Source organism: Felis catus, chromosome C2 (assembly GCF_018350175.1).
Source record: "Felis catus isolate Fca126 chromosome C2, F.catus_Fca126_mat1.0, whole genome shotgun sequence".
Lineage (NCBI taxonomy): Eukaryota > Metazoa > Chordata > Mammalia > Carnivora > Felidae > Felis > Felis catus.
This window is the reverse complement of record NC_058376.1, coordinates 154316553-154604910: the sequence shown is the minus strand read 5'-3', so window position 1 is coordinate 154604910 and position 288358 is coordinate 154316553. Positions and strand designations below refer to the sequence as shown.

General features: G+C 43.5%; 1 protein-coding gene across 29 annotated transcripts; it reads left to right on the top strand.

The window, feature by feature from the left end:
* Positions 1-124846: 124846 nt before the first annotated feature.
* On the top strand, positions 124847-280307 carry ARPP21 (cAMP regulated phosphoprotein 21). Of its 29 annotated transcripts, none has more exons than XM_023260783.2 (21): positions 124847-124961; positions 165545-165718; positions 167498-167664; positions 168715-168756; positions 169532-169621; positions 173633-173777; positions 175136-175214; positions 175913-175972; positions 176705-176845; positions 191357-191465; positions 193406-193507; positions 199766-199803; positions 201586-201645; positions 205719-205951; positions 212589-212819; positions 220458-220639; positions 221617-221721; positions 222676-222936; positions 227133-227259; positions 278223-278371; positions 279473-280307. In XM_023260783.2, the coding sequence occupies exons 3-21, from the start codon at positions 167536-167538 to the stop codon at positions 279728-279730; spliced, it is 2541 nt and encodes an 846-aa protein (XP_023116551.2). In that variant the 5' UTR covers positions 124847-124961; positions 165545-165718; positions 167498-167535; the 3' UTR covers positions 279731-280307. The 29 variants fall into 29 exon arrangements, with proteins under 29 accessions (XP_023116551.2, XP_019666544.3, XP_011284616.3 ...); XM_011286314.3 differs by lacking the exon at positions 124847-124961 and adding an exon at positions 125489-126261 and having other exon boundaries at positions 221683-221721; XM_011286312.3 differs by lacking the exon at positions 124847-124961 and adding an exon at positions 125492-126261 and having other exon boundaries at positions 201589-201645.
* Positions 280308-288358: the final 8051 nt, after the last annotated feature.

Sequence of the window (288358 nt, the reverse complement as noted above, 5' to 3'; positions counted from 1 at the left end):
CCGTGGGCATGGGCATCTCTTACTTTGCGGAAACAGCTGACTTTGCATCGCCGGGCCCCTTCTAGAATCTGCAGAGCGAACCCAAGTGAAACAGATACCTGCCGAATGGAGATTCGCTAAGTGCCCATAGGCCTGATTAGCCCAGACATGCATCTGACTAATTCGGGCACTCTAAACAAACAAATTAAAAACAATGAGAATAACCAACATGATCAAGGTTATTGGCACTTAATTAAATGTTCAAACTCACTGGAAAACTGTCCAACTGCGGGTGTCCCCATGTGACCAAGCAGAGACTGCTAGAGATTGATGGGGCTGTGAGTTTTCTTCCTCAACACCACAAACTTTCTGCCTCTGACCCGTTCCTGTTTTTTCTTTTTTTTTTCCTTTGCTTCCCTACAATCTTCTTTGTTCTGCACTATCACCATATGTTTTCGTTTCTCTTTCTTTTTTTTTTGCTGCATTTTTTTTTATTTCCCTTGGGGTTTTAGGCTGAACCCTTAAGCAACAGGAAGAAGTTTCTGTACTGAGCGGGGTTGGTTTGACATTCCATCCAGTAGAGGTCAATGTGACAAAGGGAATTTCTACCTAGGCATCTACATAGGCTATCAACACGATATAGATATAGCAAAGGTGACTGGCCACCTGTGATTACTTACACGGCAGTGAAACAATTTGTTCCACCAGCCCCTGTGTCCTTTAATTATCGAAATAATCATTTACTTTAAAACTAGTCTTTAGGAACTTTGAAATAGAAAGCCAGTATACTTTTTTTTTTTAATGCTTATTTATTTTGGAGAGAGAGAGAGAGAGAGAGACATAGCATGAGCTTGGGAGGGGCAGAGAGAGAGGGAGATACAGAAACCGACACAGCGCTGACCCTGTCGTGGGGTTCGAACCCAGGAAGCATGAGATCGTGACCTGAGCCAAAGTCCGGCGATTAACCTACTGTGCCACCCAGACGCCCGAAATAGGAAGTCAGTATAAAAACAATACTTTTCGTATATTCCTTAAACATCAGGGCAAATATTAATTCATGCTTCTAAATAGAAAAAAAAAAGGTAGAAGATTCTGGTTAAAGTATCTGAGAGCTGAGTTTAAAAACCTGACAGACGTTTTAGGTCTTTAGGAGGTCAACAAGGGAGTGTTTTCAGGTGTAATAGTCTCAAACAACCACCAAAAAATCAAGTTGGATCGGTGTAGAACCGGGTACCTATCAGAATTCACCTCTCCGTATGAATTTATTCTTTAATAATGGTTATATAATGAAGGAACAATTGGATAAGATTGCTTGGCTGGAAAGCACTTTCCTGGATACAAAGAAGATGCAGGGATATCTGCAGGACTGTTTTTCAACTTTGTGGGTATTTTTCCCCCCGTCTGCGCGTTGTTCAACACACAGAGCATGCAGGGGTTGTCTTCTGGTGGGCAGGGAGAGATAGCCGTGTATCATTACGCCGGCAGGCATTTAGGAGAATGCCAATTTTCAACTTCACAGACTTTCCTGAAGGTCCGCTGCAGCAGCCGATTGGATCCATGAAATTGAAAATGAGACCCGATGGGTTCGGAGGGATTAGAACTTCAGAGGGCGAACTTATTCTCTCCCAATCATCTGACTCGGGCCACAGAATTTAGTTGCCTTCTGTATTAGTTTTCTAGAGTTTCTGGAGCAAACTGCTACAACCTTGGTGACTCAAAACAACAGATATTTGGGGCGCCTGGGTGGCGCAGTTGATTAAGCATCCGACTTCAGCTCAGGTCACGATCTTGCGGTCCGTGAGTTCGAGCCCCGCGTCAGGCTCTGGGCTGATGGCTCAGAGCCTGGAGCCTGTTTCCGATTCTGTGTCTCCCTCTCTCTCTGCCCCTCCCCCGTTCATGCTCTGTCTCTCTCTATCCCAAAAATAAATAAACGTTGAAAAAAAAACAGATATTTATTCTTTCATAATTCTGGAGGCCAGTGGTGCAAAATCAGCATCCCTTGGCCTCAATCAAGGTGTCGGCAGGGCCGCGTTTCTTCCAGAAACTCTAGGGGGAGAGGCATTCTTTGTGTCTTTCGATTTCTCTAGGCTGTTGGCATCGCTTATTTCGTCACACTGCACTCCACCCTCTGCCCCTGTGGCCACGCGACCCCCTCCTCTTCTGTCACATTTCCCTTCGTCTCATTCTGATATGGACATTTGTCACCGGATTTAGGGTCCACTCAGAGAATTCAGGATAATCTCCCCATCTCGAGATCCTTAAGCTAATGACATCTGCAAAGATTCTTTCTCCAAATAGGGTAACGTTCGCAAGTCCCAGGGATTTGGAGGTGGACATATGTTCCCGGAAGGCTGCTGTCCCTCCCACCACACACCCCCCCATCCAGTCAAATGCCCACATCCTCAGATCCATTCAGACACCGTTGATGCTCTAAATGACAGTATATTTTGTCGTTGTTTTGCATGATGGTCCTAATAACCAGAATAGCTAATATTTATGGAGTGATTGGCATTATCCACTCTTAAGAGAGTTACATGTTGGGCTGAAGCATACGGAACCGCTAACATTTGTCAGTTTTTGCCCCCCTGGAACCAGCCGTTTCATTCGGTTTACTCACATACATTCACTCATTTGCAACTAATCTTTGCTCCGTAAGAAAGCTACTGTAAGCTACTTTACAGAAAAAGGAATGAAGTAGAGACTGGAAGGGAGTCTGGTCAAGGTCGCGCAGGCCGTTTGTTAGTAACATCAGCACTCACCCAGGACGGCCAAGTGCCCAAGCTCCTGTTTCTAGCCGCCTCCAACTGGGCTGGAAAAGAAATAAGATTTTGTTTTTCCTCAGAGAGAATTGGGGAGGGAAGGTACCTGTGCTGAGCCGTGCTCCTAACACCCAGAACTACCCTGAAGATTCCCCAGTAACGTCATAGCTGCCGAAGACTCATGGAACCATGCGAGGTTGTCCTGGTCGCTCACCCCAGACTTACACCTGATACTAGAAACTAGATATTCAAAAGTGAAAAGGAGGAGGGGGAACAGGAAGCAGAAACAGCTCATTGTTTATGATGTTCCCAGCCATGAAGAAACAAGCAAAATAAAACACTCAGCAACCTGTACGTGCCAAACTTCTGAAACCAGTGCCAGCCCACAGGGTCCCTTCACTGGAGATTAAAGAAGTCAGGAGGACGCGGGATGCCTGGGTGGCTCAGTGGGTGAAGTGTTCGACTTTTGATTTGGGCGCAGGTCGTGATCTCACCGTTTGTGGGTTCGAGCGCCGCGTCAGGCTCTGCACTGACAGTCAGAGCCCGCTTGGGATTCTCTCTCTCCCTCTCTCTTTCTGCCCTTTCATCACCCACGTTCTCTCTCTCTCTCTCAAATTAAATAAATAAATAAATAAATAAATACACTTAAAAAATAAAAAGAAGTAAAGAGGTCAGAATGAGACAGTCACAACCATGGGCGAGAAGGAAAGAAGGTGAAAGAAAACAGAAAAGATATATATACACATATATTCTATATATCACATATATATATATACAAATACATATGAATGGACAACCATGGACGTATGTAGTCATATCTTCATTGTTCGTTACACACGCAAGTTAAGCTTTTGCTCAATGATATTACTTTAATAGTAATCAATGAATGAGTGAACAGGCCCGGGGAGGAATTTCTACTCAGTTTTCCATGAAACCATGTTTTCCTAATCTGTAATAAGATGAGTAAATCATAACCCCACAGTAGGAAACATGAAACCTTTTTTTTTTTTTTTTGCCCTTTAATTTTATTCTTTCAGTGTCTCGTGTTTTACACAACACCAAGAACTGAAGATTAGGGATGTCTGGCTCCCTGAAAACAAATCTCTGCAGAAAGAACAGCTACCAATATATACAGAGTGGGGTGCTGACAAACGGCGCTGGGATGCCCCTGAATGTCACGTGTTTACGATGTCGCCTTCGGACGAAATTGTACCTCTGCCTTCTATTAAGATGCAGCGATTTCTTCCTTAAATACCGTCTGCTCCAACAGGATACCCGCTGGAAGAAACTTACGTCGGTTTTTTGACATATGCTTTGTTTTCGTTCTCGTGGGAACTGAATGATTCTTTATTCTTTCCTGCGTGCAGCAAAACCTTAACCGTGATACTTGATGTTTAAGCTGCTTACATGGTTTAAAACGTACTAGCATTTTTCCTACTGATTAAGGAGCACCGCAGATTCACTATAAAGAATTTAGAAATCTGGACAAATACAAAGAAAAGACGAAATTATCCAATAATCCTTAGAACCAGAGGTGACCGTTATTAACGTTTGCTACGTTTCCTCAAACTCTCTTTGTGTTCTATACAAATATTATACAATATGGTAAGACCGTATGACAGCATTGGTTTTCATCCTTTTTATTTACATCAAATAATGAGTGTTTTCCGAGCTTCAATATTCTTTACAATGTGATTTTAATCATAAGATTATTTAACACATTCATGTGTAGGGCACATTAAAGCATGGAAGGGTTCTCTGGAGAAATAGAATCAATGAGATACATATAAAATATACACACACACAGAGGCTTATAATGTGGGTGGGCCTTACCTAATCAGGGTAGGGTGTGTGTGTGTGTGTGTGTGTGTGTGTGTGTGTGTACAGAGGGGGAGAGAGAGAGAGAGATTTAGTATAAGGAATTGGCTCACATAATTATAAGGACTGGTTAAGTCTGAAATCTGTAGGGTGAGCCAGTGGTACAGGAACCCCAGGGAGAACTGATGTTCCAATTCAAAAGATTAGGCAGGAAGATTCAATGTTGCAGATGAAACGTAAAGGCAGTCATCTAGAGAATTCTCTCTTCCTCAGGGGCAGGTTGGTTATTTTGTTCTCCGAAGACCTAGAGCTGATTAGATGAGGCCCACCCACATTATGGCGAGCAATCAACTTGATTCAAAGTCCACTGATTTGAATGTTAATCTCATGCAAAAGCGCCCTCCCAGAAATACCCAGAATTAATATCTGACCAAATATCCGGGCACCTCATGGTCTAGCCTGGCTGGCACCTACAGTTAATCATGACAATGTGTATACTTTGAGCTATTAAATCAAATTTTATGGGCAGAAGTGTAGGTGATTTTTAAATACATGGAACTTCACAATCACCTTCCTCTCCACCCTTCACACAGGGTAGACCGTGAGATTTTGTCACACAACTCTTCCTACTAAGAATGGGCAAACAGACCTTTCTGAAACACGGTGACCCAGGACCCTCCCCGTCAGGCAATCCGAGCTGGTATGTTCCTAGAAATGTACTTCCTGTTTCTCATTCCATATGTCTCTAACTGACGGGTGTGAAATCATCACCTCACCCCACCTCCTCTTGCTGTGTTTTTGTGAGGTAACTACAGCACAGCCACCACCACTGTTTCCAGAATGCTCTGTGGATAGGATCTTCCTTGTCAGCACATCCTGCTTGGGTTGTAGGAGCTACAGCCCCTAACTCTCTGACCATCCCCACCCGACTTCTTAGGCCTATTTCCCCCTGATTCTTGCTTTGCATGGATTTTTTTTTTAAGGAAGGATGAGGGCATGGAAGTAGGAGGCATTACTGAGGCAGAGTAAATAACCAATATTCAGGGCGCCTGGGTGACTCAGTCGGTTGAGCATCCATCCCACTTCGGCTCCGGTCATGATCCCACAGTTCATGAGTTCGAGCCCCACGTCGGGCTCTGGGCTGACAGCTCGGAGCCTGGAGCCTGCTTCGAATTCTGTGTCTCCCTCTCTCTCTGCCCCTCCCCCGTTCATGCTCTGTCTCTCTCTGTCTCAAAAATAAATAAACGTCAGTTTTGTTTTTTAAATAAATAATGTTCAGACATCTCAAAAAGCAACACACAGTAAGAGCAGGAGCAGAAGAGGTCTCAGTGGGCATACAGTTTTCCTTATTTACGTTTTGAACGTTGGGTCAAGGCAAAACTGCGGGAGATGCGTCAGTTGTCCTTCTAACTCCTGCTCTGCCAAGCACCCCCTCCCCAATTCTCTTTTATAAAGACTAGTCTACTTACGAGGTACATTTCAGAGGTCTGTGGCTGCGCTTTAATTTCTAATCCAGCTCAACTGACCTCATTATTACAATATGTTCCCTCCAGATTCTGAAATGAGGGTTTCTATCAGTGTCGGTGAGATTTTCATCTTTATTCATATTTTTCATTCGCAGGGAAGTTGAGAAAGGCCATTTCTGGGCCTGCAAATCAGACACAAGGTTGACCCATGGCATGTTTTTTTTTTTTAATTTTTTTTTCAATGTTTATTTATTTATAGGACAGAGAGAGACAGAGCATGAACAGGGGAGGGGCAGAGAGAGAGGGAGACACAGAATCGGAAACAGGCTCCAGGCTCTGAGCCATCAGCCCAGAGCCTGATGCGGGGCTCGAACTCCCGGACCGCGAAATCGTGACCTGGCTGAAGTCGGACGCTTAACCGACTGCACCACCCAGGCGCCCCGACCCATGGCATGTTTTAAATGTGAATTCACACTACCGTTACCTTGAGCTGTTCTGTGCCCACTACAATCCACAGAGGCCAGTGACCTAACAAATTGAAGTGACTCGATGAAGTTATTTCCTAATGCTCTATTGTAGATTTTACGTTCACAACCGTAACTAATTGCATTGAACGTGAAATCTAATTAAAACCTCATTGTGCCGTCTGTGTTCTTTGGTTAAAGGACATGTACTATTAAACATGTGTTGAAAAGGAGGTATTGAAAGAGTTCCTTAAAATTCCGTTTCTTCTGTTCTCAAAGACTGGATGGTGGCAGGGTGTAATACTCCATTGTCGTATCCAGTCTTTGAAAGCTCCTCAGAGCCATAGCTAATTTTCTTATTAGTTACAGACTAGAGATAGAACCACCAAATTAAACCTCACGATTTCAGCAGTGGTGAAGAGAGAAACACGCATGCGCGCGTGCACACACAGACACACAGGCACACACACACACACACGAGAAAGAAGAAAAGAACCTTCACACACACACCCGTTGTTCCAAGAGTCCAAGGGTAACATCTTATGTTCTCTCACCTTGTTGAGTGCAGATGAAAAGCATTTTGTTTAACCAGGACGTTTGAGGATTTTCTTTGCCTCCAAATGGACTAGCTTCAATGATTATCATCTCTTGGTGTTATATGGTAGAAAAGTTAGAGAGCAGGAGAGGAAGAGGCAAAAAAAAAAACAAAAAGACACTATTGGAGTGAAATCCACACCTCTGCAAAAACAGTAATTGACTACCATGCTTTAACCCATGCTAACATGTTCTACACTTAATTTTATTCCTCCTTTAATGGTCACACGATATCTACAAAGAAATCACGGGCTTTGAGTCTTAGTTGAGATGCTGAAATCAGTGGCAGAAGAAGTTTTCACAGTCTCTCAATCTGTTCAAAAGCTAAAACGCATTAAGACATTTCCTCTTAGATTAAAAAAAAAAAAAAAGTCCCGGAGTGGCCTCCAGTTGATTTATATTCCAGCAGCTGCAGTCATGACATCAAGATTCAATAAAACCATCTCTCAGTTATGCATGCACCTGTTGTTAAAGGGAAATCTGGGACAAATGGGCAGGGGCTGTGGGGTCCTAAGCAATGGTCCTAAGTGACCCACCCTGATAGAATAGATACATTTTCAAGGGCAGCTGGGCCAGGGTTTAAGCATCAGTATTGGAATGTCCCCTATATTGGCCCTTTGTTAAACTGACCTCCTTTTTTTTTTTGGTTTTTTATTTATTCACTTTTGACAGAGAGAGAGAGAGAAAGCACAAGTGAGGGAGGGGCAGAGAGAGAGAGATGCAGAATCCGAAGCAGGCTCCAGGCTCTGTGGGGTCAGCGCAGAGCCCGATGTGGGGCTTCGAACCCACCAACCGTGAGATCATGACCTGAGCTGAAGTCGGACGCTTAACTGACTGAGCCACCCAGGCGCCCCTAAACTGACTTCCTTATTCACACACAAGGAGTCATCAATTTCCATGTGCAACTCACAACAAAACCATGTTGAAACAACTTCTGTCTTTGCCTTGTTTTTGCCTTGTGCCCTGTTGCGGAACAGCCAGAAGCATACAACGGACCCTCCGTAAATACGAGTGACTGATGGGGTAACGGGAACTTCATTTATTTTTTTCATTAAAAAATTCTATATTTATTTTTTATTTTGGGGTGATGGGGGTGGGTGGGCAACAGGAACTTTAGAGCCTGGGATGATGCAGGACAATCGCCATCCAAACGTGTCCCAAGTATCAAGCTGTCCCAAGTATCAAGCAGACTCATTGATGGTGAGGTCCTCCTAAGAGCCGTGTGAGAAAGGCAAAGCAGAGATTCTGTGGAGACACTCTGGGGACACTGAAGCTCAAAGAAGTTGAGTGATTTGCCCAAGGTCAAGTACCCTGCCGCTGATCCAAGGTGAGTATTCATTTGCTAGAGCAGCTCTGAGTTCCCTGAGCATATACACACCCGAATCTGAGTTACTTACACCTGACAAGAACAATAACATGAACAACATACTCGGGCATTTACCTGGTATATGACAGGTGGCCTGTAGGTCCTGTTCCCCACCCTCCCACCGAATAAGCATCCACCTAAACTACCTAAGGGCAGTTTCAAGGGACCTGCAGGCATCTGTCTCTCCTCTGAGGCAGGTGGCTGCCCAGGGATAGCCCCAGCACAACCAAGGCAAAGTTGGGTTCTGGTTGAAAGCAGTATAACCCTGAAGGTGACACAGCCTTTGAGTTAAGGGCCTCAGTGTTCAGGTGCATTCCACCTACCTGACCACAGTTCTCCCTCCCCCTGGGAAGCCGGGGTGGGGAGTGAGAAGCATCACTAGTCCTTCGAAACCATCCTCATGGGAACAAATGAGAACTGGTTAATTCTGCAAAGAAAATTCCATGCCTTTCCAGTGTATCATTATTTCTACAAGAAGAGAATGTCATCAGTCTTTTGACATATGCGACTTTCGGACTCAGAGGCAGCCCCAAAAAAGAATGTTCGGCAGCAGACTCCCAATGTCCAAACGAACATTTAGAGGCCGAAGCTCTCTGACCCTTGCAGAGTAAGCTCTGTGGCTGGAATGCCTGAGTTTTCTTGATGAGCTCTCAGTAAACCATCCTGTATCAGTAAACCAGGCTTCAGGCAGCACCCGAGAACTGTCAGCATTTCAAGCAGTTTTAGAAACTCCTTCCTTCCAGGCTTTGCGTATAAAATAAAACTATGGTGACCACATTAGTGATCTATAAACCCACTGGGCTTTTGCTAGTTGGTAATCACCACCCCAAGACTTGACAAACACTAACACTCTGAGGTAGGTAATATTCGTCATTTGTATTTTATAGAAAAGAAAACCCAAAGACCGTATAGTAATATTCTTGGTTACTTAGGTTACTTATGATGTGATGCTATGTACTATTATCTATCTATCATCTATCTATCTATCTAGCCAGCCATGTATTACATATAATTTTATGAGAGAAAAATTACTGCTTTATTCCTCTTCACGGATAAGAAAATGGAGGCAAGAGGGTACGTGACTTGGTCAAAATCACACAGTAAGAAAGGTGCAGAATAGACTTGAGCCCGGACGACCCAGTTCAGAGTCCATACTGAAAAACCAAGTTTCAGTGCCTCTCAAGTGCAAATAAACCATTTGCTTCAGAAAAGGATAAGTCGGGGCATCTGGGTGGCTTAGCTGGTTAAGCGTCCAACTCTTGATCTCAGTTCAGGTCGTGATCTCGTGGTTCGTGGGATCACTTTCAGGAATCGGGCTCTGCATTGACCGTGTGGAGCCTGCTTGGGATTCTCTCTCTCCCCCTCTCTCTGCCCCTCCCCGCCCCGTCTCTCAAAGTAAATAAATAAACTTAAAAAAGAAGGATAAATAAATGGATGGATGAATGTTCCTCTGCAAATAGGGAATATAATATCACAGAAACTCATGCTCTGAACAGCTAAGTCTTTGTGCTTCTCATTTTTGTTCTAAAATAATTTCAGTCAACGTGGGTTTTCCTTTTACCAACAAAATACTTGAAAAAAAGGAGAAACGTCATTCTCTGCATTCATTACTGGTGGAGTGAAACTTTAACTGCACAGTGAGTGTAGTAGGGCCTGCTGGATAATACAAATGTGCCTTACTTAATATTCCTTTCAGTAATCAGACAACATAGTCTGCATATATTATACAAAAATTAATGGGAAAAAAATCACAAATTTACTAACCAACTCCCTCACAAACAGGAGCAGAAACCTCTGGGTTTAACACCACTCAGTTTGATATTTTAAGTCCTAGAACCAAGAAACAGGGCTTACTTAGACCCAATATGCAGGGATTGTGTGGGATGGCTGACCCTTCATAGTATGACAAGTAAATTTTTATCATTTACAATTACAATTTTACAGTTAGTATCTGGTTTATTAAAACTGGTAATTCTCTCCATTTTGTTCTTTTTTTTCAGATTCTCAGCATCTCTAAGGTGCAGTGGGCATGTGCTGGTTTGTAACCTCCTTGGAGCTTCCTAGGAGAAATCTGACACTAGTCCCCCAAATGCAGAGGGCAGGGACAGATGAAGAATAAGGTTGGCCACTCCAGGTCGGTCGGGGGCGGACTTAATAAGCAAAGGGAACTTGTTTGTATACGAGGCTTGTCTTGGGAAGCAGCAAGATAAATGACTTTCCCTATCTGCCTACCAAATCTTAAAAGTTTATAAAGGGGGGTTCAGTCACATATACTGTGCAGGAGGGGGCTAGAACATCTAAGTGCCTGGGTCCTGCACATGGGTCAGCTGGTGGTCATGCCTTTTTGACGATGTTCTAAACACCACAACACTATGTCAGGACCATGTCCCTAGAGCTGCCTCTGGGATCAGGAAAGGCAAGCAGAACCCACATTCCAAAGACAGGGGAGGGGAGTAGGACATCTAAGTGCCTGGGTCCCACGCGTGGGTCAGCTGATGGTCACGTCTTTTTGGCAACCTTCCTTGGCAGCATTGAATCACCGTGGTCAAGTGCATTCAGGTTTTTAAAATCCAAGTTTCATTATGGGGCACCTGGGTGGCTCACTCGGTTAAGTGTTCGACTTCAGCTCAGGTCATGATCTCACCGTTCGTGGGTTCGAGCCCCACGTCGGGCTCTGTGCTGACAGCTCAGAGCCTGGTGTTTGCTTCGGATTCTGTGTCTCCCTCTCCCTCTGCCCCTCCCCTGCTTGCACTTTGTCTCCCAAAAATAAATAAACAGTAAGAAAACGTTTTTTAAAATTTAGATGAGGATGTTCAACCGGCTCTTCTTTTAAAATAATTAATATTTGCATCATTATAAATTATGAAAAAAGGAAAATGTAGAAAAACATTAAAATTTAAATATCAATGTTTTAATTAATATATTGATACGTATTCCAAATGATGGCAATTGCTTGCTTATGTCTATGCATTTAACAAAGTAAAGATCTCACTTTCATGATGATATATGTATAGATATACAGATATAGATAGATACAGATATAGATATACAGATATATAGATAGATATAGATATAGATATACAGATATATAGATAGATATACAGATATACCATTATCATTTTCCATGTGATTAAGTATTCCTCAAAACATAATTTCAATGCATGCAGAATATTTTATGGAGTCAGCGAGTCATTCCAAATGTAACCAACCCCCTGTTAAACATTTCCTGTTATAAACAATACTATGGTAAGGGCTCCTGCCCACTGTCGGCATCTCTGATAGGATCTACAGAGTATCTAGATGTTTCTAAGTAATTTCATGAAGGATTGATATCTTAGAAAAAAATGCCTATGAATGTAGTTCGCAAAGCATATTAAAATAGCGAAAACTTGAAAGTGCTGTATGCTATTTCTTTTATAAGTAGAAGCATCAGTCAGATATAAATTCAAGCAATGTCATCGGACGAGTTTTCTAAATTGTATCTTTATTGTAACAGTAGGGAAAAAAATCTTGTTACTCACATTATTTCAGTTTCAGTTGAATATATTTGGGATGGCCGTCTCGTTATAATCTTATTTATATTGCTAGTGGGCCCATGTTAAAAAAAAGTTTAAACGGAGAGAAATAATAGCATATTATTTTTAAAGAAATAATAATATTTCACAAGTAATTACCGTAGCAATTCACACATTTTTGTAAAGGAAATTGGAATGTTATGGAATGATATAAATGCCATCCACTTGAATACTACTTTGATGCGAAGTTTAGGGAGCACTCACTAGCCAAATACAACTTTGAATTTATACAAGTACTCATGAGGCAGAATTGTGGAGATGGTAAAAAGATCAGTGGTTTCTGTGGGCTGGAGGCGGGGGACGAGGAATTTTAGGGCAGTAAAAATACTCTGTGATATGATAGTGACGGATACTTGTCACCGCACAGTTCTCCAAACCCACAGAAGGCACGACACCAAGAGGAAGGCCTAGCGAGAAATAGACACTTCGGATGCGGATGCGTGTGATGTGCCCATGTGATTTCATCAAGTACAACAAATTCACCCCTCTGATGAGTGGCGTGGAGGTGTTGTGTATCTGGGGGCAAGAGGGCGTGTTCAGGAAATCTCTATACCTTGCTCTCAATTCTACTCTGACCATAAAACTGCTCTAAGAAATTGAAGTCCCTTGAAAACAGAAACAGGCACTGGTGTTCTCACGTTATTTTTTTTTTCAATAGGAGTGTAGAGAATAAAACAAAGAAAGCACACACTCATGTAAAACACTCCCATTTCCAGAAAAGGAACAGCAAACGTACTCATCTTTGACTCTAAATATTACATACATTTGCCCACTTCGCTATTTTATGCTGCCGTGTAAAGATGTATATGGGTTAACCAGTACCTTCTTTTAAAAAAGTAACTACTGCCAGGAAGTTTAAACACATGTCCTCCTTAGTACAGTCTGGTGGTTTTGTTTGAGGCTCGCTTTTAGCACTTAGCTGAAATTCCTGGGTGAACAACTGGCCCTCCCCGGGGGAAGAAGAAGGATTGAGCACGGTTGCAGTTGGAGCTCTTCGGGGAAGTCCAGGCTGCGTGAGTCAGAAACGCCGTCGGAAATAATAATACAGAGAACTGAATGATCAGTGTAAATTTCCCCAACTTATCAGATCCATTTGCTTTTGCCTAGACGATTGTTGCCTTCCGAAGAATCGCCATCTCTGTCCTCGTAACGAGAGCTGCCTACTGTCACACGTGTGTGTGCCCAACGCCTCCGTTCCCGTGTGATGTGTCCCCCCAACCCAGCTCAGATTTCAGCCACAGCGACGGGGGCAGTTGCCTTTTTTATATTTTCCTTGTTATTTATTTTTCTCTATTATTGAAGTGTAGGTGATACGCTAGACTATTAGTTTAGTTGCAGGTGCACAGCGGAGTGATTCCACAATTGTATACATGGCGCAGTGCTCCACGTGGTAAGCGTGGCTCCTGTCTGTCACCGTACATCTCTATTACAGCACCATTGCCTAGCTCCCCTGAGCTGTAATGTTCATCTCTGCATGCATTCCTTTTATAACGGGAAGTTATAATACAGAAGTTTTATACCCAGAACTCCTAACCCTCTTCACCTCTTTTGCCCATGCCCCCAACTAACCTCCTCTCTGACAACCACCACTTTGTTCCTTGCATCGGAGGCCGTTTGTTTGGTCAACCGTTCATTTGTTTGGTTTTTGAGATTCCCCATGGAACTGAAATCATACGGTAATTGTCTTTCTCTTTCCAAGTTCAGACCCACCCCCTTCACAATGCTGGCATACAGACCAAGTACCAAGGTCTCTCTGTATGCTACCAAAGGCCTTCTCTAATGTTTCTGTGCCCACTGGGCCAGGCTTTGGAAGCTTATTCTAGAAGTCCATTAACTCCTTAATGCCCTAAAAGTAATCGTCATTCAAGGAGATGGCACCAGTAGATAAATGCCCAGGCGGGCTTTGCATCCTGGGTGTGCAATCCTGGGAGGCATTCCACTTGCTCCTCAGGGGGGCCTGGCAAGATCAAGACCTGTTATCTTACTGGAAGGAAACTGATGACAGACCATAGCTGACTTCTGTTCCTTTACTTATTCATTCTCTGTTCCGTCATTCTTGCTTCTTGGGATCCCTTCCCTAATTAACCTCCAGTAGTAAAGTCCTTTGTAGGGGACCCCAAACTAAAACAACGTTCTGTGGTTTATAAAAATTGGCAAAACGGGTGCCTGCGTGGTTCAGTCGGTTGAGCGTCTGACTCTTCAGGTCATGATCTCATGGTTTTGTGGATTCAAGCCCTGTGTCGGGCTCCGTGCTAGGAGTGTGGAGCCTGCTTAGGATTCTTTGACTCCCTCTCTCTCTACCCCTCCCCAACTCGCGCCGTCTCTGTCTTTCTCAAAAATAAATAAACTTTTTTAAAAATTGGCAAAACACGTATTACTGAAAAAATACAGTCTGAGTGAACATGCTTCTTTCAAAAGATGGTGTGCATAAAGATAAAAGTAATATAAAGACTTAACAAATATTTAAGATGTTTCTTTAAAGATTAATAATTTGTAATAGAAAATCATGGACGTCACAAAAAGGAACAAAACACAAAACCAGATGATTCTGAAGTGTCATTCCTCTTAGAGGTCTTTGTTGGCATGGAATCTGAGCCAATGATTGGTCTCAAATCACTATCTAACAAAGGTTCAAGTCTTCTAAGTTATATGATATCACAAACCAAGCATAGCACAAGAGACGAATATTCCCTTTTTATTGCTGCTTTCTGCCAATTTCCCCCCCTTACCTCGACTGCTTCTGCTAAGTAGATAATAAAGACCCTCTGATGCTTCACCTAGACCATGGAGCTTCTAGTGAGAACAGTCCAAAGAAGGGATGCTGTAATCGGAGAAAACCTTGGTTGGAGTAGATCACGCTATTCCCAGATTATTATAAATTGTGAGCCAGTGGTGTTCTTTGTTAAGTTTTTTCTCTAACCTTCTGTATGTTACTGGAACTGATCAACCTGGCGTAATCAACATTCTGGAAATGACTGAATTTGAAGAGAAACCAGTACGATCTTGAGTTTCAAGAACAAACTCATGCAAGGACAGATCATTAACAACCCACCATAAATGTATTAACAGTAAGGCTTGCTTTGAAAAACAAAAGGTCAACAGTAAATATTCGCTTTCTCCTGAAGCTTGCCTCTTTACTGATAGTTGGTCAAAATACGTCACTCATAGGGGTATCTGGGTGGCTCAGTTGGTTAAGGGTCTGACTCTCGATTTCTGCTCAGGTTGTGATCCCAGGGTTGTGGGATCAGGTTGTGCATGTAGCCTGCTTAAGAGTTTCTCCGCCCTGGGGCGCCTGGGTGGCTCAGTCGGTTAAGCATCCAACTTCGGCTCAGGTCACGATTTCACGATCTGTGAGTTCGAGCCTCGAGTAGGGCTCTGTGCTGATGGCTGAGAGCCTGGAGCCTGCTTTGGATTCTGTGTCCCCTCCTCTCTCTGCCCCTCCCCTGCTCATGCTCTGTCTCTCTCTGTCTCTCAATAATAATAAATAAACATTAAATATTTTTTAAAAAGGTTCTCTCTGCCCCCTCCCCCACTTACTTGCTCTCTTTCACTAAAATAATAATTAAAATAAAAAGTCACTCACAGACATCAAATATGAGACTGGCCTTTCCTTAGAGATTATCCAGTCTAGGCATTTCAAATACAGCTATCCTCACTCTCCAACCCTAACTGATTGGTAATGGCTGCCAGATTGACTATGGTCAGAAGGAATATAGGGCATCTGCACAGAAATGGGAGAAAGGAATCTGTGATAGATTAATAATGTCTGTCATGGCCTGAATAGGAGGAACATCAATTTATATAGAATCTTAATGCCAACCTCCCCTTCTAGAAAAGGTCACTAACTCTTACAATGTTGGGACTTCCATCTTGAAGAAATAACATTTTAAAATGTTAAAAACTTAAAAACTAAAATAAGGTAAAAAATACAGCAGGGTTAGGGTCAACCCAATGGCTCTAAAATTTCTGAGTGAGGTTTATCTAAGAGATCTTGGATATCTTTTAAAAAAATAAGCTATAAAGAAATTAAGCTGTAACAAACACAGCATGAAGTATAATAATCTTAAGTATACAGCACAATAAATTTGGATGTAAGTAAACACCTGTGTAAACATCAGTGTGATCAGGATGTAAACACTGCTACACTCCAGAAGTTTCCCTTGAACCTACCCAGTCACTAAACCCGGAGGCAACTCTATTCTGGCTTCTATAACCATTGATTGGTTTTGCATGTCCTTAAACTGCATAGAAACAGAACTATAGTATGTGCTTGGGCATCTTTTTATCCATGTCAGTCTCTTTTTTATCTCTGTGCTGATCAGTGATTATTCACAGTAAATTAACTGAGAGCCCAGAACCATCCAAACAGAAAAGGTATTGTGTTTTACAAAAGAGATTGTGGTGGAGGAAAGATGATATGAGATCCTATGCGAATCTTTAGTAATGTCATTGCAGCACCTCTTCAAGACTGGGTTCCTTTGGCACCTACACCTTGAAAAGGTGCATACTCGGAGAAAGTTCTATATAGAAATAGCTAGAAACGTTAGATAAAATATAGCAAATAGTTTTTGAAAGGCACATATGGCCTCAGTAAGCCTCCAAAGAAAATTGCCAGGGAGGAGGGAGGAATAAAGAGAACTGAAAACCAGGAAAGTGATTTCACAGTCTACCCCTGCAGCCTCCCTGCAGTAAGAGGAAACCACACTCCACTGTCGGGGAGGGGGACCTGGGAAAGTCTGCTGTTTCAAGGGATGGCCCCGGACTTGGGACTGACTCTTGAAGCAGGACACGTCAGGGCGGCTGGTGTGCAGTCCGAGCGCAGGGGGCAAATAAACCACGTTCACCGGGTGCGGGGAGCCACAAAGGAGATGGCTGAAGTTTTGCCCAAAACCAAAATCTACTTAGAATTTACTTGGGTCACCTTGCCTGGATTTACAATTCCAATTTAAAGGGCCAGTACGGTCTGGAAACTCTTAACAAGAAACCTACCATAAACATGGCCGCCACTCTCCTGGGACACCTGGCGGAGGTGGCCACGCGTCTGTAACTCGCTCTGCAGGTCTGTCTCGGGTGCAGGATCCACATCCCAATGGTAAGATATAGACATGAGAGTCAAGATATACGTATAACAGTATTATGCATGTGATTTAGTTTATTAAACAATCTGTTGAAATATGATCAAAAAGAGTGAAGTCAAAAAGTCAATAAAAACTGTAAGAAATCAAATACTCTCAGGGAGAGGAGAAAAAGGGCAACGTAAAAGTACATAATTGTATAATTAGGTATATATGTATGTATGTGTCCACATACATACATACATGCACTTAAGCATTTAGATAGGAGTTGTACAAGTTATTAAAAGTATAAAATCATGGGTGAAGTGGAAAAGGCAATTATCCCAAAGAAACAGAAAGAATTAAACAATAAAAACCTACGAAAGAATTTAAGAGAAATGAGAGAAGATATGAAAAGAAACTTCACACACAATAATGAGTGTCCCATGATAAGAGAAGGCAGAGAATTGGAACAAGAGCGTATTCAAAGAGAAAGATACACTTTTCTAGAATTAATTAAAAGCACGAGTTTTTAGCTTTATAAAGCATAATGGATCCCAAGCACGGTAAATACAAAGAAATCCCGGGCACCTGGGTGGCTCAGTAGGTTAAGCGTCTGACTCTTGATTTCAGTTGGGGTCATGATCTCATGGTTTGTGGCTTCCAGTCCCACGTTTGTGGCTTCCAGCCCCACATTGGGCTCTGCACTGACAGCCCGGAGCTTGCTTGTGATCCCCTCTCTTCTTCTCTCTCTGTCCTTCCCCTGCTTGTGATCTCTCTCTCTCTCTCTCAAAATAAATAAACTTAAAAAAAAAATCTTCTCCTACTAGGAAAAGTGTAGAACACTGAAGAAAAAGAAAAGCTTAAAGGCAGGAAGTATCAGATTATAAGAATGACACAAAAGATTCCTCAAAAGCAAAACAAAGGTTAACAGTGTCCAATTATATCTCTAAAATATGAGGACAAATAATCATCCGCCTGAAATTTTATGTCCAGAAACATTATTCAAAGTAAGTACCAAATAAAGATATTCTCCAAACAAATCAAACATGACAGAGTGCACCTGTGTTTTTCCTTTATCTTACGTGATTCTCTGGCTTTTATAATTCAAGTCAAATTCACTTATGTTACTTCGCGGTAAAATTTTTAAACACATTAGAAAATCCGATCCAACGTCACACCAAAGCTGTGTAGTCTTTTAACTGAATGCTAATGACCACCTTTGGCTTATCCCAGAAAGACCAAACAAAGATAATATTAGAAATTACCCAAAAATATGTGTTAAATAGCATAAACCCCTTTCCTTTGAGTTATACATTTTTTTGGTCATTTTCCAGATGAAATACCGTGGAAGTCAACCTACTCTGATGCCTAAGAAAAATAATATTTTATATTTAAAAATACGAATCTATGAAGTTATACTGGGTGTTATATTCATTATATACAGCTATATAACGATGTCGCCACAAATTTTGCAGCTGAAAATAACAAGCCTTTATTACCTCCTAGTTTATTGGGTAAGTTTATCGGGTACTGTCTTGGAACAGTGTAACTGGGGGGTCTGCTTCAGGGTCCCACAAGGTTGATTGGGGCTGCAGTCTCATTTGAAGCTCAGCTGGAAAGACTCTACTTCCCAGGTCACGGGGTCGTTGTCAGCATTTAGTCCCTTGAGGGCTAGTGGCCTGACGACATCCTCTGTGTCTTGTTGGCTGTCAGCAAGAAGCCATCGTCTGTTTCTTGCCATTAGGCCTTCTCAAGATAACGATTTGCTTCTCAAAGCCTGCAAGAAAGTCTCCTGGCAGAATGGGTTAAAATCTTATCCGAGGCTATCGCCTTTTCCATATTCTATTGATTAGAAGCAAGTCAGTGGTCCCAAGCACAGTCCGGAGGCAGGAACTTCACGGGGCATAATTAAGAAGGTAGGAATCTTAAGAACCACCTTTGAATGTGTTCACCATTAATGTATTTCTCTCTTTAATAGAGTATATAAGTTATAAATAGATGAAAATAAGTCATTTTCCTTCACTTCTCATTCTTCTTTTCTTTGCCTTTTTCCTTTTCTCACTTCACTGACACGTATCTTTCTATAAGGCAAATGCTAGGCAAATCTCTCGAGTTCCCAGAGCTGGCATCCAAGTTGAGCACTGATCACGGCTACCCGTATACCTCACAGCATATGGATGACACTTTTAAAGAAGTAATTTCACCAAGAGCTTTGAAGTGCGTGATTTTTTTTAAATAATCAAGTCATTTAAAAAAGGTAATGAAATTTTTGTAATAAGAACCAACGGCGTGGCAGGAAACAAGGCTCTGGGGATATATTTTCATAAGTTTTAGAGCTTTAACAATACACGATAGTATACAAAAAAATAATCTAGAAATGTCATTGAACGCGACTCCCTCAAGTTGGGGCCTACCAGACGCACCGACAGTGAAATTCTCCCCCTTTTGCACTGGTCTGGGATTTCCTTATAGTACATCTGTGGATAAATTTTTCAGGGGGAAGTGATCATTTATGTCTATTCCATTGTCTCTCGGAAAGCCTAATTTCTCTCAAACAACTAGGGCTCATTAATTTAGACTACTTCTTGGAAAGTCTGGCCAGAATATTCCAAAATAACTATACTCATTCAAAAAAGATCACGTAAGCTCTTGCTATATAAAAATCACTATACTTTAGACTTCAGAGCATATAACGTTATCATCGATTAAGTCCCTTTATTAAAGAAGAGTGACATCACTATCTACAGTGAAATACAGTCACTCAAACTATACCAACAAAATGGTGCTTAGGTTTGGAATTAATAAGATTCTGTTTTAAGGTCTATATTCTTTCCTCCTTAGTTTGGTGTCTTTTTCCTGTTTTAATTCCCTTGGGCTTGTTGGTATTACATGACTAAACACTTTCTCATTTTGGTAATGTTAACTTAGCTAAATGATCTTTATACTTTTACTCCAAACCAAGTTGTTTCTGAAAAATTGGTTTATAGACTCCAAATTGTCTTAAGTTACATCTTACTTGTCCAGATGGCTTCCGTCTAAAGTAGAGGTAAGGTCTAGGTGCCCTACATAAGAATCAAGAGTCTGGAATTTGGGGCATTATTTCTGCTCCCTAGTGTCCCACAGTAAGCAATTTTATAGCTCTTGACTCTGCTCCCTATTAAACAGAAAGACCCTGGCATAACCTCAAAACATTTTGTCTTAGAATGTTCTCTACCTTGTCCCTACTTGATATGAAGGATCCCTGTATCAGTCAGAGGAAGGGATCAAATATCAATGTATTAACAAAACGTGAATTTATCAGCATAAATAGGTGAATACTGAAGATCATAAAAACCACGTCTTGAAAAGAATAGATGGAATTTAAAAGATAAAGGAAAGGTGGGGGCACCTACATGGCTCAGTCTATTAAGCATCTGTCTTGGCTCAGGCCATGATCTCATGGTCCATGGGTTCGAGCCCCACATCAGGCTCTATGCCTGGAGCCCACATTGGATTCTGTGCCCCGCCCCCCCATGCCCCTCTCCCGCTCATGCTCTGTCTCGCTCTGTCAAAAATAAATAAATGTTGAACAAAATTTTTAAAAAGATAAAGAGAGGTTACTCTGATGAATGATGTATCCTTCATTCTTCCAACCCTTTATGTATTCAAAAGCTAAAGTTATATAGAAAAAAAACAAAAACAAGATTTCTCTCTTCCCTTTCTTTCTTGTAGCTGTTTTACCATTTTCCATCGCTTTAGGATAAAGTCCAAATTTCTTAAAATGCTTTCTGGGTTTTGCACGATTTGGCCCATGCATACCTCTTCGGCTTCAATTTAGACCGCCCACACCCCAGATCTTTTATTCTTGCCGCTGTGACACTTTTCCCAGTTCCTCAGTGCCATATGTTTTCTCCACCACAGTGTCCTTGTACATACTCTTCCCTTGCCTTTACCTGAATTACTAAAAGCATTCTCCCTTAACACAAAATCTTTCCCTCCCTCTCTCTGTCTCTGTCTCTCTCTCTCTGTCTCTGTCTCTGTCTCTCTTTAGTTAACTCTATCAATTCCTTTAGGCCTCAGCTCAATTTCTTTTTGCTCTAAGTAGCCTTCCCTGATTTTCCAGTTGAGATTTAAGCTCAACATTTATAGCATTTAGCAACGCATGCTCCATAGTCTGTGGGACTACATGCCCTCTGGAAGCTGCCTCATGGTGATGTCTGTTTTGCACAACATGTCCTATGTCATGCCCCATAGTTGGGATTCAATACATCTTTACTACTGAATTAATTTTTCACATCTTTATCATAATGTTCTCTCCCGCCGCTGTCATATAATGTGGATAGTCACTCTGTTATGACAGAAGAGAGCAATAATTTGAAGAGATGATGCTGTACTGTCTCCACTGTGACAAAGGACTTCCTTTGTCTTTTCGGTATACAGGAGTCTTTTCGGTGCGCTCAAAGACCACAGGATCTTTAGTTTCCATGATGAAAATTATAGCTTACTTGATTAGCCTTTGTCATCACTTAATGACCAAGAAGAAGATTATGAAAACGGGAGGAAATAATGACACGAAAGGAGATTTGCACCCCCCTCCTCCAAAACCTAGCAAAATATACCAGCCTAATTTAATAAGGTACCAATATTATAAAACCACGTATGATTCACCTTTTCCTAATGAATCAGTAAGGCAAGAAGATCAAATCCTTAAAGACAAAGTAAAGCAGAAACACCTCACTGGCAGCTTCAGAAGGACTTGAAGAGAAGGAACCGCATTTGTGACACAGATATATAGAAGCTGAAAGCCCCTTTAGAAAAACAACAACAACAACAAATAACAAAAAAACACAGGTGCCAGTGTGGACAACCAACGACTCAAAGGATAAAGGGAAAATTGCTTACTTTGCCATTTATTTTGCCCGGGGCGGGGGGGGGGGGGCGGGGAGGAGAAATGCAGGAATGAGCACAGAGGAAGAACTCCCTAATCATTTAAAACACACACACACACACACACACACATACAGAAAATGCCTTTTGAAAATCTCTCTTCCAATGATGATTAAGCGTTCATATCCCAAACTGTCAAGTATCACCTATCTTCTCTTTTCTTCTACCCCAGCTCTGCTGCTTTCAGCAACAAAAGTGTAGATAGAAAAGTAGCCTACAAATAACATGCACACACAGAAATGATGGCACACACAGGGTCTATACAAAATATGAAATTAGTCAAGAAAGGGCCACCCAAAATATATTTGAATAGATGGGCTGAGTAAAATGACCCAAGTGTTCTGTTATTTTTTGCAGAAATATCATAGACCGCCATGTAATGACCTTGGTAAATAATGGCATCATTAGAAAAGTTTTACATCTCGTCTACTTGGGAATATTTTAAAACTCTCTCTTGAACAACTTCTGAACTGCAGAGAAAAACAAAATCCCAACTGTACACAACAAAGATAGCAATAATAAAGTCTCTGAATATGAAATCAAGAATTTCAACTGCAGGAAGACATTGCAGAGTGTTAAACACTTGCGTTATTAAACAAGAGAGAAGGAAATGAATGACTTTTTTCAAAGTCATTAAGAAAAAGAACAATGCAATTAAAAAAAAGAAAACTTGGGGCGCCTGGGTGGCGCAGTCGGTTAAGCGTCCGGCTTCAGCCAGGTCACGATCTCGCTGTCCGGGAGTTCGAGCCCCGCGTCGGGCTCTGGGCTGATGGCTCAGAGCCTGGAGCCTGTTTCCGATTCTGTGTCTCCCTCTCTCTCTGCCCCTCCCCCGTTCATGCTCTGTCTCCCTCTGTCCCAAAAATAAATAAACATTGAAAAAAAAATTAAAAAAAAAAAAAAAGAAAACTAGTAGTAAAAAAGAAACACACACAAATTAGTGATTTGGTAAATAGGTGTTAAAAAATAGTCTTGATATATAAAATTAGGTACTGATTTTTTTAAATCTGATAACAACTGGGTTTTTGAAAGAGATTTAAAAAGAGAACCCAGTCACAAATTAGTAGAAAAGCAAAGTTAAATAATCTGATCTTGCGAAATAGAGAAAAGATATGTAACACCATAGGCAAAGTTGTAAACTCTAGGTGTATTTTTTTTAAATGTCTTTCCATTTATCTGTGTCTGCTTTAAGTTCATTCAGAAATGTTTTGTAGTTTTTAGTGTATGAGTCTTCACCTCCTTGGTTAAGTTTATTCCTAAGTATTTTATTCTTTTTCGGGGTATTGTATGTGGAAATGTTTTGTTATTGTCCCTTATGGATAGTTTCTTCTTAGTGTAGGGTGTCTAGGATTTTTTTGAGTTGCACATTTAGATTCTTGTTAAAATGACACTGATGTGAGAAGATTCTACAGAAAATGCCCTTCTAAAATCTATAGCTATCGCTTTCTATAAGTGTTTATCCTTGGCATTGAGCCATAGTGGACGCACAATGTTGCATTAGTTTCAGGTGTACGACATAGGGATTCGCTGAGTTTATATTATGCTATGTTCCCCATAAGCGTAGCTACCATCCGTCAGCATGCAACGCTATTGCAATACCCTTGACTCTATTTTCCGTTCGGTACCCTTCCTCCCCATGACTTCTTCATGCCTTAACTTTGATGCCTGTCACCCTGCTCCCCTTCACCCATTTTGCCCATCCCCCACTCCCACCCCTCTGGCACTCAGTCTCCAGTTTGTTCTCTGTATTTGTGGGTCTGTTCCTGCTTTTGGTTTGTTTATTCATTCGTTTTGTTCTTCAGATTCCATATACAAGTGAAATCATATTGTATGTGTCTTTCTCTGCCTGACTTATTTCACTTAGATGAATACCCTATAGGCCCATCCATGTTGTCACAAATGGCAAGATTTCATTCTTTTTTTTTTTATGGCTGAAAAATATTCCATTGAAGGTATCTACCACTGTTTGGGTGTATTTTTTAAAAAGATAGAAATTAATCAAATTAACTGCAAAGGCTACAAAAGTGTTTTAGGAAAAATATCCAATAGCCATTTCTGCTGGTACATTCTTAAAGAAATAGAAGTAGATGTGTAATTTTGATATGACTTCTCTCTCTCTCGTATTCACAAACACACACACACATGCAAAAATGCACACACACAGACAATGCTTATGAATATTTAAAAATTCCCAGAAATATCATTATGATTTAGGTATCATGGCTATCCCAGTCAAAGAAATTATTTAAGAGTATGAAATAAGAGATGATTGGAAGCGACAAAATTAGTATTATTTGAAGATGTTACCAATACAAGCTGGAAAACATATAATGAAAGGAAAAAAGAGAGAGAGAGAGAAAGAGGAACCCAACAGAGTGGTTGCAAAATCAATGTATTTCATTTGTACAAACAACAACACGTTACAGTGTATAATGAGAGAAGTTCCTGTCACATGAGTGACCGGAAAAGATGAGATGACTCTGAATGAAGTTAATAAGTAAAGTATCATGTGAAGAATGGCTAAAAATTCTACTTAACAACATCAAAAAATGCTTTGAAGAAAGCAGAATGCTCAACTGACTTGTCTTGGGCAAGAAAAGTCAACATTACAGAGATACTAGTACTCTCTGCCATAATCTTTACAATTTCATTTCAAATGAGTTTATAAGAAGTGTATTAGTTTATTAGTATACCCGGGGTGGTGTGTGTGTGCCTGCGTGTGTGTGTGTGTGCATGTGTGTGTGTGTGTGTGTGTGTCTAAATCAGAGGAGGGACAGGGAGAGAGAGGTGACAGAGAGAAAAGACACTAAAGTCAAGCAATAAGGGAAACAGCCTTGGAAAATAATACAGTAAAATTGATAGGAATGAATTTAAAAATATATGCAAGAAAGAAAGAGGCCGACCAGATAACAGACGACATAGAGATTTTTTTTTATTCTGGCATTCAAAGAGACATAAAAATCAATGAAATAACTTAAAAGATTTCAGACACAGCCCTAAATAAATATTGGAATAAACAGATGATAAGGATAATATTTCAGACAAATGACGTGATCCTGTATGTTTGGGAAAAGAGAAAAAAAAAATGCTGAATCCTTCTCTCTCTATACTACAATAGCAGTTCAATTAAAAATTTAAATAATGTATTTTATTTTTTTTTCAGCGTTTATTTATTTTTTTTGGGACAGAGAGAGACAGAGCATGAATGGGGGAGGGGCAGAGAGAGAGGGAGACACAGAATCGGAAACAGGCTCCAGGCTCTGAGCCATCAGCCCAGAGCCCGACGCGGGGCTCGAACTCCCGGACCGCGAGATCGTGACCTGGCTGAAGTCGGACGCTTAACCGACTGCGCCACCCAGGCGCCCCATAATAATGTATTTTAAAGAACTCTAAAAAACCAGGAGTGGTTGGTTTGCATCTTATTTGAAGGGGAAGGCATTTATAACAGAAAAAAATTAAATTTGAAGTAACTATTAAAAACATTGATACTAAAGACGCCCGGGTGGCTCAGTTGTTCGAGCACCCAAGTCCAGCTCAGGTCTACGATCTCGCGGTTCGTGAGTTTGAGTCCCGCATGGGGCTCTATGCTGTCAGCACAGAGCTTGCTTTAGATCCTCTGACCACCCCCCTGCCCCTCCTCTGCTAGCTTTCTCTCTCTCTCAAAAAATAAAATAAACCTAAAAAAATATTGCTACTAAAGATAGATTTTGTTAAAAGATAGTGAAAAACTAAAGGTATGATTTGCACATATTTCACATTTATATAATTACAAATAAAATATATTTCAAAGAACTTTCATCAATATTAATAAACAGAAGCACGTTATCGAAAAAAAAAGTCAAAGAATAAGAAATCCAGTATGCTGAAAAAGAAATACAAATGGCAAACAATAATGGGAAAATATACCAAATTTTATTGAGATCTGAATGCAAATAACACAATTAGACATAATGTTCATGTGCAAATATTTTTAAATTTGTAAAGATTAAATTTTAATGCGTTTAATAAGCCATTGAATAGGGTCATTTCTGAGACAACAGGGAAAATGGCTTTTTGACTGTAGGCTTGGTATTTGATTATAATAAAGAACTGTTCGTTTTATTGGGTTTGACAATGATATAGTGGTTGCATAAAGAAGAGTCCTTATATGTTATAAACAGAAACTGAAATGAGGGATAAACGTAACATGATGTAGTAATTTTATTACATACTTCAGCAAGAGAAGATAAAGCGAAAGAAGGTCCAAATAGCAATGTCATATCTAGGTGATGAATACATCAGACCATTTCCCCCACTGAAGTGTCTTTGAAGTTATTCATAGTAGACAGTCAAATAAAGTAATTTACTAATATAAAATATGGGCCAGTATGTCAAGAAGTTGGACATACCTGGACGTCAAACTGAAATCGAGTGCCCAGTTTTCCAACTCACCCTGGTGGATATCTTAGCATCTTCTGATTCTGCTAGCCATTCATAAAGCTCTGCTTCCCCAGCTCCTGGGACAACCCCCTCCTCACATTCCTGAAGACTTCTTCTTGATCCCCTCTGCAGGACCCAGTCTTCCCTACTGGCCATTAGCCCCTGTAGTTTCCCAGGCATCGTCCCAGACTCTCCTCCACTGTCCCTCTGAAGTCTCCAGTGAGTTCCATCTTCTTCACCCCACTTCAGTTACACCCATGACACAGAAAGTTCTTATCCGTGCAGTGGTTGCTTAAAAGCACACAAATAATAAACGTTGAAAAAAAAAAAGCACACAAATGTATTACCTTGACTGCTGTGCACGGCAATGTTTCTGCGGTCTCTCTAATTTTCTCACACATTTCCAGGGTGAGGATCTCTGAAAGTAAAGTTGAAGAGAATGCCTCAGAGGAGGGTGATTCGATATATGGTATTTTTAAGACCACATGAAAGAAGATATCACATTAATGCATGGATTTTATCAGCAAAATAAGTTTATTGAACAAAAATAGGATTGACAGACCAGTGAGAAAGCCAGCCAGATCCCATGGCGTCCCTAATAAGAGAAAGCAGAAAAAAATACATACCTAAGCAATGAGTGTCGGTGTAAGGAATGCATTTGCTGTGAGAAGGACCGGTGGGTTTGGTCCCTGATTCTGATGATGATGTTTCTATACCAATATGAAGAAACAGAGGGGCAGGGAAACACCAGGAAATGAGTCTAAATTAAGTAAGCAATTGCATGAATTCCCAGGGTGGAAGAAAGTTCGTGGTGAAACTAGGGAAGATTCTAATAAGAGGTTCTTAGCTAGGAAAGCAGGGATGTACCAAAGTAGAAGAGAGAGAGTATAAAAGGGAGAGAAAAACCAAGTGTCTGGGATGTATATATTTATCTCTAAACAAAACTGAGAGGGGCCCCTGGATGGCTCAATAGATTAAGCATCCAATTCTTTATTTCAACTCAGGTCAGGATCTCACCATTGGTGAGTTGGAGCCCCGCATGGGACTCTGTGCTGACCGCGTGGACCCTGCTTGAGATTCTCCCTCTCTCTGTTCCTCTCCCACTTGCACTCTCTCTGTCTCTCTCAAAATAAACAAGTAAATTTAAAAACAAACAAACAGAAAACTAGCACCTCTATGCAAAACCAAAGACGATAGAGAATATATAAGGTCTTGACAAAATAATGAAGACCTAATTAAAGAATACAGTCATTTGGGAAGACAGAAGTGTCTTCCATACATGTAGAGGAATAAACTGAGATATCACAATTTAAAAGTTTAGATCATTTGGCATATAATGAGAAAATAAGCTTAATCGTCATGTTGCTGTATGGTTACTTTACTTATAATTAAGAGATGTGATATATATATTTGAAATAAACCTGTAACATCTGGAGTATTAGTCTATTCAATTAACATTTAATGTAGAACTTAATGAAACTACTTTATTAGAGTTCTTCCTTCATGAAAAAATGAAAACAGGGAAGGAATTTATTAATGAAGATAACATGAGACCAGAGTTGCTGACACAGATCCAAAGTCTCCCTAAGATCAGAAACTTCCAGTTAATTCCACTTGTATATCACCTTCATTTACACTCAGGACAGGTTGTAAAGCCCTCTATGGAAATAGCTTATTGAAATAATTATATACTATATCACAGACATTAGTCTGCAGGCTACAAAATTGGAATCTTATTGACTTGAGTTTCCTTCACTGGGAAAAACAGGCAATTAAAGTAGAACTCTGTGTGTGTGTGTGTGTGTGTGTGTGTGTGTGTGTGTGTATTAGCCAAAGCCCCTGCAGCAGGTAGGGGATGAATACACTTGAGAGAGGTACCAGCTGTGGTTTCTACGCCAGGTATTCAAATATGCGTTAAGAAGCTGACTCAGACTAGAAGTCTCATAAAACCAGACATTAAATGGTAAAGAGACATCCCTTCTCTCCGTGAACTGTTGGCAGAGTCCAAGATTCTAGACCTACCTACCCTTGCTTTTGGCCACTCGGTCTCATGTTACCCTTTATCTGCCCAACCCACTGCCCGATTCCTCAACTGCTCTTCTGTGTGCGAAAAATAGTACTCACCTCCTCGTTCCAACAGAGAAAAGGACTTTCATTTTCATACCCGCTTATCGAGACATTAATTTCTCATTAGCTTATTAGTTTGGCAACCTGTGTTTCTCTGATCTTTACCTAGTACTTATTCCATTGAGCATTCTTATTTCTTTTTTTAATATTTATGTATCTATTTTGATGCGAGGAGGGGCAGAGAGAAAGGGAGAGAGAGAATCTCAAGCAGACTCTGCACTGTCAGCACAGAGCCCCACGTGGGGCTCCATCCCACAAACCGTGAGCTCATGACCTGAACCGAAATCAAGAGCCAGATGCTTAACGGACTGAGCCACCCAGGTACCCCATGCATTTTTATTTTTGATTGAAATACTATAGCTATGGTAACCTTGGGCATTCAAGTCTGAACTTCTAACACTAATACCCATTAATACAAGCTTGTTCCTCTCACCTCTTCATTAGCTTTCTCTGCCCCACCCCCTTTGTTCAGGTCTCCTGTGTCCATAAAAGGATCTTCTGCTCCTATGTTTGCATAAACTGCAAACAGTAGAATCAGGATAAAAACACGAAAACGAGAAGAGATGGTAAATAAAATCTACATCCTATATTGGAGAAGGATTTTGATGTGAATGCACAATTTCTTCCCTCGGTGCTGGTTGTCTAGAGAGTCTGATAAAGTTAGTGAGGCTTTGATCTGTACCAGATGGGAAAGGTCCATGATGGGTAGTGATGTCTGGTTCCATCATAGGATGACAGAGGGAGGTCACTTGAACTAGAAATGGCACACTCTGGTCTGGTTCACTTTCCTTCCTTTTATGAGTTGAAAGATCTAAGGTCTTTAAAGTTTAAGCATCTGGCTTTCTAACACATAGCTAGTGGATGTCACCGCTGGAGAGACAAACCAGATTCTCTGAGTCTTAGGAGCCCAGAGTCCAGGTATCGAAGGAAGGCTGATTCCCCAAGTCACATTATCTTTACTTCTTCCTTTTTGTGCCAATTTGCGGTCATCATTCTTTGAAACTTTTCCTTCTTGATTTTTATCCTTTCTAGCACTTCAGTAGAGTAAGGTCTGTTTCCTTCTCACACAGCATGGATTTTGTTTGTTTGTTTTCTGTCTCTCACTGATTATCGCTCCAATCAGTTTTGTTGGATCAATCTGCCTCATGCACTGTTATCACAATCTTAATCTCTAATCTTAATCTCATGTGGTATTATCATAATCTTACCACTTAAAATAGTTCCAAGAAGAAATTCATTCCTCCGACTACATTTTAAGCTTTCCCGTGATGTCAGACCAGCACTTGGGAAAACGTGTCCTCCTACTTTGGCCCGACAACACGCAGCGTATTCACCAGCCGTGTTGGTTTTGCCATTTACTTGAATATGGCCTCATAATTTCTACCTCACAAAACCCTTCATCTGTTTTCTCTACCCGATTGTGGACAACTACTTCTCTACCCCTTTCCAGAAGCTAGCCAGTGTGAACCTCCACACAGCCAGATTCACAGCTTACTTGTACCCAACAGAAATCTCATCAGTACTACTAGGGACAGCTGATATAACTAGACGATCAAAGTATCACATGAGGATCTTCACACATGAGGAACCACAAAAAAAAAAAAAAAAAAAAAATGGTGGCTCAAGTCTAAGAAACCCAATAAATATTTTTCTGTTAATGGTGTTGATCAAAAAAGATTGTAGTTACTCGGTTTGCCTATAATTTCATTAGCTTGGAGTATATCTACATACTGACTTTCTCCCAACATAGACCCTTGAGAATCCCTAGACAATTCTTTTCATTACTTTTCTGAAATTGATCAATTTCATCCCTGGCTTGTTTGACAGTCAACAAGGAAATTGAATTGCTTTTGAACAAGTATATGGGTTTCCACTCCTTTTCCTACTTGAAAGAAAATACTTATTTGCAGCCCAGATAAACAGCACACATGTCCATTTCCACAATACAAAAATACTTTGAAGAATTCATTCACCTGGAAAATATATGGGGGTAAAAAACTGCACACCAGTCTAGAAAATGCACTAGGGTAAAAAAACATCTGACAGTGTCTGTACCTATTTATTCCTAGTATAAGGGACAGCTGTGGCACCAAAAGTTCCAGTTATTTTAGGCCTCTCTTCACCATCAGCCTGGGTGGTTTGAGATTGTGGGAGATGGGGGCAGGGAGCGGAAAATATAAGCTAGATATACTAGGGTTTTTAACATTGTTTGTTTGAGATTATTTTTAATTTGATTAATTTTAAGAGAAAAGTGAGAAAATACTATTAGTTAATAATGGTTAAGCTCCGGGTACATGTAATCCCGCAGAATCCTGTAGTTGATCTGTAGCCTCTATAGATTATGCACCGTATCACTTTTAGTTTATCGGCAGCATATTTTCACGCACTCTTTCACGGGTCATATCACGAAGTCTGCGTCACGGCCTTCTACTACGTGGTCGGCTCATGTTTTATCCCGGAGACCATTTTACCAAAGTGGCTTTCTGGGATGTACTCACTCTACCCATGGTCAGCCTGTTCTCTGTCCCTAGCAGGGTCAGCTGTGGCTCTTTCTTGTTTTCCTGAGAGTTGTGTGTTTTCAACTAGAATCCAGTTGAATGTGGTATACTTGCTGTTCACCTAAGAGTTGACCTCCTGACGTAATTGTTAAGTATACGGAGCACGACTTCTCTGTGGCTGCCATAACTTTGACAATGAATTGTCGGTTTCGAAATTCCAACGTGAGGACTCTATTTCTGTTTCCCAGGTCAACTCTACTTTACGTTACTGTCATCAGATTTTAATATTTATGGGCCAGTATGTAGACATCTACCACTTAAAAAACTCCAGCAGGTTTTATGAATATATCATGATTCATTGCCTTTTTCACCTCAGTAAAAAATACTTACACTTCTCCTCAGGAGCCATGAAATCAAGAGAGTGGAGTGAGATGTTAAATGTTAAAAGAAAAACCCCACCAATGTAGAATTCTGTATCCTCACAGAACTATCTTTCAAAAGCGAAGTCTACAGCCATACCACCTGAATGTGCCTGATCTCATCAAAGTGAAAGAGATATGCTAAGAAAAAAAAGGAAAACTGATTCACATAAAATGCTTAATTACAACCCCAAAAGGTAGCGGAAAGCCATAAAAGAGCGGAACATAAAAATTGGAATAAAAAACAAGGGCAATACATAGAAAACACTAACAAAGGTGGTAGATATTAACTCAACTATAGCAATAATCATTTTAAAAGTCAATGGTCTAAATACACCAATTAGAAGATAGAAATGATTAGAGTGGATTAGAAAACAAGACCCAACTATATCTTGTCTATAGGAAATCCATTTTAAATACAAAGACAGATACAGATGATAAGTAAAGGGTTTGAGAAAGAAATCCGTGTTGACACTAAAAAGAAACCAGGAGGGGCGCCTGGGTGGCTCAGTCGGTTGAGTGTCCAACTTCAGCTCAGGTCACAATCTCGCGGTCCGTGGATTCGAGCCCCGCGTCGGGCTCTGGGCTGATGGTTCGGAGCCTGGAGCCTGCTTCTGATTCTGTGTCTCCCTCTCTCTGACCCTTCCCCGTTCATGCTCTGTCTCTCTCTGTCTCAAAAATAAATAAAACATGAAAGAAAGAAAGAAAGAAAGAAAGAAAGAAAGAAAGAAAGAAAGAAAGAAAGAAAGAAAGAAAGAAACCAGGAAGGGGCGCCTGGGTGGCTCAGTCGGTTAAGCGTCTGACTTTGGCTCAGGTCATGATCTCGCAGTCCGTGAGTTCGAGCTCTGCATTGGGCTCTGTGCTGACAACTCAGAGCCTGGAGCCTGTTTCAGATTCTGTGTCTCCCTCTCTCTCTCACCCTCCCCTGTTCATGTTCTGTCTCTCTCTGTCTCAAAAATAAAATAAAGCTTTAAAAAAAGTTTAAAAAAATAAAAAGAAACCAGGAATAATTATATTAATTTCAGATAGAGTAGATGTCAGAGCAAGAAAAATTATAAGGGATAAAGAGGGACATTATGTAATAATGGAGTCAATAATACAATAATGTCAAAATCTTTAATGCATAGGCACCTAAAAACAGAACAATGAAAATACTTGAGGAAAACTGATAAAGCTGCAAGGAGAAATAGGTGAATCCATAATTTTGGTAGGAGGTTTTATTATGCGTGGACATGCCAAACAGGCAGAAAATCAGTGAAGAGCACAGTTGAACTCAACAATACCAACAACTGGGTAGAAGTGACATCTATAGACTACATCATCTAACAGAATATTGCATATTCTTTTCCGAACACATAGAACATATGCCAAAAAATAAATCCAGATACAGACCTTATACCCTTTGCACAAGTTACCTCAACATTGATTGTAGACCTAAATGTAAAATACAAGGTGTTGAAACTCTAAGAAGATAGCATAGAAGGTAATCTAGATAATCTTGGGCATGGCAATGAATTCTTAGACACAACACAAAACACAGGGCCCATGAAACAAATAATTGATAACCTGGACTTCATTATGATAAAAAAAAAATATGCTGTGTGAAAGACAATGCCAGTGAATGAGAAGAGAAGGGAACACAGACCAGGAGAAATATTTGCAATAGAAATATCTGATAAAGGACTGTTAGCCAAAATATACAAAGAACTCTTGAAACTCAACAATAAGAAAATAGACATGAATATTACCCAATTAAATATATGAATACCCAATTAAAAATGAACAAAAGACCTAAACAAATATCCCACTAAAGAAGTAATACAACTAACAAATAAGCATATGAAAAGATACTGCACATTTCTGTCATTAGGAAAATGCAAGTTAAAACAACAAGATACCGTCTACATCACAACTGGGATGGCCGAAATCCAGAACACTGACAAGACCAAATGATGGCCATGAGCCACAGGAACTTTCTCTGAGAATGTCAGACGGTATAGACTCTTTCAAAGACTGGCAGTTTCTTACAAAACTAGACATGCTTTTGTTCATACAACCCAACCATTGCACCCCTCGGTATGTACCCAAAGTGCTTGAAAATGTATATCCACAGAAAATCCTGTACATGGATGTTTATATCAACTATACCCATAACTACCAAAACTTAGAAGCAACCAAGAAGTCCTTCCATAGGTGAATGGAGCGATAAACTGTGGTACATCCATGATGGACTGTTATCCATCGCTAAAAAGAAATTAGTTATCAAGTCATTAAAAAAAGGATGGAGGAGACTTAAATGCATATTACAAAGGGAAAGAAATCAATTTGAAAAGGCTACATACTCTATAATCCCAACTATATTATACTGTAGAAAAGGCAGAATCGTGGAGACATTTAAAGAGCAGGAGATGACAGTGCTCTCAAAAATAAAGGCTAATTAAAAGGGAAAAAGAGTCTCTCAAATTAATTTTTAAACCCTTTAAGGATATTCCACAACATGAATATTATGTAACTACTGCAGCCATTCTCTTACTGATGAGCATTTATGTATCTGTGATTTCTCTTTGTTAAAAACAAGGCAGTAGGAAATTCATTTTTCACCATTGTTCTAATATTAGAATTAAATTATTAGAAGGAGAAATTGGCCAAGAGACCCAGAAATATTGCAAGTTGATAGTGATTGACAAATGCTCTCTGAAACCTGGTGCCAAGGTTTAATCCCGTCAACAGCACATGAAAGTTATTTTTTGTGCTGCAACTACATTGATATTGAGATTATTGCTTTTAATCTTTACCAAACCAATAGTGGGAAACACATAAATCATTCTAAAATAGTTGCATGTTTCTTATTGTGTAGCCACGATAGGCCATTTGTACTTCTTTCAATAACTGCCAGGTTACATACTTGTCATTTTTCTGCCAAGTGACTTGTCTTTGATTATTAAATAAAAATAACTGATTGAACTAAGTATCCAAATTAAAATGTTAGAAAAGAAAAGGTTGAATCTTGGGGCGCCTGGGTGGCTCAGTCGGTTAATCAACCAACTTCAGCTCAGGTCATGATCTCACGGTCCGTGAGTTCAAGCCCCCCGTTGGGCACTGTGTTGACAGTTTAGAGCCTGGAGCCTGCTTCAGATTCTGTGTCTCCCCCTCTCTCTGCCCCTCCCTGCTCATCCTCTGTCTCTCGCTGTCTCAAAAATAAATAAAAACATTTAAAAAAAACTTATAAAAAAGAAAAGGTTGAACCTTCAAAAGAGAGAGAAAATAATAATAGATTAATAATTATTCATAATTTATAATAAATATTAAATCATTAAAGAAAACAAGTATACATTTGAAAAATATACAAAACATTTATTCTAGGAAAATGTTATTAAAACAATATCTTGCAGAGTTTATAAAAATAGACTAAATAATTACAAAGATGTTTAAATACTGTTGAAAATATAATCTTAGACATATAAAAGATTAAATATAAAAATACACTATACACTATTCTCTGCTAATAGATTTGAAAATCAAGATGAAATGCCTTTTTTAGAAGATTGTAAATTACTAGAACTGATTTGAGAAAAGACTCATAACAGCAGAAGAACATTTTAAAATTTGTCTAGGGGTGTCTGGGTGGTTCAGTCTGTTGAGCATCCAACTCTTGATTTTGGCTCAGGTCATGATCTCAAGGTCGTGGGATTAAGCCCCACATTGGGTTCTGTGCTGAGCATAGAGCCTGCTTAAGATTCTCCCTCTCCTAACCCTGCCCCTCTCCCATTCTCTCTCGCTCTCTCTCTCTCTAAAAAACAAACAAACAAAAAAGTAATTTGTCTAAAAGAAATGTTTTATGGACATCTATTCATGTATTTCCTGGATTTCCTGGGTAATAGTTTTTAAAGGAGTAAAGAAAAATATTGATATATTTGTTTAAAATGGTTTTTTTTTTGGGGGGGGGTGGGGGGGAATGCAAGCTGGTGCAGCTACTCTGGAAAACAGTGTGGAAGTTCCTCAAAAAACTAAAAATAGAATTACTCTATGACCCAGCATTGCACTACTAGGCATTTATCCACAGGATACAGGCGTGCTGTTTCGAAGGGACACATGCACCCCCATGTTTATAGCAGCACTATCAACAACAGCCAAAGTATGGAAAGAGCCCAAATGTCCATTGATGGATGAATGGATAAAGAAAATGTGGTATATATATACAATGGAGTATTACTCGACAACCAAAAAGAATGAAATCTTGCCATTGGCAACTACGTGGATGGAACTGGAGGGTATTATGCTAAGTGAAATTCGTCAGTCAGAGAAAGGCAAATATCATATGACTTCACTCATATGAGGACTTTAAGAGACAAAACAGATGAACATAAAGGAAGGGAAACAAAACTAATCTAAAAACAGGGAGGGGGACAAAACAGAAGAGACTCATAAATATGGAGAACAAACTGAGGGTTACTGGAGGGGTTGTGGGAGGGGGGATGAGCAAAATGGGTAAGGGGCACCAAGGGATCTACTCCTGAAATCATTGTTTCATGATATGCTAACTAATTTGGATGTAAATTTTAAAAAATAAAATAAAATAAAAAAGGTAATGGAAGGACCTAGAGAGTTTCTCCTTTTAAACACATTCTCTAAAAATGGCACCTTACAAAAAATATAAATGAATGAATGAATGAATGAATAAATAAATAAATAAATAAATAAATAGAATTACTAAATTTTTACTGGTTATACAGAGAAGCATCACATAATAGATTGTTGATTGTGTTGATTTATGTACATAAAATAGCACCGACCAAGTATCATGACTTTACTGATAAAGGAAGCAAAAACTATATTCAGCCAAATGTTTTTAAAATTTAATAAAGAGAGGGGTGCCTGGGTGGCGCAGTCGGTTAAGCATCCGACTTCAGCCAGGTCATGATCTCGCGGTCTGTGAGTTCGAGCCCCGCGTCAGGCTCTGGGCTGATGGCTCAGAGCCTGGAGCCTGTTTCCGATTCTGTGTCTTCCTCTCTCTCTGCCCCTCCCCCGTTCATGCTCTGTCTCTCTCTGTCCCAAAAATAAATAAACGTTGAAAAAAAATTTTAATAAAGAGAATATTAAAAGATGGAAAAAATGCTTTTTTTTTCTGAAATAGGTAGCACATTATAAGAAACACATTTGAATTTTTTTAAGCAGAAAAAAAAAGATTATGGACATTTATTCATCTATTTCCTGGATTTCCTGAGTAATATTTTTTAAAGGAGTGAAAACAATATTGATATCTTTGTTTAAAATTTTTTTTTCTTAAATAGGTAACACACTATAGGAAACACGTGTGAACTTTTTAAAGCAGAAAGAAAGATTATTGCTAGAATTATGAGTCTTCCTTGAGAAATTTAAAGTCTATTGACTTTGCTGGTCCTTAGTAATAGGAGTTCTAATAGTTTCCATGTCGTTACTCAAGAAGTACACAGGGTTGGATAAATAAATAGAATCTACTAGAAACTACAGGAGATACTGGATTCATTATGTAGGGCCTCGCTTACTTTCTAAATAGCACTGAGAGTTTTATCACTGATGTGTCTCCGATATGACTAGGTTATTTCTGGGCCTGGTGGAGACTGTTAGTTTTTGTGTTCTCTCTGCGTCCTTAACTACTGAGATTTTTGCATTTCTTTGTAATTCTGACACCTCCTAGGATGATCTGCAGGAAGTGCGGTTGGCCAAGAAGAACCTGTAGGGCCTAGATCATGGAAAATATCCGGGGGCCTAAAAAGACTTGTCTTATGTATGACAGCTACATCCAGTCTTTCTTTTTTGGGGGGACCCCCTAACTCTTTCTGCTTACAATTTGACCAAAAGTAAAAGTGGGTTCCAGGGAGACAAAGGAGGTTAGAGATTTTAAACAGCAAAGAGGGAATTTACATAAATCGTTTTGCACAAAGTGTGATTGGTGCTGGTATAGCTACAATTACACTAATCTGTATGTTATTGGTTGCTAGGGGCTAGTGTTAGGCAGAAAGCCCATTTATGTACATTTGAACACCCAGCAGGTGCCTTCACTTCTAGCTGGGTTCAGCAAAATAGCTGAGAATTTGAGACAGAAGGTGTGCAAAAGCCCCACTTCCTCAACGTCCTCTTGGCTTCGTTTTAAACAACCCTCTTAACAACGCTTACTCCATCCATTATCATGAAGAAAGAAAAAATTCCAGAATGAAACTGTCCCTCAGGGATAGTACAGTATCGAGCCTAAAGAATAACTAGTTTGGATTGAAAAAAGATAGAGGACCCAAAATCTCTCAGGATAGGATTGGGAGCAACAGGAAATGCAGTTGAGTGATCAATTGATGTTTAAAACATCTTGAAAAGAATTCGGGGCCAGTCAGTGACAGTCAACACCTAAGCCAACAAAGATAAAGCAATTACTAACTGTCACAAAACATGAGTTTATAAGAAAGGAAATCCCAATGTAATGTACTCATGGCTTAGCTGTGAAAAATATTTACTGTCCGAATATTACAACTGCTGAATATTGATTTTACAAAAAAAAAAAATTTTGATGTGACTTTGTTAAATAGATGAAAGGAAGAGAAAGCGTAGGAGGAATTGGGGGAAAATGTAAAAGAAATGAGTGAGTCCTCAATATCCATGATAGGAAGTCACTACAACATCCATACCACTGAAAGTCATGAAATAGTACCCTAAGAATCTGTTTAGAAGTCTGGAAGAAATGGGGCGCCTGGGTGGCACAGTCGGTTAAGCGTCCGACTTCAGCCAGGTCATGATCTCGCGGTCCGTGAGTTCGAGCCCCGCGTCGGGCTCTGGGCTGATGGCTTGGAGCCTGTTTCCAATTCTGTGTCTCCCTCTCTCTCTGCCCCTCCCCCGTTCATGCTCTGTGTCTCTCTGTCCCAAAAATAAATTAAAAACGTTGATAAAATGTTAGGAAAAATTTCAAGGGTGAGAGGAGTTGGTTGGATACAAAAACCACTTTATTTTTTTTCATTTTCAACCTTGTGATACTTTGTTTTACTTCTTAAGTTATAGTCTTCTAATAATTTAATAAAATAAAAATTTAATTTTCTATACATTAAATAATAGCTTAATGATTTTTTTTAAGTAGGCTTCCTGCCCAGCTTGGAGCCCAAGGCAGTGCCCAAGGCAGAGACCAACATGGGGCTTGAACTCATGACCCTTAGATCAAGATCTGAGCTGAGATCAAAAGTCAGATGCTCAACTGACTGAACCACCCAGGCTCCCCTTAATGAAATTTTATTTTACTTTACTATTTTATTTTATTTTATTTCATTTCATTTCATTTCATTTCATTTCATTTCATTTCATTCCATTCCATTCCATTCCATTCTATTCTATTCTTCTTTCTTGAGAGGCGGGGGGTGGGGGGGAGGCGGGGGGAAGAGAGAGCAAGTGGGGAAGGAGCAGAGGGAGAGGGAGAGAGAAAATCTTAAGCAGACTCCACACCTAGTACCGAGTCTAATGCAGTTCTCAATCTCAGGAAGATGAGATCATGACCTGAGCTGAAATCAAGAGTTGAATGCTTAACCCACTGAGCTACCCAGACACCCCTCCTCAATGAAATTTAGAAAACAAATACTGAACCAAGAAAAATGACCAACATGAGCAGTAAGAAGGTATTTAAAGTCATTAATACATAGTGTTTATTTAAAAGTTAAAATAACAAAAAGAAAATCTTTTGAAAGACCCAGAAACGCAATTCATAAATTAAAAAAAATAAAAATAAAGCACACGCACAAAATGTCGAGTTTGAACTGTTACTCTACTTGAGGATATTCTCTTCTATATCTATACATCATGTTTTAAAGCTTCTTTGGGTTTTTTTTAAAAAGATTTCTTTTATATAGTAAATGACTGCAGGTTAGAGTTTGAATAGTATTTCTGTAGAGCAATTTGGCAAAATGTATTAAAATATTTTAAACACATATATTCTTTTTAATATGATCATTCTAATTCTGAAAATGTGTCCTAAGAGAATGGTAAAGGCCGGATATCATAGTAAATAATGAAGGGTAATTACATTGTGCCCATCTACAACGATGATACTTGTAACTTTGGCCCGTAAAATAACCTACATGGCCAGTGATGTGAATTAGTTAATATATTATAAAACATTCCAAACAATATATCAATATGCAAACATGTTTATAGATTTGTGAAAGGACTTCAGACAGTATTGTTTTTTATATCGCTTTGATAAATTTCCATCATCATCCATACCTCCGTTTTTCACAGCAGTGGAGAATCTCCTTTTTGCTGCTTTTAATGCAACTTCCATTCTGTAAGAGTTTCGTTGTAATCCATTCTCCAAGATCCCGACCCGCTGTGGCTCCGTGTTTTCACAGTCAACCTCTAGAACCCTATGGACAGAGAAGGGCTAGTTAGCTAGTCGGCTGAGCATCCACTTCTGCTCAGGCCATGATCTCAAAGTTCTTGAGTTCGAGCCCCCCATCAGGGTCACTGCTGTCAGTGCAGAGCCCATTTCAAATGCTCATTCCCCCTCTCTCTGTCCGTCCCCCATTTGGGCTCTCTCAAAAATAAATAAACATGAAGAAGAAGAAGAAGAAGAAGAAGAAGAAGAAGAAGAAGAAGAAGAAGAAGAAAACGAAGAAGAAGAAGAATGGTGGAGAGATGTGAATGAGCTAGCTATTTTTCTCTCCATCCACCTGGAACCAGGCGTTGTGTCTTCCCACACAGCTCCTTTTCCACCTAGTAAACTAATGGCCAGCTCATTGCAAGGAGGGCATCTCCACATGATCCCTGGTTAAGCCACACTTCTCTGAAGGCCCACTGTTTTATACCAGCTTCAGGGAAACTCTTGGGATGTGATCACGCCCTTCTAAGCGAGGAGCCATCGGGCTTGCCAATCAGGGAACACCCACTTTGAAAAAAAAACCCTTCTAAAAGAAGGGTTTGAGTGCTTTGGACTGTGGGGAGCTTGCTTGGGAGTACATGTGAGGTAGGTCCCACAGGCTGGTGACAGGTAGGTTTATGATGTAGTGTGTGCAACAGATATTTCCAGCGTTCCACCTAGTTCCCGCGGATCAGATTCCATTTCATCACGGTAGCACACCCCAGCTTGATTGTACTTTCACTTCCAAAAGCTAGCCTCTTGACTTTTGTTCAGAGGACTGCCGTCCGGCCACTTCAACCCTTGATGCCTGAATGTGGGGAGAGCCAGAGGCCCATGGGGGTTTCATCCTGTCAATAACTGTTGGTGCAGAATGATGGAAACCCAGCTCCCTTGCCTTGGATGAGGATACCTCTGAGTCGTAACTTACATCCCTGAATTCTCCAATGAAATCAGGCTGCAGCAACCTCCCGTGGAATTCTCCTTGACATGACACGCCTCACAGCCTCCCTGTGCTGTCCTGTCCTGCTCCCTGCCTCTCTTACGTGGTTCTCCCGGTAGCACTTAAAGTATCACGTGCACACCGGGCGAGTACTGGTTCTCGAGAACTTGACCTAAGAAGTAAGGCATCTGCTTAGGTTCATTTCTTACTTTAATATAGAGTGTAGCTTAGTTGTAAAATAAAAGTTCACTCTGCACCCACCTTCTCTGCAACTCAGAGTACTTCTAATGACATGATGCCTAATGAGTCTTGAAGGAAGCCGGTTTCTCTTGCAAAACTCTAACTTTAAGAAAGGCACCAAAAGGCACTGTCAGATGTACAAGTATTCAGAAAATATGGCATGTGCATCCTGTTCTTCGAAAACTTTCCCCAAAGTCACAAGCCATTCTGCTATGAAATAAATACACACAAGAATTAGAAACTCAAGAATGAGGCTGTTCTGGCAGAGAAATTTTAAGAACTGATCTTTTGTGCTGATTAGGAAAAACAAAAGCAAAAACAGATAAAATGTTCTGATGATCAGCGCATTTTAGGTGCTACCCCGGCATTGCCACACCAGGAATACAATGGCGAGCAAACAAGTGAGGGTCTGTCTTCATGAAACTTAGACTTCAGTGAGGGAGACAAACATCAATCACATTAATCATAATGATACGTGTTAAAGTGTCTCTGTCCTAGATTCTGTAAGATTCAACCAGATAAATTCAAGGATGCATGTAAATTCCTCACAAATTCCTATACCTTTCAACTTCTAGTTCTAGTTGATATTCATAACGCTGTTGAAGAATTCTTTGGGTCACAAAAAAAAAATCGACTGGTATCCCGTATAATGCCGTGTGAACTGTATTTCAGTCCCGCAATTCGGCAGAGACCTATCTTCAGATCACCACACCCACCAATCACCGGGTCCGATGATGTCTGTTCACATCTGTAGGACATCACACCACTGACTCAGGAGCCCCTTCTCTCTTCCTCCTCTTGTGCCGTGCTCTTCCCATTCACCTATGGGCTCCCTGTCTGAACCTTCTCCTTCCTCTCGCACTTTCCCCCTAAGGACTCCCACTCTCCTGGGTTACACTCCTGCTTGTACGTTATGACTCCGAGTGGCACCTTCAGGCAAGTAGCCTCCCCAACTGCATCCAGTTCCTATCTCTTTCCAATATCCCATCAAAAATACTTGTCTGCATGGAGATTTAATACTGAACTCAAAAACATGAATCTTTGAAGGTCACTATTGCTGTTAATCATATTGCCCTTCTTGCACTAACATCCTCTTAATATTTTTATCACAATGCCGGCTTCTTTCTTATGTATTTTCATCTTTTGTTACCTTATTGTAATTTATCTGTTTACATCTTTTTTCCTTAACACCAGGTTGTATCATATATATATATTATATATATATATAATGTATATATATATAATATGGTTGTATATTATATATACAGGTTATATCATATATATATGATATATATATAACAGGTTGTATGTATCATATATATATGATACATATATATAATATGGCTGCATAATATATGCAGGTTATATCATATATATAACAGGTTGTATCATATATATGTATATATGTATATATACATATATATGGTTGTATATTATATATACAGGTCATATCATATATATATATATATAACAGGTTGTATCATATATATATAACAGGTTGTATATTATATATACAGGTTATATCATATATATATATATAAAACAGGTTGTATCATATATATGTATATTATATATATATATATAACAGGCTGTATCATATATATATATATACAATATAGTTGTATATTATATATATAGGTTATATCACATATATATGATATATATATAACAGGTTGTATCATATCTATATAATATGGTTGCATAATATATATACAGGTTATATCACATATATATATAACTGGTTGTATCATATATATTTAAAATATGGTTGTATATTATATATACAGGTTATGTCATATATATTATATCTATATAACATGTTGTATCATATATATGTATATTATGTATATATGTATACATATATGTATATATGTATATATGTATATGTATATATGTATACATATATATATATAAAACATGTGTGTGTGTACATACACACACACACACTCAACAGAGTATCTAACACATATCAAGGATATAAATATATGTTGGATGAATGAAGGAAAGAGTTAAATGTGCAGATTGGCCAAGCCACTTGCTTACATCAACACGGTTCCATATTAAGAAAGAAGTCATGAGCAATATGTTCAAAATGACTTATAATGCACATACTGTATGTCAGGGATAAAACTCTTGGAGGGCACAGGATATTACTGAGCCATCAAAAAGAATGAAATCTTGCTATTTGCAACGGCAGGGATGGAGCTAGAGTATATTATGCTAAACAAAATAAGCCAGTCAGAGAAAGGTGAATACTTTATTCTTTTGTGGAATTTAAGAAACAGAACAGATGAACATAGGGGAAGGGGAAAAAAGAGAGAAGGAAACAAACCATAAGAGACTCTCATGATAGAGAACACACCGAGAGTTGATGGAAGAAGAGGGTGGGGAAGGGGCTTAATGGGTGATGGGCCTTAAGGAGGGCACTTGTTGGGATGAGCACTGGGTGTTGTACGTAAGTGATGAATCACTAAATTCTACTCCTGAAACCAATAGTATAGTATATGTTAACTAACTAGAGCTTAAATAAAAAATTGAAAAAACAAAACCTCTCTGAGGACACAGACATGAGTCAGTCATAGGTCTTGCCCTTGAGGAGCTCACAATCTAAGAAAAGATAATGGGCCTATAATGTACGTCCATAGTGGATTTGCATCAAAGAGAAAATTATTTTCCATTACAACAGTCACGTCCACTAACAGTAAAAATCCTGCCGTAATTTAAATCCTCAGCGGATACCCATCACATAAATGACAACTTTTGGGGAAGCACTTCACTTCGGAGTATATGCCCGGATTTTGAATTTCAGCTTCCCCTAAGCCCAGTTCAGTGGATTGATTCTCACATCAAAAAGAACATACTTAACCTTTGTAACCAGCTACTGCTGGAAAAATAATAAGCAAGTCTTAGGAAGGGAAAGAAGTTGCTTGAAATTCTGCAGTTCTTTTAATCTTGTGAGAGATGGTTTCTAAATCAATAAATAACAATAACATCAAGAGGTGCAATTACATTTTCTATCCACTTAAAAACACTGGGAAGAAGTGGTTGGTTCCAACAACTTTATCCCTTTAAAAGCAATAACAGACTAAGTCTTTATTTCTGGAACTAAGGCATTAGTCTGGGTCTGGGTCAGTGTCCTTTCCCTGTGCTAGAAACATCCTAACAAAAATAAATTGAAAAATGAGTCTATGTCAAGGGATGTTTTTTCCCCAAACGTTCCCAAATTAGAAACATCTACGTCTGTAAGACTATACGTTAAATAGCTCTCAAAAGTGACTATTCCTTCTAAGAATTATAAAGATATCTGGAGTCTTAGAGATCAAGTGACTCATTTCAAGTGAGAAAAAACTGACCTACCTAAAACAGTAAGGCTGCTCTTTGGGTGTTATTATATTATAATCCTAATCTAAATACAAAAAACTCTGCTAAGAATTTAACTGAATTTGGTCTAATATCACTCGATTTTCTTCATCTTTTGTAGTTAAGCAGCTGTTTCTTTTTATTTTTTTATTTATTTATTTTTTAATTTTGTATTTATTTTTGAGACAGAGAGAGACAGAGCATGAACAGGGGAGGGGCAGAGAGAGAGGGAGACACAGAATCTGAGACAGGCTCCAGGCTCCGAGCTGTCAGCACAGAGCCCAAGTCGGAGCTCGAACTCACGGACCGCGGGATCATGACCTGAACCAAAAGTCGGACGCCTAACCAACTGAGCCACCCAGGTGCCCCTTAAGCCACTGTTTCTATGCCAGAGTTATTTCATTCTCTTAATTTAGAATGGTTGGATCCCTTCCCCTGATTGGCTTGATGAAAAAGGCAGAGGATTTTACTTTCTGGAAACAGGCACCTTTGTGCTGTCCCATTGTAGGTGTAAAACAATTGGAATAAATATTCAAATGGAAAGTAATCAACAGATTTGTGCTCAGTGTTCAATAGGTTTCCTTCTTCTTAAAAGAAATTGTTCTCTCCCTCAGCACTTGGATTTTTAAAAATTTTTTTTTAACATGTATTCATTTTTGAGAGAGAGAGTTAGAGCAGTAGCAGGGAAGGGACAGAGAGAGGAGACAGAATCTGAAGCAGGTTCCAGGCGCTGAGCTGTCACCCGGAGGCGGGGCTCGAACCCATCAACCGGGAGATCGTGACCTGAACGGAAGTCAGCCGCTTAACCGACTAAGCGACCCAGGCGCCCGCCCCTCAGCGCTTGGGGTTTTAAAGTGCGAGGTGTGGGGGCGCCTGGGTGGCGCAGTCGGTTAAGCATCCGACTTCAGCCAGGTCACGATCTCGCGGTCCGTGAGTTCGAGCCCCGCGTCAGGCTCTGGGCTGATGGCTCAGAGCCTGGAGCCTGTTTCCGATTCTGTGTCTCCCTCTCTCTCTGCCCCTCCCCCGTTCATGCTCTGTCTCTCTCTGTCCCAAAAATAAATAAAGGTTAAAAAAAATTAAAAAAAATAAAGTGTGAGGTGTGGTGTGGGGTTGTAGAGCCCTACAAGTCCCCATGGGAACCCAGGAAGAGGAGAAAATGCATCAGCGGATTAAGTGGAATGAGTTGGAATAATAAATAAATATATGTCAAATTACATCGGCGGCTCCTGAAAACTTTGCTGGAGTACTGAAGATTAGGTCAGGGCAGATACCCTGGGGAGCGTGCTTGTTTTTATAGAGATATAAATATAGAAATATAAATTCAGGTGCCACTGGCCGTTTCCGACTCAAACGGTTTTATTTCACGGGAGTTTCTTTTCTCTGCCGGAATGGGCAACCAAGACCTAGAATTTCCGGGCTCATTCATCAAGTAGAGAGAAAAATCTTACACGGATACTCCCTGGGGAAATAGTCCTTTTAAAGAGATATAAACAGACGATGGCACTAGCTTCCCCACCCCGCACCCCCAGTAGCGAAGTAAATTAGGATCTGTGTACCCTGGACTTACCTCCTTTTCCCTGCCCCACGGTTCTGAGGTTTGGGCGGACATCAACCATGTGACTCAGAAACTAACTCTACCCTCTCTCTGTCCTTTGCTTTTTGATTGTAAATCAAACTCAGATACAGAAAACCGGAAAAAAAAACAAATGAATAGCTCGGTGAATTCTTATAAAGCAAACCCTCCTATCAAACGACACTCAGATCAAACAATAGAGCTTTGCAAGCTAAAGCGAAAAGGTCCTTCCCTTCCACCAAATGTAACCCTCCTCTTGATGTTCATTGCAGCCTGACGTGTAATAGCTTAACAAATAAATACATAAAATGAACATACTAGAAAGGGGAATGATCAAGTGAGGTATGGACATTCCTTGACCTACTACGTAGCAGTTGTAAAGATTGCGTCTGAATCATTCAGCAAATCCTTTATTTGTGAATGTGCAGGCACAGTCCTTGCTCCTGAGACTATGAGGGTGGACAAAACAAACAGTATTCATGTCCTTGTAGAGGCAACATTTGAATGGGGGAGACAGATGACACACAGGCAAACAAATTAATAGGCAGCGTGTTGGTAGTGATGGGGTTTTGGCGTGATGGTGGGGTTCGGAGCTGACGACCAAGAAAGAATTCTTGAAGACGTCTTTGGTGCAAACAGGTGATGTTATTAAAGCACAGGGACAGGACCCGTGGGCAGAAAGAACTGTGTTATATGTGTAAGGGGTGACTGTTTATATGTCACGGAGTTGGAGGAGACAAAGTCAAGAGAAAGTTTCTTCGTTTTTTAATTTTTTTTTAATGCTTATTTATTTTTGAGAGAGACAGAGACAGAATGCGAGTGGGTTAGGGACGGAGAGAGAGGGAGACACAGAATCCGAAGCAGGTTCCAGGCCCCGAGCTGTCAGCATAGAGCCTGACGCAGGCCTCGAACTCACGAACTGTGAGATCACGAACTGAGCCGAAGTCGGAAGCTCAACTGACGGAGCCACCCAGGCGCCCCAAGAGGAAGTTTCTAATAGAGGATTTCCATATGCTAAAGAAGACTCACAGATCACTGGAGGCCTAGCTACTGTCACGCTATGGTTGTTTTTCCCTCTAGCAAAAAAGACAGGAGAGAGTTCCTGGAGATTAGGGTATTGATAAGATTGCCTTTTTCTCTAATTTACTACGATATTTGTGAACTGATGGAGTCTCTTATCCGTGTAACCATTTGTTTTCTTTCCTTTCATACAAAGGCCCTTCCTTGGACGGCACTTTTCTATCCTCTCTTGAAGATTCGGTAGGCAGAGAGGGAAAGATTGGGACCTGAGGTGGCTGGGTGGGGAACAACACAGATTTTGGACCAATGCTGGGGGTGGCTGACCGCAGCAGACACCCTCAGGTGGAAGGTTCCTCTTAAGAATGTAAGGGACCCAACTACCCCCCCCCTCAGGTTTCCCTCAGGAATTGGACAAAAGACCTGACTAAAACTAAGTGGACCATAGAACGTATAACCTACAAGGAACTCTACGGCCATAGACCACCCCTCATACAATGGAAACGGGCCAGTCAGGAATGGACAGCCCAGCACCTACAGTTGTCAAGCTGATAAAGGCAAAACCTGAGAAGGAACAAGGGGGGAGGGGCGGGGGAGGGGCCCACCAGAATCGTATAAAACGAGGACCCTTGCCTATAGTCCTGGCCATTCACTTTTTTTTTTTTTAACTTTTTTTTTTTTTCAACGTTTATTTATTTTCGGGACAGAGAGAGACCGAGCATGAACGGGGGAGGGGCAGAGAGAGAGGGAGACACAGAATCGGAAACAGGCTCCAGGCTCTGAGCCATCAGCCCAGAGCCCGACGCGGGGCTCGAACTCCCGGACCGCGAGATCGTGACCTGGCTGAAGTCGGACGCTTAACCGACTGCGCCACCCAGGCGCCCCTTGGCCATTCACTTTTGAATGCCCCCCCCCCCATAAAGAGCTTTCGTACTATTTTTCCTCTCTGGTCTCACACTCGAACAAACTTTCGCCTGCTGCTCATTTTGTGTCTAGCTCTTCATCCTTCAAGTGGCCGCACAATGAACCCTGGGTTTTGAGGTAAAGAATCCTGCAACATTTCAATCCACGAGCATGTGAGCAAGAAGCAAAGTGAGGGAAGGGAGAGGATTCCAGCCAGAAGGACTAGCAAGGAATAAGAGCGGGAAGAGAGTTGGGGAAGCATTGGGAGATAAATTCTGGGGGAGGAAAGTGCAGATGCCGGAAGAACTTGGAAGCCAGGGTAAGGGGTTTGGATTTCATTGGAAATAAAACTGGGAAACCGTCGGAGGGCTTTAACAAAGGACCATCACAGTTACATTTAAAAAAAAAATTTTTTTTAAGTTAATTGATTTGTTTTGAAAGAGAGAGAGAGAACAGGGGAAGGGGCAGAGAGAGAGGGAGAGCGAATCCCAAGCAGGCTCTGCTGCTGAGAGCAGAGCCCGACTTGGGGCTCGATCCCACCAACTGTGAGATCACGACCTGAGTCAAAACCGAGGGTCTGACACTTAACCCATTGAAGCCACCCAGGCGCCCCATGGGCGTAGTGTTGATTTTTCAAAAGAAAAAGCCAAACGCGTCTAAGGTGTGATCTTCATTATGTACAAACAGCAAAATTAGTAATTCCAAACCTCACTGTATGCACCGCATGTGTGTGAGTACGTGTAAATGCTTGTTTAAAAGGCCCTCAGGAAAGAAATGGGAAGCAAGACACCGGACAAGGAAAATAACTCCGGGAACGGAATGGGTTTGGCCGCTGGTGGGCATGAGGCACTCTTGTATGATTGGTTTTTGTTTTTGCAATAGTCAGGCCTTCATTTATTGACTGCGTATCTAAAACACAATTGTGAGAATCGTAAAGCCGAACGAAGCTGGTGGGGCATCATCAAAATGAGAGTGATAAAGATTGGTTTTTTTTTTTTTAACTGCTTCCTTAAAAGGGCTAAGTGGTTTAGAGAATGGGTGATGCTGGAGGAATGAACAAACTCCGATCATCCTACATGTTATGAATTCACCGTTGAAGGGAAACCGAATATGACACCCCCAAATGGGCCACTTTGGCATGTGGATTACTTTGAGCTGAAGTCAGTCAAGACCCAGCAGGCTCAAATAAAAAAAACTTTTACCTCTCTCTTAACCATCTAAAATAATTTATGGGGGGCGCCTGGCCCAGAAAGAGAGCTATTGCCAGAGACAACTTTTTATCTGAGGGATCCATAGGTAAGGCCTGGTAAACATCTAAGTACCAAATATCTGCCCTTGTTTCCCTCCTGAGAGTTACCCTCCTCCCTTGTGAGGTCCTAGGTCCCCATCCCATCCCTTAGCTCAGCCTGTGGCATATAAGCCTCAAATGCCTGATTGCCCTTGAACCTCATATGAAATTAAATGAGTTCTTCTCCTGTTAATATGTGATATCCATTTCATTATCAGACCAGCCAAGGGACCTAAAAGGAAGAAGGGAAAAGTTTTTTCGCCCCTACACTATCAAATTATTTTACTACAAAGTTAATTTGGTAAATTATTAGATATACATGTACATAGAAGGTGAGTAGGATGTTGAGAAGGTGCGAGAACGTGTACAGATTTATGACAGTTCATCCGGAGATTTGGAGCTAGAACCACCGATAGGGAATAAGCAGAGAGGAAAAGCTAGTTTTAAGAGCCCAGGATTTGGGGGAAAGGAGAATCTTGCCACAGGACCCCTCCTCCTCCCTTTTCTAAGGGAACAGTGTGGGGCCCATCACATAACCTCTCTAAACCTTCATCTCCTCTCTGCTAAAATGTGGCTCACCATTCGACAAGATTATTTTGAAGCTAGTAGAAGGAAGAGAGACAGGGACAAAGACAGAAGTTTGTTATTTAAAACCACAACTGGGGCGCCTGGGTGGCTCGCGGGTTAAGAGTCAGACTTCGGCTCAGGTCATGATCTCACATGATCTCCGGAGCCCCAGGACCGGCTCTGTGCTGACAGCGCAGAGCCTGGAGCCTGCTTGGGATTCTGGGTCTCCCTCTCTCTTTGCCCCTCCTCTCTCTCTCTCTCTCTCTCTCTCTCTCAAAAATAAATAAAACATTTATCAATAAATAAATTAATTAGTTAGTTAGTTTAAAAAACCCACAACTGATTCCCCTAAGGGAGGGGATGTCTTTTCTCCCTGGGCCAGGTAACCTTTTGTTTAGCAAATCAAAATAATGGGACATCTGACCTTGACAATATCAGCCTCAAGGCATGATAAGAAAGGAAGCCTGGGAAACAAAGAAGGTTGAATAACCCTCTGGGGGAAATAAGTTACGTTTCCAGGACGGAGAGAAGCCCTCTTGGATGAGGAAGAGGTGAATTTCAGCCAAGGAGAGTAGCTCAAGGCCTTCTGAAGGCGGCTACCTAATAAAAACCAATTTTCATGTTTCCTGGTTGTGTGGTAATGTGACCCCCTCACACCCACCATCCACAGGTCTCAGCAAAAGAGGAGGGGAACAAAGCTTTCCATTCGTGGGACTCCAGTGCCTGAATATTGGGAAGGTGTCTGTTTGGGGGGATTCAAATTAGACGATATGTAAGATTGCAAAAGAACCACAGGTTTCCTATTGATGAGGTTTTGAATGGCGGTGGGGTGTCCAGAGCCGACGGCCAAGAAAGAATTCTGGAAGACGTCTTTGGTGCAACAAGGTGATTTTATTCAAGCACGGGGACAGGACCCGTGGGCAGGAAGAGCTACCCGGGGACCATGAGGAGAGACTGGGTTTATACTCTGGAGGTGGGGGGAGGTAAAGTCCAGGGGAAGTTGCCAGTGCGATTTTCATATGCTAAAGAAGACTCCAGAGACATTGGAGGCCTAGCTGTGGTCAAGCTAAGGTTGTTTTTACCTCCAGCAAAGCTAGCAAAGCATTAGCATTCAGACAGTAAGGAGCTCCTGGAGAAACGTTTGACTCTGCCGGCCTCAAGTAGTGGTCAACAGGCTGCAAGTTGTAAGGAAATTTAGTTCTATCTGCCTTTTCCTTTTGCCTTTGTTCCCCACACGACTGTCTGAGGGATGACAGAGACTTAGGTCCTGCAGGACTGGGATCTCTATCAGTTACTCCCTTTCCTTTGTTCTTGGGGAGCCAGGAGTGCCCCAGGGGTGTCACACATGTCCCGCCTAGGGGTGGGGGGTGCGTGGAGGTGGTTGAAGCAAGGCAGGTGACAAACGGTTCATGTGCTGGGGACCGAACAAACGGTCAGTGAGTATCACCTGTGACGGACCCATTCGCAGGGCCTGAGTCGGCGGCCTCATCGGGTGCCGTCCTAATTCTGGTTTCACCAGCAGTGCCAATATCGCTTATCGCCCACCCCTGGGCAACGTACTACTCTCTGGGCCTCAGTTTCCTTATTTATGAAATCTGAATGCTAATTTTAACTTTTACATTTCTGGGTCCGCAAGAATTGAGTACGCTTTCATTTGCCTGAACTGTTGAAGTACCTAACATGTGGTTATTATTAAACATTTGTTTCTTGCACCTATTGTGCTGTAGGGTGATGTCATAGCATCGAATTGCAACGGAGGCAGCAAGCCGTCTTTGAAAGAGCAGCAACCCCGGGAGACGAGGGGTCCAGCCCCACAGTGCCATTTATTCACCGTTGGACTCTATGCCCTGTAGTCCCTAAGGCAAAATCACTTGTTGATAAAGCATGGACTTAGAACCAGATCATCCCAAAGGGCCATTTCTATTTCTCCCATCCAATTTTGAATCTCTACGTCTATATACATGTGCTCATCACTAAAGTTCACATACATGTTCTTTAAACATCTTATGTACAAAGACGTAAGGGTTGTGTCCCATTCCCTTGGCAGAATTCTCTAAAGGCTCGTAAAGTGAACGGTGGCTTTTTGACCAAGCCACCTATTTTTATGAAGATGCCTTTGTCTCTGTGAGCCTTGGGTTGTCCGTGTACAAAAGTAAAGAGTCCTTTCAGAAGAATGGCGTAGCGCTTTCTCAACTTGGGATTTGACCCAACGTTTAAGGAGTCAGAGAACGGATAAAGGAAGAAGGCAGGAGGAAGTTGGGAATAGAGCACACTTTCTGGCTCTGAGGGTTGCCAGAGTGAGAAGACAGGGTCATCGGGGAACAAGGAGGAAGGCAGAGTCTTCTGGGAATCTGAGTGGGTTAAAGGCACCAATGGAAAGAAAGTAATGACAGAAAAGGAGAGGCTAGAATTTACTTGGGTTACGAGATGACTTCTGAGTTTTGCCTCAAACTAGCTAGTAGAAAAGTGACTTGCAGGTGAGGAAAAAAAAAAATTTTTTTTTTCTCCTCACACTTAATGTACCAAACCAGAGATGAGAATATCTCAGACTAAAATATGGGCAGTAGAAATAGAGAGAAATCGATAGGCTTGAGGTGTCTTTGCAAGTAAACTCTACGGATTTCCTGATTGACACTGTAGATTGGGGTTTGGGAAAAAGAAGAATCAAGGAGGATTCTAAGTTTCTGACTTAAGCCACTGACTATTGGTTGCTGTCATTTAATTAGATGGGAAAGACCAGAAAAGAAACAAGCATGGGGAAGAGAAGAGGAAAATTAGAGTTGCATTTTGCATCAGTTAATTTGAAATGGAGACGTAACTTCCGAATGGAGAAGTCAGATAGGAGTTTGATAAATAACTCTGGCATACAGACGACAGGTTTGAGGTAGAAATATTCTCCTTGTGGCCCATGCGTTTTCGGAGATGAGCTGGAGGTCTGACTAAAAGGAAGCAACACTTGAGGTACATTTTTTGCAACAACTTGGTTTTAAGAAAAGCAGAAATATGGAGGGGAGCTTCATCAACTTGAATGTATTAAAACTTTCTCAAGGGGGGGGCGCCTGGGTGGCGCAGTCGGTTAAGCGTCTGACTTCAGCTCAGGTCACAATCTCGCGGTCCGGGAGTTCGAGCCCCGCGTCAGGCTCTGGGCTGATGGCTCAGAGCCTGGAGCCTGTTTCCGATTCTGTGTCTCCCTCTCTCTCTGCCCCTCCCCCGTTCATGCTCTGTCTCTCTCTGTCCCCAAAAAAATAAATAAACGTTGAAAAAAAAAATTAAAAAAAAAAAAAAAAAGCTTTCTCAAGGGGCACCTGGGTGGCTCAGTCGATTGAGCATCCGACTCCGGCTCAGGTCACGATCTCATGGTCTGTGAGTTCGAGACCCACGTCGGGCTCTGTGATGACTGCTCGGAGCCTGGATCCTGCTTCAGATTCTGTGTCTCCCTCTCTCTCTGCCCCTCCCCTGCTCACGCTCTGTCTCTCTGTCTTTCAAAAATAAACATTAAATTTTTTTTTTTTTTAATTTCTCGAGTGTTCTTGAGTGTCTCCTGCTCATTGCTTGGTATCGCATCTTCATACTAACCCAGTCTCTGACTACAATGACTGGTAATGATGTCCTCTGGACCCACCTTTCTTGGCCAGAGCATTAGCTCAATTGAGTTGGAACTGATGGAGAGGAGACTGCTAGCTCATTATGGGTTTATAGAAGGCCCCCCAGGAGCTCAGAGTCACCCTTGATTTGAACCCAGAAGCTAAGGATGATGCCAGAACGATCCATGTAGAAGTATCTCATTTAGGTATGGAACTGGTCTGGAATATGGGAGGGACTGTATTAATGGACATAAGACATTCATTTCCTGTTCTACTTGGGATGGTATAGCTGAGGGGAAGAAACAAGGCTGTAGCCAAGAGTAATGCCTTGTGATAACCTTGAAGAGAGGCTGTGAAGGTAGCTAATTATACAGTGAGTAGCTCAAACTACTAACCAGTCCTTCCAAGGCCCCACTCACACATTAAACTTTTTTCTAAATTTCTTTTCTTCTTTAATATTCTGCCCTTGGCCCGGCTTCACAGACTCCAGGGACAGTTCACCCTTTATCTGACTCAGACACAAGCACTCTCGCCCTAGGAAGAGACCCATGGCTAGTAGCTAGTGACATGGGAACACGAGAGGTAGAGATAATACGCATGGGGCCCTCAGAGAGTGAACTGCTGGTCCAGTAGACCAGAGCCTACACAGATCTTTTGAGCACAATTCAGAACCTAGAGGGTCCAAAATAAGATTCCAATGAAGTTCCCTGATGTCAGGTAGCGTCTAAATATTTATTATTGCATTATTCCAGAGTTCAAGCTACACCCTGTTATGTCTTTTGTCTGCATTTTATTGTTTTCTTATTACAACAATCCTATGATATACAACGTAGAGTATGATGAGAAAAGTCTAAAGCTCTGAGGCTATGCCAATTCTGGAAAAAAAAAAAAAGGAAGTGCAGTGAGACGAGCAGACTATGGTGGACAGCAGTCTTGGGGGGAGATGGACAGGGCAGGAAGAAGACTGGCAACTGGCGATGAGCCAAAGTCCTGAAGATGTGCCCCATAGTCATTCTCTAGAACTGAGCCACCGCCCATCTCTCTTTCCAAACAGCACCCTGGCTTTGTTTGGAAGAAATAGTTCTCCTGCAGTAGAATCAGTATGGAAGTTAGGAATTTAGGGGCTGTCCTGGCCAAAGAAAAAAAGTTGAGCATAGGCCAACTGGGCGTTTCTTCCCTGGAATTTAAAACTTAGCAGGAAAAAGACTGAAATGTCTGCCATCCACCTTGTCCCCGTGAACGTGTGCTGAGCAGTTGGGACTGTAGCACTGCTCCTAACTTCTGCAACTGCCATGCTTTCGGCCTCAATCCTCGAACTTAACCATTTCAGCTCCTGATAACCTTTCTGGGGGTTTCATTTTGCTTAAATGCACTAAGGCCGGATTTTTGTTGCTTGCAGCCAAAGAGCCCTGACTGGTTCTGTGGGCTAACTCCTGCCAAAGTCGGATAAAACAGTTAGAAGGGGGTGTAAACACACACCAGACGCTGCAGGGGTGTGGAACGCGAGCAAGGAGGAGCCACAGGAAGACGTTTCACTCATCCACAACTCAAGTGCAAGAAATATATATTTTTTAAAATTTCTTCTGATCCTACTTAACCTGTTCAGAGAGCCCCCTTTCACCTGCAAGACAGATTACTTAATCTGAGTTGGTGTAGAGTCTTCTCCTTCCTACTGTGAGATATACGAGGACCTGGAATTGACGTGTGTCATCAGAAGAGGAAGGGAGAACCCTGCTCCTGGTCTGGCTGGTTCCTACCGCGGGTCCTTTGGCCGTCTCTCTCTGATCCACAGTGCTGACTACAGATGGGGTGACAGAAGGGTAGCTGTGAGGTGGCATCAGCAGTCAGCGCTGTGGATCAGAGAGAGACGGCCAAAGGACCCGCAGTAGGGACCACACCGGACCAGGAGCAGATCCATCTGTTACCCCGTCATCCAGGGCGGTGGGTGCCAGAGGCACACCTGTCTTCAGTTCCCTCCTCAGTGTCCAAATCGCGCTCAGTGAGAAGCTCAGATTTCATTTCCAACCACGTCGACTTCCCCAACTCGGAAATTCTGCTCCGATCCCGGACAACGCCAATCCAACAGAATTCCCTTCGGTTGGCCATTAGAACCTCGGCGATGACTGCTTTCTCACAAGTGGAGGTACAGAAAAAAAATGCTAACACCAGTTAGTTTTTGTTTTTTGTGGGGTTTTTTTTTTGTTTTTCTTTAATAGCATTATATGTTAAATAACTCCTACCACACATCCCTCACCATGCCATGATCACTTTGTTTCTAACTGTAAAATCTCTGACCACATGGAAAATCCGATCTTTTTTACACACCTAGTCTCCTGTTCCTGGACCTATCGAATACTCAATAAACGCTTGTTAAATAGAACACCACAAAAATGCACTATTTTTTAAAGACTCATCTTAATGTCTTTGCTCCATTTCTGAGAATAGCTTTTGTGTGAAGTCATAAAAATGCATTGATGAGTAGATAACATCCCCAAACCAAGATTTTCAAATGCTTTTCAATAATTAAATTCTGAGGAACAATTTAAAGCTTGCATAGTTTTCTCTCAAATACTCTCTAGAGACAGCTGGTGCTCGCTGGGGTTCATGGGCTTTATTACAAGTTCATTTTCCTCTCTTCAGTGTTGGTTGTGCTGGCTGAAACGAGGAGGAGGGAGCAGGGGCACAAATGAAACAGGTGGGCTCTGGAAGGCGGCAGAGATCTCGCATAGATGGTTAAACAGCAGTCAGCACTCAGTCCTGGCAATGCTAATCGTTAGTGAGTGTTCTAAATTTTTGTTTTTAATGTTTATTTTTGAGAGAGAGAGAGAGAGAGAGAGACAGAGCGAGAGCGGAGAGGGGCAGAGAGAGAGGGAGACACAGAATCCGAAGCAGGCTTCAGGTTCTGAGCTGTCAGCACAGGGCCCGACGCGGGGCTTGAACTCATGAACCGAGAGATCATGTTCTGAGCGGAAGTTGGATGCTTAACCGACTGAGCCACCCAGGTGCCCCTGGTCTTTACTGTTTGAAATGAAATCGAGTGAGTGGTTGCATGGGCATAAGATAGCATTTGGGGACTATAGTTCTAAGATCTGTTCCATCAGCGGAGAGCCCTCAACAAGTCTGTGAGGTATTTTGAATCTCATTTCTCTCTCTGGATAACAGGACTTATAAACTACTGTCCCAATGAAAAAGATTAAAAAAAAAAAAATCTTCAGACTTTCCATATGCCTAGCGACACACAGACTATGCTAGAGTTTTAATCCAACGGGGCACTTGGTTTCCCCAAGTTAGAATTGAATTGAAGTACCTGGAGACCTTTCTATTTCTAACTACTCAGATCCCTGAGGCCTCACCATGGTGTTAAGGTTGCCCAGAACTAAGTCTCTCCCCCTGATCTATGACCCATTATAAGAACACCTGTCAATCCTGGAATTTCCAAGTACCTCCTCTTCTTCTTCCTCCAGGAAATCTTTCTTAGATTGAGTCCTCTGAGTTCCATGTTAGGCACCCTTTGGCATTACGCGTCACCGTGGAGGATAGCAGGGATTATCGCTGATTGTGGAAGAAAACGGCGGGTTCTCAGATGACAGCTTCTATGCCGTAAAGAGTGAGCCCTGGTGAAAATTTTACACTGCATGTCACGGGCAGGGGAGAAGGCGCATGGTGAGGAGACTGGATTGTTGGGAAGAGGGTCAAGAAGGGTTAATGTCTAGCGCTAGAGAACAAGTTGATGTCCTGCCCGGCGTGTAGGAAACACTGAGATCCATACCATTTGAACAAAAGCTATGGCATGCTTGTGGCAAAGCAAAGGATGGTATGCCTGACGGTTTCAATTTCACAGGGCATCCTATCGACGATCTAATTTGATCCTCACTAACAAAGCACCTTGTAATTAGACAGGATTACTCATTAAGCATAATTTCACAAGATGAGGAAACTCGAGACCATACAGGACAAAAAGAGGCACTCCCCTACCATCTCGAGGACTGGCCCTGCATAACGCATGGAGAGATGGCAAGAAGATTAGCATGACCACTACTCCTACCCTGGGAGGCGAGACCTGCGCCCCACCTAAATTTGGACATTTGATATTCAAGGTGTGCCTCATATAAATGCTTTGTAATGGTCAGCCATTATGCCGCCACATGAGATTCTTACCTTTGGTAGATTCTTTAAACCAGATTAACTCGGGCAGCCGGTGGAAAATAGACACTGAGAAATCATAAATAAATAAGCTGATAAATCCAGAGACTTGGTCTGTCTTCCCATCTCGGATTTGGAATGATCAGTTCGTAAACCAATTATTAACTCAACAAATACTTAGTGAGCTGCTTATATTTCCAGGCACAATTTTAGGCGCTGGCCGTCCATCAATAAACAAAATAAGCAAACTGTTGACCTTCTTGACCTTTTGTTGTAGCGGGGACTGTTGGGTAATTGAAGATGTCAGGCATTAATTAGATCCAGATGGTCTCAAGAGAAGAAGGTGCACATAAGAAATCACTGGTCCAGGGATGAAATTGCTACTCTGTGGTGACATTTAATCTGAGAGTACGAGCACCAGCTTTGCCCATTCAGGGGTGCTTTGACCGTGACATGTGACAGTGGGGGACGTACACTTAAGGACAGGTGTGTGAGGAGTGAGGCGATATGGTTGACTTAAGTGCCTGCTTTCAGAAAGGATGTGAGGTTTTAGTTTGGTTTTATGCTTCAATTTGGAATCTCAAGTCATTGAGTCATGTCCTCTTAAAGTTGGGAGGGTCTTCAACAGACCCTTTATTTCAGTATTTGTGTATTTATTTATGTATGTATTTTTTTATTTAATGTTTATTTATATTTGAGAGAGAGAGGCAGAGAGAGAGATGGAGAGAGACAGACAGAGAGAGAGTATTAGCAGGGAAGGGGCAGAGAAAGTGAGACACAGAATCCAAAATAGGCTCCAGGCTCCGAGGTGTCAACACAGAGCCCCACGCAAGGCTCGAACTTACCAGCCGTGAGATCATGACCTCAGTCAAAGTCGGACACTTAACCGACTGAGCCACCCAGGTGCCCAACAGACCCCTTATTTAAACTCTCCCATTCTCAGGGCGCCTGGGTGGCTCAGTCGGTTGAGCGGCCGACTTCGGCTCAGGTCATGATCTCACAGTCCATGAGTTCGAGCCCCGCGTCGGGCTCTGTGCTGACAGCTCAGAGCCTGGAGCCTGCTTCGGATTCTGTGTCTCCCTCTCTCTCCGACCCTCCCTTGTTCATGCTCTGTCTCTGTCTGTCTCAAAAATAAATAAACATTAAAAAAAAATTTTTTAAATAAAAAAAAAATAAACTCTCCCATTCTCAGACTTCAACAACTGAGCCCAGATTTGCCCATGGAAATTACTTACAAAGTACCTGGAACAGTGCTTTGCGCCTATCACGGTCTTAATAAATATGCATTTCTATTATCTGTTTTCAAGATATGATAGAACCTTAAAGGATTATGTTAGCTAAGGGACCGGCTTTTTTTTTTTTTAACGTTTATTTATTTTTGAGACAGAGAGAGACAGAGCGCGAGTGGGGGAGGGGCAGAGAGAGAGGAAGACGCAGAATCCCAAGCAGGCTCCAGGCTCCGAGCTATCAGCACAGAGCCGGACGCGGGGCTGGGACTCAGGGACCGTGAGACCGTGAGCTGAGCCGAAGTCGGATGCTTAACAGACTGAGCCACCCACACGCTTCAGGGACTGGCATTTTATATTATTTTGAGTTTGGGACGACAGGTAGGCTGTCCATTTATTAATCTGCCGTGAGAACTACTTTTTCATGTCACCATTGCTCTCTGGGGAAGGAGACGGGAGATCTAGTTTCTAGTCTTGCTCTAGAACCTGAGCAAGTCATGACATCTTGGAATATGTTGTTCTCATAATTCAAAATACGGTATCCATCCTTCCTCCTTTATGTAGACTCGGTGAGGGTGGCAAAGTCGTGGACCTAAAAGTTCCTTACGTAAAACATTGTAAAATCGTGGGCTGCTACGAAACAATCTTGCCACTCTGCCGCCATAATAAAGAATTGATTGACGATTTGTGTTTGGGATAATTTTCACGGCCATCAAACTTCGCCAGTACCTCTTCCAGTTAGAAGCATTTTGTAGTTTCAGGAGGATAAAGGACAAAAAATTAAAATATCTACCCAAGACCGCTGATAGACTTGGCAGCGATTTGGAATGACTTCACTGAGTGTGACATTTTTTAGCAATTCATTGTGTGACTCATTGTGTAATTCAAAGCCGTAACACAATATGGTATAGACACACGGTATAGATTTCAATATTTCCCTGAAAGCTGTATGCATACTTTCCCATTAATTATTCGATGTGTTGGGTGGAATTGTTGCCTACTGGGAGCACCAGTGAGATGTTGCTTTGCAAGATTTTCACTTACACAGAAGTGATAATGGCATAGCTCAGTCCACACAGCAGTAAATGTTTCTTTGGGTGTCTGGGAACTTTTTCTGTTTTATTTTTTATTAGGGCCCATATGGGCCTATAAAGTGTCACCGGACATACCGGAAATAAGTCCTGAGCTCAGAGGTCTTGTGCCACGGCTGCTAATGTGACAGGATGGCCAGGTACCAAAAAAACCCAAAACAGACAAGAAAACTTTATTTTCTTCTAACAACTTGATTTTCATTCAGTGAGTCACTAGGAGTACATTTACTATTTGACTTTCCTACTGGTAATGTAAGAAAGGTTTCTAGGTAAAAGATTTGCTATCTTGCCAAATTATTATTTTTTTAGTAGTTCAGCAAAATCAAATCACAGATGGGCAATAAACTGAAAACTATTTAGACTTTTGTTTTTTTTTTAACCAGCCACATTTGTAAAAAATAATTGTCTTACAGGATACCTAACAGCAGTGATTTTTTTTCCCACATGGTTCCTTAGAGAAAAACAAACTAAAAAGCACCAACAGCATAAACGCAAACACCAACAAAAACACCATTCTTAGCAGCCATCTTGAAAAGAAGGACCCCAAGCTAATGTAATCAGAGAAGTTTAGATGATTCTGGGGGTCACATTTTTTCTCCATTTACTCTTACTGTAAGTTAAGGGGCTTTCCCCTGTTCTTTCTTCTATGACCACATTGCAACACTACGCTGTATGTGGGTCAGCGTCCCCACTTTGTGTCTGCACCATGAGAGCAAGGCCTTATCTTCAGGCTGCCTGAGCCCTGCAGAAGCAGAGATTTTCACTGAGAAGCAATGGAAAACAAAGTCTATTTGGTTCAATTGAAATATTTATTCTACCTAACTGCCGTGAAAATGGTGATTCCTTTATGAATACACGTTCCGGGTAGCTGGCGTGAAGGACAGGAAGACTTTAAGGCTTTAAGACTCAAGGGCATACCCCAGGCTAAAGACTCTGGAATTAAAAGATAGCAGATTAGAGGCCAAGAATGAGCCCAGGATGTGGGGAAAGCAATGGGATGCCAATACACTCAGGTGACGCTCTGTTTTGCTAAGATCCTACAGTTTGGTTTTCGTCCTGACAGGAGAGCTGAGAAAACCTCTGACCTTGGGACAACTCAACAGACAGCCTGAAAGTCAGGTCATACGTTCTCATCAAACTTCCCAGCATATTGGGCCTATATATGTTTATAACGTATTAGTCATGTATTCCTTACTAAGAAACGCATTAGAAGTATCAGATCATTTAGGTAACGTGAATCATGCTGCACATGGGAAGCCCTACTGGTAGTGTCTAGAATACTTTAAACAAGAATTTGCGATTATATAGTATAAATAAGTCTACAGATCGAATGTAGAGCGTGATGTACATTAATGCTTTTGATGTACTTAATACTTTTGCATTGAATACTGGAAATTTGCTAAAAGAGTAGATATCAAGTGCTCTCATCACACACACACACACACACACACACGGAAACTCTACGAAAAGATGAAATGTTAATTAGCTTGACTGTAGTAATCATTTCAGCATGTACATGGATATCGAGGAATCATGCACACCTTCAATATATATCTGATGTTTAAAATAGAATGAATAAATAACCATTTAGGAAACCAGCATTTGCTGTTAGTGTTGACAGAATAACATTACAGAAAAATTACCGTTCCCATAGTCAATTGCAGTTTTAAACATTTCAGTGAAAAAAAAATGTATATTTATGAAAAATACGAAAATATGAATAATTCGCCCAAAACACAAAATGGCTTAATCCCTAGCATCTTCAGGCTGCCTGAGCCCTGCAGAAGCAGAGATTTTCACTGAGAAGCAATGGAAAACAAAGTCTGTTTGGTTCGATTGAAATATTTATTCTACCTGTTGACCCATACTGTTGGTAGCAGTAGGGGGTAATTTTTATTTTTTTCTCTAGACTCCTTACATTTTCAAAGTGGTTAATAATGTGTTGTACTATCTGATATAATAATTGGGGGGAAAGCCATTAAAGCCTTCTTTGGCTACATTTCCAAAAACCTACGTCTTCTTACAGAGATCATTTTTGTGATTCTGCTACAAATCATTCCAGTTGACTACATGTCTTCATGTTCCTGAAAGAACAAAGATATTTTTGTTTTTAACATTCAGCTGTACATTCCTGAATTTTACAGTTAGTATTTTGGTGGGACTGGCTCTCTAGAATCTCCTTTCTGGAGCCTCAGGTGGACTGTTGGACTCAGATGATATAAATACATTGCCAAGAAGCTGAAACTCCCTCTTCATAGCATGACTCATTCTCTCCCTGATTAAATTAAAATAATCCATATTCGGGGCACCTGGGTGGCTCAGTTGGTTGAGCGTCTGACTTTGGCTCGGGTCATAATCTCCCAGTTCGTGGGTTCGAGCCCTGTGGGGCTCTGCGCTGACAGCTCAGAACCCGGAGCCTACTTCAGATTCTGTGTCTCCCTCTCTCTCTGCCCCTCCCCCGCTCATGCTGTCTCTCTCTCTCTCTCTCTCTCTCTCTCTCAAAAATAAATAAACATAAAAACAATTTAAAAAAATAATAATAACCCAGATTCCCAGACATAACTTTTGAAAGCTTTTCTAGTTTACCTCTAATGTTGTTGTTGTTTTATCAACTCTGTCATCTCCTCGTAAGTGACGCCTCTGAATATCACATACATTAGAAAATGTTACGTTTTGAAAGCACTGTTGTAAACGCCGCGTAAGCTCAGAAGAAGTTGCCGGCCGTCAGCTCCTTCAGCCATCTTTACTGCTCATATCATTGGCCCGCTCAAGGCAAAGTTATAAACCTGGTTATTAGTGGTCCTCTGTTTATTTCATTCATTGATGTCATTGTGGTTCCAGAAGCTCAGGACCCCCCTAACCATTTCACCACCCCTCAGTTTCATTTCTTGGGCCGTGTCGCAATAGCTGTATCTTACTTCCTCCGACTCCTGTCAAGAATGATCTGTTCAAGAATCTCTGGGGAGCCCTGTTCCTGGCCTTTCCCGCTGACTTTCAAAGCCCCTCTTTTAAAATGTAATCATCAGCGAATGATAATGACCATCTACGCTGTAGGCCTGGATGCATGTGTTTTCTTCCTCAGAAAGTATCACCGCTCCACTCCCAAACGCCTGAGAAAGTCCTTCAACTACGGAAACACACGTTGACACAGCAGCCCAAAGGGAACTTAAAATCAAGAAGCTAAGGGGAACCTGGGTGGCTCAGTCGGTTCAGCGTCTGACTTCAGCTCAGGTCATGATCTCGCAGTTTGTGAGTTCGAGCCCTGCGTCGGGCTCTGTGCCGACAGCTCGGAGCGTGGAGCCTGCTTCGGATTCTGTCTCCCTCTCTCTCTCTGCCCCTCCCATGTTCATGCTCTGTCTCTCTCTGTCTCTCAATAATAAATAAATGTTAAAAAAAAAAAAAAAAAAGCTAAGAGGGAGAGGTCACATGACCAGAACTCTGGCCAACACCCTTGGCTACCTGTGCCTGTCCCTCCTCCGACCCATGTATACAAGCAGGGTTTGGTAGAAAGCAATGGGAATACTGACTTGTATGAGGAAAGGACTGACATGTTGAGAGCTGCAAGGGTTCTTCTGCCCAGTTCACGGAACTGACTGGAACACAGTGTATCAGCCCCCTTTCGTTTTAGACAGAGAGAGAATTCTAAGCAGATTCTAGACTGTCAGCATAGAGCCCCATGCGGGACTTGATCCCCCTACCGGTGAGATCCTGACCTGGGTGGAAATCAAGAGTCAGATTCTCAACCAACTGGGCCATCCAGGCGTCCCCAGGCCTTTTTCAAATTCACTTTCCTTCTGGCCACACATCTGCTTGGAAAATATCTTGTAAGCTGGTTCTTACAAGTTATCTTGTAAAACAGAAACGGAGAGACAGAGACAGGCAGGCAGCGAGCAGTAGACAGAAATGAGACACAGACAGACAGAAGAGACCGGGGCTAAGACACAGCCACCGTACATTTGCCTGAACCCAAATCCCTCCATGTGGATACCCTCAGCATTCTAAATCTCATTAGAATAATAAAAGCAGATCCCACAGACTCCGGAACGTTTCCGTTCCAGTCTCTATTCCAAGCCAGATGGCCCTTTCATTTTTCAGAGCAGTCACTGAGATAACTAAGAAGCAAAAAATAAATACTGGCTCTGCTGGAGGAGGAGAGGTTCCCCGGTTCACCTTTAATAACACGTGTTCACACCTGTTAAACGGCATCGTGACATTCCTACCGGCTGATTTCTTTTTTTTTTTTTTTTAATTTTTTTTTTCAACGTTTATTTATTTTTGGGACAGAGAGAGACAGAGCATGAACGGGGGAGGGGCAGAGAGAGAGGGAGACACAGAATCGGAAACAGGCTCCAGGCTCTGAGCCATCAGCCCAGAGCCCGACGCGGGGCTCGAACTCACGGACCGCGAGATCGTGACCTGGCTGAAGTCGGACGCTTAACCGACTGCGCCACCCAGGCGCCCCATCTACCGGCTGATTTCTTAAGGTTTGAGTGATGCTTGAATATTTCATACGGTATGTCTTCAAAGACTCCTACCACCTCGGAATGCCCATCACCAACCTTCAATAAGACCAAAAGGAAGCAAAGGTGAAGATCACATCGAGAAAGGGGCGCGTGTTTTCTGTTGTTTGTCCAGCTTCCTGCCATCTTCCTGCCTCTGCGATGCCCTGTGTTTTTCCGTCCTCATAGTTCTCTCGCGCTAGGGACGCTCTTCTGACTGGCCTGCTGAAGTCAAAAACTTCACAACTTGGTCTTCGTCAACCTTTCCAGCTTCACCGCCGGCTGCGATTCCTACCCATGAGGAGCTTCTAAGCACCTCAAACCGTCCAGCACCCCCTTGGCTTTTATGTCGGAGCCTTTGCATGCATAGTACTTATCACCAACCCCTAAATTCCCCCACTGCTCCCATTAGCTCCCTATCACCTCTCTACATCCATAGGAGGGTCTGACATCTGTTACCATTGGCTTCTCATGATTGTATCTTGCGGTATTTACGCCTTTGCTAGTCTCCCTCCACGCTGGATCAGGGCTGGTCAGGGCTGACGGAGAACAGCTTCCAAGACTAGTCATAAGGCCACTGGGACTTCTGTTTTGTTTTCCCCGAGACTGTTTGCTCTGAGGAACAACAGATGCCACGTTGTGAGGACGCTCGAGAGGCCCACAAGGAGGAGGGCCAGAGGCATACTGCTCACAGCCAGGACCGGTTCTGCCTCCATGTGAGTGAAAGCCAATCCTCCAGCCCTAGTCAAGCCTTCAGGGGATTGCAGCCCTACTCAACATCTAACTAAACCTCAGAATATACCTTGAGCTGGCTCTGCCCGGCCAAGCCACTCGTGAATTCCTGAGCCACAGAAACTGCGAAGGACAGTCCGTGTTTATTGTTCTTTTTTTTAACATTTATTTATTTTTAAGAGAGAGAGACAGACAGACAGACGGACAGAGAGAGAGGGAGACACAGAATCCAAAGCAGGCTCCAGGCTCTGAGCTGTCAGCACAGAGCCCGATGTGGGACTTGAACCCACCAACAGCAAGACCATGGCCTGAACCGAAGTCAGTAGCTTAACTGACGGAGCCACCCAGATGCCCCTGTTGTTCTTTTAAGGACTAAGTTTCGGAGTAATTTGTTATGCAGCAGTAGATAGCTAACACAACATCTTTCCTGTAGCTGTGGTGTTTGCCTCTGTGTGGGCTGAATGGCTCCTCGCTGGGATTCTGTGGCCCCAAGTGCTTTCCGACCTCATACTCACCATATTAAACTTTAGTCTTGGTTTATTTGGTTTTCTTGTCTGTCTCCCTCACTTGCTTCAAAATGTTTGAGGAATTATCAAATTCTCTCATCCCTGGAGGCTGCACACCCCAGCAGCCTTTAACTGTCAGAGATAACATATATCCTGGACAGGCAAGGATGAACTAACAATCACGACCTCATCATCAACGATAAAAGGAGAGAGAGGAAGTGCCACCTAATTCTCTTATATTTGGACTTTCATGAGGCATTTGATTGGCCGACGACCATGATTTGCCTAGATATTTCCTCTGCAATAGGCAGCCATAGAAAAGCTTCAGCGGGATATTTCCAGGCGAAGATTATGATCGAACACACACAGTTATCTTTTCTCCCACTAAAATGATCACGCGACAAAGAGAAATGGAGAGCAGAGAGCGGGTGGGAGATGATGGCTCCATTTTGGAAGACGCAGAATGGTTGAGGACTAATGACTTGGATTTGCTAAAGCTATAAACCTTGAGGATTGTTTTAAAGTTTGTAAGAAGAGGAGTTGGGCCCCTGGCTCTGACTCAAACCCCACTTAACAAAGTCAAACCCAGAAGGCCAAGAGGCTAATTCGGTTAAAGGAATGGAACAACAGTGAATGCAGCGAGGGCAACGGAATTGCAAGTCGTGGCTCCTGAAAGTCAGCGGGTGGGCACAATAAAATATTTCATCCCTACCTCACCACTACTTGAGGAAGCCCAGAGTCAATCTTCTGCCCCCCACCACACACACAGAGCTTCCCATCGGCTGTTTTATGCCTCCGTCTTCAACATCAGTGGGCGACCAGTAATCAAAGACATTTGGTGGATTCCTCAAATAAGAGAGCTAAGGGACAAAGAAAACATATAATCAAAGATCAAAAGGGAAATGAAAGAGAAAAGAGAGAAAATCCACGAGGCAGGATAAAATGCCCAAAGTAAGACTTTATCGTTGATGTTTCCGTAAAGGTAAGAGACTGCATCCATGTAACCAGAAAAGGAAACAAAAATACCAAAGTGAAGAGAACAAAGTGCAAAAAAGAGCTCATGGGAATGAAAAACGTACACAGCAGCAAAATTCCACATCATCAGCACGAGTTAGAAGACGAACTCAAAGAAATGTCAAAAACTATGTGAAAATACAAAGTCAGAAAATAAAAGAAAATTAGAGGATCTATGCATGAGATCTAACACCCAGTATTTAGGCCAAAAAAAAAAAAAAAGAAAAAGAAAACAAAGAGGACAGATGGACAAAAAAGATAGGCAAATGCTTTAAAATGTTCTAAAATGACTCATCATAGAGGACTAAAGAAAGAGATGATGCTCCAACGATACTAATATCTAGTATCTAGTATGTTGATCTAAGCTCAGTGAAGGGAAGTAGCATCAACTGGGTAACCACCGAATATGCTAGGTGTTTACAAAGATAAGTGGACTTTATTTTCTTAACAACTCCATGGGACAGGCACTATTTCCCTCAAGGTACATATGAATAAATTGAGGTTCAGCAAATCTCAAGCAATTTCATAATTGCTAATAAATGATGAAGCCTGTAATAAAACTTATGCTTCTATACCATTGCGTTCAAACTTTTAATACTCTTCCGAATTTTTTCTTCAAAAAAAAAACAAAACCAACAAAGTTTCATTCCCTTGGGGTTTTGTAAACCTGAGGCTGCTGAAGAAAGCTTCCAAAAGTCATGGCAGAAAAATAGTAGTGAACAAAACAGATCCTGCCCTGAGTTTTTCTTTTATTATTAATGTTCGCCGCTTTGCTTTATAGGCCTAGCATTCTTACAAAATAAACTGGTAGATAACTGTTTATTGCCCTTTCCTAGATTCATCTGAAAGTGAGCTGTGAGCTCGTGGAGGAACCTTTGCAGATATTTGAAGGTAAATCCACAAACGAGGGATGTTCAAGAACATCCAGTGGTAGGAGCGTATGCTTGCTATCTCACCTATTTTGGATTTTTTTTTTCCCCTGATCTGTCTTATGGCTTATGTTCACTTTCACTGAGCAGGTCTCATTGTTTATTAGTTCTAATTAAGTATGGACATGTCAACCATCAAATGAGAACATTTGAGACTGTAACCACACACAGTGTGTTCCCGAAGTCTCCATGGGGCGACTGGGGCTAAGAGTAAGCCATTAAACCAATGCCATCTTGGATTTCTCCTTCTCCTTTTTTGGACCCATAGAAAATTAGTAAACATGTGTGGAATTGCTCTTTATTACAAAGCACATCAACAGGATAAAGGGAGTGAGAAAGAGAATTCATCCTGTGATTTGTTGGCAAAGTTTGGTTCGGACAAGATACGACCATAACATAATTCTGAAATTGTCGCGTTCTCCTTTGCTTATAACCCCGTATGATTTTTATGAGTTAAGATCGTTAGGTTAATGTAAATACATCTTTTTGTATACTTTTTGAAAGGAACTGTTGCAACTGGCCAAATAATATCTAACCTATGCGTAAAATTCTTCTGAACAGTCTCATTAATCCAAATGAAATAAAGAAAAACCATGAACTCCTATCTTTTTATCCCATGTAATAATGACAGCACTAAAGAATAGCACTTGTGTGGTACTTACTGTATGTCAGGCCTTCATTTAAATGCTTCACACATAGGTACTCATTGAACCCACACAGAAACCTTGGCTGTTTCTGTCATTGCTACCATTTTAACAGATGAGAAAGTTGAATAATTTGTCCAGCATCTGGGAAGGAAAGGTTAGGGGTGCAAAATTCTAGAAATCTGACTTAAATGTCCAATCTTTGCCACTAAGGTGCACTGCTCTTGGTAGACCAGTATAGTTGATTGCTTTTAAGCTATACATCAAATTGTGTAATCTCTAGTAGGCATTAAGAACTAGCCCCTGACTTAATCTCAATGCATCCATTGTTATTGGTGTTAATTTAGAAAACTGTTTGGGGCCATTAAGAAAGGCAGGAAATGAGAGGGAGTTTGCTAACAGAAAACTCCAGAAAAGTTGAAAGAGGAAAAATTAACCTGCTCGAGAAAGGTATGTTAATACTGAACTAGTCTATTTTTCCTACGTATATATTACTGTTCTTTTAACACAAGTGGTATCATTTTCGACCCTTTCATAAAATTTTTCTTAAAAATACTTTCTCTATATATTTTGTCTAGTCTACTTTCTATATAAATCGTATATTATGGATACTTACTCTATCTTGTTCTGTTCTTGCTAGTGGATAGATAGGTACTTACTGATTTTTTAGGCATTGTTAGAATCAAGACAATGACTGTTCAGTATACAAAGATTTTTTGTTTGTTTGTTTAAAATTTTAGGTGTTTTCTAAGGAGAGATTACCCAAACCTAGAAATTATAAGATCCTTGATTGAAAAGAGAGGTTGAACTTCCAAAAGCTTAAATGCTAGTTTAAGCTGCTCCCAGCGCGAAGCTCTTTGTTATTTGTGATGGAAGCCACTCCATCCATTCGAGGTAGGATAACTAAATTCCGGACTTTGACAGGAGGATAAATATGTGTTCCATCCATTTCTAAAAAAACAAAATTGTGACACCTAACTCGGACAAGTCCCTAGTGGAGTCTTTGAGCTCAACTTGCTCGCTTCCCACCGCGGTGACTTCCTACCGTGTCAGTGTAGCTAATTCAGAATGACGTCTTCCAGAATTCCTCCGTCGGCATGGTGGTGGGTAAGAATTGACCACAAGAGAAATTCAAGACTTGGCAGGTAGCCGTGAAACAGCAGCCACGTTTACACTTGGCAGGTCCGCGTGTGGTCTGGCACTTTTGCTCTCTGTGCACTTAGGGTACCTCTGGTGGCTCACCTTTACTGATGGAGGGAGGCTCAACAGTGGGGTCCCCTTCCCGCGACTTTTCTTTTTCCTCCTTTGGCACCTCCACTCCTGTGCCAGGTGTGTGCTTAATTCCATAATGCAGGCCACCTGCCTCATCAAAGTTGGACGCTCCAAGGCAAAGACTGACACGGGCCCCAGCTCGTCTTCATGGAGGTCAGCACATCCTCGCTGCTTCCGGTTTGTTCTCTCACTCACTTTGTGTCCATATTCCCAGTGGAGTGCCGGTATCCAGCTAACCATGGTTTCACAGAATTCCTGAGTATTTAACACTTGGTATCGTCTGCCTTGCTCTATTGTCTGCCAGGGCAGAAGCCAATTGTGTAAGGTCAAATCCCTATAGCAAATCCCTTATCTGGGAGATAAGATAGGGAATATAGACATTGATAGAAACACAGATGTAGATCTTAATAGTTCTACTTCTCTGGTTGGCCCCTAATTGTTATACTGCTTAAGAAAGATATTAAATTCAGGACTCCAGTCCTTGACAGTTGAGGCTGACTTTCAAAAAGAAATTCAGTAAATTAAGATAGCACTAACTTGGTGACATTTCTGAGGTGAAATTCACTTGAGTCCATCTCAAAGATGGTCATTACAAGAAGTTTCTTGGCAAAGGCTGATGGTTATCAGCATATAACTTCAGAGAAATTTCAATTTTAAGTAATTCCTCAGAAATATTACAATGAATGGTGTTAACAGAATAAGGATGGTGAGAGTTCTAGATTCCAGAAAATTCAAGTCAGTCACTGACCCACAGAAGAGAGACGGGCCACCTGACTATTAAGAGATATTTGTACTTCTGCAGTCTCTTTTAGCTGATCATACTAAATCTGCCTTTTTGATTCACCTTGAACAATAAGCATAAGGCCTACCTGGGGAACAGGTAGACCTGTTATTTTTTTAGACTCTTGAGAGTTGGTTTTCTTTTTTTTTTTTTTTTTAATTTTTTTTTAACGTTTATTTATTTTTGAGACAGAGAGAGACAGAGCATGAACGGGGGAGGGTCAGAGAGAGGGAGACACAGAATCCGAAACAGGCTCCAGGCTGTGAGCTGTCAGCACAGAGCCCGACGCGGGGCCCGAACTCACGCGAGATCACGCGAGATCACGCGAGATCATGACCTGAGCCGAAGTCGGACGCTTAACCAACTGAGCCTCCCAGGCGCCCCTGGAGAGTTGTTTTTCAACAAACGAACAAATCAGGGACACTCTTGGCCCCTACACACAGTTCAGTGAAGAACTTGCATCATCACATCCTGGATGAACCACTGTTCTGTGGCTCTGTCTTCTGGTCACCTGTGTCTGTCTACTCCCGGAATCACACAAATCTTACCAGGATGGAACTGGATGATTCGGCCATGCTCCCCTGGAGTGAGTTTGTGCTTTGCGAATCTGACTTAGATTTTCTGATTTGGAAAGAGCCAAGCAAATACAATATGGGCCTCTTGACCTTGGACTGAATTCTATTCAGACCATGCTTGCCTCTGTACATTTTATGACCTTCCACTCCTTTTCCTGTGTAGTACTTCACATGCTTAGCAGAGGGCTTTTGGCATAACGAGGTGATATTTATTCTGGCAAAATATTACGGGGAATATAAATATTTCAGAAAACATTTGCATGACACGGTAACGACACCCTAAGTTTTAGACCCAGCTAATATCGTGGGCGAGTCTAACTGCACAGTTTTGTTTATTTGTTTCAACTAATTTTGCATGGGCCTAGACAGATGCTGTCTTAATTACTCCAAAACAGTTTTCTGCCGTTGGAATATTTAGTGGAAATTTCTATGAATGCTTAAGATGCTTCTCTGGTGGAAAGAAAGGCTGGTCACGAAAAGATTGTTTTGCTTTGCTTTATTTTCTTCCTTTATTCATTTGTGATGACCCCAAGTCAATATCTCTTGGCTTATGTGGATAGGGGTACGGGGCACCATGTGATTTGTGGCTTCAAGCACTGACACATCACCATCTTGTCTTTGGCATGAATTTAATCTATAAGAATGCTGGACAGGAGCTGCATACGAGTGTTCTAATGAGGCTGGCCAACACATACTCAGCTACTGCTGAGGAAGATAAATTGTCAAATAAGCTACCCAGGGTTCTGACAAGCTACCTTGGTGTGATAATCTAGTTTAAGATCTTGTTACATTATTCATTCCCTTTCTCTGCCACTAATCTTTGCGGCATGCTTCTGTTATGTTACTGTTTGCGTTCTCCGTGCTATGGAGACTGTTGTTTTATGATAAAGATAAAGCCTTTCATTAATTTGCCCATGCTTTGCAGGGAGAGCAAGGGAAAGCAATGATAGTTTGCTCGTGGTGTGCCGTTCCCAGGCCGCTTCCTGCCAACCTGGTTCAACCATGTTAGCCTGTTTGCTTACAAGCACTTGGGTACATGGGCGCACACACGAACGGCGATGCCTTGGCAAGCACCCGCGTTCCGTTGTCTTTCGGCATCAACACCAACGTAAGAAGAAGAAAGTTAGCACAGAGATGCAGTTAGGAATCATGGAAAAAATACTGAAAAAATTCTCAAGTTACCAGGATAAGTCCTAGAAGAAATGTTTCCAAATAACTGCAAATTATAGTGAAAAAAGGTATTAAAGGAATTAAAATGTTACGTTAGAATTGATTTGCTTAATGCAAAAGAAGCAATAAAAGAAGAAGAAAGAAACAAAAGTTAGGAAACATAAAGAAAACAAAAAGTGAAAAGACAGATTTAAATCCAATCATATCGCTAATAACATTAAAATATGACCCAATTAAACAATCCAACCCAGAGGCGGAGATTGTCAGAATGGATTCTAAAAGAAGATGCAATTATTTGATGACTATGGGATACACGCTTGATATTCAAAAATACAAACCGGTTGAATGTAAATGAATGGAAAGAGATACATAATGCAAATAGAAGCCATAAGAAAGATGGAGAGGTTATAGTAATGTCTGACAAAATGGACCTTAAAATAAAATTAAAATGTTGCTAGGTTAAAAAAAAAAAAGGAATATTTTATACTGATCAAAGTGTCAATCCTCAGGAAGATATGACAATTATAAACATATATGCACCTAATAGAGTCCCCAAAATACACGAGGCAAAAACTGACAGTACTGACGTGAGCACAGGCAATGCAAAAGTAATAGTTGGAAACTTCAATACTCCACTCTCAATGATGAATAGAACAACCAGGCAGAAAATCCACAAGGAAGTAGAAGACTTGAACAACACTACAAATCACCCCGACCTAAAAGACAGCTTTAGCACACTACCCACCAACAGCAGACTACACATCCTTCTCAAGTGACCATTGAACATTCTCCAGAATATACCATATTTTACAAAAGAAACTTTAATAAATTTAAAAAGTTTGAAAACATGCAATGCATCTTCTTCAACCATAATGGCATCAAATGAGACATCAATAACAAAAACAAGTTAGAAACTGGAAATAAAATGATATACTCTAAATAACCAAAGCCTCAAGAATCAGAAAGGGAATTAGAAAATTACTTGGAGATGAATGACAATTAAAGACATAGCATAGCACAACTTACGGGATGCAGCAATGATTAGAGGAAAATTTATAGCTCCGAAGACCCAGATTAAAGAGAAAAGTCGCAGGTCAATAAGCTAATTTTTCACCCTAATCTACTGGAAAAACAGATCAAGATACACTTAACAAAATCAGAAGAAAGGAAATGAGAAAGAGTTGGATGGAAATTAATGCGATAGAGAACAACAAAATGAAAAACCAGAACCTAATTCTTTGAAAGAGTCAACAAAACTGACAAAACACAGCTACTGGTCAAGAAGAAAAAGAGAAGATTCAAATTACCGAAATCAAGAATTAGAGAAGGAACATTAACAGTGTCCATATAGAAATGAAAAGGATCATGAGAAAAAACTATGAACAATCGCATGCCAACATATTAGCGTGGATACAATGTATAAACTTCTAGAAAGACACAAACTACAAAGTTAATCAGTAAGAAATAGAAATCTGAAAAAACTTAAAACAAGAGATTGGACCAGTACCCAAAAAGATACCCATAGGGAAAAACCCAGCAATTCGTGGTTTCAATCATGTATTCCATAAAACATAAAAGAATGCCTATCTTTTTATACATAATATGTATTCTTAAAATATAAAACAATGTAGGGGCGCCTGGGTGGCGCAGTCGGTTAAGCGTCCGACTTCAGCCAGGTCACGATCTCGCGGTCCGGGAGTTCGAGCCCCGCGTCAGGCTCTGGGCTGATGGCTCAGAGCCTGGAGCCTGTTTCCGATTCTGTGTCTCCCTCTCTCTCTGCCCTTCCCCCGTTCTTGCTCTGTCTTTCTCTGTCCCAAAAATAAATAAAAAATGTTGAAAAAATATAAAACAATGTATAAAATAAATGATGAATTATAAAGAAAAAATAAAATATGAAAGAATATATATTATATATCAAAGAATGTATATTCTACACAATCTGTATATTAAATATACATTTTTCGTTTGAGATATAATTGAAAAATAAAATTGTAATATATCTAAAGCATACAATGTGGTGATTTGATATATGCATACATGTAAATGGATTCCCACAATCAAATTAATTAACACATCTATCCCTTCACCTATTTACCTGTCCTTTGTTGTTGATGATGCTGTTTTCGTTTGGGTGAGATCACTTCCGTTCTACTGTTTCAGCAAGATTCAATTATTCAATATAATATTATCAACTATAGTCACCATGTAATCCATTATGCTCCCAGACTTTATTTATTTTATAACTGGAACGCTGTACCCTTTACCAACTTCTCCTTATTGCTCCCATCTCCCAACCCCTGGCAAGGCAGCACCATTTTACTCTATGATCTAGATTTTGTTTTGCTTGGTTTTTTTAGATTCCATCTATAAGTGATAGGACGTAGTTTTGTCTTTCTCTGTCTGCCTTATTTCGCTTAGCATAATAATGCCTTTTAGTTTTCTCTATGTTGTTGCAAATGGCAAGATTTGTATCTTTTTTTAAGCTGAATTATTATTCCACTATATATATATAATATATATATATATTCTAATATATATATATATATTCCACTATATATATATAGAGAGAGAGATATTCCACTATATATATATTCCACTATATATATATTCCACTATATATATATTCCATTATATATATATATATAAAATGTTAACACCCACATATATATATGACGTCTTTTTAAGCTGAATTATATTCCCTTTATTCCATTATACATATTACATCTTCTTTAACCATTCATCCATTGATGGGTCCTCAGGTTGTTTCTGTCTTGGCCACTAGGATCTGGCAAAATTATGAACTATTTTGTCATTTCTAGGGAAGAATCGGTTATTTTTACTTTATTTAGCAAACAATCTAGCCTAACTGGACGAAGATTCAATGACAAGCTAATTCACCGTGCTTTATCCCCTGTTGAATTAAATGAAAGGTTTTTTTCACATAGCATTGGATTTTACTCACAATGAAACAAGTCAGAACTTCCTTTGAAAACCATCACCACAAAAGCAACATTACATACTATAAATCTAATGACCTGATCATGAGGCTAATTATTATGTGTTGAGTAAAGTATTAAAACTGAAGTTATTGATACAAGCGCTAAAAGACTTCAAGACCTCTGTCCTTTTTTTTCTTTTTTCGCCTAGAGAAATCTTCAGCTGAGAACCTCATAACTTTAAGACCTCAGAGTTCTCTACTGCATTTCAATACAGGCGTTGCCATTGGATTGTGCACCTCTCTGAAACACGAGGAAAATCAGAGTTGGTTTACACAGTACGCTGTCTAAGCTGACCAAATAAAAGCCAGGCAATATTCTGGTAAACTAGAAACCACGTGATTATATTTTAACTACAGGATTAATTTTATGTTACAGGTGGGACTTTGAAACACCAGTCATTGCTTTGGGTAGGCTAATAATAACAATAATAATAACTTGTCGTCGGAAGACTACGTGGGAAAGTGAGAGTGATTGGGCCAATGCACAGCCTCGATGTTTCCCCAGTTACCAAGAGTGAATTCATGCTAGCAGCAAATTCAGCACACTGAAAACTCTCAAGGGCCAGACCTCAAATGTTAGGGAAAGTGAACTTTGCTTGGATACTTGAGCCCTAATAAATACAGGTGTAAGAAGACAGTGTGGGAAGGCCCTGGGAATTGTGTCTTCTTGAGAGGGGAAAACGGAAAACGTTTTGATACACTGGGCCCCAGACTATCTCTAATTATAGCAGTAACTAAAGCAATGTGTAGTGAGCCTTATTGGGAGCTCACTTCATGACGCTCGCTGCACTAAGAACTTTATACGCAAAAACTCAAAAGAGGCGTATTATTCCATTCTACAGATGGCAAAACAGATTAAGGAACACACGCATCTTACTTAAGAGAACAGAGAGCAAGAATTCCATCGCGCGCGAAGTTTAGGTGCAATCGTGTTACTCTTCACGCAAAAATGGGAGACTCGAATGCTCAGTGGGGCCGGCAGATATGATGTAAATGGAGCGTAAAACACCGGGGTGATGGGGCCTGCACAGAAGACACAACCTACGTGTGTGCCTCAGGAAGGTTGTATTTTCATTTGCTTTGCTTTGTTCTTTTAAATCTTAAAAACATCTACTAGCCAAAGATAGATTCAGCGCCGTGAACGAAGGGGTCCAACTCTCAAGGGCTTTGGGAAAAGTCAGACCCAGCAAACCAGTCTCTGTTTTTCTTTCCTTCCGCAAAAGACGTGGGTCGTGAAAGAAGGAATGCCCACACAGCTTGGCTCCTCTCTCTGTCTTCTGCTCACACGTTCCGTTTTCAGGTGCATTCTGCAAAACAAACAAACTAACACACAACCCAAGGAAAAAAAGAAAAAAAGCTCAAGGAACCACTTTATTTGGTGGGATATCAGCTCTCTAAGCCTAAGCCAGTAAAATTCAGAAACGTAGAGATGAACCTTTCATTTCCCCCTTTTATTTGCCGCGAGCGTCTGAAGTAGCTTGTCTTTAATCAAGCTTCCTTGTATGGAACAGAACGGGCGGGAGAGAGGAGCTCAGAGAATTGCGTTTTCCTTATAAGTACGAAATAATAAGCTGCGATGTTCTGTCTCCCTGAACTAGGCCTTGTATTGGCTTTTCCGTGCAACGGTCTGCTCACTCTTCTGCCTTGTTGACTCGTCCCCTCATAGGACAGTAAGAGGATGGTCTTTAAAGCTAAACTTTACAGCCTGGGTTTGATTCCTGGCTCTCCTGTGAGAGGAGGACAGTGGTACCCGTTCGACGTTGCTGTACAGGTTAAGTGAATGAACGCCTGGCACGTTGCAATGGTTCAGGACACGTCTCCTGTTACGATTGTTTTGTCTGTTTGGAAAATTAACATTTATTAGGGATTGCTTTTTACGGCGCTTTTGAAAAACAAAGGAAATCAGTCTGTTAAAACTGACTTTGATGCAGTCACCTGCTTTATAATGGTGGTATTTATGTATGTCAGTAAAGATTAGTCATATATTTAAGACTGGCTTTGTAAATCATAATGATTCTTTCTATAGCTCTTTGTTATTAGTGTATTTTTCTCATGATACTTGTTTATGATTCAAGTCCTGCATTTGAAAATATAGGTGTTTTTTTTTTTAATACGAAATTCATTGTCAAATTGGTTTCCATACAATACCCAGGGCTCCTCCCAATAGGTGCCCTCCTCAATACCCATCACCCACCCTCCCGTCCCTCCCATCCCCCATCAACCCTCACTCAGTTTGTTCTCAGTTTTTAAGAGTCTCTTATGTTTTGGCTCCCTCCTTCTCTAACTTTTTTTTTTCCTTCCCCTCCCCCCTGGTCTTCTGTTAAATTTCTCAGCATCCACATATGAGTGAAAACATATGGTATCTGTCTTTCTCTGCCTGACTTATTTCACTTAGCATAACACTCTCCAGTTCTATCCACATTGCTACAAATGGCCAGATTTCATTCTTTCTCATTGCCAAGTACTATTCCATTGTATATATAAACCACAACTTCTTTACCCATTCGTCAGTTGACGGACATTTAGGCTCTCTCCATAATTTGGCTATTGTCGAAAGTTCTGCTATAAACATTGGGGTACAAGTGCCCCCGTGCATCAGCACTCCTGTATCCCTTGGGTACATTCCTAACAGTGCTATTGCTAGGTCATAGGGTAGATCTATTTTTAATTTTTTGAGGAACCTCCACACTGTTTTCCAGAGTGGCCGCACCAGTTTCCATTCCCACCAACAGTGCAAGAGGGTTCCCGTTTCTCCACACCCTCGCCAGCATCTAGAGTCTCCTGATTTGTTCATTTTAGCCACTCTGACTGGTGTGAGGTGATATCTGAGTGTGGTTTTGATTTGTATTTCCCTGATGAGGAGCGACGTTGAGCATCTTTTCATGTGCCTGTTGGCTATCCGGATGTCTTCTTTAGAGAAGTGTCTATTCATGTTTTCTGCCCATTTCTTCACTGGGTTATTTGTTTTTCGGGTGTGGAGTTTGGTGAGCTCTTTATAGATTTTGGATACTAGCCCTTTGTCTGATATGTCATTTGCAAATATCTTTTCCCATTCCGTTGGTTGCCTTTTCATTTTGTTGATTGTTTCCTTTGCAGTGCAGAAGCTTTTAATCTTCATGAGGTCCCAATAGTTCATTTTTGCTTTTAATTCCCTTGCCTTTGGGGATGTGTCAAGTAAGAAATTGCTGCGGCTGAGGTCAGAAAGGTTTTTGCCTGCTTTCTCCTCTAGGGTTTTGATGGTTTCCTCACATTCAGTTCCTTTATCCATTTTGAGTTTATTTTTGTGAATGGTGTGAGAAAGTGGTCTAGTTTCATCCTTCTGCATGTTGCTGTCCAGTCTCCCAGCACCATTTGTTAAAGAGACTGTCTTTTTTCCATTGATATTCTTTCCTGCTTTGTCACAGATTAGTTGGCCATAATTTCTGGGTCTAATTCTGGTTTCTCTATTCTATTCCACTGGTCTATGTATGTGTTTTTGTGCCAATACCATGCTGTCTTGATGATGACAGCTTTGTAGTAGAGGCTAAAGTGGGGATTGTGATGCCTCCTGCTTTGGTCTTCTTCTTCAAAATTACTTTGGCTATTCGGGGCCTTTTGTGGTTCCATACAAATTTTAGGATTGCTGGTTCTAGCTTCGAGAAGAATGCTCTCCTGTTATGATTAACTCTATTTTTCAACTTCTTCAACTTCCCAACCCCGGACATCCAACTCTAGTGGTGTTATTCCCATCACACCTTAAATTATCTTGAGACAGTTTTCCTTCCTTCTCCTATCCACACAGACGTCATAGAAATGGTTGTCGAATTTTTTTTTCCATTTCAATTATTATGTTGTAAAGGCTGAAGCCATACCTTAGTCACCATTTATACCCACCGATGTCCAGGGTAGTATCTTGCTGGTAGTAATCACTTGAAGATGTTCAACACTCTTTCAAGCATTTCACTTGCAAACGTTAAGTTGCGCAAATGGTAACCGTACAGGATGGTGAGATGATGCTAGTGACCACATCCGTGCAAACCACCACTAGAGTCACATAATGTATTATTAGCATGTTACCAGTACCCAGGAAGCCACTTCTTCAACCCTGCCAATCACAGCTCCCAGCTCTCACACTGATCACCATCCTGACTTTTAACCCCCTGCGATATTTTAGTTATGGCTGTGTTTTAACTACATGTCTCTATGCATAACACATGTGCGTAGATAAGAGTGCTTATTGGGTTTTTTTTTGTTGTTTTCTGAGATTATGGATGTTATTATTCCCTGTCGTCCTGTGTAACAGAAGTCCCTTCAACGTCCTTGTCAGTAGCATTTCACCCCATGAATATTCCCAATCTGTCCATTCTAACATTGATAGAAACTTGGGTTATATCTTGTATTGGGGGGTTTTAAACACACTTCTAAATAACCCATAGGAAAAAGAAGCTATCGTAATGGAAATGAGATGCCACTAGGGTCATGTTTAGAGTGGAATTTAGAGCCTAAGAGGCATGTATTAGAAAAGAGGAATACTCAAAGATAAATCAATATTCTTAGCGTTTATACTAAGAATTTAGAAAAAAAAATAAATTTAATTTCAGGAAAGACAAAAGAAGAAAATCATAAAGAGAAGTTTAGAGTATTGTGAAACAGAAAAAAACACATAATAAAGGTCATTGACAAACTCAAAAGGTCAATTCTTTGAAAAGACTATTAAAATTGACAGCCTTTGGTAAAAATAATCAAGGAGGAATAAAAGACTCAATATCTTGCAAATATCTTCCCCAAATCAAAACAAACAAAAAAGGCATATCACTGCAGATCCTACATTTATAAACAAACAATAATAGAATATTCTGAAAAACTTTATGTCAAGAATGTATAGAAATTATATGAAATGGATAAATTATAGAAAAACATAAAAATTAACAATTTTCAATATATTTTTTTCTAGTGTCTATGAAATAAAGAAGTCAGGAAAGGATACAAAAATGAATGAAATTTGTCTTCGGTTTGAAGGAGCTTGCAATCTAGAGGGCTAGTTGACAGACACAAATCTATAATAAGAAGTGGAATGGAATGGAATGGAATGGAATAGAATAGAATGGAATAGAATAGAATAGAATAGAATAATATAGTAGAATTGGAGCCATGTAGCTAATGTACTTTGAGCACTTCTGATTTCCCAAGAAGTTTTTTCAGACCAACTGAAGATAAACATAAAACGCTAGATAAAAATATTTCTTAAATTTGATAGCCTCTAAAAACTAATGAAATAGTATGATATTGCCCCTAGAAAAACTGAAAGGAAAATTGGGACTCAAAGGTAAACAATTTAGCTTTTCCTTGTGGGCATTCACTGATCCTAGGCATTTGAACTTTACTTTTGACACCTTATCCTGTTAATGTCTTTTATTAATGATCAGAACTCACACGGTGTGGGGAACGGAAACCCACAAATACCTTGTTCTCGAAAGCACCACATCCTTGGGATAAGATTGAATCCAATTATCATGGGCCTTTTGGTAGCCTAGGTTCATATGGACTGAGTAGTCGAAGGAACTTCATGATTTGAATTTGATTTCCGGTGGTCTAGGACAGATAGTGCCTTCAGCCACGTGGGAAAAATGAGTGCATCTCCTCTGTAGAACAGCACACCTTTATCCGTGACCTGATAATCCTAAAACCAGTTTCACTAATATGATGAGCATCCCACTGTGAAGGCAAAGGTGGGATAGGAAGTGTCTTTCAGGTTGGAAAAATATTGACATGGGCACCTGAAAGCCTTACCTGTCAAAAGTGAAAACTAGTCTGATTTGGTGAATTGGATATTTGAGACAGAGGGTTGGGGATGACATAGGGGATGGATTTTTAATGGTAGGGTCTGCAGTGATTGGATGGACATTACTCTTATCACGACTTTTCTTACTACCCCTAACCTAAACTACTTCTCTGATCTAAAAATAAATACACCTTATCATCCAGGAAACTCTTAACCATTCTAGTCATCCAAAAGATTCTTGATCCAACTATACTGGTGACCAGGGGAAGGTCATAGGGATAATCTTCTAGGAGCCAAGGTAAAAAAAAAAAAAAAAAAAAAAAAAAAACACCAAAACTCAAATTATTGTGTAAAAAAATACCTGAGAAAAGCATTGTATCATGAATCCTCCTAAAGTATATCTACAAAACCAGAGCAGGGGATAACAAAAGATACCCGTAATAGGAATTTTAAATTCTTCAGTGTGCTCATGCAGTCACGCAGTGGACAAGAGAACAAATCATAATTCAAGGTTTGAAAAGATACCACAGCTATATATTTGTTATTCTGGATGTAACTGCCTGGTTAGGACATTAAAATGTGCTACGATCAGGCATTCTTTTTGATATATCTACGCAATTTCAATGATAGAGATGTGATAAATAGCAATGATTATATATTTGTAGTCAAAGACTATGTCTTCTTAAGATGGAAGAGTGAAAACAACGCTGAGAGAAGATAAAGGCCACGTCCTTGTGAGCTCTGAGAATTTAGACAAATCTCTGGACAATGACAAGTGGATGGAAATGGATTGACGGATAAACTTGAGCAAGAGAAACAGCCACTAGCGCCCTTTGGTAGTGGCTGAAAAAGATGAGAAATGCTCTCCTCTGAACAGAGAAATTCAAACTTGGAGAAGTGAGGTTTATACAGTGGAAATGAGATGGAAAAAACCCAAAATGGTCAATTTGGAAACTATTTATGGAACAAACATGTCAATCACATTGTTTCCTCTTCCTATCCTTTATAAAGAGCCACCATAGAGCTCATTCAACCTCCAGAATGAAATGAAAGTGATTCTCTGTGAAGAAATAAAATAATGTTCCTGAAGGAAATGGGGGCTTCCAGTGCAAATGTGGACAATTGGCTCTGGAACAAATACCCCTACATGAGAGTGACTTAAAATGGCGACTTATTCTTCTTTATTTCCGATGTTCTACAACATAGTGACAGAATTCCCAGAGAGAGCATTCCTCAAGGACAAGCCCTGTTGGCAAGCACTGAACGAAGCAAAATGTGAAGATAAGTAAAGACTTACTCAGAAACGGACCCAGGAATTTAATTCCCATAGTTTTCATGGGAAAAAAAAATTCTGGCAAAATAAAACAAAACCAAGTAAAACGAAGAAGGAGAGGGAGGAGGGTATACAACAGATCCAATTCAGGGGTCCAATAGACCAACTCAAAAGGTCATGAAAATAATTCCCTTGTTGAATTATGGTGTTGATCACCTGAAATGGTTACGATGAGTTGTAGGGAGTAAACTAGGTCAAGAGGGAAGTGATGCAAACTTTTCATTTTTATTTAACTCCATTAGCATAGATGGAATTAGTACCTCATGCTTGTATTACTTTTGCAGTGATTTTCAAAGCAAATCTCAAAAAAAAAACTTGAAAATAGTTTTCCTCAATAACAAGTATAAAATTTATTTGAAAGTTACTAAGCTTTCTCTAGTCTCCAGATTCTTCTCACTTCTACTTTTAGGATTATCTTGGATAGAAGTTTGATATCCTTTGGGATTTTCATTGTTTCAGAAAGTGGGTTTGATTTTTTTATATCTTGCTCTAATTCTTTTGGTCATTTGGGTTGTGTGTTTTTTTGTTTTTTGTTTTTCCTTTGACCTTCCTCCCACCCAATGTTTCTCGGATCACATGTAGAGTTGCTGACTGGAAGATATTGCCCATGACTTTCAGGTTCTACCTTTCTGATTGTGCACTAATTAATAAAATTAAGCATCACCAGAAGTGCAGCCTTATTCAAAATGAAGGAGCATGGAGGACCAACAAAGCTGTTCACTTACAACCACAGCAGACGATCTACACTGAAGAGGAAAATTTTAAAAAGAGAGGAGGAAGGAAGGCAAGCAATGGCTTTGGGGGAATGTGAACGTAACCCTCCTTGCATAAAACATCTTTTAAAATGAGAGCCTGTCTCTGGGGAATAAACTGTTTTGTGGACATCATCTGATTCAACTTGATGGCATTCAGTCAGCGGGGAACAGGGTAGAATCGTGATTCACGGAATGACAGCAAAGCTTAAATCCTGTTTAGTTCCTTACTCTCCAGCTGTTGTTCTGCTGTTACACCTCATCCTTAAAAATTCTCACCTCGCAAACCTACAGAGGTAGCAAGAAAGATCTCTAGGTGTTTATGGAAAAGCCAAACGTGAAGGGATATCTGTGTGTCTGTGATGTGTGTGTGACAATTGTAAAGATCTCCTGGTCGTTTACAGTCAGCTTGAGGTTGCAATTTTAAGTCGGAATAAAGTTTGAGGTATGTAGTCAAGCCAAATCTCTCTGACTCCAACGGGCCTTTTCCTACTCAGAGGGAAAGTCTGACTCTCCTACAGTTGGGGGAATCCAGTTCAATATGCATATGACAGTGTCACACAATACGCCATCGGTTACATTTAAGTGGTGTAGAAACCCTTATTCGATATCTGGCTGGCAGATCTCAAAGCCCGTGTGGTTTGTATCAGTTAGCTATTGGTACATAAGAAACCACCCTCAATCCCAGTAGCTTGAAACAACCATGTTTGCAGGTGATGTACTTCTCATGGTGGTCAGGCAGGCTTCCAAAAGAGCAAACATGGGCGTGGAAAACTTGAAGGCCTAGGCTTGCAACTGGCACTCATGTTCGCTGCAGTCTACTGGCCAAAGTAAGTCACAAGCCCAGGCCAGATTCAAGAAATCCACCCCCAGGTGGGAGGGAGACTGAAATTATATTACAAAAGAGCTCCGATACGTGGAGCAAAATAATTGCAGCCATTTTCACAAATGATCCACATCGTCCTCATTCTTGTTTTCTGGTACTGCCTTTAGGATTCTTCACCAATACGTGTCAAATCCAGGACAAATCACATACTGGTTTTGAAAATCAGGATCCACCCCAGAAATGACAAGAGATTTTATCACTAGAAGCCTATATTTAGAATTCAGTGTATTAACAAAGGGTAATTTTTAACATCTAATTAAAAATTTTCTTGGAGCATCTGGCTCGGTTGGTTGAGCCTCTGACTTCAACTCAGGTCATGATCTCACGGTTCATGGGTTCAAGCCCCACATCAGGCTCTTTGCTGACAGATCAGAGCCTGGAGCCTGCTTCAGATTCTGTCTCTCTCTCTCTCTCTCTCTCTCTGCCCCTACCCCTCTCGTGCTCTGTCTCTCTCTGCCTCTCAAAAATAAATAAATGTTAGGGGCGCCTGGGTGGCGCAGTCGGTTAAGCGTCCGACTTCAGCCAGGTCACGATCTCGCGGTCCGTGAGTTCAAGCCCCGCGTCAGGCTCTGGGCTGATGGCTCGGAGCCTGGAGCCTGTTTCCGATTCTGTGTCTCCCTCTCTCTCTGCCCCTCTCCCGTTCATGCTCTGTCTCTCTCTGTCCCAAAAATAAATAAAAACATTGAAAAAAAATTTTTTTTATAAATTTAAAAATAAATAAATAAATGTTAAAAAAATTTAAATAAAAAAATTTAAACAATTTCTATACTTAGGACATTTCCTTTGCCATCCCTGATACAACACTGAGTACAATTTTTATATCTATTGGCTAATTTAAATTGTTACAAAAATACAAAGACATCAATGCTAGTGTGACACATCATTCACAGGTAAGAAACTGAGCCTTAGATGTAATAAGGAACTTGTCCAGAGTCACACAGGAATTAACACACGAGTCAAAATCATTTTAACTCGAACGCACAAAATCCCTCAATGAGGATGGGCCAGTTAAAAGGGTTTCTCTATACTTCCCCCCCACCCACCCCCATCTCCCTCTCCACACTCAAAGTTTACGACCTTCAAGAAGCAAATCTACACTTACCACCACTTGGAGATTAGGGAAGCTAACGTGTCTCTTGGGGGAAGTAAATATCAGATGAGTTAGTCCACTGGTCGGCCATATACCTCAGTGCCTTTTCTTTTCATTCAGTCACAGTCCAGCTGAGTCACCGAATCAGGGCCAGCAGCTTTGATCTGGAGTCAAGAGAATTTAGGAAGATCGGGAGAATGAGAACATAGAAGGTATAAAGAAAGCACCCATCCATCCATCCATTCATTCATTCATCAACCAAACAGATTGCTAAACTCCAGGCAGTGCTCAGTCTGATGGTGGGGAAAGACAGATTAAAATGAAATGATTATTATTACCTGGGGAAAACATTGGCAATTCCTGAGATAAGAAAGAACACCGAGCCCAGAGAAGAAATTCTATTCAGTGCTGTCAGTTTTATTTACTATCCACATTAGGTGCTGAGAAAACTCAGGTTTGGGAATGATGAATTCTTCCCCGAGTGGAGATGTGCAGGATCAGAAGCGGTTTCACTGTCGGGGTGGTTTGTGAGTGACATCTTGAAGAAGGAGTAGGACTGTCCCAAATATACCAGGGGCTACCTTCTCCGCACACTGAAGGTGTGCTAGGAGAGGTTATTATGTAGCAAGTACGATTAGTGCTCGGCCTTGTACAACAGCATGACAGAGGCACAGCATGACAAGTAAAGGGTCACAATTGCTGAGTTCGAGTCATGATTACCGGGCTTGTTTCCTTAGCTTAGGGAGTTCGTTTCTAATAGCTGCAGAAATCAATGAGAGACCATGCTTTGCCGTAAGTCTGTCGGACAGAGCTGCTCCTCATTGCTCGGTAACTGTGGGTCTGACTGTGCTACCAGCCTCCCTTCTCAAGCCATCCTGTTCTGGGGTAATTCTTCCTTTAATGGCTATTTGTACAGAACAGCAGGACCAGAATGGCCCTTGGAGACGTCTTGTCCAGTCTTTTATCACTGGAGCCCGTTCTCCAGACACAATCTCATTTAACATTGTAAACAAGTCAAAAAGCAGTACTCGACTACAGGGGCCCTTGTGTGGCCTGGTCTGTCCAACCCCTGCTCAGACTCACCGCTGCAGTGACCCTGGAGGAAGGTCCTGGTCACCCGATCAAAGATCACTGTCTTGTCTAAAATTTTATTTTGAGAAGGCAAGATATTGATGCTCAGAAAAGTTAAGTGATTCCTTGAGGTGATACAGCAAAGAGTTTTAATAACCACCCCACGTTCGTGTCACCTTCTGCTTTGCCGTGGTTAATTTCCCAGGTCTCCTTAGCAATCCCTTGTCAGGGGTTGGGCACAAAGTCAAAGATAACAGTTTTGTCACTTGGAATAAAACTCAGTTCATTCTTTCATCTCCTCACATGAAGCAATTTGACAGCCAATAGATCTCAAAAGCTTGTTAACAACACAGAATCCTTGGCCCCATCCTGGAATTACTAAATTAAGACATCCTAGCTCAGAACAAGGGTTCAGATATTTTTAAGGCCATCCAGGTGATACTGACATAGCCCACCGGGCGATGGGCTTAGGATTTGCCGCTGGATTTTATTGTTTCAGGGAAGTTGTGACTTGCAAAACTTTAGAACGTAGAAGTTCAAGTACAGAAGAATATGTGAATGATATTTAACTTATGGCAGGACAGGATGACTTCAGCCACGGAAAAATTACAGAGAAAGCTAATCAACAGCTGTAGTTTGGGTGAACACTGGGCATTCCCACCAGTCTTATTGTGTAGATTTCTGCGTAAAACTCATTATCACATGACCACAAAGTCCAATGGGGAAGGCTACAGGAGCCATATTAATAGCTTTCTTCAGTTGTCTCTCCGTATGTAATTATCTGACAGTAAGAACATATTTGAGTAAGATGTTAGCCTCCAAGATAAAGAGTTTTCCAGACAAACAAAAACTAAAGGAGTTGATGACCACTAAACCATCCCTGCAAGAAATGTTAAAAATAACTCTTTGTAGGGAAAAGAGAGACAAAAAGTGACAGTCGGGAGGTAGGAGACACAAAAACAGTAAAAATGAAGTTCTCTGTAAAAAAATCAGTCAAGGAACTCACAAAAAGAAGAGATAAAATATAACAACATACATATAAAATGGGAGGAAGAGAAGAAAAAAATGGGTTCAAACTTAAATGACCATCAACTTAATATAGACTGCTAAATGCAGAAGATGTTATATACAAACCTAATGGTAACCATGTATGAATAACCACTAATAAACACGCAAGGAATAAGGAGAAGACATGCATGACTAGTGAAAATCAGCAAGACACAAAAGAGGGAAAGACAAGAAAGGACCAGAAAAGATCTTCAGAAACAACACCAAAACAAACAGTAAAATGGCAACAAATACACATCTATACATATGTAATTATTGTGGATGGAAATAGACTAACTGCCCCAATCAAAAGACATAGGGTAACAGAAAGGATTAGAAAACCAGGCCCATCTATATGCCACATACAAGAGACCATTTTAGACCTAAAGTCACCTGCAGATTGCAAGTGAGGAGGTGGAAAACCATCTATCATGCAAATGAATGTCAAAAGAAACCCAGAGTAGCAATACCCATTTTGGACAAAATAGACTTTAAAACAAAGTCTGTAACAAGAAGCACAGAAGGACATTATATAATAATAGAGGGACAATCCAACAAGAAGATATAACAATTGTAAATATTCATGCACCCAACATAGGACGACTGGATACATTAAAAAGTTAATAAGAAATATAAAGAAACTGATAATAATACAGTAATAATAGGGGACCTTAAGACCCCACTTACATCATCTAAACTGAAAATAAACAACAACAACAAAAAACCAATGGCTGTGAATGACACACGAGAACAGATGGATTGGACAGATATATTCAGAACATCCCATCCTAAAACAGCAGAATACACATTCTTTTCAAGTCCACATGGAACATCATCCCGAATAGATCACATATTAGCCCACAAAACAAACCTCGATAAAATCAAGACTGAAATAATTCCACATATCTTTTCTGACCCCCACACCGTGAAATTAGAATTCAAACACAAGAAAGAATCTGGAAAGACTGCAAATATGTGGAGGTTAAATAACATGCTACTAAATGATGGAAATCAAAGAAAAAATTAAAAAGTACATGGAAACAAATGAAAATGAAAACACAACAGTCCGAAACTTCTGGGAGGCAGCAAATGTGATTCAAGAGGAAAGATTACATAGCAATACAGGCCTAGATCAAGAAGCAAGAAAAATCTGAAATATACAACCTAAACTTACAACTAAAGGAGCTAGGAATAGAACAACAAACAAAACCTAAAACCAGCAGAAGGAAGGAAATAATAAAGATTGGAGCAGTAATAAATGATGTAGAAACAAAAACAAGCAAACAAACAAACAAAAAAAACCCAATAGAACAGACCAATGAAACCAGGGACTGGTTCTTTAAAAAAAAAATCAATATAATTGATAAACCTCTAGCCAGATTTATAAAGAAAAAAAATGGAAAGGATTCAAATAAGTAAAATCACAAATGAGAGAGGAGAAATAAAAACCAACACCACAGAAATACAAACAACTATAGGAGAATATTATGAAAAACTATATGCCAACAAATTGGACAAACTAGAAGAAATGGGTAAATTCCTAGAAACATCGAAACTACCCAAATTGCAACAGGAGCAAACAGAAAACTTGAACAGACTGACAACCAGCGAAGAAATTGAATCTGTAATGGAAAAACTGCCAACAAAAGTCCAGGACCAGATGGCTTCATGGGCAAATTCTACCAAACATTTAAAGAAGACTTTATACCTATTCTTCTTAAACTATTCCAAAATATAGAAAAGGAAGGAAAACTTCTAAATTCATTCTATGAGGCTGGCTTCACCTCGATAGCAAAACCAGATATCAACACCATTAAAAAGAAGAACTATAGACCAATATCCCTGGTGAACACAAAGGCAAAAATTCTCAATAAAATACTAGCAAACTGAATTCAACATGACATTAAAAAAAAATCACCAGGATCAAGTGGGATTTATTCCTGGGTTGCAACGGTGGGTCAATATTCACAAATCAATCAACATGGCACATAACATCAATAAGAGAAAGGATAAGAACCATATGATCATTTCCAGATGCAGAAAAAAAGCATCTAACAAGGCACAACAGCCATTCATGATAGAAGACCTCAACAAAATAGAGTTAGAGGGAACGTACCGCAACATAGTAAAGGCCATTTATGAAAAACCTGCAGTAAACATCATCCTCACTGGGTAAAAACTGAAAGCTTTTCCCCTGACACCAGGAACAAGGCAAGGTTGTCCACTCTAACCAACTTTATTCAACATAGTCCTGTAAGTCCTTGCCACAGAAACCAGGCAACAAAAGGAATAAAAAGGATACAAATATATAAGGAAGACGTAAAGAAGTAAAACATTCACTTTGCAGATGAAATGATACCATATACAGAAAACCCTAAAGGCTCCACTGAATACATTTAGTAGAGTCATAGGGTACAAAATCAATATACAGAAATCTGTTGCATTTCTATATACCAATAATGAAGCGAGAGAAAGAGAAATGAAGGAAACAATCCCATTTACCAATGCACCCACAATAATAAGATATCTAGGAATAAACCGAACCAAAGAGGTGAAAGAATGGTACTCTGACAACTATAAACCACTGATGAAAGAAATTCAAGGAGACACAAAGAAATGAAAAGAAATTCCATCTCATGGATAGGAAGAACAAATATTGTTAAAATGTCTATACTACCCAAAGAAATCTACACATTTAATGCAATCCTTCTCAAAATACCAACATTTTTCACAAAGCTAGGACAAACGATCCCAAAATTTGTATGGAACAACAAAAGACTCCAAAAAGCCAGAGCGATCGTGGAGAAGCAAAGCAAAGCTGTAGGCATCCTAATTCCCGACTTCAAGATATATTACAAAGCTATAGTGATCAATACAGTAGGGCACTGGCACAAAAATAGACATATAGATCAGTAGAACAGAATAGAAAATCCAGAAATAAAGCCACAATTATATGGTCAATTAGTTTTAACAAAGCAAGAATGAATATTTGATGGGAAGAAGAAAATATCTTCAACAAATAGTGTTGGGAATACTGGACAGCAACATACAGAATGAAACCGGACCACTTTCTTACACCATACAAAAATATAAATTCAAAGTGGATTAAAGACCTAGATGTGAGACCTGAAACCATAAAAATCCTAGGAAAGAACACAGGCAGTAAGTTCTTTGACATGAGTCATAGCAACTTTTTTCTAGATAATGTTCTCCTGAGGCAAGGGAAACAGAAGGAAAAATAAACTATTGGGACCAAGATCTTTTGCACAGCAATGGAAATAATCAACAAAACTAAAATGCAACCTATGGAATGGGGGGAGATATTTGCAAATGACATATCCAGTAAAGGACTAGTATCCAAAATATATAAAGAACGTATAAAGCTCAACACCTGAAAAACAAATAATCCCATTTAAAAAATGGGCAGAAGATACAAACAGACGTTTCTCCCAAGAAGACATCCAGATGGCCAACAGATACATGAAAAGATGCTCAACATCACTGATCCTCAGGGAAATACCCATCAACACCACAACAAGATATCACCTCACACCTGTCAGAATGGCTCAAATCAACAATACAAGAAACAACAGGTGTTGGCAAAGATGTGGAGAAAAAGGAACCCGCCTACACTGTCGGTGGGAATGCAAATTGGCGCAGCCACTGAGGAAAACAGTTGGTAAGTTCCTCAAAAAGTTGCAGATAGGACTGCCTTTGATCCAGCAATTGAACTACTGGGTTTTTACCTAACGGATACAAAAACATAAATTCAAAGGGATACACGCACCCCTGTTTCTAACAGCATCATTTACAACAGCCATGGTATGGAAACTGTCCCAGTGCCCATAGATTGATGAATGGATAAAGAATTCGTGGTATATATATTTACAATGGAATATTATTCAGCCATAAAAAGGAATGAAATCCTGCCATTTGCATTGATGTGGATGGAGCCAGAGAGTATAATGCTAAGCGAAGTAAGTCAGTCGGAGAAAGACAATTACCACACGACTTTACTCATATACGGAATTTAAGAAACAAAACATACAAGCGAAGAGAAAAAAATAGGAGAGAGAGGGAGAGAGAAGGAAGGCTAGAAACAGACGTTCATGACAGAGAAGAAACTGATAGTTACCAGAGGGGCGGTGGGTGGGGGGATGGGTGAAATAGGTGATGGGCATTAAGGGGTACACTTGTCACGATGAGCCCTGGGTGATGTATGGAAGTGTTGAATAATTATTTTGTGCACCTGAAACTAATATAAAATTGTATGTTAACTAACTGGTATTAAGATAAAAACCTAGATAAAAGGAAGACTTTGGTCTCCAAAATTAAGACCGGTAAATCTTTTGAAAAGCCTCCGTATACAAATGTATTCTACTTTTATGTTTATAGCCTATGGATCCAAATTCTTCTAACATGGGTAAAGCACAGATGCCTTTTTCAATAAAATAATGAGTTGTATAGATTTGAAAGGTATCTCGGAAATCAAAGAGTTTATATTTTTTTTTCAACGTTTTATTTATTTTTGGGACAGAGAGAGACAGAACATGAACGGGGGAGGGGCAGAGAGAGAGGGAGACACAGAATCGGAAACAGGCTCCAGGCTCTGAGCCATCAGCCCAGAGCCCGACGCGGGGCTCGAACTCACGGACCGCGAGATCGTGACCTGGCTGAAGTCGGACGCTTAACCGACTGCGCCACCCAGGCGCCCCAAAGAGTTTACATTTTTACTCAGGGGCTCAGGGGGCCCATTGGTAGGTAGCATCGGGGCTAAGCCTTTTTGTGTAAAACACCAAAAACGGGAGTAATATTGTTGGGTATTTTTTAAGTGAGTAAAGATTTTTTTTTTAGTTTTTTTAATGTTTGTTTCTTTTGAGAGAGAAAGGCACAGCACGCGCAGGGAAGAGGCAGAGAGAGAGAATCCCAGGCAGTCTCCGCACCGTCAGGGCAGAGCCCGATGTGGGGCTCGAACTCAAGAAACTGTGAGATCGTGACCTGAGCCAAGATTGAGAGTCAGACGCTCCACCGACTGAGCCAGCCAGGCGCCCCGAAATGGGTAAAGATTCTGAAGAAATTATTAAATAATATACAAAATAAAGTTTCCCTCAGAGTTATAGGTATACGAAATTTGAAATAGGTAAGAATGAATCAAAACATAACGGCCTTAGAAGGACACTTAATCCAAATTAGAATATAGATTGGGGGCACTGTAAATAAACTATCATTTTTCAACTTGCGTGTATTTTAAATCAAATTTAGGCACACAATAGTTTAAAAATAAAGGATTCGGCCCTTTTAGTTTCTCGGCAAGGGTCTCCGTGAGACCACCTTGATTTTTAAGACACTGTGATTTCAGATGGAAAATTTTCTGCCACGAAGGAGCAGCAAATGGCCAGCATACTAATAACGGTGGTCCTAGGGGCTGTCCTAAGAAATGCTCGGTCCTCTAAGCAGACATTCACTCTTTCACCATAACTCATACTTCTGAGCAAAAGCACTTTATACATTGAAATGCAGCGTTTGAGCAGATTTACGGCTGTGCCTGGATGTGCCGATGGCTGTGGTTTAAGTAACTGCCTCTAACTCTTTTCAATCCATCAGTTTGTAAAAGAGATACGAAAGGGCCAAGCCCGTCCCCTGGGGAGGGCAGAACCAGGAGGCCATGCAATCCTCCCTGCGTTCCCGGCCCCCAGCTACCTCTTCTTGCCAGCCCTGGCCCGAGCCGTAGGGAAGGTACAGGGAAGACAGGATACATGGCCTCCTACCTTGATGTGGCCTGGATCCGTGCACCAGCAAGTGTGGTGTTTGAACCCGTATCATCTTTGGAGCCGAAGAGCCTTTGGTTTGAAACTTGCTTTTTCTTTTCTTTTTCTTTTCTTTTCTTTTCTTTTCTTTTCTTTTCTTTTCTTTTCTTTTCTTTTCTTTTCTGGGATAAGAGCATGTGCACACCTGTATACGAGCAGCAGAGGGGCAGAGAGAGAGACAGAGAGACTCTTTTTTTTATATATATATATGAAATTTATTGACAAATTGGTTTCCATACAACACCCAGTGCTCATCCCAAAAGGTGCCCTCCTCAATACCCATCACCCACCCTCTCCTCCCTCCCACCCCCCATCAACCCTCAGTTTGTTCTCAGTTTTTAACAGTCTCTTATGCTTTGGCTCTCTCCCACTCTAACCTCTTTTTTTTTTTTTTCTTCCCCTCCCCCATGGGTTCCTGTTAAGTTTCTCAGGATCCACATAAGAGTGAAACCATATGGTATCTGTCTTTCTCTGTATGGCTTATTTCACTTAGCATCACACTCTCCAGTTCCATCCACGTTGCTACAAAAGGCCATATTTCATTTTTTCTCATTGCCACGTAGTATTCCATTGTTTATATAAACCACAATTTCTTTATCCATTCATCAGTTGATGGACATTTAGGCTCTTTCCATAATTTGGCTATTGTTGAGAGTGCTGCTATGAACATTGGGGTACAAGTGGCCCTATGCATCAGTACTCCTGTATCCCTTGGATAAATTCCTAGCAGTGCTGTTGCTGGGTCATAGGGTAGGTCTATTTTTAATTTTCTGAGGAACCTCCACACTGCTTTCCAGAGTGGCTGCACCAATTTGCATTCCCACCAACAGTGTAAGAGGGTTCCCGTTTCTCCACATCCTCTCCAGCATCTATAGTCTCCTGATTTGTTCATTTTGGCCACTCTGACTGGCGTGAGGTGATACCTGAGTGTGGTTTTGATTTCTATTTCCCTGATAAGGAGCGACGCTGAACATCTTTTCATGTGCCTGTTGGCCATCCGGATGTCTTCTTTAGAGAAGGAGACAGAGAGACTCTTAAGCGGGCTTCATACTCAGCGCAGAGCCCAACTCGGGGCTCGATCTCACCACCGTGAGACCACGACCTGAGCTGGAATCAAGAATTGGATGCTCAACTCACTGAGCCACCCAGGCTCCGGAATCTTGCTTTCCCATCCGAGGTCTTCAGCAAATTATTCCAGCGGCCTGATGGCGGGCCACTTCTGGGCCTTGGTCTTGCAGAGCAGGAAAGATAACGCTAGCTCCTTCTCAGATCTGCGGAGTTCATTTGCTTTGTTTTGTTTTTTCGGTACTCACCGTAAAATGATTCATCTCCTCCTCAACATTCATCATAGATTTGAGGCCCGGATGCCTCTCTTTTTACAAGTACACCAGTCAGCTTGCAGTGTGTAATGAACCTCTCTAAAACACTGGTAACAACAATCGCTTCCCGAGGTCAGAGTTTCGCAGACGGGCGGTTCGGGCAGGGCTCAGCTGGGCGGCTCATTACACACGTGGCTGTTCTTGGCCGGGCTTGCTCATACAGCCACCTCGCAGTCCTGAGTCAACTGGGGCTGTCTGGAACAATGGGCCTTGATCCATCTGGAGAGGCTGGGTCTGTCCCCGTGGAAATAGTGGAGGGACCAAGAACGCGGGAGAAAGGCCGTAAGGCCTCTTGAGACGCAGACCAGGAACAAACCCAGCGTTGCTTCTGCCTCGTTCTCTGGGCTATATCAAATCAGAAGCCCAGCCTGTATTTACAGGGCATAAAAGAAATCCCTTTCCCTGAAGGAGGAGCTGAAAGAATTGGTACAATGTTTGCAATCTGCCAGGGCAGGTGAACTCCTTCCGGAGACTGTTTGAATTGATGGAAGGAGTGGTGTGTTATGTGACAGTTCGCTTGGTTGCTAGTGATTTCACGGAGTCTTACTACCATCATCGGCAACGCATGGTGTTTGTACCAAAGCTTTGGTATTTTATTTTAATCTGAACTCGCATCTTCTTACGATGCGTCCGGCACTAAGACGAGCATGGATGCCATGCATTTATTTGTTTGGGGGGTGGGGGGCTCCTCCCTTTTTTTTTCCCCCTTTCTGACAGGTGTCCTGGGAAATCCTTCTGGAGTGGCAATCTGGCCCTTCTCATCTTGCCAATCTGATCACCCTAGGGTAGGGCGATTTAACAAGAGTAATTAATCATTGTGTTTTCTGAAATTGGAAGCCAAGGCACATTAGCCTCATACCAGAGAGCATGTATGCAAGTGAGGGGGTTATGAAGGAGTGCGTAATGAGAGAGGTGAGAGTCTTATAATTAAGGAGGAGCATAAATAATAATGAAAGTCATTAGTGCCACTCGGTTGAAAGAATGTCATAAATGTAATTGGGGCATTAAAGTGAAATCCATTATGACAAACATTAACACATACAAAGGAGGGGGAAACGCGGTTATCTTGAGTTTGACAGATAGTTTCGGATTCCAGTGGGGCCCAGATGGCATTCAGGAAAATGTTATGAGCAGTTTTATTTTAATATTTTTGGTTATGTGGTATTTGGGAATCGAACGACGCGAACACATGAGGAATTTTCACATGCCCGGCCTCCAAGCGGCTGGCAGAGAAGAGAGAGAGAAGAGAGGTCACCGAAGGCAGCGGCGGGCTGGCGGACTTCTCTCTCGGCTGCACGACTGTGTTCTTAGGGGGTTGCTGTAACTCGAGGCGTGTGATGCAGCCTGCATTTGTCCTCTGTGAAACTCCCTGTCGAACCAGACATGCAGTTTGGATGCTTGCTTTAAAAAAAAAAAAAATAGCAAAGTGTGGGGAGAGCGACAGGGATGAGAGCGAGGACATTTAAACAATTATGCAGGAAATTATATGATGCTAAAATTGAACACGGGCAGACTGTTCAATGGCAGGATTCCCACTCGTGCTGAGCTTTGCAAAGGGGAGGATGCTTTTCTTTCTCTCCGAGACTGTAATTTTTGAGCATGACATAATTCAGGATATAAAACAAAAGAAAAAAACTTAAGTCTGTCTACAGGTGGAGGCACAGAGAAGCCGAAAAGAAGGCAGTTCAAGAAAGAGAATTAAGACTGTGTTGTGTGCGTGTGTGTGTTCACAGAGAGTGAATGATGAATGACGGTGGTGGTTTGGGAAGAGAAATGTTCTCCTCTGGGGTTTCTTTTCCCGGCAAGACAGACTCATGGGATCAAGTCCCTGCCAGAGAAGGGTATCTTGAGGACTCAGTGAGTCTATGTATGTAAAAGGCTTAGCATACTGGTTGGAAAATAGTAAACTCTCAATAAACGGGAGGCATAGTAACTATCATGGTAAGTGTTATCGCAAGTCAAGGCTAGTAGAGCAATCCATATATGGGGGGATCTAGATCATTCACGCCCTATAAGGAAGAGAGACGAACTAACGTGCGTGTCAAGCCCGTTCTACGGAAAGAGATTTAGATAATGTTTGAGCGTTTAATCCGAATTGCAAAGCTGCTCAGCAGGTATCGTTGCCTATAATCAAGGCAACAAAGGGTCAGATAGGCGAATACATGCAACACAGTCACTGGTGTGTAATAAAAGTTCAATGGATGCTCACTCCTAGGATTGCTATGCTCAAAGTCACAGCCAACCACGGAAGAGCTAAGAATTAAACACGTCTCTCTTGGAGCGCCTGGGTGGCTCTGTTGGTAAAGCATCAGACTCTTGATTTCAGGGCCGGTCATGATCTCATGGTCGTAACATCCAGCCCACCAACTGGCTCCTTGCTGGGTGGGGAGCCTGCTTCAGATTCTCTCTCTCCCTCTCCCTCTGCTTGACCCCCACCTCTGAAAAAAATGAATCAAACAATGAACCTTCTCTCTTTAATTTCATTTGCACCAAGCTTCCTCTCACCGGACTCACCTGGAAAAATCCTTACCCCTGCGGAGGAATGTTCTATAGTGAAAAGGCCACGGAGACAGCTGGGATGTAATGGAAAGTCTCTCAAGCCTGGAGTCGGAAACTTGGGTTGTAATTTCTGCTACGGCCCCTTAGATGTATACGGTAGGGCATATATAGTGCACATGTAGATATGGTATGCGGAGTTCCCTTCGAAAAAGGTTAGTTTCCCCAGTTGCTGGGAAGGCTGCTAGTGGGCTATCTTCTCAGCCCTTCAGAGATCACTTCAGTCGTCAAGAATGACCTCGTACAAGGTCATGGCCCTTCCTCAGATAGTCTCTGCTTGCTGACTGATGGCTGTGGGTGTGTAAAAGTGTGGGCTTTCCACTCAGCAGGAGCAGCTCCGGCGGGCTGTCATAGCTCTGGGGCCCCTCATGAGTGTGTATGTGTGAAGGCTGGCTGAGGCGGTCAGCAGGACTGCATGGCAGACGGGACTCCTTCCTCCAATCCCTTGTCCTTTCCATCCGCCCCCCCCCCCCAGGAATGGATCGCCAAGTGTTCTTTTTAATAAATATTCTGCAGACGATACTCTGACTCAGAATCTGCTTCCTGAGGAAGCCAAGTGGAGACAGTTTGTTAGTTACCTGAGACATTTCTGTGAAGACCAGCCTATCGAGCACGGAACACAGTTCTCAGCACATAAAGGAATCTCGGAAAACATTACTGAATCTAAAGCTGAGCGATTGAAGAAAAGAAGATGTGCACACATTAACATCAGCACTGAACAGGGTTATTCAGAGGGCAGAATTTCAGTTAGCATCTCTACCCCACCCTGTGGAGATACCATCCCTCATGCAGGTTTATCCCTAGGGTGCTCACCAGGCAAAAGAGAGTGTGTGAGTAACAGTGTCGAGCTGAACTTCCTTCACGTATGTGCTCTGATGTAGAAGAAACCTGTTTAAAATGAACATCAAAGGCATCAGAGAAGAAGGAGAAAGAGTCATAGAGAGGATATGCAGAGAATAGGCTTGTATCTTGATTTAAGGAGCCTGACTCCTGAGTCCAAATGAAAGCAAGCAGGACCTGAACTCACATGAGAGTGGAGCTGAGAAGGAGTAGTCAGAAGCTAGAGACTGGCTTCATTTTGCTAATTGCTTATTTGTTTTTATATTTTAAGTTTTTATGAGTTTTTATTCCAATTGGTCGACATATTATATTACGTGTTATATTAGTTTCCGGCATACGATATAGTGAGTCAACAATTCCATACATCACCCGGTGCTCATCACAAGTGCCCTCTTTAATCCCCATCATCTATGTCACCCCACGCCACTCCCCTCTGATAACCATCAGTGTCTTCTCTATATTTAAGAGTCTGTTGCTTACTTATTTTTAAATTACATTTTTATCCACTTTAAATTAAATGAGTAATACATCAATACACAGTAATAATTCTTTAAAAAGCAAACATGTTAGTCCTTTAAAGGTTCTCATGCTAACCATCCTTCTCACCTGATAGATTTCCCTGTAGGAATAGAGATTGTTTGGCTAGAGATTCTTTTCTATTAATGAACAATATACTTGCTATTTGAGCTTGGGGATTTTGAAATAACTTTTATGTCTTTTTTCTTTTTTCCTCATACTTTAAGATATCCATTTTTTTTAACTTTTAAAAATTATTTGTTGTTCGTAGCTCATTTTAGAATGCAACGAAAGGAACCTCCTATTTGTAGCACTGTTACCTGTTTACTTCCTATGAGTGTTTATTTTTATATTCTTCCTTATTTCCTTAGAAAGTTATCTGATTTTCAAAGAATAAACTGTTTTGAAAAAAAACTGTTTTAGTTATAATAAAATTACAGTAACTTCATCTTATCTTTTTATATTATTTTAAATTTTGGCTTAACTGCACTTGTCTTTCTACCTTTTTCAGCTGAATATTTACATAAACACTATTCAACTATTCTATCTATCCATATCATATAAGGGCTATGAAATACCCTCTGAGAACAGCTTTGGCTACTTCCCACTGGCTTAAACATAAGGTCATTTACTTTAAATAGTTTTTATATTCTGTTATTGTATTTTTAACCAGTTTATTATTCAAAAGTATGAAATTTAAATTCCCAACATATTTTGGAGGGCATTAGCCATGAATATATCATTGCTTTCTAATTTCATTTTATCAGGGTTAGAAAAATGTGTTGTCTGTTGTTTTTTTGTTTTTTTTATGAGAGGCAACTCATTCTTGCCTAGCACATGATCTGTATTTACAATGTTTCACGTGTTTGTGAAGAATGCATGTTTTTTCTTTGGAAGGTATGAAATACTCTAGAGAGCTATTTGGTCATACCTCTTGTGTCGTTTAACCCTGATATCTTTGCTATTTTCCTCTTCTTTTAGATTTGTCAGTTTCTCCTTTGAATTCTCCCATTTCGGCTCTATGTTTTTGAAGAGATTGGGAAATCTATCTTTGCATTTTCAAAATTCGGTCATTAGAACTGGGTTCCTCTGTTTCCAAATAGATTTTTATTTTCAAAAAATGTTCTAATGAAATGCCATCAGCTGTGGAAAAGGTGACACTTCCAGCTGGCCTGGCAATCACAAGGTATTTATGCCATCTCTCTTCGCTCCTGGGCCTTTGCCAGACTTGGCTAATTGACCAAGGTCTTCCTTCCTGCGGAGTCCAGATGCTACCTTGGAATATACTGCTGGAGTCAGTTGCTACCGACTGATTATAGTTTGCCCTTCAGTTAAAACCTATTTGTCCTCCCAGCTTAAAGCATTATCAGTCAAGATAAGAAAGTTGACCAATGTCTACTAGTTTTGGAGGGAAACATTGAATTAATACTCTATCTGTCAAGCTATTATTCAAGATAATTGGCCAACACTGTTAAATTTGAAACCTTGAGATTTCAAGGTAAAAAGCATCTATGAGAATTTCTTGAAATGATTATTTGATAAAATCCAGACAACCAAGAAATGAATCAAAATAAATAATTCTGCATTAAAAAAACTATGATAAATGGAATAAGATTAACCAATTATAGTTATAAGACAGAATGTACATAATGTATACTTTGACCATAGAAATGAAGAATGTACTGAGAAGAAATAAGTTAAAACACCTGACCCATGATTATTGGGAGAATGTTGTCGGGGAAGGAAAAGGCTGTTAACTTTGTCTAATCTTCTTTTAAACATATTGGTAACTAAACGCCTTGGTAAATAGACTAATGGTGTTTGCTAGAGGAAAGAGTTCTTATCTCTGGAATTACCAGAATATCCCTGGGTTAGAATTGCTTATGATGGACAAGACTAATATAAATGGATTTATGAAGCATGATTTCTAAAAAATATAAGCAATATGACTACCTGGAATATCAAATGGAAATATTTCATGACTGACACGTTTTCCACTGTGTAAGGCTCTGGAAAATTTCAATGAGAGGACTTAAATATTACTCTGGTCCAAAGGCCTTTTATCCCTTAAAAGAAGAAAACTGAGGAACCATGCAAAGTCTCTGGGACTTCTCTTGGCATGCTAGGACATGTTAATTATTACATACTTAAGTAATTAGTAAAGCTTTAATATAGGGTAAGACCATTGATTTGTGTCATTTGTATTTGACAGTCAATTTTTTTTTTAATTTTTTTAACGTTTATTTATTTTTGAGACAGAGAGAAACAGAGCATGAACAGGGGAGGAGCAGAGACAGAGGGAGACACAGAATCTGAAGCAGGCTCCAGGCTCCGAGCTGTCAGCACAGAGCCCGACGCGGGGCTCGAACTCACGGACCCTGAGATCGTGACCTGAGCCGAAGTCGGACGCTTAACCGACCGAGCCACCCAGGCGCTCCTGAGGGTCAATTTTTTATGTTTGCTGAATAACAAAAATTGGGGAGATGTACAGATGGGCAGCAGTACAAAAATTCCTATTTCTTCTCTCTTAACATAGAGTCTAGCAATACTGCTCAAAATTGACACATGGGGCTAATAAAATGCTTTAATCTCAACCTTTTAATGTTGTTCATAATATTTTTATATACTTACGAAGATATTTAGGAAATTCCATCTCTTAAAGTGTACAAAATTTTATGTAAGATATAACAGATCATTTTGTTTTGCTCTTACTTCTTAGTCTATATTCAGTAATTTATTATTGTAATTAAAATTAGCCTAACCATAGTCTTGTAAAGTCCTCTTAAAAATCATAATGCCCATAAGTCCCTCTAAAAATTTTCTGTCTCTACTTACCTACCTATATATTATTCTAAGGGGTACACGCACATTAGAAAGGTTATTTAATCTTGAATTCTTTATAATAGGTAAAATGATAAATGGTTTACTAGTTATCTAAAAATTACTAACCAGATCCTTAGCAGGGATTGATGTAACTCACCTAAGATCTTTTGGAGGAGGGGGAGGGAGGATCCTTTGGAGACACTAAAGGATAGGAAGGAAGAGAATTAAAATGTGGTACCCAGAAGTCCCAGTTATAACACTTTATCTCCCATCTGGTGCTTCCTACAAATTTTTAGACTGTTTCCGCCCCCTCCGTTTTTTCTACATGTATACTTGCTTACTATTTTTAAAATTTTTTTTTTTTTCAACGTTTATTTATTTTTGGGACAGAGAGAGACAGAGCATGAGCAGGGGAGGGGCAGAGAGAGAGGGAGACACAGAATCAGAAACAGGCTCCAGGCTCGGAGCCATCAGCCCAGAGCCTGACGTGGGGCTCGAACTCACGGACCGCGAGATCGTGACCTGGCTGAAGTCGGATGCTTAACCGACTGCGCCACCCAGGCGCCCCTATACTTGCTTACTATTTTAAGTGCTGATAAAAAGAAAGAAGGTAGAGGCTCTTCCCTCAAGGAGCTTACAATCCAAAGTAAAAACAAAAGGTGTGTTTTTCACTGGAACAGGCCCTGTATGAAGTGCTCTGGGAACTTGGAAGGGGGAGGCAGTAATTCTGCCTGGGGCCGCGGAGGAAGGGAAGGACATCTACTTCATCCTGTAAAGGGAAGTTTGAAGCCTGTGACATTCCAGTATTCAAAATAACACCTTGATTGGAGAACAAATACAACATCACACCTGACTAACGTAGTCAGGAAGGAGAACCACAGTTTCCAAGGCAGCTCCAGAGTAAAACTGAAATAACTGCGGGCCGACGAATGAGGAGATGTGGATTCCAACCCTGACCTCTACAATTCACATAGTAAGTAGGAGGTAAGGTTAAATCATATTACCTAATACTCCTTAGACACAAGACCCTGAAGCGCAGTGTGATGTTGCCATGACTCGTGATAAATTTATAACAGAAAAGAGAAACTGCTGTGATGAAAAACCTAGCAGAGGAGACTTTGGTTTGACGACCAGATAGCAGGTGGTGAGTAGAAATGAAAGAAAGCAGAGATGCTAATGTCGAAAAAGCAGACGGCTTCCAGAGTCAAGTTAATAGATTTTGAATGGGAAAGAACCCAGTAAAGTTGATCCTTTGATTAAAATGGTGCAAGCCAAAATCAAAACAAAGTGTAGCTTATATACTGACTGTTAAATTTTTTTCAGTGGATTAATATGCCTCAGGGCAAAGATTGGGCAAAGGGTGTAGCCTTCACACCTATTGTAGATAGTCTGTTGGAAGCAGGAGAGAGAGAAAAGGAGAAGGAGAAGAAGAAAGAGAAAGAGAAGGAGAGGAGGAGGAGACAGAAGAGGAAGAAGAAAATAGAGTTGCGGGGAGCAGGGAGGAGGAATAGGAAAAAACTCAGTTTAGGTAAATACTGTGAGTAGAGTTGTTAGCACATGGAATTTACGGAAATCAAAATATAAGAAACCGACGAAGTTTTGAAAGATAGTTACTACTGAAGAAACCACCAAGAGCTGGAGACTTAAAATGGCCTTTTGGCTCTCAAATTTTTGCAGGCAGGAGGTACAACAAGAAAGCTGCATGACCTTCCAGAAGGGTCAAGGAAGATAATGGAAAAAGAACCTCCCAGAGGGCATCACCTTCAAGAGCGAAGACAAGGTTGCCTTTCCCCAAGAGCAGAATCAAGACTTAGAAGAATTCTTTGCACCCAGAGAATAGAAAGCCTTTAAAAATGTCTGCCCAGAAAGATTTCAGAATTTCTACAAACCAGGGACTGGTATCTCTCCTTTTTCCACTTTCCGAATGGGAATGTTTACTGTGGTTTTCCTCTCCTCGTCCAATCTGCACATCAGGGTGGGGTGGGAGGTGGCAGCAGGCAACTCCTTTAAACTCATGAATTTCTGGAATATTGTATGGAGCTCCGTCTGAATCTGATAGAGTAATTATTACATATCACTGAGAGACCCCGGGCTTTGAAACAAATGTGTTCCTTAGTTGCTATGTGAGATTTTTCTCCCAAGACAAATGAGTAAGTGTTTGTTTTATGTGTGGGAAGCAGGCAACAAAAGGATATGTGATGATCATTAGTATGAAAAGTTGTGGTATTTATATACTTATATGACTGAAAGTCGAAAATATCAACGATCACTGAATTTAATAATTTCTGTTCATGTCTAGGTGTTCTAGTGATGGCTCAGCAGTGTTTAAATGGCAAATATGAAGATATCTAAACTACAAATCAATGGATTGTATAAAATTTGCTTTTCTCGTCTTCCCTTCGGGTAAAATCAAGAATTATGTTGTTGTTCAAAGTTTGTCTCCTAATTTGTGCTCAACTGACAATAGGGATATAAAAGATTAAAATATAAAGTGGAAACATATTCAAAGTGCAATTTGAATATGAAACAAATGTAAACTATCAAACAGCAGAGTAGATAGTTTCTGGAATGTTATTTTTCTTCTTAGGTATTCATCATTTTTTATTAGAAGTAAAAAATAAAATCACAAATTTGCATGAAAACTTAACGTCGGGGTGCCTTGGTGGCTCAGTCAGTTGAGCATTTGACTCCTGGTTTGGGCTCAGGTTATGATCTCCTGGTTCGCAGGTTCGAGCCTCACGTCAGGCTCCATGCTGATGGCCGGCAGCCTGTTTGGGACTCTCTCTCAGTCTCTGCCCCTCCTCCACTCGCGCACGCGCTCTCTGTCTCAAAATAAATAAATGTTTTAAAAAACTTGGTGAAATTAATTTGCATTTATATTGCAAATTCTTTGTAAATCCCACCCACGATGTTTTTTGACATAAAACTATTCACAATTCTAGCCTTTAATATCCATCTATTTGCCAGTGTGAACAATCAGTATTGTCCTTGAGGCATATCGCCAACTTTATCAAATAAAAGTATAACACTCCATTAAATTTGGATTTCAGATAAACAGTAATAGTTTTCAGTACAAGTGTGCCCCAAATATTGCATAAGACGTACTTCTTCTAAAAAAGTTATCCACTTCTTAAATTTAAGACTCAAATGTTGCTGGCTGTCCTACATTTTATCTGGCAATCCTGAATATATAAATTTAATAATAGAATTTGCTTAATATTGCCACATGTTCCAGAGCCACTAGGTACAAATGTTCAAATAGTGCGATGATACATGAGTAAATACCCTGGGAGGGATTAAGTACCAGCAAAATATAATATATATAAATGTGTAAATATAAACATCAACGTATATATATGTGTACATGCACACATTAAATTCACACCCAGAGGAAAGTTGTGACATGTTAATTAATTTATCTTTTTTCTTACCTAAGTCCTTGCATTGCTCAAATTCCACCTGCATTCTGACATAGCATCCTCCTTCATATTCAGCAATGCAAACCTTTTCACGGTAGTTGAACACAGTTGCCTTCTGTTTCTGGGTCGGAGGGCAGAAGTCCCGGAGAAGGGTTTTCCCCCTGAGACCTGAGACCTGAAATGGTGTTAGTCATGAGAGTTAAGAGTTATGAGTCATGTTCTAAAGTGCAAAGTCCTTCATTTTCAATGACGCTGGGGCCCATTATATTCTTCAGTGTGTGTGTGTGTGTGTGTGTGTGTGTGTGTGTGTGTGCTCTCGTGAAATCCTGGGCTCTTGAAAGCACAAGACCTAGAGCAGACATCCTTCATACTTACATGTAAATGTGAATAAATTACCCTTTGGATATACTTCTCTCCTGGGTACTTACTCTCCAACAATTTCCCAGTCCCCTTTGTAGGCCCCCCTTAGCCCACGTGTCTAGTTCTGGACAAGGACGGTGAGCAGAGCTGTGTGTCATATCTGTGCCATTTCACAACTGACGTGACAGCCTTTAACTGTCCCCAGTTACCGTGACTAAGTTGAATGAGCAGCCCAGTAAGATGATAGAGCCTCCACTTTTGACCAGGGGGAAAAGAGACCCCCAAACCCATATTATTCATGTAGCAAAAGCAAAAACAAACAAACTAACTAACTAACAACCATTTGTTAGAAAAAACCAGAAGGATCTCAGAGAATTTTTTTCCTCCCACCAAAACACAGCCTGGCATAACCTGAATAACAACAGTTCTGTACTTTCATATATATATATATATATATATATATACACACACACACACACACACACACACACATATATATAAATACTTGCGCTTTCTTTATGTACATTTAAATATTTAATCAGGCTGGAATTTTATTTTAACACAACATTTAGTATATATTTTTGAAAGCTCTCCCAACAAAATTGATTATATAATCAATTTCCCCAATAATTTCCAATAATTTATCATCCATCATATCGAGGGTGTTCCGCAAGCCAAACCCAGGCTGCTGTCTGTTTTTTTTTTCAAATAAAGTTTTATTGAAAACAATCATGCTCTTTTGTTTACACATTGTCTAGGGCTACTTTTATGCTACAACAGAACTGAGTGGCTATGACCCAGACCATATTGCCCCAAAAGCGTAAAATCTTTACTCTCTGGCCCTTAAAGAAGAAGTTAGGCAACATCCGCACCATATTCTTGTGGTGGCCTGGCGCAAGGTCTAAAATCATAGCACGATATGACATGATTTCTTGACATCTAGTAAAACCGGGAGTGCCTCAAGTGGCTTAGCCACAAGACCCCCTCCCCCACTGTGCTCCCTGGAACAAAGTCCTCATGCTAAACAACCCCTCCTTCCCAAGGGTGTTTGGCCGAGTTCCTGCTTAGACCGGAGTCATGTGTTTCAGGAAACGGCCACGGAATTACTCAAACGTGCCAATCAAGTCCTCCTGCAGGAACCAGGGAGTTACCCCCGCCCCCAACAATGAATATGCCACAGTCTACCTCCTCATATGAAAATGTATTTTGTTGACATATTTCACTCATTAAATTGCCATGGTAAATCTTAAACATTTTTCCTCTAGATAAAAATTTAGAATCCTCTTTTTTCAATCAAAGGAATCCAGCTGAGATATTAACTAGAATTTCACGTATATGGACTGACTTAGAAAGCATTGTCATTTAAGACCTTTTTAGTGTTCCTAAAAAAGTTTGTAGTTTTAATCATATAAATCTTCAGTATGTATTGAGTTTGATCCGAAGGTGTTATGTTGGTTGTTGTAGCTGATACGTTTTTAGTGCTACTGTCGTCAAATCTTTGTGTTTCTTTTTTGATTATATTAGTTTAATCAGTAATGACCTTAATGTGAAGTCATTTAATTTCATCCTTTTCATTTGCAAATGAACTTAGTGAACTGGCTTTTTTTTTTTTTTTTTTAGTTTCATTGGGAGGATATCTATATAAAATCATTTGCAAATAATTTTAATTTCAGTCTTCTTCTTTCTAATATTTACACTATTTTCTAGAGCGTTAGTGTCCTATGGCTATTGTAACCAATTATTACAAACGTGGTGACATAAAAAAACTGAAATTTATTCTTTCACAGTTCTGGAGGCCAGAGGTCAGTATCAATGGGCTGAAATCAAGGTGTCAGCTGCCCTTGCTCCCTCCTAGACACCAGGGGGAGAATCAGTTCCTTAATTCTTACAGCTTCTGGTGGCTTCTCTGTGGCCGCGACACTCCAACCTCTTCCTCTTTCTTTACACTGCCTTCTCCTCCTCTGTCTGCGTAATCTCCTTGTGCCTTTCTCTTACATGGACCCTGTCATTAGATTTAGAACTCAGGGGCGCCTGGGTGGCGTAGTCGGTTAAGCGACCGACTTCAGCCAGGTCACGATCTCGCGGTCCGTGAGTTCGAGCCCCGCGTCGGGCTCTGGGCTGATGGCTCAGAGCCTGGAGCCTGTTTCCGATTCTGTGTCTCCCTCTCTCTGCCCCTCCCCCGTTCATGCTCTGTCTCTCTCTGTCCCAAAAATAAATAAACGTTGAAAAAAAAATAAAAAAAAAAGAACTCACTCACATGATCCAGAATGATCTCTTCATTTTAAGATTCTTAACCACATCTGCACTCCTGCTTTTCCAAATAAGGTAGCATGTACAGGTTTTACGTTGACAAAATTTGTAGGACAGAGATAGCTTTTCCTTTGTAAGGTAGACATTTTATTTATTTTTTTATTTGATTATTATTTTTTTTTAGCGTTTATTCACTTTTTGAGAGACAGAGACAGAGTATAAGCAGGGCGGGGGCAGAGAGAAAGAGAGACACAGAATCCAAAGCAGGTTCCAGCCTCTAAGCTGTCAGCACAAAGCCCGATGCCGGGCTCGAACTCACAAACCGGGAGATCATGACCTGAGCTGAAGTCGGATGCTTAACTGACCGAGCCACTCAGGCACCCCCGTAGAGGAGGCATTTTAGCTTACCGTATCCAGTTTGCTCATTTTATTACAATGGTAAAACCCCAGAATAATGTTAAATAGTAATGGGGATTGTAGTTGTACTGGGTGAGAGAGTTGGTCTACACCTAGTTTGCTTAATAGAGAGAAAAAAATATGCTTTATTCTTTATGCCTTTTATTTTTAGTCATTTTTATACATTTTTACATAAGGCATTGATTTTGTCTTTCCTTCAATTAAAGCTCTGCATCATGTTTTCTTCTTCTACAATTTATCTGCTTATGAATTTATGCATTTATTTCATGTATGAAATTAATGTGACTATAAACATGTTTGAGTGTATCTGTAATTTTTTAAAAAACAGAAAAAAGAATCATATGTATATTTATACACATTAATGTTTAATCTGCTATTACCTGTTCACACTGTGTGTGTGTGTTTATCTTCACATGTCAGTTTAATTTTTTTTTCTTTAACATTTATTCATTTTTGAAAGAGAGACAGAGAGACAGAGAGACAGAGTATGAGCGGGGAAGGGGCAGAGAGAGAGAGGGAGACACAGAATCCAAAGCAGGCTCCAGGCTCTGAGCTGTCAGCACAGAGCCCGATGCGGGGCTGGAACCCACGAACCATGAGATCATGACCTGAGCTGAAGTCGGACGCCCAACTGACTGAGCCACCCAGGTGCCCCCCCTTTTTTTAATTTTTAATTTTTTGGTTACCACCATATTGAAATACTTGATAAAAGTGCAACATTAGAAGTAAAAGTAAAAAAAAAAAAAAAAGAGAGAGAGAGAGTTTTCGGTAACAAGTCCATAAAAAAGATAATTGTATCATGAAAAGGTTCAATTAACAGGCGGAAAATCTATAGAGAAGAGAAAGAAAGAATAGACAAGGTAAACAGAAAAAGGCAGCCAGATGACAGACTTAAACAACACCGTGTCAACAGCGACATTGAATGTAAGTGGTCTAAGTACTCTGTTCAGTAGCTGGAGATTTTAAGACTGAATGAAAAAGCAAGAAGTCATTGTATACTAGCTATAAGAAACACGCATGTTAAATAGAAACACACCGATAAGATTAAAAATAAGAGGAAAGAAAGGTATGCCATGCTAACACTAGATTTAGAAACCTGGAACGGCTATATTAAGTTCGTACCAAATAGATTCAAACTAAAGGAAAAAAAAATAAAGACAAGGGAAAAATAACGTTATTTTCTAACAGTGAAAGAGTCAATTCATCAAGACGACTTAAGAATTCCAAACACATATGTGCCTGAAAACAACTATATAATACATGAATTAAAAACTCATTGGGGGCACCTGGGTGGCTCAGTCAGTTGAACGTCCGACTTCGACTCAGGTCATGATCTCACAGTTTGTGGGTTCGAGCCCTGCATTGGGCTCTGGGCGGACAGCTCGGAGCCTGGAGCCTGCTTTGGATTCTGTGCCTCTCTCTCTCTCTCTCTCTCTCTCTCTCTCTCTCTCTCTGCCCCTTCCCTGCTTGTGCTCTCTCTTTCTCTTAAAAATAAATAAACATTAAAAAAAATTTTTTTTTTACTTCATTGAACTCTATGGGGCACCTGGGTGGCTCAGTTCGTTAAGCGTCCAACTTTGGCTCAGGGCATGACCTCCCAGTTCCTGGGATTGAACCCCGCATCGGGCTCTGGGCTGACAGCTCAGAGCCTGGAGCTGCTTCCGATTCTGTGTCTCCCTGTCTCTCTCTCTCTCTCTCTCTCTCTGCCCCTTCCCTGCTTGTGCTCTCTTTCTCTTAAAAATAAATACACATTAAAAAAAATTTTTTTTAACTTCATTGAACTCTATGGGGCACCTGGGTGGCTCAGTTCGTTAAGCGTCCAACTTTGGCTCAGGGCATGACCTCCCAGTTCGTGGGGTTGAGCCCCGCATCGGGCTGTGCGTTGACAGCTCAGAGCCTGGATGGAGCCTGCTTCGGATTCTGTGTCTCCCTCTCTCTCTGCCCCTCCCCCACTCACACTCCGTCTCTCTGTCAACAATAAACATTAAAAAAAAAAACTTACTGAACTATACGAGAAATCCACAATTACAGCAAAATTCTAACTCTCCACTCTCAAGAACGGATAGAACACATGGACGGAAAAGTCAGTAAGGATATGGAAAACTTGAACAACAGTATCAGTGCACTTGACGTTACTGACATTTATAAAACTCTGCGCCCCAAAATGGCAAAATACACATTCTTTCCAAGTGCACGTGGAAGATGGACCCAGACAGAACAATATTCTGGGTCATAAAACATGTCTCAATGGAGGTAAAAATGTTTCCTTCCCTTCTATTCTAGGACAGGGCTTTCCAGGTCATACCAGTGCCTTTATACTTAGGGACACAGAAGTAAGAGAAGAGGAGAATAAGGTAATAGAGAAAAAAAATAAAAACAGATTGGGGGAGGAAAGAAATTTGGGGGAAGATCTGAGAGGGATAAAGGAATGGGTGGCTGTTTAGGAACAGGAGAAGAAAGGATTTCAAGCAGTGTTGCTATGGATTGCTAGAAGATACACAAACAAAGAATTTGCGTTATTTTGACATCATTTCATTATTAACGGATTGGCTCACATACTTCATTCAAGTTGCACATCTAAGACTTAGAAATACTGGAGCAAGATACAAAGTCAACAGGTAATTGAAGGGTCATGCAACATACTGCTTTACCTTTGATTCTCGGAATCAATTTTGGGTTGTATGTTTCTTCAAAATTAATGAAGCTTTTCATGTGCTTGGTAATTTTTCTCTTTTCACTGTTTCTTTTCTACGTCGATCCAGAAGGAAAAGGTTTCTCAGAAGTTCCCCCAGCAAGTTTCCCATTATGTCTTATTGTTTATAACAGGGAATATGGCCACCCCCTTCTTGGCTGCAAGACAGATTTAAAAATACCTCGCAGAAGGTGAAAAAGATTCTTACAATTGACTTTGATAAGTTTGCTTTGACCTCTGGAGCCTGACACCCTCAACAAAAATCAGAATTTTTGTTTGTTTTAATCCAGGAGTCTGTATAGAAACATTAATGCTATTAAGCATTTAAAATAAAATGTTTTAAAATTTTACAGCGTGATGTCTGGATTGGGATTCAAATATTTAAATAAATATTTATTTATAATCATTAGAAATACATTTAGCATGTATTAAAATATATTTCTGTTTTGGGCTACCTAGTAGACTTAAGTCTTCAAAAGGTAAACATGAACATATTCTGTGATCTGACAAATCAATTTTGAGCTATGTATTTTTGAGAAACTTCTGCACCTTGAGAAACTCCTTGTACAGTGACATATGTACCAGTGTATTCAAAGCATTATTGACTAAAGTAGTTGAAAACCAGTAACAACGCAGATGTTTATCATGGAAAAATGGTCAATCATGCAATGGAATATTACGTAGCAGTGTGAGAAAATGTATGTTTTCTATGTATATGAAACATAGCCGAACTTAGCAATAAAATGTTGAGCTCAAAGAGCATGGTCAAGAAAGTATGAACAGGATATGCATATTTTTTTCTTCATAAAAATCCCCCCAGAGAAATGTGAACAACATATTTATTTGCTATATATATATATATATATATATATATATATATAGTCAAGCCATTTAAAAAGAGACATGATGGAACAAAACCAAGGTAATAATTATATCAAGCAGTGAAACTGTGGACTGGAACTTTGGATGAGGTCATGGGCAGGTTTCAAGAATGTTAAAATATTCTAGATAACATTCTAAATAATGTCTAGGTTCATGGATTTAGAGCTGTTTGCATTGCTTTACAATTTCACACTTATTTCAAACTTCTTTTGCATATATCAGATTTTTGATTTTAAAGAATTAAAATAGAAGCGACGGGGTGGCTCAGTTGGTTGAACCTCCTACTTCAGCTCAGGTCATGATCTCATGGTTTATGGGTTTGAGCCCTGCATCGGGCTCTATGCTGACAGCTCAGAGCCTGGAGCCTGCTTCAGATTCTGTGTCTCCCTCTCTCTCTGCCCCTCCCCCTTCATGCTCTGTCTCTCCTTGAAAAATAAACATCAAAAAAATTGTTTTTTTAAAAAAAGAATTAAAATATCATGAAAAAGAGTTTTTCTACAAGTCAACTCTTGGCCCTTTGAATTTTTTTAAATGCTTTTGTTTTATTTTTGAGAGACAGAGAGAGACAGAGCATGAGCAGGGGAGGGGCAGAGAGAGAGGGAGACACAGAATCTGAAGCCGGATCCAGACTGAGCCATCAGCACAGAGCCCGAGGCAGAGCTCGAAGTCACAAACTGCGAGATCATGACCCAAGCCGAAGTCGGAGGCCTAACTGAGCCACCCAGGCGCCCCACAACAATTTGTCCTTTGCTAAAAATCGTACTTCACTATCTTCTTACTGACAATTGTGCATGAGCTCTATGCAACTAAATAAATGAGAATCTACAAATACTAAAGAGAGAAAGAAAAGAGCTCCAAAAACAAACAAACAAAAAAGGTAATTCAGTGTTGCAAGTGCCATATCGCACCTGCTTCGGCGGAAAACAAGCATTGACATAGAACATTTGAAGGCATCCGTTTTTCTAAGGCAACTTTCTCAGCTTCCTAATTAACAGCAGGCAGTACACGATGCTCTGTTTTGCCCACCTAAGGAGGGAGGAACCTGGAAGGAAAGCCACAGCCTCAGAGCTTGCGGCTTAACTATGCAGACCAGCCCGTTGCTGGTAAATACAACTTACTGATGGACGTTTTGCAGGACCTCCGAGGGAGCAGACTTCCAGAGCAATCACTTTCTAGAGACCGGGTCCCGAGATGACAACAGGAGCGAGAACAATCAGTGATGAGCCCTATTGCAGTACCACCCCAGGACCAACCCCAGAGAATGATGGGCCCGGGCCACACCACGGCAGAGGCTGTGTCCCTTGCCACCAGCATGTCACGCACAGCAGCCGCGACAACGCTTTCGATATGCGGCTCACAAAACCTCTGCGCTTGCTGCCGCCGTCCGCAGGCCTCGGGTCAGGTTCCGTTTCATTTTTAATTCACGGGCTTTTAGAATTTGACCCCATTAGAGAGCTGCCTGTGTGGTCCCGTCAGTCTCTACCCAATTTTATTTGTCGGTGGAATAATTTAGAGGTTCTTTCTTTGGATTAATGCAACCTGCTTTAGCCATGTTTTTTTTCTTTTTAGAGGCCAAGGAGATGGTACCCATTAGACTTCTGAATTTTTACAGAAATGTTTCTTTGAAGTCCGGAGAATCTTTCTGACCCTGCCCCACCCACCATATCCCAAGGTTGCTGCGAGTAGATCAGTGGGTCTATATGCATTCCCCTCTAGCACATGGATCTGGACCCAAAATAGGCTCTTTCTGCTACTGAAGGGATGAAATTGTGCCCGAGGCACATGAAGAACGGATCAGGTGCACTGCTTTTAGGCAAATGAGACTTTGAGCCATTGAACGGGCTTGAGGTCCCGTATGACTGCTGTATCTTCCCCTGCATCAGCTTTAGGATCAGCGCCAGGAACCCAGCCTCGTCTGCCTGGATAGTCCTCCCTTCCGTGATCCCACTCTGCTGCCCTCTCTCTTTATTTTCACCTAAATGTTCTCTGGCCGGGTTCAAAAACCACTTAGCAGGTGTATACATCTTTCTGACTCATAGCACTATTTTCCCCCTCCTAGTAGACCTGTGGATGCTGGACAGGTTACACTCTTCCATTGCTTTTGTGTTGTTTTGTTTTGTTTCCTCTCTTGAGCTTTTTTTCTGGAATAACTGTCACATGGGAGATCATATTTACTTATGCGGTGTTCTTGTGTATTTTTTTTTAATTTTTTTAATGTTTACTCATTTTTGAGAGAGACAGGGCATGAGCACGGGAGGGGCAGAAAGAGAGAGGGAGACGCGGAATCCGAAGCAGGTTCCGGGTTCCGAGCTGTCAGCACAGAGCCCGACGTGGGGCCCGAACCCAAGAACCAGGAGATCATGACCTGAGCCAAAGTTGCTCGCCTAACTGACTGAGCCACCCAGGCGCCCCCGTTCTTGTTTATTCTCAATGTCCATCCATTCACGTCCTCGTTGACATTGATATCATCTTCCATCCACTCAGAACCTCTTGTCCTGAGCTACATTTCATGTCACAACCCCTCTGTTTAAGATAGGAACTTCCTGTGTTCTCTAATAAGCAGGACAGGTCGTCATGAAACATTTTTTTGTTTCTTTTCTTTTCTGTGCCATGCCGGAAATGTTTCCTATGGGTGAAGCATCCTTTAAAATATTTAAGTTTCTCTCTTTACTTTCTACTCAAGTAAGCACGTTCGAATGTAAGAAGGACACTGCTAGAGAAGTAACACTGAATTTAACGTACTTTTAAAGTAACTGGCAAGACTTGATATTTCAATATTATTAGTCACAGACTGAGACACCCTTCACAACTCTTTGCAAGATTCTACCGTGCTGCACTGCAGTTAACGACCACAAGAAAAGAGCCAAAAGAAACATTCTTAAACACGTTTATCATAGACCAGCTTCGATTTTATCCACCCGATACTGGTGAGTATATCCAGCAGGAGGATGTGCAAAACACTTCCAAAAGCTCTTAGAAATAGTCCCCCTGTTCGCAGTGACAGGATGTAAGTGTCGACTGTCATTCAAGCCTGAGAGCTGATGACATAAGATGCTGCTCTTCTATTCTTGATGAACAACGTTCCGGAAAATCTATCCGAACTAGATGGGTTGAAACAGGTACGTTTGTTTCAGAGAGGAAGATCCAGCCTTCAAGCTTTATAAGGAAGACGAGGCGTGTAATGAGTTTCAAAGCCAAAGTAGAGACAATGGCAGGTAATGTACTTCAGTCCACGTAACGCTGATCTCGCCTCCCTTTTCCTAACGACTTTAGAGGATGACAAGGGAGCCGTGGGAACGTAGAGGGTCCCTTTCGTCTAGACACGTTAATGAGATACAGCTTCTGACAACAGGACCTACGCAAGAGAACCTGGGTGCGATAGCTTTTCTCCGTTTGCAGAAGCAGAGTGGTGTGAATGACAAAACTCTGTCGTCCAATTTCCCCTTTTCTTTCCTGTAACATGAAGAGTCTCACCACTTAATTAGTCTTCTTACTCAGTTTGTTTTAGTTTATTTTACTAGATTGACCTTTATAAATTCTAATACTTCATGCTGTCTTCACACACACACACACACACACACACACACACACACACACTTCATGAACCTCAGGGGAATATTCAGGTCGGCTTCCTGTATGGCTGAACAAATTCCTCACAGACCAGATCTCCCTGAGATGACAATAACAAATTCTGGGGAATTAAGAAAACAAATTTTGGAGGGGAACTGATCCTTAAATTGAAGGACTAGTATGGTTGAGTTTAACATTTTTTATGGCTTGTAGATTGCGGGCCGATCAGAAGTCAACCCTGTGTGGTGACTAAAACTCTGATAAAAAAACAAAAAACAAAAAACCAAAAAAACCCCACAGGCACGACAATCTAAAGGACTACTGGAACATTAAGGATAGAATTCTAGAAAGAACAGATTCAGAAGGAATCCTGTCTATAAACTTTTCTAAAATCTCTAGCTGATCCCTGAGCCCCACTTGTGCTAACCAAGCTATAAGAAGTCCAATTAAAAAAAAGAAAATCTGTGGGGCACCTGGGTGGCTCAGTTGGTTGAGCGACCGACCTCGGCTCAGGTCTTGATCTCACGGTTTGTGAGTTCGAGCCCCGCATCGGGCTCTGTGCTGACGGCTCAGAGCCTGGAGCCTGCTTCTGATTCTGTGTCTCCCTCTCTCTGTGCCCCTCCCCCACATGCGCTCTGTCTCTCTCTGCCTCTCAAAAATAAAGAAAAGTAATAAAAATTTTTTGTTAAAAATCTGTGATTTCAGCTGCTGACTTAACTATTGAGTGTGCAGTTGGAGCCCAATCAAGGTAACTACCTGCTAAAAGGAAAATATCTACACTCTGCATTGGACCATAACACAACAGGATATCTCCACAATGTAATATTCACATGATACATGATACAATCCAAAATTGTCTAATATGCAAAGGTACAGAATAATGTTATTCATTCTCAAGAGACAAAAAAAAAATCAATGAAAGTTGACCCCCAAATAGTTCTGATTTTGGAATTAGTAAATAACATTAAAGCAGTGATCATAACCATGCTTAATGAGCTAACGGAAAATATACCTGTAATAAATAAATAGACGGGAAACCTCAGCAAAGAATTAGAAACTGTAAAAGAATAAAATGGAAACTCTAGAGGTGAAAATTAGAGTATCTGAAATTTTTTTTTAAATTACTGGATAAAAATTGCTCTTAATTAGGCCAGAGAATATATTTTATTTCTGAGTGGGTTTAAGGCTATGTAAGAAGTAAGTTTGAACACTATCTTAACACTTAGATAAGATAAACTACACAGACATCACAGAAACTTGCCAGAAGTGTTAACGTATATTTTTGTGTATGTAGATGTGTGTGTTAATTATACATAATATATAACTTATATTTCATATTTATATAATATATATTACACATCATAATGTGTTATATATTTAAAACATTCATTGTGTGAATACATATGGGTGTATGTAATATATATTATGTGAAATGCTTATATATGCACATATGTAATATATAACTTACAGAATATATATAATGTAAAACATAGTATATAATATATCATACATATATTATGTGATATATGAATGTATACACACACACATACCAATGCCTGTTTTAAGAAGTAGACTAGCACAGCTAAGAAGAAAAAACTTGAAGCTAGATATAAAGCTATACATACAGCTATCAAAACACATGCTGAAAAGCTTTTATATGTGCCATAATATCGTAGTATAAATAACTTATATGCTGTATATGTGTAAATATATAATATACATTTTAAAAGTTTGTCTTTGACCTGTTGGCATAGACCCACCAAACTAGTATTGCTTGCCAAGGGTAAATTATCAAAAACATGATGTGTTTTGTAATATAAATCCGGGTGATAGTGTTATAGATCTTTTCAGGGAAGAGTGATTTCTGAGCTTCTCTCCTTGCTAATAAAACCTTTTTCAAGAAAAAAGATATGCAGTTAATTTCACCATGGTGTGCTAGGTGTATGCTGAAGCGTCTCCTTTCTGGCCTAAGTCCACAAAAATGACAAAATTGCACAGGGAAATTACAAAGGGGTGTCATTAGTGCATTAGTTATCATGGAAAAGGAAACATAGATGGAAGAGGGAATTAAATTGAGGATGTATTCCAAAACGTTTATGCAAAAGTAAGAAGCTTCAAAGGGGCTTCAGCCCCAAAGGTGGTGGCTTTTTAGAAGTAAAAGGAGGTCGGTGGCAGCCAAAGAGACAGCAGGTTCTCTGAGCCACAGTCGGAGCCCCTGGTTTGGACTGACACATCCATCCAATCGTTCATATACCCTTGTTTTGGTCAGCATGGACGAGGAAAGAAATAAGAAGTACCTGACTATAGCAGTGGGAAATGTATTTAATGTATGGAACAATAAAATGTACAGCTATACACCAATGATCTGAAAATGTGGAAGAAAAGTGAAATTTTTCTTGAGAAATATAAAGTTAACATGTTAGCACAAGAAAAAAAAGAAAACTAGAATATGCCAGAAATCATACCTGAAATTGAAATGTATCCTTAAATTTTGCCTTTTACCAAGCCATCAAACTCAGACTTTAAGAATACAGATCATTTGTCTTTTAATGAATACTTTTCTGGAAGATAGAAAACCATGGAAAGTCAGTTAGTACATTAACTGTATGGTTTTAATTATTCCTCTGATACACGTAATAGATAAAGAAAACTTAAGAAGGAAAAACTATAGATCTATCTAATTTAGGAACATGTAATAGAGTGTTGGAAAATGAACAAAATAGGAATTTTAGAATAAAATATATAGTCATTGAAATAATAATATTAAAAATCAATAGATGGTTTAAGAAGAACACTAAAGAAAAATGACAAAGTTAGATATGAGGACATCATACAGAAATCTGTGCAGAGAGATAAGGATATTTTGTAAGGAGAAAAGCTACTGCTCTACTGTATATGGGTCGAAGAAAAAGAGAGAATATAGGAGAGACAATAACAAATCTGGGAAATTTTCTAAAACTAAAAACAGAAGTCTTCTTACTATATATATATATATATATATATATATATATATATCCCTATATAGAAATGATAGCGAACTATAAAACAAATATATATATATTACTATATATTATATATATTATATATATATTACTATATATATATACTATATACCATATACTATATACAGTATAGTATATATATATACCATATATATATACTATATATATATACTATATATATATATATATACTATATACTATATATATACTATATATATACTATACTATATACTATATATATATACTATATATATATATACTATATATATACTATATATATATACTGTATACTATATATATATACTATATATATATGCTATATATATATATATACTATATATAATTATATATACTATATATATATTATATATACTATATATATATTACTATATATACTATACAGTAGTATATATATACTATATATATATTACTATATATACTATATATATAGTACATATATATATAGTAATATATATATACTATATATATATATCCCTATATAGAAATGATAGCAAACTATAAAACAAAGTTCTAATGACTATATTAATGGCAGACAAAATAGACAAAATGTAAAATCATTAATAGATATAAAAACCATAGGTAATATTGAAAAAACCAACCTATCCACAATATATATTATTTGTAAATTTGTATCCACCTATCAAAACACAATAAAAAAATGCATTAAGCCAAATTGAAATGATTGAAAAAAAATAACAAATCCGTAAGAATAATTGAATATGTTAGCACAGTTCTCTGAGAAATAGATCAAACCACCAGAATTTAAAGGACAATAAAAGATTTAAAAACATACAAAACAGGTTAATTTTAGAAATCTGAGCTAATAGATTGTCTAGAACCCTGTACTAAATAGAGAGCATGCATTGTTTCTAAAAACATAGGCTATTAACAAAAATTGTTCATATTCCAGATCCTAAGTAAGAGCTCAACAAATTCAAAATCATTGACTAAAATGAAATAAAATTAAAACTCAGTAATAAAAAATGAGCATTCCCTAAAAAAATAGTACCTTTATAAACTAAAATTAAGAAGAAAAAAATCCTTTAGATAGTTCATGGGATGAAAATGACTTCTAACGGGGGTTACAACGTACAATTGAATGCCAAGAAAGTACTAATGGTAAACCTTTGTTATGCAGTTAAAATGTACTGAGATAAAAAATGTATATTAAGTGTGCATAATAGGAAATAAGAAATATCACACTTTAATGAGCTATGCTTACTCCTTAAGAGGCTATAAAATAATAATAATTGAACAAACCCCAAATAATGGAAAGAAAAATACAAATGAAGGACTTAATGAAATAGAATTTGTAGATTTTTTTTGAAAACTGGTTTTTCGGAAGAAGTAAAAAAAATTCTAGAAATATTAACAACAAATACATAAGAGATGGTACAATTAAACATACTTTAGAAATTAATGAGGCCACAACTAAAAATAATATGGATAAATACCAAGGGACACTAAAACACAAGTGAAAAACAGAAGAAGCGCATCAGGCTCGCACTTGGGAAGACAAAACAAAGGTGCTAATCTGTAAATTCAATGCAATAAAAGTACCAAGAAAATGTTTCATAAAATTTTCTAAGCTATTTCTAGAATTCTCCAAAAAAAAAAAAAGAGATAAATACATAGGGTGATGGATGTGTTGATTAACTAAATGATGGGAATCCTTTTTCAATGTATCAAATTATCAAATTGTATCATATATCAAATTATTACGATGCACACTTTAAATATCTGAATATCTGACAATTTTGTTAACTATACTTTCGTAAAGCCAAAAAAAAAAAATGAAGAAGAAAATAAGGTCTTTCCTGGAAAATAGAAAGCCTTAATGTAATACAGTAATTACAACAGTGTGATATTGCTTAGATGAACACTTAGTGCTTTCACCCCATTTTAGAAATTCAGAAACGAAAATAACTGGGGCTTTAAGAGGGGAATGACTTATTCGAGCCTCGTGGTGATTCCGCGGTGGATGTAGGACCATAATTCTGGTCTCCTGAATCCCAGTCCTGGCCTCCGTTTACTCCAGTGAATGTTATTCTCTCGCATGCTGTTCAACTAGCCCAGGGTTTATAAATTGGGGTACCTAGGTTGTGCTCTGATGACAAACAATCCCCCAAACTCAATGCCTGAAATACAATATTTTTTTCTTGCTTGGTTTATATGTCTTCTACGAGTTAGTCAACACTAACTCATATAATGCCCCCATGCAGTCACTCAGGGACCCAGGCTGATGGAGGCTACATCATCTAGAACGTCTGGACATCTGGACATTTGACTTTATCTGTAGCTGTGGAGGGAGGGGGGGGGTCAGGAAGGATCCGGAGAGTCTCAGAGGCTTTTCGTTGCCTGAGCCCACAAGTGGCACATATCAGTTCCATTCAACTTATAGTGGTGAGGACACGTCACATGGCCCCTCCTGATCGCAAGAGGGCCGGCTGGACAGTGACGTGTCCCATAGACGTGGATTAGAATAACGTGTAGTCATACGAAAGCAACTTTGAATTGATAGGCTGATGATTCCTCCCTTATTTTTTCTCTCCCGCTAAGGCTTCCAGTTTTTAATAGTATTCCTGTATATCTGTGTCTGAACCCCCATCCTCAGAGCTGAAGGATAAATATGTGATAATGTAAGTCAAATTAGTGATGTTTGGCTCTGTGTAGTCAAAATGATTACGATGGTAAGCCAAGGAAGAAGATCAAAACAATGGTTTGGAGGCTTGCCCATGGTTCCTAGGGATTTGCTTTATTTCTGAGGAGAAAGAAGGCAGATCAGCAATCCACCAAATTATAGCTTCTTGGCCTATAAAGGTTCACTCAGCTTCTTCAAATATTTACCCTTTTTATAGGAAAAAAAAATGGTATCTGTGTTAAAAGAAAAGCCTGAAGCCGAAAGGTAATCAGTGAACCTACAGAATTTGTATTTAATTCGTGTCATTCTCTTCCCCAAAACAACAGTTTTTGCCTTAATTTAATATACTTCAATTAAAAATATGCACAGGAAAATGTCTTGTATGCTTTGAATGTTATATTTATTTTTAAATCTGTATAATTTGTACCAGGAAGGAGATCGCCTTAATAAAGATCAGTTATCAAAACAAAAGATATTTTGAAACTGATACATCATCTTGAAATCTCGTATTATGCCCAAATGTAAAGTGTAAGTACTTTTGATGAGCAATTCAAATTTTTAAGATTTGCCCAAAAGGGATAATCCTCCAATTTGGAAGCCGTGCCCGCAAATATCTTTCACTTGTGTATAGCACACACATATTTTGCATTAGGCCACTCTGCTCTCATGAATATATTGAAATAGCCCATGTCGTGGAAAGAACTCCCATGACTTATTCTAAAGTAGAGAGCAGGGAGCAGATGATAAAGTAACATGCATTTTGCAATCCATTTATGTAACACATTGCTTTATATTTGTGGATATATATGCACAGAGATTGGCTGAGAACCAAAGTGATAGCTGTTTGGGTGGTAGTATTTTGAGATATTTTTATTCTGTTCCTTTTAAATGTTGACCTTCTACCTCTTTTTTTTTTTTTTTAACAATAAGACTCTGTAGATCTTGCAAATGTACATTCCTTTTCCAAAAAAAAAAAAAAAAATGAAGAGAGAAAATTTCTTCAACGGGTAGCTTTGGAGAACATGCTGTACATTCATGCAGAATTACAAATCTCCATAATGTTCTTCAGATGCCAGGTGTTGGCCTGCAACCGGTTTCCAGTAAGATCTTAGTACTCTCGTGAAATACGAACCTGGTGGATATGTTTTACCTTTTAGCCACACACACACACTCACACGCACACACACACACACCATTTCAGTTATGAAGCACAGTTTCAAAATGCAAATGTCCTGTATTTCATTAGGGATGCGTGGGAGCTGCTTTATTCTGGTGGTTAATTCATAGACCTTTCAACATCATCTCATTGTCGAGCAGCCAACTTCATTATTCCAAGTTGTGAATAACCTGGTAACCTTTGTCTTCCTTTGAGTGAAAAGGGGAATGGAGTCCACGATGGAGGCAAACGCTGTATCTCTGGGACCGGAATGTAAGAATGGAGGCAGGTGCGGGGCTTTGGCAAGCGTTAGGTTATGCTCTGTATCCCTCCTTGCGTTTCGGCGGGATGACATTTACCTCGTGCTTCTCCTCTGTGCTCCTGTTGCTTCTGCTTCATTGCCGGGCTTGTTCTGATGGCACAGGTTTTTAAAAATCGGAATCATTTTCGGTAGGTTTCAGAGGAGGCTGAGAACACTTCCTGCCGAAGCAGGTCCTGGAGGAGGGCGCGAACACCGGCCAGGTAGACAGGGCCTGCTAGACTCCCTGCCTGCACATACCTGCCCTGCAGTCACGGAGAGCTTTTGCATCTGAGCCTGGTGCTCCCCGCTGCACAGGCCTCAGCAATGCCAAAGCCACATCCCCCAGGGCAGAGACTGCAGAGAAGGAAGGCACACGGTACTCTGGGGGGGGGGGGCAGGGGGCCAACCCCCCAAATCCCAAGGGCGTGTCTGAATGCTGGCATTTCTATCCCAGGAGATGCGGGAGAGAAGTAACTCCATTTAGGCGACAGCCTCCCTAGTCTTTTGGTGCTCGGATGGTTTTAGTGACAGGTTTTCTGAACATCCCTCCTTGGTCCCTCCTTTCCTTCCTATTGTCCCTCCTCTGATTTAGATGCGGTGCCATGAAAACACTCCCCACGTTTGTTTCCGAGGAAATGCCTTGGTTTGCACTCTCGGCAAAGCATCACCGTGTGTGGGTGCAGGACACTGTTCGTTTCTGGTCTGCCTGTGAGAACACCGAGGGTTCGCGGAGATCATTTTCTTACACTGCGCGCAGCAGACTCCAGAGGAAACATGGCTGGCCGTCAAGGGATCTGTGCCATTGGAACATTTGGTTTCTAGTCTCCCCAGTCCTCTTTGTTTTTGATCGTGACATTTCTTCATGCTCAGATGCATACGTGATGTAACATTCTTTGTTGATGTTCTGCAATGTGTTTTAGAGTTATTTTGGCTTAGCACAAAATAAGAATGGGGAACTAAACTTTTCTGGTTGACATGCAAATCTTCCCCCCACCCCTTGTTATCCCCCTGCCTTTCCGCACCACGCATGTTTGTATGGTTTTAAACCCGAGACTGGCATTTAATAGACCCTGGACGGTTTTGTTGAAAACAGGGCAAACTAGAAGTCTCTCTTTACTGTGGTGGGGAGAATGCCCTGCAGGGGAGTTTCTCCCGGCCTCATTGTTGAGGAATGATGGAAGTTCAACAGCATGGAAAAGTCTACTTCTCGCTTCAGCTGAAAAGGTGCTTATAAAGGTAGCGGGGCTATTTTAGCAATTTGCCTTCTTTTGAAAATCCAATTTGGAAGCTTCATTAAAGGGCACTAATTTAGTGTCTTAGGGGAATATGTGTTTAAAAGAGCTTGTCGACAATCTTAGATGTTTGCCAGTGTGTAGGTGAGCTCAACTCCCCAAGCTGGGGTTACCTGGTTACATGTGTGCTTTTTTTCATTTCCGTCTGATACCAAATACGTTCAAGAGCATCCGGACTGAAAGAAGCCACAACCTTCTCTTTCCCCACAACCACCACCTCTCACCCCCACAGTGGGGATACTTCCAAATGCATGAACATTTCTGCAACTGGTATTGTGGATCTCTCACACAGAGCTCCAATGAGGGGCCCCAGAGTTTCATGGAGGTTAGTGGTAGTTAATGCGTTAACAGGTCAAGGACTCTGAGGAACGGTAAGTGTTGCAAACTGTTTAAGGAAATACAAATACTTTCTGAATGTCTGGAAGAATCACTTATTGTCATGGCCTGCCTCACATTCCCAGAAGTATATTTCAGTCCCACACTGGGGCACTAAATTTAAAATTGGACAGCTGAATGCTAATTGTCTACATGCCCTTGCATACACTTGAACTTTCTCCAGTGCCTAATTCGTTGACAAAATATTATGAGAAAAGGTAGAAAATTTTGGTTGAAGCAAGTTAACATTATTCTTCTCGGGGTGCTTCCTTTTTTAAATAAAGGCTGAAATCCATGAGAAAATGCAGATTTTGTCATCATGTTTGTCTACGCACTGAAGTTCTTGACGTATTCTGTCTCATTCTTTTATACAACCAGTGCTAAGAGAACTGATTGGATTCCCCCTCCCGGGACTCGATTTCTATAATTTCTATATCCAGTCTATATGGAGTTCCTTCTGTTTTTTGTGTTTTTTTTTTTTTTTTCATTTCTCAGGGTGAAATCTGATTCGTTCTAAGGAAAACTGTGTGTTAAGAGTAAGCTGTTAAGGTTTCTTGTCAGTAGATTACGCATCCACCCATTCAAGAGATGCTTCGAGGGTAGGTAGTCCTGTCCAGAAGGAAAGGCAAGTACACTGACCCTCTTCCCAAGCAGCCCCAACTGTGGGAATTGACGATGCAGCACAACTCAAGAGATGACCCCCAAGGGAGACAACTTCAAATATTTGGAAAATAATAATCGGTTCATGAAGGACCAGTACAACATCAACCTATCTTTACAGAATTTTCTAGAACTACGCGCGTCATCTGTTTGATATTTATCATCAATATCTTAGACTATGTGAACAGGGAAATAGCCGTTGAAATTACATCCCTACAAAAAGCGGAAGGCATATCCCTCAATAAATCTGTTTATAGTGTCTGCCATTAGGACTGGATGCCAATACATGAAACTAAAAGGACATGGAAATTTTCGTGACATGGTTTATGCTGGTTATTTATTTGTTGTCTATTCATGGGGTTACTAATTGCAGCTGGTGAGAGTTGATTTTCTCTCCTCTTCCATTTATTGTGGGATGGGGCGTTCGTCGCAGCAGATACACAGTTATTCAGCGTCTGAAACGCTGGATCCAGTCAAAATGAGCTTTGGCAATTCCATGCAGACGCGCACAAGTATAATTTTGCTTCACATTAATAACAACCTAGCAAAGAAGCCCAGAATCAAACGCCTTGCTCTCAGCTGGGGGGCAGAAAGCCAGAGTGATCTATCTTGGCTGGTGACCTATAATGTTGGAAAAGTAGGCTCCACGTTCACTCGGGAAGGGTGGGCGGTGTTCCGGAAACCTATCCCCATTCCTCCACGATTTTTTTTTTCTTTTTTTTTTTTTTCCCTTTTGGTAGTGTGTGCCCCGAGACAATGAAAAAAAAAAAAAAAAAGAATTACAGATAATAAAAATAGCACTTCTGCAGAACAAACGGGAAATGCAGCGCTTTAATTTCTTCGGATGTCAACTCTGTTCCGCGCCCCGCGCCCTGCCCGCTGCGGCGCGGCGGCGACCCCAGGCCCGCGCTCGGGCGCGCAGCTCGGGCCAGGGGCGCACGGGGCGCCGCTCGCCTGGACTTTGGGTCCCGCTCGAAGCCCAGAGCCTCCGAGAGCTCGCGGGCTCCGGCTGGTTCGCGCGGAGTGAGGGGCCGCGACTGCGGGGACGCGATCGCGCGGAGTGAGGGGCCGCCGCTGCGGGGTGTTCTCCGCAGAGTTGGCCGCCGGAGTGGGCAGCGGAGGAAGGCGGGGAGCCGGGCCCGGGCGAGCGTCCGCGGGAGTCGGCGGCGCCCCGGGGACAGGTACGCGGCGGGGGAGCGGGGAGGCGGCGCGGAGGGGCAGGGGGCGGCGTGCCAGGCTCCCCTCTGATTAATGACGCCGGTGCGGCCGCGCGTGGCCCGGGCGCTTTGTCTCCAGCGTCGGGACTGGCGGAGACCGCCGGGGGGGGGGCGGGAGGGGGACGGATGGCCCCGCGCGCGCCGGGCGCACCCGGCAGGTGCCCGCGCTCCGGCCCGGCCAACTCCGGCCGCACCCGGGGGCAGAGGCCCCGGCGCCCCCCTCCCCTCCCCCGTCCCCCCTCTCCCCTCCCCTCCGCCCTGCCGGCGCGCCTGGCCGCGGCCGGCTCCGGGGTGTGGCGGGCCGGGGGCGGGGGGCGGGGGCGCTGGAGGCTGCAGCCGGGGCGGGGACGGATGCGGCCGGGGCTGCGGGGAGGAGCCGGGTGCGTGGGAGGGCAGGGACGGGCGGAGGGGCCGGCGGCGGAGGCGGGGAGGCAGGGGCGCGGGACGGAGGGACGGGCCGAGGCTGGCTGGCTGGCTCGGGGTGGGACGACGGAGTGACAGAGCCGCGGACAGGTGGGAGCAGTTAGACAGCTCGAGTCTGGGAGAGCAGAACGCAGAGGAGAGGCAGGAGGAGAGGGAGAGGGGGAGAGGGAGAGCGAGGGAGACAGCGAGCGAGCGAGCGAGCGCGCAGCACTCGCGTGCACCCTCCGCTCCAGACGCCCTCCGCTGTCCGAGGGAAGCGGCCGGGGCCCTGAGCGGGAGCTGGAGAGCGAGCTGGCCACAGAACCCGGAACAGGGACCCGGCCCTGCTAGCGGGACCGCGACGCGCCGAGGGACTGACAGACCGGCCGCGCGCGGACCGCCAGCCGGCCGGAGCGGAGCGCAGGAAAACCAGAATCCCGCGTGGGGCCGCGGGGCTGCGCGACAGGCAGGCAGACGGACAGACGCGCGGAGGGACGGACTGCCGGACCGGAGGCGGGGGGCATCGTTCGCCCCGCGGAGCCAGCGGGACAGAGAAGGCGGCGGCGGCGGCGCCCCCTGAGCTCGTCCGGAGCGGCGACCAGCGGCGGGGGCAGCGGGGTCGCCAGCCAAAGCCACCACGGTCGCCGCAGCTGCGCGAGGATCCCAGCCGCCGACGCTGCAGAGAGCTCGGTTTACTAGCAGTTAAATAAATCGACCAAAAAAAAAAAAAAAAAAAAAAAGCGCCAAGCCAAACAAATCCAGCCAATTCAATCACTGAGAAACGATATTAGTAAAAACCAGAAACTAAATCAAATCAATCGAGGCACCAAGACGCTGGGGGGATACCCACTGTTATGTCCAGGTAATAATCAAGCTCTTCCGACGTGAAACGTCTTTTGTGATTTTCCCCCTCCTTTTTGCCGTTTATCTGTGCTTTTCTTTGGAATTGTTTATCGTCTGTTTTTTTTTTCCCCTCCTTCGTGTTTGTAGAAAACCGTTGATGTTATGCATGTATTGATTGTGTTTCTATGTTTCATCACAGGAGGGGCAGACTCCCCTCCCCCAGATGAGGCAGACAGGGAAAGCTGGAAGGGAACAGAGGAGGGCAGTTTTTCTCATGGGCGAAGTCTGCAGCGATGTCTGCGGGTTTCGTGGTAGAAAGTTTGGGACCCTCTCATTCCATCTGAAAGAACCGTGCAAGGGGCGGAGAAGTTGCCATGGGTTTGTCGCTCTTGCAGGAATTGGGGTCCCGGCTCCCAAGGGATTTGTGGGGGAAGGGGGCGGGTAGAGACGATGGTGGTGACCTTTTATTTTTACGTGTTTGAAATGTGTGTTTCATTGCAAACTCCGAATGCAATGTCTTCTGTCTCAGGTTGTAGATACGGTTGGTGGAATTGCCTGGAATAGTACAGGTATTTAGAAAGTTTCTTAAGGAAGAGAAATTGACTCAGTCCGTGTTTCTGCATGGAAATGGAGCGGGAGTGGATGTGGCTCAGTACTTGATCACCTCCCCACGGTACAAGATAAGGACAGAGTCCGAGTCTAAAAGGAAAAGCAAGGAGACGTTGAAAGTTACAAAGGATTGGGAGGCTAGTGTGCACATTGCAAGGCTGGTGGAAATCGTTTTCTGGAGAATGTGTCTAGAGTGCAGATATCTCTGTTGATTGCTGATTTTTTAAAGTCTATGGGTATGACACTGTAGCCTCTCCCAAAAGGATGACATCCCCCAAAGTTGAAAGGAATCTGTACAAGATTTGGCTCAAATGCTGAATAATTCCAAACGATTCCCACCTGCTCCTCGCTTACTTTGGAGATCAAAATTGCTATGATTGTTTTAAGAAAACAGAAATGGAGATGACGGGGAATCATCTTTCATTTGCTGAAAGTTAGGGAACCTTTGACATGCACTTAAAAACAAATGCTCCCACTCCTTTGATCCTCTGTGTTTGTGTCACCATGGGACATGCCTGTCTTAATAGGATTTTGGTTAATGTCGTTTTCACCAAAGACGGTGGCTTGAAGAGTTCTAGCGTGTTCTGTTCGAATAGCCAAGTAATCTACTATCTTGGCAGTAATTGCTTCTGCTGCACACCTAATGTGGATCGCATGTGAGAAATTACGTGCGCTCATTTCGGGTCTATGTGGGATTTGTAAGGTATGTATTTGTGCTTGATCCGGTATTTCCTCTCTTGTCACATTCCTTCACTCCTTCTTGGCACTTCAACTAGCAGAATATTTTAAAATTTTCTGGAGCATGGGTTTCGTATATTCTTTAAGGGCTGTGCTTCATCACAAACGATGCAGAAGGCTAACCTCTCCCTGTCCTTGCTTATCAATACTATTTGCTTGTTTTAAACAGTTTGGTTTAGATGCAGTTTTTAAGACATTCAGACGCTATGCCTCCATGGCTCCGTTTCTCCGGACGTGCTTTGTGTTAGCTGATGAGTGAGAATATAACCCAGTTGCGGTAGGTGAATGCCTGTTGAACAGAATACTTTGGTTTAGGTAAGGCATATTTAAAGCAACTTACACAGTTTTAGAAATTGACTTTCAGCTTCTCGGTGACTTAATTTCACAACACGCTGGTTTCTCTTTTCCGGTGTTCAGCTCAGAGACAGGTTTGTGTGCGCTGTTAGATTTGCAAATTGCTGACCTTCCAGTGACTTTCCCTCTTAGATCCCAGCTGAGTATGGTTACCTTAAGAACTGTGGCATTAGCCCTGTTAGAGCATGCTCCACTGGGGAGTTCGGTGCTGTCTATTTTTAATGCTATTTAATGAAGGAGCGAGCGCCTCACTCAGCAATAAAAGAAGACAGAACAGTGCATGGTTTTGGATACGGGAGAAGGATGTTTGAAAAGGTACAGACGGGCTGTGGGAAAGGGTAATTTTAATTAGTCCTGATCTACAGTGCTAACGGAAATCAGTTGATTTTAATGGGAGCAGTACACATGAATAGTCTGCTGTGTGTTTTCATAAACCTCTTCAATAATTCTTAGAAGCAAGACTCAGTCACTAGAATGCCTGAAAACTTAAAAAAGAGACACTAACCAAGGAGTTGCTGCACACGTACAATTTTTCCTACGAGCTGTCGTATTCTTGGATGGTGAGAAGTGCAGAAATCATTTTAGATCCCTAAAATACTGTCCCCGTGAAGGGTTTGGAGCTTGTAAAATGTTTGGGGGGGGGCATCAAATAACCAGCATCCTTCTAAGATATTGTAACTTGAAGCTCTGCCTTGTGACTTTTTGTGTTTCTTTCACAAACTTAGAATCTGGATCCAGAATTGTGGCAACGGAGGCAGGAAGTTTGGGTTGAACTTGATAGAATATTCGAGTTGTTTTCCTTCCTTCCTTTGAGATAAGCACAATAGATTATCTTAGTTTAAATATTTTTAAACTGTAGATAGCAGGGGAAGCACTAGTAATTTTTGGAACGTTATAACGAGGGGGGAATATCTTAATGTCATAGTGCGTAAAACCTAAGAAGCCATCTGTCTGCGACATTGGTATAATGCAGAACACCTGTCTTGAGGTAGACAGTGAAAATGTCCAGTCAGAAAGGTCTGTGTTGTTCGTTTTCATATTAACAACATGCTGTGATCGAGTTATATCCCTGTTCGAAGCGAAGCTGATTAGACAAATGCCTACGTAGGTTCAAAATTGATAAACGTAAGGAAAAGTGAGAAGTTTTTATTCAGTGGGGAAGTGAGTTACGTAAGTAGTGTTAAATAAAGCTGTTAGGGCAGTGTACAGAGTTGTTCTAGATCTTGTCCATTTCTGTGAAGAATAACTCCCCCCCCCCCCCGCCCCCGACCCGCAATAAACCACTAAGGGAAATGCATTGGAAGGAGTTACTGTAATTGGTTGCCGGTGTTCGTGTTTTCTACTTTGTACTTTTAGAGGGGAAAATTACAATCCACACGGGCTGCAACATTTCCCTTAGTGGTCATGCTCCTTGGACCCCAGTGCTGATACCTTTCTCAAGAGTCTCAAATCAGGGGCCATGCTCATCTGAATTCAATGTAGATTTTGCCTGTGGACAAGATAATGATAAGCTACATGAGCAGAGCGTGGAATGAGTCAGCCACTGAAGACACAAGGTACAATGCAGCCAGAAGGGACTATAACTGAGGGTCCTCGTTAGGATTAGGAGACAGTTTGAAGTCCGTAAGGCTGGAAATTGCAAATGAACCGGTTCCATAGGAGTTAGTGTTAATTCAGATCTGCTTTGCGACAAGGTTAAGAAGGAAGATGGGGTTTAAAAATGATGTGGCCGTGAAAGTCATTTCTTCAGGTGGTGAGTATTGGCATCGTTCTAACTGGTACCACACAGTGGTAGTGTGTTTAGAAATTTGTGAATTTCTAATCAGAAAAAGAATTGGCTTCCTTAGCAATGCATTATGTCACCTGGAAAGTTCTGGACGTATTTGAAGTCAGCGATGAACTTACAAAATACGTATTTCCTCTCTTTAGACAAAGGACCTTTATTTTTTTAGGAAATCTGTGATTCCAGAGGCTCTCTGTGTCCGCTGACTTTCCTTTCTTTTGTTTTTCATTCTAATATTTAGAATTAAATACGATAAATAATTTCAAGCTGCGACGTAAGTAAATGTTGAAGGACTGTTGGAGGCAAAAAAGCATGTTAGCAGGATGTGTTTGTGACTGGGTTTGTTTTTCTCAGGCTATCTTTACTTGTGGGTGTTACTTTAAGGGACCTTAATGCCAAGTTCTAATAAATTGGTTTTTTTAGTGCCTGATCTAAATGAATTTTGCTCATTTTGGATTAAATTTAGCCCTGGATGTTCACAGGGTTTATTCCTTGTTTTTACTTCACGACAGTTTCATTTCCATGGGGATCAGATCTCAGCCGAGATACAAAGTGTTTCAATTATAGACATAAATACAGGATTCTTGATAAAGAATCAAGTGTTTGAGATGCAGTATCAAATGCATTCAGCAGTTTTGAATGTTTGGTAGCATTGTTATCGTATGGTCTCCAAATCGTCTGCAGTCTGGTGATTTCCTCCCCCCGCCCCCGTGTGGCATAAAATGCCCGCACAACATTTGAAGACACCTTTCTCTAAGATCACTGGGACATTTCTGCGCCCTGGGAGATAGCTGGGCAAGGAAACCAAAGAGTGAATTGAAATAATTATACCAGGAAAATGGAGAGCATATTGGAAAAAACCAAAAAAGAAAAGAATTGACTTGAATACACCAAATTGACTCTCCACTTTCCAGCTGAATCCTCAGCATCATGTTACGTTCCTCCCTCCTTGCTGCCCCCAAGGAGCTTAGTGTTGCCAGATGGAACGGGTGTTAATCACTACGTAGGGCCAGAGTAGATCAATATTTTGAATTCCTCTACACACTCTTCCCAAGGAGATTTCTTCTGGCATTTTTTTTTTGGACCCCCCCCCCCGCTTAATGGACATGTCACCGCCACAGGTTATATAAGATTTTTCCTGTTGTAATCAAGTGATGAGTATTAGGGTAGCACTGTGATTCCGACGCAATTAAAATGTTGAGGAATTAGTCCAAAATTGTCTCACTCAAGGCACGTACTCATTCTTCACTGCGTTTAGTGCAGGGGTTCTTAATAATGGAAGTACATTCTCTTGCATTTGTATAATTGTCCGTGGATCCCTTATCACACACTAAATACTTGAGATAAGGACGAAGACCGTCTCTAAGGGATGGAAACGAGGTGGATGGCGCTCATATCTTTAGCAGCTTTTCTTCTAATTGCTAGCGATATAATACTTACTTTAGAACGTTCTAGTCCCTAGCATCATACTTAAAGGGAAAGATCTGCATTTTGACTTATTTTGATCTAGTTGAAATTACGAAGCAACACCAATAATTGAAGTAAAACGTTTCGACCCCTTTAGGAAACAAAATAGAACATCGGTTTCTCAAGTTTTAAGGTCCTCGAGATCCAAGTGTACTGTCCCTTGGTGTGTGAATCAGGGCCCACCTGTCGCCTGATGGGTCAGGTAATTTGAATTGCTTTCAGGTGATCCCATCACTGATGCAGCGCTCTGGAAGAATCAAACATGGGTCAAAAGAGGATGAAGGAAGGTCACGAGGACTCACTGGAATTCAGGGACTACTCGTAATCGTTTAACTGCTATTTGCTCATAAACTCGATAGGAAAATAAAGAGCTATTACATTCCTTTTGCAGCTTTTACAAAAAGCCATTTTAAAATGTTTCCAGAACCACAAGCTAACAGCCTCACACAAAGTCCTCATGCTTACTGATAAGAAAATGTCTATACTCCACACTGGCCTGTTTAACTTAGCCTTTTGCTTGTTGACACGTATGTAAGTTTGGTGCACGTCCCATCATTGCTGGCATTTGACGATTGAGTCATGAAAGAGCTTTTGGACAGATTCATCAACTGAATTCATTCATTGTCAGGACTTTGCAGCCATATCTGTGATACGATTTTCTCTGGTTTGTGAAAATGATCACAGTAATACTTTAAAAGGTAACACTTTTGAATTACACGGTTTTGTATTTGTTTATTTTAAATTCACTTAGATATGTTGGTACGGTAGGAATTTCAAGGGAACTGTCAGAGCGCTAAAGATAAATTCAAAAATCCCACCGCAAACAATTCTCTGGCATTAATGAGTCTTCATTTTTTTTTTCCCCCCACTGTGGGGATGATTTAACTTTGGTCACGGCGCCTAATGCCTTTGTGAAGATTGAAACCTTTCTCCAACCCTGAAATTTCCACATAATCGCTAACAGAATTCTGGAAAGATAAAATAACATAGCATGCGATCGTGTTGTATGCACATCCTGTTGCTATTTGCTTAAGCACTGTTAAACACTCTAACTGGATGCCTCCAATCTTTATTATTTATTATCATAGCAATTGTCTTCATCCACAACAATGGATGACTTCGTTTTTAATGTTTTGTTTTGTTTTTTTTTTTTTCCTTCAGTGTCAAGAGGTAAGAGAGTACACACAGTTAATGTGAGAGTTTACATACGAAAACGAATACATTCTAGGACCAGGATGTCAATATCCCTCCAAGAGAAATACTATTTTATTCCACAGATGATCGCAATGGGTGCCTTTTTGGTCACATAGGATATCAGAAGCTGTCGACAGATGTTTGGAATTCACTGCAGCTTCCGATTCAAAGTCAGGTTAAAACTAAGGGAGGGGATGTATACGGAAGGTGTGCTCCAGGCTTATCTGAGAGGGAGCCCGGGGCTTGCTGTGACCAAGGAAGAACTCCGTAGGGTTCTGCAGGGTACAGATATGCGCAAAACTTGAATCAAAAACAAAAGTTTAAAACAAAAGCCTCTCGAAACAAGGCTCCTGGTGGTGTATCCGAATCTCACGCCTCCATAGCGGGCCTGTATAAACAAACACTCAATTTAGCACCTGAACAACCCGTCCTGATGTCGGGCTTCTGAGTCTTCGGGTGCTGATGGCCAAGACTCTAAACCCCTCCGTGCGTCACAGTCTCTGCAGGTGAAATTACGTAGTGACAACAATCCGATAGGAACAGATTACTCCTTATTTGGCTTTAACAGTTTAGTTCGTGTCGCGTTGCTTCCATTTTCTCGTTTAGGAAGTGGGATCGGGCCCACCCCGAAGGATTGAAGCAGATACAGAGTACCTGGCACAGGCACGTAGGTTTCATTCACTAAAAAGAAGCCATCACCTTTCATATAAAAAACCGTAGAGATGTAAGCTGGTTATGTAAATGAGCCACACCTCCCTTGAAGGTTTGCTGCTGTTGTTGTTTGGAAGTAAGAGTACAGCTCTTTTCTTCGGCCCCATAACGTGTTTGACGGTTACAATTGGAGAGGAACCTTTGTGCCGGTCACGGTTGGAGACAAGCTTTACTCTTTTTCTGTGTCTATGAAATCCGGAAGGCCAGGCCAAGGTACTCGTCACTTTAGGAGCATGCACTTTGCAAGAACCCCGATGTGTAACCCGGCTCTAAGGGAAGGGGCAGTTCAATTCAGAGTTGTCTACAAAGTGAATGGACGGATATTATTTCTCCAAAAGTTTAACTGGGTCATCCAGTGGTGGCTAAAGAACCGAACAAGAAGGGGGTGGAAGGGATCCATGAGGGAATGATTTTAAATCCTGTGTTAACGGGTGAAAGCTCTTAAGCGGCAGGCTTGAACTGGCATGGGAGATGGAAATATCTTCAGCTGCCTCGGAGACGTTACATCAAGTGACACTTGGGTCTCACTGGTAGGCTCCCAGACACCCCACCGATGGCTTTGGTTCCTAAGCACTGAGTGAGTTGTTTGGGCTGAGCAGCTGATCCGGCCTCTGATCCCAAGGCATTTGCTCTTTTGCCGAAATGAATCACTTCTGCCCTTGGGTGAAAGTGGCCAGAGGAGGGGAGAAACTCCCCTCAAAAGGGGGGTTTCATCAGTTGGTGGCCCCGTCAGGAAATGGGAAACCACCAGTCACGTTCAACACCGAAGAAGGTGAGCTGTGCGAAGCGATACGTTTGCCAAATAATGGAGTTTTGGTTTCGATTATAATTTGCATATCAGCCATTCTTCTGAGGGATAACACGGTCCGAAAGTTATCCAATGAAACTTCTCAGAAGGTGTCTGAGAATGAACTTAGAATCCTTTGGTATTGTGATATTTGCTGGAAAACAAGGAAAGGGTAGACAGATTTTATACGTGTGTGTGTGTCCATATATATATATATATACGTATATGTATATATGTATGTATATACATATGTGTTTATATATATGTACATACATACATATGTATATATACACATATATACATACACTTATATACACATATACATACATATGTATATATGTAACATATATATTACATATCTTGTCCACAGTATAGATCCCATACATAAGAGGTATGTTATAGATCTTGTCTATCATATATATGATATTCATTTATAATCAGCATATATCTGTATCTATACCTGTATCTAGAATCTACATTCTCCACACGCTTAGATATGAGTCATCTACCTAACTCACATGAAGCAAAAAAGTAGTTTGGCCCCAAAGCCCATTTCCTACTACCTCTTCTCCTGCCCTTAGCAGTTCTTGCTTGCACGTGGCAGATCTTTAATCCAAGTTTGTTGAACTAAAAATTGATCTTTATATTGTCGATGGCATCTAACACTCCGGACTTAAAAGCAGCCCTAAGTAAAGGTTTAATTGTGTTTTTCCCCTAAAGTGTCAGCGTACGTGGGCCTGACATTCATTCATCTTTCTAAAAAGGAGAACAAAGATACGCCCTCCCGCATAGGGGAAATTGTAACTGCTCTCAAGATCTGTTTGGGCTCTCACAAGGAAGTGCTTGCTACAGATGTCAGACCATGACTAGGGCTTCTACAAGAGTAACAAAGTCCCTAAAACTTCGGTCTGCTTTGACAGAATACGTAGATGACTTTTTCAGCTGCATGGAAGGGAATTAAGGTCAACACTCAGTTAATAAATAAATTGCGAGAGCGGATGGGGCCAAGGCAAGTTCACAAGCAATTTCCAAATCACTGGTACACAGAGTTAGCGACAACTCATGTTTACTGGACAGGTGCCTGGGGAGAGATTAACCACAGTGAAGGTGATCCAGGATGTGGGGAGAGAATTCACTCCTCCGAGGGCTGAGTGAGCTTGCAGTGCTGGAGCAGAAGGCAGGGGTGAGGAAGAGAGGGAGAAGAGAATTTGGCAAACTGGGGGGGTCTCCAGGCCCCTCTTCCTGCCCGGAAGCTATGCAGCTCTAACCAAACAGAAGCAGGGCCTGCCTGCTCTCTCTGTCGGCTCAGGTCATGATCTCGCGGTTCGCGTGTTTGAGCCCCGCGTCGAGCTCTGTGCTGACAGCTCGGAGTCTGGAGCCTGCTTCGGATTCTGTGTCTCCCTCTCTCTCTCTGCCCCTTCCCCCCTCATGTTGTGTCTCTGTCTCTTAAAAATAAACATTAAAAAAAAAAAAAAGAAAGTTAACCAGGCCTCCTTCTGGATTTGTCTGGAAATACCACAGAGAGTTTACTCTGAATACCCTTCCAGGAGCAATTTGAGACTTTATCTAAGAACTAGAAATGACTTCAAATACAACTGTGGTAGGTAGACTCGTGATTTGTACACTTCGCAGGTAAAACCAATAGATCTATCCAACAGAAGGCCATTTGTATAATCCGAGATGGGCCCAACAGATCTAGCAAGAGAAGAGACCTCTAAAATCCATTTTTCTAAAATCACCTGACAACATTACGTCATTGTTTTGACCTGCCGGTGAGCATAGATTGCTTCTGATGTTTTAAGAAAAGATGAGGAGATACCAACTTGTTTCACCACTTGTAGATTAGATCCTGGGGCTTAGGTGGGGATCATATGATTTGCACCAGTAGTCAAGGAATTGATAGAACTGAGAAGGACCCAGACCTGCAAACTTGAAAGAACCCCTATATTTTACTCCAAGTCTTGGTGAACTTATCTAATGTTACTGAGTTGATCGAAAGCCAAACTTTGGGTATTCCTGATGAAATACACCATAAGCATTAAGGAAAATCTAAATGAAAGCAAGGTGGTATGTTTCTGTATTTTTCAGGGAAGCTACTGAGTGGCCATTGGTGGAGGAAATCTGTACTTATTTCTGTATTGATTAGGTCATTAGTGCCATTTGTTCTGCTCTGCGGGGATTACTTCCCTTGGTTTGTTCCTTCTGCTCTCTGAACGACCTCATTTGTCCAGGCAAAAACTCTTTATCAAGATGGAGATCCAAGATTTTTCTATAGTTCTTCCGGTATCGTTCGCTAAAGCCACAGGGACAGTGATAAGAAAAATCAGGATTCCCTCTATGGATTCTGACTTTGCCTCTGGATCATTTTTGATCGAAAGCTGGTTGTGGGGTGGTTGTTTTGGAAAAATAATTTGTTCAATTGTTTTGCAGTGCGACTGTCAACGGATACTTACGAGCTGCCTCTTGTGTGAAAGGGAGTTGTGTGCGCATGTGATGTCCAGATGAATCTACCCTTGGTTGTGGTCACAGCTGTGGTTGTGTGAAAGGGACTGTGTGCTCATGTGATGCCCACATGAATATACCCTCGGTTGTGATCACAGCTGTGGCAAAATTTCTGTTGTAGCATACTGGGGGATTCTTGTCTAAGGAAAAAGAAAGGTGTATATTTCATCCTCCTGTTTTTTTCTTTGCAGTGTAACTTACACGGTAACATACAACAGGCATGGGAAACACAGGGATTCAGATCTTACCTACAGATTAGGAGTTGAGAACCAAGGGGGTAGTGAAAGGGTATGTGGTGGGGCCATGGCATAGAAGGATGTGGAAATTAACTTGTGAAACTGGTAGAGTGCCTGGAAATCTGTCTGCCTGCATCTCAAATCTGTACTTGTGGCTGCCATTTGAGACAAGAATAGATTCTCAGCTCCTGATTTCACCCATGCTTGGGACACATCCTCTCCTGGTGCCAAAGAAGGGCAATAGGTCTGAGGTCAAGGTGACCTAAGTTTAAGTTTGAATCTCATCTCTGCTTCTCACTGGCCTCGCCAAGTGACCTTCAGTGTCCTTCTTGCAGTATGTAGATAGCAGCACTCCCTTCATGAGCTATCCTCTGTAAAATATTTGCCACAAAATAGAAATGTTATCTCCTTCCTGCTTTCTCCTACAGGGACTGTTTATCCATTAAAACGTTGAAAACTATAAGAATGTGCAATGAAATTATATGTCAATACTTGTTTTGAAAATAATATAAAGTTGTAGTTTGAGTCCTAAGTATTTTGTCTGTGGATTACTGAGGGAAAAAAACCATAAACAATGATTTTAAGGGGTGTTGGGATTCTTTTGCATTAGCTTTTATAAGATGTTAACAATACGTATCACGTGGTTAAGGGGGGGGACAAAAACTACAACATATCTAAACACATATCTTTACTTGTGTCTAACAATCTAAAACAATGCTATTGATTTAAGGGACCCAGTAGTTCACGTTTGCATAAAAATAGATACCCAAGGATAAGTGATTAGGGAAAATATTCATTAAAAGTTTTTTGAAAACACAAATGAAAAATGATTTTGAAGATCTTTATCAAGTGTTACGTGGAGTTTAAAACTTATTATTATTTTTGTAACATTTATTGATTTTTGAGACAGAGGGAGACACACAGAATCTGCAGCAGGCTCCGGGCTCTGAGCTGCCAGCACAGAGCCCGACGCGGGGCTCGAACTCACAGACTATGAGATTATGACCTGAGCCTACGTCGGAGGCTCAACCGACTGAGCCACCCAGATGCCCCATCAACTGTTAAGTGGAGTTTAAAGAATTGTCTTTCTTTCTTTTTTTTTTCTTCTTCTTTTTTTTTTCCCGAATGGATTCACAAGGCTTGGGCTTTTCGGTGCATGTGTGACAAGACTTTTTTGTGATTCTTTGTAGTTAAGGCATTATGTCTTGCTCTTTAAATCTGTGTTCTGAGCTATCCCCCCCTGTAAAGTTGGGGAAAAGGGCTACCTTGTATATTTATACTCTGTCTCTGTCCCAGGGGAAAGAGCTGACGCCAGGTCGCATAAACCTCTTGTCAGGCCACCTGCCAACACGTGTTCATGCAATTTACTGATATTGAGGATGAAATGACCCATTTTAACTAATATGTTCCCCCTCAAGTTATCTTCAGGAAAACTTGAAGTTCCAATTCGCCAGTGTGAGCTCTCTTCGTCGACGGTTTGTCCTCAGTTTGTTTGGTCCCAAGTGAACCCGAGACACCTGCAGCATCATGTACACTCATTCTTTGCCCTTGCGTCCTGCTTGTTTGTCGCAGAGGGTGGCGGTTGCTTTTGGCAGATGTACAGGATCAAAGTAGCCTTTTTATCTTTCTACCCTCGGGGAGTCAGTTTCTCAGATAGAGGAAGTGGTGAGGCTAACAGAAATTTCAGCTCACCCCGAAATAAAAGTCAAGTGGATTAGGTGCGATAACCCTATTTATTAATGATTTGTCAAAGGCAGTGGCTTTGTGAAGTTATTGGATGGAGAAATTTAGGGACTGGGCTTCCTTTTTACTAAGTAAATGTTTACGCCGTTGTTTGTGGCCCGAAGGAAATTAACAACCAAAATAATCTTATTGATTTTTTCATCTAGGTAACCTGAAGAAATGGAAAATCTTAGAAATACTATCTATAGGTAAATATTAAGGACTTACTTGGTAGCAGTGTATTTTACATTATATACAGAGAGGATATCGCCCTAAATTTCTGTATAATTTATCTTATGCATTACTCGGTTTGCTTGGATCAATATTGGTCTTCGACTACAGAATTACCTCTAATTTTATTATTGGGAATTTTTTCTGAAGGGAGAACAGAATAACAGAAAATGAATACGTATGCATACTCTTGTATACATATATACGTGTGTGTGTATTTTAAAAGTACATACACACACATGTCATATACCGTATTATATATATGATATGATTTATATTTATTGAATATATTTATATATATACACATTTGCAATCTGGTTATATTATAAAAATTACACACATGTATCTAATATAGTACATATTAGATGTGGTATAATATTTTGGTGTATACATACATTTGGGATCTGGTTATGTTATAAAACGAGTACTCCCTTATCATCTCCCGTCTGCAGAGATACAATGGCAAGATGGAAACAGAGGGTGGGGCGATGAATTGATCCTTTCAATCAAAAAGTTAGGGATTTCTCTCGACTTTAGGCTTCGAGAAGCCATAAGGCTTCGAGACAAATTTTAGTAAGTGAATTTAAGGTTGCTTTGATTTAAAAACGATTTTTAAAACACAGCACCTTAAGAGAAGAGAAGAAGATTGCAAATTCCATTAGAAAAAGAGGTTGGAGCCTCTGTTCTGGGTGATTACAGGGAGATAGATGCAGGCTTCCGCCTGAATTATAGTCTGAGGGTCTCCAGCGTAGGACTCTAAAGTCCGTGGAGAGAAGATAATCCCGAGTCTGCAAGACTGGATATTCTCAGGGTCAAGGAAAAACTTACATAAAAAAAAAATAAATAAAAACTAGAGAAGAAAACTATGAATGCAAAAAAAAAAAAAAACCGTGCAGACAGCGGTTTATAACAGCTTTATTCATAATTGCCTCAAACTGGAGACAACCCAGATGTCCTTCCAAAGATGCCTGGGGAAACTGTGGTACATCCATACAGTGGAATATTACATAGCAATAAAAAGGAACAAATTATGAATTCACGTGGCAATTTGAATGGGTCTCAGGGGCGTTGTGCTGGGTGAAAGAAGTCAATCTCAAAACATCACAGACTGTGTGATCTCATTTATATAACATCTCAAAATGACAAAAACACAGGGACAGAGAAACACGGATTAGTGAATGCCAGGAGATATGTCACAGAGGAGGTGTGATCGGAAAGGATGGCATGAGGAAACTTTGGGGGTGATGAAACTCTTCTGTAGCCGGATTATGGTGGTGGTTACACAAGCTTATACCTGTGTTAAAATCCATGGAACTCGACAGCTCCCAGCCCCAACAAGCTAAGTTTACTATACGATAATTTTATGATCGTGTAAAACGGATGATGTAACAATGAAAAAAAAACAGAAGAATACTGTGTTTTAGTTGTACCAAGTAACTGGCTTTGCACCATTGCATGAGGTGAAAGTATCAATTGATTTAAATAAATCAAAACACTTTATTTCCAGCAAAAGGAAAAAAAGTGATCTCTGTAAGCAGGATTCTTTGTAAATGCTCCTAAGGCCATTTGCTGCAGGCAGGGATCCGAGGACAGATTTGGAAGGTGGAAAAATCTGCCCGACATCATCTTGGTCTGGTCACCTGTAGCACTGTCATCCCATTTGCGCCTTTGTTCTTTTTTTTGGGGGGGGGCGGAATCCTTCTCTTTCAATGTGAATTTCAGGGGCACGTTTGTTCTTACCACTTATACGAGCTAGAAAAGACACACAGGGCTAGAACGGTCATGCACATACCTCTCTACATACATGCATGAAGCCTCACGAATTGCCAGCCATTCACAGCTTGAACAGCCCGGTGATGGCTCCTTCAGAGTTTTGGAAGGAAGCCAATATCACTTGGAAGTAGCTGTAGTTTTTAGAGACACTGAGGTCGTTAGAAGTGTCTAGAAGGTCTGGGGCTCCGGAAGTGTTGGCAGTTGAATTCTAGCCAGAGCTCTCATCAGGTAACATCCACAAATCTCTGTTGAATGGACCCATGTGCATGTCTCGGTAAGAGATAGCTAATTGCTGATACATACATCACGCTAACTATGTGTGAGGTGCTTTTCTGAGTGCTTTACATATTTTCACTTGTTTACTCCTCACAGTCGTCTGTGAGGTAGGAGCTCTGCCTGTTTCCACTTTCAGGGAGGAAACTGAGGCATGGAGATGCTTAGAGACTTGCTCGGACACATAGAGAAAGCAGGCTTCCGCCCTGGAGGTCCGGATTCAGAGTCCGAGAAGTTCACGCTATACGACGCTATAGTTTGTGTGGTGTTTTCTTTTTGCTGTATTTTCTCCTTTGAGGGCCGGCTAATATTTTGGTTAATGGTGCATTCCAGTTGATACATGACCCCCCCCGCCCCCCCCCCCCCCGGTTAGCCATCAACTCTTGTACAGGACTGGCCTTCCTGCCCTAACTGGGAAGGAGGTGCGGACTCCAGTTTGAAGCCAGTCACACGGGATGCCGCGGGATCCTGTGTGGCTGGACCCAGCTCCAGACCCAAAAGATAGCTGTGCGTTGAGGCTGCACCACCTTAGGGTCTGGCCCATTCCCCAAAGAAATCTCCAAACCTGAATCCTAGCATGGCGGTCAGGATGCGATCTCATAAACCCTGGAACCAGCCCTTCCCCAGACAGGGTAACATTCGGGCACAGGCCAGAGTCTTCTGCAGGCTCTACTTCCCGCTTTTAAGAGCAGTGAGAGAACCAAGTACCAAGTATTTTTTTTTTCTTTTCTTTTCTTTTTTTTGGGGGGTGGGGTGGGTATGTCAGTGGGATAGCCAAGTCAACTTGGCTGATAAGAAACTAACTGCACGTTTCTGGCTAGGAATAGTAGAAATGATACTTTGTTGCTAGGTATCCAGCAAGGTTACTCCGTCATCTGGCGTTTTTCTTAAATAAATAGTTGTGATTATATTTGTGGGTGTTGCATTCACCAAATGCATGGGTTGAACAACCTGGTGGTAGGCAATGGACAGGGCACGGGTATTTGAATAATATTGGTGTCGTTTGACCCTGGGCAGGGACTCATCTCTTCTGAAACTTAGGTTTGTCTCCTCCCACCTGCCCTCCCTCTAGCTCCCTTCTTCCCTCCACCCCTTCACCTCCTTCCCTCCCTTCCTTCCGTCCTTAAATATGTGCAAATGAGATTAGCGGCAGCGAGGATTAAAAACGCTATGTGTCACATGTTCCTTGTAGCATGTGGCGCACAACACGATATAGGAAAACAGGGTAGCTGTTGTTTTTTATAGCACGAATTAATGCATCTGCGTTTCAGTGAATTAAATATGAGTAACTATGGGAACGTGGGATTACCAGGATCCGGATACCAATCTTGCAAGTTGCTTTGAAAAAGTGATAGAAAAGTACCAGCTTCCTTTGGCTACAAGACATGCTTCTGCCAAAGCTCTTCTCCCGGCGTATCCCGAAGTCTGGTGAGGAAATGAAGTAAGTTACATCCGAGTTTCATTTCCTATGGAAAATCTAGGTCGGGAAAGTGAAACCCGCGACGCCCTTAAGGAGCTGTTCTTCCAGACCGGTCCATTCTGAACTGACCCTCTTCGGCCCCCGGGCTCTGGGGTGTATGTATGTCTGGGCTTGTGCGAGGCTGCATTTCGAGAGCGAGTGTGCAAGTGTTATGTGCACCGTGCGTGGTGAAGCATGGAGTACAGGCCAATCTTCTGCAGCTGGGGAGAGCAATTAGCAGCTTCATGAATTAGGGACTTGTTTACACTGTTGTCCAAGATAATCATTTGTTTGTTTTAACGAAGATGCTCTATCTTCATCAGAGGCATCAATCCTCATATTTAAATGATAAGGTCTTTGCATCTCACAAATAATGTTTGGATTTCACAGCAGGAACCCCCATCACAGCCCTTATTTTCTCTCCACTGCCTTTGGTAATCAAGACGCCATGGGTGACATGTCTATTTCCAATTAGCCTTCCGTTGTGGAAACATTATGGGATCTATCCCAGCAACTTTTTTTGTGACGCAGACTGACTTTTAAAATACTGTCAGGGGCGCCCGGGGGGCTCAGTGGGTTAAGCATCCGGCTTCTGCTCAGGTCACGATCTCAGGGTTTGTGGGTTCGAGCCCTGCAAGGGTCTATGCGCTGACAGGGTGGAGCCTGCTTGAGATTCTCAATCTCATTCTCTCTCTCCCTCTGCTTCTCCCTCCACTCTTGCCTTTTCTCTCTTTCAAAAATAAATAAACTTAAAAAACACTTTTTCATGAACTCCCCAGCACTCAGGCATAGGTAGATGTGCACAGACTTCTCTTCCCCCCCCCCCCCCCAAACACACATATGTGAAACAGAATTATAAAAGTTTACAGAATGAGTCATGGCCTTACTGAGGGTAATGATGTACTCCCAATTCTTACGTACTCCAGTCTGGCTCATTCCACTCCTTTCGTGTTCTCTAGATTTCACTGTAAAAACTAAAGTTAAACCAATGACTTGACTTGCTGATTTACTCACAGGTCATAAGCTCAAGTTCGAAACACATTGATCTCCCTTTAAATTCACTTATGATTCTGTCTTCTGTCCCGGAATCCGTAGAAGGGAATGCATATGGCGTTGCTGTGTCTTTTTGAATCTCGGCTATGTGGGATGTTAATGTATCCATCTACCGAGAAAATACCCGTTAGTACCCTTGAAGATGCTCTAGTCACTCAGTAAGGACTTATTGATGAGTCAGATGAAGTATTTTGGAAATCAGGAGCGTGAGTCATTGTTAAACTCTGGACAGTTTGCCCAGAAGAGGGACTTCTTGAATAAGGTGGCCAGTGTATTTCTAGAAAACACCTACTGGTCTCACTCACGTTCTTCATACAGCCAGCGCACACCAGGTCAGTTTTTTTTTTTTTCAAGGTGCGTGCCTTAAATGTTTTATAAGATGATGCTATTAATACACCATCCAGCGTTCCCAGAAACCATTTATCTTTTGACAGACGTTTGCTAATTTCCTGCTGCGTTCCCTATACCTTGGTGGTTCCTAGAGACCCTGAAAGAAGCAAGGCATAGTCCCCGTCCTGGGGGAGCATACAGCCTGACTCTCTGACGACTTTGGGACCCCGTGGGGGTGGGCGCTGAACTGATCCCCTTGGCGCTGCTGGAGCTCCGTGTGCACACACAGGAAGGCTCAACCGCGGCAGTGAGGCGACAGACGGGCACTGGGTAAGGGAAGAGGGGACTTGTAAATCTCATCTTGTCGCATAAAGCAGTAATCCCTCACCTGTTGTTAAGCGAGGAAACCTTCGCGGAGCGGAGGTGGAGGGGCTTCCTGTTTACGCCAAAACCGCCACACGGGTCAGCAGCGGCTCAGCCAAGAGACACACGGGGACACTGGCTCCTGGACGCGTCATTCACGTCATCCTGTTACTTCCGAGAGCTGTTTTGTGAACGAGAGTCGCAGGTGTGCATTGCACCACCTGCTGGCACCGGGAGAGCATGAGCCACCCTGCCAAGGGCCACGTCGGGGCTCGAGCCCCCACGAGCCTCCCCGGCCGCCTCCCCAGGGGCTCTCGGGTTAGGGACCCCGACCCCTTTCTTTTTGACCTGGTTCAATGCAAAACGGTGGTTTAGTAAAAAATCCTAAGGTCTGGTTTCCCAGTTACGGAACACGCTTCTGAGTGTTTACATTTAAATGGTTCTTTTCAGTTTCTCCAGCGGGGCGAGAGGCGGGTCTGTTCACAGGCCGAGCAGTGTGCAAAATGTCAAGGGTAGGTCCGGCCTCTGGAGGACCACTGCTGTCCCACGTCTCTGCTGGTTTTCGACTTCAGCTTCTTATTCTGGTTCGATCCTTAGAGATACGAGCAGTGAAAACTCTGCAGCCCCCTCCCCCTGCATTCTTGCCCTCGGGGCGCAACCCTGCTTCAACCCTGCTCCCCCCAGGCCCCTGAAGCCATCCTTGCCGCGGGCTGTAGCTTGCGCTCTCCTTCCTGATTTCTGCCGTCCCATCCCTGCAGAAAGGTCTGGAAAAAGAGAGCCATGCCTGGGAGGGAGAGAGGGAGGCCGCTCCCACCAGTTCAGTGTGGGGAACAACAGATTAAGATCGTGAGGAACACCATTCCTGAAGTTCGCTTCTTGATGGCTGGTTGTCAGACCCAAGAGGGCAATTATTCTTGACCGAGGACGTTTGGGGAAATGGGTCCTTTCTTACTGGTAAGAACACAGCTCTCTTCACCTTGTTGGGAGAAAAGGAGTTTTCTCCGCAGCATGACTTACTCTAATCTAACTTTTTCCCCTTGAAACTTCGTGAGAGACTCCACAAGGATCCGTTTGGAGTTGATCGTTCGGCATACTTATGAGAAAAAGAGAAGATGGGTCTTTGAAAAGCTGAGCTGAGGAAGTCCTCATTTCTAGCACCGTATACATTTCCCCAAGGCAGGTGCCGGACCGAAAACATCACCATATCGCTCACAAGTCCTTGGCAGGATGCCATGCACCTAGTAGGAGCTGAATAAATAATTGTTTATTGACTGCGCTCCCTGGACAGGCCTGGCCTACACACACAATCACACACGCGTGGATCGTCCGCGCCATCCAAGGCCAAGCCCTCCAAGTCACTGAGTGTGTTACTTTGGCCAATTTAAACACAATTCTTCTCAGCCTTGTAAAACACCAGATACCTAATGCAATTTCATATTCTCTTATTGACTCATTGTCATAGTACGAAAATCAGCTCTCGAGCTGTGCTCATGAGAGTAAGGGTTCACGCTATTGAAAATTCACCTCCCGAGGCCTATCCAGAAATTTCTCTATGATGGGACATAAGGAAAGACTTAGGAAAGGAAAGACCTAAGACAAAGGGACTCTGTGAGTCCTGCCTGGCGAAGGGCGTAGAACGCTGCTCAATATATAGGAACGCAATGCAAATGTTAGCCGCTGTTGTAACTGTTTAGGTTGCTTCTGTATTAGAATACGGGAGGAGCATGGAATGACACAGAGAAATCAGAATACTTACAGATTTCTTGAACAGCTGGCTATAAAATTTCAGACATCAGCACATTCAATTCTCTTTGACCTGCATCTGCCCTGCCTCTTCGTGGCAAGGGTGCTGTAGACAGACAACCATAATAAATATCTTCTGGGGATCAAGTGAGGCTTGGTCAGTGTCTCTTAATTTGTATAATCCTGGGCCAAGTTCCTTGGCCCTGCTGTGCGTCTCAGTTATCCCATCTGTAGAGTGGAAACAGCGATAGCTAGTTATTAGTGCTTGTGAGGAAGTCACTGAAATAATTTGTAGAAACTGCTTAACAAAGGCATCACCTCCTATGTCATCATGATATCTTTAATGTGTACTGGGTATCAGCATCCTGTTACCTGCCAGTGTTTTTGGAACTACATATAGGGTGGTAACTTGAGCGATGACGTGTCCGGGGTTAGGGAAACGAACAAGGGTTTGGAGCCAGCGAGTGGTTCGGAACCTGGGTTTCATTCCTGCCATGGTGTGATTTCCACCTTCCAAAGGGATGTCCTGAGGTGTCCCAGGTAGGCTTCCGGGAAGCTGACCCTGAGACGGAGTTTGGGGTGCAGGATGTTTACTAAGGGGAAATCTTGGCCCCAGTGCCAAGGAGGAAGAGGGAGGGGGCAAGTGTGGGCGGAGGAAAGCCATAGCTCAGGCGAAGGGTGAGAACAGATCTGACCAGCTCCTTGGGGTGTTCTGCAGCTAGAATGGCCTTGGGGTTGTCTTGCTGGGGTTGAGGGAGCCAGGCCTTCCATCGCCACCTCGATCAGTGTGGCGTTGGGCCATTCAGCTCTCTGCAGCTGAAATAATCCTCCAAGAAGCAACCTGTCCTTCCTTGGAGAGGGATCCGGGTCGACCCCTGAGGTTGACCAGAAAGGTAGAAACTGAACACCGGGATGCCCTGGACCTAGTCGGTCTCAAAGAATCCACCAGGATCACATAAAAATTGTCTAGTGTCACTCCTGGGGAGAAAAACCTTAACTAGATGTGGGTCAGGTTTTCAAAGAACCCATAGCCTGTAATAGGTCTTCAAACCTCTCCCCTTCTCCCCGGAAACAAGAATCAGTCTCCCAGCCATCGGGGTCTCTCTTATCTGGACTGAAGCCCACTTTGGGTGCAGGGGATTCGTATCCAAAGATTACTTAAGCCCAAAGGAACTGCTACACTCCCAGCTTTTTATCAAGGAAGATGTCAAAGCAAGCAGGAAACAGAGACCGTTGAAGAAGAGACCCCCATGTGGGCCTGGCACAGTGTCAACATTCTGCCCTTCTCCAGAAGAATTTTCAGTAGCGTAGGTACAGCAGTGCCTCTCGTGTTAATCTGAGATCCGGACAGGCGTGTCCCCAGAGGAGGGTGAGATTTCACAATGTTTGAGGTCACAGATGTCTCTTAATAGTACTGACGTGAGTGCAGTTGAAGCTGTCCGAGTCCCGGTTCCGCGTCTTGTGTTCCAGGGCCCCCCAGGAAGGCCACACCGTGAGTCGCAGGCCAGGGAAGGGGCGAGACATTTCATGCATTTGCTTCGTATTCATACTTCTGTTGTGCTGAGAGGACTCCTGGAGATTGGTGACCTCGGAAGGGACTTGCCCGCCCCCTGTGCCCTCAGCCGTGTTGCAAGCCACTGCAAACCCCAAATCAAAATTTCTGTTCAGCAGAGGAGGTATCTTAGGAAAATTCTACAGAGAATACATCCAAAGCAGCATTTGGGATCTGACTGGGTCCCTGGGATTTGAACATCCAAACCGTAGCGGATTCCCTTGCCAGGTTGGGTCCCCGGGTGATGCCGCCCAGGCCTGTCGGACTATGCCTTTGATCGCCTGTCCCGGGCAGAGCAGCTCAGGCGTGCTCAGGAGTGATTCAGCAGTCCATGTTCCCCCCCGCAAGAGCCAACAGGACCGTGGTGGTTGTTTGGCCCCAGAGCAGGTGGCGGTGGGGGCTATGGCGGTTGCATTTCCTCTTGGAGGGGGGGGGCTCAGCTGTTTCCTTGGTCACGCGCCCCTAGTAAGTGCCTGGAGGAGGCAGGGGGCCAAGAATACAGCTGAGACTTGAGTCGCTGCCAGCTCCCAGCAGCTGCTACTCTGTTCTCTGAGCTGGAACCAGCCCCAGGCTGCAGTGTGGCCTGATCTGGCATTCGGGGAGGGGCCTGCGAGAACTGTCACTTGCACATTCTGAGTGGCTTAACCCACCTGCTGTGTGTGTGTGTGTGTGTGTGTGTGTGTGTGTGCGCGCGCGCGCGCGTGTGTGAGTGGCCTAGTTAGGGGACAATTCTCTGACATTCAAGTGATAACGAAAAAGTTTAGGTGCATGAAACAAGCAAGACTTCCCCTCTTTTGAGACCAGTGGATTTGCCGATCTTGAAGGAATTGTCTTTCTTTCAAAGGAGAAAGCTGAGGGTACCATCCTAAGTCAGAATGCGTGGGCTTAATATAAGAATGTTTGGGTGTATATTTGTGACTCTGAACATATGCACAGAGGCAGCTTGGAAAGATACTGGGCTAAGAGGCAGAACCGAGCTCTAGCTCTTGTGTGGACTTTACGAACATAGACCTGTGCTTTTGGACCTCATCGTTGCCCTTGGGCTAAGCTTTTTGGTTGGTTGGTTGTTTATTAATTGAAAGTAATAAATCTCTCAGATCAGATGATGAGAGCTGGTGTTTTGGAGAAGCAAAGAAGTTAAAGCAACTGAAAGTTCTAGGCACAATGCTATCTACACGGACACTCTGAAAAAGCTACAGAATCGAAGTGTTGACTTGGAGATTCAGCCACATCTATGTATCGATTTCTCCAGAGCAGTAGTTGTTAGGTCTTTTTAAAATGGCTGACAAGAATTGTTTTATGTAATGTAAACATATCCACTTGGACGTTAGGAGGTCATATCAAACATTCAAGACTAGCTATTTCCTATATTTGAGAAACAAGAAAACAAATTCTCTGGGGAAACATCACAGGAGTTCGTGAAACCGTCCCATTTAAGGTACTCGTGTTGACGAAGAAGCCACTTAACGAACACTCCCCAGTTTTGTGAGCAAGCCTGGGTTCCCCTAGAGAGTGGGGCTGGATTCTAGTCATTTCTGTACGCCTTGGCTGTAGATTAAATGAAAAGGTATTCGACTGATTCTGGTCTTTGTGGTTTTGAAAGGAAAAAGATGACGGCGTGTATCGTTGTGATGTCAGAAGTACCCAGATCATTGCTCAAGGTGTGAGGGTTCCTCGGGTCTTTCTCCAGATTCCCAGCCCTTAGCTCCGGCCTTGTCCCTCAAAGAGCAGTGGCTGCAGGCAGGAGCTGTTTAGAAGTGATAAACCGGGGGCACCTGGCTCAGTGGGTTGAGCGTCTGACTTCGGCTCAGGTCATGATCTTGCGGTCTGTGAGTTCGAGCCCCGCGTTGGGCTCTGTGCTGATGGCTCAGAGCCTAGAGCCTGCTTCGGATTCTGTGTCTCCCTCTCTGTGCCCCTCCCCTGCTCGCTCACTCTCTCTCTCTCTCTCTCTCTCTCTCTCTCAAAAGTAAACATTAAAAAAAGGTGACAAACCTATGTGGACACTGCTCAGTATGTGCAGAATCCATATGATTACAGATGTCACCCATGTACCTTTCTCTGAATCCAAATTGACAAAGTAGAAGGGAATCACATTTTTTTTTAAGTTACAGGGTCTCTCCACAAACTGTTAATTGTCCCTGATGCTTCTTGGTTGATTCCTTTGTAGAGGCAAATCAGGTTAGAACACAATATTCAATTGAGTGGCTCCATGTAAAAATGTCCTTGAATTTTTAAGAAATTTGAAGCCAGTCTGGCTTGTAATTGTTATTGACTTGATTTTTTAATGCAATTGAGTTGTATTGATTTTGATATTTATTCCAAGCACAAAACATGTTTTGTGATCGTTTAAATGTTTCTATAACTGGGGCGCCTGGGTGGCTCGGTCAGTTAAACCTCCAACTTCGACTCAGGTCATGATCTCGCGTCGGGCTCTGTGCTGACAGCTCAGAGCCTGGAGCCTGTTTCAGATTCCGTGTCTCCCTCTCCCTCTGTCCCTCCCTGGCTCGTGTGCTCTTTCTCAAAATAAATAAACAAACTTAAAAAAAAGAAAATTAGTGGGGTGCTTGGGTGGCTCAGTCGGTTTGGCATCCAACTTCGGCTCAGGTCGTGATCTCACGGTTCATGAGTTCGAGCCCCGCGTCGGGCTCTGTGCTGACAGCTCGGAGCCTGGAGCCTGCTTTGGATTCTGTGTCTCCCCCTCTCTCTCCCCCTCCCCCGCTTACGCTCCGTCTCTGTCTCAAAAATAAATAAACATTAAAAAATTTTTTAAATGTTTATGTAACCAATCTTGAGATTCTTTGGGCATTTTAAAAATAGATTTTAACAACGCTCTACAGTATTTGGTTTGTCTGTAGTGTGTTTCCCTTCAGTTTTATTTTTGACATTTATCTGACACATTTTGTATAGACTTAGTTCCTTTGACTGCACATCGGTGTAGATACAGTCATTCCATACTCTTTGATTTTTATTAGCAATCCTTTGCATTGTCTTTACTTTCCTGTTTTCTGACGGAATGGGTGATGACGAGGCAACCACAAACCTGCTTCACGGTACAGCTAACACTGCCCGTAGCCAGTTCGGACTCACTCCTTGTCTCCTGGTTTCTTCTCAATCTCTCCGGTTACTTTTTTGAATTCTAAGAGTACAAGAGGGTCACGTGAGAACATTTAGAAAGACTGGAGGAAGCATGCATCCCATGAATCACCCCTGGCATCACTTTCCGGTGCCTTCTATTATTTATTGTTGTCTGCTCTGTGGTGTCTGTGATCCTCACTCATTTCGAAGTGTAGTAGGTCCAGGTGATTCTGCGGACCTGTCTGTCCGAATTTGACCTCTGGCCCCACTCTTTCCTTCCTAGAGTAAAATCTTGGCTGTGGTAGTTAACGTCTCTGTGGCTCCATTTCCTCTCCTCCACAGTGAGACGTTTCAGACTTAACCCGTAGGGGCGCCTGGGTGGCTCAGTCCTTCAGCGTCCGCCATCGGCTCAGGTCACGATCTCGCGGTCCGTGAGTTTGAGCCCTGCGTCGGGCTCTGTGCTGATGGCTCGGAGCCTGGAGCCTGCTTCGGATTCTGTGTCTCCCACTCTCTCTGCCCTTCCCTGTTTCTGTGCACAAGCTCGCTCTCTCTCTCCCTCTCTGTCTCTCTCTCAAAAATAAATAAATGACCTTAAAAAAATTTGACCCATATATACTGTGCTTTTTTAATCAAAATAATGTCAGGCACAGAGTGAGTATCCGGTAGATGTATTGGAATTGGCTCTGTTTATATTAGCATGTAACTTTATTTTTATGTAAAATCCTAAATTGTATCACAGTGAAAGTAGTTTTTTTTTTTAATGTGATTTATGGCAGCGATAAGGATAATGGGGAAATAATGGCTAATTTGGAAGTGAGACATCACCGTTTTGCATTATGACAAGGTACCGTAATCTCATGACTTGTTATGTGTATTAATTTATCAAATGAGCGCTTCGTCAAACCGTTGCTGAATGCCAGGTGTTCCAGTACGAGAAAAAGCGGGAGAGTCCCTGTTTTTAAAGAACTTACGTGAGAGACACGTAAGTAAGCGACAGATTCTTCCTGAAGAAGCAAGCCTTTTTTTTGCGACGTTCGTTGAAAGCTGGTCTCCATCCGTAGCTTGGCTTACTTTTAACTGCAGTTTGGGGAGACGCTGCATTAAAAGAGAAGAAAGGAAAGAAGCAACGTAAGATTCTTTACAGTTAATTAAAGGGAAATACGATCTAATTGGAAATGGGAAATTATAGGACACAGCATCCTAACTTGCAGTGAAACTTTGATACTGATACAGCCGCATTCCGAAATTAACGCACTCTGGAAGCTGGCAATGGAGCCGATATCTTGACACCATATATGTCCTTGAATAGACTCTGGCTTCAAAAAGGCAGATCTTTATATGCTGGGTTTCTAGCTGTTGTAGACCAGGAATGGTGACCGGAACATCCCTATATCATCTCTGACTTTGTTTTTATCCATGTGGGGGAGAGGAGTAGTCCCCAGTACAGAGGAATTCATTTTTGTGGGAACGTATTTCTACTAAAATAAGGAAATAAAAAATGGGACCCACAAACCTTTTTGGGGAAAGCTGTGTATATTACACTTAAGAAATATATATATATATATATATATATATATATTCTGTGTGTGTGTGTGTGTGTGTGTGTGCGCGCGCGCGTGTGTGTGTGTGTGTGTAGGGAGGTTGTATTAAAAGGTTAGAGGCTACACTTTAAACAGACCGTGGTGAATACGAGTAACTTACTATTGTCATTCAGGAAAGAAACCTTTAGTCCAGCGTTTATTTCAAGAAAAGGCTGGGGGCGCCTGGGTGGCGCAGTCGGTTAAGCGTCCGACTTCAGCTCAGGTCACGATCTCGCGGTCCGGGAGTTCGAGCCCCGCGTCGGGCTCTGGGCTGATGGCTCAGAGCCTGGAGCCTGTTTCCGATTCTGTGTCTCCCTCTCTCTCTGCCCCTCCCCCGTTCATGCTCTGTCTCTCTCTGTCCCAAAAATAAATAAATGTTGGAAAAAAAAATTAAAAAAAAAAAAAGAAAGAAAAGGCCGCACTTATCTTTCAAACGCCACCAAGAGACCTGCCCAAACAATGTAGTCGTCATGCTTTAAGGAGAAAAGAAAAAAGAAAGAAAAAAAACAGAGTAAATTTCCTCCTGATTTTTTTATAGAACTTTGGAAAAAATAAAACATGTGGAAATGCTACATCCTAATCCCTTTTACGAGAAGGCTGCCTGAATTTTCCAACTGGTTTTTAATAACAAGGCCTGGGCACAAAATCAGCAACGAAGTCCAGGCCACTCAGTGAGGGTGTGCCCAGAGAAAGCCAGGTGATGAGGTCGGTTTTGCTTATAACTAGAGCACTTTTTTTTGAGAGAGAGAGAGAGAGAACACAGTGGGAGAGGGGCAGAGGGAGAAAGAGAGGGAATTTTAAGCACGCTCCATACTTAGCATAGAGCCCAACGTGGGGCTCTGTCTCACAACTCTGGGATCATGACCTGAGCCAAAATCAGGAATCGGATGCTTAACTGACAGAGCCACCCGGGTGCCCCCAGAGCATTTTTTTTAAGAACACAGATCTTCTAAAATTTGGCTTTCTGAACTCACGGATGAATGCTACCCAGCACACAGGGAGTATCTGGAGAGCCACCCTAACTTCAGCATCTTGGTGAACCCAGTGTTTTGCCAGCTGAGGGAACAGCCAGTCTGTTCTGCTCCTGAGTTACTACCCCCTTGCTCGTGCTGGGGTCTCTGAGATTTAGGATACTTGTGGCCCGACCTGAAATCGGCATCTGTGGGCATGCACAAGCCTCACAGGGACAGTCAGGCCACAGAGTTTCCAACAGAGAGCCAGTATTTCCAGAATTGAAATGGAACCTGCCAGGTGATAAGAATTCTTTCGAACCACAGAGAATTACTTCAAAGACCTGGGATTGTGCAAATTGTATATGCGCAAACACACGTGCGCTCTGTCTCTGTCTCTCTCCCTGCCTCCCTCCCTCCCTCTGCCTTCCCCTCTCCCCTCCTCCTCCTCTCCTTCCTCCTCCTCCTTCCTCTCCTTTCTAGATATATAGATAGATGGACCTTTATCCTTACTTAGTATTTAAACCTTGCGAGGCCAGTGGTTCATGTTAATGTGCTGAGAATTCACGGGTACTTCTGTATTCAAATTACTTTTCTTGTCATCATGTAGATTATTTTTGAAAGGTTACAGGAACCCATTGCGTTCTTTCCTTGTATCTTTTTTTTCCCCCAGTGGAAATGTGTAATCGTTTGAAGTGTAGGGCACATTTCCCTATATATGTACCATACTTCAGCAAATCTAGGGAAATGCTATGCCTAGCACATTATCTAATGAACAGTGTTGCCTCCGCCTAAATACGAGTCATAATGGGCGATTGACTTTTTTTGTCTTTCTAGTTTTAAGTCTATTCATTAAAACTAAAAAGTTTTGCAGGCTTCATCACGAATTGCCCCAAATAGTCCATGTCCCATTTTCACATATTAAGTTTGCATGTTTCTGACAGTTGGACCAGCCTGCCTGCCTTCCTCCCTTCTGCCCATCCCTCCTCCCCCCTCTTCCTTCCCGATTTACCATTATGAGTAAACAAAGGTCATGATATTTTTTCCCCACTCTATAGTTTTTCTCCATGTGGAGGCCTTGGAGTTTTTATTAAGGAGACCGTATCCAGCAAAACAGATTCTTGCTGTGTATTATGCATACCATGGATGACTCTTTTTTTATTTATGTTTAAAATCTTGAAGGTAGCACAAATAAGCAGACAGCTCAAAAGCAGAGTATTGCCTCTTATAGAAGATGGGCAGATATTTTATTTCTGTGACATGTCAAATCACAGATTTGATTCTTTCCCAGACAATCTCAGCCTGGCATTTTCCAACCTGAAGCCTGGATGTACATTCTTGCCAACTTTTAACGGTGTGTTTTCATTCTTCAGTGCAGTACCAATTTCCAGCCTCATTCCAGGGATCAGGCTGTCCGACTTTGTTGTAGGGATGCTGCATCCCATTTGATTTTTAAGCGCAAGGTTGCCTATCAGAGACCTCAGAGTGGGTGGACAGCCTCACGTCTTTCTAGAAATGCCCGTTGGCCCCGGGTCCCCAGCAGTTCTCTTCTACCAAAGTGCCCAGAAAGCAAGTACGCTTTAAGGACTATGTAGTTTTAATGACATCATACATGTACCAAGCAGATAACCTCCTCCAGGCCCATGGCTTAGGCACCATAGAATCCATGAATAAAATGACCCCAAATCTTCACCCTCGCTGTCAAGAATCCTTGGATATTCCTGCACAGAACTTGACCCTTTTCCTTCAAGAGTCACAGGAACAGGGCGCCTAGGCGGTTCGGTCGGTTAAGCGTCTGACCTCGGCTCAGGTCTGGGTCTCGCGGTTTGTGGGTTCGAGCCCCGCGTCCGGCTCTGTGCTGACCCCCCAGAGCCTGGAGCCTGCTTCAGATTCTGTGTCTCCCTCTCTCTCTGCCCCTCCCCCACTTGCACTCTGTCTCTTTCTCGCTCAAAAATAAATAAACGTTAAAAAAAAAAAAAAAGAACATTTAGCCCAGGACTGCACGCCGACATCTATCCTCACTTCCATCGAGACCATCCAGGTAGCTCTTAAATTCAGCCATTTCTTCCAGTTTTTTCGCGTAGTGTGATTTGAGAACCTGCTTTTTCTCTTTCTTCATCAGTGGCCAACCCTAGTAGGCTGCAATACCTCACAGAGCCCACGCCAGCCCGCATTTCTTATAAGATGATCGACATGTACTGGATTAAAAATACAGATAATTTACAACAGCAACCACACCCATTTTCCTTGACGTGGGTTTCTCAGGATCGAGGGGTCAGAGCCCATCGCACCAGAAGGCATTCACCTACAAATGCTTGCAGTCTTGAGTGCAACTAACTCCTTAACCTTTAACTGCCCCTTCAAGCGAAAACGTTCTGTTAAAAGAGTAAGGGAAACTTGTGCCGGGCATCTGGGTGGCTCAGTTGGTTAAGCACCCGACTCCGGCCTAGGTCATGATCTCACCAGCCGTGAGTTCGAGCCTCGTTTTGGGCTCTGCACTAACCGTGTGGATGGAGCCTCCTCACCCTCTGTCTCTGTCTCTCAAAAGTAAAGAGGTAATAGAAACTTTACAGGAGGTTGGGGCAGGGAGAAGGGGGAGGCGTCATCACGTTCGGCCAGGGCCAGCCTTTGGAGGAAGATGGCAGTCAAGGGCCCGTGGCCGATGAGCCGACTTTAAACTGCAGCCCCCTCTTTTAAATGACCAACCGCGTGCTCCCTTTAGGTTGCTTTCCAAGAACAGCATCTGGGGTCCAATCAGCATCGCCGCAGATGACCCCAGAGCTGGGGTGCTGTCCCCCCCGACATGCACACCAGTTGGCATGTCTTCTGGCTGAGCCCCGGGCGCGGCAAAACCACACACACCGATAAGGGTTTCCTCCCGGGAAAATACCCATTTCTCCTTCAAGCCAAGTGGTGGCCGTGATGTTTCTGCCGCGAGAGAGACACTGGCCCAGGGAATCATACCCCAGTGGCCCCCGTTGGTCATCTGCAACATTTCTTCAGCATGCTTCTATTTAGAGCAGGATCCGCATGGAGCCAAGCGTTCAGCGGCTTAGAAGTAAATGCTTGGAGACATTATTTTGCCTGTTGGCTCTCACCGAGTATACATTTGTTCTCCCTGAGCCTCTGGGAGTCCTCTCTCTCTAGACAGATAGCTCTTTTCACCCTCTGGCTGCGTTCCTGTCTTCTGGGAAAGGGGGCACCTTCTTCAGCCCTTGAGATCCCCCAACGCACACGCATCCTGGGGTGGGTTTGCTATTACCCTCCTACCTCTACCTTGAAAACAGGCTTCCTAGCGATCGAATCTCCCCTCAGAGGAAAAACTCCCAACGCCACGTCGCTCCCCACTGGAACCAAACACACGCGGACGTCAAAGGCCTTCATGTGTCGTGCCTTTCAGGTGCCTCCTCCAACGGGAAGCCCGAGGATGGCAGGAATTATTCATCGAACGCTTACGTTCCTCCCGAGCGGAGATGTTGATCTCAGCACGGTGGCCTCTTAGGGCTCCCGACCGGGTCTGCAGGGCCGTCGCCACGTCACTTTGGGTAACGCCGCGTTGGGCGGGGCACGGAAAGAAAACACCCAGCAGGGCAAATAAGAGGCTCTGGCATTCGAGAAGGGCCAGAATTGGCACATGCGATGGGGATAGGTCATCTTCTTCTTGGCGCCCGAAGCGTGCATCACGTCACCCCCAGAGTCGCGGTGACACTTCGGTGAGCGCTCCACGGGGTGAGAGCCCTCAGGACACTGCGTGGGATCAGAGAGGCGAGTGGCTTCAGGACAAAGGAGAGGTCCTGCCTCTCTATGTCCTTTAGCCTGGAAATGGGAGCAAGGCCGGCTGAATGACGGGAAATCGCGTGTTTGATGGATGCCGTCACTTTTCTCAAGAAAACTCGGAAACTACCCACAGCCTGACCGGTCTGGCACGTTCTGTTCGTTGTGTCTACTCGTTCCCTTAAGATTGCTGTCAACGTGGCCTCTGGGAACAGAAGGCTTTGAGAAAACCCTCAGTGCGAGGCTCGCGGGGCTGGGTATCCTTTGTGTCACGTGCTTTAGCTCTCTGGGGAGCTGTGCTCTTAAATCTCTTTCACCGTTGACTTCTCTCGTTACACGGGGAGCTCCTTGAGGACCAGCATCATCTCTTTCCTTTCCCTAACAGCCTATCCAGAAGGCCAATAAATAAGGGCCCACTCTGTCTCTGTCCGAGTGCAGCCAGACCAGAACCTTCTTGAAATCCATACATTCAGAAATGTGTCACGTTTTGCTTCTTTACCTTTTAGTGGCCTGGGGGGGGCATGGGGGGGGGGTCTCCTTTAACCCCTTCCCGCACCGATTCGTAGGGCTCTGAGTGATTAGATGCCTTGGCTTTTAGGCGAAGAAAGCAGAACCCCAGAAAAGTCAGCCGGCCCTCACCGATTACACTGCCCTGAGTCGCTGAGTCACTGAGTCACTGAGTCGGCAAGCCCCACTGTGTGCCTAGGCCTTGTCCTCAGCACTGGAGATAATACAGAGGTATAGACTCCCACAGGCAGAAATCTCCACCACTGTGCGACTTCAGTAAGGGGAAGTGATCTTTACTGCTTGATTCAGATACTGAGGCTTGTTCCAGAATGGCTCGTTTGCATCTCTGAGACCTGGGGGTTGCAGCGATGGAGTCAGCAGCCAGCGGACTTAGCACTTGAGAGAGAGGACAAGTAGGCAGCTTGCTGTCTTTTCCGCCACAGGCTGGCCATGAATGGTGCAGGGTTGACGCGAGGATACAATGTCAGCATCTATGGAAAACAGTCCAGAATTACCCATGTCAGAGTCAATACTCAGGCAAAGCCTTTGTTGGCGTGGCTGGCGAATCCTGTAGAGAGAGTTTGCTGTCAGAGTGCCAAGGCACAGTTGTAGCCCAGAGCTAGCCTACGTGACCAGAAATGAATCCCCTTTGTGCCCGTGTCTCCTGAAATTCCCCACTCTGCACTTGGGATGGCAGCATACATCCATCTCTGCGTCTTCTCCCTCCTTCCCTTTTGGGGGGAGGACATTCCCCCCTGCAGTCAGAGACCCTTGAGACCCTTAAGACATTTTGGCAGTTTTGTTGTGGGAAACACCCTTTAATTCCTCTTCTCCCTTGGACAACCTTTCCAGTCTTCTGCTGTCAGCTGGGGAGTGTGGGGAGACAGAGCTGAGGTCCTGGGCGGGAAGTTTAAACCCCTGTGTTGATTCTTTCCATTAGGTTTGGTAACGATCGCAGGCAATGGTAACTCGCAAAGGCAACGTCCGGGTGTGAACTATTCATGATCTACGGCCCCCAAAACGTCGCGTTGGCATAGTGGAAAACAAAGATACCAGCGGGATGAGAAGTTAAATTTTCCTCCTTTCCATGGGGGGGGGGGGGGGGACAAGGATGAGTTTTACAGTCATTTCGAACACCGGATGGAATAACAACGTCTCCACTTACCTTTGCTTTTATTCATTTTATCTACGTGCCTCTCCCTTTCTTCTCCTCCGCAAGAAAGGTTTTAATAACTCAAACATTTAGCTCCTACCCCGCCACCTGTCATTGCGTCATATTTGTTAAGTTGCATTGTGTTTGAAGTGACAGACGCATCTTTCACTTCGTGTAGAAAGGAAGGTGATGAGTTCATGTCAGATATGCAGAATATAATTCATATTTCTCCCCGCCCTTTTTTTGACATGCCTTTTCTCTTGATGATGATTTTTTATCATTTTGAATCGTTTAAGCCAGAGTTGAAAGGATGCATTTTGTGATAAATTCTCGCTCCGTTACAAGGTGTCTGCAATACAAATACCTGAAAATAGATAGTATGGATTCTTTCCTTGGCATCCAGAGCTCCAAGAGAGGGGGCATTTTGGAATACCCTGTTGAACTGAACTGAATTTAGGGTTTGGAAGTTGGAACACCTGTGAGATTAATAACACCCAGGCAAAAGTTACCATTTCAGTTGGTGACCCCCCTACGCCACCCGATCCCTGCAACTATGTTGCCTTTTGTAGGAGATCACGCTACAGTGATAGGGAGAGAAATATTTAGGATGAGTGTCTAACTCAGTGGGATTCCTGGAAGATCTAATTATGCAGGAACATTTTCTTGTGTTTTGTTTTGGCAAAGTTATATGGTAACATTATCCACAAGATCCCAGCAGGGTTATTTAAGTTTGTGGAAAATTTGTTGTCGTTACACGTGGAATGACAAAGTAGCTCCCCAAGTCTGAGAGCCCGATTGATTGATTGATTGATTGATTGATTTTTTTGCCTGAAGATCAGGGAAGGCGCTCATTTGCAAAGGTTACATGTGCTGTGGCACCAGTATAGATTCTAATTAATTGGGCCACATTAAAAATTTATAGCGCCTTCCTACAAACCCTGGGCACACTTTGTCTGGGAGTCCTGCAGGCATGTGATTTCCCGCGTGGCTTCTGGAAAGATGGGTACTGTGAATTCTCTATGCAGAAGGAAGAAATCGGGCGGGTAGCCAGCAGCCAACTTTTGGTCATTCTGTTATTATGGCTTATGAGCTTTTAGGATTTTAAAAGAGAAAGGCTGAGAATAATGTCTAGAAACGCACGTATGTCCGCGTGATGTTAGGGATAGAATCAGGGGAGACACCCCTAGCGGCGTCAGAGGCTCTTGTCTGTGCAGTTCTCGTGTGGTGTTTTCTGGCTCACGTGAGAGGAAGGAATATGGCGTTCTAGTGAAAATCCATGCGTTGGCCTCTCTTGCGGTGTCCAGGAAACGAATTGTCTGGAGTAGGTGAGGCTGGTGGAGGTTTCTAGTACAGCTGTCACTGGGGGAACACAGGGTATTAAAAAGAGCTCTGATCCACAATTAAAATGATGAAGTCCTGACCCCACTGTGCCACTCGATGGTTGTGTCTCTAGCCCAGGTCACTTGACACGATGTCGCCTGGCCTGGCTGACGTCAAGGTTCTTGGCGGTGCTGGGGTTCTCTGGGTACTTAAGTTTGCACCTGGCTGGAGACAGATGATATACTACCTGGTGTATGGCTAAATCATGCTTGGACTCTTAGCATGAGATAGGAAATAAAGGTGGTCATTAGCCGGTGTGGATGATCAAGGTGGAGACTATTTAAAATTTCCAAGACTAGACCCAGTCTCCGTGACCACGCAGTTACGGCCATAGCGTCCTCCATACTCTCTGGGAGTCTTGGGTCATCTTCAATGATGGCAGCAGGGGCCATTAGTCCTGCTCTCCGTGGCATCGATTTTGGTCAGAAGATTCTCCTTATCGGCAATAGAAAATATGCAGGGTTCCGAGTCTGTGACGCGACAGGCTAGTCCTGACCAACTGCTTTCTCACATCCAGAGTGTTGACAGCCCCGTGTTTGCATTGCTGTGAGAATGTGCCCAGAGTTGTCTTTTTCAGTTAGAAATCGTGTCTGTTACTTTGTGCGGAGAGAACACCTTGGCCACAGACATCTTGATTCTGATAGAGGTGCGGTGGAAGGTTCTCTGAACAACGCGTCCTAACCTCTTTATTCTTACAGTGTCCACACTGGATAAAATAAATAGAGTGGCAAAGCTTATCTTGCCAGAGTCAAGACTGAGATGATGGTGAGGGTGATGATGGTCCATTTATGGGGTAGGTACGTGAGTCAAGTACCAACCTAGGCCAGTTATATCCACAGAGCTTGCCCTCACGTGTGTGTGTTACTGATACATCAGAGGAAATTTGGAAAGTAGGATGACAGTTCCTCTTCTTGGTACTATCATTTTCTGCCTTTGATCTCTTTGCATATTGATTTGTTTACTTGTGATTTATATCGTATTCAGGGAGAAAAAGGTTTTTTAGGCTCTTTTTTACTGTGATAAAATATACATAACACAACATTCGTCATGTTAGCCTTTCCTAGATGTCCAATTCAGTGGCATTAAATACATTCACAGTGTTGTGTAACCGTCACCACATCTACACCCACCACTTTCTCCTTGTCCCCAGCAAAACCTCTGTACCCATTAAATAACAACTCCGTTCCTCCTTGTCTCCAGCCCCTGGAAACATCTATTCTCTATCTCTATAGGTTTGCCTATGCGAGGTGCTTCATATAAGTGGAATTATCCAATATTTGATCTGTGTCTGGCTTCTAATGTCTTCATAGTCCATCCACGTTGTAGCAGGTATCTGGATTCCATTCCTCTCTAAGGCACACGATTGCGTGTGTGTACCCCTTTCTGTTTATCCATTCATCTGTGGATGGACACTTGGGTTGTTTTCACCTTTCGGCCGTTACGAATAATGCTGTCATGAACACAGGTGTGCAAGTATCTGTTCGAGTCCCTGCTTTCAATCCTTTTGGATGTGTGTATGTATAGTATATATATATAATATATATATATATATATATATATATATTATATTATATATATATGTAATATACATAATATATATATAATATAATATATATATAATATATGTATGTATATATATATATATATATATATATATATATATACACACACACACGTACTGGGAGTATATATCTGAAGTGCTAGGTCATATGGTAGTTCTATGTTTAAAATGGTAGCTTCTTTTTTATTCTTTTTTCCTTGGTTCTGAAGTTTGGAGCAACACCAAGCAAGGCTAATTTCTCTCTCTCTGAATATTCTGTGAGCGTTTGAAAATAGCTATGATGTCCTTTCTAAGTCTTCTCTTGTCTCAGCTAAATATTCCAAGTGATGTAACCTGTTTTTTTAGAAGCCAAATGTAAGATCTTCTACCAATCCCACCTACATTTCATGTTAATTACTTTTATCAAGTAGTTCACTCTAGGGGAAGATCCGAATACTTACTCTGGGGTCAAGTGCATCAGGCTGCTTCCCCAAGTTTATGTTTCCTGACCTTGCGATACACGGAGGAAACATTTTAGAGTTACAAAAGCAGAAGTCATCTTTATTTGTCAGTTCATGAATAATCACAAAGTGGATGGTGAGGATAAAAGTCCTCCACCCGTCTTTGAAATTTCTCATGTGGATCCATTAGAAGTATTTAACCTTTATTTTGAGTTTTTAGAAAAAAAGTGGCTTTTTTTGAGACTGTATTCATTGACTTGAATATCATGTCATAGTGTAGAATATCCTTACACATAGTAGACGTTCCATAAAGACTTGTTGGAAGAATGGAGAATTGAAACATTGGTTTTTCTCCATTGGATGTTTTTACTGAGATCACACCTCTCTTGTTTTAAAGGCACTTGTGATTATCGTGGGGCTCTTCTTATGTCCAAAGCCGTGACACCAATTATTTCCATTACTGGGGTTCTGCTCGATGTTGATCTAGGTTGTGTTTGTGTCTGGGTAAAGGAGAAAAAGTGATAGCCTACATAGGAGCTCTACGTGTTCGTAAGCTGCCTAACTCTTAAAACCCAAAGGAGAGCATTCGTGTAGAATTTTTCTAATTCTAAAACCCAAGTATGAAAATTCCTTTTCTTAAACATCCCCCTCGGTTCTTCCTCTCCCAGACAGCTGTCTGGCCATTTTGACATTTGCACGGGTGGCTCAAGAATATTCCGGAATGCCTCTGCATTAGGTCGACCAAAGAGCTTAGTTAAAGGGTAGAGCTCCTGGTTGACTGTTGCGTGTATTGACCAAGAAAATTTTCTTTGGGAAATTAAACTGATGTGAAAATTTGTTATCGATGTTTTTTGTCACCTGGGGAAAAAGTGCAAACTTGCTGAAGATGTTAGTCTGTACACTCTGTTCATGCCATGGTTGATCTCATTTCTGGAAGGATCACATTCCAATCACATTTTTTTTTTTACTCTTTAAACTTAATTTTACATGCTCAAAATATTTTAAGCATTGACAGAATAACCGTTTTGAGAATAGGATAGGTCGTTCGTTCATAAGGTGTCACAGCTTTTGAACACCTTACACAGCCAATTGACACATCACTAATGTCACCACAATTTGCAAGTGGCATCTGTTTGCAGAGGTTGGACCAGCTTAAAATAAAAAAGAAGGGATGATGCATTAGGGCAGAAATATTTCAATTGTTCCAGTAAATCAGTGTTGATTGTGTTATTTCATCATCTGGTGCCTCTATTGATTTGAAATAAGATGAGCCATCCTGTGTTAATTATTAGTAAAAGGGATGAGGAAAGTAACTAATAAAGGGACCTTCCTGACTTGCTAGTAGAATTCCACGTTAATTTCCTATTTTAGATATCCCCTGAGAACTAAATCACTCCTGGAAGTTGAGTCTAATCCGGATCTCTCACCACATGACAGCCCAGTGGTTATGTCTTGCTCCCCTCTCCCTGTCTTTCTCATCCCCACGATCCCACAGTTGCTATTATTTTCAACTCGGAAGTAAGCTTGAGAAGAAAACCTAAATATAATGTGAAATGGTAATGATTTTACTCATTTTCCACATCATAAACATCTGACAGCCTTGTTGATCAATTTCCTATAGCTTGTCTTACAAGCGATTGACTGCCTTTGCGACATACTATCCCCTAAATTATGTTTAAAATGTTATTTCCACTGAAAGAACCATAGTAACGTTTATTTTGTGCATTTGTACAGAGTCTCCTTTTTCTCCCCAACCCCCAAGCCCACTATCACCATTGAAACTTGGCCAGAATATCCATCACTCAAATGTTGGATAAAAGATAACTTGGTAAAAATAGTTTTGCTCTCTCGTGAGAATGGGGGAAATTTGAACAGATTATGATTAAATAGCCATGGAAGAGTCGGGTAGCTTGGCGAACAGAAAGCTGGAGTAGGGTTGATTTCCTGGCACTGCTTTCTTAGCAAAGAGAACAATTTTAATCAGTTACAAAAATATTTGTGATCCGTATGTTCCTCTGCTCATCCCCATCTGCCCATATTCTCTTTTATCTCGGTAGATGATAACTTTATGATTCAGGCGTGCAAGAATAATACCTCGCTGACTTTGGAGCTCGGTGCTATTTCAAAACGTGTCCTGGTAATTACGCCACACACACACACACACACACACGCGCACACACACACGCATCCAGGCTGTTCCCGCTTTGGGTTGGTTACGTGAATACCGGTTTGTTCTTCCTCTTTCTTCGTGGAAAGAATTATATCTTGTAGCCACCTGCTGGGGCTGGAATAATGCATCCGAGGCTTAGATTTGAAAACTACGTTGCCATTCACCTGCTGGATTAAATGCCACTTTGCAAATATGAGGATCAGAGAAGGAAGACCAAAAGATCGCGGTGATCATTGAAAACTTCATTTTCTCTGGGAAAAGGAAAACAGAAGCCACAGCACATGTGGTAATGCCATCCATCACTGGTGCCTATTCTGAGACATATTAGATAATGGGCTGGTTACTTAAATAGATCCTAATTGTAAGACGTGTTGACTTCTATTTAATATCGGGCGTTAGCCAAGTGGCCGTGGTGAAACCGGTCGAAATTGAAAACTTGAAATGACTGTTGATGAGCGATCCATTTTTGCCCTAAATGCACGTTTGCTTCTCTCTCATAGCTGCATGGTGTTTAGCAACAAAAGAAGCATCGGAAAGCCGACTTGGCCGTTGTAATAAGACAGGAATGAGACTAGAAATCACTGACTCCGTTAGTGATCCCGCTTTCAACAGTTGTTCCCCCTTGCACAACAAATGGTGTTGTAATCCAATATGTTGTCCTTAGAGCCACGGTAAAATCTGGTGAGGAGCCAGCTGTGCTCATTTAAACTTGGGGCGGGGGGGGGGGGTGCGGCCCCGGGAAAGGCAGCGTTTCTCAACTCGGGACGCAACAACTGAGCTGCAGTCGGGTGTTTGCAAAGATGGGCGTATGATGGGGAGAGGTGTCCGTGCAGTTGGGAGTTCGCAGGCGTGCCCCAGGGTTGCCGCGGAAGGGAGAGCTACCCATGCTTGGTTTTGGCAAACGTCAGCAGGGATCCGTCTCTGGGTTTGCGTTCGAGCTGCCTTTGCTGCCCCCCCCTCCCCCCTCGTAGCAGTTGTGAGAAAGAGAAAATGCACACGAGAGCGAGGGGTTGTTTCCAACGGGCTCCAAGTTTGCAAATCTGACAGCGTTTCTTTTGCTGTCAAACCGAGAGCCCGGCTGGTGGTGGCAATCCTGAGAGCCCAGCTGGTGGTGGCAATCCTGGCATGGAGGGAGGGGAACGGGGAGAGACTGTGCTCAACTGCCCAAGGAGAATATTAGGAATTCTTCATGCCAGGCTGGAAGTGGGGAGGGCACGAGTGCTCTCAGCCCTGCCACGGTGAAAGTTTTCTTTTTTCTTTTCTCTTTCTTTCTTTCTTTCTTTCTTTCTTTCTTTCTTTCTTTCCTTCTTTCTAACTGTTACAGCCAATGCTCGCTAAATCAAAATCTTCAAGTACGCTTCATTAAAAAGGAGGCACGGAAACGGCATTAGACTATATGATACTCATCTACGATTGAAGCAAAGAGCCTTTGGTTTTTTAAAAAAGGAGGCAAGACTTTCAGCTCACGGGGCGATCTGGATGCTCACTGAGGCAGACACACGAACTGGTTGTTGGTTTTTTTTTTTTTTTTTTTTAATATAAAGTGCGAGATTTCACTAAAAAAGGTTAAAATTGAAGTGAGTAATCTTCGGCGCATAATGCAATCGTTAATTTTAGCTCCCTGCGTGGGTGCCGCTCTGACTTGAACAGTCGGGCTGTAGCCTTCGTTAGAGAAGAAGCAGGCAGCCCGAGACAGGTGGGGCTGATCGAGCTGTGAACGTGATTTGCTGGAAGCTGGTCATTAGCGTTAGAAATCGGGTCCGATTGTTTTGGTCGTTCGCCCCGCCGTGACCGTTGCCAATATGACTATTGACTTCTCGTCTTTCTTTCAGGTTGACGATGGGTCACGCCGTGTAAGGGAATCGCAGGGAGATGGGCATTCTGAACTGTTAATGGGGACATGGGACTCCAGTTGTCTCTGATCACTGGTGTGGATTTTCCCGGGGTAGAGCGACAGAAGCCGCCAGTAAGTCGCCAAGACCTACGTCAGGAGCTCTGCACGAAAGGTAAAGGCCTCGTTGTCTGGCTGTCAGCTCATCTGTATTTTGTTACTGTCTAAACGTGTGCCAAGAAGAGGTCCGTGAGTGTAACCACTACAGACAGCATCTATGACAGGGACTCAACTGGCTTAGAGTCTATAAAGTTAGTAGAGCTCGATCTGTTCCTTCCATTTTAAAGTTGGTCACCATCTCCTTTCTCGTTGAAAGGCTTTGAAGAAAGAGTCAGGGCCATGACGTCCCATCGCCTCCCCCTACCCAGTAGGTTGAGAAACACGGTGTTTGCCCTCGAGAAACAACCTTCGTTAGCCACACACGTAGCCCAGCCAGTGTCACTAAAGTGTGAGGCGTCCGTCTGAATACGCTGGATGGAAGATCCTAAAGCCTCCTCCGACTTGAAAGCATTGCTCACCAGTAACTCACAGACTCGAGTACCAGCCTTTGGGCAAGTCTTCCTTTGGCATTCCCATAATCCTTTGCTGAGGGAGCCTGCGTTGTTTTTAAAGATACCATTAGGTGCCATCTGTTCTGTCACGGTGGATCTTAGCAGATTTGCCACAGAAGTTGCTGTGGTCGAGATTTTTCTCATGCTTCCTCTGTGCAGTGGGAAGTCAAGTGCCTGAATTTAGTAAATGGTCATTACACACTCCCAGGGAAACGTTACCACCGTTGTGTCCGATAATAATCACCGTGGTAATGAGCGGTAGGAGGACAGCCCTCCCTTTGGGGGAATTTTGTGGAAGAACTTTTGTGGACGGATGGACTTTCTGGGTCACGGTGTCTTTCTTCCTCGTTTTCTTTTTCCTTCCTTCACTCCTTCCGTATTTCTTTCCTCCCTCTCCTCTGCGTTTTTTCTCACATCTTACAGAAAACAAGAAAAACCGAGGGGGAAGTAAATGCTCAGTCATTCATGCACCTCGGTTGACGGCCCATCAGGAAGGGGAAGGGTCAGGGGTGGTATGGGGTCGGGGGACAGAAGATAGTAACAGGCTCTCCCTTTGGAAAGCCATTTCCAGTGTCCATGTAGTGGTCTAGTGTGAGCCCCGAGGAGCAGGGCTCAGTGGCCATAGCTTCATTAGAGCCGCCTTCCAGAGACTTCCTTCCACAGGGTCGGGGCAGCCCCAGCGGCTGGCGGGAGCCTGGGAGAGCACTTTTGCCTTCAATAATGGAGCTGTCAGTTTGAAGCCGGACAGCGTTGGCCCTGAAAGTGTTATTGCCAAATTTAGATGCCGTGTACGAACGGAATCCTTACCTCTTCGGTTGCTTTTGGCCCCTCGCACGGCGTCCTGTATTCCCCGTGCCTGGGAAAGCGTGCCTCCGGTTGAAAACTCGCAAATACTTTTCGAATCATCTGGGGCCTGCCGCCCAACACCCAGAGCACCCCGTGACTCAGCGGCGGAGGGTCGTTTCTTCCAAGAGTTGGACGGAGACTCTGTTTCTCTTTCTCCCCTGCTTTGTCGTGGGGCATAGGGACTGGTAGATGTGTGGGAGTTCCGCGTCTCCACCTAAGATTTGTCGATCCCTTTTGATGGCAAGGTGTGTATTCGCAAGCGTGTGTGTGTATGGGTGCGGAGGGGGTGTGGAGAGGGCGCCCGAATCTGCCTCTCGCGTTTGCCTTGGGTACTGGATTTGATCTGGCTTCGTCGTTCTCCCCTTGTGTCACAGTGACAGAGCCGCCCGAGTCGCTCATTTGAATTCGAATACAAAAGGAGACATGAAATGCCCCGGGAATAACAGTCAAGGCTCTACAGTGCGCTGACTTTACGTTCTGACTTCTTCACCTCGTAGGGCATCGAACCTTGCGATTTTGATTTGCGTCCGGGAGGATGTCCGAGCCAGGAGACCTGAACCCGGCCATCGTGGAGGAAGGCGGGACTGAGCAGGAGTCGGCCACCCCAGAGAATGGCATCGTGAAATCCGAGAGTCTGGATGAAGAGGAGAAACTCGAATTGCAGGTGAGCCTGGAAACCTAGTCTCTCGCACAACTGGGTGCAGTTCCTTTCCTTTATTTTTGGAGCGCTTGGGAGGTTTTTCCTTTTTTTTTTTTTTTTCTTCTTTCTTTTCTTTGTCTCCACTGGAGAGTTTGACTACGAAATGAATAGGAAATCCATAAAGCTAATCCTCTCCTTGCCTAATTATTAATTAACTTTTTCTTCCTGAGCAAAACGTGCTCCGAAATGCCCTTTGAAATGAAAACAAGGGCCAGAGATCCTCTTTGAGGACTGAATTTGCACACGGCATCTCCAGAGTGGTTTCCAGACCACCTCATGGAGCTTGAGAAGGGTTTCTCCCTGAGGCAGCTTGAGGCTGGCTGAGACTTAAAAATGGATTTGCTCTTCCACAGAAAGCTGAAGACTCAACTCATTATCATGAGACTAAGAAAAATCAAAGGCGTGAGCTCTGTGGACCTTTGAGGGCAGGCTAAGATTCAGTTCATGTGAGCCAACCAACCTAAGCCCTAGAATTCACAGCCAGGGAGAGAGAGAGAGGGCAAGAGGAACAGAGACAGAGAGAAAGCCCTAGAAAAGGGCAGGCCAGGGACGGAGGGGGGTATTGGGGCTGTTGGGAGTGACTGACAGTACCGAAAAGGTGATATGATTAAATACACCATGATTTATGAGAGAAGGAGATTTGGTAGAGGGAGAACCAACTGTATTTGCAAATAGCCTGTATTGATTTTCTTTGAACCAAACTACAATAGTGTTCATTCTTTTTATGTACCAATGAACAAAGGCAGATAACCACATAATGGTCAAAAGCCTTCAAGGTCAGCTTCCCCCCCCCCCCCCTTGCATAGCTGCTCTAAGGAGAAGGAGCTAAAAGTTAAAAAGGTCAAAAGTTGGGGGGGGAGAGGGGGAGGGGAGTCCTTCTCAGTGGTTATAAGACCTTATTGTTCCTATTGATTTCTGGACTCTAGTGACACCTCTCTCTCTCTCTGTCTCTCTCTCTCTCTGGTTGTTGGTTTACTGTCTGTTTGTTTGTTTTACTTTGTTTCCAACACACAGAGGCGGCTGGCAGCTCAGAACCAAGAAAGAAGAAAATCCAAGGTAGGATTCTGGAGATTGCACATTGACGTGATATCACGGATGTCAGTTGCATAGTCTACACTGGGGTGAAAAGATTTGCCGACAGTTCAAACGGTCGCGTGTGGATCGTGGCTCTCCTGGTCCTGCCCGCTTGGAAGGGGGTCCTGTTGACACTTGTCTTTTCTCCCTGGCTCCGTAGGCTTTGCAACTAGAGCGCTTAGTGTTCACGTGGCCGCAAATGTGTGTATCTGATCCTGTTTCTCACAATTGCAGATTTGAGAGTGCCTTACACAGTGAGCCCCGGCTTGTTTGGCTGTCCTTTTGCGCGACACCTGGGGCAGACGCTTTAGTCGCCCCGGTGGATTTCTCCCTCGAAGTAAACAGGTGCCGGTGTTTCGATCCCGTTCCTCGCCTTCTGAAGCATCGTTTCCATTCAGATCCCTCCCAAACTCCGTGTTAGTTCCGTCATCTCTTCCTCCTTAGATGATCAGGAGATGGCAGCAAGGCATTCTTTGTATGTTTCCGATGTGATGGGCACAGTTTGCTAAAAGCGTTCCTTCCTTACATCCACGCAGTCACGTCCCCCTCCTCCTGCGTCCCCACCAACCCAGGGGGCTCAGTCTGGGAGCCAAGGCACACAGACAGCACTGAGCCCCCAGTTCGAAGCTCGGTGTCCGAAGTCTGACTTGGGGGTGTCCTGTGAAGGGGTGGGGGGGGAGACGATTTGACAGCCGGAGGACGTCTTCTGCTTGTTGTCTTTATTTTCCTGTCCTTGCCTCTTCTCTCCCCTCCCCAGTCAGGAGCGGGAAAAGGTAAACTGACTCGCAGCCTTGCTGTCTGTGAAGAATCCTCGGCCCGGCCAGGGGGAGAAAGTCTTCAGGACCAGGTACATACCCCCTGTCATTTCCATTAGCTGCACGAATGGGATCTCTCTTGGTGTGCGTGTGCATGAGTGGAAAGCTGGTGCTCCGCACTGGTTTGGGGGAGAAAAGAAAGATAATCAAAGGAAGAAAGAGTTTGCTGGCTTCGTCCCCCGTTGATGAGCTATGCTAAACTAGCTGAACAGTGTGTCACAGAGTGTTACGTTTGTTTTTTTCCAGACTCTCTGAAAACTGCAAATGGGAAGGAATGTCAAAAGAATTTAGATAAAACACTTAAAAAGTACGCACGGTAGTGCTGAGTTTCCTCAAAGGCTCTCTCTTGATAAGACTGAACCAAATACAGTCCTTAGTGTCCACTCTTCTTCCTTCTGGGACGTTCTTACCTCTCACTTCCCAAATGCACTTGCCTATAAGAAACACAACTCTTGGCTCTTACAAAACTTTAGAAATAGTGAATAAGGTGCACTGAGCTTTGGAGACCTATTTTTAAGGACTTTGGTAGAGATTTCGGAATCCTGGAACAATTGGCCGGAAGTGAATCCGAGCTGGTGGTGAATTTCATATTATTAAATTTATAGGAATTTAATATTCTTATCTATCGCTGTGGGTCCTTCCACTTAGGTTTGCTCCTTACAGCGAGACTATCGGGGTCGGAAAATTCACATTCTGACGAAACCCTCCCGTGACAAAACGGGAACTTCTTATCGTATTTATTTTTGTTTGCCTTTTAGGCATCGTATCAGCTTTTATTAAAAAAAAAATAGTCTAGCTGCCGAAATGTTCCTTGCTTTTTCAGAGGCTGAGAGAAGTCCAGACAAAAGTAAAAGGATTTATCTGAGCCCAGGGGAGAGAAAATTGATTAAGATATCATTGTTTTTGTTTGCTTTTGTTGGCTTTCCTCTTTTTGCTTTAATTGAAATACTCTAAATTCTCCTCGTGGATGCAGAGAGCATTGAGAGCACTTTCTTTAAAAGGACCAAAAATAAATACCTTATAGATTTTGTCCTAAGAGTATTTTTTTTCCCCCTAGCTTCGTTTTCTCAATATGCCACTCATGTCGTAAGGCATAGACAGGCTGTCTTTTCTCTAGCCATCACTATGTTTCATACACAAGCTTTATTTTACCTGGGCTCTGAGAAGTGTGTGGCTTCCCTTCAGCATTTTACACGTGCTTCTATTTTTCATGGAGATTGAAAAGGGGAAATAACGCGAATATCCTGGCTCGTGTTCTTAAATGTTGATCGACGGCTTGTAATGTACCACACGCGGTATATGTTAACTCTGCAAAATGACAGACTCTGGGAGAAGTCCTGCCCCCGGTTGTCCCCCACTCCTAACACCCGACAGAGGAGGACAGCCTTTGTAGACTTAATCTGCTCTTCGTCCCATTTGACGAGGTACCAGGAGGAAATTTTTAAAGAGATCATCTGTACTGTAGTGCCCGTCCTGGACCTGAGTCCGGTTTCTCCATACGATTGGTGCAGAGAATTAAGAGGCCAGGGGTGCTCTGTTCCAGCTGGTTTCAAGCTCAGTGGCCAAGACTAGCTTTGTAGGAGAGGTTTAGAGCTTGCGCACCCCTCTTGGGGCTGGCTGAGGGGAGGCGGGAGCAGACGGCCAATAGGAAATACCCAGACCACGCATGTTAGTGAGTGGGCACGTTCCTTTTTAGAGAGTAAAGAAGCAGACCTTTGAGCTTATGTGCGATGCCTTCATTAGGTACCACCGGCACTTACAAAACGTGGGAACTGAATCCCAGAGAACCCCGGCAGAGGTATACATTTATATGGATTGTATTGCTTCCCTAATATTTGTATATTCACAGTACTTGGAAAACTGCCTTCATTTTCCTGTGTGGGGAAAAACTCTTGCTACCTGTATTACTTGATCTCAGACCCATAGCTGACGGTTCAGTCTGTCCTTCAGTTAAAGGAGCTTTGCTTTCCAAATGTTCTACGATTTACCTACCAGTGTATTACTGTGACTTGAATCATTCTTTTACTGTTGTTGGATATAAACTTATCCTGTACCGATGTATCAATTAATACCTGTATTTTATTATTGAGCCTATCAATAAAAATATTAAAAAATAACAGATTGTTTTTTACCAACTCTATAGCACTTTTGTGTGTTCTTTCAACACCATAATGTATGCTGATGCCTAGAAAAGCGAGGTATTTTCCCGAGAATAGTGTTTGTCCACACGTGACGTGAGTTTGTACATTTTTCTTTTTTTTTTGGTGGAGGATGCTTTTTAGCCTCTGCTCTTGTGTGTATGCTTCCAACCCTCTCTGATCATAGCTGCAAACTGACAGAGGCAGGGGATGCAGTCGGTTTTGGAGAAGCAAGGAGACCACTCCCATGGCCTGGTGCCCTCAGTTTCCCCTCCTGATCAACTATTGAACTGATCCTTCCCCGCCCCCGACTGTATTCCCTTGAAGCAGAAACGTTCCAGCTGTTCCCTTAGCCAGTAGAAGCAAATCAAAACCTTAAAATCTGCCTGAACCTTTGCAGACTAAGACATTTCTGTCCCCAATCACATGACAAAGAACCTAGGATCAAGTTACACTCGGTTTTACGTATGTTGTGTAAGTGCACCCCAAGGGAAACACGTGGATGTCAGGAAATCTGGCTAAGATAAATATCTGTCATGAGAACGTGCTTGATTTCATCCTCTCTATCCTATGTCTTTCCAACCACGGAGTCTTTTTCTTCCAGCCAGGAGTTCACAAGGTAACCCCTCCTAAAAAACGAACTTGGTGTGGGAGGCCTTGTGTTACGCTTCTTAGATCAGCCAGGTTTACCAAGAACCCTAAGAATCCTAGGTCGGCCATAATTTGAGGGTGTGCAGGCCTCGATCTGGTCACGTGTATAGGAGCATTAGTTTAGTTTTTAGCGAGGAACACTGTTAGTCATTGGGGATATATTTTTTTAACGTCATAAATTTGAATGTCACGGTAGGAAAAAAACCTTTCCCATCAAATGATCCTTACATAAGCAAAAGTGGGCTTAATGTTGGTTAATTTGTCATAGTTTTAATCATAGCTTGGGCTTGTCATAAAACTAAGCGATCTAATTTGGCTCATTCTTCTTCAAAACAGTGAACATACTATCAACCAAATGGCTGCCGCCTGAGTTAAAACAAAATGAGCTGTTTCCAGTGCAAACGAAATAAACATAAAAGTGAATCCGGCTCCAATACTGTAAACAGTCCGTTGTGTACCAAAGCATTGGTTCAAGAGAATTTTCCATTTTGGAAAGGATTGACTGCTGCAAAAATTAAAATACTAAATTGATGGACCAGATAGTTGTACCTCCCACCTTTTCTAAAAGGCAATGCTTATTGTAGCCATATGTTATGGTGACTTATCCATGGAGTTTGTACCCAGTGTGTGATAAGAATCTGTGCCCAGGATTCCTGCATTTAGACAGCTTGGTTTTTCTCAGCAGTAGATACCCTTGTTTTGTGGTTCTAAGACAGACTTTTCAGCGCAAATCGGCTATTAAGGCCTTTATGTCTGTTCCATCTGTAATTACGATTCGTAATATCTGTCTGTCTGTCTTTGTGCAGATTTCTCCTTATAAGGGATTATCGAAAAGAACTCGGAAGGCTTCTTCTTCTTCTTCTTCTTCTTTTTTTTTTTTTTGAGACATGACAGTGGCTGTGATGCAAGCTTACTGATAAGGAAATGGTTCCTAAGTGTTTAAAAATAAATCTGTAGGGAAAATAAGAGGTATGATCTAGGAGAAAGTGACTTGCTTAATGTGAATATTCATGAGGCCAAGTTCTAGTACGAGATGTTTCTCATGAACTCCCATTGACTTCTGAAGTTTAATTCACCTTAAAGGGCAATTATTTTTCTGACAGGTTTAATTTTTTACCATTTAAGAAAAAGAAAAAAAAAAACCAACCTGCTCCTGGCTTCCATTTTCCTGTATTTAATAACCTCTTTGCAAAATGGAAACCAGACAGAGATTCTTAAATCTGGCCCTAAATTATTATATTTTTTCCTCAACAGGAATCAATTCATTTACAGCTTTCCAGTTTTCCCAGCCTGCGAGAGGATGATAAATCTAGGAAAGATGACTCAGAAAGAGAAAAAGAGAAGGATAAAAACAAAGATAAAACCTCTGAAAAGCCCAAGATCAGAATGTTATCAAAAGGTGAATGTGAACATGTTTCCTTAACTTACTGAATTTGGACAGATCAGTAGTCACAGAGCACATCCTAGACTTACACACACATCTCCCTGCCACCAAACTCTGCCCATACTTCTCTGTGTGTCCGTGTGTGTGTGTGTAAAAGGTGTGAACTCTATTTTCTTTCTGTTCGCGGTGTCATTATTTGTGGAGCCAGAAAGGTTATTTTTAGGATCCTTTATTTCTTTGGATTTTCATTTGGGTCTTCTATTTTCAGTGGTAACTTGGTGCACAGCAGTGAGCATAAATCTCTTAATTCAGGTTTATTGGTCCAGTTAAGTTGGGCTGAGGAGCAGTAATGACACCTAGTTTTAGAGCTGCACTTCCCTATTTATCTTAAAAGACAGACAGTGGATTAGCAATTCACAGCCAATGAGTGATAGTGTCCCCAAAGCACAGATGTATACATCAGTGTCGATGGCATACGTGAGTAACATTGTATTTGGCACAAATGGATTTGGCCTCTGGCCACCCATGTACTGCCACGTAATGTCTCACCTAAAAAATACACGCTTCTCCTTCAATAAAGTTTTTCCAAGAACAAACAGCGCTGTGCCTTCTAAATCCCCGAACCGGTCTTCCAGACTTGTCTAATTGTTACAAAAGTACCACCGCGACAAAAAAAGGAAACGCAAAGTAAAACAAAACTAAGTTAGGTTGAAATGAAGAATACCATGAGTAAATAGCTTTGCGGTAGACTTTTTCTTTCCTTTTCTTTTTTTCTAAGTAACTGAGGCAGAACAGGGCATCTGCTACTTGTATGCTCTGTAACCATGTATCTGCGTCTACCGATGGCCTCTGTTACTGAAGATCTAAAACCCGAGGTGTAACAAGAGTGAAGAAGTACAGGTGAAATGGCTTTAGAAATGAAGCTTTAGCCAGCATCAGAAGAGTTGAAAGACTTGGAGATTATTTAGTGCCCTCCTGTGTTTTGCACCGATTGATATTTAGACAGCCTTGCCACAGAACTTGTATTTTTTTTTTTTTTTTTTTTGCCTTCTCGGGGCTAAGAGAAAAGGGATTTCCTGGAATCCCAAACTCTTCAGAGTTCTCTCTGTGGGTCTGTCACGTGGAGGGGCCTCGCTGATGTACAGCAGGGAAGGAACACGTGACATTTCACCCCACCCACCTCCTACCTGACCGTGCCCACGCCCCGTCCTGTGACAGCTGGAGCTTTCCATACTCGGGATCTGCTGGGTTTCGAAACACGTCCCGTTCACGCCACTAGCTTCACCTAAAATGTACCCAAGCAAGAGGGAAACATTGCTATCCCCTTTTCCCCATCCGCATTCCTGACAACTCCATCCTGCTGTTTGTTTCAGATTGCAGCCAAGAATACACGGATTCTACTGGCATAGACTTGCATGAGTTTCTGATTAACACATTAAAGAATAATTCCAGGTAAATTATTAAATAAGCCTCTTATTTTTAGAAGAGTCGAGTGGACTATCGCAGTGTGGTTAGGGCAAACACTTTACAGAGTTGTGAAATGCAGGCACCTTTTCTAAAGTCTTAAGCGTTCTTTTATATTTTTTCTGCGAATAGTTTGCATGTGTACTGCTTATAGATACTCTTTTTTTTAAATATATGAAATTTATTGTCAAATTGCTTTCCATACGATGCTTATAGATAACTCTTGAGTCCTGGGTAGCTCTCCAGTGAATCCGTTATAGTTTACGGGTTCTGCTTTCCTGGTCACAAAGAGATACGGATTAAGGGGGAAAGGACACGAGAACAAGAGTCAATGTCAAATAAGCCAAATTATGTTCCACTGAAGTTATATAACTCTCTACTTGGGCTTTGCTCTGGTCCAGTTTCCTATTAACGTAAAATCTACAGTGTGTCTGATATGTTTTATGGGCTTCATTCCTCCTATGTCTTCAGTGACATGAAAACCACAGAAGTTTCAATGTTACAAGGAGAAATCATCTCCAGTGGAATGAGATCATACGTATATGGGCAGCACGTTCCAGAGAAGCGTTAAAGATCTGGAGCCACGTACCTTCAAACCATCTCTGTCATACATGCAAACGAACTTGTTTGGTCTTTGGGAATGGCCAGTCCGTCCGACCTTCTCATTTTTAACATTTATTTTGCAGGGACAGGATGATACTCTTGAAAATGGAGCAGGAGATTATTGATTTCATTGGTGACAACAAGTATGTTCCATTGCAAGGCGGGTTAATTTCTACGATGGGGTCTTGGTTTGGGCTTTGGGTTTAATGATGCGTTCTGGAAAGACTGAGGGATAGATAAAACATTACTTAATATGTTTGCCGACTTGGTGAGTGGGGATGCTGTTAGGATTAGAAGCTATATATTGATGGGGATTGTTGCTTGGACCATGTGTGTTTCTGCTTGTTAAGTTCCTGACAAAATGGCTATAAACAGGGGGCCGCTGATTAGCATAGAGTAGCTGTGACAAGAGGCAACCCTTTTCATTTTTATTATAGTTTTTTAATGGGCTCCAGCTGGCTGCAGTCAGTGATGCCTGGGCATAATTGCGCTGTTTTCTGTGTAAACCGTGTAATGACACATCTCCAGATAGGCATCTGCTGTCACATAGTATGTCATATCATTTGTCCTGGGCCTGGCTGTGCCGATAAGGTATCACGGACTAGAAGAGAATACTTTCCAAGGGACGTTAGGTTCTCTTTGCTGAGAGAACCGCGCAGCTATGAAACAAAGACACTTCTTGTAGCTTAACCGATACACATAGATACATCATCAGCGGAAAAGTGTCCAGAAAGGAGCACCTGAAATGTTGCCGAGGATGAACTAAGCCTAGCGGTTTGGACGGGAAAGGACTGGTTTTGTGTGTGTACCTGTGAAATGTACTACAGGCCGGAAACGCCAATGCTGATCCCACTCTGTCCTGTATTCCTTTCCAGTAATCATTATAAAAAGTTCCCTCAGATGTCATCCTACCAGAGGATGCTTGTCCATCGAGTGGCGGCTTACTTTGGGTTGGATCACAATGTGGATCAAACAGGGAAATCTGTTATCATCAACAAGACCAGCAACACAAGAATGTAAGCCCCTCACTGTATTTATTTAGCGTTTCCTTTTTTTCTCGTACGGCTTCGTTTATAAGAGCATGTTATACAATTCAACGTACGTGACATTTAAACCGTGCAGCGTTATTTATCTCTTGCACTTATCAGCAGCGTGTGGCATTTATCTGCAGAAGATTATTTGAGGACCAGGGAAGTTTGTACAATTCGGGCAATAAAGTGGATTTATCCCCAGAACTTTTGTATAGCTCCTGAAACATAATTTTCTCTCTTCTCTCGGTACTCCACGTGAGGGGGTGCATGGGTGGCTCAGGCGGTGAAGCAAGACCCGACTCTCGATTTCGGCTCAGGTTATGGTCTCCCGAAGCGTGAGATCGAGTCCCACGTCAGCTTCTGTGCTGATAGTGCAGAGCCTGCTTGCGATTCTCTCTCCCTCCCTCTCTCTCTGCCTCTTTCCCGCAAAATAAATACATACGTACATACACGCATACATACATAAATACATAAATAAAACCATTTAAGAAACATACTCCATGTGATTACATCAAAAGAGCATGGAACATTTTATGTCAAAATATAACTCAAATTGAAAATAACAGACCGTTTAAAACCACAGTGACGTCTCCAGGATAAGTGTTCTTTTCTTCCTCTTTCTGGTTTGTAGACCTCTGTCTTGCTGTAGTTTTTAGCGAGACCAAAAGCCCTGAACCCAGAGACAGAAATCCCACCCCCAGGACTCAATTCTTTTACTTACCGGCTGTGGGACTTGAAACAAATTCGTTACAATCTGCCGCCTCCTTTTTTTGTTTGTTTGTTTTTCACCTGAGGAAGGAGAATTTTGAGCTCCATAGCTAAGCTCCAGATCTGAAAGGAAGATGTTTCTTTGTTTTTGCTGCTTAACGTGATGGTTTGGCCTCTGTCTTCCTATGTTTCCATGGGCCCGTTGAGTCACCCAAAGCACAGCATGAGTGGCCATTGGCTTTGGAAATGTGGATCTGGCTGTCTTAAAGTGATGTCTGTGTCAAAGCCACTTGTCTAGCAAAATCCACGTTAAACTGAAAAACCGTCCCTCTGCGACACATTCTCCGAAGGCATCTGTGTATTATCGCTTACTTTTCCACAGTGCGCTTGGTGAGTTGTGCCAATGGCGTGGTTTTTAGGAGTGCCGTGTTAGTGGAGGGAGCCTCTGTGTTGGGTAGAGCAGTGTGGTTCAAACACTGTGTTTTCTGCTCACCAGAGAGGCTGGGCAAGTATGGCTGCAGATGAGGCCCTTTCTGTGCGCGGCGCTCGGTCGGTCCGTGTTCAGCAGAACGAGAGTGCGGGCCTACCCGCTTTCCGCTTTATCTGATTGCTGGTGCGTGGACCTCCGATCTTCAACCGTCATAGGAATGAAAGGTCACTGCCCTTTCATTCTTCATGGGTCCCCTCCCCATGGAGAATTCCTCGCTGTTGCTGTTTTCAGTCTCCATTCTGGCGTTTGTTACGACTCTCGGATGCTGCAAGTGCAGAGACACATTGATCGCAAAATAGGCGGTGGATGGTTTTCTTTTTCTTTTTCCTCCTCTCTCTCCATAGACCATAGCAGACATGGAAATGCCCGTAGGTCAAGTATAGCGTCCGACACAGGTCCAACCAGTAGAGCGAGTGCATTTATTCATAATTTGCATTGATCTTTGCAATCGCATGGTCATGAACATTAGCGCACGTGTTTGAGACCTGTTTTTAGGTCGAGTGGTTTTTGAGAAAATTGGCACTGTGTAAAGACTCTTGGTGAATGTTGAGTGATGGCTCTGAACTTGCTGTAGGTCCAGCGTGGTAGCCAGGAGCTACATAGAGCTATTTACGTGTTGGTTGAAATGAATCAAATTGAGATAAGATTTAAGCTTCAAAGTTCAGGTCCTCGGCCAAGCTAGCCCCATTTCAAGTGCACGTATGAGACAGAACCTATAGAGAATATTTCCGTGATTTCGAGAAGGCCCATTGGGCAGCTCCGGTCTGAACCCTTGGGATTCTTACAAGTTTCCAAGTATCACTAGAGTATGTCATTTGTCCTTTCGGACTTCTGTTTTCTGGCTAATAAGTATCATATTATCACGCTCTTAGACTTCTTCACTTCCTGGAGAGCACTGGTTTTTGTACGTATGTGTGTGTGCATGTGCATGTGTGTGTTTTCAAAACTGGCCAATTTTAAATAGACCCCACGTGTTTATGCCTTCAGGAAGAGGGAAAGGAGCACGTTTCAAGTGTGGTCGCCACAGCAGAATGCCTATTCTTATGCGCACCCCCTAGCCCCTCTCTGTGACTCACACCATGCCTAAACAAAAAGACAAATGACCATAGATCATGGACTCTCAAGGTATTTCCAGAAGAATTGACCTTACCAGTGTCCGGTGTGGAGCTGTCAAGTCCTGCTGTTCGAGTCCAGCCACCCTTCTGACCATCCTCTATTTGAGGGGCTCTTGTCTGGGGATATGGGCGGGGCCTTTTCGGACAAGAGAAGTGGGTGAATTAAATGTCATCTTTCAAAGAGGAACAAGTCCCGTCCTCAGGACCTGAAGAGCCGTCGGCATCTTTAACAAAGGAGAAATGTTGTTCCGTAGAAAGTTGTATGTTTGATTTTAAAAGTTTGTTCCCATGTTCTCTTGGAGTTGGAAGTCTGAAATGGGACGTTCTAACCAGAACTTGCCGTGTAAGTCGTAGGCGTCTTGGTTTTCTTGGGTTCTCTGAAAATTTCAAGAGTTGTGCTGTCAGGGCAATTGGTATGCGATGGTCAGGGGGACCACGGTCATAGAAACGTGTTTTAATAGGCGTGTTGTTGGATGGAGAGGTTTCCATGTACCGGAGGGAAGGAGGCCGAGATGGAAATTCCTCAGGTGGCTCCTCGTGGGTTTTGTGTTTGAGGGATGCCTTTTCGGAGTACGCGGTTCCGTGCCAGTTCAGTGCAAGTCCGTGAAGGTGCATATCTTAAATGGCACCGTAGCTTGGGAGAAATGCAGAGAAATGTGGACGGAGGGGACAAAAATGGACTGTAGGGCTGACTGTGAGAAAGCACGTTTCCACGCAAGTTTTGATGTTTCTATCTCACCGACACTGATCTTCTGACGTGGATGTCGCTCAGCCACATCATGGCTGGGATTCATTTCCCAGAATGCTCGCGTTTCTAGAGCATAAGCAGTTCGGGTCATTGTACGGTGTGACTTGAGAATATTAAGGTTTGCAGAGAATAGTTTCACGTGAGGCTCAAAGCATTTAAAGTCGTGATAAGACCCTGTGAGGATTGTATGTACATGTGCGTATGTACTTCCTCGCCTCTGGTATTTTCTCTAATGTCCTGAGAGGAAATATACCTGTCCTTCATGATGGAAAACATTTCTCTGAGGACTAACTTTTCAGTTACTGAAGTGATAGAGTAGGATTATCTGCTTCTTATTCATTGCATGGGGTACTTTACCTCTCATTTCCTGTATGTTGTTTCATTTAATCTTGAAATCGTATTTACAACCTAGGTAATTAGAGCCTTACTTTACAGAAACAGAAAATGAGGCACAAACTCAGGTTCAATTTTGGACCAACAGAGAAGCAATGATTAGCATGGCTGGGATCCAAGTCGGTTTGTTACATGCCAAGAGCAATGTTCTGAAATAACCTAACTCTCTTAGAGCAAAACCACCCAGAACGTCTTGAGCAGAATCCCCAAGAAGATTCCTTGGATTAGTTGGAAATGCCATCTAAGTCTCTTGTTGTCTGATAAGATACAAGGAATGGGCCCCGGTGGGGGGGGGGGATGGGGAGGGATCTTCGAAAATGAACTCAGTGGTAATCAGCAAATAAAACACACTCCCCACAGTTTGATACTTTTGCTACCTTTTCTGTGGTTATCACTACTAACAAGATGCAATGTTTGGCGGGGGGTGATAGCGATTCAATTTCAACCTTGTTTTATTCCATTTCCATCTTTCCCCCACCAAGAATGGAAAAAGCTACATTCATCAACGACGTCATTGTAGGAGATAAAGCTGTCTATTGCATTACAAAACTGCTGTAGGCAACCCAATTGTTCAAATCCATGGTTTCATGCCGTAGCCACAAGAGCATGGGGTTAGGGTTGGAAATTAGAGTAGTCCAGAGAGAGTAGGAAATGACAGCCATGCTCACGTGGGAGACATTCCGGGGAGGTGCCTTCCTCTGAGCAAACTTGGGTGCTTTAGAGAATTAACAAAGGGAAGTCACCTGACTCTTCACAGCACAGCAACCCTGTTGGTTCTCTGACGTGGCCGGGGTAAGAGCAGGTGAGTATATGTAACCTGGAGCCTCCCAGCACACCTGTCCGTCCACAAATGGGGTCTGAAGAGCTGGGGGTGCCTCTCACGAGAATTACTGTCTTTTTGTTGGAATAACGACGTTTTTGAGCTGAGATTCACCCTGTTATGTTCTGCCACCTTTGGTTTATTCCTCTTTCCCCTGTGGGTTGCCCGAAATACGTTATACTCTGTGGCCCTTTCATATTTTCTTGCGTTGGGATTCTTGGTCAACTCCCAGATTTGGTGGTGGCACCAAATGAGCCCGTTGGAAATCCGGGCAGGGTCGGTGTTATTCTGGTATGAAAAGTGGTGTTTACAACGCATATTTACTCTCTAGGGTGTTGCGTTCTAAAGATACGCACTTGGGATGGAGACTAAAACTATGAGCAACGATTTTGTGGAAATTGAATGCTACGTGTACCTGAGTCTATTTTTGTATGAGAAGCTTCGACCTTCTCTGTATCTGCCTTTCTTGTCTCCACTTTGTCTTTTGCTTACTTTTCCAGGTGGTTAGCCCAAAGCAGCCCGTGGTTCTTTTGTTAGATGATTTTTTTTTTCACCGCCATCTGTCTTTCTCCATCTTAGAGAAAGGGTGTGTGCTCAGCTTGTATCATTTGGAGGCTTGAAACCATCCTCTTGCCTTAGTGTTTTCCAAGGGGCCAAGATCAGGCATAGGCAGAGAGTCTCAAGTGTACCTGAACATCTTTGCATATGTCAGAGTAACTGCTGAACCAGTCCCAGATAATTGTCACGTTAAAAGGTTGTCATCTCTCGAATATTTTTTTTTCCTTTGACTTTGGCACCCACCCACTGTCATTGCCTGAAATCCCCTATTTCCAGAGTGCAGATCAAAGACAGAAATGGCATCTCCATTGGAGGAGAGTGGTTCTCAGCCCCAGAAACCATGAAACAAGAATAGAGACCCAGAGTTAGAGCTTTGGGGTGACGTCTTAAGATAATACAATGCCTGGATTCCTGAGAAGTGTGGACCTGGGTAGTGATGACCATAGTTGGCCTGTTCGTTTGTTCCAGAGAGGATAATGACCCGAGTTAGCTATTTGGTAAATCAGAAGACTCATGAACTTGCTCTCTGTCTAAATAAAGCTTCTCTTTGGTGACAACGGTTGAGCCCAGTTGACTTTGTCAAGAAGCCCTGAAGTGATGGATAAGTCCTGCCCTGAGAGGAGGGACTGTGGGACCTTCCCCATGCCCAGTGGCAGACACAGAGAGGGAGTGCCAGAGCCGTAAGGGACACCTGTTCTGTTCAGTTGTCTTAAGAGGCTATGGTTTAAGGTGGGAATTACTGGGTTTTGCCCCTTGGGCATTTCACTCCCTGCAGGTGATCCAGGATGTTTATACCAAAACAGACTCACTAAAACCCCAAGCTTCCCTCCCACGTGTGTTCTATTCGTTTTCCTTTTGGCTGGCACGTGAATGGCACCCGTCAGTAAACGGAGCAACATCCCGATGCCACTGCTTGCCGAATAATCCTCTGTAGAAGATCAGGCATCAATTTCTTTAAGTGCCTCTTGGAAATCTCTGAGTGGTTGGTTGGTATCCTGTTACTTGCAAACATGGTAAATTTACTCTGCACTTTCTATAGGAATAGAAATCGTCTGACTAAAATCCAAAGATCAGAAGCCTAACTCAGAATCACATTGCTCTTAGGAAAGCCACGATGCTTTATTTACTGAACTGACACCCTAGTCCTTTAATCAATACTCAGGCTCAAAGTAAGACTTATTTGTTAACATCGGTCAAACTCCCTATCACTGCTCTCAAATATTTGTATTTTCTCATGTTATTATTCTCAAATACCTCAGAGAACGTATCCTGTAGATGAGATAGGTAAGTCTCAGAAATAGATCTTGAGGTGAGAAAAGAAGTTTGTTTTGTTCTTTTCCCCACCAGAGATGATGGATGGCCCTTTGAGTGTTGCATGGATAATTTACCACTTAATTTTAGAAATGAAACATGCATTCTCCTTCTATGATATTAGAATCTTTAATATAACTTTTTTTAAAGAGCTTTTCCATGGAGTGATTTTTTTTTTTTTTTTAGATAATTAAGTGCTTGTTTATTTAGCTTACCACATTCGAGGTAGATAAAGCTAGACCATTTTACAAGAGCAAAAACTGAGATTTGGGTCTTGATCGTACTTAGCCAATACACAGAAGACCCAAGATGCCCGCCTCTACAGCCATGACCCTCCACCTAAGGTCAGGGAAACAACTAACGTGCACAGAATCACTACTCTGAAATGACAAAGAGCAAGAAGAAAACCAAACCTTATCGCTTGGTTTCCTTTACAAAAATCCTAATTTGCATTTAATTATTTTTAAAGTTGAACAGAGAACTCGAGGAAACCATGGTAACACTAAGGTGGATGTTAAAACCGTGATGCCAACAAAACTCCAGGACCGCAGAACACCCCGGATTAAAAATTGTCCTGGCACGCGCAGAAGTAAGACAAAACCCAGCTCCGTGTTCTTAGACTGTGCTGAGCGAAAAGTAGTTCTCAGGTATTCGGTGGCCTGCTTTGAACAAAAGAAGTGTAGGCTATAGAATATGTCCATCTTCTGTTTATTGTTTGTTTGAAGAAACAAGGTAATTTTGATCAGGACTCTGTGTGTGTGTGTGTGTGTGTGTGTGTGTGTGTGTGTGTGTGTGTGAGATCTGTGTCATACAGGTTGGGGCTGTTGGAGAAGGGTTCACTATACACACACGTAGTACCTACAGTGTGATCTCAAATGTGCGATCGGTTTGGAGGGAGTATTACCGGGGCCTGGTTGCTCCCACCTACGGTTTTGCTGTAGGCGGCAGAATTAGACCTGCTTCCAGAGCTCTCTCCCTTCCTTGCATCAAGATCCGCCATTAGGGTTGTCAGCACTTGAGCACCGGTGCCTTGGGAAAAGTTTGGGGTCGTACCTGAAGATGAAATGTATAATGACCAGCTGGTCTTCTTGGTGTAGTTCTTGTGACTTGTGGATCTTAACCTTTCTGATAGCAGAGAGGTCATTAGCATGTCGTCGTGGCTTTAGGAGAGATAGAATGGGTCATATGGTAGAAAGACAGGTTGTAGTTTACTGGCCCAAGGTGTTTGGTTTCCGTTGAAGCGCGTACTTAACAGGCTAGATTGTGATTATCGGTACCAATCTTCAAGCAATAGATCGGAATCCGCCCGGAGAAGTGGTTGCATACCTAATACATTTTACCCCGCAGCTGGACTCCTTTCAACCTCCCAGGCTGTCTAGATCCCACAGCATTTCCGGGAGAGCACAGCGCTCACTTCCCACCCTCCTGCCCTTTAAACCAGGAAAGTGAAAAAACCAAAAACCAAAAAACCAAAAACACGGCATTTCTTTACACATACAATGCGTATTTAGTCATTCCATACCAGTTAAAGCACACTGATCACTCTGGACCTTCTCAGCAAGTAAAATACTATATTTGCATATAAGCTTAAATGGAATGTTTTTATACACAGCATTGTAAGCAAAAAGCCTTTCATGCCAAGAAGCAATAATCACATTCAGCAGTTTGCAAAGAAAACATTACTTTCAGACCATTGTTACTGCTTCATTTGGAACTCATGAATCACACCATTATTTGAATATTATAGTGCAGATTGGATTTACCCTCATTAAAATGAACACTAATGTAAATGTTGGCTCAATATTCATTGGCAGGCCTTTAGGTTTTGACTCCCCAGAAAGGTACGAGCGATGGTAATAATAGATTATGACATCTATAGAGTGATTTTCCCATGCCTGGCATTGGGCTTGACCCTCCCAAACACTTTAAGATAAGAATTGTTACTTTCCATTCTTACAACGGAACAAACCAGGCTTCTGTCTTAGGCGTGTTAAGTCCAGTAAAACCTCGGATTGCGAGTAACTTGTTCTCTGAATGTTCCGTAAGACGAGCACACATTTCTAATAAATTTTAACTTGAGAAACGAGCGATGTCGTGCAGTAAGAGTGGCACGTGATTGCTCAATGTCACATGATCACAACTGGGCCGACGGTTCTTGAAATTCGCTTTGGTATACGAGTGCTTTGGATTACAAGCCTGTTTCCAGAACTACGCTCGCAAACCAAGGTTTTACTGTAATTTGCAAAAAGGCCCACTCTTAGTAAGCTGTAGGGATGAAAAGACACAACAATGTGTGTTTTGAAAACGCCAGACCTTTGTTAGCCCCACTTATCAGCATTTACGTGGGAATTGTTTAAAATTTAGTGTAATTATTGAAACTATTGCTCCGTTAAATTTCGTATGCTAGTTCACGTCCGTTTATATTAAAGTTATTAGATTATTCACATGCATTGTGTTTTGGGGGGAGTGGAGCTTTGGTCATTGGGTGTTTGGAGGGAGCACTCTATCTATGAAAGGTTCACTGATAACCTAGCCCCTTTTTAAAGAAATTTTTCATTTGTGGAAATTCTCAATTTACAGGTAAACTTGCAGAAATATGCATGTTTTTTTAGCTGAATATATCCGTCTGATGTGTATGCCTCTGGGGTACTGTTGCCAATACCATGGACAGTACTGTTCAGAAATGGCTGAATTCACAGACAGAGAAGACAGCATTCTAGGTCTTAAGGCATATGATTTCTTTCTCTTTTTCCAATTTCATAATTTCTCCTGTTTTGACTCATCCTTCTTATCTTTTTTTTCCTCTACCGTTATTATTTGGGTTCTCCATTTAGAGAGGGGGAAAAAAGGTCTTCGGATTGAACACTATCACTTACTTATTACAATTAGAGTATGATTATTAAATGCAAGTCTCTGTGTATATAGATCAACAAGGACATAGCATTAAAAAAGGGGGGATTTTTGACAAAATGCCACAACGAAGTATCCACTTTAGATTATAAAATAATACAGGGCGTGAAAGAAAGTATTCAAAAGATAAGAATATTTTAATTGTTCACAATCCAGTGGTTATATACAAACCACTTGTAGGTTGCTGATTTGGTTTCCTATCTTTCTAAACCAATAGCTTTTATTATTTTGTGGATGAGATGCTATTTATTATAATCATCACAAATGTATGAAAGATTAGCAGTAAAAGTTGCCCATTACCCTACCATCCGGAGAAAACTGCTGCTATCATTATTCTTATTAAATAGTATGGTTTCAACATATATTTGAGCGTAGTATATCCTTCTGTACGTCGCTTTTATACGTTAGTCAATAGCGTCGGATATCATCTTATAAAGCTACGTGTCACATGTGGAGATACATTAAGCTACTTAATCAGACCACCATGGATTTCCACTGTTTTGCTGTCTTGAACAGTGAAATTGTGTATTCATTTGTTACTATTTCTTTGGACTCATTCTTAGAAATGCAGTCGCTCTGTCAAGGTGGATAGATACCGTCAGGGGTCTTAATGCACATAACCTGTTTTCCAGGGTGTTGGCACCAATAAGAGGAGGGGCCTTAGAGACCTTTGCTGACTTTGAGTAGTCTGCTTAATTTTGTTGTTGCTCACCAATAGTCTTAGGTTGAAGGAGAGTCAAGGTGTTTCCCACGTTAGCTTCCACGCCTCTGTTTATGGATACAGTACAGCCGAGACAGAGAAGAATAAAATGAATTTGTCAGACACATAGAAAATTGAGAACATGAGTTGGCAAGATGCTTGAAAGATGTTGGAAGCCGGATGCTTAGCACCGCGTTTGTGGGGTTTGCAAGGTGTGCTCTCATTTAAGAGAGAATAGGATGGTGTAAAATGACCAAATGGCGGTGGAAATTGTGAAAGAGTTGAAGAGGGATGTAGCAAATTGCGAACTAGTTGAAGGACGTAGCACTTTATTTTTGAAATAAAAGACATCAGCTATAAATGTTTTAATTGGAGATTTGAAAGTATTGAGGGAAAGTGCTTCTTAAGCTCCTCTAATCTGTTCGACTATTAAAATATTTTTGATAGGTGTCTTACACCATCAAAATATTTTATCCTGTTGTGCACAGAAACCTTTCTTTGTTAAGATACTTATGCATATTGATGACTGTCTTTCAGTTATTCGGTATGAAATTCAAAGGCTTCCGTTTGAGCCCCGTCCATGTTTAGTAGAATTGAATTCTTCATCTGTGTGTGTATAGAGTGGGGGGGAGAGGGATTAAGCTTAACTCTTTGCAAGAAAAGTAATAAATTTCATCTCAAGTACCAGGCGGTAAAATATTTCCAGATCAAAAAGATTTTTGAAAATAATAATGAGTGCTCATCTATTTTAAGTTTCAAGAGGTGGGGGGAGCCTAAAATCGTCATCGATTGACCAGAAGACAGAGTTTGAATGTCTTACTGGGTGTTTCACTCAGCCGCACTGCCTCTCAGTTGATGAGCTGTGTCTAATAAGAAACAATGAGGACGTAATTCGAAGTTTTCAGGGTTTCTATTGGGGATGCCAGGACCCTGGCTGGAAACGCCAGTACTGTTCCCCACGCACGAGCAATGAGATTCGTGGTTGGTATCTACTACAAACTGTACCTTAAGAAGAAACGATCTTTTCATCAAGAAGAAACGCTAACTTCCTTTTCTTTGCTTTTTGATGATGATACGGAGAACACCAGAAATAACACCTCAAGGACTAAAGTCCGTCAGGAAGGAACAGTGAGGCGTGTGTTATTATGCATGGCTGTGAGATACGCAGTAAACTCTAGTTATCATGAATTTAATCAATACCATGACCTTTTGCAGCTTTGAGGAGTTTGTCTTAGAGTTCCACTCTCATAGTGATACACTGAAAGTTATCCGTTCCCATTTTAGACAAAGGGCCATCATATCTTTTCAGTTCCACTCATTTTATGGTTAAGAAATAACATTGCTATGATGTTAAATTAGTGGTAAAAAGGGTTTTTAAAAGCTCTAATATAATGGTGCATTACCGGTAATTTGTAGTTTAATCACATGCGGTGCTTCAGGTGTATGCTTTAGTCTGCATGAGTTTAAACTGCAAATTGCCCTTTTGCGCTAGAGTAATAGATAATTCTCGATAAAATCAACCTGGGACAATCTTACTAAGTGTTTTTTTTTTCTTTTTGCCCAAACTTCAAATGGTTACTTTATAATCACTCAACATATTTTCAGAGAATCATGAAAATACGAATAATTGGGACTAACTAGTAGGTTCTCAAGTTTGAAAAAAAATAAACAAGATATTTTTTGAAAAGCTATTATGGAGACTGCACTTTGCATAACGTATATGTTAGAATGAGAAATATTCTTGCTCTAAATCACATTTGCATTATTGATTAAAGCCAGGTCCTTTGATTATTCTTTTCTGATGGGATGGATATATTTTTTCCTAAACATGTGCTGCTATGAGAAACAAATCAACCAGCACCATGAAAAAATGCAAATGAAATTTCAAAAACTAATGCTTGAATAGCTCTTGTAACTGTAATGACACTGTGAACCAGAAGCTTCAAAACTAGAGATGCTGAGATTCTCATTTCCACCTCTCTTCCCAAAAGAACCTCAAAATTTAAAACCTATTTTTTTAAGTAACATGATTCTTTTTTGTCAACTTGAACCAAAGCATAAATTTTATTTTTAAAGATCTTCTTCATGTTCTAAATTTGAATTTATGCTCCTACTAACCAAACTCTCTCTTGTTCTGTTTTATAATTTAAAAATTTATGACTGCATATCTGATTCAGCGACTCTTTGATCTGTCCCTGAACTCCAGTGATTCCTATATAGCGCTATTAAATTTTCATTCATTCACACATTGATTAGTTTATTTATTCAACCAAATGCTTCCCGTATTCCAGGCACCGTGTGAGACACTAAGAATTAAGTATTGAAAAAACAAGGTCTCAACCCACATGGAACGCACATTCTCTCCCTGGTTAGTATGCTGAAATCTCAAAATGGTTTTCCTCTTAAAGAAGGACTTCATCTAAAGCAAATTCACCTTATGCTCCTGACTCGAAAAGTTCACCTTCCCAGACCACTTTTTATCTAAATGAACAGTTACAGGCTATTAGCACCCAATCCAAGAAATGGATCTGTAAACTTAGCAGCAAGCAAAGCATTTCATCTACTGGAATTCACCAGGCAGCAGAGTTCAGGAATATCAGGAGAGATTTTTCTTAGCATGGATATAGTCAGCGTCTGTATTTAAGTTGATATCCAGTTTTGCTTGCCACAGAAAAAGACACTGTAACATCCAAGTGTCGGCTGACAATTTTAGGATGCTTTAAAAAAATTCCCGGAGAGGGGCGCCTGGGTGGCTCAGTCGGTTAAGCGTCCGACTTCGGCTCAGGTCACGATCTCGCGGCCCGTGAGTTCGAGCCCTGCGTCAGGCTCTGGGCTGATGGCTCAGAGCCTGGAGCCTGCTTCAGATTCTGTGCCTCCTTCTCTCTCTGCCCCTCCCCCGTTCATGCTCTGTCTCTCTCTGTCTCAAAAATAAATACACGTTAGAAAAAAATTTTTTTAAATGTTAAAAAAAAATTCCCGGAGAACCGTAATCGTGGACAGTGGCCTGTGAGTACTCACGCTAACCTTGTAAGACTGTCCAGCGGAATAAGAAGCGTGCGGTGACCAACACCAAACCATGTTGAATTTCTCCACTGCAAATGGCCTTTGCACTGTAAAGTGCAAGTTTACTTTGTTCTCTTGGCGTTCCGATTTTAAAATGTCATATTTGCACTTCCAGATGGCTTGTTCTACTATATTTTACATTTTAATTTTGGTGGAAAACATTTACATTGATCTTTTGGGTGAGGTGATGCGGGCTTTTTAGTTCTTCTTTGTGGGGCTTGAGGGCCTCTGGCCCACTGTGTGCCGTGTAAGCAGAGCGACCGAATCCCATCCCATCTCTGCAAGGATGTGAAGAGGCTGTTTGAGGCCTGTGGCTTGCTGGGAAAATCTATAAACCTGCAGTCAAAAGGATCACTGGGGGATGGTTTCTCTATCTATGAAAGAAGCGTAAAATACTTGTTCTTCCTGCCTCAGAGTTGTCCTGTAAGGATTGAGAAAGACGATGCTGACCCTTTGCAAAAATTACACACAGTTCCGGAAGCTGTAACTGGTATCGTTCCGACTTTCTGGTAGTGTCTGCTCACCGATACCAGTATGATTCACGTACACGTATTTAAGAAAAAGACGCATCCCATCCGGAGTTGAGCCATACACTGAAAAAGATCCCTTTGTTTTCAACGTGCCGTTTGCTTCTTTTGGAGCGAGAAGGGACACTATGAGATTCCCTTAATTACTGGTCAGCCATATTAAACAACAGCCAGTGTGAAGGCGCTTTCCAATAACTGAATGCGTAATGAACCCCGTAGAGATAGAGGAGACCCACTGGGCTTCAGAAGTAATCCATCAGCCATGGCAGAGGGGCTTTAATGAGAGTCATCAATTACAACTCCTTCTAAACGTGGGACAAACACTTTAGCACGTCCTCTGGGGATGAACCCATGCCCAAGCCATTCATTGAGTTCTGTGGCATGCGGTGACGAGTGTGGGAAATTAACAAGGACATGGGGCCCTTTCCAGTAATAATACAAAATGATTAAGAGGACCTACAAAAAAGAAATCAATTGACTAATCAATAGCGTGTAACTGCTTGGAGCATTTTCCCCCTGCTAATCAGCCATTAAGCTGTTTAAACTAAATATGTCCAGTTTCCCCAATTACTGCACTGATTTACAAGACAGGGTCAAGGATGTCAGACTCTACTGGAGTCAGATTCCAGAGCGTTTGTCATGGGGAAAGATGGAAGTAATTTATAGGTGATCCACTCTCACTATGGATTCTGATGGCTCTTGAGAGGGACGATGTGACAAGACCTGTCCTCCTGTCGCAGACATTGGTGAATTAACGTGGTCTGCCCAAGTTCTCAACATACGTATTTGTTTGACAATACGGCTGGGAACTTGACTGCATTCAGGAATGATGGAGGTCAAAATAACGAAAGAACACACACCCATACGCTATACATGTTCAGGCCTGAAAAGTGTTTTCTTCACTTCAGCCGTGGTGAGGAACACGCAGCCAACAAGACTTCGAATTCGAAGCCACAAACGGTATCCTGACGACACCCCCCGTGAGGTGACCCCGTTGTTACCCACCTGTATAATGCCAGCAGTCCTGGTGCCCAGACCACCTGTAGCTTCTTTTTTAAGTTGAATGCCACTGTGGGGGAAAAAGCGACACTGAGAAAATGACTTGAACCAGGGGCGAGAACTTTTTTATTGATATGTTTTACTTTGCTGGCAGACCAGAGCAAAGGTTTTGTGAACATTTAAAAGATGAAAAAGGTGAAGAATCCCAGAAGCGGTTTATCTTGAAGCGAGATAACTCTAGTATTGATAAAGAAGACAATCAGGTTGGTTCTCAAGTTTGAGAGTGGCTGACGTTGTTGTTTTTGAAGGTGGGCTGACTTATGTTCTTGTCCTTCTGTTGTCCCCGGCCCCTTTCCCCAACCCCCCCCTCCCCCCCCCCCCGCCTCCGAGGCGACTGTCCTCTCTCTAACCTCCTTGCCTCCCTCGCTCCCCCTTTGGCATTCAGTGGGTAGCCGAGAAAATCTGTCCCGATTGCTTCAGCAATGGCTCTGTGTGTCGGGCTGCATGGGGGGTGCTTGGCACAGCTTTTGCAGCATGTGTTGGTGAGGGGGGTGCGGGGTTGGGACGCCACTGGCCCGAGGTGTCGGGAAAAGCTTTGTCATCGCATTTCCAGATGCCTGTGTAACTATGGCAGTAATTCCGCTCCCACAGCTTTGTCCTTCAGTTGTGCACACTCAGCTGGATTCTCAATACGGACCGATGACCAACTGGTGTAGCCGTAAAGAACAAACCTTGTTATGGTGAGGACAGGTGGATTTTGCAACTCTCCTAAAATAAGTCTTCACGCAAGGGAATCGAGTTCGTGTTTTAGTCTCCCCTCCACCCCTTCTCCTTCCCACGTTTTACTGCCCATGTAAACTGTCTGCTTGTTTTGCATGAACCGTAGCAGAACATTCTCCTTTTGTGTATTTTGCTTGTGACAAAACATTACCTTGTCCTAGAGTAAGGATTCACGGTACTTCAGCAAGGGTAGAGAGATTTGCTCAATCTCTTCTCCAGACGGGGGTTATTGGGGGTGGGGGAGTTGGGATCCGGGGTGATCAGGAAGATAGCTAACTAAGTGAATGACAAAAGAAAATAAAGTTAAAACAATAATACGGATGGGAGAGAGTTATCTGCTGCCACCTCAATCGCCCATTGTGTCTCTGACAATCCAAATAGATTTTTTTGAAAATAGACTTTGCTTTAGAATTCTTGAAGGTAAGACAATCTTGCATCTCCCCCAAGTTATCATTTTAATGACTCTGTGAGTCACTAAGCCAGTGCGCGCATCTCTGACGCACTTAAAAAAAAGATCCCCGTTCTTCACCCGTATCTCGGTTCTTCGCACCCCCACCGCCACCACCATGGAGCTGTAAGCAGCTCCCATCGACTCCGAGACATGTGCCTGTGTCGTGTACTGAGTGGGTGTTTGTTGAATGAACGGATGAAGGTGGTTAGTGCAGAGCCTTTTGTGAGGAATGGGACAATAGGAGGGGAGGGGAGTTGAGACGCAGGCAGGGACACAGGTCCAGGGCTGAAAAAGAACAGTCCTCATGCTGGGTTCTTTGGATGGTGCCTTTAGATTCCTTGGTGTTGACCCTCGTCAACAAATTCAGACCCTTCAAATTCAGGGTCTACTTCCTGTGCCAAACGCAGGGTGCAGGATCAGTCACCGAGGGAAGGAAAAACACCGGTTAGAACACGGAGACACTATGCCCACAGTTTCCTTTCTGCCCGTTACCTTCTTTCTTCCCTTGTTCCGTTCCCAACTGTTCCCGGTACTGTTCCCGCTACCCAACTGTTCGCAGCCACGTCTTCCCTTAGCCGCCTTGAACTAGCCGCGTGCTCAACATCCCGCTTTCGCCTGAAGAGTCCCAAACGCGCAGGTTAGTTAGCAGAGGAGACGGAGTCCACCCCTGTGGCCCGCGTCCCAGCTGAACTGGCTGCACACCGGACACACGTCCAGGTGCTCTCATGCTGGAAACCGCTGGCCTCCGTGCGTCGGGCGGGGAGGCAAGCAGGAGCCGCAGACAACTGCCTCCTCGTGTTAGGCACGCACCCCGCACACCGGCCCAGCCTCCTCCGGGCCCCGAGGGAAGGACACTCTTCATGCTCCATTTGTTTAAGCGAACATTTCTTATTCTCAGCTGACGGTTGCTTAACTGCAGATTTGCACCGGCTCAACTTGGATAACCGTACTGATTTCTTTCTTTCCGTTCAGCAAAACAGAGTGCATCCATTTAGAGATGACAGACGAAGTAAATCAATTGAAGAGAGAGAAGAGGAGTATCAGAGAGTGAGGGAGAGAATATTTGCACACGATGTGAGTAGCTGTTTTAATTGCCTCTTTAGTGTCTGGGGACAGCGAGCTGGCAGGACTCAGGAAGCCGGAGCCAGGGACAGATCGAACTGCAGCATATCAGAGGTGTTTCTGGAGGAAGACCTTAGTGCAGGGAAGTGATGGAACAGTGGCCCAGGGTTGCCTGTGTTCCGGAAGGCTATGACGGAAGGGGGGGCACCGATGTGATTCCGGTCGGTAGAATGGATCCTGAGTACAGAGCAAAGTTGCCAGATTGTTTTCTTGTTAATGTTTTTAAATGTTCATTTGTTTCTTTTTGAGAGAGACAGACAAGACAAAGCATGAGCAGGGTAGGGGCAGACAGAGAGGGAGACACAGAATCTGAGGCAGGCTCTAGCCCTGGAGGGCTGGAACCCACGAAGTGTGAGATCATGACCTGAGCTGAAGTCGGATGCTCAACTGACAAAGCCACCCAGGCCCCCCCGGAAGTTGCCAAATTTGAAGAAATGCCTTCACATCTGTGTTAGCCCGCAGACGGCCCAGTGTTGTCTTTTTTAATACGAAGGTCGTGCAGAGGGAAGACATATATAAAAAAAGAAAGAAGATTCTGTGAATCGCATACGTAAACACAGAATTTTCTGCCTTCTTCGCAGGTACAGGCGTTGTCTTGTATCCGAGTTAAATGAGACTACTCCTCTTCCCCCTCAGTTTCAGATCAGATCAGGTCTGTGAGCGGTTCGTCAAGGGAATAACCATAGAGTGATTTCCTCTGTTCAAATCCCAGCAAAGCAAACGTGGTGGGGATTTATCTTCCTTTGACCCCCGCCCCCCTGCCCGTGGCCAAAATAAAATGCAGTGAAATTAAATGAAAGTGAAAAAGTGATTTTTACAAAGCCGGATTTAAATGCAAGAAGGCGAAAAGGGCAAGCAGGTGCCATTAGCCTTTGCGTTCGATGCCGTCACTTGGCGGCCTCCGGAGATGTCGCGGCTCTTCCCTCAGCAGAAGTAAAGGTGTGAGCTGCTTTGTGTAGTTCCTCGTGGCTCCTGCGGCCTTAGCTGGGCCTCCCGCCTCCCGTCGGGCTTTGCTCTGGAGGCCATTGCCAAGCCAGCGTAGAGACCTAGGCTCCACTGCGTAGCATGGAGAGGCCTTCTGACCTTGGAGTTTTCGGGCCCCAGCCAGTTTCCCTGGTCCTCCAGAGCACGCTGGCGCCTTCAACAGAAAACCGCAGAGGCAATTCCGACCCCACCGACGGTGCCTTTCTTCCCTGTCTACACGGGCTGCCTCTCTCTCTTCTAGATCGCCGCTGCCTGTCACGGGTGCAGGGAAATAGAATTTTAGTGATCGGATGATTTGGCTCAGAGCTCTGGAGTTGGCAGAGTGGGAGACAGGCGGGTGGAGGTGGCTGTAGAAGGACGTTGTCCACGTGCAAGTCTAGAATATTCTGCGTATGTGTGGACTCCTTAGGCTTTTCGGACAGTCAGAGTTATTGATGGCACAAAGCGCAGCCCGACCCATGGTAGGCTTTTCATCGTGTTTCCTGGATCCAAGGATAGAGCAATGAGGGGCTTGGAGGTGGTGTAGCCAGGCTAGCTGGGGGGGGTGGTGCCCCCGGTGGACCGGAAGGCAGCGAGCCTGTGCCTGGCCGATGAGCTTCACAGAGAGAGAGCTGTCTGAAGGCTAGTTTGTCCTTTCTTCTCTTTCTTTCTTCCTCTCTGCCCGTCCTTCTCTCCCCCTGCCTGCCACGCGCACACACACGCACACACAGGCACACTTCCCTCTGACTCTCATTCTAGCAAGTCGTAAAATTTATGAATGAGTTGTGTTGCAAAGCAAATCCTAATCACCCAGATAATCTACAAACATCGTGGTATTCTTTCAAAGTACTGCCGTGCCGCATTGCCAAACAGAGAACCAGCCCTGATGCCTGCCTGCGAGGAGGGTGATTCTCGGGCTGCTGCCCTTTCGTGTGCACGTGGCCACGTCCCCAGAGAGGTCATCACAGGCGGGAGGGGGGGGGGCCCGTAACCCCTCGTACACATCGTATTTCCCTACAGCCCCAGCAAGGAACCCGGGTCTCGACTTGCAGACTAGAGGCGAAGCTGCTGTTCCGAGCCTCTATGACTAACTGCCGAATTAGCATATTTTTTAAAAGCAGAAGCAGGTTGAAGTGTGGGAAGGCCTAAATGCCAAGCTATTGCCATAGCCTTTCCAATTCATGACGCCAGCCATTCGGCAGCCTTCTTTGAAATGCGGTGGCTCCTTCCCTCTGCAGGAGTAGAGGTGTGAGCTCCTCTGATAGGCTCTCCGGTGACCAGCACTCCGGCTTTCGTAATTCAGGTGGGGCCCCTGCCCGGTTGGTTCTGGCACTACTTTTCCACCTGATCTCTGGGGTGGGTTTATTTTTCATTGGTATCCTGTACCCGGAGGATACTCACAGGCAGGCTTCAGAGATTAAAGCCAGTTCCTGACGTCATCTGCAAAACATTATGTCTGTGAGTGCGGGTACATTTTTGTAAGGAAAAGATCCGGATTGTTTATAAGTTTTCATGACCCTTAAAAGGCTCAAAGCCGCTCTCCTAGAGGGAGAAACGATGCCTGATGCCTGTCTTCCTAGGCCTGCAGCTCTGGAGAAACAATGCAGTCCGAAGGCTGGTGTTCCCTGTGTTTTCGCTCTTAATCGCTACTCAGCAAACCATCCCCAAATTTGACAGCTTAGAACAAACAAAACGCTTTTTGCCTCGCAAGTTCTGTGGGTCAGGAAACTGAGAGTAGCTTGGCCGGCCAGTTCTGGCTCACGGTCTTTTGTGAGGTTACAGTCAAGCTGTCAGCTGGGACTGTGGTCTTCTGACGGACCCCTGTGGTTATTGGCAGGCCTCAGTTCCTGGCTGGATGTACCGAGATCTCAGTTCCCACCATGTGGGCTTCTCCATAGGCTACGGAGCGTCTTGAAGACATGGTAACTACCCCAGAGCCAGTGATCCAAGAGAAAAAGAGCCCAAGGTGGCAGCGAGAGTCTCTTATAACCTAATCTTGGAACTGACACCTTGCCTTCTGCGGTGTTCGGTTGGACACACAGACCAAACGCGGTGCCGTGTGGGAGGTACTACAAAACGTGAACGCCCAGAGGCAGGGATCATCGGGGGCCACCCTGAGTTAACAAGATGTCACTGTATCTTTTATTAACGCAAACGCAAAGACGTAACCAGCGATACGAACTTTCTTGAATACATGCAGTAATAAATCTTCCTTACCACATACATAAAAACATTTTAGAGAGACTTAATTGATGTAACTCCGGATTCCCAAGTGACCGTTTCTGCTCTCTAGATTGTTGAGGTACACAAGGTAATAAATCAAATATAGTAAGTCAGTTGTAAAACCGATGCAAAGAATCCAGCATAAGGAATCTAAGTTGCAAACATACAGTCTTTTTCTTAGCTGGCCTTTAATTTAGTGTCTTCGTAATTTAAGAACTGAGGTCGTGAAAGCAACTGCCTTTGCCAACCAATTATTGTTTAAGCAGTGGAGTTATTCAAACAGGTTCAAATATGGACATATTTATGTATTTTTTCCTGCTGGAAGTTATAATAGAGTCACAGAGAAATACTCCCCGGTACTTACACTTCAGCAAAATTAAAATTTATTTGGGAAAACGAGTAGTGTTCTTGAATAGTTTACAAGTGTATCTTGGTGTCTAAGGGGTGTGTGTGTGTGTGTGCGCGTGTATGTGCGTGCGTGAGCGTGCGCTTTTTTTATGTAGGTCCACAATCAAAATATACAGATTATTTGGGGATTTTCTAGAAAACTAATTTCAAATATAGTTTGAGAATTCGGGTGGCTTGAGATAGGACACATTTGTTATTTGACAATGAAGTTGTTGTAAGTCAGGGCACACTGCAATTTAGTTCTCAAATAAAAAATAAGTGAGTTTTTGTAGTCAGAGATATTTGAAATATAACTGTTGTTTCCTTTGGCAAGAATTTCAGCTTATTTTATGATCACTTCAATGCAATGTTGCTGGCTTTGGCAAGGTTACGCTGATAAAGCAATGTATTTGGGAAAGACGTGTTTTGCCTGGAGGATGCTTTCTGAAGGATATTTATATATAAGTAGAGATTCTTGGAGGAGCTCATCCACGGTCTTCCTAGCACGTACTGGGATCCCTCTTCTGTGACAACCGACGAGAAGGCGTGTGGTGCACCCAGATTGGGGTGGGGTGTGGGAGAGAATCCTGTAACCCATTAGGCAAAATCGTTTTCTCCTTAAAAATTAAAAAAGAGCCCTTTATATCTGAGAATGCATATAAGTGACAGCTTTAAAAGCTGCACTTAATTACTATGACAATTTTGTCTTTCTCTGCTATTTAAATTTGCAAGTTATTCGCATAACTTTTTCAAAAAGTTTATTTTCATCAGCTACTGAATCATGGCCCGTAACCGTATCTGTCCTATTTCTGCAAATGTGGCAGAAGGATCATGTGGTAGATTTTTAGGACCTTTGCACAAACATTGGAAAATGCTCTTGAGATACGTTTTTGGGAAAGTTATCTTTGACTTGCAGGTGCCTTATTATTATTATTATTTTTTTAATTCAAAGAGTTAGGGCAGCTTAACTTTCCCCCGAATACGACTAGATTAATGAGTCTGAAGAGGTCAGTATGTCTTTGATCAACTCCTTCAAAGAAGGAGAGTGTCATGCCAATACCCGGCATGAACCGCATAAACGTGATTGACCTCTTTCCAACCACGTGAGCTGAGTAGTCGGAGACTATGGAGCTCGGAATGTGTACCCGAGACCATTAGTTCCATGACTTGACTCAAACCAGGAGTAAAACCAAGCGAAAGGAGGCAAAGACGATGGAATATTTTGCTTACTATAAAGAGATCTTGGCAGGAATGATGCCAGTGGTACAGAGATCGTCCTCGTTTTTGTTTATGCACATAAACATCGAATTAAAAAGAAAGATTTTCTGTCAAGTTTTTTTTTAATCGGATTTTTTTTTCTTTTTGTTCAATAAGATGCTTTGCGCTTGATTTTCAGGATGTCTGTTAAACGCACAAAGGTTAAAAGAGAAATGGTTCTAGAGGTGCCCTCGCTGAGACGCTCAGACCACTGAGGAAAGCACGTTAGGTCCAAAGCTAGCCCTTTGATTTAGTGGAAGGAAATGACTTCTCCACCAAAATGTACAGAGAAACCAATATCCTGCTTGCCTCTCTGAGTAGTGGTTACATTAGCTGATCATTGAATTTAAGAATTCAATATTGAGAGGTCCTTATTTACTGTAGTTTCATTTTCTCTTGAACCGGACCTGTTAGGTCTCGAGTGATCCCTTGAGCAGGCCACTTATTCATCATTTAGAAACTCTGCACATAGAATGCGGGGTGTACATTTATGTTTAGCAACTCAGTGCTTTGAAAACGGTTTTAGGTGAATTCCTAAACACAGTCACTATGTTAGAGGACCATTGCACTATATTGCTTCGACTTCTCTTTTTCTCCTTGTTCAAATTGAATCAGATCTGTCTTTCCCCAGCACATAATGATAATAGAATTTTCCCTTCCCTGCGAGTGTATTCAACACGAGAGAGAAGAGCAGTGATAGCTAGGGGGACAGAAGCTAAGAAGAAAGTCACGTTGTTGGTTTTTTTTTTTTTTTCTGGGTGAAAAACAAAACAGAGCATTAGACGGAGCTTGGCATCGTTCTTCCGAATTAACTTCATTTTGTTCTCAATTGCCTCCGCGTCCCCTCCCCCCCTCCTAAAATGGGTTGAGGGCATGTCTTCAATCTTCGGTGTCTTGCAGCCTATCTGTTTATTTCACCAGAGTCTGTCATTCCCAGGTAACGATTGCAGGTTTGTGGTCCTCTGACTGTCCGATCTCAGGTTGATCGTGCTCAGCGCACGCTTTCTGCCTTGATTTGAACCAGCCTTTTGGCTCTGGTCGGGGGCCGCATCTCCGCAGCCCCGGAATAAACCAGTAGCTCATTCACATCCCTCTACTTCTGACCTTGATGTCGAGCGGGCTAAATGTATTTGTAACCTGGAGACGCCCCGATGGGAAAGGACTTGTGTGCTGAATGAGAATGGTTTACGCTTCTAACTCTAACCAATTTTTCCCTTTTCTGCTTCCACTTTTTCAAAACATGGTTCCTATGTTTCTTCATTCTTTTCCTCTTGGAGGGGAAAAGTAGCTTTAAAATCAGGCAAGGAATTGGGATCCTTCGGTACATCCAGAACGTCTGATACAATGCCTTCTTTTCTTTTCTTTTTTTTTTTTTTCCAGTCAGTTTGCTCCCAGGAAAGCCTTTTTGTGGAAACCAGGTAAATGAAATTGCAATTTGCTTTCTCGTGTCATTAGAGGAAAAAAAAGTCTGTCGTGTGTGTCCTGTGTATTCATAGGTATATATCCCATATATAAGTGTGAGCTTGAATATATGTATGAGTAAATGCATATATCTCTGTGTACGCACTTATATGCACACGCATATGTGTTATTTAGCATGCCTAAAAACCTTTTACTTTGGGGAACTACTTCTCTGTTCTTTCCAAACGTAAGTGTGCACAGGTGGAATCCTGCTACCTTCACCAGGCATTACAAAGCATGAATGAACTTGCAGTTTCATTGGCTTATGCACTAGGCTGTTAACAGTATTTGTATGTTGGGTATTATTAGCCACTTCCTGCGCCCCGTAATTCTATATAGCTATGCAGACAATAATTGGGATAATATATTGTTTTAAGTTTCTCACTCTAGCTTGGAAATCTAGCTGACCCGATCTAGAGTTGCTAACTTGGGAGTCAGGACGGGGCTAGTCGTTGTGAGATGGGTGGGTTATACAACTTCTCCGAGGTCTTGAGAGGATGAGGTGAAGTTTTGCATATTTCACATACACTTTTTAAGAAATTGTTCTCAACTGGCATAGATATTTAAATGCTCCATTCATTCCACTGCAGCTTTTCAAGGGGAATTAAAGAATTCTACCTTAGCTGTATTAATCACATTTGAGGGACATCAGAATGGGCAAGTTGGAATGGAAATATGGTATCCCTTCAAAGAGTGGTGCTTAATTTTATTTCAGGTGTCGGCTTAATGGGCGCCCCCGTAAAACTGATTAAAATAGAGGCTGTTTGATTAAAGTCTAGTACTTAGAGAAAATTTAAACCGGGCATTAGCGATGATTGGGGGGGGGGGGAAGCTATCTTTAATATTAGCAGTTAGAAAGCTTCAAGTAACTAACCCCCTCAATTGAACAGCCTCTTCTAGAAGAATGGATGAAAGCAGAAAACACGTCGATAGAAGGCATTCAAAAACAACATCAAGATTCATACATATTTAAGTAAATATTCTCTATTTATAGTTAAATTAAGAAACTATGGGTGCTAACATCTTAGGGATGATTCTGAAGCATTCTACAATTCTATATTCTAGCCCAAAGGATGGAGTGTTTATAATTCAGTTTAGTGGGAAACCTTATTCCCCAATCATCCAGCCAATCATTCTCCATGCCTTATGCCCTAATTTTGTATCTCCTTGGATTTTGTATAAAAAGAGTGCTAATGCACTCCCGTGTCCCTTAAATTCAAATTGAATCATATTAGTCAGTATAGTAATCGGTCCCATACATGCATTGCATATGAACAATCCTTGATATTTCCAAAAAGCAAAAATCTGATTGAGTGGATTCCCTACAAAAGTAAATACATTTCTTGGATACCTGTCTTTGGAATGTCAGTATTTCACTATGCCCAAGAAGAAAAGATAACTTTAATATTACCCAAGGGAAAAAAGAATCACAACTTTTAATGTGTTTAATTACATGTCTGATATATCCCTACCGATTTCTATTATCTTCCTCCCCTCTTCCATTCCTTCTTTCTTCTTCCTTTCCTTCTTGTCTAGTATCAGCGCCTTAATCCCAGGATAGGGAAACATCATGCAGTCATTAATTTATTATTGCAAAAATTCAACAACATGCACATAAAGCATAGTCTATGGGGTTGATCTGAAAGCAGGTATGTTACAATATAGGACACACCCATTTAGCATAGGAAATTTAGTGTCAGTAGGTTTTATATCATAAAAACCATGTTTTTCATTTCCAGTAGGCTCTTGGAAGACAGTAACATATGCAATGAGACCTATAAGAAAAGACAGCTCTTTCGGTTGGTATGGTTTACTTTTTTTAAACTGTGTTTTCAGCTTCTGTGGCAGAATCAATGTTAAATATAAATGTATTAGTGTAAAATATCTGTTCATGAAATAAACATGTTCGGTTATATCTTTGTAAAAGCTTGTTACAAAGCTAGTGCTGAAGCCGTATTCGATAATGTGGGATATGGGACCAGGAAAAGATTGCTTTGTATATAATCCTTTAGGGTTCTCCTTCTGATTTGCTGTTTTTGGTGGAAGTTTTTTTGTTTGTTTGTTTTCCTTTTTCCCTCTCAAGAGTTCACTCTGGCAACACACTGATTTAACATTCCCGAGTCAACTGTGGTGAATTACACCAAGTTAAAATTTCTCCGGTAGCTTGCAATGATACATACGTACCTGATATGGGAAAACAAACCAGTGATAACTCCATTTGAGTAGCGGAATTTTTTATAGTCCTAAATATTTCTAACGATACTTTTTTTCCAGCACAGGAAGGCACAGGATTGCTTCCAATTAGAATGAGTTACTTAAATCAAGGTCTGTGTGAGATAAGGGGACTGGTATATATGTGTTCATTACATACTAATATTATATATTTTAAGTTCTATATAGGCTAGCAGTTACATGAAAGCAGAGGGACCGTACCCATATTGTCACTACCCTATTAAATAGATCTCTAGCATTCATTTTAGGGCAAAGGATACACAGTTCTATCAATGTACTCAAGATGTAATATATATATGTGTATATATATATATATATATATATATATATATTTAATATGTTGCTCTTATGAGTATTAGGATTCATCTCTATTGTAGGAAAGAGAAAACTTATTTGTTCACAAACAAATGAAACCTCTTGCCCACTTAGAAGGGAAAAAAAAGGACCAAGAACAGTAAATGGGTTGTGTGCTCAGAAAATATCTTTTTGCAGTCAATGTGAATTTCGAACCTCAGCGTTAGAAAAGTTAGACTGATTTGTTCCCTTTATACTTTGGCAGAAATAAAAAGATGTTTTCAAAATTTCCTTCACTTTTCCAGGTTGAACTACATAGGCAAATGCCTTACTCTGGTATTGCTAGACCCTTTACTTTCACACTTGTAGATTAAAAATAACAACAACAACAACAACAACAACAACAACAAAACATTGCATTGTTCTTTTTAAAAACCCAGAGAAGAATGAGAATTTACCAGTCCTCCTGTACTTACACCATGATCTGGTTTCTTCAGGTCCATATAAATGAAATGTGAGTTCTTGCCCCCGATAGGCAAATTCGTTTTACATAGCCCCAAATCTGGTCCCCAGCCTGAACTACCGTGTACTCATAGCCATTGCAAATAGGAGTGCCATCAGCCACCAAGTCACCAAGCACAGAGACCCAGGATGATGACTGAGCACAGAGGCATCCACACGATAATAAAGCAACTCCAAGTATACATCATACTTAACTTGGTCGGAAAAATATCACGTTTAGATATGAAGGAAAATAAATGCCATTAGTTGTATTAATCAGCAGAAAAACAGTACTTAGAGTACGTGCTCTACGACCCCCCCTGGGATCAAATTCTTGTTACGTACATGAGGGACGACCGCTCTTGATGACCAGACATCTCATTACCATTGTCTTCCTGGTTTCCAGTAGGAAGGGACCAAGACTGGGCTTAGGAGGGACAGGAAAACACTTGTGGATAATGTTTTTTTCTATGACGCCTATGATTCTATACCGAAAAGATGTGGAATTCAATTCTGGCCCTCGCCTTGCCAGTGCTAAGGTGAATAATCAATGGACAGACCTGAAAAAATACTGTTTCAGTGTATCAGTAGAGATCATAAATTAGAGTTAGTTGTATTACTATGAATCTCATTCAGGCTAATTCTAAAGCAGCAACTTAAATTCCCTCTTTGGGAATTTTGACAGATGCTGACTTGGGATGCCGCTTTGAGCTGGTGGAGAGTAGAGTAGACGACGTTAAGGCGATCTTGGGTGGCCTTATTGGCCAAAGGGTGTGGCCCAAGTCTCGAGGAGTTACCCATAGCCAGAGTGAAGCCTCCAAACTCCTGCACGCTCGCTTCCACCCAGGAATAGCGGTGGACATTCCACTGCAGGGACAGGCTAAGCCAGCCCGGCATTTCCACTAATGGAGGTGCACCATGCGTGGGGAGAGGGACACCGAAGCAGAGTTAGTGACCGTCACCTGTGTACGGAGAGCTTCCTTCGGATGCATCCTGTATGCTGCGGCTAAGGACCACCCCAAATCTTTTCCTACCCCAAATATTCTAAATTAGCTCCGTGTGAGATTATTGTCACAGCCCTGGTGCATTGACCGTTACGAAGTAATGATTTTGCCCAGCATTGTCAAAGTCGGGTCAAATTAATCAGAATTAAACTCAAAAAGAATAAAGTTGATTTGGGAACTTGAAAACAGTCAGGAATGGAGCACCACACCCTTGAAAAGGCTATCCCCCCCCCCCCCCCCCGCCCCTCCACCCTCCCTCCTCTGGCTTTCTTGAATTTGAAAGGAGTTTGAAGAACTCAAGCCACCTGGCCCTTGGGTGTGTGTGATACCTTCTACTCCCAGTCTGGTCTTTCTTGAGATCATCTTTCTGAAACCAGCAATCCCTGAGGTCCTAACAGAGAGAATATAAGTAAAATTGATAGAAGACAGGAGGGCACTGAGTGCTTTTCTGTGTGTGAGGTTTCTGCCCTCCCCTCATTTGTGCGAAGTTGCAATCACAGACAAGCCTTTTCATTTTTATTACCTCTTGGATCCATTTACCTTCTTCAGTTCTTCTAAAACAAAGGAAAAGTTTAGTGAGTAAAGTTGAAACAACCCCTAAAGTTTTCTGTGTACCTTCTGTACAGTTTGGCTGGTGAGTGTTTCAATGAGACGCGCTCACTCCTAACCTCTCCACGGTCTATTGTTGTCTTTAGAAGAGGAGACGACAGAGCTAGGGATGACATCTGTGAGACTGGGACCAAGACTTGGGCAGGTCACGTTGCTCTGGGATAATGAAATTAGGGGTTGTACCCATTGCCCGTGATTTATGTTCCCTTTACTTACTTACAGTCCATGAGAACCTTAGAGTATTGTAATCATGTGTTATTTCCAACTGCAGGAAAAGTTTTGAAAATACTAAGGTACCCTTTAAACAGATTGGAAACCAATGAAAATGCAAATTTCATCAACTTTCTCTATGAAACGCTGGTGATTTTGTGTCTTAGAGATCTTGTGGAGTCGTCAAAATTCACTCCTGGGTATTGGATCTCTTCCCATACGTTCACTCTTTTTCCATTTGAATTTTGAACCAATGGGTTCTTTCACCGATGGAGCTTTTGTTATTTTCACTGATCCCCTGGAAAGTTTCGTGTCAGCATAGCGTTTACACTGGTGGTGTTATTGTCGCAATTTTTCCACGTGAAAAGGAGCGAAAGACTCTTTCCTCTGCCCACGAAGGTTAAACTCACTGGGCAAAATTCATACCCTCAGTTAGTGGAATCACTGCTGTGATTTCTGTGCTGTCTGTCAAAGCCTTAATGAATTCAGATAGACATTTCATAAAGGTAGGAAACAATGAACGACCTCCCCGACTCTGGGTGCGTTTTCCCATGGTCCAATTATTTCATGCTAAAGGGACACCCAAAACTTCTCTTCAGTGAGAGTTGCTTTTAGAATCATTCAAGATCATAATCGGTCCCAAACATTGATTCATTGTTGACTTGAGTCAGGAGGGTTTATCCTCCTCTCCTCTCCCCAAGAGAAGTTAACAACTATGTTTTATGCCATGTGGTTTGTTTTTTTTTTCCCTAATTGTTTCTCCTTCACCGGCAGAGGGATGGTGTGACAGTCCTAGGTTCGGCTTTTCTGTTTGTAAACACCCACATTGTGTGTGACATGTGATCTGTCTACACATCAACGAGGTATTTGTGGCACTGTTTGTGGGGCGACGGGGTTGACGGAAAGGGTTGCGAGAAGGGTCTCGCGTAGACCGCTCTTCCAAGAAAGTTCCCGCCCTGTGCCCGTGCCGCTCGTGGAAGGTAACGCTGTCCCTGTGCATCTTTCTGATGGCTGTGCTCCAGGGGCAACAGAGACGGCTCGGGGAGAGCAGCCGGGAGTCGACAGAGCAGCTCCGAGAATGAGCTCAAGTGGTCGGACCACCACCGGCCCTGGAGCAGCACGGACTCTGATGGCTCCAACCGCAATCTCAAGCCCGCCATGGCCAAGACGGCAAGTTTCGGGGGCATCACGGTGCTGACCAGGGGCGACAGCACATCCAGTACCAGGAGCCCCGGGAAGTTGTCCAAAGCAGGTAGTTAGTACTGAATGGGTTTGTGTCCTGTGCTGTTGCCCAGATTCTCCCCAACCCATACGGCCATCATTCCCTCTGGCTTCCAGTGAATTAATTGGAATGAATGGGTAGTGATTGCTGGCATGGCCGGGAAGTCAGAAGGTGCCGTTGAAATGCCAGTACTGTCTCTTGCCCGCTGTGTGCCAAGGCCAGATCGCTCGCTGAACCTCTCTCAGAGGTTGTATACGTGGTTTGCAAAGAATCTTTGATCGGTGTTGGAGGCAGAACCCTGATCTCTTGAATAGAATCGGTTTCTCTCTTACTGTAGCAGTTTGCAGGTGTTTGGGCTGCGTCCCCGGCGTGTTTGCAGTTGGGCCCAGCTCCAAAGTTCATGGTTCTACAGGTGAGAAGGTGTATGACGCCCATCTCCTTAATGGCCCCCCGGGTCCATTTTAAAACCTCTTGACGTAAGTGACCCCACGTCATTTCACCTTTCACACTGTGATATGTAAGCTGTTACAGAATTTTACCATAACCCCCCCCCAGCAAACCACCGTACGTTTAAATTCAATTATTTCTATAAAAATGGTTCCCAAGGCACCTGTACATGAACACGAGGAAGCCATTTTTCTTTAATTTAATGCTATGATTAGTTTCTGAAAACCTCACATTGCAAGGTGATTATAACATGGATAGTTGTGGTCCCTGCTTTGGCACGTTGTTAGTGTCATCGTTGGGCAAGTTATTTGACCTATTTGTGTCTCCGTTTCTCCACCCAAGACATGGGAATAATTGTGGTACCTATATTGCAAGCTCATGGCAAAGGCTAAAAGAGTTCACGTACGCATAGCAATTAGAATAATACCTGGCAAGTTATATGCCCTCCACAAACACTAGTCTATGTTTATTTTTATTATTGCCACTTAATGCCTCCATTCCTGCTTTGCAAATAAGGAGACTGAGACTCAGAGAGGCTTGGAGTTCTTTTTTTTTTTTTTTCTTTTCCTGTTTTTTTTTTTTTTTCTTCCAAGTGCACAGTGATCTTTGGAGGTAGGTGGTTCAAGTTGCATGGACAGACTTTGGGAGGCGGACAATGATGAGAACCATTACCTGGAAACAACTTTAAAGTGATGCAAGCATTAATCCCCCGGGGTTCATAGGGGTCCAAAAACTACCCATCATGGTCTGTCATTCCCAGCTCCTCTGGCTCCCAAGGATCCCTCGCCATTGTTTTCACCTGATTTCCAAATGTTCTCCATCAAAATACCTCTTAGAATCCCAGGAAGCTGACAGGCAACAATTTTTAGCAGCTCTCCACGAACTGACGTGTGGTTTTAGTATGTAGCGTTTCGGTTTGGCTTCGATTTTGCCTCCGAGGGTTCGGAGCTAGGGTGGGGGTGGAGAGCTGCGGTTCAGCGACACATCCCGGGCGTCAGGACATACTGGGGGTGCGATCACAGACCTGGGGTTGCAGGGCAGGGAGCGGGGCGGGGAACGGCCAACACCAACCGGAGGTGAGGCGTGGGTTGTCCTGATTGTGAACGCTTTCCTAACGGCGTTTCACACTCACGCTAGGGGGCGCTCTCTGCGAAATCCAGGCTCCTGCTAATGGTTTCCCCTAATGATGATGTTGAAAATGTCCTAAGAAATCATCTCGTGTTCTCCGATACGGGCAGAAAATTAATAGCATTTGGTGACGGCCGCTACCGTATCTGTGTACATATCTCTTGCTCCTCGGAAAGATACAGGTGGCTCACACCGCCTTCTGTCTTCTGTCATCTCACCAATTGGTGAATTCTTGCTTTCTTACTCTAATTAATTGGTCTCATCTCCCACTATTGCAGCAACTGAAGTCAAGAAAACCCACTGTGGTGCACTTGAGCCCTTGCACACTAAGAAAGGTTAAATCGTTTTAAATCTCCTTAAAATGCAGAAACCAAGGACCTTAAATGGTGCACTTAAAAATTCCAGCACACCGAAAGGGCTCTTAAGATTTTTAAATTAATCGTCATTCTCCATGCACCAACCCCCCAATCACTTCCAGAGAAAAGCTCTTTGGAAACATTTAAAACACTTCGAGAATGCTAAAATGCCATGTTCTTTGAAGAATGATTAGAAATTGTAAGTGCTTCAGACATTTTTTTTTTCCTTTTAATCTAAGTGTCTCCTTTTGAAAGCTTGTCAAGGTGCAGCAACGGAAGGCAAAAAAGAAAAAAAAAATTAAAGGCGATCAAGATAGAATGTCAAAACAAACTTACAATTTCCCAAGATGGTTTTATGAAGCAAAGCTGTCAGTTTTGCTGTCACGGATCCTCAGAACAGCACAAGTTTTCCATTTTTTTGCCTCATTACTCACAGTGGAATTGCAAACTTTTTTTTGACCTTTCAGAAACCAAGCCTGGAGTTATGACATTTAAGTTACTCTTCTCCGGCTCTAATTACATAGGTTCGAGCTTTAAATAGATAATAATGAGACCTTCTCCAGGTGGGAACCTGTTTCCCTACATTTTGGAAGGAGCTTATTGCTGAAGTCTGAACGCACAGAAAGCCACCTGCTCTGCTAAGGCCTGGGCTGTCTTTCCCCTAAGGCATCCCCGCCACTGAGCTCAGAGGTGGTCGCCTGCCGGAGGCCCGGCGCCCAGCTCGGGAGGTAGAGGATGTCATCCTGTCATCACCTCCTCCTGGTGGAGGGGACTGGAAAGATGCTCCTATTCTAACCTCAGCTGCTTCTTGGTCGTGGCGATGTGGCTGGGAAGTGATGATGTCTCTTTCTTTCCACCCTGGCCACGCGATCGACGCCGTCTTAACCCTCTTCCTCTCTCCATTTCCAGAGCAGGGGGTCTCGGCTTCAGCTGCCCCAGAATCTACTGGAGGATTTGTGAAAGCACAGATTGCCTGTTTTCCAACCAGGCTTTGGGAACACCTGCTCTGGAGACATAAGAGACCCTCGTATTTTGTGTTCGTAATTTTACGTGGCGTGCCATTTGGTTTTCTGGAGGCAAAGGTTCTGGAGCGTTTTTAGAGCCGATGTAAGACACCTCCTCTTTCTATCACTTCCTCTTCCATATGTTTATTTTCATTACGACCCCAATGCATCCAGGATGTTCTCTTTCTCCTTGTCATCTCAGCAGCTTTGGGTCACTCTACTGAATTCTGACCCCTGAATCTGGAAAGATTTTCTTGAGCTGTTGATTCAGAGAAAAAGACTTATGGCTCAGGCTCCATATAAAGGAGAAATTGCATCAGACGAGATAAACAGGCAAGGAATGTTCTATTCATAACTGTTGCTATTGGGGTCAAGAGTATTGTGCCCGGGGAGAAAGACTGAAATTAACCATGCACCAGTGAATTGCAGGGGAAGTTTTTTTTTTAAGTTTATTTATTTATTTTGAGAGAGAGCATGCGTGGTGGAGGGGCAGAGAGAGAGGGAGAGAATCTCCAGCAGGCTTTGAGCTGTTATTGCAGAGCCCGACGTGGGGCTCGATCCCACGGACCATGAGATCATGACCTGAGCCAAAATTGAGGAGGATGCTTAACCGACTGAGCCACCCAGGCACCCCCATTGTTTTTTTTTAAGTAGGCTTCATGCCCAGCACTGAGCCCAACATGGGGCTTGAACTCACGACTCTTGAGTTCAAGACCTGAGCTAAGATCAAGAGTTGGATGCCTAACCAACTGAGCCACCCAGGCACCCCTGCAGGGGGGTTTAAGTGCTGGAGGAAGGCGCTAGATAAGCACCAGGGAACAGTAGACCAAACCAGGTGGTTGGTGAATTTGACTAAGTCATCTTTGCTAATTGGTGCTTATCCAAGTCAGTCTTCTTTCTACCCTCCCACAGAAACTGGCAGACAAGGGCACCACTTGTCTTGATTATTACATTTCAAAGGGATGGCCCCCAAATCCTCCTCAAAGACGTGCCTGGCTTCTAAAACTGGTAAGAGGCTTGCGGAAGAGTTACACCTGAAAGGGGCAGACCCCCTCGAATAAATGAGAGGTAGGGGGACTGTCCTTCGGAAGAAACCAGTCTAAAGTTTGGTCAAGCTAAGGGGAACTTCAAGGCCATCGTCGTCACAGCCACTCACCATTTCGTCCGGTGGCTTATATTTTACGGAAGAGGATACTGAGGTCTAAAGAAGTGGTCAGTTCACGAAGAAAACACAGCTAGTCTGTGGCATGACTAGAACTAAAACTCAGGATGCTTCCTGGGGAGCAAGTGCTCCCTTAAGCGAAGGGAGTCTGTTCATTCTTCCCTTCTGCCCGGTCAGTTTTCCATTTTGCTTTGCCTCCTCATCTATCATATGATCCCCACCCCCCACCCCACCGCCACTTTGCTCTTTTCCTTTCTCTCTTTTTAAAGTTTATTTATTTATTTTGAGAGAGAGGGAGAGAGAACACAAGTGGGGGAGGGGCACACAGAGAGAGAGAGAGAGAGAGAGAGAATCCCAATGAGCTGACTTGGGGCTCAAACCCATGAGCTGTGAGATCATGACGGGAGCTGAAACCAAGAGTTGGATGTGTCACCAACTGAGTCACCCAGGTGTCCCTCCTGTCTGTCTCTTGAGCCTTCACCAGAATCCTCCATTCGTCTCCCTGATGCTTTGTCACCATACCTTCTGCCAGCTGCCCTTTGGGGTCCAGCTTCAACTTCTGAGCATCTCACTGGGGGCAGCCATTAGCTTTCTGTGCAGTGTCTCCTAGTACTTGGCACAGGCCTGGTCGGGGCCCTGGCCCCACCTGTATGTCACTCAAGTGACCCCGGGCATGGGGCGTGGTCCATGGACCGCATTGGCTGGGTTTGAACCCAGAGTCTGCCACGCAAGAAGTATGCTTGGGAAATTGACTTAACATCTCTGAGGATTGATTCTCATTTTCAAAATGAGGTTGCTGTGAAACAAGATTGGATAATTCACACAGAGCGATTAGCACAGTGCTTGTCACGCAGATATACTGGTTAAATATTTGCACAGTTATCATGTCAGTCCCTGAGCGAAGGAGACTGGACACACTTCACCTCTCAGCACGCAAAGTCGTAAAGTTCTCAAATATCAATTTCATTTTTTTAACCAGCCTTTGAACACTTCTCATCCTGTGCCCTTTATCACCATGGCTGGCATGCATTCCGGATCAAGAACTTCGGGAATGCTGGCTACGCGTAGAACGTAGATTGTTCTAGATGTTCTACGCATAGAACGTAGATTGTACGTAGATGGTTACGGGCTCTTAAAACCTGGATGCAAGGCAGCAGCAAGGCCAGTCACGAACCCTGGCTGCATCGTGGCTGCTGAACCACCCCCCTAAGGAGGGATCGTGGTTTCCATTTTGCATGTGTTGAGAGTTTAAGCTAAGTTGCTTTCCTTCCTATCCTTCTACCCTGTGGAATCCGATTCTTCACATCATCTTTGCATCGCCTTCTCATTGTTCCTGATGAAGGTGTTGCTCTTCTCCAGCTGACGGAGGGGCACGGTATTTATTGCACACTGGTGTTTCCAGGTGTTTGCGCATACTAAGTGCTCCGTAAACATCACTGTCCTTCTCCACAACTATGTCCTCCTTCTCCAAGCTCTCTCCGATGGCCCCTCTTCTCTGCAATGACATGCCGTATCCCTACCACTTGTTTTTAAAGGTCTCCAGTTGAACTCACGGGCACATTTTAGCGTCTTGAAAACAGTGTTAGCGCTTCCTTAATGTGTCCCCTTCAGTGACACAGAAGAGTGCATATGAACGACATAAGCTGAGAGCCGTGGGCTCATAATTTCAAAATCTTCTCGTACTCCGTTCTTGCCACCTATGGTACCATCCAAATCATCTGTTAGAATTCACTGATCCAGAAATGTTGCTTGGTGCCTTTTCTCTCCGATGCTCCGGTTAATATTCCGTGCCCAGAACAGCCATGGTCAAGGGTGGCCGGAACTGCTTGGCTCTGGTCATGGTGAAGGGCAGGTAGTGCCTAACGGATGTGGGGTATAGCAGGTGTCTCTTTGTCCACGGTGCAGGGAGAGGGAGGTCGTTGGGTTCGATGCCACCTTGGCATCCAGTTACCTACACGTTTGCAAATTACAGAGTCCACAGACCTCCTATTAATAGGATTTCTGTGAACATGTGAAATGTGCATCTTAAGCACCCTCCATTGGCATGATCTAGTCTCCTCTACTCACATCTGAGGGGAAGAGATTATTCCTAGCCACGCCCTTTCAAAATGCAGCTTTTGGGGCATGTTGGAGAACCAGTACCTTAGAGACAGGCCCAGGATCAGCACATTCTAGGACTGACTCCTTCTCAGACTGCTATCTCTTTCATATCCACCTGGCGTTTTCTTCTCCTAACTCCAGTAGGACGGGCTTCTGGCTTTAATTACGCAGGGTGATGGGTGTCTCCAGGCGCTGAGTCCCCAGCTTTAGGGTACCATTTACCAATGTACCACCCTAGGGGCATGTGGGCGGCTGAAAGAGAGTGCCCATTCCCAAGAAGTGGACGTATCTGAAAAATACGTAGCAAACATCTCAATAAAATGCGAGCCCCAAATGTTGGAGGGACATATTTGTCGGCGCTCTGGTCCCGCGGCAGGCACCTCACATTCTTTAAGGATGGATTATGTAAACTAAGCCTTTGGAGCCTGAGCCCTCCGTGTTGGATGATTTCCTGATCCATTTCTCTGTGGCAGGCTCTGAGTCTAACAGCAGCACAGGCTCCTCCGGGTCGCTGCCCCGCACCCACGCACCTCTGCAGAGCGCGCCCCTGGCCCCAAGCGTGTCCGCCGGCTCTCCTGGCTGTGTGCCCTATCCCGAGAACGGAGGAGGGGGCCAGGCCGCCCCCAGCACCAGCTACATCCTCCTTCCACTCGAGGCTGCGACAGGCATCCCGCCCGGAAGCATCCTGCTCAACCCGCATACAGGTTAGTTCCTTCCCTCTGCGACGGCAGGGGCTCAAGGTCAGGGTTCTGTGCATGTGTTTGAGCTTATAAATTCGTCAGCAAGTTTCTTGATTTAGGAAGAACGGATCTATAGCTGTCACCTCTGTCTCTGTACCGATACCAATATTTTTGTGTAGTTATCAATCTAGATTCTTCCCAGAAATATCCACTTGTCTCTCTGTCCTCTTGCCTTGACTGTGGTGTGTTTCATGTATTCCTGGGAGCTAAGATCAGAAACCGTGAAGTTGATGAGCTGGGAAATCCTAATTAAAATGCTGTGTTTTGTGGACTAAATCCCGGGCCAGTCTGTTTTTTTGTCATAAGTGTTCTTGCATCCAAGATATTTCACGAACTTGAGACATCGGTTGGGACACGTAGCAGATTCTTACCTATAGACGTTGCTTTCTGGCCTTAGAACTTCACCCATTTCCTGCTGAGGAATAAGGAATAGCAAATAGGACAGAGGGAGAAAATTCTTGCATATTTTGGGGATTTTTAGGACTAGACTGGTTTTGGTGAGGTTCGGAAAATTGTTAACTTCGTGAGTACCCTTCTTCCGATGATGAGTGGTTCTTTCTTTTCGAAGTGGTCTTAACTGACCACTTAATTTCCACACTGATTCCAAAGGACCCAGATCATTGAGGAAATAGGCTAATAAGCATCTGCCCTCATGTGGGAAGCTTCTCAAACAGGGGCAATTATGGCCATGCCTCCAAGGCCATTTGGCAATATCCACAGACATTCTGATGATCTTGGCCAACGGAGGAGGGGGCTGCTACTGGCGTCTAAGAAGGTAGAGGCCAGAGGGGCCGCTAAGCATCCTCCAGGGCATAGAGCGGCCCCATCTAGCAGAGAATGATCCAGCCCAAAATGTCAGTAGTGCTGTGGTTGGAAACCCTGGGTTAGAAGGCTTCACATTGGCTGGTCACTTCTTTAGAAGCCTTTATAGGTAACTGGAAAAACATTGAATCGTCTCAAAGTATGTCTGAGGTTTGGTTTAGATGATCCCAGCGTGTGTCCTTGATTCACGACACTTGAAAACGCAAAAGTGAACGAGAACCTCGTAAAAGGGATCTGACTCAATCTTCTCACATAGATAGCACTCCTAGTAATTAGGAAATGCAGAGAAACATGAGAATGGTAGTAAAATAGTTACTTGAATAATTGCCACGTTTTCATGAAAACATATGGCACATTCTCAAGGCACGGTGTTTGAGACGTTTTGAAAATGCCATAAGCTTGAGGAAAAAGAAGGCATAATCATTTTATTGAAAACCATTTGAAAGCTTTCGGAATAGATACTTCTAAGGAGAATATTAGATTGCTTTCATTTTATTTGGATCCTTGTAAGCACTAAAAGCAAATTAAAAGAAAACCAGGATTATATTCATTTCTCTGGGCACTGATCGAAGTATGGTCTGACTCTGTTGGCTTAAATCCCTTCACTTTTAATTGAGACGGAGGACTTGCAGACAAGAACACACAGAAGCATTAGTTTTGAGTCATTTGTTTTAAGCAGAATTGCTGTGCCTTGTTTGTTTTAAGCAAAAAAGCTCAACAGAATTATTTTTTAGGGCGTAATGAAGAAATATTACTTGGGATGATATAATGGTCGAGCTGTGTTTTGTGTATATTATCCTGTATAATCTTGCTTCTAGAAAAAGAAAGAAAGTGCTTTCTGGGGCCAGCGTCCAATTCTGATTCCTTGGATCCGGTCATTTAGAGCTGTTGCCAAAATATCTCCTTTGCAAAAGGATCGTGAGGAAAAGGATCTAATAACACCGTTGAACAGTTTCTCCATAAACCTGTCCCTGACCCGACAGATACTAGACATTAAAATATCCCCAAGACCAGGAAGAAAATGTGTTAATATCTCGTATACCATGGTTGAGTGATGGGATGTAAGGTGTATCTTTATGTGCGGTGTGTATATGGGTGCACGTCTGTCTGTCTATCTCCCCACCTGTCTATTCAGTCTCATGTGACCTACAACTGAAACCGGAAATTTGCCTCCTGGGGGCCGGAACTCCTCTTTCTGTGTCATTGCTGTGGACCCCTGAAGTCCACGCCTCTTGCCTTTCCCTAAATACCCTTCTGCCGAATACATAGTAGAAATTCTTTGGTACTAGCAACCAACAGCATGTGACTACTTTGCTTCTTGTGTGGATAGTCTTTGGAGTCATTGCCTCGTCACCAGTACATTTATAAGTTCCTTACGGGAAGGGGCCATCCTTGGCCACTTTTTTTCTTTTACATCACTAGAGTAGATAACAAAGTAGCATTAGGCAGTGTGCTTACGCACAGATGCTCAATAATTGCGTAGTGTCGAAATAACGCCCCATGATATACCCATGATGCACTGATGTGTGGATAGTAGGACAGGTCTTTTTTTTTTTTTATCTGTTTGAGAATGTGGCTCTTGGATAAAACGAAGATAAAACAGCTGGATTTTGCGGATTTTTTTTTTAAATGTTTGTATTTATTGGGGCAGCGAGCGAGGGAGAGAGAACCCCACGCTGTCAGCACACCGCTGGACGGGGGGCGGGGCTCGAAACCAAGAACCATGAGATCCCGACCTGAGCCGACATCAAGAGTTGGACGCTTAACCGACTGAGCCACCCTGGTGCCCCAAAGTACGTCTTTAATTTTTTTGGAAGTTTGAGGCTAGTTGACACGTAACGCTACATTAGTTGACGCGGTGATGTGATTCAGCTGCCACAGGCGTTGGCCACCGTGCGTCCCCATCCGGCACCATTACAGCATCGTTGACCGCATTCTCTAGGCGGTGCCTTTCTTCCCCACGATTCTTTCATTCCAAGGCCGGGAGCCTGTGCCTCCCACGTCCCCTCACCCGTTTTGCCCATCTCCTCTTCCCCCCTCCCTCTGGCCGCCACCGGTTTCGCTCTCTGTGCTGATAGGTCTGACTCCGCTTTTTGTTGACCTGTTTAAAGTCATCTGTCTTCGGCAGGCATAAGACGAGCAATAGGGGCAAGACACTAAGGGGCCTGCCAGTCACTCCTAACAAACGGAACAGCACGAATCTTCCCGTGTCAGCACCGCTGACCGGGCTCATCCCAAGTACCGCGTATTTGGCAGCCCAATAGCAAAGCCACCCGCATTATTCTTGCAGTTCCTCGAGTGCAGTCCCAGCTTTTTATTTTGTCCGGCCTCAGACTCAGCTCTCCGCTGGTCTGTTGTTAAGTCAGGACCTCTGGCCTCTCCTTTCGTTGCTTTGCAGGCAACTGGATGATGCGCTGTTTTCAGAGTTATCCCCGTAGAACATACTCACGCTCACGAGGCAAGCCTGAGTTGGACTCCTGAGTTTGATCCTCCTGCTGCCTTGGGTCCCATCTCCCTTCGGAGAGGTTGAGCCGAAAGCGCATCTTTGTCCGGCCGCTTTCTTTCAATTCAGAGCTACCCGGAGATGCCAACGGGCATTAACATCCCCCAAGCACGCGTCAATGCCCTCGGATGGTGTTTTGCCATTTTGCTTTGCTTTCATCTCGTGCAAATGCACGCGCGTGTGAGGTGCGGGCCTGCCATTGGCTGGGACTTTGCTGTGAGCAGCCTTTTAGGGCTCATGGCTTTCCAATGCCCCGATGGGCTCCCATAACACCATACTTGGTGTTTCTCACAGGACTTCTGGCACCTGTTTATCCGAATTGCGTCCACCTCCTTCTGAAACGCACCGAGGCGTTCTCGTGTGCTGTCTGTAAACGTATCTTTGCAACATCTGAGTTAACCCTCGCCCGTCCATAAGCAGCGGCATCTCTGTAATTGGATCCGCCACCTTCTAAGGACTAGGAAAGGAAACTCTTTTTTTTTTTTTTAATGCCCTCTCCATCTCTTTGAATAAAAACCCTCCTGCCAAGTACGTGGCAGAAATGTGCTGGTGTTAGAAACTAAGAACGTTTGATTACTTGGCTTCGAGTGTGAATTGCCCTTGGGTTCCTTTCCTCATTACGAGCGTATTTATAAGCTCTTTGTGGGGAGGGCTGAGACTCAAGTTTTTGTGTTTATTTTTGTCTGGCATCCCTGGAACGGATAACCTGGTCCACGTTCTCGTGCAGGTGCTCAATAATTTTATACGAATAAGATAGCATCTCCTGCACGTTATTCATGATGACGTGGGGAGTGGAGAACTTTTCCACCTAAGGGGCACACAGCTGGGCGGGGGGGCTCAAAACCAAGAACCAAGAACCAAGAACGCTTGTAGTTGAGGGCAATGAGCGCTCGGCCCTGGCCCAGCTCCCGGCACCCCGGCTTACCTCTGCCCCCTGCCCCCTTTACCTGTGCCAGTGCACCTGCCAGGGCCTGCCGGGTATGCTTCGGCAGTTTCTGACATGAAAATCTCTTCTAAGCTGGCTAGTCCTAGGGCCAACTAGTCTTTCTGGCCCCTTTGGTCCTCAGCAGCTGTCATTCAAACTAATTGCCCGTATTCAGCTGTAATTGCATCTGGATTGGCAGGAACGGCAGCATCTAGGGAGGCGACTGTTGCCTGACTTGAAAACCAACAGTCACCTGTCCTAGCTCTCTCGGGAGATTGTTTTTCTCCTTAGTGAGCCTAAGAGCTGCCTTTTACGCTGTCTTCTCTTCTAGAAGAACCTGCTACCCCTCTCTACCCTAGGGAGCTCTTAGTACGCTTCATATGCAATTATTTGGAGGCATTTCTTTTGTCCGGTTCATAGCACATTGATACTATTTCACACAGAGGATCTAAAATGTATCAAAAAGGACATCTGAACAATTTGCAGTTATGTTTTTCACCCTCATTGTGGTCCGTTTTTCATGCTACCTTACTTCTCACTGGGGTAAATTGGAAGTTGTAGAAAATATAGTAAAGATTGTTTTCTTTTTACTTTCCATCTGTGCTTGTGTGTGTGTGCGTGTGTGTGTGCGTAGAATGAGACTTACTTGTTTTTTCTCTTTTTTAGAGAGGGAGGGTAGGGGTAGAGAGAGGGGAAGAGAGAGAGAATCGGGCTCAGCGTGGAAGCATGGAGACCGACCCAGGGCTTGATCCCGTGATCCTGGGATCACGACCTGAGCTGAAATAAAAAGTCAGACGCTCAACCGACTGAGCCACCCAGGCGCCCCAGAATGAGACTGAGTTTGAAATGACTTCTGATGAAGTTATTGCGAACATTTTTTTCAACGCTAGGTCTCTAAAATTTTCCTCTCATCTTTTTCCAATTCCAAAAAGGGGAGGGGGACTAAGAATTCGAACACTAAATAGGCTGATAGATTTTTGGAAATTGAATTTTTTTTTTTCCCTTCTTCCCCCAGTTGCTGCTTTGGGAAAAATGGGTTGCAGATTTTAAGACCAGAAGGAAGTTATTTCCGAAGGAAAGAAAATAGGACTTAAAACAATGAAATGGAGCTAAAATTAAATGGCAGTGATAGGAAAACAGGTACCCAGGAAGAACATTAATATTTTAAGTACCTCTAAATTGAGTCATTGTTCTGTGACTCTAATTCTCGCACATTTGCTTTTCCGTCACAGTACATGGTGAATGGTTATGAAACTGTTGTCAGAACTTTTCTGGGGGGTACGTTCATGAATATGCAGCGTGGAAAGGCCATGTCTCTCTCTCTCTCTCTCTCTCTCTCTCTCTCTCTCTCTCTCACACACACACACACACACACACACACACACACACACACCCACACCAGTATATCTGGGCTGAAATTGTGGGCTAGTGATGGGGAACACTAATCTCCCCTTCCAGTTCCCCGCCGGGCTGAAATCAAGTCGTTGGCTCCACCTACGACCCCAGCTTCTGCCTTCCAGCCCTACTCCAGAATATTTTCTCGCCGTAATTCATAAAATGCACACACCAGGCGTGTGGCCTTGGTAGGTGTTTGAGTATAGGAACACCTGTGTGAACACTGCCAGGAAGGAGACGCAGAACACGTCTAGCCTCCTGGCGGGCTCCCTCCTGCCCCCATTAGAGGTCCCACCATTCACGCTTCCATTACCGTTAAGTGTTGTCTGACCTTGAATGTATTCAAAATGCAGTTGTGTATTTCCATAGTTGCTGGTTTCTTTTACTTACCTTACATTAGCTAACTAGCTCCCATTTTATAACAGTCTGTTCTTGTTGAATACTGTGCACTGGGTTTGGTTTTTTTGTTTGGTTGGTTTTTTTGTTTTTTTTTTTTTTTTTCACTAGAATTCAGCTTCTGTATGTTCACTCTCTGACCTGTTGTACTTTGTTGCTAACTTTCCTCACACCGCTGATGACCTTTGGTTGTTTTTCATATATATTGTTAATGAAAAAGGCTGCCTTCCTCAGCTGTCACAAGCTGCCTGCACTGGACAAGAGTGCTCTTGGGGACCCCACTTACCAGAACCATGTAGGGGGAGGCTTGAGACGCTGTGCTTGTGAAACTGCTTCTGACATCTCAAATGCGAAGCCCGATATTATGATTCTTCTCGGTCTTTATCTGCCAGTCCTGAGCGTGATCCCACCTTGAAACACAGCCCCCACCCCTCCTGCCTTCTCACGCATTAAGGATTTTTCAGGCACTGTGGGACGTTTTTCATCGTATCTCACTGTAGCCTGGACACGTGACATAAACGGGGATAATCCACTCAAGTTATTTGGTGCAATGGGAAGATTTGGAGTCCTTCTGACCGGGGCCGTTTCCTGGCCCTCGCTTCCTGAATGAGTTGCACGGTCCATCTGAGCCCTAGTTTTTTTGTGTCTAAAGTGGAATGAGATCATGTGAGCTCACTGGAGTTGCTGAGCTCATGTGTGTGAGCCTGTCCCTGTGCCTGCCACACTGGCACCTGATTTATTCTCTCCTCCACCTTCCTTTTCCTCCTCTTCTGTCTGCTGCTTTTTCCTCGCCTCCCCTCTTCCGTCCTCCTTCCCCATAACCTTTCCGGTGGGCCCCCGTTGCCTCTTCTGCGACCTGGGGAGATGACACTTTCCTTCCTGCCAGAGTCCGGCTGAGGGTCCCGCGCCCCTATTTTGTCAACCATAAAACCCTCCTCAAACAGTCGTGATAATCATAGTGCGCCACGCCGTTATTTCCAAGGGCAAAATCATGTGCATTCGCTCCGCTGTTACGCGATGATGCTGTGATGCTCTTGTTACGCGTCACCTTTCGAGCCTAAGCCCCTGCATTGTCCGCGTTGCTTCTGTTCAGAGAAGTGAGTCTGTGGCTGGCATGTGCCCTCGTGTGTACGTATCGGCAGAACTGATCACGGTTCTGAGTTGGCGGCAGGGTGAGGGGAAGCGAAACACGCGTGTGGCTAAATAACGTGTGACCCAGTGTAGCTGGAGCTGGGTCAACGGAAAGCAGCCTTGTCTCTCAGCGTGTGCCTCTCAGTGTGTGCGTCTGCACCCAGATGCGCTTAGCGTTAGCAAATCTCCCCGAAGGCAGTGGATTTATTTGTTGCTTCTCAAATTGCTCCGGGCTTAACTCAGTTAGCTAGCTTAACCGGATAGATCGTCAACAGGGAAGTCTTCACGCCCGTGAAGGTTCTGGTGTCCTGGATGTCCACTGCCCTGCCCCTTTACCTTACGTGCCGTCTGGGGTCTCTTCTCACACGGCTCTTCCTGCTAAAGGACTGCCTGAGGAGCTCATCTGAACCAAGCGGTGATTCCGTTGCAGGCCAGCCCTTTGTGAATCCCGACGGAACCCCTGCCATATACAACCCCCCCAGCAGCCAGCAGCCCCTGCGAGGCACCATGATGGGGCAGTCCCAGCAGCCGCCACAGCAGCAGCCCTCTCCTCAGCCACAGCAGCAGGTGCAGCCACCCCAGCCACACTTGGCGGGCCCGCTGGTCACTCAGGTAGGAGCTGGCGGGAAGGCGGGGAGGGGGAGTGTTCCAGGACAAAGGTGCACAGTCCTCAGAGCAGCAAGCGGTGCCTCGGGAAGAGGGGATATTTGCCACTGGGCTCACCTCCACCCACTCGTAAACAAAACCAGCCTAGAGCCCTTGACGGTCCGTTGACAAGATTTCATCTGGATCCTTCAGTTTCGATAGACGTGAACGCCCCAGCCAGTGATCTGCTTAGCGAGCACACTGCCAAGTTCTTTCTTAGGTCTGGATGCTGTTTTTTCTGCATCAAGGAGCCCGTCTTGGAGGCTGAACTCATAACTTCAACCAGGCCTTTGGGTCGCCTGGCTCATTCATTCCCAACACAGGCCGCGGGCTCATGGCCGCAAAGGGATCGGACTGAACACTTTATCAATGGCAAGAACAGAAATCAGTTCATTCGGGGGTGGCCCGGCTGTTCGTTGAGAGACCCGTTAGAGTCAGCTAACCACAGTGACATGAAATATATTTCAGTAACTTCTTTTATTTTCATATTCTTAACGTTTATATTTGGCGGAGAGAGAGAGAGAGAGAGAGAGAGCGAGTTGGGGAGGAGCAGAGAGAGAGGGAGACACAGAATCCGAAGCAGGCTCCAGGCTCCGAGCTGTCAGCACAGAGCCCGACGCCAGGCTCAAACTCATGAAACGTCAGATCATGACCTGAGCCAAAGTCAGACACGTAATTCACCGAGAAGGAGCCACCCAGGCGCCGCCATATTGCAGTAACTTCTTAAAGGAGTGATCACTCTGTGCAAACATGGCTCCTGCGAGGCTGGCTGGCTGGGGTCTGCATGGCTTTGACCTTCCGTTGGTGGCTGGCTCCCCTCTCGGGGGTGCGCCGAGCCAAGAGGACCCATAGGGATGTGGTGGGCTTCCGGTGAGGCAGCCTTCCTGTGGGATTGCTGCCCCCCGTGCTTCCCTGTTACCTGATCAGCTTTCTCTTTCCTCCAGTCGGTGCAGGGGCTACAGGCATCCTCTCAGTCAGTGCAATACCCAGCGGTCTCTTTTCCTCCCCAGCATCTCCTGCCTGTGTCTCCAACGCAGCAGTTCCCCATGGTACCGTATGACATGCTTGTGACCTTGTCCCCGGGAGCGCATGTTGGCTGGTTTTACTCCTGTCCTGTGCGGGGCTGGCTGACGCTGGGTGGGTGCCCCGGGCTGACCGTGAGGGGGCATACGTGAGTGTCTCATTCCAGAACACTGCAGCCCGTCTCCAAAATAACGGTTTCCCTTCTGTCATCGGTCCCGTGGTTGCTGCTTCCGCCATCGGGTACCCTGCCGAGACTTTACCTACCAGCTGAGCAGGAATGAAATGCCCTTAGAGTTGGAAGTCAGCAACAGAGAGACCCACGAACTTGGCGCGAGGGTTCGGGAAACTGCTTAAAGTCAGTTGACGTGGTCACCAGCGTCACCCTGTGCTCCTGATGTGGGGGTTCCCCTAGCTCCCCAATCCCCCATTCTCCCTTCCTTTCCCATCAGTGGACTAGGTCCTTTTGGACAAGAAGAAATGAGCATGTCCCCTAAATTTCAAGCGAGGCAGGTGAACAATACTCCCCAGTATGCAAAGGAAATCCCACCCGTGCTGGCTGGCTGCATCTCTGCAGTAGCCATGTGTGATGGGGACTACAAGGTCCTTCTGCCTCTCTCCAGAAGGCGGAGGCTGTGATGACTCCCAGGGAGACCAGCTGACCCCTCAGGACAAGCCCTCCCTGTCTCAGCACTACCCTGAGGAGCCTGAGCCCTCAGTGAAAAGCTAATGATTTGTTTCCATTGAAAGGGGGAGATTCGGTCAAATTGTTTACCGTCTCCCATCCACCAGATGATTAAAATCTGTTCCCCCTTGCTATGTCCTCTTGTTGTTCTGGACAGAGAATTCCTTTCTGGTAGCGTTTCCAATTTGTACGCCCCGCCTCTCTCCCGCGGGGACAAGCATGTGGCCCGTGTCTGCCTCTGTGTGCCTCTCCCCTTACTAAGCTGATCTTGCTAATTTCCTGTTTCGCTTCCGCGCAGAGAGACGATGTGGCGACGCAGTTCACCCAGATGAACCTGAGCCGGCAATCCTCAGGAGAGACTCCTGAGCCCCCATCTGGTCCTGTCTACCCAGCGTCCCTCATGCCACAGCCAGCCCAACAGCCAAGCTACGTCATTGCCTCCACAGGCCAGCAGCTCCCTGCTGGGGGGTTCTCGGGCTCTGGACCTTCCATCTCCCAGCAGGTCCTCCAGGCCCCTCCCTCACCACAGGGATTTGTGCAACAGCCTCCACCGGCACAGGTCAGTGTGTGTTCGTTTTCTCTCACACCTGCGACCTACAGTTGACTCGTTGGGTATGTTGATCTCTGTCTTTCCGTGTAGAATTTCCCCAGGTCAACCTGTCTTGCTCTTTCTGGTCCCTACTGAGATTCCCCACCTGCAGAAGCCGGTCTGTCCTGTTCGGCAGCAGCGGGGCAAAGCCTTGGGGCGCAGAAAGTGAGTTTGACGAAACTGCCCCAACTGCCCCCGTGATGCACTGGGGGCGTGTCCCATTTTCCAGGCTTCTGGCACAGGAGCCACAGGAAAGCATTCCCTGCCCTGCCGCGTCCTTCCTGGTCACCGGATTGCCCAGAAAGGGGGAAAAAAAGGCCGGCAAAAGAGAGCCTACTCCTGGGGGACTTTCGACTCTCCCCTTCTGCTGCTCTGGAAATGTGTTCTTTCCTCAAGCGTTCTCTGGAGCTAATCTGGTGCTCCAGGCAGGAGCCCCTCTATGAATATAAAGGAGGAAGATGAAGCGGAGGTCCACTGTCCTTTCCTTTCCCTGGGGGCAGGGGGGGAGCCAGGCTCCTGTGTGCTCTCACAGGTAGTCATTAATCATATTTAATTGACTCGAGCATGTAAGACACCACAGATCACTGATTTTTACTGTCTTCCCCAAGACTGATTATCTGTTACTGCTCACCACCAAACATCTCTGGTGCTCTCCCGGGGATCCCTTTGCAGAATATTGCAAGTGATTACTGTCAAGATGTAAAATGCACAGAGGCGTTTTCTGGTCCATTTTCAAGGCACACGTATCCCAAGCAAATTCCATCCTAATTAAGAAATATTGCATTGGATGAGCTGTTTAAAGTACGCTGTCACCTTCGTATTATTTGTTGCGCTGCCTTAACATCTTGAGTAAATTATTTTCTTTTCGAGCCGTGCGAAACCCTTCACCATGAAACGGTCTTCATTCAGTTGTTCATTTTATTTGGAATGATTAATTAATAGTTCGTCTTCAGTCGCCTTCTCTGAAATGTCTCTTCACCAGTAGGACTTGAGGGGCTGTGAAAAAATAATTTTAAGCTACAGGAGGAAGGGCCTCATTCATATATTAATTATTTTAGCGATAAATTAAATACTTTACATTTAATTAATGGGAAAAATAGTGTAGCTCTTTTATCCTAAGTAGCATCTAAGTGTCCTTACCCATTTCTGCTATCAAGGAGAAGAGCTGGCAGAATGTTTAATTGAAGACTTTTTTTTAAGATGGGACAAAAAAAAAAAAAAACATCTTCCTTGATGAATGAATTTCAGCATTCGTGCTCTGCAGGAGCAAAGACAACCCAGAACCCCTGGTGTGTCTGCAACAGAAACACTTTCATCCTTTCTTTAGAAGATTTGGGAATAGAAATGGGCGGGAGAGAGGGGGAAGACATTTTTAAATATGGCTGCTTTTTCTTTTTTCTCATTTCTTTCTTTCCTCTCCTAATCCACTGATATTTTTGGTTCTCCGTGATTTCACACCGTTGTCTGAAAATATATTTTCTCCTTTGGGGGGCTGTCCTTACCTTTTTCTCCCTTCCAACCTTCCATCTGGATCCTCTGGTGATTCCTCTCAGCCCCGCTCTGCTTCCTTCTTCCGTGAGAGAGGCTTAGGATGAGCCAAGTGCCCATGTCCCGTGGGTGTGACATGATAGGGAGCTAAAACTCCTAAGAGCTGGCCAGTGCCCTGCCTGGGAGAGGTACTGGATGGAGGTGACCAGATCTCTAGCACAGCCCTTCAGGGTATCAGAGAAGATAGGATGAGAGAAGAAGAAGAAGGAGAAGGAGAAGGGGAAAGAAGGGGAAAGAAGGAGAAAGAAGGAGAAAGGAGAAAGAAGGAGAAGAAGAAAACAGAACAACTTAGCACTAAAACTTGAGGCTCGCCTTCAAGAGGTTACACTTTCATCCAAACCATTAGGGTGCAGCAGGAAATTGTCAAGTGTTTGAACTCTGTCCCTCCTCCCTGAAGGTATTTTCATGTTTCATATTGAATGTGAGAGAAGAGACCAAGGACTGGGTAATATATTTATGAGCTCAAATTGAATCAAATCAGAGTTTCCTAAAGGAACAAACTGTTATTCTTCCTAAAGGACCTATAAATAAATATAAGACTCGTAATATGGAATAAATTCCATAAGGGCTGTTCTTATTCTTAATATTAGGAGGTATCTGATATACAATGGTGGTAATCTTTAAGAGCACCATGATGTACCAGAGCATAACTAAAACCTGTTATTACTCTAGGATTATTTGGAATGTTATTGTTATAAATTGCCTCACAAAGAAAGGGAGAAGTAGGGAGAAAACAATCACTATACACAAAATGTACAATCAGTTAGTTGCCGCATAGTGACCCGTGTTCACTGGAAACTCGTTCGGTCTCTTACCCTTGGATATCCATAGAGCCAGTCCGAATGAGAATTCCTAACAATGCCACCAGATTGTAGAACCATGGCACAACGTGAACGGAGTTATCTTTTGTTCCTACTTTATGCTAAGGCAAGGAAACATGATATATGTGTTTCAGGAGCAAGATGGAAGTAAAAAAGCGTTTCCTCTTTGACTTGAACACATCAGAAAATGACATATCCGTTAAAAATCACAGCTCTCGGGGCGCCTGGGTGGCTCAGTCGGTTAAGCGTCCGACTTCATCTCAGGTCGTGATCTCACGGTCCGTGAGTTCGAGCCCCGCGTCGGGCTCCGAGCCGACAGCTCAGAGCCCGGAGCCTGTTTCGGATTCTGCGTCTCCCTCTCTCTCTGCACCCCCCCGTTCATGCTCTGTCTCTCTCTGTCTCAAAAATAAATAAACATTAAAAAAAATTAAAAAAAAAATCACAGCTCTCAAACAGGTGGCTTGTAAGTTTACTCTGTGCACGTGACACTTGAAGGCCGTGTCCTGGCGTGCCTCTCTTTACACTGTAAAGAAGCTGATAGAAGAATGTTCAGAAGCCTGGAGATGAAAAAAAAATATTTCGGGTTCGTGAGAAAACAGCCTTAATATAAATGACCTGAGGCAAGCAAGGAAGCCTTTCCAAATCAAGAGACATTTGATTGGAAGCTTATTGGGAATAATTAGAACATTTTCAGCCATTCCTAGTCATTAGGAAGGGATGGTAGGTGACATAACAGTATTTTAAACATGGTTCCTGTTTTCGGATAGAACAGAAATTCGTGTGGTTGCTGGCTTCGTGCTGATCACTCTGCTGTGATAGACTTGACCGTATCTTGCCACACCATCCACTGCTTCTTTCGGGCTGGAGACAAGCAGTTTTCATGTCTCGCCTGTGTTTCCATTGGAAAAAATAACCCAAGTTAGATATAATGTTTTTTGAAGTTTTATTTATTTATTTGTTCATTCATTCATTCATTTTGGGAGAGAGAGTGAGCATGAGCAGGGGAGGGGTAGAGAGAGAGAGAATCCCAAGCCAGGCTGTGCACCGTCCGTGCAGATCACGACCTGAGCCGCAGTCGGGAGTCGGGAGCTTAAGCGACTGAGCCACCCAGGCACCCCTCAAGTTAGATTATTTAATATTTAAAACTACCACGAACTTGCTGTTGTCGTGGATGACTGTTTCGTTCACTCTTCTTTTCAGTTTGAAAACACAAAACGCAGTGTTTTGAGACAATATCCAACGTGTTGCCCAGGACTAGGTCAGCAATTACAGCAGGACTCAGCAGGGACCGCTCAGCTCTGCGGCCTATGGGGGCGGCTTGGCCGAGGCTGGAACATCCAAGATGGCCTCGCTCACTTGCTCAGAACATTGGTGCCGCCTGGCCGCCGGGGCAGCTCTCTTCTCCTCATGGCCTCTTTCTCCAGCAGAATATCCTGGACTTCCTTTCCTGGTGGCTGGATGCCCCTCCCGTGTGAGCAGAAGCTTCCAGTCTTCTCAGGCATCAGGAGTCGCCATTTGTGCCTCACGGCGTTGGTCAAAGCGCCTCACACAGCCAGCCCAGACTCGGGCTTGGGGACTAGAAGTCCCATCTTCGCGAGAAGAGTAGCGGGCACCCCGCATGCAGCCCAGGGGGAAGTGTTTGGTGGCCATCTGTACAATCGACTGTGATCAGGCCGTGTCCTAGGGTGACCGTAGATTTTACGTCAAGAAGGGTTACTTTCCGTGCAGTTCTCGTCCGCTGCGGGCTTTCTCTACGTACGGTTCTCATCCCCGGTGGTTTTTCTCTTTCTTCCGCAGATGCCCGTCTATTATTACCCATCCGGTCAGTACCCTACCTCAGCCACACAGCAGTACCGGCCCCTGGCCTCCGTTCAGTACGGTGCTCAGAGGGGTCAGCAGATACCGCAGGCCGCACAGCAAGCAGGTACGTGGCCTCTCGTTTCCCGCCTCCTCCCCTAACCTAGCGACGCCTGCCCGCAAATCTCTCGCCGTCCTCTTCGGACGAGTGTCCACGCTCGGCAGTTTCAATCCCCTGGTTTCCCTCACCCAGAGAAGATAACGGGGCGTCGGAGGAACTCTGGGAAAGTCACGGGCACGAGAAGGTGAAGCCCACGTCACGCCGTCGCCCCAGACGTGCATGCTGAGCGCCGTCTCCACAAGTTCTTTGTGGACCTTCTTGGTTTCTTTCAAAGCAAGACTGCCAACCACATCCTTAGCTTCCTAGTTCGTGCCTTTCTTTGCTTTCTTTCTTTCTTTTTTTTTTTTTTTTTTTGGTCCTTTTCGACTCGAAGACAATCCTTCCGCTGTTCCTAGGGCCAGGGGGACGACATTAGCTTGTTTCTCTACCTTCCTCCAAAGTACCGTCTGTAGAAGGCGGCCCGGGACCTCGCAGCCCGTGTCACCCGATGGAAGTGACTCCGTGCGTGGCTCGCTTTCTCGAGGGCCACCTGCCTCCCGCCCGGAGCTCGGCAGCCGCTGTGCAGTGGGAAGGGGGGCCGATACACTGTACGAGAGTGAGTAGCAGGTCTCACAGTGAACCGGTCTCTTTCCCTACTGTGTCACACTCCTGATGGCGTGCCGGTGCCCAGACAGCAGCAGGAACCCAGCAGGGCTGAGTGGCTCGTACTGGGGACGGGCTGGGGTCCTTCCTGCTGGCCGCTCTGCAGGGGACACCTCTCATTGCCACGCCGAAGACCACCTGCCCGGGGGACTCTGCCTGCCGTAAGTAGGTCGTGCCAGGGCGCGGGCTCCCGCGGCCGCTCCTGATCGGCTGTCCCGCCGTGCGACGTCTGTGCTCGGTAGAAGGCTGTGCACGTGTGATGTGTACATATACGTGCGTGTGGTATGTGCGGGACGTGGACGGTTTTTATAAGCTGGTGGAAAGCAACACCCTTGCCAAGGATTAACGCCAAGAACGGGCACGCTGAGACTATGAACGCGGACATGAGGAGCGTCTTGTCAGATTGGAGAAAGAATTCAGGCCCTCTGTACTGGAGCGAGCAACACGTTCTCTGATTTGTCTAGCGGCCTATTTAACGTCTGTGGGAGAAGAGTTAGGGAAACGTATGGCAGCCGGCCAGACTTCTTCTCGTTTCAACACTGTATTCGTTTAGGGGAAAAAAATCTACATTGACCTCTGAACTGGCTTTACGTTTTTCCTTTTTTTTTTTTAATGTTTATTTATTTTTGAAAGAGAGGGGAGGAGAGAGAGAGAGAAAGAGAGAGCACGAGCAGGGGAGGGGCAGGGAGTGAGGGGAGCAGAGGATCCGAAGCAGGTTCTGTGCCGACAGCAGAGAGCCTGATGTGGGGCTCGAGCTCATGAACCGTGAGATCATGACCCGAGCCCAAGTCGGACGCTTAACCAAATGAGCCACCCAGGCGCCCCTACGTTTTTCTAATCATAACACAAAAACGTCTACAATGATTAGTCTTTTTGTTTTTTGTTGTTTTCAAGCGTTTGGTAATGTTTCCTCTGAAGTGGGAAAATGTTCTAGCTCTATCACTTGGTGGTAACTATGCCATCAATTTAGATATATACCATAGTAACGTGTTGCTTGCCTTCCTTCTGCTAATGTTTGTCAGAAAGTTAAGCTGTGATCTCCTAGCTGCTGGTCCATGGGTCCCAGTGAAGTTTTCTTTTGGCCGCCAATCCCTGTAGGAGAGACATTGACGTCCATTGATAATGATTGGCTAAATTTTAGTTTACTGCTATCGTTTGACAGTTTTCTGAGAAGGTGTGTGAGTCTTGTGTTAGAGTATGTAGCTCCTACACAGGAGTGCGGTTACAGACATGCTAGAACCTACCAAGCCGGAAAACCCCAGGTTTGGGTGAGGGGCTGAGAGAGTTGGATCAATGAATGTGTTCATCCAAAAGCAGATTGAATCAACTCAAGTAGATTTAAGACAAGCCTTGGGCTTCCCCTGACTCTCCCCCACGAACTTTATTGGTGAGCGTCAACACCAACGAGAACGCTGTGACATTTTTTGTCTTTTTAAAAACACTGCGGGAGGATTTAGGGGTGCGAAACCTCTCCCCTCCCCCGCCCACCATCTCAGAGAGACCTGACTGGCCTCAACTACATCCCGTGGCAGCCTGGTGACATTGACTTGTCCCGTGCCCCCACATCACCGTGGGGATGCCACCCCCCCAAGGTCAGGTCATGGCACCGTAATTAGAGAGGTGCGTTTCAAAGGGGTATCCTGTTCCCAATAGAAGTGAGTGCTTTGGGCGGCAGAGAAGTGAGTGGAGCTAAGGTGGCATGTGGGGACTGGGGAGAAGAGAAAAGGGAAGTGATGCTGCGGGAACAAAATCCTCCCCGAAGCAGCACCATCGACATACACACGTGGACTGAGACGTTTACGCTCCTAGCTTTTGAGACCACCACACCCGATATCACCCTAAATTCTCAAAGCAGTTTCCACCGCGGTGTTGAATTTACTGAGGGTCTGGGAGGATGGACGGTGTCCCCTGACCTCACTGAGATTCGCCTCTTCTAACAAAATTCCAGCTCATGCAATGGCCTAAGCCATTAGGCCAATCACGTGACAGCACGTGATTACAGCTACGTGGCCTTTTGCTGAGCTGAGTGACACCAACAGAGACTTCCCAAAGGGCCCTGGAGGTTACTTGGGGGAAGCAACTCCGTGTGGATGGAATATCTCATGGAGGAAAGAGCCTCTCTGGATAACTGCCAAAGCTGTATTTCCTGGAGGAGCTTGGAGAGAGGGCCCCTCTCTCTGTAAATCGACCTCGGGACCAGGTTTGGGCTGGCACCATCCCGCAGGGATGCCCTGACTAGCTCTCCCTCCCTCCTCCTGCAGTCTGACCCTCTCCCACCTTCTTAGGGTACTGACTGGATTACGTCCCAGTAAAGGCAGCATCCCATGGTGGGGCATTAGCGTAGAGCCAATTTATGTCAGTTATAACCAAATGAGATTTAAAAAATTTTTGAATGTTTTTATTTATTTTTGAGACAGAGAGAGACAGAGCATGAGCAGGGGAGGGGCAGAGAGGGGGAGACACAGAATCCGAAGCAGGCTCCCAGGCTCCGAGCTGTCAGCTCAGACCCCGACGCGGGGCTCGAACTCACGGAGTGTGAGATCATGACCTGAGCTGAAGTCCCATGCTTAACCGACTGAGCCACTCAGGTGCCCCTAACCCAATGAGATTTTAATCCCGATTTGCTTCGGGGCAGTGTTCTTCATCTTTATTTAATCCTAGTGAGAAGTGTCTCTTACTTGTCCTACATTCTTGGCCAAATGGAAATCTCTGTAAGTCAGTCAAGTCACCACATCTTTCCTAGGCCTTAAAACTACACACAGTGAATTTTTATAAAGTAAATTGGATATTCTGCAATTAAGTAGGACATTTGAGTTAGCCTGAGGCCCAGTAGGGGACATAAATTCCTCCTGGTGATTTTGTTCTCTTTTCCCTACCAGTGTCTGATAGAGATGCTAAGCATCTAGAAGAAGGAGCCTACGCTGGTTAAGTGTTATAAACAAAGGGCATCAAAGTCAGAAATTTTGGAGAAATTGCATGGTAGATTGAAACAATGACATCTGAATTTGGTAGCTACATATACAAGGGAAACCAAAACCTTAATATAGAAGTGTCCCTGGGGTGCCTGGGTGGCTCAGTGGGTTAGGCGTCCGACTTCGGCTCAGGTCGTGGTCTCGCGGTTTGTGAGTTCGAACCCCGCGTCGGGCTCTGTGCTGACAGCTCGGAGCCTGGAGCCTGTTTCGGATTCTGTGTCTCCCTCTCTCTCTGCCCTTCCTGCTCTCACTCCGTCTCTGTATCTCTCAAAAAAAAATAAACGTTAAAAAAAAATTTTTTTTAAAAAAAGAAGTGTCCCTAGTGGAAAAATAAAAAGTCTACTGTCAACATTATCAGGTACCCCCAACAGTGAAGGCAGATAATTTTCTTTATGAGGCTCTTGTTGATGACCCGAAGCCATGTAGAAAGGCTGTTATCAGGTTAGAGCTAAAAAGACTGTGGTTTTCAAATCCTTCCGGCTTTGAAAGACTTGAAAGTGAGGGCATCCGTCCTACCTGAGAACAGATCCCCCCCCCAGGGGGGGTAAGGGGGGGAATACTGAGATGAAATGCTGAGGCATAAGCCTTACATTTCTTCATGCTTTAGGTTTACGTGGTCGTCAGTTACCATATCGCTTTGAGTTAATCCCTGTGTCGCCATGGTTTTATTCTGATTCAAACACATTTTTAAGGCCACAAAAAACGTTAGTAGTAATCACAGTTACCATCAGTTAGGCCTCCAATGGGCTCGTTGCTGTGCTCGGTTATTTACAAACATGGCATTCTTTCTTACCCACCACAAATTTACGAGGGGAGTACGAGCTGTTAGAAATACACTGTGTAGAAATACACTACTTGGGTCCCAAGGCTGATCAGATCGAGGAGAGCGCCCAGGCTTGGCCGGTTCTAAGGCTGCACATTAACCACTCTCCCAAAAGCACATAAACATAGCTTACTAGTTTTGCCTTTATTTACTGTCATGGATGATGATACAAGAAACAAGCATCCTGGAACTGAACCAGCAGGACTGTGTCAGAGGCAGACATTTAAGTGTCCAAGTGCACGGGCTGGCTGATATCAGCACACATGGGGACCTCTGGATGTTGGCCTCCTGACCCACCATGGGCTTCCTATTCCTTTGCAGAGCTGGTCACTAACACCAAGTGACAGAGCACGGCTGAGATTTATGTGTGGATCACACATTGGAAAGAGAGAGAGGGGAAAAAAAAAAGAATTCATCTTGGATCTTGTATCCAACTCCAAATTACCTTTTCTTTGAGTTTGACTAAGAAGAAATACATTTGATGTCATTCTCCGCTCTCCATAATCTTGAACACGTTCTACAAGCCACAACAATGGGCTTGTAAATTCCTCTGTCCTTTCATGAGTGGACGTGTGGGGATGAATGCATCCTGATTTGGGTATCAGAAGAATAGTGGCCTCATAAAATGAATTGGGGAGCAACCCTCCTCTTCTGTTTTGTTTGTTTGTTTGTTTGTTTTTTGGAAGGATTTCTGTAAAAATGGGGCTGAATCTTCCCTAAATGTCCGATAGAACCCTCCAGTGACACTGGCTGGGACTGGGGATTTTCAGAAGCATTATATATATATATATATATATATATATATATATATATATATATATTTTACTTTTTATGTGAATGTGATTATCAGAATATTCAGACAATCTGTCTCATCTTTGCTGACTTTTGGTCTTTTGTGGTCATCGAGGAACTGGCTGATTTCTAATAACTTGTTGGATTTATGAGTGAAAAGTGCTCAGTGGCATTTCTCTATTATCCTCCGACTGGCCGCAGAACATGTTGGGATATCCTGTTTTCTTCTTGATATTGGTGATCTTCAAATTCTCTCTTCTTATTTTTATAAGTCTGGCTGGATGTATCAATTCTGTTGACCTTTTCAAAGAACTACCACTTTGTGGTATTGATTTTCTCTATTGTTTTATTGTTTCGATTTCATTGATTGCTGGGTGGTTGTTGTTGTTTTTTTTTATTTTCTTCCTTCTGTGCATTTTAGCTCTATTTTGCTCTACTTTATGTAGTTTCTTGAGGTAGGAAGTGAGATTATTGATTTCAGACTTTTTCCCTTTCTCATGTAAGTATTTAGTGCTATGGGTGTCCTCTGTAGCCCTGATTTAGCAGAGTACCACGTACTTTTGGTGCTTTATTTGCATTTTCATTCATTGTATGTGTTTTTTCTTCTCTTTGAGATTTCCTCCTTGGTCTGTGGATTATTTAGAAGGGTTTTAATACCCAGGTGTCTGGAGGTTGTCCTGTTGTATTTCTGTTACTGGCTCTAGACTGATTCCATTACGGTCAAAAAACATACTCTGTATGATTTCAATTCTTATTAGATTGTTCACGTCGGGTTTACGGACCAGGATACGGTCTAACTTGCTAAATGCTCCACACACTCTTGAAAAAGCTGGGCATTCTGCTGATGTTTGGTGCAGTGTCCAGACATGGCAGTTACATCCTGTTAGTTTATTTCGTTGTTCCGATCTTCTAGATTTCTGCTGGTTTCGGCTTACTAGTTCTATCAGTTGCTGAGAGGCGACAGTCAAGAACTTCCTACAGTCCTGACATGAATCTCAGGGCAAAGGTTTTCCTGAGGTCCGAGGATGCAGGGGAGACTTTGAAAGTTATTTAAAGCATGTTTACGGGGCACCTGGGCGGCTCAGTCAGTTGGGCGTCCGACTTCGGCTCAGGTCATGATCTCATGGGTCATGAGTTCGAGCCCCGCGTCGGGCTCTGTGCTGACAGCTCGGAGCCTGGAGCCTGCTTCGGATTCTGTGTCTCCCTCTCTCTCTGCCTCTCCCTCACTCTCTCTCTCAAAAATAAACAAACATTAAAAGATAAAATAAAATAAAATAAAATAAAATAAAATAAAATAATAAAGCATGTTAACATTTGGGTTCCCTGCCCCCCCCATAAGAAAGAAATGTTTCATTTCCTTAAGAAAAGTTAGAAATAGTCTGGAAAGGAAGGCCCTGGGACCCGTGGGTCCGGGTCGGCTGTTCCTAGACATGGTGCCCGCATCCCTCTCTTCTCCGACTTCCAGCACTTTGCCTAATGCCCGTGATGATACTACTTTCGGGTTAGCTACAACAGTAATGTAGATGCCTGTCTACAACAGACAGCCCAACAGTTCTGCCCTTCCGGGGGATCAGGAGAGTCAGGATTCTTGAATGTCGGGAAAGTAGAACAATAGGAAGATAGAGCAGCCTCGGAGCAGAGCAGGAAGGGGGGAAACGCAATGCTTGAGTGAGCCCTGAATCCGTTTAGGTTATAAGGGCAACCGATCCTTTGGTGTCGATTCTGCAAACTGAGGGGATACGGGTCGGGTGGCCTCTGCTTTCTCGGCGCCTTTCCTGCGCCCCTCCCCCGCTTGGGCTGAATGCTTCGTTTGTGCTAAACACCGGTTTCGTGGAGCGCTTTCAATGAAAATGTTTCACTTTTGAAATGATAGCTCAGGAGGAAGCCGGGGAAGGGAAATCTTCGATAACGCATCCTGCGGGGCAAAGGCCCAGGCAGCTTTTGTGGGGCTTTTCCTTAAGCCTGTTTAATTTCCTTCTGCTCTGGTCCTGTCCAGAGATCTGTGTTGGGTAAATGACGAGCCAACCCACCTTGCAAAGCGGAACTGGAATCCTTGCAGGAGATGGTGGCGGGGGGGGGGGGGGGGGGGGGGGGGGGGGGAGGGGGTCTTTAGAATTGTTCGAGCTTCTTCACTCGCTCTGCCACTTGTGTTTAACCTAAGCCTCCCTTGGACTTTTTCTTGCACTGTGCTCAACAGCCGTCATGAGGAATGCAGAGTAGGAATAGAATTTAAATGCTCCGTTTGGTTACGTGAGACTGAGGGTCAGCCTCCCGCCCCATGGGGAGGCTCTCTCGTCAGAGCCAGAAAGGGGGCTTCTACCCCCTCAGTGTTTCCAGATTCGGTGACACGTGTCGGTTGCAAAAACCCAGCAAGCTTCCTCAGTCTGGCGGAGTCTGACTTTGAGAGATTCTGTCCTTGGGTTTGAACTTAGTACCACATACATGGCAGGCTCCAAGGAGAACATGCAGACAAGAGTAAGATACCTTCCAGAAAACTTGGAGATGTGTTATCACCCCTCCCCTCCCCCTTCGTAAGACAGAAGTTGGAGCTTCCCCACCTCTCGGAGTAGAGAAAACGGACACAAGCCTTGCAAACAGGCTTCCTGCTGTCCAGTGAATCAGAAAGAAGAATGATGGATGCAGATAACGAGTGTCTGCAATGAATTCAAAATATATGTAAATAAAAGGCACACAGAAGAACATCGATGGGGGAGAAAACCAGGTCAGGGCATGTAGATCCTGTTTGTTTCATTTTGCTAACTGATGATCGGATAACAGCATAGTCCAGGAATCTTTGGAGACACCCTGACCTTTAGGATATAGATTGCATTGATTCAAACCTCCATTCTACATAACCAGGAAACCTTTTGTGTGTAGAATTGGGTGGGGGTTAGCCCGTCAGAAATACTAACTCTGTAACGGTCCATTGGATTTTTCTGTGCCTCTCTGGATTCCTGGGAAGAGCTTGGAAATGCTGTTCTCACTCCCTCACATGGTGTGGGTGTTACTGTACCCGGTGCTCCCTAAAATTTAATGAGCATGCATTCCACCCGGGATCTTGATCAAATGCACATACTGACACAGTAGTTCTGGGGTGAGTCTCGAGATTCTGCATTTCACGCTCACGCACAGGGGATGCTGAGGCTAATGGTCTGTCATCTGGGGAGCAGTGTCGTAGCTAGCAAATTTTTAATCGTGGCTGGTCTGTGCTTAAGCTGTTGTAAAGGGACGGAACCTGCACAAATTCAGTCTACAGCTGGATGTTATTTCTATTTTAGGCAAAAATCTAATGCTTCATAGCTATCCTATGACTCTTAGGAATTATAGCCAGTGAGTGTTTAGAATTAATGTGCTAATGTGTACAGATCCAAATTTTGAGATAGAAAGTAAATACAGCATGATTCTACTACCCAGTGGGAACTCTTAAGTGCTGAAAGAATGAATAATACGTGTACCTATTTTATTTGTTTTCGAGAGACAGAGCATGCTCATGAGTGGAGGAGGGGGGTAGAGAGAGCGAGAGGGAGAGAAAGAATCTCAAACGGGCTCCGGACCCAGTGCAGAGTTGGACACGGGGCTCGATCTCATGACTGTGAGATCATGACCTGACCCAAAACCAAGAGTCGGATGCTCAACCAACTGAGCCACCCAGGCTCCCTGTGTACCTGTTTTCAAGTTAATGTGCACACAGAGGATTAGGTGTGTGTGTGTGTATGTGTGTGTACATGTGAGAGAGAGAGAGAGGGCAGAGAATGTGCGAAGATTTAAAAGGCTAAACGGGACCTTCTCCATCATCCATTTCAAATAGGAGTAAGAGCAAAGCTATAGTTAAATGTTATGAAATCAAATAGAAAGACAGCCTAGGGGCACCTGGGTGGCTCAGTAGGTTAAGTGTCCGACTTCGGCTCAGGTCGTGATCTCGTGGTCTGTGAGTTCGAGCCCTGCGGCGGGCTCTGTGCTGACAGCTCAGAGCCTGGAGCCTGCTTCGGATTCTCTCTCTTTCTCTCTGTCTCTCTCTCTGCCCCTCCCCCCGCTCGTGCTCTGTATCTCTCTCTCTCTCTCTCTCTCTCTCTCTCTCTGCCACACAAATAAATAAACGTTAAAAACAATAGAAAGCCTAACACGCCGACCCACATCAACAAACAAATACATATACATTTTTCAAAGTTTGGACATTTGCCCAAGGAATAGGTCACAGACTCTTTGGGCCACTTTCAGGGGTAAAATATGTTCGGATTTTCGTGTGCTTAGTGACTTGGGAATTTCTATAAATGTAAAGTAACCACGTTCTCATCAAAACCCATTTCCACCGGCTAATTCTGAAAGCGTTCAGATGGTAGGGAATAACCAGGCCCTGAAAATCTACTCGTAGCATCCTTAGTTCAGGACTCTGCCTCCTTCCCTTTTGAGTGTTTACCAAAGGAGTGGGCACAGCCGTATCTGTGGCGGAAAGACGTAATCGTCCGTGACGCATGCGTATTTGAAAACAGACGCAGCCGCGGCTCCTGATAGGTCTGCACAGAAGTTCAATGAGCAGTAACATATGAGCCTCCTTTTTCCTTGTAGGAGTCCTGTTTGTGTTGTGATAGAATATTGTGCATATGAACATCTCCCAGTAAGAAAAAAAGATTATTGTCTCTTTAATGTTGTTCCGAAACACGTTTGGGATGGCGAGAAATGTACCTTGATGGAGTCTGTAAATTTTTTTTAACCGGAGCACGTGTGTCAAGTTGACAGTGAACCCTGTAATTTTAGCTTGACTTCTTAGCATCAATGCAATAGGAGTTTTATCTGTAAAAAAGTCTTTCTCTTTCTTTGTTCTTAGGGGGTGCTCCTCACCTTGAAAGAATTTAGAATACCTGTGTGACGAGTAAAATACATTAATCTCTAGGTAGTGGGATTTTCTTTTTCTTTTTTTAAGTTTATTTATTTTGAGAGAGAGAGAGAGAATGGGGGAGGAGCAGAGAGAGAATCCCAAGCGGGCTCCTAGCTGTCAGTGCAGATCAACTCCGATCAGCACAGAGCTGGACCCGGGGCTCAAGCTCATGAACTGTGAGATCAGGACCTGATCGAAATCCAGAGTCAGCTGCATTTAACTGACTGAGCCACCCCGGCGCCTCTGGGTTCTCTTTTTTAGTCTTAAATCTCCTTCCCCAAGCTTGATGGTTTTTAAAAATATTTATTCAACTATCCTACGTAAAATGCACATACATGTTAATGTTTAAAACCTGGTAAGTCAGATTATTTTTTAGATACATTTTTTAAAATGTATAACCAATAATCACTCAGAGAAGCAATGCAGAAATTGTCACACTTGACCACTCTGAGGTAGCCATTTGTACCCTTGGGGGTGTGCATTATTATGTTCCTAAAAGCAGAGGGGGTCAGTTATCAAAGAGTTACACGAGGATTTAATCGTCTGATTTCTGTTAACATCAGTGGAAGTCACATGGATAAATCCTCGTGGAACATGCTGTTCTGAAAATATGAGTCTGGAAAAGGTTTCTATGGAAATATTCATGTGTTTCTTTCATTAATTGGTCTCATTATTCCATTTACTGAAATGGGAATGAGAAGCTGGGGTTATGAGAAAGGATAACATTATTAGGAACAATAATAGGAATTATGCTATTTTTAGGTCTGCAATCTTAACAGGTTACCAAGACAATACAGGTGGCCAGGTTCCCTCTGTCCCCTAGGAGGTTATAGTAAAAGAGATTTATTCAATGTCTTTCTTTCTTTCTTTCTTTCTTTCTTTCTTTCTTTCTTTCTTTCTTTCTTTCTTTCTTTCTTTCAGTTTATGTGATGGTGGGGGAGGGGCAGAGAGAGAGAGAATCCCAAGCAGGCTCTGCATTGTCAACCCGAAGCCAGATGCAGGGCTCCAACTCATGAACCCTGAGATCATGACCTGAACCAAAGTCTCATACTTAACAGACGGAGCTACCCAGGCTCCCTCACAACATGTTTCTAATAGTTACTTTGGCACTTTGCATTTTATGTAGCAAAGTGTTTACATATTTATTAATTAGGTAGTTAAGCACTCCTGGTATGATTCGGATTTCTGCTTTTCTATAAAGAGAAGGAGTAAAACAGATCATAACAGTACCTTTTATTTTATTTTATTTTTTATTTATGCAACAAAAAGTGGAAACAGTAGTTTGTTAGCGAAAAGATTTGGATTAGAGACGGCAAGGAAAGAAAAGTGGCAAGAAAAGCAAAACTCTAACATTCCCCTGCGGAGTTCCTAAGAGAGAACCTGAACTCCTTAAAGGACCGAAAGGGCAGTTCCAAGTGGTCAGGTTTACTGATGATTCCTCTGAACTAAATGAAGAGAAGTTAGGATGTTTTGTGAGGTATGTAGTCTTGGCCCAGCCTTCTAATTTCCTCTCCGTTTTCTTTCTGGTTCATTTGTTGTCAGTTTCTTGTTAATTTCTGCCCTGAGCTATGCCCAGAGCTAAAAGTCGCCCTGGTTTTCAGCCCCTCCTTTCTTTGGAAGCGCTTGGTTGTTTCCATTCTTCAAGGTCCATCTTCATGGCTTCACCGTCTCCAGGTCTGCCTTCTCATTTTATTTACTTTCTATCTAATTCTCTGGACCTCTCTTTTTCCTTTTTCTTTCTCCTTATCATAAATACGCTTTTCACTCCAAACTCGAGGTGATTTCATATCATGCTCTAGTTGTCTGCATTTCTTCTCATTTTAATGTAGCCAATTTATTTCTTTCCATCTCGCACACTCCTTTCCATTATGAGATAGGACACCTCATTCTTCCAGAGACATTCATGATCCAACATTCCAATGATGAAGAAGAATGTACTGGGTTTTCCCCGCCTTCTTTTTTTAAAAAAATCTTTTTAATGTTTATTTTTGAGTGAGAGAGAGAGACAGAGTGTGAGCAGGAAGGGTCAGAGAGAGAGAGAGGGAGACACAAAATCCCAAGCAGGCTCCAGGCTCTGAGCCCGACGCAGGGCTCAAACTTGTGAACCATGAGATCATGACCTGAAGTCTGACGCCTAACGGACTGAGCCACCCAGGGGCCCCCTCCCTACCTTCTGAACACAGAACATGAAGGGTTCTTTTTTTTTTTTTAATCTTTATTTTAGAGAGAGAGAGAGTGAGCAGGGGAGGAGTAGAGAGAGAGGGGAAACACAGAATCCGAAGCAGGCTCCAGGCTCTGAGCTGTCAGCACAGAGCCTGACGCGGGGTTCGAACCCACAAACTGTGAGATCATGACCTGAGCCGAAGTCAGACACTCGACCGACTGAGCCACCCAGGCGCCCCAGAACATGAAGAGTTGTAAACTGTCCTCTCCACCTTGCTGTCCTGAGAGCCAATATAAAGTTACCCTCCGAGTTAGTGAATTCACTCGGAATTTCTAGTGATAAAAAAGGGAAGAGTATCTTTAAGAATGTTATTTTTATTTTGTTTCCCAAATTCGGTGACGCCGCGGTACCCACAGGAAAATTGTGTTTGCATTTGTCACTTCCAAGGGGTTTACTATTGCTTCGAACTTTGGGTGTTCCTTCTCTGAATGGGGAGGAGTGTACAAATCATGAAATTTGAAGGATACAATCTCAGAAGTCAGCAGTCCTGAAATACGCTTTCTTTTCTGCTGTCTTCGGATGTGGCTGCTCTTTTCAGGGACACAAGTGTATATTCAGCTCAACCAATCTGCTTGCACCCACACTTGCTGGTTGGCCCCTTCCCCAGACCATCAGCGTATGAACAAATTCTCACCCCCCCCATCCCTGAAATGCCAGGGGTCTTCCTATCTACATGAGTGGCTCATGAACGTTATAGTTCAGAGCCGAGCAGCGATCTCTATAACCCAGAAAGACTGCAGGATTGTTGAGCCTGGGAGCAGTCGTATAATTCTCAAAAAAAACCACGATGACTCACACACCCATTTTAGAGCCAGTGGGGGTCAGATGCTTACAAGTAGGGTCACTAATTGATTCAGTTGTTACAGCATGATTCCATGGCACAGGCATTTCTGCACATCTGTTCAGTTGGAAGAGCGTGTCCACAACGTGCAGTGGCTTTCACACATAAGCTCTTGTCCAAATCCCCAAAGCTGCCACGGGCCTCCCTCCGTGGCCTCTCCCAGGTGCTACTACTCCCAGCTGCCTGCTGACCCTCCCCTGGCCGCCGCGGTGGTTTCCGTGCCCTTCAAGGACTGCCACCAAACCCTCACTGCCTGCTGACGTCTTCTCCGGGATTCCCCTCACCATTTCCCTGAAGGCACGGAGAGACTCATTATAATTGCATTTTTAACACTCTCCCGGATGCCCTTAGTCTTGTGTTTGGTTTTTATTTTTGTAGGGGGTCCAGCACCATTGCGCTTCTCATGAGCCATGTGGGTCGTAACTGTTTTGGGAATAAGAAAGTAATGGCAGAAAGAGGGGCCAGAACAGCGCCCCAAACACACTTCGCAGCACGCGGGGTGGTGCAGCGGAGCTCACGTTGGAGGCAACATGAGAACATGCAATGATAGAATTTGCCGAGCCAGCCCCAAGCAGCCGTTAGGTGCATCTTTCCCCCCCAATAGCAACTTACAAACAGTCCTCTAATTACTCACCTAGGCCCAGAGGGGGTTAGCCAGAGTGCGGGTGGTATTACACTGCAGAGATCAGAAGGCTTGGGGCGCTCCCGGGTGAATCTTGATGGACACCTGGATTTCTCCACTTGAGACTAACTAGATCTATCTGGGAGGAAAGGCTCCGCTCCTACTGCGGAGGTGAGTCAAAGAGAAGGATCCAAAACATAAATCAGAGAAGAGCTCCTGTCTTGCTGAAAATTGTGGCAAGAGTTAAGAGAAAATCGTTCTGATGAGGAATTTTTGCTGTTTTCTTTTGCATACGTAACTTCTGTAAATTGTCAAAGCGACACAGTACTTGCAGTAAAGGATTTCTTCTTAAAAAGACACGAAAACTCCATGCCCACGCAATAATGAATTATAATTACTTTTGCCTCTTCTTTCTCTGCCTTGAAGCTTATGTATGTACACGTTGTAGACGTATACGTGCATTGCAATCCCAGATTATGCCACTTCCTTATTAATATGGCATTTTTACTTACCCGAAACTCCTTTTACATTTGCACGGAAACTAATTCTTCCAGTGTGTCTGAGACACTGCCTTTTTCAGATGTAGAATCGTGTTGGCAGAGGACATGCATGTTGACCCAGAACATTCTAAACAGTATACAAAACAACTCCTAGAACTCGTTAGGGAATTTAACAACGTTGCAGACTATAAGGACGATATATAGGAATCAATATACAGTGTACAATATTTATATATATATATTTGCAGGAAACAAATGGAACGTTGGCAAATTCAATTTGGAATAGTGTGTGACACAGTTTTCAGAGCAATCATAGCCGTCGCCCTGCTCCCAACCCGGTAGGTCCAGGGCGCCTCAGGGCATTGCCTGGGTCTTTGGGGATCACTCCCTGTGAGCCCCTCCCCCCCACATGACATCTTCTAGAATCACAGCAGTTCTAGTCCTTGTGTTCCTGGCTTCTCCTTCAGAGCAAAGGCAGAAGCTTATAAGGGGGAAGGGAAAGACTAAGGCTTTCACAACTCTCATTTATCTAGCTTCTTCAACTTCCAAGTCCAACAGATAGTTCATAATAAACTGTTTAGTTATTGGCTTGCCGCTGCTCTCCCCAAGCTGGGGAGAAACTTATGCAGAAGTTTCAGGGTATTTTTCCACCGGCTGTCAAGGCCTTTGTCTTTTTAATTTCCCATTGTTAAAACTGATACAATTCAAGGGGCTCAGGCTCTTTGCATTGGAGTCTACCTCAAGTGCCTCTGTGAACGGGCCCCACAAAGGAGATGGTTGCCTTGGCAACAGGAATGTGGCAAAAAAAAAAAAAAAAGAAAAAGAAAGAAAGAAACATGGAACATTTGCTCCCCACCTCCTTCCCTAGTGCCCCTCAGCACTGCGGTTTGCCAGGCACAGAAACTACAAAATCGAGACAAGACTCCCTGCTCTTGATCAGTCAGTGACCGGAAGGTAATACTACCAACCACCTGCTCTGTTTTCCCGTTAATAAAGACAGTTCAGCTGTGAAATGGGCATTTTCTCATTATGACTTTAGCTGATCTTTTTTAGACAGGTAAACTTGGACAAAGGGGAAACTGGGTTTTAAGAAATCTGTGCATGTGCGTGTGTGTGTGTGTGCGTGCGCGTGTGTGGTTGTCCTAATGAGCTGAATTTCAATGACTGGTAGCACTTTTACATTTATTTTCAGCCCCTGAAATTTGCATCAAAGGTATTTTTAAATCTCTGGCAGGACTTAATGGCATGTTTGGCGACCGCTGTGAAAATTAATGCATTAGTTTGGCAAAACTTACGACATACTTATTGAGCATACTTCTAAATAAGCTCCCAAATGCCTTTCCCCCCACTATTAAAAACAGTAAGGCAAATAGAGACCCGTGAACGTACAGATAGGTGATCTCTGAGGTCTAATTTCAGAGATGTCATTGGGCAAGTCTGGGGATGAACTGATGGGGTTTTTCAGCCCTGAGCTCTCACTGTGCCCCAGGATATCAGTAAAACCACGTCGGGAGCCAAAGCTTTACCTCTTCCCAATGCACTTTATCCCTCTTCTCTGTAGTTTTTTTCTTTTCAGAGCAATGAAAGAGAATATGCATACTGTACAGTTGTTGGTTTCTGAGATTCGGCTGCTGGGCTTGTCAGTTACTGAAGGGTATTTACTGTACTGCAAGCTTTTGCTTCTTTTACCGAGGAATTTTAAGACTTTGGCAATAGATTTAGCCTCCTGTCCAGGAACAAGTCTTTCGCACAAGTAACAAAGCTCGGAGAACTAGGATCTGCTTTGAGTGTAGGGGTAGGCGTAAACCACTTTACTTTCTCACACTTCTGGGGGCTACAAGGCCAATATTGAGCCCTTCTGAGCCCTCTTTCCTTGGCTTGCAGAAATCTGCCCCATTCTTTTTTTTTTTTTTTTTAATTTACTTATTTGAAAGAGAGCGAAAGTGCAAAAGTGCAAGCAGGGGAGGGGCAGAGAGAGAAAATCCCAAGCAGGCTCCCCCATGGTCAGTGCAGGGCACGATGCCAGGCTCCATCTCACGAGTCGTTGAGATCATGACCTGAGCCGAAGTCAGACGCCGAGCCCGTAGCAGGATTCTCGCACAGAGAGTCGCGACACCAGGCTTTTCTGTCCAGGAAGCCACTTTATTCGTGCCGGCACCGCTCAGTTGGGTTCGTACCCGAAGAACTGAGCCCCGAGCACCATGTAGCATAATTTTTTTCTGTATTTTCTACCTCTTTGCCTCTCATCTGTGGTAACACACAAATGTGCAGTCTGATTAAGTGGTCTCGTGTTACAAGGTCATGAGGGATGTTGTCACGTGCGCGCATAGCCAGGTTGCCTTGAGGTGGTTTCCCCCACCTCCCTTAGGGAGGGGACCCTACCGCAGACCAACTGAGCCACCCAGGTGCCCCTACCCATTCTTTTTAAACCGAGGAGTTGAAGAGAGATGTTAAGATGCAAACCCCATGTGCTTTGCCGAAGCATCCTTATAGTGTTGTCAACAAACACGAGCCCATCAGATTCTTTTACCGCCAGCTAGAATTAACCAGAACAGAGACGGCATCTCTGTGTTCCTTCTCATTTTAAGCCGCTCTAACGTGGCAGGAGTGACATTATACCTTCAGGAACTGGATGGCATACATTAAACATCGCATTGTACCCGTGTGTGTTTGTAAGTGGAGATTAAAACTCTAAAAAGGGCATGCTGGGGTGTATGCAAGAGGCTGTGAAAAGACACCGAGAGCTTTCTTTTACTTTTTTTTCCCCCTCCCTTTGTTGTTGTTGTCTTTGTTGCCGGTTTGTGGTGACAGTAACTGACTATAAATTATGTGGCTCCGTGATGCCAGCTCTCGGCACCCCGGGAGCCCTCTTCCTGTTCCAGTTCACACGGGTGGCCCTCGGGGTCGGCAGTATTGTCGCAAAGACCGCTCCGCGAATCTGTACATTTGCCTGGTGGTAACAGCCAGCACTTGTAGGACGACTGCCATCTGGCTCTTCCTGCTAGATTTGTAGCAGGAGTCTCTGTTGGCTTTGGGGAATGTGAGAGTCTCCAGGGAAGCCAGAACCTCTGTGAAATCACCACAGATGGCTTTATTTTGGGAGCCAACAGGCGTGGAAGGAGAGGTAGGAAGCAGAAAAATCAATCAATCGGGAGTTTAATGTCTGTCGGCCTTCAAGGGACTGGAGATGAATGTCGTTGATTTATTAGGACTCGAGTATGCACCTGGGAGAATTTGGAGGCGTCGTAAAAGCCAATTGCAACTTTAAAGACTTCCGAGTTAAAGACCCCATCACCGAACGGTAGATGTGAGGCTTTTCTTCAGGAAAGGCGATGATGCGATAGGAATCGGCCACGGGAAAAACGTACTTGCAGAGTCCCCAAGTCATTGCTTTCCAAGAGACGTTCCCCCCATATCAGGATGAGGAGGGGGAGCTTATACAAAAATGCAGATAACTGGATTTTTCTGAACCACTGAAGATTGCACACCATCTCTCCCTAGGGCTTCCTCCGTTTTTACGGGGAGGCTGCTCTTCTCTAGTCTCTCTAAAAGCCCTTTAAAAACAAGGGGCGCCTGGGTGGCGCAGTCGGTTAAGCGTCCGACTACAGCCAGGTCACGATCTCGCGGTCCGTGAGTTCGAGCCCCGCGTCGGGCTCTGGGCTGATGGCTCGGAGCCTGGAGCCTGTTTCCGATTCTGTGTCTCCCTCTCTCTCTGCCCCTCCCCCGTTCATGCTCTGTCTCTCTCTGTCCCCAAAAATAAATAAAAACGTTGAAAAAAAAATTAAAAAAAAAACAAAAAAAAACAAAAACAAAAAAAACAAGTATAACTGATTCTAATGCTCAGGCAAGACCAGCTTTTCCAAAATACATTCTTAAGGAATTCATATGCCATTAGTATTTAAGTGGTCAAGGATGACTTCATTTCTCAGCCCAAACAGCTCTCCTTGGAGCTTTCTTCTGATTTTTATTTCCTTCCCTCTGTTCTAAAGAACCCGAGGGCAGGCTACCAGCAGGTTCGAACCGGGTGCAAATTTCCTTCCACGTTTTCCAGCGAGTCTACGTCGCCGGGAATACTAAGCGACGAGGCAAATGTTTGTCTTCTCTAGATCTAGGGATGTGTTCAGAGACCATTACGACAGTGGCAGAGCAGTTAGATACAGGCAAGATACATGAAGAAAGTGACATCCGGCCAGCAAGTTTGACTGCTTATAAGGCAAAGCTACTTATATCATCTCTGTGCTTTCATGAGTGCTTCTTCTTCGTATAGTTACGTGAAGTTATACAGCAACTTCTCCGTGAAGACAGGGGCTTGCCGTTAGACCATAGCCTTCCTGCACTGCCTTCTCGTCCTCTGTGCCTCGATGCCCAGGGAGGGTGTCCCATTGAGGTTATCGGCAAAGTTGGTTTTCCACTCTGTTTTTAAGAGGAACACTTTCATCTTCCCCAAGGGAAATATCATCCGAGTGGAACCAATGTGATTCTTTCTTGTTAGATATAGTGGCAAGTAGAAGCTAAGATACCATGGATTTCCATGGTAGATGGATTTCCGAGGTAGATACTGGAAAGATGAGCACTCCAGCCACCAGCAAGTTGAATGGCGTGAGCAAAAAAGAGTCTTCTTCAGGGTATATCATGAGTTTCTACAAGTTGAATTTCCAAGTCAGAGTCAAACATCAATTTTGTAACCAGGCATTAATTCAGCAAGTGTTTATGGAGCCTCTCTTAGGACCAGCCAGGGGTCCAGTGACATTTGGAGACACAGACCTGGTGTCATCCCACAATGAAACCATTTGCACCATTCATCACAAATCCACTCAAATCTGTTGTGAATTTACAACACGTTTAAATAGCAAAGACCTTTTTCTAAACAAAGAGCCCTCAACACCAAAGTCAAAAACTTTATAATAACTACACACACACACACACACACACACACACACACACACACGGAATATATATTATTTTTCTTACACATACAATGTTTTTCTAAAAGTTAGCTGGTATTTCCTCATATATTTTTACACCAAAATTACAGAGATATTCTGTCATGGAGAATATTCTTCTTTGTGGTGGTAGACAAGCTAGACCATACTTTGACTACTGTACAAATGATATTTGTGATGCTATTAGGGAAATGCTGACATTATGTCCCAATTCTTGTGTATTTGCTTTTTATGCACCATCAAAAATGTTGGCAACAGATGCGATACTCTTCAGGGTATTAGTATATTGGACCCTCAGCCTGAGACTTGTAGGTCCTCATGCATTTTTTCTCATTATAATGTCTACTTATTTCTGGTGAATATTGGATTCGTGGGGGCTAAAAGGCTGGGAAAGGAAAACATCCTTGACCACTTCTTACCAGTTGACCCCAACGGGGTCAATATAAACCTCCTGTAGCAGCCGCACAGGCAAGATCTCCCGAATGAACAAATAGCAGATGTCGCAACTTCCTAAAATCATAAGACCAAATTCTGGACAAGATGCTTCTAGGCGTGTGACTGAATCCTGATTCAAAGACTTGCATATGTTGAGGTCTCGTTAAGTCTTCATTTGACATTGGATTGATGGCCAGGAGTTTAAAACCAGATGGGACCTTTGAAGCCAAGTCAGCTATAAAGCCCCATCATTCCCAAGATCACTTAGTCCTCGCGGGGAGGGGTCACGTCTGCACTGTACCTCAGTGATTTCTTTTACTAAATGTTCCTGATCCTGATGCTTAGGCCGACTGGGTTCTCTGAAATACTTGAGACTTCTGAAATAACCGCTGGAGAGCTGAATCAGGGGACCTCAGTAGGGGACACAAACACAGCATGAAACAATTAGACCGGATAAAGGAAAGCACCTCGCACATAGGTCTTAGATTAGTGACTCTGCGTGTCTTTTTAAGAAGACGATTTCACAACTGGGGTTGAGGAAACCTATCAAAAGTTCTCTAATATAATCCAATGACCTACTTTGGGTGCATTAAGTTCCCGATGCTTCTGATTCATAGTTCCCCCACTTTTCTCATTTCTGCCCCTCTTGGTCATTTCTCTTCTAACCTGGCTCTTGGTAGAAGAGGGCAGGATTCTTGTGGAGCCTTAGGACAGCTCTTAAGAGAGTCAACTCTACCTTGTGGGTTCACATCGCGAAGGACCACCTAGAACTTCGGTTTATGCATTTGATAACGTTGTTGAGGTCTTAATGTGTGTGGAACGTCCAGCTGTCATTAACATACCTTGTGAAGGGGAAGGAGTTTGGTGGTGTCTTCCTGATCCACCTTGCTTGTCTCTGTGCATTTACACCGAGTAAGGAAAAGATCTATTAACCTAAGTCTGTGGAACCACATGGATCTCGGACAGTCACCAAAATGGTAACCCAGTGGTTCTCTTTTTGGCAGCCTTTTAGGGATCACTGTAAAATCTAATACATTTTACAGAAGTAAATATAGTACAGTAGTCTTGAGTTTGAAGTCACAACTGATGGTAATGACGATTTAGAGGCCCGGGATAGGGGCATCCCACAGTTCTCGTATAGCAATCAAGTATTCCGTGATATCCCTTCCAAATTTGCCATCACCTAATATTTGTAGAAACATTCAAAAATTGTTATCGACAGTAAGATTTTGCTAATGAGCATTTTGTGGTCCAAATACGATTTTTAGGTGGCATTCAAATACTGAGGCAGGCTAAAATGTTTAAAGTGGCCTAAAAAGGTTTTCATTTGTGTTAGGAAATTAAGTGTCAGTGTCTGTTCTTGTCTCCTAGAAGAGTCTGGTGAAAGTTTTAACCTTTGTTGACACGAGGCAAAAAGATAGAAGGCTGATGGAAATAATCGTTTTAGTTCTTGTGAAATCTCTTAGAGACGTATTTGTCAAGAAAAAATTACAGCTGTATTATATGCCTCGTTTGGGATGATCAATACTAGCATTTTTAGAAATGATTACTTTTAATACTGTGGCTCTGATTTTAAAACCTGACAGCATGCACTAGAAATAGAAAACTTGACCGACATAAAGTGGGGTGGCATCAGATTTCAGTGTTTTTTCCCCCTCTGTGTATTCTTTTTTATTTTTTCTCTCCATGGGCTGATGGGTGCCCCTGGTCTTCAAGATTAAATTTGGATTGTTACGTGCTTTCCTCCATTAGCCCTGTGGGGACATAGCAGTTTAGGACACGATGGGTGGAAGTTAGGAATTGGCCTCATTAAACATCACACCTGCGTCCCTAACCCCAGGTGACCTTCTCAACTACAGTTTTGTTTGGTCACAAAAGAGGACAGTAAGAATACAGAACTACTAGGCCAAAGAGGGAACCCTGGGTCATGTTTTGTGCGAGTTTTGGTTTTCTGTTTGCATGTATATGCATTTTGTTTTTCTAAGTGGTCGTGTGTCATAGCCTCTGGGTCTGAAGGTCTCTCTTGTCCAGCAAGAGAGCTGGATGCAGGATTGAAAATGCAAGAGAGGCTAATGTCCGGGAGGAGACGAGGGCCCCGAATAAGGGTCCTTGCCCTGTTTTTATTAGGATCAGAAGGCTTACAAGTGTGATGGTCATCCACAAAGAGACAGTGCGATATTGAACATTAACGCATGGGTGTGAGGGTAAGGGGGTTTTGAAGATATACAGTGTTAGGGGTTTGGGTCAATATAAAACGAAATCCTGGCACCTGGCGGATGGTTGTTTACAGCAGACATGAGGTGCCACCTCTGTTTACCTAAACTGGCCTAGGGGTCAAGACCATCAGAGCGAGCTACCTCAGGGTCAACAAGGCACCTTTCTTTTGCTGATTAACTCCCCTCTGGGCACCTTCTCTCCAGACGTCTATAGCCCTCCTTACCTGTTTACCTAATTTGGTCCTTCCTTCCTGTGGAAGCAGCTTTTTGCTATAGTACTAAGTTGGGGGCCACTTCCGCCCTGAATACCTAATCTTGTTCACCTCATCTTGGATGTTGTCATCCTGAAAGTTCCTATTCCTATGCCTTAGTCCTATACTGGGGGCTTTGCCCCATTTACCTAATCTTGTTTACCCAAACTTGGGTAAAGCCATCAATGCAGGCTTAGGCAATTCCTAAGCCTACTCCCCACAGTTGTGGAGACGTAAATTTAAGTCTGCTACTTTTACTGATATATATACACATTGCTTGTATACAAAAGGTAGAAATTCACTATGTATCTCTCTGTCTATATACACACACATACCCGTATAGATATGCAGAGTCTATAGAGGGTTTTAACTACTTATGAATTATGAGAAGGAGTTCAGCACTCATTATTTTCAAAACCTCTTCCCTGCTCAGGATGTGAATTAATTCCCTATGTGCTGTCGATTAAATACAGAGTCACAACATCAGAATTAAAATCATGTGAAATAAATACATTGTGGTCTCACGTAGGTACTATTGCTCAAGACAGGGAAAATTCGGCTTAGGTGAATTAAAAAAAAAAATTGTCCTTTCAAGTAATTGAACTGAAATGCACAAGTGCATTTTGTTACCTTACTGAACGGAGTATATACACTGAACATAACATTGTTTGTTCTTGCCCCAAATATCCCAGGCCTACACTTGTTTTTCCTGGTTTACATCTGTCAAAATGTCAAATTCGAAGCAGAATTGTGTTGGCCCCAACTTTTTTTCTTCTACTCTGATTTGGATTGAGAGCGTGATAACAAAGCTTGTTAGAAACATGCCTGAAATTGATTCTGAGTGATAGCTAAGCTTCTTAGCTAAGAATGAAAGCATGGGTTTAGCACAGGAATACTGTAATATGTAGTTAACCATGTAGTCTCTTTTGCCCTGAGTTCTTTAGTTCATTGCATAAGTGAAGCGTGAGTGTACAGAAAATCAATCAACAATCCTTCCTGTCAGTTGGGCATAGCTGGGGTACGGTTTTGCATGCCTTCTTGCTGAGGAACAAAGCTCAGTCATCCCAGGAAACAAAGAGGTAAATGAGTGGAGTGCTTTCAACACTTATTAAATTAATTGAATGTAAGTAGTTTCCTCCTACTGAGATCTGAGAAAGATGGAAAAGATAAAAATGGTTCCTTTTAAGCAGATCGCCCTCAATAATTATTATACATAAATGAGCTTTCCTATGGAATAGAAAGGTTAGAAATAAGAACTAAGAAGTTAGATTACCTGGCTTCAAATCTCTGCCACGTAGGACTGTTTGACTTTGGACACTGCCTCCGTGTTGGAAATGGAACTTTCTGGGTTTTAAATGCTTGTCACGTAGAGTCATGTTTTTATTCTCGCAAGAGGAAACTGGGCATTTTGGATTCTTTGGTAAAATATAGGCACACGGCTCTTCCAAGTTTTGTTCTGGAACCAATTTGTAAATCTCCAGCAGTTACCATTGTAATGGCGCCCTGCTGAGGCAACGTTGAATGCAGCATGGAGGTGCCGGATCTCTTCCCCCATGAAAACAAGAGAGGCTTTCTTCTTAAAAAAACAATACAAACACAGTCACAAAATAAAACACTCAGGTGCTCATTTGTTTCCTTGCTTACCCTAGATGCCCCTGTGTGGGGGGTTATGGTGGAAAACACATTCTTACTGGAAGCTGGAGCCTTTAGGTAGCTGATGTGCCAATTGCCTTCACTTGGATCTGGTCTATAATTTATCACTGGTGTGTCCTACCCTGCTCAAATGCGCCCTTTGTGGGCAGAGGCAAAGCTAATATACTTTCCAAGTGTATTTGAATTGCTTCGATAAATCACAGCTGCCACTGTAAGCAGTTTCATCATTTGCCAGAACAATAAGTTATCTCCATGCTTTATAGACGCAATGCTCTCTAAGACTTTTATTTGTGTAACTTGTAATGCATCATAACCCATTTCCTGAAATGAAATTAGGAAGCTCATAATATATTTTTTAAGATGCAAGGAACTCTTCCGAGGAATTCGCGTAAGCTCGCCGAGAAACGCGGCCATTTTTACCCTGCTTGTTATATAGTAGCAATTTATTCCTCCATTATTACTATAATAATGTGGGCATTAAATGCTTGTGATTGGGGTTAAACTTCATTTAGCGCTTTACTGCTTCAGTGTCTCAGTGAAACCCGTCCGCGAAGAAATGGGACTGAGCGCAAATGGTTCCTGTTGGGTCTGCTGTGCACGAGGTCAGGAAACCCGGTGTTTAGCAAATATCTACCTCTCCTGACAGCTCTAAAGACGTAATCAGGCTGCAGAACTACATTTGTGCCCATTGTGATCTCTGGGACTGACTTCCAATCTTGCCCTCATTTCACAACGACCAAACCTGAATTCAAAGCTGATTTGCACCCTTTCGGTGCAAGACTCCTGAGAGGGAAGATATATTATATAATGATAGTAGGTCTTCAGTTCCCACTGAGGAGAACAATCTAATTTTAATAGTATCTCAGGACTCCGTTTAGCCTCATGGACAATAAAGTGTGTTCTTCTTTTATGGACTGGACTGAAAAAAACTGTTAAATATTTATAAACTAATTGGCCATCACGTCTTATGTGATCGGAAAATACTTTTGTTTGTAATCGCCTTGCTGGTTCATTCCAAGCAGAGAAAACAGTGTCAATAAAGAAGCCAGGTTTTATAATTAGAAACGAATGTATTTGTTTCCAAGCCGAATGTCTTTCCCATGTGCACCGCAGCATTTGAATAAGCGTTCGTTCTTTCTGTCTTCGTTATCGGGAGGGACTTAGGTGTCCTGTCATGGAATTTTAGATTTTTCCACCCTTCTCTCATGATTTGTAACATTCTTCGTCTTTCTATCAAACTACCTGCTAGCTGCTCTTGAGAACTTCATAAACCCCTCCTTCGTGCCGATGACGCAGGTGTCCGAACAAGGGTTTCGCAGCCTCTGGGGGGTGGTCCCATCCTGCCCCTTAAACAGTCCTTGGACGTCGGTGTCCAAGCCAGCACCACAGCTGCCATCATCCTGGGTTAATCAGCATGCACCCCCGGATTTTCATCTCCTCGTTACCCCTGCTTTTCTGGTTTCTGACCCCACCAGCCACCTCTGTGCCTCCCGCATGTCCAATCCAGGTAGACCCGGTTTATGCCCTGCTTGACCCCCGTGCATTCCTCTGTGTGTGTTCGGGCGTATATTGTGTATGTGCATGCGTGTGTCTGTGTTGTATATGAGTGTTTGTGTATATGCTAGGCATGCGTGTATGTGGCATGTGTGTGTATGCGTGTATATGTGTGTGTGCCTGATGTGTGTCCGTGTGTGTGGGTGTAGAATGGAGGTAAAGGATAGAAAGGCTGGGACTCGGATTCGTGACTCTTTTCAGCAGGTAGAATTCTGCCTCCTTCCTTCTGATTTCTTTTTCCCAGGCCCTCACCCCATTGCCTTCTCTCTTTGCCACCGTGGAAGGGAGCTGGGTTCCTGTTCCCCAAAATGGACTCAGTTAACAAATTCCACAACAAACAGTTTGAGTAAAAAGAGAACCACCGGTTTTTTTTTTCTTTTTGGAAGATTTCCTCATTTCCCCCCAAATCTGGGACATCGCCTAACGCATATGAGCAATTCCTCTTCTAGAAAACCAGTTATTTATGGGACTGCCGCTGTTGTGTAGATACCCATTCGAAGAAGAAAAACAAGTGATAGTTTATGGTAATATCATTAATTTTAACAGCAATGTGATTTTAAAGAAAAGAGCTATACGATATTACGACACTAGGGACCTCATTGCATGATGGAAGCACATCTCACTCCAATAATACGACAGCAATCCTTCACGGACGGTTGTTTGCCCGCTTAGTTGGCAACTCTTCTATGTGGAATCCATCCGCAAATTTGCTTTCTACTAACAAGCCCGTTGTAACATGTTGGGTTTTACATGTTTTTCAAGTGCTTAATTGAGCATGATTCACTCTCGTTTGTCTTTTCCCTGAAAGGCCACCTGCGTCCTTTTCCAAATGATTACAATATGACAGTATTATTACTTACAATTGTTTTATCATTAAGTGCTTGCAGTTTACTGTCATGTTGTCACTGCGTTCTTTAAATACCGGCGTGCGATGTTTCAGGATCCTGAGTTCATCCTGAAGGCACGGTTTGCTATAGAATTAGAAATGTTGTGGAAACGAGACAGGCTTCCGATAAAGGAATTGTGTCTCTGGGGTGTCCACCTGTGTTAAGCCTGGGTGGGAGGTAAAGGGCAGTGAAGATAGATAATCTTTGAAGAAATTATGCTCTGTCTTTCTCTCTTTCTCTCCTTCTATTTCTCGATCTCTTTCTCTATGACTGTGTATTTATATCTTGAAAAAAGCAAAAGTGAGCTCAGACTGAGAAAGTAAAAGTCTGTGCAGCTGTTCGTAAGGCTGGAATATCAGACACAGAGGGGGATCCTGGGTGGCTCAGGTACGGGAGTGTCTGACTCTTGGTTTTGGCTCAAGTCACGACCTCACGGTTCACGGGATCGAGCCCTGCATCAGGTTCTGCACCGAAAGTGCAGAAACTGCGTGGGGTTCCCTCCCTCCCTCTCTCTCCCTGCCCCTCCCCTGCTCATTTTCTCTCTCTCTCTCCCAAAATAAAAAAAAAGTCTTAAAATTATAGATTATTAAACTTCGTTGTTTGAAGTTATCCCAGCTGACAATAACAGTTCCCACTCTTGCTTAGAAGACTTCAATCACTGAAACATAAAGAAGAGCCTTGATTCGCATCCTCCATGCAGGGTTTCAGACAGGAGTTTCTGGGTACAAGCTTCCATGCCTGTCCCCACTTTGTGGTTCCCACGGTGATAGGACCCTGGGTCCACCACGCGGTCCAGACGGGATACTGGCTCCTGGACATGGTCCTGCTTTGCTTCTGTTAAACTCCCTGTGATAGCTCTCTATTTTCCTGTATCCTTTGTTGGTGGGACCCCCCCCCCCATCATTCCTCTGCTCGATGGCCTTCCTCGCTATAATGAGTAATAATTTGCCAGATGACAGTTGTATTCTCAGTAGTCCGGCAGACTGTCCTAGGGCAATCTTTATCTATGTACGCAACCCCTTTGATGGCCAATTTGGGGCAAACCTTCTTTACCACCTGCCTAGACGAATATACATTCCGGTAGCCGAAGCACTGCTCCCTCACCAAGAAACAGAGAAAGCAATCTGCTCGGGAAACTTAGTGTAGGAGTAAGGACCTTGCTTAGAAGGGCATGTGGTGGTTTGGCTTGAAACTTCACAGGAGCTCACCGCTGCCTACAAAAATAAAAAGCGTGCATGTCTGTGGGAGGGCGGGGTGTGTAGCTCACTGAGAAGAGGTTTCACAGTCCAGGTGACCCACTACAACTTGCCGTGTTGTCACGGTTAAAAGAGCCCGTTGCATCAGTGGAAATCCAAAGGCAGCCAGGAAGCTTCTCGACCACAGCCTTTATGGGCAAAATACCCACCTGAAATACGCCGCTTTTTCATCGTCTCTGGGATTAAAACCAAACCTGTTTTATACGCTGCCCTTTCCAGCAGAGCCCCGTCCGGGCTTCTAAATTCTCTTAAAGAAGGCACTTGAGTGTTTTGGATGTCTAAAATGATTCACTCTCCCCCTTTCTTGTCACCAGCTTGGCCTGGGAAAGAATAGCTTGGATTTTCCAATGAGTTTCTTGAAGGGTTCTTTGGTAGTAAGGGTAGTCATGTGGCTCAGCGTTCTTGGCCTTGGGAACCGTGAACTAGCTCAAGCTACGTCTACTTCTGGACTTGCAGCTTTGTATCTCGATGATCTGGGGCCGGAACGTTCTGAAAGAGCATGTGGTTCTTCCTACCACAAACGGCATTTACTGTTGGTGGTGAAACGGTCGATGCCACGGCTTTGAAGGCTCTCGAAGAACGGCCTGGACTACACCCAGCCTCCAGAAGCGCCAAACTATTTGATTATGAGTCTGCCCCGGTGGGCCGTGACTTCGTCAGCTCATATGGACGCCACGATCGCTGAGCATCATTTCCGAGCATGGTAGGAGCCCTGCAGGAGAACACAAGTTGTTCCAATTGGAAACCGCAGCTTGCTGACTGGATTCCTAGGCCGTGATCCCACGGGCCCTGATAGACATTGTGTGTCATTTAGGTGACTTAGGCCACCGGGGGGAGAGATGTGGGAGATCGCTGCTGTGATATATTGTTTTGGTCAGATGGCTATTTGGCGTGACAGCTAGAATGAATGAAAGACCCAGGGTTTTCAAAGTAGGACAGAAGGATGCCCGTCAATATGGGCGGAACATTAAGGACGGGAATTGTCGGAGCCGGAGGAATCATCCAGTCTCCTCATTTTTCACCTGAGGAACAGGTGCAGTGAGTTACACGCTTTGCCTAAAGCCTCAGCGTTCATCTGTGTGTGACCTGAGGCTCCCCCGGGACAGAATTCCCTTTCTCTTACTTGTGCTGGAAACTGGCCCTCCCTGCGAGTTAGGCTCGTGCCTGGTGGGACCGGAAGTCGGAACGGTTGAAGGTCCAGGTTCCTCCCAGCTGGACTTTAAATTGGCTACCGGGACCCAGGGGCACGATGCTGTCCTTTGCCTGTTTTGCTTGTTGGCCTCTGGGTTCTACTGTTGACAAACAAGATGTTTAGGCGAACTGTTACCTACCGTCGGCTGGTGATGCTTTTGGTAGTCTATCAACATCGATTCAGCGCGTTTATTGGGCAACTGCTGTGTGTGCAGGCTTTGCAACTCTGGAGGGTGTGGGGAAAGCGAGGTGGGAAATATCAGACAAAGAGAAATAACTCAAAGCCGTCTCTTAGGGGATTACACGCAAGAAGGAGAACAAAAGTGACTTAAAATCATTGGAGAGTGATACACATTAACAAAATATTGTAAAAGGCCTTTGGGGCCATCCTTTCTTCAGGTCAAGAGGATTTTTTTTTTTTTTTTGGTTGCTTTGTTTTGTTTTCTCCCAAACATACTAATTAGACGGACCTTAACAGACACAATAAAAATCCAATTCACATCGGGCAGGATCCTTTTCTCTCTCTCTCTCTCTCTTTCTTTAAACAAACTTAATACCAGATTTGGTTCAGGCTCACTATCATCTTTTTAAAGTAGCAAGTGTAGCTGTTCTTTGAAGCCATTTTAGTTCTAATTTTGGCTGCAGCTGGTTTCTGTGCCCAGTCGGAAACGTAACCTTTGATGAATTGGACAGATTTAAGATTTGAGGCATTTGGGGGGCATCTGTCGAAGTGGTATTGGTATCAGCTCCTCTTGGCAGCGGGATCAAAAGAAAGGATATTTAAGTGGGAGACCTCTCCCAGAGCTCAAACAGCTTGCGTCAGAAAATCACTTGCTGAATTGTCTTCGATGAAACAATCCCGTTTAATTTTTAGACTCTTAGAAGAGAGCTTAAAGACCCGGGTTAGCTCAGGACCCCAGCTTTCCTGTCCTACTGCCCAGAGAGGAAACTAAGGCCGAAGGAGAGAAAGCCACTTGCTCGGAGCCAATGCACTGAGTAAAGTTGTAAAGTTCACGTTCAGATGGCCAAGCGGTTGGTCGGCGGTCGGTTGCAGACGCGTGTCGGAGACTCGGCGTGTTTTCTGTATTTAGAGGTGAGCTCACGTCCTGCTGGGTGGTCCCCATAGTCCTGCGCTCTCCGTCACGAGTCCATTACGCCTTTTCAAAGCCGGCCTGTTTTCTTTCTGGGCCAGTGAATTTACTTCTACGAGATATAATCCTCCTCTCTTTTTATCCCACTTTATTTTGGGCAATCATCTGCGTGGTGATCACAGATTCCGTAGCCGCAGATAAATTAAAGGGCTTAGGATGCCTGAGAACAGCTGCCTGGCTTCGCCCCGGTTGATGTATTGATGTCAGCCTCCCGGTATACGGCGTGAGCCGGAACCCGGATCAGCTGTTCTTCTAGAACGGCACTTCTGTAACCGAGCCTGGCATTATTAGATTGCAATTATTTCTGCCTCCAGCAGGCCGTTCCTCATAGATTTTTTTTTTTTTTACTTTTTATTGAAGTGAGATCAAAAGGATTTTGTACTTCAAGAAGCGGGTTTCTTAGCCATATCTTCAGCCTAAGCATTGAATTCCTTATTATTCCTGAGACTTAAAGCTGTGTCTTGAAAAACGAATGGAAAGTGTATCGTCTTGAGGATACGGCACATTTTTAGAGCATGATGCCTTTGAGGCAAATCCTGGGGAGGGGGGGTGGCATTGCTCTTAGCGGCCAGTGAATTTCTAACTCCAAATCAGTTTTATTTTTTTTTAAGTTCTAAATAAAAGCAGCTGTCGATACCCCAGATTCCGTGCTTACAGGTGTTCTGCTATTTAATCCTGACCCCCATCCTGTGAGATGGAGACCTTCCATTGTGTCTCCTTCCTCATTTACCGAGGATGGAAATCGAGGTTTGCCAAGGACTGCTCTAGGAGACACAAAGGGGCCCGTTTCCCAAGGCTGGGGCTTTCCTATAATACCCTGCCTCTCCTGACTTGACAGTTTGTACCTACAAAATAAACCAGTGACCATCCTTGCTTCCTCCCAGAGAAATGTTTTCCAGGATAAAAAGTGTGCGTCCACTGAGACGTCATTAGATTCGTGGTCGTGGGTATTAGATATCACATAGCAGCCCTCTCACCCCTAGGTAAAACCAGTGTGATCATCTATTTTTAAACTGCTCATCTCCGTCCTTCATCGTGATCTTGTTAATAATGCCAGGCCGCCGAGGACCTAACGGTCGTGAGATTTCATCAGAGAAGCCTTCCGAGGGCCCTCACCTGCCGAAGTACCAACTTCGCTTAATTAAAATTGTATTCTCCAAAGAAGCCGCTCTATGTGTCTTTCAGTGAGTTAATAACGGGACTAATTATCGCGCTGCGCCACATCTTTGGCTACATCTATTTAAATACGGGCATTTGTAGCTTTGTGTTCCCTGGCAGCACTCTGGAGGCACAGTGTCAGTCAGCTAGGTGGCCGCTCTTATCGCGAGGTTGTGCCGACCCCGTTTTCATCACTTTGGTGAGACGGTGTCTGTGCCCTGGCTTTGCAGTTACACAGGTGTCGTGTCGATGGCCGGGTACAAGGGCCCGACGGTCGAGTGTTCTTTGTGAATGTGGCGGTGGTAGGATGGAGAACGTTCCCCTAATAGGTGCTTACCGATTAGTACCAGATGAAGAAGGATTTCCCATAAGACAAGCAACTGAAAAAAAAAAAAAAACCCATGGCTGGAAATATAACCGAATGAGAGGCATTTAAATGATAGACTTTATACTTCAGGATATCCATATCAGGACAGATCCCCTTCCATATTCAATTCACAAAGACCTCTCAAAGGAGCACGTTATTTTCATTGGTAGTCTCTGTTGGGTCAGTCATAGACACCTGAGCTTGTCTAAGTGACATTAAATGGCGCTTCATCAATGCAAAGGTATTTCTGTGTATCCCTCAAGCCCTGCCTCCCTCTCTCCCCCTGCTTTTTTTTTTAACGCTTATTTATTTTTTAGAGAGAGAGAGTGGGGGAGGGGCAGAGAGAGAGGGAGACACAGAATCCGAAGCAGGCTCCAGGCTCCGAGCTGTCAGCACAGAGCCCGATGCGGGGCTTGAAGTCACGAGAGCTGTGAGATCATGACCAGTGCTGAAGTCGGAAGCTTAACCGACTGAGCCGCCCAGTGCCCGCCCCTCGCCCCCTGCTTTTTAATACTTAGAATCTTGCCGGAGGAGTGTATTGAGAAGTGGACTCCATTCCAGCTGTGCTGTATCTGAATGATCAAGAATGAGAATTGTTCACCTATCTGGCTAGATCAAGAGTTTTAAATTCCGGACTTTGTGATTGGGTTTCTAGAGTTCCTAAAGCCAGTCTTATGCAAAATGTCTTTTGCATGTGCCTGGGTACAAGTGACTAGAAAAAGGATTCAAGACTCTCATTACGGTCCTGATGTGATCCATACTCCTCTGTGGTTGTTAAATGTCAATGTCCTTGACCGATGAACAGTCAGTGACGTCTATCGTTGTTGTTCTTCTTTGAAAGATTAGTAAGGAAATTAAACAGCAGTCCCCAGACTCTGGACTTAAGGCTTTCTGGGAGTCCTTGCTGTTAAAAACAGTAAATATGCCAATTTAAAGATGATTAAGGGGTGCCTGGGTGACTCAGTCGGTTAAGCATCCGACTTCAGCTCAGGTCATGATCTCAGTTCCTGAGTTCGAGGTTTGCATCAGGCTCTGTGCTGCCAGCTCAGAGCCTGGAGCCTGCTTCGGATTCTGTGTCTCCCTCCCTTTCTGCCCTTTCCCCACTCGCATCCTGTCTCTGTCTCTCTCAAAAATAAATAAGCATTAAAAAAATTAATAAAGATGATTATTACATCAAGTAATGTAACCACTCCAGGCCCCTTCCCGTCCCTGAGAAAAATAATTCTGAAGATGTGCTCTGAGTGGGAGGCTGTGGGTAGATTAGATGAGAGAGCATGCCCTCACTCAGTCACCGATGCCTTGTTTTGAACCTGATTATCTGCCAAACGGTTTCAGAAGTATCTTTTTTATTATTTTACAGACAGAGAGAGAGAGTAAGAGAGAAAGAGAGCCCAAGGGGGAGGGAGGAGCAGAGGGCAAGGAAGATCATGTTCAGCAGGCTTCATACCAAGTTCAGAGCCTGACGTGGGGCTCGATCCCACAGCCCTGGGATCATGACTTGAGCCGAAATGAACAGTCAGACGCTCAGTTGACTGAGCCACCCAGGTGCCCCTGTTTCAAAGAGTTTTAATTTTGAGCCATACATTGTTTAATTTATGTGCATAACGACCCACTGATCGAGGACAGGAAGAGAAAGGACAACACATGCCGTGATGGAGTTTATGAACGGCACACAAAGTAAAACTTCTCTAACTTCATTTCAATCAGATCATCACCATCTTCATAAAAGGTATATTAATGTGTACATGTGTGTATATAGATATACATACACGTGCAGAAACATTAGAAGTGACAGGTGGATTTTAATCTTCATTTCGTGCTCTAGATACATATTAAATAAAAACTAGCGATTAAGAGTAAATAAATGAATGCATTCGAAAGGTTAAAAGAGGAAAATGATGACCTTTGTATCCAATTTGGCTTTTCGTTTAGAAGGAATAGAGGCTATCTATAATCTACCATGGTGTGTGTGTGTGTGTGTGTGCGTGTGTGTGTGCGTGTGTGTGTGTGTGTGTGTGTGTGTAAGTGCTTGCAGTGAATGGCATGAATCTTTTTGTCTTATCAATTAGAAGCAAAACACAAAACTCATCAAAATCATGTTAAAGAGCATGTTTCAAAGCATGTAATACATGTTTAACTAAAATGCCCACTTTGTTATTCATTGGGTTGCCCAGGCCCAACATTTCAAAAGATATTTGCTCGCAAATCACGATTTTTGTCCTTACACAGTTACATAGAAAACATACTGTCATGTCACTTGTTCGATGGGAAAAAATAAACTTGTGAATGAATAGCATTAAATATTGCATTTGAAAGAATAGTAGAATCAATAATTGAATCAATAATATGTTAATTAAAAATATGATAATTCTTCAGAATCACTTGCTTAATCGTCCAGCACAGAAAATAGTACAAATGGGTAGGTTAGAAATATTTGTAAAGTGGAAGCTTCTCTGTGTCTCTGCAAACATCCCAGGGGTTCTAGATGTGGGGAAGCAACGCCGGAGTCTTAAGTTAGGAGACGGCCTTTCACAAGAGCAGCAGGCCTGGGGAAACGGAGGAGGGGGCCGCTGCTTTGTGTCGAATCTTTGATGCGATGACAGGGGGCCCTGTTATTAAATGGGCTTATTAATGTCACCAGAAAAAGATTGAAAGGCGCCTGCCTGAGCCCAGGGTGCACTCGGCACCCTTTTGCTCTGAGACAGCTTTAGATGAAGGGCATCGCTCCTTTTCCTGAGTGCTCTGATCAGGGGGAGCACACAAAGCCTATGGGAGGTGCAAGCTCAGCTTTGATTAGGAGACCAGAGGCAGGAACAAAAGGAGGCCTCCCGTTCTGCTGAGTCTTTGGTAACCAACATGGAGTAGAGCCTGGAAAGAAAGGAGATAGTCAGTCCCCCGGCTGTCCGAAAGTTACGTCCAGAAATCGGTGTCCCCCCAGTGCTTGGAGTCTGGGGCCAAATGCCTTTCCGAATGACTCCTGCCTGGACATCTGCTCCCCGGTTACGGCCAGCTCGCCTTTTCCATCCCCCGCTGTACTGGATACTTGGCCTGCTTTTCCATTCAGAACTGCTTCTGCTGTTTTGTTTTGTTTTTTGTTTTTGTTTTTGTTTTTTTTTGCTCCTAGAGATTGTACTTCCCATAATCCAAGGGCAAAGGAGCACGAATCCAAACCACGTAACCCATGGTTACGTCCGTGTGTGTAAACTGCGCTTAATGACTGCGCCTTGGCTCCTAAGGAAATTTGGTGTGCCGAAACCTGCCTCCACATTGTCGGGTCGAAGGAGCAGTTCCAGTTCCAGCAGTTTTTAGGGTTTTGGTTTGTTTTGGTTTGTTTTGGTTTTGGTGGGGGGGGGGGTCCATCCTGGTATTGTCAACACCCAGTTTGTTCTTCGTTTAAAACACCTTGTGGAGGAAGTGAGAATACTCTCATTTATGTGGCATCGTTTGGTAGAAACGGGTGTCAGCCGCCATGTAATAAATGCCATGTGCCGCAGAACGTGTTAGTCACCTTACCTGATATCTACTTGACTTTCACAAAAGCCCTAGGAAGTTGGGCGTTACCAGCTCCCAGTTAAGAGGGAAGCAAAACAAACCTCAACGATGTGAGACAACTTCCCCACCGGTCACAGGACCAGTGGGTGGAAAGAGGTAACCTTTGGCCCCCTGTCTGTGATTCGTCCATTAGGAAGCAGAAACTCCTTAGATTGGATGGAAGTCTTATTCAAAGTCGCGTTTAAGTATACTTTCCTACTATTTCATCTCGCTGATAGCTGCCTTAAAATATTTGGAAAACAAACACGGCTACATGTACTAAATTGGAGACCAATTTTTAACAGGGCACCTTCTAAACCAAATATACGTGGGAAATGCAAGGGTCAGTTAGGGTCATTGTGGAAATAACCTGGATCCTTTTTTTCCCCTTTGTCATTTCCCCTGAGATATTCTCTGCCTGTTGTTACCCATTTGATCTCAGCCATCCGTTTCTGCCGCCAGTGAAGAAAAATGTGGGTTTCGGGGCGCCTGGGTGGCGCAGTCGGTTAAGCGTCCGACTTCAGCCAGGTCACGATCTCGCGGTCTGTGAGTTCGAGCCCCGCGTCAGGCTCTGGGCTGATGGCTCGGAGCCTGGAGCCTGTTTCCGATTCTGTGTCTCCCTCTCTCTCTGCCCCTCCCCCGTTCATGCTCTGTCTCTCTCTGTCCCAAAAATAAATAAACGTTGAAAAAAAAAATTAAAAAAAAAAAAAGAAAAATGTGGGTTTCTACAAAATGAGTGGTACTGCTTGAGCTGAATCATAATTTAACTTTTTTTCCTTTGCGCTACAGGATATTTAAACACTAATGTGACTGGATACTACTTCCTAAGTTATTATCAATTTCCTACAAACATTGCCATTTCCTCAAAATGGAAAGGCAGGCAGTAGGGCAGAGAGTCAAATATTCTGCCCTAATATCTAATGACACACAAATTGGAGAGTGAACATTTACTTAATTGCCCAAGCAGTCATGCTAAGTGCCTCCTCTGACATATTATCAGGTGTTAGAAAGGATCATTTTTGAAAGGGGCGGGGGGAGAGAGATCTATAAAACCTCTGCTAAAATCATGATCCACTCTCTTGAAAATCTTTATTTGACCAGGTTGGCCGTGTTCGGAGGGAAGGGGTGTGGGGTTATTTTCTGTTCACCTCTCCCCCCATCGCATGCTGTTCTCTTCCCTTCTCTTCTCGCTCTGAAGACTGCCCCTGTCAGGTGCCTCTGGCCTGGGGCTTCCCGGTGGGTTCTTGTCGTAGAAGGCATCAGCAGCAAGAGATCAGAGAGCTGAGAGATGGGCGTCTCCCTGCCTGCCTCGGGATGCAGCCTGTTCTCCGGATGGCCCCGCCAAGCTCTTCCTGGCTTCTGTTAACCCTGGCTCCTCTCCCAAGACCTTCAGGCCAAAGAGTGAAAACAGTGCCCCCTCTGTCATTAGGCTCTGGATGCCTCCTTCCCTAGTTGGTCCCTTAAATTGCCTACTCATCTGACACTTCTCTCTTTATTAATATCCCTTCGGATGAATCCTTTGAGTGGAATTCTGTTGCCTGCCAGGCCCCCGAGGTAGGGGGCAGAGGAGAAAGGAGTAGACTCCAGTCTGCTACTTGAGGGCTATGTGGCCCTGACCTGTCTATTCAGTTCCTTGTGCTTCGTCGCATCCTCTTGTCAAATGAGAATAATAATTGTACCCACTGATCAGTGCTTAGCTCAGTGAGTACAGTAAGCAGTATGCTAACAAGGGCCACTCCTAGCTTTAAGGTGGTAAGCAAAATGCTTGCTTTTCCTGGTTTGGATTAGCGCGAGGGTGGTCTAGAGGCATCCATTGTATGAACTCTTGGTTAGTAACTGCTGATATCTGTATCTAAACATTGGAATATGGTTGGGCTGATAAGTTTCAAAAGAGATGGTTTGGTTCTGGGTTTTTTTTTTGCAACTCATGAGTTCCCTGAATCTCCAAACCTCTCCTTTTCTTTCCGTAAGGCCCTCCTATGGGTTAGAGAAATCTGTTGGTAGCTATGGCGGACAAGCTAGGTGAGCTCCAGGTCAGGTACTCGAGAGGTTTTCTCCAAACTCTTAGTGATAATGTGATAACAGCAACAGAGTTTTCACCTGCGTGGAAAGGCAGTGCCATCCCTGTTCCATTGTGAAACACGTATGGGTTATTACCAGCACGACACAGCTCAGTTCCTCAGTTGGGAACGTGTAGGAAACAAAAACATTCCGAGGAATCGAGTCGGTCCTGTTGGCGGAGTGACCAACAGAAAAATGAGAGGTAGCCCCCAGTTGCTGAGAAATTCTGTGTGTGATGCTGTGTGAGTGCCTTCTTCACCCTGTAAAGCTCAGCCTCACCACCTAGAGCTAGGTGGCCCGGGTGATTCCAGAGCCGTGGTCCGCAGTCGAGTGGAACGCCCGCAGGCTGAGTGGGAGCCAACGAGAGAATTAGAAAAACAAGGGAAATCAGCCTGAACTGTATCAGGGAAAGCAGGTGAGGTCCAAGTGGGTTGCTTTTCTATCAGGACAAAGGAAAGTTGAGGCACTGCCATGAGATTATTAGCAAACTCACAGCTACATCTCAAGAAATGGGAGGCTGTAGACATTTGGTCTGGTTTCCCAGAGGCCTCACCAAATGCTACCAGATTTGAGAATGACAAGCATCATCCCCTTCAAATGCATTTTTCCTTCTCTCCCCACCCCCCCCACTCCCCTTATCAGCTCCTTCCTGTATTTCCTCCCCCTTTCCTTTTCTGGGCCTGTCTCTGCTCCCAGCTCAGCAGCATGAGGCCAATTTAGAAAACAGTGCTGTGCCCTCTTGATTTGCTGTTAGAAGGAACTTCTTTTTTTTTTTTCCCCAAAGGCAAAGGGGTTAAGAGAGAGTCGTTGACATCTAGTCAGCTTTTTAAAAACTTGTGCTGTGGAGGGGACAAGTCCTTTGCCTCCTGCTACCTGTCGCGGGCGGGCAGGCCTTCGGGCTCTCTGTTCTGAGCACATCACCTCTGCATTCTTTTCTTTCAAAGTTTTGTTTGTTGGCTTCTTTTCTGTTACGTGACGTCACATAATAGTTAACACAAGGATTCTCATAGGGTGAGTATAATAAGGGCATTCGCTTTGTCCACGCTGTCAATAAGTGTTCTAGAAGTGCGGCACGTAGAATCCTGGGCTAGGCAGAGATGTCTGGGATAGACCTTCTCTCCCCGAGGGTCGTAATCTCCCTGGGAAGCAGGGAGACCTGAGCAAGTAATAAAATATCGTACAAGATGGAAAGTGCAAAGAACAGAAGAAGGGACTCACGCACGTTGGTTATTGCCAGGTGCCCAGATACCGGGAGGTGTCCCACAGGAGGTCTGTCAGTCCATCCTAACACCCACTGAGAAGATTGTCTCCCTTTTACAGCTAAGGGTAATGAGATCAAAGAGGAGAGAGAGCCTCCCACAGAAGTGTGATTTGCCAAATCCCATCACCCGCTTTCTAGGGGGACAAATCACGAGTGGCTTCAACGATAGGAGTTCAAGGCAAAAGTATTTATTGAGAACGAAGGCCCAGCAGTGGTTCTCAAAGTGTGGTCCCCAGACCAGGAGTATCCGCATCACCTGAGGATTTCTCAGAAATGCAAATTCTCAGGCCCCAACCCAGACCTACTGAAATGCAAATTCTCAGACCCCAGCCCAGACCTACTGAAATGTACATTCTCAGGCCCCAACCCAGACCTACTGAAATGCACATTCTCAGGCCCCAGCCCAGACCTACTGAAATGTAAATTCTCAGGCCCCAACCCAGACCTACTGAAATGCACATTCTCAGGCCCCAACCCAAACCTACTGAACCAATACCTCTGAAGAGCAGTGATTTGCGTTTTAAGTGGCCCCTCGCATTATTCAGAGACAGGGTGACACTGAGAACCATGGACCCAGGGAAAAGCACGCCACTGGGGTGGGGAAGCAGGCAATCAAAAACAGATTTAGGATGTTGAGGCAGGACCGAGTGAAACCGTGAGAACACAAAGCTCTGAGATGCCAGCGTGCAAACCTTGCTGGGTAAGGATGGGCCTTGCATGGCACTTTCTCAGAGGTACTTCCAGGAGTAGCCTGATGTCCTGCCAAGGGTACAACCTGAGGCCTTTGCCGTCTCTCTGAGACCCAGTGGGTTTATAAAGAGCAGTGGTACCTTTGGCCCAGGGGGCTCCCTCCGCCTAAGGTTTGGACAGCTGGCTAAGCCATGTAGGGGGTTCCTCTGAGGCCTGGAAGGGAACCTCCGGCAAGAAAGGTTGTGACCATTTTAAAATGCCTGTGCTCCACTTGGGTGCTTATAAAGCAATGAAGCATGTGAAATGTGAGTATCACCCTTGGATGCCTTGGGTTGAAGGGAAAAATTAACAAGTGAATGATCTGCATCCTTTCTCTTCCTACCCTGGAGCGGGCCATTAAAAAAATGAAAGGGCTCTGTCTTGGGGAGACAGCCTGCCCCAAAGGGGTGATTGAAAGAGTCTGCGGAACCCAGCATTTGTCCTACAATTTCATTTTCACCTTAATTATTGTGAAATCAGATTTACGTGTTGACCAGAGCCTTCTATTCCAGCCGGCTGAAAAAGATAAGCACATTTGTGTTTGTGTAGACAAGGCTGAAGATTTCTGATCACTGTCTCCATCCAGATGAAACAACGCTTTTATGTAACAGTCCCCTACGTGGTGAGATTAAAGGTATTTCTTGTTGCTGTTGCCAAGGATTATCACAGTTAATTATGGCGATGAACAGAAAGTGTCTCTTTATTGCTGCTTAGAGCTGTGACATCATCTGGTACCAGAGGTTTTGTTTTGGGGTCATCTGTTGAATATCGATGAGGAGAACAGACTATTAGGGAGTCGAAAGTCACGTTCCCCAAACTCTATAAAGAGACCGGTACAAAGGTTCTTCTCCACGGCGTTCTTGGAAAACATCAGCTGTGGGTAGGCTGTACACATTACAATGATCTAGAATCAATCATTCATTCTTGGGTTGCAAGTGAATGGAGATAATTGAAGGTTTAAATTTTGGCATCCTGAAGTCTACAGCTAACTGATAATAGCTACGCAGACCTTAAGGAAAAATGAGAACGATTAAATCTTGAAGACATCAGTGCTTGGCATCTTCGCACATCTGTTCAAAGAGTAGGTGTCCGACGTGTGACAGAAGACTTGCCAGAACATACCATGTGTCCTACAATTTCACCGTAGGACGCGTAACAGAAGACCTCTTACTGAGGCTCATTTTGTTTTTGTTTTTATGGGAACTTCACTTCATTGGCTGTTTCGGTAGATAATACAGCGTGGGCCATCGTATCGGTGGATCCTGTTGATCGATTGAATGGACAGTTGGCGGGACCACGGGCTTCTCATTCACTTCTAATCGAGACTTCCTTCATTATTGCAATTCCTTGCGAATGAGACACTAATCGGGTTCACAAGATGAATAAGGGCCTCTTTCTTTCAGCTTCTTGTCAGAAGTCATCTTGCGTATCTTCTGTTGCCTTCTCAAACTGTGTTCCGGCATTCTGCCCTGCTCCCTCGTGACCTCTCTGAGCCGTCTTGTGCGTTCGACCAATTTGGCAGAGGGAAGCGACCCCAGCTGTTTTACTGCTGGGTCAGAGGAGGTCTCGAATAGTGAGGAGGGGACACTGGAAGCTGTCAGCTGGGCGGGAGAGAAAAATGCAGACTCTGTCGCTCAGGTCCCAAACTTCCTGATGGTGCGTATCCCTTGGTGTTCAATGTACTGTGTCTCACGACAAGTGCATTCGTTTTCTTCCTCTTCCCAGATTTTTAAATCTTTTTCTCTTCACTTCATCTGCTAAAACATAAAAACCCTTCCATCCATCCCATGTTAACACCGCGGCAAAACAACCCCACAAAGGCCTGTCAACCCTAGGCGCCCCTCGGGCTCTCTGCGCTGGCCCCTGCCCACACCTCGGCCGCCCTGTCAGACTTTTCAAAGGAATCCCCTTTCCTCCTTTTCCTTCCTCCTCGGCTGCTTCGTTCCTCACTGCCTTTGCTTTTGTCAAGATCACCGGTACGTTTTTGAACCACGGGGGTCATTTCTTCCCTCCGCGCTTGGGCAGCGCGAGTCATTGGCACGTCTCCCTTTCTTGAAACGCGTCTCTCCCTTTTTCGCCTTCACGCCATTCCCTTCTGGTTTTCCCATCACTCCTCATTCTCCTCTTCAGGTCAGTATTTGAAGACCGTCGTGCCTTCGGGTCCCATGTGGCTCCTCTCCCCAGTCTGCACCCATTCGGGAACATACCGTCTCTACGTGCAGCAACATCCCGACGACTTCTGAATCTGTACCTGTGGCAGGCTGATGGCCTGAGCTCTAGAACTCTTTTGCTCACGTGTTTCCTGCCCATCTCCACTTACTTGTCCCGCTTGTATTCACAGCGAGGGCACTGCAGTCAACTCCCCTAACCAAAACAGAACTTGACGTGGTGATGGCCACGGCCTCCCAGGAGTCGAGTCCCTGCCTCCAGGTATGCAACCCCCAAGCGACTCCTGAAGAATCTCGATGAAATGGCCATCCGTCATTTCGCTGTTCAGCTTATAAACCTTACGCGGCACCCTCAGTCTTTCAACTTTCAGTTCCGGTTTTCATAAATGGTGTTCAAGGCCCTAGGATTTGCACCCAGCTCCCTTTCTCTCCCCTGTGCTGCCTCTTCTCATTTCTAACCTGCCACTGCCTCGAAATACGTACAGTCCTTAAACGTACGTCCCGCATCTCTTGGCTTTTCCCATGTTGCTCTGTACGTTTTATTTATTTTTGAGAGAGAAAGACGGTGCAAACGGGGGGAGGGGCAGAGAGAGAGGCAGACAGGGAATCTGAAGCAGGTTCCAGGCTCCCAGCTGTCAGCCCAGAGCCCAAGGCGGGCCTCAGACTCGGGAACCGTGAGATCATGACCCGAACCGAAGTCCTACGCTCAACCGACTAAGCCACCCAGGTGTCCCATGTGTTTTACTTCCTTTATCATGATTATCCCCCCCTTCATCCCACTCCATTAGCAAACACCTACTCATCTTCTAATACTCGGTTCAAAATGATCTCCTGGGAGCCTCCCACATGCTCCCCATTCCCCGCCCCCCCCAACTCACACCACGAGTTCATCTCCCGCTCAGTGATCCTGGAGTCTGAGACCTGCTTCCACCCTAGGACCATCCTGGTGTCCTCCAAGTTTCTGTTCACGGCTGGGCTCCACCACCTGCCTGAGAGCCCTGTGAACGGCTCTCATAATCATTCTTATGCCAATGTCAAAGACAATAGTAAATAAGATTTGAAAAGGAAGGATAAAAAAAAACAATCAGAATCTTGCCAACGCGTTGTTAAGACATGTGTCTCGTGAGACGGGCCCTGGTGGGAATGTTGACACCAGGGAGATGGGCAAGCACTACAAACCAGGGCTTTCGTTTTTCAGAGAGTCCGTTTTCCCGTGGGTGACTGGTCTTCCCGATGGTGGTACAGCCCCCTTCTGTCGAGCGTGTGATACCACAGAAACCACGAGATGCCAGTTTCTCACAAGCCACATCGTACATTTCTCTCAGTAGATGTCCCTTCTCTCGATTCCTGCCTCTCCTGCGTTAGTTCAGGTCCTCGTTGACCTTGCCCTAGATCAGTGCTATTGCCTCCGAGAAGACTCTACTACTAGAACAGTAATGCTGTTAAATCTACCACGGGAGTAAGGTTTGTGTAAGAACCCTTGCCAGTCTGGAGCGGAAGAAGAGAAGATCATTGTTTTTTGGCTGCTTGGGAAAAATAACGTATGATGCTTTCTCTTTTTTTGTTAATTTTTTTAATGTTTATTTATTTTTGAGACAGAGAGAGAGAGACAGAGCGTGAGCGGGGGAGGGGCAGAGAGAGGGGGAGACACAGAATCCGAAGCGGGCTCCGGGCTCCGGGCTGTCAGCGCAGATCCTGACGCGGGGCTCGAACTCGCAAACCGGGAGATGGTGACCTGAGCCGAAGGCGGACGCCCAACCGACTGAGCCACCCAGGCGCCCCTGGAATGCCTCATTCTATAAAGGGGGCGCTTTTGATTCACCATTAGTTGACTGTGAACTGGTTTTTCTACTTGTAGTGATGGATAGATTTCTACAGATTGAGTCTGTGTCCACAGCACTTATTTTCGAAATGGTCAGCCGGGGCCAACGTGGACCCTGGAGCCCTGTGACAGGGACGGTCACTTGATCACAGTGATGTTAGCCCCGTGACATCTGACCTCGCGATTATCCTGTGTGAGCCGGCCAATCAGCAGCAAATCATCAGTGAAGATGTCCACCAGGGGGGCTGATACCATGGGGACCGTGATTAGAGCCATTTCCGACCTTGACTTTGCCCCAAGCCTCGCCTGAGAAGAGGGGTCCTCACGGGGCCTCAGCAGCAGTTGGCCGTCACCCAGCCTGGCTGTATGATGCTCACAGTTAACTCTGGCAGGGTGTAGGGATGCAGGGATGCCACCGTTATCTTCTAAGCCTTACAGCAGCCTCATGAAGAAAGCAAAACGTTTGCGGGTCTTTTATGCAGCTTGGGTTGTCTCCCTCTGGGTCGTCGAAGCTCTCTGGCTGTCAGCACAGCACTCGGGGCCGGGAAAATTCAGAGAATTGCTTCAATAATATGACAGCCTCTTCCATTTAAAACGGGACTCAGTGCAGCTTCTCTCGGAGGCGTTCATTGAAAGTCTATGCATGATGCATTCTTGTAGTCATTCAACAAGGTCTCTCATGTTTGCCCTGATTTAAAGAGAGAGAGAGAGAGAGAGAGAGAGAGAGAGAGAGAGAGAGAGAACCAGCTTTGTAGTTGCAATAACATGGATCAGGATGGTATAATTGCAGCAAAGAGACCCCCGAGCTGGCAGTAATAGGCTGGTTCGTCTGATGTGTACTGCCATCAGAAAGTGACCCATGCGTGGATGTTCTCAGGGGACAGGGAAGAGGCTTTTAAGAAGGACGCTCTGTGCAGTATGAAAGCTAATGAGCAAACGCGCATGTGTGAAGGAAAGCTACAGCTTCAGGAAGCCCGGTCCCGCTTAGAACCTGGTGCAACCTTCCTCAAAGTCATCAGGACGGACCGGTCCTTGCGGGGACGTGGGCCGCATCACCTCCGTGCCCGCGCAGAGTCCCTGTAGGTCATTCTGCGTCGTGTCCCTATGAAACTACAGCCACAGGCTAACGAATGGAGAGGAGAAGACGAGGAAGGGTGCGGAAACGGCGCATAAATGAGGTGGAGGCAGATGTTTACACAGAGATGAAAGTAAACGTGGTGGGCTTTAACCGGAAAAAAAAAAAAACAAAAAAGCAATTTGGTGCACTCCTCCTTTTGAAGTTAGGACCGGTTTGTGCTATTGTACCTCATCTGTAAGAACAGAGCAGTATCTGACTATTGCTGTCCGCGTGGAGCCCGATGTAGGGCTCGATCTCATGAACTGTGAGATCGAGAGGCAGATGCTCAACTGACTCAACCACCCAGGCACCCCAGTATGCTGCTCCTCTGTTTTAAAAGTCCTACTTAGGGTTTCAGTAACATAGATTATTGGGAGTTTGGCCTAGAGGCCAGTGCGTCAAAAGATTAACACCTTGTCAGGGTTGAGCCCAGTTGGCCTACCTTGTCACACCTGGGATTTGTGTTGGAACAGGCCATCATCTGCAAAGGCCAGAGTCGGGTGTCTTCCCTGGTTTCTGAAGGCCCCCTGGTTCTGGGAGGCCTGAAGTAAGATATTGAGGCCTTTATTCACCTTACATGAGGGTGGAGTGACAGACAAGTGGTAGCCATTACCCCAAATCTATGTCCCTAAAGCCTAAGACAGTGGTTCCTCTTTCAGAAAACCATAGAGATATCATGATATCATGTTGTATATCCAGTCTCTCTATCCAAGGCTACCTTGAGCACCGAGATGCTATAGAGATAGATGAGGCCGAAAAGGACGCCCGTCATAGAGACAGTACCCTAGTAACAAGTAAAACTTGGGCGAAAGCCACAGTATTCGCAGAATTAGAAAGCATGATAGCAATCTATAAACTCTGAAAGTACAGCCGTCTCTAAGCAGCCTGGGGAATCTTGATTCCTCCGGGCCTTCATCTGTCATCCTAGATCAGACGCAGGGTCTCTGTGTACCTCTTTTTTCTTGCCTGTTTTTGTCTTTTAAAACTATTAATCCTAGTTTTGTTTCCAAAGGCCAAGCGACTTTCCTAGAGGCAGCCAGTTGCCTAGAACAGTCAAGCGATCATTCTTACGTTTAATACAGGCATAAGTTACTTTTATGTCTGATATTTTAAGATCATTTTGACAAAACAGTCCAGAGTAAATATAGAGTCTTTGAAGTCCAGAGTCTTCAAAGAGTGTGAAGAGTGCCATTATTCAAAATGGTCCTAGTAATTGAAAACTACAGTATCAGCTTATTAGAAACTAGTGAAGTGAAGGGACTAGAGTCTATTTGACTTAGCCCGATCCTACTCCAACCCAACTGCCTGTCTGGTGTCCCCTAATCTGAGTAACAAGACTTTAAAACTGTTACTGAGTGGTATGAGTTTGTGTGGACCGGGAAGTTATGCTTTGCCTTTGATTTCCTTTCTTTGATACTAACAAGATCACCTTCACCAAACTGTGAATCATAAGTCTTGTCCTCTTAATTGTTTTAATTACCGAGAAACAATGAATGCAATAAATGGTCATTAAATACCTGACACACTAAAGGAATTGTTAAGGTATTAGAACTAGAATAATGTATAATAAATAGTACTACAATTTAGGGAATATCAGCAAGGGTGCTGATGTCAGAAAACCACGACTAAAATTTGAGCCTTCCCTCCTCGTAGCTATGTGTCCTTGAACAATCCCTACACCCCTGTAAGTCAGTTTTCTGTTTTGTAAAAGCAATTTAATAACAGTGACCGCCTCCCAGGATTGTCATGACACAAGGTAAAAGCATTTAATTCACTGTTTGGATGAGACTGAGTGATCAACATACATAACTAGTTAGCTCATTTGTAATGGAAAATCTTCGAAGAAGATGAAAGTGTAAAGGAATTGAAACCAAGAACCAGAACTGGGAAGATACTGGAAAACGGCCCAAGGCACAAACTATAAAAATTCAGCAGAGGGAGAAGCCAGTTCTGAATCAGCATTTTTCTTCATATCCTTCACCAGCCCTGCCGCAGCTGACCTACTGTAATTCTATTTCAAAGCCATTTACAAAGAGCAGGATTTGAATTCAGAGAGAGCTCATGTGTTCCCTAGGAACTCAGAAAAATATTGACATCTTATCATTCCAAGATAAGTAATTATTATATGAAAAATTACTAATTTTCATATTTGAAGACAGTCCGCCACATTAAGAATATTTTACTTAATAAACACAACGTGGAAATGACAGTGCTTGAGTGGGTTAGGGGAGGTGGTAGCTTCTCTTTGTTCTATACGCACTTGCCCTCTTAACTACTCCTTTCCCCGTCTTCACATATGTAACCCAACAACAGCTGAGGCGACGGTACCCTGAAAATACAGTTTGCTACTTTGACGTTGCCTTCGGTTTCAAAATGTTGGATCTGTAACAGAGTATTCAAATACTAGTTAAAATAGGTCCATCACAATCTTGCCAATTCATAGCCCCTCATCAATTTACATTCTGATTTTTCCTAATTGGGGTGCATCGAGAGAAACGTTGCCTTGGCAGAATATTAATGAAGTATCCTGCAACTACCAAGAGTATTCGATAACTGGTGTATTTCACTAAGAACGCTAGTACATTTTCAGACTGATAAGATCCAGACATTTTAAATCTTACAACCCCTCAATCCCAGCAGAGTGAATTTTTTTTTTTATTTGCTGGGAGGCACTTGTCCATTCCTAACCTTTTTACCTTCAGAAAACAAATGATACACGGGACTTGGAAATTGAATGAATCTTGGCTGAAAAAGAAATAAAAATAGCTAATGTCTTTATGATTTCCATCGCAAGCCTACAGGGCAGCCACTGTTGCTGTTTCTGTTTTGTAAGATGTATTATATCTCGCTAATCCTCAATAAATATGAAAAAGTGATCATTTCACAGCCAAGAATTGACAAACTGGAACACATTTCTCATTTGAATAGACGAGATAAGCAGGTTGCCTCCAGCTCTGTCGTCTCGGCCTTTGGGTGGGTTGTGTCCTGGGCAGACGCTTAGTTCGTTCTTAGGTCAGTGGTCTCACATTTCTGTCCGTCTATTTCTGGACCAGGGCTCGGATTCACATTCCAAAAAGCCTCCTGTCTTAGGGACCATCCTGCTACCTACCGTCTGTAACGTCGTTTAAAGAAATGGGCAGCTGCAATTAAACCATTCTAGATGCAGATCTGTTGCCTGGGGAGCCTATTGAGAAATGGATGGGATTCATGAATATAAATTGGGCTTTACCTCACTTAAGTTTTCATCTTGAAACTGCAGAGCATTATCCGCTTCCCCCATAAATCTTTATGTGCCTTAAGTGTGTTTACCGCGGGACCCCAGTGCAGAGCTGGTGGCTCCTTGCTCTCTGCACGACTGAGTATTTACATCCGCAAGTCTCGCCGGGGGAGGGCGTCACTGTCGTGCACTGCATCAGTGCTCTGGGCAGAGATGCATCACACCCCCAGGTCTGGGCCTGTACGGGGATGGGGCCACACAGCCCCCGGCAGGTTTTTCTCTCCTTGAATGTTATTTGAAGTGCACTTCCTTTTCCTATCAAGACAGTCTGCTTCTGTATGTCTAAAGGGCTCTGTTATAAAACTGGGGCACCTGGGTGGCTCAGTCGGTTAAGCATCTGACTCTTGGTTTCGGCTCAGGTCACGAGCTCACGGTTTGTGAGTTTGAGCCCCACGTCGGGCTCCAAGCTGACGGTGCGGAGCCTGCTTGGAATTCTCTCTCTCCCCTACTCTCTCTGCCCCTTCCCGGCTCTCTCGCTCTCTCTCAAAAAAAGTAAATAAACTTAAAAAAAAAAAAAGACTTTTTTTTATTCCCTTTCGTCCCGATTTTGGTTTAGAGCTGGTGTAATAAATGAATCTCTCGTAGGTTACGTCAGTTTATTTTTGAACGTTTTGAAGAGGGCTCTGAGAGAACGGAAGGATTCGGTGAACAACTACATAAATAATCTTTTGAAGCAAGGCCACCGCACCCCTCCTCCCCACCCCCCCTTCCATTCCTCCCCTCTTTTGTTCCCATCTTAGCGAGGTATGTTCCGCAGAAAGAACCAAAGAGACCCAACGGGGCTTCCACCACGTGGCCAGAGAGAAGTCAGACTTTTCAAAGCCATCCCTCACCTTTTCAACCTGTGCTTTGAATCTTCAGCCAGAAATAAGGCTCTCTTATATTTACCATCACATGGACTATAAAGTGTATTCACAGTGTCTGCTCTTTGCTGTGGAATTCCATGGGGAGGAGTACGGCGGGTGATCGTTCGTCTACATTCGTATCGGGTTGTTTTCATACATGTAAGACAATTCTTGCTAGCGCGAGTTGGATAGGGGCAGGAATGATGTCATAATAAAATGGCAAAAGAGTAAGAGAATGTTGCAGGGCCAATGGATATACGCATTAGAGTGGACTGTCTGGGCAAGGGAAATAACAGACCACGACTGTTTGTAAGGAGAGGCATTCCCCAGAGGTGTGACGGGTCCGGGTCCAGACCACCGCAACCAAGTGACTATTGTAATGAAGCGAGTCGGACGAAGTTTTCTGCCTTCCCAGTGCATGTAAGACTCATGTTTACGTTGTACTGTAGTCTAGTAAGTGTAGCATAGCCTTAAGTCTAAAAATGCAACGTGCGTACCTTAATTAAAACATACTTCCTGCTGAAATGGGCTGGCCATCCTCTGAGGTTTGCGCAAGTTGCAGTCACTGGTCGCTGATCACAGACCACCATGACAAACATAGTAATGAAAAACTTTGAAATGCTGTGAGAAACCCCAAACTGTAGCACACAGACGAAAGGGAGCGAAGGCTGTTGTGGAAACGGCACCAACAGACTCGTCTGAAGGTTGCCGCAAACCTTCGATCTGTAGAAAATACGGTATCTGCGAAGCGTGTTAAAGCAAAGCCCCAAGAAACAAGGTATGTCTGCAGTGTTAAAATAAATTTCTCCCAAGTGCCTCTGCAGACGAGGCATTCTGGGAGATAGTGAGGGCCGTCACATGGCCTGTGTCCCGATTTCTTGTTCCCGAGTCTGCTGAGGTTTCCTTTTTTGTATAACCTGTAAACCTTCTAGGAACGCAGCCCGTGAGCCGATGTTCTTAGTCTTACGTAGGCCTGCAGAGCACGTCCAGGGAAGGCTTTGACTGTGGGCACAAAGTAGTCGGAGGGAAGATGGTCGTGACTCTTAATTACATTCTTAATATGTGATGTCCTTACAAAAACTTAAAATAGCAGGCTCAAACCGCTTTGAAGCTGATGTAGGGTGACAAATGTGAAGGTAAAGCAATGGGACACAGGAAGATCGAAGGGTGGTTTTCGAAAGTCCACACTTGGCCCCCTCAGCGGCCAGCACAGGGCAGGCCTCCCAGCTTGGCTTTTCCCCAGACTTGTTGTTCTCAGGTGTTCCAGACTGAAGACAGCTTGTGTGCCAATGGAGCTGATCTCCCAACTCAGGGACTACTCACAAGCCATTGTGTCCACAATATTTCTGTGATGAGTGAAGGCAATTATAAGTAGGCCAAAGGAGAGCAAGATGTTGCCCCCTGCAAAGACTATAATATAATTTTACCTGTCCTCCATATAAAGTTAAAACTCTCACATGCGCTCGAAATGCAGGTTATTTATTAACAATGCATATTGATGGTTTCGATTCTTAAAACCTGGCTGTAAAACATGGCTTAGTGTTTGTGTTTTAAAACAATCTAAGATCTTAAAGATTTTTCTCTCAGAGAATTGTGTTAAGGCAGCGGATGGACTTTCTCTAGAGTAGTCAGTATGGTTTGTAGTAGAAGCTCCGGAAAGACCTTACTTTACGTCATGAAGTGAATCTGTTTTATTTTTCTACCACCACATCATTTTGACCTAAATCATAACCTTCTTCCCAGGAATTCTATAAGAACTGTTCCCTTCCTTTGAGAATGCAATTTAGGGGCGCCCGGGTGGCTCAGTCGGTTAAGCATCTGACTCTTGCTCTCGGCTCAGGTCACGATCTCACGGTTCGTGACTTCGAGCCCCACATCGGGCTCTGCGCTGAGAGTATGGAGCCTGCTTGGGATCCTCTCTCTCCCTCTCTCTCTCTCTCTCTCTTTGCCTCTCCCCTGCTCTCGCTCTCTCAAAATAAATAAATAAAAGCTTGAAAAAAGAAAGAGAATGCATTTGAAACCACTTGTGGTGGGGATTAAAATGATTGCAAGATTTAAATTGTGATACACTTCAAAAAGAAAAGAAAAGAAACCCAAGCAACTGACCCACTCACAAGGACACAACAGAGACATTTTTTTTAAGTGCTGTATTCCGTATTATTAATGTACGTGGTCACTTATTGGAGTGCTTTACCAGAATATTCTCCGGGGAGCCGGCGTTGAAACAGAATAAAAAGCATGCTGTATCTTTCTCCAGTTGCTGCCTTTTGTCTACGGCAGTGGACGTTGAATTAGTCAGAGTAGTGAATCATTTTGTTCACTAGGGCATGGAAAATAAAAATTTAACAGGCAGTTTGATGATCACTGGGTGAAATGAGTTTGTGCTGAAAGGTGAGATAGTAAGAGAATGAGTCAATTTAATTAGGAAAAAAAAACCCACTTGATAATTTACGAATACTCTGAATATCATTGAAACAAAGCAAACCACAGATATCAGAGGTCCGGTGATACCAATAGAGGTTCCTGTCTTTGTGCCGTAAAAAAAAAATTGACCGTTGTCACGTCGTGTTCGCCGGACCATTCTGCCCGAAGATGTAAATATCAGTGAATTTTTTTGGCATCATACTCTTGTCTCCTCTTAGAGCAACAAGACGCATTCCTAGGAAATAAGTATTTAGACAACACCCCGCTGATGGGGAGATTGGGATGTCTGAAGGTTTTGTGAACAAGTGCTTTTACCCCCATGAAATCTCATTTGTGTTCTTGCTGGCACAGCCTGTTCAAAAGGTGGTTTTTCTTGGCAGGTTACCAGCCAGTCCTGTCTGGTCAACAGGGGTTCCAAGGCCTCATAGGAGTGCAGCAGCCTTCCCAGAGTCAGAACGTGATGAGCAACCAACCGGGGAATCCGGTGCAAGGCGTGATGGTCTCCTACCCAACAATGTCTTCTTATCAGGTGCACATCAGCAGCTTGGAAAATCGTGGTTTATAAAGTAGAGCTTGCCAAAGTAGAGGCCGTGAGTCCGCCCCGTAATGGTTGGTCAGCAGGGTGGGGGGTGCCGTGCCCAGCTCCTGTCGATGGTTGACGTTGAATTAAGATTAGCAGAAGAGCAGAAAACGGGACACGCATGCTTCTCTTACTACCGTGGCTTCTGAATGTCCTGCTAAAAAGGTATTTAAACTCTATAAACTTCTATTCGTGGAAGAAGATGCTGTAGTCTAAAGTGATATTCACGAAGACCTTTGGATAGTCCATTGAGATTTTGCCTATTGGGAAAAAGCCTTCATGACAAGCTTCCGTGCATTTTTAGTACACAGCCTCCAAATTTTCATGTCACGACAGTTTTAATTTAAAGGAGACACGGCAGCTCAGATTTATTCAAAGGGCATGTAGAGGGCCTACCAACTGCATTTTCTTGACTAAACCCATCCCGGGTATTTAAAAAATGTCGCACACCCTTTTGGGACTGACGTCCCGAAATACTCTGAAGGGTTATTGAAATGCTCCGGTCATTAAATTTAGCCGCACCAGCCACGTCTGGCCCTAAAACGAACAAACAAGCAAGCAAGCCAAAGCAAAATAAAAAGTCTGTCCTCGGCCCTCCTAGCTGACAATCCTTATTCACATTGCATCAGTTTCTCCCTACAGCTCCATGGCTTCTAAAGCTGCAGGCTGAGAGCGAGGTAGGTCCCTGTTGCTGTAGATGATTCCAGGCCACTTTGCATAAAACCAGAATGGGAATACGGCTTTCCCCACTGAGCGAAATCCAGAGCAGGAGATCCAAACCGTAGTCCCGGGAGGGTCCCCGCACGGTACATCATCCCCGCAAGGTTTTCAGGGGCCCTGTGAGCAGGTGTCATGATGCCCATGGTCCAGGGAACCGGAGACGCTAAGTGACTTGCCCCATGTAAAACAGCTGACGAGAGGTCCGTCCGGGATAGGTGACCAGTTAGGTCTCACCCAAATGCTTGAGTATGTTTTGTGACACCACAGTGGCTTACCGGACCCGCAGGCACAACCTCTTCACGAAGGGCTCTCTCTTGTGTCTTCCTCCAGGTGCCAATGACCCAGGGCTCTCAAGGACTTCCCCAGCAGTCATACCAACAGCCAATCTTGCTACCTGACCAGGCAGGTCAAGGGTCGCTCCAGGCCACCGGAATGCCTGTCTACTGTAACGTCACACCGCCGACCCCTCAGAACAACCTGAGGCTGATCGGTCCGCACTGCCCCTCCAGCACTGTCCCTGTGATGTCGGCTAGCTGCAGGACAAACTGTGCAAGTGTGAGCCACACCGGGTGGCAGGTCAAATTCTGAGCACTGTGGCTGCGGTACGTGTCTCCAGATGGCTCGTGGCCGCTGAGGCAAGATGAGCAAAGGTGGGACGCTGGCTGAGGACTTAACGTATTCACTCAACACCCAAACGATCGCTGCTGGTATTCTGTAAAAACACACACACACACACACACACACACACACACACACACACACACAAAGACTGATACACACATTAGCTGGTCAATGGTGCATATTTCTGTCATGTCTGCTAGGTACGCCTTTGTAGCTTAGCTAGTGACATGATTTCATCAAGGTAAGATTTTCTCCTACCACTGAACACCACTGTGTAGATGATAATATCCCTCATTTGGATTATTAGTTTTGTACTTTGTGTTGAGTTTGTGATGCTAAAAGTATTGAAAGATCATATACCGAAATCACATCGTACCAAAGCTGTAACGGGGAAAGAGAAGAATTGATGAATGGAAGGAATAATTTATATACGCTATAGAGTTTTCTTTTCTTTTTTTTTTTTAATGGATATATACTGTATTGTAGTGTTTAATCAAAATAAAACTATTTGACCTTATGGAGGAAGGTCATGTTTTTACCACCAGTTTGGTTCACTCTCTGTTCCAATATGTGTTCGCTTATGTGTCACCGTTGTCCCCTTGGAACACTGTTGCATGCACCATGCAGGGTGAAGGTGTTCCGGGTATTTGTGAATGAATCGGCATCACGTTGGGAAACGTGGTAGGCAAACACCTAACCAATTGCAGTTTCTTGTCCTGATACGACAGGGGTCCTGGGAATAAGATGGCTTCCACCTCGTCCATTCAGTGACATTTCACATTTTTGAAACGTATACCTTGATTTTAATTTTAGGGATACGCCATACCAAACCCCGTTCCATCTTCTTTGAGTTCCACGTGCTACCTGGAAAACAAGATTTCTTTCTTTAGAGGGAACTCAGAAGAGGCACGGTCTGATTCTATCAGTTACATTGGGCCATACAGTGAAAAGTGCCATTAGTTTTGAGGGCAAGTCAAAAATGCAAAAGGTGCTAATGTTTATCCTAGTAATTGAAAAGAAGGTAAAACAGAACAAGAGTTTAGTCACGAAGACTTAGAACATTCGGGGGGAGAAACATTTAGAAGAAGCCTGTTGCTATCTAATCCTAAAATGTGTATTTAATCCCCTGTAGATTCTGCGGGTGAGATTGATTTATGACAACCTTTGAAAAATAATAACATCAAATATCAGCGTTGGCCCTTCTGGGACGTATTTACTGGAGGAATATCACCTCACAGCTTTCGGTTTGCTATCACAGTACAATGATTAATAGTTATCTCTTTTATACTCTCTGCCTAAAAACCAGGATTGCCAATGAGAGGGGTATGGAGAGATACCCCCACAATGAGAGGGGTATGGAGGGATAATCCCCACTGTTTTTCCTATTATCACCTGCTCTACATTAGACCTTTCCATTTTCATGTTGATGAGTTGGCGGTTGAGTTAAGCTACTAGTTAAAAACTCTACCTGGGAAAGTGGAGGGAAACAAACCACAAGAGACTCTTAATGATAGAGAACAAACTGGGGGGGTGATGGAGGGAGGTGGGGGGGAGATGGGCTAGATGGGTGATGGGTACTAAGGAGGGCACTTGTGATGAGCACTGGGTGTTGTATGTGGGTGATGAATCATTGAATTCTCCTGAAACCCATAGTGCACTCGTTAACTAAAATATAAAAAAATTACCAAAAAAGCCTACCTAGAATTTTTTTTAAGTTTTTTTTTTTTAGTTATTTAGTTGAGAGAGAGCGTGTGAGAGCGAGAGGGAGGGGCAGAGAGAGAGGGAGAGAGAGAATCCCACGCTGACGGCTTGGAGCCCGTAAACCATGAGATCATGGCCTGAGCCGAAATCAAGAGTCAGATGCCCAACCACGAGAGCCACACAGGTGCCACAAGGATTAGCATTTCTTAATGTTACAGTATCATTTTCTTTTTCCCTTCAAAAGGGGGCTTCTACGCACACTGTCACTAGCTTCATTCCCTGTGACGTGTGTCCCATTTACCCAAATCTCAGTCTCCTGGATCTCTTCGTTGTAAAGAAGCCTTACACGTGAAAAACGTTATAAAAAGAGGATGTTGCATTTTTTTTATTGAGTCATTAAACCAACAGGCTGAGTCGCTCTTAAACCAACCGCTGGTCTGAGAGGGAGCGATGTGTTTGCCCAATTAATACCTTCCCCTAATGGAAGGAGGGGGCCTGACCAACAGAGATGCCCTTTAGAAACACAGTCTCCATTTAGCTTTCTCATCTTGGAGGTGATACCAGATCAAGTATCCAAATACGAGTCTCAAGGTTCATCTTCCTTTCATGGAAATCTGAGACATTTTCATCTTTTCTTTAATGATTCCTAGCATGACCGAGCCTTCTTTCCCGTGGATTTGAAACCACCATCATGCTTGTGGGAAAGACAGGCCTTCTCTCTCTTGGGCTGCCCTCCCCCCAAACATGCCACACTCCTTCCTACTCAGACATTTGACTTTTCCTGCATAAAGCCCTTTGTATACTGTTTCAGGCTGAGCCTTCTTCGCTAAAGAATTGATGAATCCTAAATATAGACGCCCAGCATTACATTATTCCGAACCTTATGTTATGCTTAACTGTCTTTTATACTACATTACTGCACCTGGTTTTCATCAGGGAAGCATTTTCAGAATTTATCATCAGAACATTGCAGTTTTTCATGTTGGTTAATAATTTTATCACAATTGCATTTCGTAATGATATATTATTCAGCTCATAAGCTTATGTAGAGAGACATGATTATATATTTATATATATATTTGTGTATATATATATATATTTGTGTATATATATATATATTTGTATATATATGTAATGAGATAGATAAATAGATACATTTGTCCCTGATGATCCTCTACGTGGGTGTCCATGAGAAGAAGAGTGACTTATGCATTCATTTATTCAGCAAACTTTTACTGCATACTTGATTGTATCCTAATTACATGGCACCATTCCAAATGAGGACAAATAAATTTAAAGCACTTAGACTTATTCTTGTAAGTTTTATCATACACTTAGTTATTCTGCGATAGTTGGCACTAAATGTTCACTAGGATGCCAATGAATTTCAGCCATAATTATTTTATTGTTTTAATATAGTTTCACAGGATGTGGGGTGGGAAAGGAGAGTGTGTTCTAGAACATTATGGAAGTAGAATTATGCAATTACTTAGGAGTACGGTTGGAGGATTTCAAATAAAGTTATAAATCATCATCATGAAAATAAGTGGGGTCCACATGAGCCGGAGCAGTTTTAGAAGAGAGATTTGAAGTAGGAAGCAGATACAATCGCGGATGGAAGAACATCGCAGAAGAAATGGCCTAACAAAGGCGCTTTCGGACTCCACGTCGACGTTTGCCAGCAGCGAGAGTGTGGTGGGATGTTTTCAGCCCCCACCCTCCTGTCGCCTGTATTCTGGGCTGACAGGTACGCGCAGGTCACAGAGGTGAGGCCCACCCCTCTCCCGTACCCTGTCACCGTCCTTACAGGTGACTTGATCACTTACAGACCAAAAAGAAAGCATTGCAAATACCTTGCCCTAAGGGCAGAGTCAACGCAAATCGTTTGGGTTTTGTTCCCAAGTAATACCCTAGAACAGTTTTCTTAAAATATTTTCCATGGGAGACCCTTTCCTTGGGCTACGAATAGTTGTTATCTGCAAAAGGCTGTTCCAAGGATAATAATAGTTGGGAAGCAAGGTTAATGAAGGTCGAGCGATCCTTTGAAAGAGTCTGGTTTCTGGAACCCTTACCATATCACTTTAGATTATGAGTTTCCAAGCAGGAGGGGTACTTTGCATGGTTTCTCACACCTGGTTGAACACAATACCTTTCTTTTCACACACTGTGTCAAACGAATAGTATTATGAGGAACATATGTTAAAAAAAAACTTTTTTAATGTTTATTTTTGAGGGAGAGAGAGAGACAGAGCACCAGTGGGGGAAAGGCATAAAGAAGGGGAGACACAGAATCCCAAGCAGGCTCCAGGCTCCGAGCCGTCAGCACAGAACCCGATGCGGGCCTCGAACTCACGAACCGCAAGATCATGACCTGAGCCGAAGTCGGACGCTTAACCGACGGAGCCACCCAGGCGCCCCAGGAACATATATATTAAACATTTTATTACAGACCCCTAAAAAGGAATACAAACACAGTTCTTTTGTCTCTATAGAAACTACATTATATACCAACACGTAATATCCAACCCTAGGTCCAAGTATGACTTCTTTTGGTAACTGCTCTAGTGTGTATTTTTTTCCTCGACAAGTGTGAGCCTGGAAGGTAATGCCGTGTTGCTGATACTTCTGGGCTAGTTTTTTTTTTTTTTTTTGAATTCTTCATGTTGAATGAATTTATATTTATGTTTATATCTAAAATTATAGTGATCATATAGATGTATAGATGTAGTTATCTCCAATGATCTTGCACACCTCTCTGTGAGTGTAGAAAACAAGAGTGATTTATGCTTTTTTTTTTTTTTATGCAACCAGCTTTTATTAGGTACTTACTGATTTCAAGATGTTGTGCCAGGCCACGGAGGCCCTGCCTTGAGGAAGTTTACGAGTTTTCAGACTAAATTATATACCAGCATATCAATGACCAGAAATATAGCCCTCACGTAAAAATGGGATTTTAGGGCTGCCTGGATGGCTTTGTTGGTAAAGCATCCAGAGTCTTGATTCTGGCTCAGGTCAAGGTTCGTGAGCTCCAACCTTGTGTCAGGCTCGTGCTGAACGTGGAGTCTGCTTGGGATTCTCTCTCTCCCTCTCTCTCTCTCTCTCTGCCCCTCCCCTGCTTACATGCGTTCTCTCCCTCCCTCTCTCTCTCTCTCTCAAAATAAATAAATAGACATAAAATACAGGAGTTTTGAGAAGCAGATGACTTCTGGCTGACGTTTGAAGAGGCTTTTGACCTGGGCTGCGCCGGTTAGGCAGAATGTGGGCACGCACACATGATGTGGGTGGATCACAACCCCAGCGGAGAGAAACGGCTGAAAGCAAAAGAAAGGAACAGAAACGTGTGGCCTTTCTCATTCAGGCTGGTTGGGGTGGGAGGCAGCTAGATGGAAAAAGAGGACGGGAGGAGGACTTACAGGTGTGCCGTGGGCCTGATTGGCAGGACCTTGACAGCCAGGCAGAGTTAACAGGTCCCCAGGGGCCCGTGAGGCTTTCTGAGTCAAAGATAGAGAAGATCTTATCAAAGATGCTAAGATCCAGCCATGGTTCCTAAGGGAGCACGGGCCTCAAAAAGGAGGACGGGCTAGACCTGAAAAGGCTCTTCTTTCAAAAGCGGAGATGAACACGAGGAGAGTCGAGGTTTGTCGTTGAACTACAGCTACCATCCGCCTCGTTGGGATTGAGTCGGATGAGTCCTGGCTCTTAGCCCCGAGCAGCTCTGTCGCACGGACGGCCAGGCTTCCCAGCTGTGTAGGTCTGATGCCTCCCTCTCCGACCGGGAACTTGCGCATGTAAGTGCCGTGTCTTACGATCACAGGGCACAGTCAGCGTCCCCCGTCAGGGTGAAGGAAGGCAAGTGAACACAGGGGGCAACGTGGGAGGGCTACCAAGTATTCAGTACCCGTACCCAACACACAGTGAAATCGCAGATCAACGTCCTTTTCCCTTTGTGTAAATAAATGGTGAGGGAGGCCCCGGGCGGCTCAGTCGGTTGAGCGTCCGACTGCGGCTCAGGTCACGATCTCTCGGTTCACAAGTCCGAGCCCCACGTCGGGCTCTGTGCTGACGGCTCGGAGCCTGGAGCCTGCTTCGGACTCTGTGTCTCCCTCTCCCTCTGCCCCTCCCCGCTCACACTGTCTCTTTGCAAAAATAAACTATATATATATATATATATATATATATATTTTTATAAATGGTGAGGGGGCACCTGGATGGCTCCGTCAGTGAAGCATCCAACTCCTGATTTTGGCTCAGGTCATGATCTCACGGTTCGTGAGAGAGAGCCCCGTGTTGGGCTCTATGCTGACTGCCCAGAGCCAGTTTCAGATTCTGTGTCTCTCTCTCTCTCTCTCTCTCTGCCCCTCCCCTGCTTGCACACACACACACACACACCTCTCAAAATAAGCAAATAAACTTAAATAAATAACTAAATAAATGGTGAGAACACTTTTCCTTTATAGCTCAGGGGAAAACAAAAATTCCGTACCCTTACGGATGACACTTCTACACAAAACCAAAACTCTGTGCTTCTTGCCATGTCCTTTTACCCAAAACCCTCTTTTCTAAGAAAGTTGTTCTCATTAGGGCCTGGAGATGATTTTCCCACAGTTCTCAGCATCAGTGTTTGTTTCAAGTTCAAATCTTTATCATCTGCCCTCTGTGGGGCATCTTAACCTCCAATCTCCTCTAAAAAAAGGGCTCGCGGCTGTTCTGTGTCACCAGCGGCCAAAGCTGGATTCTCTGGATCCTTCGGCGCTGCGGGCACAGCGGGAGTGGCAGGCATCTGACATTCTCCGGTAGAAGGCAATCATTTCCTGATTGATGTCCTGACAGGGAACTGATGCCCCTAGTGAGCACGAGGCTGCATTCTCTAAGACAATATTCACCAACTCCCTGGCTGCCGAAGCTCAGGGAAGGCTTTGCTGTTTGTGTTCGCGATTTGATTGGTTTTGTTTTACTGCCTTATTCCATTTTGCTGTCAGCGTTGGCATAGAGGGCGTCAGGAGAGGTCAGATATCGAGCAAACAGGAGACATGACTCTGAATAGGGATGAACCCCGAAACCGGGTTGGATGGGCCATCAAGAGGCAAACCCAGCGGGGGCACGTGCAGATGATGCGCAGGCCCAGACCGACCCACGTGGCGGGGGAGCATCCTGTTGGAGGAGAGTTGCGTTTAAGAATGCTCAAGGCCCCACTCCGTCAGGGTCTGGAGGGTGGGGGCGTGCGGGGCTGGGAGGAGAAGGTGAGGCATAGAAATATAAAGGTCCTGGAATTCAGAATCAAAATAAGGCAGCTATTTTGTGTGTGCAAAATTTGAATCCTCTGTTTTGCTAAACATCTGGCACCCCAATAAACATGGCCCGAGGGATGCCTGGGTGGCTCGGGTCATGATCTCGAGGTTCTTGGGTTCGAGCCCCGCGTCGGGCTCTGTGCTGACAGCTCGGAGCCTGGAGCCCGCTTCGGATTCTGTGTCCCCCTCTCTCTTTGCCTCTCCCCCACTCATGCTCACTCTCTCTCTCTCTCTTTCAAAAAATAAATAGTAAAAATTTTTTTTGAAAATGAATGGCCCGAGAAAACATGATTGTGAGAGCAACTCCCCCCCCCCAATTCTCGAGGTTCTGTCTCTTTTGCACACGGAGTCTGCAGCTGATTCCCCCGTGTTCTTGAGCAAGGAAGTCAGTAAGCACCTCTGTCTGTGCAATTGTTTCTCCTCTTCTGCAAAATATCTCCGCTCATGGGGGGTTCACGTTTCCGTGAAGAAATGAGTTGTGTTTACTCTTCCGTAACAGGGACCCCGGAAGAAACACCACGCGTCTGGTGCCACCTGACTCATTGGATCAGCCCCACGAATTGTTTCTCAGCTGGAGAAAAACTCACCAGCAGGAACGTCACCCATTTTTCCAAGAAACAGGAAGCTCGCCTGTCTTCTTCAGGTGGTTTACATTTTTTGATCCACAAGAATGAGGTCACGTTTCAAAACGAAACGTACAAGCCAATTTCATCCTTTTCAAAAGAGAGAGGAGCTACTTAAGGCGCCTAATAGTAACGTAATAGAGAGCAATGACTTGAGACGGGAAAAAAAGCAGCCATTTAAATTGGACATTAAGAAAATCTCACTCGAAGCGAGGGCAATTATACAATGAAATAATTTCCTAAGGGGGAAACGGCGAGATGCCATTAAAAGAGTTGTTTAAAAGGGAGTAGATAAACACACTTGCGGCTGAAGCCGCTGGCTGATCGTTTGATGATTTATTGCTTTACTCTGCCTGCGTGTCATGTTCACCGGAGATTTCTAGGCTCGGTTAGCTTCCTTTCCATCATGGAAGGATCCGCATGGTACCGGAGGACCGTGATGTCTGTATTCTGTCTTCCTTTGTGGAAAGACGTAAAACTCTATGGAAAAAGGTAAAGCTGTAAGGGAAACACAGGGGCTTCCGTTGTTCACAGTCTACGCTGTGTCAGACAGCGTCCGAGGATATTGCTCGACACCCACACCCCCCACCACGCACGTATCCACATCTATTGTCTATCATCTATCCGTCTGTCTGTCTATATATGGATCCCATCCTATTCAAGCCTTCAAGCCACTAACTGATTGATTTGTTCAAATTGATTGATCGATTGGCTGTTAATGAGTCAGTATTACTTGGCCCGAGGATGCAGGACATAATTATTCTTTCCCACCGACCTGTTGCCCTATCAGCAGGTGTAAGGTATACAGAGCATCTTTTACATGACGTCAGAAGCCTTGCATTTGAATCCCAGCAGCCCCGCCCCCAGGCCCCGCCGCCCCAACACACACACACACTCCCCAGGATTTGTGCAAAGCCTCTTCGTCTCTCTCACGTTTTCACACCCTTCATTTGTGAACAGAAGTGCAAAATGCCATCCTGGCT

What these genes read in the sequence shown, in the direction of transcription:
- ARPP21 (XM_023260783.2), top strand. Translation starts at nt 167,536, where the DNA reads ATGTCCGAGCCAGGAGACCTGAACCCGGCCATCGTGGAGGAAGGCGGG. An exon ending in AGGAGAAACTCGAATTGCAG is followed by an intron (nt 167,665 to 168,714) that starts GTGAGCCTGGAA and finishes TCCAACACACAG; the next exon opens with AGGCGGCTGGCAGCTCAGAA. An exon ending in GCAGGCCGCACAGCAAGCAG is followed by an intron (nt 227,260 to 278,222) that starts GTACGTGGCCTC and finishes TTTTCTTGGCAG; the next exon opens with GTTACCAGCCAGTCCTGTCT.